This window comes from Phocoena phocoena, chromosome 7 (assembly GCF_963924675.1).
Source record: "Phocoena phocoena chromosome 7, mPhoPho1.1, whole genome shotgun sequence".
Taxonomy (NCBI): domain Eukaryota; kingdom Metazoa; phylum Chordata; class Mammalia; order Artiodactyla; family Phocoenidae; genus Phocoena; species Phocoena phocoena.
In genome coordinates, this window is record NC_089225.1 from 106206543 (window position 1) to 106494900 (window position 288358).

General features: G+C 42.4%; 3 protein-coding genes across 3 annotated transcripts; 2 read left to right on the top strand and 1 right to left on the bottom strand.

Annotated features, from left to right (window-relative positions):
• Nucleotides 1-23756: 23756 nt before the first annotated feature.
• On the bottom strand, nt 23757-62479 carry SP110 (SP110 nuclear body protein). The gene is given in 20 exon segments (XM_065881138.1): nt 23757-23900; nt 24993-25133; nt 25723-25794; nt 26090-26198; nt 26808-26923; nt 32027-32169; nt 32628-32726; nt 33306-33329; nt 40493-40537; nt 44043-44192; nt 45692-45757; nt 48126-48179; nt 49236-49322; nt 51086-51235; nt 52774-52911; nt 54741-54818; nt 56710-56793; nt 58198-58464; nt 60596-60764; nt 62339-62479. Coding segments are annotated over 20 exon segments (2244 nt in total). The 5' UTR covers nt 62477-62479; the 3' UTR covers nt 23757-23786.
• Nucleotides 62480-79993: 17514 nt separating this feature from the next.
• Nucleotides 79994-140752, top strand: LOC136125446 (nuclear body protein SP140-like). The gene is made up of 22 exons (XM_065880185.1): nt 79994-80170; nt 81076-81244; nt 85814-85897; nt 89268-89351; nt 96244-96315; nt 101172-101255; nt 103137-103217; nt 112811-112897; nt 113113-113229; nt 114026-114079; nt 123646-123711; nt 125339-125419; nt 128481-128555; nt 129803-129907; nt 131799-131941; nt 133078-133125; nt 135435-135476; nt 138262-138377; nt 139073-139181; nt 139459-139536; nt 139744-139887; nt 140645-140752. The coding sequence occupies exons 1-22, from the start codon at nt 79994-79996 to the stop codon at nt 140750-140752; spliced, it is 2124 nt and encodes a 707-aa protein (XP_065736257.1).
• Nucleotides 140753-141747: 995 nt separating this feature from the next.
• SP100 (SP100 nuclear antigen) lies at nt 141748-240506 on the top strand. The gene is made up of 24 exons (XM_065880186.1): nt 141748-141863; nt 184475-184634; nt 185780-185948; nt 188146-188229; nt 189913-189983; nt 192417-192603; nt 193042-193126; nt 195274-195425; nt 196129-196212; nt 200025-200078; nt 200699-200782; nt 204751-204860; nt 205611-205692; nt 220269-220316; nt 221590-221694; nt 223420-223562; nt 226383-226433; nt 231125-231240; nt 232694-232814; nt 233097-233166; nt 233711-233856; nt 234995-235095; nt 239590-239894; nt 240427-240506. Exons 1-24 carry the CDS (start codon nt 141748-141750, stop codon nt 240504-240506), a joined length of 2724 nt encoding a protein of 907 aa, XP_065736258.1.
• The last annotated feature ends 47852 nt before the right edge of the window (nt 240507-288358 follow it).

A 288358-nucleotide genomic window follows, 5' to 3' on the forward strand; every position in this document is an offset into this window, starting at 1 on the left:
TAAACGTCAACCTCGATTGCCGTCGTTATTGTTAGTCTCCCTTTCATGTCTTAGGGACCCAGATGAATTCAAGTCTTTGCATCAACGAGTTCCCCCCACTCCTCACAGCTTTGGCCCTAACTTCTCCCTCGGAGCTCTGCGTGCATGAAGTGTTAACACGGGTTTGACGGCTAATCAACTGACTTTTACCATGCTGTGCTTTGTGCTCCGAATTGAGCAGAAGTTCTCACAATCAAAGACAGAAAAGGATGCCTAAGGAGTAAAACTTTGACCTGCTTTTGAGCAATTTGCTGAGTACTGAGAATATATCTTTCAAACCCTCCTTTTAAACGATCTGAGCATATGTCTAAAGTTCTGATTCCAATTCTGGCGGGGGGAGTCCGCCCACCACAACCAGAGCAATGCTCCAACACCAGCTGGGTGTCCTACAACTCAACTCGGTTCTGATACTATATGTCTAGAGATAGTGTCAAATCCCACAGGTTAAGGGCTCAGTCCTACAAGACTATCCCCCTGCCACCACGCCAGACCCCAACTGCAAGTACATGTGGTCACCTGTGTTTCTGACTTGCACCCTCTTTGGGTTTGAGTAATTTGCTAGAGGGGCTCACAGAATTCATAGAAACATTTTACTTACTAAGCTCCCAGTTTATTATAAAAGGATATAACTCAGAAATGCATAGGGCAGGGCTTCCCTGGTGGTGCAGCGGTTGAGAGTCCGCCTGCCGATGCAGGTGCCCTGTGTCCGGGAAGACCCCACATGCCGCGGAGCGGCTGGGCCCGTGAGCTATGGCCGCTGAACCTGCGCGTCTGGAGCCTGTGCTACGCAACGGGAGAGGCCACAGCAGTGAGAGGCCCGCGTACTGCAAAAAAAAAAAAAAGAAAGAAACGCATAGGGCAAGGTATGGGGAGGGGCCACGAAGCTTCCGTGCTCTCTCCAGGCGAGCCACTACCCCTAAATCTCCACGTGTTCACCAACCTGGAAGCTCTCCCAGCCTTGTCCTTTGGGTTTTTATGGAGGCTTCATCACACAGCCATGACTGATTAAATCATTAGCCATTAATGACTGGTTCAACCTCCAGCCCCTCTTCTCTCCCTGGAGGCTCAAGGAGGGGTGGTGGGACTGAAAGTTCCAACCATCTAATCACAAGGCTGGGGCCCCTGACAACCACTCTCCATCCTTAGGTGACCGAGGGGCTTTCCAAAAGTCACCTCATTAACATAACAAAAGACGGTTGTGACTCTCCTCACTTAGGAAGTTCCAAGAGTTTTAGCTTTGTGCCAGAAATGGAGCAAAGACCATATATATATTTCTTATTATAAATCTTAATATCACAATGTCCCTCCCCTGAAGTGAAGAGAGAACTCCTGAGGATTCCTCCAGTTTCCCTGATCCATGTCAACACTCTCTAAAGGTGTCATCGTCTATACCGAAAAACGTGCAATCTGTTCCTTGAGACTGTACACAAGGTCAGAGGGTCAGAAAGCCACACAAGAAGCTTTAACACAGATTCATCCTTTCTCATTCTTTTCTCCTGCAGGATCCAAGTTTCCCCAAAGATCATGAACTTGTCTTCCGAGCACTGCAGCACATCAGATTGGCTGAGGCTGGAAGCAACAGTGAAGGCTTCTGTATATGTGGTGGCTTTCTCCTTTGCTACATGTCATCATTATCACAATCGTGTCACAGAATTCAAAACTGAGGAAAGAGGTCCGATACGTCCTCCTTTGCCACCATCTGCTGTGCATGTCATCCTGTGGTCTGGGGGTGGTTTTCCAAGGGATGTGGGCCCTCCTGGTCAACAGCCCTGTGCTGGGTGGTGTTTGGGGCACAGTGAAGTGTTGGAGAAGGGATTCTCTTCACTCTGGGCTTGATGGCTGTCAACACCTACCTAGCAATTTGCTGGCCCTTGAAATCTCTGTTGTTTGTAGATTCAGTTAAGTAGAGGATTCTGGCTGGGACTTGGATAATTATTATACTGAAGAATGCTTGCTTATTGCTCATAGAGGGCACTAGCTCTACTCAGGGGGCTGTTTTAAAATCTGAACCCCTTTGCCCAGTGGTCTTGAACGGCATTCCTGCCAGAGCCACTGGCATGGTTTTCCTTTTCTTTCTTCTGTCTATCATTCTAAGTTACTCTCTGATATACAAAGAAGGGAAACTGGCTGGCCATTTTAATAGGTCAAATATCACAGCAAGGAAAACAGTCCTTATTCATTTAGTGCAGTTTGGCTTACATGTAATATCAACCTTGTTATTCATAGGTTTGGGAAAGATGTGTGGAGTTTTTCTTTGCTCTAAATCTGGTGCTTTTTGGAGTCTTTGCATTTGCCCAGTGTTTTAACCCTCTGATCTATGGGCTTTGGAATAGAGAGTTGCAAAGCAGATTATACCATTGGATGTGCTGTCAACTGTGGTGTGGTCACACAGTGACCAGCAGAAGGCCAGTTTAAACAAAAACTCAGCCATTTTGAATCAATAACGCTAGTCCTAATGGACCATCAGCTAGGGATGGGGATTTGCTGTTTACTCAAGCTAATATTGATGCCTTGATTTGATTTTGAAAATAATATGAGTAAATCAAAGTTATCCATCTGGCTTACAAACTTTGCTACTGTGTACACTGAATTGGCCTCAGTGAAATCATTTTATGTCTTTAATTCTAAACCCATATTAGCATTTTGGGCAGCATGCCTTACTGTGCTTCAGGAGTTGGGCAGCTTTTGAGAATGCACTTGTTTTTAGAAGCTGAGAAATAGTCCATGGCTGATAGAAAAAGAAGTTTGGCTGTTCCCCTTTATTAATTAGGGGTAGGTTTGTCTAATGTAATAACAACTCTGCAAATAACAGTGACTTTAAAAAGGTAGAGATTTATTTTTTTTTTCTTACGTAAAAGAAATCTGGAGGTACACAATCCAGGCCTATGTGGCAACTCTGTAGGCCACAGGCTCATTTTCTTCTACTCTGCCATGAGTACTGTACTACCTCATGACCCAAGATGGCTGCTAGTGCTCCTGTCATCACATTCACACTCCAGCCAACAGGAAGAAGAGAGGGGGAAAGAAGCCTCTGCACCATCCTTCTAAAGACACTTTCTAGAAGTTACAAAACACTTTTTCTTATATCTAACTGGCCAAAATTTAGTCGTGTAGCTATGACCTAGCTTTAAGGGAGAGTAGCAGGGTAGCAATGTCCTCAGTTAAAACTTGGGGTTCTTAACACTAAGAAAGTAAAGAGACTGGATATTGGGAGACAAAATTATTTCAGGAACCGATTTCCTCTCAACCAAATAAAATACAAAGAAACACAATGGATGGGTTATGGTCATCACAAAAATACAGTCTACCTTTTAATTTGATATATAAATACAGAGTTATCTGTTCTGGATCCCAGAAAACTTTAATTGTGTTATGTCAAAGAGAATGGCATCAATAAAGAGATCACTGAACTGCTTTAAACATAGGAACTCATAATTTAAATCTAAGTAAGTTTGGGGCAGTAGTATGAAAGAAATTCTTTCACAGGAGTTTATATATGATATTTCTTTAGATAAAACACCCATTTCTGAATCGGTCAGGATTCAGTTCTAGAAACAGGAATCATTACTTTATGTATTTTGAACAGACAGGATTTAATACAGGATTTTGATGTGTACAAAATCACTGGAAGGGCTAAAGGAGTGGAAATCAGGGGACATCTTTGACTGACATCAAGAGCAAACCATTGCAGCTTTGATCTGGAGGTCAAGCAGGTGCTTCCACCACTGCGCCCCTCCCCCCTCACCCCCATGCCACTTGTGTCTTTATTTGGGAGCAAAACAGCAACAGGAGGATGGCCTCCATCTCCTCCATCTTCCAAATCTCAGGTGATTGCCTCTAATTGGTACAGCTTAGCTGGTACCCAGATCCTAAGAGCAAAGGGGTCTGGGAAATGTAGTTCCTAGTTTCACAGAATTGGCAGTACAGGAAGGTATCCTGAAAGGAGTGTAAAATGAGGATTGAATGAGCCAATCCATGGGATCCACCGTTATGGTATTTAGTTATATTTACAGGTAACAAAAACAACAACAACAAGGACAACAGATGCCATGTATTGAGCAATTCTAATGCTCCGGATATTATGCAAGACGTTTTAAATACCCTAGGTCAAGTCCTCCCAACAATTTTATAATGTAGGTGTTATTATTCTTGACTTACAAATGAGAAAAGCTGAGGCTTATAAAGGCCTTACAGGAGCTTAGGAGGTCAGGACGTTTCCTTTAAATTTGCCAGATACATGACTTTGCCCAGGGTGATCATTTCATTGCTGTTGAGAGCTGGACAAATTGCTTGGGAACTTGGGGCCTTGGTTCTCCACTTTGCTTTGGGTGTGGAAAAGAGCCTTTTTTCACCAGTTGCTTTGACTATTCTCTCCATCCTTAGGCCGTCCTTGGTTTCATATTCTAGTGGTTTCTAAATCATGTCTGGACTCCATTTTGGCTTCCAGTCCTTCTTGCCTCCTCTCTGGCTGTTCATTCTACGACTTCCCTCTTCCTCCAACCTCACCTCTAAGAATTCAAAGCACCACCTTCTCTTTTCCCTGCACAAGTCTCTCTCCAGGGCAGGCTTTTACCTTTGTCTCCCGGCACAGTACGCAGAGCCTGATAGACGGCAGACTCTCGACAAATGATAAAATGGATGCATCGCTCAGTAAGACATGCCTTTGTACAAACTACCGCCCCACAAAAACCAAGCTCCTTGTTTTTGTTGAAATATTAAGCAATCTGAGAGCAGAAAAAAGAAGAAAAACTCAAAAAATTGACCAAGCTTAATTGTAAGTCCTATATCTAATACTCAATTCAATTTATCCTTAGAACTTTTAAAACTCTATTTTCTGATATCAAAAGGTAACTTCTACTTGTACCCTTAATTGTTAGAATGGTAGTTTTATACTTTCAAATGTAAAGTATTACTTTTTAAAAATTAAATATTTTAAATTGGGAACATATAGTGTAAAATTCAAAAGGTTCAAAATGGTATTTAGTGAAAAGTAAGTCTTCCTCCTCCCCATTTTTCAAGGTCTTCCTTCTCTTCTAAGAGTCAACAACTGATCAGTTTCTGTGTTTTCCTCAAGACACGATGGATAAAGGGGAAATTATTCAGGATTTCTCATTTGTAAGATAATGTTGGTTTTGATATCCTAGACTTGGATTTGAAAGTTTAAACTGATATTAAGAATGATAGTTTATATCATGAATGACATCAACAATAATCTTTCTCATGATGTGAAAATTCTTTGAGAAACTTAAACTTGGGCAAGATACAGAAGGAAAGGGGAGGGAGGCAATGGTGGCTGAAGTTACTTGCAATTACTTTAGAGTTCTTGTAAAATGATTTTTCCCCCTATAGAAATGGTGCAATGATATTGACTTTAAAGTCAGAAAGGATAGGGGTTCAGGGAAAATGTTCACATAGCTCTAAAAGAATAAATTAGTTAAGAAAAAAATGTGAATTATCTCAAAATTCCTGAGTTCTTTTGAACATTTCATTTACCGTAACCATATTATCACCGCATGAAACTATTTCTGGCTTATATGTAGATATGTTCTATAAACACATATTGATTAACTGAGAATGAACTTGGGCAAAATTTTCAAAAGCAAGGACAGAAAAGTAGTTTATAATATCCATCAGAAGAAAATGGTGAATGAATCCAGGCCACTGTTTCAAAGAATTTCAAGATTGTAAAATCAGCCACAGTAATGAATTTTAAGCATTTTTTTCCCTCTCTGGGAAGGTCAAAGATTGTGGCTAAAACTGCCTTCCTGGTGACCAAGAAAAGACATATCTTTGCAACGGAGAGAAAATTGCACATCTACCCCTGGTGGGGGTGGGGAAAGGATTCCAGAGCACTCTTGTGAACCAAGAGGACCGTGGGAAGGAGCTGGTCTTGGGATTGTTGGAAAAGACCTGTCCGAAAAGGCTTCATGCCTGAGGGGAGGGACTTTCATCAGAAAGAGACTGGAGGTTACCGTCGGCTACAGAGGATGAAGATGGGGTGAGAAGCAGTTGGCCAGAGACAAGGATTGCCCAAGGGCCCAGAGGGGATAACTTTGAGGATCCCACAGAGTTTGCTATAGAAGAGAAAGGATAAATCACTGGGATTCTGCCCCACCCAGAAGAAGCAAACATCATACTATATCTGCCTTCGTTGGCAAGGATGGTTTCTCCTGCCCCTTACATCTCCTCCCAGCTTCCATCTCTTCTAGCTCTGGAAAAGTTACTGGCAACCTGGGGGCTGAGGGAGCTGTAGAAACCTTAACTCCATCTGCAAACTTAATTCACCCTTGCAATGTAGCAAGACATCCACAGGTTTCTGTGGTTAGGGCATCTTTGCCAGAGAAAGGGGTGTTACTCTACCTATCACATTTATAAAATGAGATTGTTTTTTGGAGCTGAAAATGAACAAATGACTTTTATTAGTTAAGAATGACTAGACAGGGACTTTCTTGGTGGTCCAGTGGTTAAGACTCCACGCTTCCACTGCAGGGAGCACGGGTTCAATCCCTGGTTGGGGAACTAAGATCTCACATGCCGAGTGGCATAGCCAAAAGAAAGAAAGTATGACTAGACAAAATGCACATCAAAATAGCAATGAAATAACACTTCATACTCATTTGGATGGCTACTATAAAAATAACAGAAAATAAGCATTGGCAAAGATGTGGAGAAATTGGAACCCTTGTGATCTCTTGGTGAGATTGTAAAATGGTACAATCACTCCAGAAAACAGTATGAAAGTTCCACAGAAAATTAAAACTAGAACTATTACATGATCCAGCAATCTCACTTCTGGGTATAAATCCAAAAGAACTGAAAGCAGAGTCTAGAAAAGATATTTGCACATCCATGTTTATGGTAGCACTATTCACAATAAACCAAGAAGTGGAAGCAACCCAAAAGTCCATCAATGGATGGATAAACAAGATGTGGTATATTCATACAATGGAATATCATTCAGCCTTCAAAAGGAAAGAAATTCTGCACATGCTCCAATATGAATGAACCTTGAGGGTATTAAACTAAGTGAAATAAACCAGTCACAAAGAGACAAATGCTGTCTGATTCCACTTATACGAGATACACAAAGTAGTCAAATTCATAGAAACGGAAAGTAGAATGGTGGTTACCAGGAGCTGAGGGGAGGGGAAAATGGGAATTGTTTAATGGGAATAGAGTTTCAGATGAACTTCTTTTTCAGATGAAAAAGTTCTGGAGATCTGTTCCACAACAATGTGAATATACTTAATACTACTGAACTGTACACTTAAAAATGGTTACGATGGTAAATTTTATATGTTTTTTACAAACACATAATAAAAAAAAGTGATAGGCAAAAGTATGAGATCCAAGATCTCACCCGAATTTTTGTCTAAGGGGAGGTAAAGGTTGAATCCACTAATGTAGTTTGAATGAGCCCCAGGGAAAAGAATTAAGTTGTTTCCTGCTCAAATCCTATCATGTCCTGTGATTTACTATAAACTTAACTATAAAAAGCACCAGCATTTACCACTAATAATTTGTTAAGGGCTAGTTTTAAAGGGAATTTCATTTCTAGCTATGACATATGGATGTACACATTACCTAACGTTAAGTATACTGTATATACTCTACTCTGTGTGTCTGTAGTGAGAGAGAGAGAAATTTATATTTCTCTCTCTATACATATACAGTTATAAGACCATTCTTGGCCAATTAAATCCAATCTATTTTAATAAGTTAAGGTCAGGCTGACCTTAGTTGTAATCAATGTACCTATAGTTTATGTTGCATTAAAATTTATTTTTTAATTCATAAAAATCACTCAATCATTTGAATCACATACTGAATCTTCGTGTCCCCCCACAAGTTTGTATGTTGAAAACTAACCCCCTATGTGATGGTATTTGGAGGTGGGATCCTTAGGAGGTTATTAGGTCATGAGAATGGTGCCCTTATAAATGGGATTAGTGCCCTGATAAAAGAGACCCCAGAGAGATTCCTTGCCCCACCTACCATGTGAGGACACAGCCAGAAGACTGCCATCTATGAAATAGGAAGCAGGTCCTCACCAGACACTGAATCTGCCAGTGCCTTGATCCTGGACTTCCCAGCCTTCAGAACTGTGAGAAATAAATTGTTGTTTAAGCCACTCAGTCTATGGATTTTAAAAATAATTATTAAATAGCAGCCTATTTAATGGACTAAGACAACATGCTTTGCTTTGAATATGAAGACTTTCTACTCCTGTTCTCTTTTTATCTCCTGTTCTCTTTTTATCTCCTGTTCTCTTTTTATCTCCAAACCTACCACCTCAGATCTCCCAGATAAAGGCAAATAACTACAACACAGGCAGAAATAAGAGAGCATGTGACTGAAAACACAGTGATATGCCATTTCCATTAATTCCAAGATGCTTATTCTTTTGTGCTTTAATATTTCTGAAATCTGGACGTTTTTCAGCAATGGCATTTAAAAATTTCTAATGTGTTATTGCTGCACATCTATGAACTTGGGTATTATTCCTGGTGGTACCTTGGGACGGGAGCAATCCCTTGATTTTTCAGATGACAACTATCTATGAACCATCAAAGGAAGGAGTGTGAGTCCTGGTTTTTGTCTGAGAACTGCTCATTGATAAGTTCTTCCAGTAAGATCAGGATACTTGCCTATAACTAGCTTCTCCCATCTCTAGGCCAGTGGGACCCTTAGATTTCCCCATCCTCTTGAGATTAGGTGAAGCCACGTGTATGTTAGAGTTCTAATGATGCATAACAAACCACCCCCAAAACTTAGAGGCTTAAAACAACAATAATCATTTATCATCTCACAGTTTCTGTGGATCAGGAGTTCAGACAGGACATGGGAGTGAGGGAGGATTTAGACAGGACACAGTCCTATGATCGATGTCTGGAGCCTCAGCTGGAATACTTGCAGGTTTGGGGGCTGGAATCACCTGAAGGCTTGATTGAGGCTGGAGGATCCACTCATATGGCCAGCAAGTTGGTGCTGGTGCATTGGCTCCTGTCCACATGGACTTGGCCACGTGTGGACCTCTCAAAGGGCTGATTGTGTGTCCTCATGACATGGTGGCTGGCCTTCACCAGACTGAGCTATCCAAGAGGGAAAGAGAGAGTGCACCAGGTGAAGATATCCTTTTTATGACCTAGTGCTATGGTCTGAATATTTGTGAGCCCCTACAATTCAAATGTTGAAATACTAATGCCTGCTGTGATAGTATTAGTGGGGGGAGAGCTTAAGCCATGGAATTAGTGCCTTATAAAAGAGGCTCCAGCAAGGTCCCTAGGCCCATCCTCCATGTGAGGATATAACAAGAAATTTCAGAACAAACAGAACCATGACATTTTGTTTCATAACTCTCATAGCTGATTTCGTGGACAGTCCTATCATGTTTTTGGCATTTACAAAAAATTTTTTTCTCTGGGAATTCTTAGGAGTGGGAGCATATGGAACCCCATTTCTCTCCTCACCTTCTATACACACTCAGCATTTCCGATGGCTGTGGAATTCGTGGCTCGTGGGCTCGGGTGTCCTTGACAGTTCTGAACTTGAAGGAAGCTGTAAAAAGACCCCCGTGGTTCCTCCTTCTTGCTTCTTTGGGGTGGGGTAGGCATTTCCTTGGGAACATTTAAGAAGAAGGCATATTAAGGAGGGGAAGTAATCCTTGGGCTGATGGGGTAAAGGTCAGAAATTGAAGGCAGGACTGGACATAGCAGGTCAATTCTAGACAGATGCGATGCAGGGGTAGAGGGTGTGGGGTTAGGGCCCAGACAGGACTGGGATCTGACTGGTAGACAGGAAAGGAATAAGCTAAAACCGTGGAACCTCAGGCAGCTCACAGCACATGCCACTTAACCTAGGAATCTGCCTATTTGTAGCCCATGCCCCCCATGTGGCTCTCTCAGTGGGGCCGTTATCAGAAGAGACCCGTTAAGAAGTGGGACCTAATGTGAAAATATCCAGCTTGGCTCATAGACCAGCCCCGTCTTTGGAATGAATCAGAGGGCAGAGACAGATCAACAGATGAGATGGAGTCTTGAATTCTTAATCCATTTCTTTCCTAAATAAAAATGAGAGTTGCAGCAGCTAAGCTTACTGAGTTTAAAGCCTCTTTTTATTATTATTATTTTACATCTTTATTAGAGTATAATTGCTTTACAATGGTGTGTTAGTTTCTGCTTTATAACAAAGTGAGTCAGTTATACATATACATATGTTCCCATATCTCTTCCCTCTTGCGTCTCCCTCCCTCCCACGCTCCCTATCCCACCCCTCTAGGTGGTCACAAAGCACCGAGCTGATCTCCCTGTGCTATGTGGCTGCTTCCCACTAGCTATTTATTTTACATTTGGTAGTGTATATATGTCCATGCCACTCTCTCACTTCTTCCCAGCTTACCCTTCTCCCTCCCCGTGTCCTCAAGTCCATTCTCTAGTAGGTCTGTGTTTTTATTCCTGTCTTACCCCTAGGTTCTTCATGACATTTTTTTTTCTTAAATTCCATATATATGTGTTAGCATACGGTATTTGTCTTTCTCTTTCTGACTTACTTCACTCTGTATAACAGACTCTAGGTCTATCCACCTCATTACAAATAGCTCAATTTCGTTTATTTTTATGGCTGAGTAATATTCCATTGTATATACGTGCCACATCTTTATCCATTCATCCGATGATGGACACTTAGGTTGTTTCCATCTCCGGGCTAAAAGCCTCTTGTTCCTTCCTCACAATCTGTGGGCAAAACAGCCTGAGGTAATTGTCTCCAAGCCGGGATCAGAACTGAAGGTGGCCACAGGGGCTGGGGACCTGAGGTGGCCCCTGGGATTTCAGCTGGGGCCACAAAGAACTGCCAAGTCTCCCAGTGATTGAGTGTTTCTCGAGGCACCTGGGTTTGCCCTGGGCTGGCATTCTGGCTCCCCAGCAGTCGGGCTCTGCTCTGTCCCACCCCGTCACCCACAGCGTTATGTGGAGGCTGTGGGGAGTGGACAGCTAGGGCTGGGTGGAAGCAAGGTCCTCACGCCTGCAGGCCGTTCTTGCCGTGTCTTGACTGGTCTGGGCTGTTAAAGGCAGGGCAGTAGGGGTGGACCAGGCCCTGCAGCCAGATCACGTAACGTAGGTATAAGTGGTGCCAGCAAAGGGTTCTGCTCCCCAAGGTGGGGATGAAGGCCCTCCCATTGACCAAACCATAGTCAGGCTCCTCTAAGCCTTCTTCTCAACTAGGCTTTGACCTTGGACTTCAGTATCCATTCTTGGTGGGCCTGTGTTGCTCAGTTTCAGTGAGAATCCTGCTAAGTCAATTTAGAGAGAACCCCCCATCACTGGTACCTGATCACCCTTGATATGCGATCACCTCGACAGCTGGCCACATCCTTCATCCCCCATTTTTGGTATCTGATCACCCTGCTTGCCTTCAGTAAGAGTCCTGTTCTGGTTAACCAGAATCCACTCTCCACCCCCTGACCATTGTTGTTTCCTGTTAGTGATTTTCCATCCACGGAACCCCTGACCTGCTCCCCCGCTATAAATCCCCACTTGTTCTTTTTTTTTATTCATTCATTTATTATTTATTTTGGCCGCGCTGGGTCTTAGTTGCAGCATGCGGGATCTTTTTTTTTTTCCTTCTTTTTTTTTAGTTGTGGCAATGTGGACTTCTTAGTTGCGGCATGCAGGCTTCTTGGTTGTGGCATGCATGTGGGATCTAGTTCCCCAAGCAGGGATTAAACCTGGGCCCCCTGCACTGGGAGTGCGGAGTCTTACCCTCTGGCCACCAGGGAAGGTTCCCCACCCCCCATTCTGCAACTTGTTCTTGTTAGATTCAGACCTGAGCTCCACTCTATCCTGAGGTCTCTTTCCCCCTAACGCAATAATTTCTGAATAAATTCTGTTTTCCCTTCACTAGCCACTGCTAGCCTCTGGTTTGCTCTAATATTGGGAATACCTCTCAGCCGGAGCTCAGGTATCAGGGAGGACAGGGAGAAGTAGCACAGGTTCTCATAGCCGCCCAGAGCCCAGCGGGAACCCACGGCAGGACAGGGGGAGATGGATCCATCGAGTGAAGCAAGGCTCTGGGCGGGGAGGGAACTGGGCCCAGACAAGACGGGTATGGGCAGAAGGGGGTCTAGAGCAGAACCGGTGGAGAAGCCCAGCTTACGACATGAGGGTTTGGCCTGGGTGCGGGGGAGTGAGACCGTCACTAACTAATGTGGGGAGCACAGGAAGGCAGGACGCTGCTCAGAGAAGCTGTGGACCTCACAGCCCAGCTGGCTCAGACTGACTGGGAGGACAGAGGCATCCATTCAACAAATATTTATGAAACGCCTAAGAGCTCGAGAGGGATGTACTGGCAAACAAAATAGACAGAATATTGTCCTTGAGGAACTTACATTACAGTGGCAAGAGGCAGACACTGAACACAATAAACAGACAACATGGAGTGCTGGAACATGATCAAAGGGGCCCTGTGGAAAGCAAGCCACAGGTGAGAGGGAGTGGTAGAGAGATGAGAGGCTTGCAAGGTTGGCCTCCCCAAAAGGTGACATTTGAGCGAAAACCTTAAGGATGGGAGAGTGAACCACGGACAATTCCAGGAGGAGGAACCTTCTAGACACAGGGACGTGCTGGTGCAAAGGCCTTGAGCAGGGGCGGCCTGGTGCTCCAGGCACAGTGAGGGGGCTGGAGGAAGAGTGAGAAGGGGAAAGCCCACCAGGGGAGAAGATGAGAAGAGGGCCCCCCGTGAGGACCCTGGGGCTTTCACCCTGTGGGCGGAGTAGATAAGAGCAGACTGGCTGCTGCCTGGGAAAAGGTTCTGGGATTGGGGTCGGGCAGTGTAGAAGCAGGGAGACAAGGAAGGCTACTGCACACACAGGTGATGGTGGCTTCCAGAGAGGTGGGGACGTGTGGGCCGCTCTCCGTGAGTGTCACTTAAAGGCAGAGCCAGCAAATCAGGGGCCAGCTCTTTGGGGGCTGTGGCTGTCGGCTGTCTTCTGGCTTCTGGTCTGGAATGTCACCGGGGCTGGGGGAGGGATAGAGTCAGAAGCCAGCAGGGATGATGCCTGGCTGTGAATGTCTCTGAGAAAAACTTCCCCTGTCGCCCCTTTAAAAAAAGGTTTAAAGGAAAACGAAGAACAAGAGACAGCCAATCTCAGGAATTCCACCCTTGCAGCTTCCCTCAGTCCCTAGTCCCCTGGGCTGGGGTCCCTGTTCTCTTTGAAAGTGCCCCTTCCTGAGCTCAGCGGGGGTTGTGGATTCTGGCCAGCATGACAGAAGCTGGTCACTCGTGCTGTGCCTGGGCCAAAGCGTGATGGGACCTCAGCTCCATGGGCCACTGATGGGCAGGGTGGTGGGGGAGGCCCTGGGACACACAGGTCAAGGGCAAGGAACTCTGGCGGATCTCCAGGACGGCAATGACTTGGCTTTAGTGAGCTGCCACTGCGTGCCAGGCACTTGGCATACATGGTTGGATTGGATGATGTTTCTTCCCTTCTGGGAAACTGGGATGATTAATTTGGGGCTGGGCAGCCTCCATTATCTGTCAGTGAAGGAAAACTTGACATACTCCAGCACCGGAGGCAGTGCTGTTCTTAGCAGAATAAAGCCCAAACCAGGCTTACTAGTTCTCAAGAAATGACTTCCGTAAAGAGAAGAAACTTAAGTAGAAGGACTCTGCCAGTTCGATAGAACTATGAATCTTGCCTGGGGGTCAGGAGTGGGTGTCAGAAGGAAATGAATTCTTCAGGGTAAGGTGTGCTTTGATTTTAGGACAGAAGCTGAAGCCTAGAGTAGACACCCCCCCCCACATACATCACCTCCCACTCCCTTCTCACGCTACAGTATTCCTTCTCTCCCATCCCCACTTCACCCCCTGAAAAGCCCAGACAGTGGAGCTTGATCCTCTGAAGCATTGAAGAGGTGGTTATACTAGTGCAATCCCCAGCTCCTGTCTTCCCTCCTCACCTGGTCCCTAGAGGGTGGGTGTCACCAGTGCTTCTGTCAAGACGTCGCTGCTTCAGTGCCTCCTTGGGGTCTCTGGTCCTTGGCTCTCGGCCCCTCCTGTCTTTACTCCTTGCTTCCCTGTGCGGTCACTGCAGTAAAACATTTCTACCCCGGGACCTGTCAATATTCTGAATTCCTTGTTTTTCATAACTGCCTGTAGCCCACAGATAACGGGGGTGCCTGGCGGCCACCTCAGGGTGATTTCACATGTAAGTATGATACCAGCCCAACATCCAAAAAAAGCCTCAGAATGAATGTAAACATCTCAAGTCTCTTGAGATTGGCCCACAGTAAAACATCGTAAAGATCCATCTTTCTGAAGTTCTGTTGACAGATGCTCATGAATGATCTGTTTTTCCTCTCTCATGTGCTTCTGCCCCTCCCCCCTCCCCCAGTCTGGCCCACTGGGCTGCCTTTTCTTCTAGTTCTCCCTTCCCCCTTACTCTCAGCTGCTTTCTCTTCCTGGCTTAGTTTTTTCTTCTGCAAATGGCTTCATTCTTCTCTTCTTACTAATTCTGAAAACCAATTATACTGAAATAAATGCTTAAGTAAACTACAAAACATTAAAGTTAAACAAAATAACCACAAAACCAACCAAAACACAAACAGAGGGCTGAGCCAGCTCTCGCTATTAAGTTGCAGGTTCCACCGCTACTGCTGGCACCACGGATACGTTGGTTAGATTTGTTTCTTTGTCAAAAGATAAAGACCAGTCTTATCTTAGGAAAATGGATGCCAAACTCAATTGGGGCAGAAAAGGGTCACTTAGAAAACTTGTTGAAAACACTACTTCCTGGTACTCAATCATAGACATTCTCCTCCAGGACCAGGGACCTTGGAATCTGCATCCTCAGGAGCTCCTTGGTGATTCTGAAGCCGTGGTCCGTGGACCCTTTCAACGGGAAACAGTCAGATGGGCAGCCATCTCAGGGGACCCCTCTTCAAACACCATCTGGTCAAATTTACTTTATTGGGACCAAAGACCGCTTTACCGGTGCAGCTTCCTCATCAGATCCCCACCTTTCAGCTTCCTGGAGAGCAGGTCTCATGGGACATTCTTAAAAATGAGAGCTTCTAGAATACAAGTGTGAGGATGCCACTGGCCGTCTTCAGGGTGGGCCTACCACCAGACCCCAACCCGTTTAAATGAAAAACTAGATTGCACGGCCGTCTCTCCAGCCACGTTGCTTATCACACCTCCGTTGTTACATTTTGCTAGCTGTGAGGTTGGAAGCTTGTGGTTAAAGGACAGAAGGGCCCTCCTGTCACCGTAAGGAAATCTCCACTGAAATGTCAGAGGCCCAAGCGTGTGCCTAACCGTGACAGTCCAGCTGGCATTCTTAGCTCACCTAATCTGAGGACGACCTGGCACACGTCCTTGGTTGGCTTTCCTGCTACTGGATGCTCAATTACAGAGCCTCTCAGAGCACCTCTGCCCGCTTAAAAGCCCTCACTACTTCTAGTTCCTAGTTCCGGCGGGACCTTTACTACCTAGTGCCTCTGGAGAGGGTTCAGACTGCCCTCTGGTGGTTGGGCAGCCTTGTACCATCGCCTGCAGAAGTCCAGAGAGCCTGCTGGGTTCTAAGAGGGAGTAGGAAAACCTCTCTGCGTTCTGCTCTGTCCGAGCTCTCCAAAGAGCTCAGAACCAGGGCTAGAGGGTCCAGGGAAAACTGCTTTGAGCAACTGGAAACTGAGATGGCGTTGATATCAGGCACTGGCTACGCAAAAAAAACAGGGTCATGGTGCAGATACAGAAATAGCTAGATCTGCCCTTTGGCTGCGTCCGGGACAATTTAGGCTGCATTGGCACTTGTAGGTGCCGAGAAGCGGCCCGCCTGCTTCATGTGAGGACCAATCCTCTACCTTACTTTTTAAGAGGATGTGCTTCTCACACTGGAATACTCCTACCCTCAGGATGTGCCAGAGCATCTCCGGCATCTCTTACTTCCGGTAAGTACTAACATGTACCCATGAACCAGAAGGCCCTTTCACTGGCCGCCAGAGCCCACCTGCTTGAGGGCAGAGAGACTGGGCTCCCCTGCTCCCCAGGGCACTTTCATGGGCCCATGAATCAGGCCAGAACCTATTCATAGGGCCCGCTGAGGCAGCCCCTCCACCGCACCTCGACAGCTGGGCACAGTTTCAGCCCTGGATCTGAACAATGCAAACGCAGTGCCTGGATGCTCTGCCTCTGCCCCAGGGCTGTGGAGCCTGGAGAACCTCACTGTTGCCCTTGTGAAATAAGGATGTTTCTGCCTCATCCCAGCCCCTAGATGCTACAGCATTTGGCGTATTAAACAGTCACTCCACATTAAACGGACACTGTCCCAGGGCGGCGGGACAGATGAGTTCTGGTATCAGCTGACATTCTGGACATGCAGCCACTCCTTCCTGCTGATCCTCAAGCCCTGTGTCCAGGTCTGGGTCACTGTCCTCGCCACTGAGCTCTTGCTTGAGGCCCTGTGCTGTCTTCTGGAAAATTGGCCTCCGTGTGACATCTGGGTGATGGAGGAGAGAGTTCCTGTGGCGTCTCTGCTCAACCTGTCTGTATATAATCAGATGCCAGTGGCTGTTCGTGGGGCTAGGTGTCTCCAGTGCCAATGTGTCCTAGCTCTGGTTTTATTTAGCTAGGATGGCCGTTGGCACGTGGCCCAAGGAGTCCAGTCTGGGAGGGCCTCACTGAGTGGTACTCCCTTTTCTAGATGGCTCCTGAGATGCAACAGACCACTGAACCAGGGAAAAGTGTGTAAGACAATGGCTTCCTTGGATTTCATTATGTCAAGTGTCACTCCACAGTGGCAAAGTGAATAGTGTTTGTGCTTTTCTTTTTTTCTTTTTTTTAGAACAAGAGCAAGGGAGTTCGATTTTTATTTTATTAATTAATTAATTTATTAAAATGTTTGGCTGCGTTGGGTCTTCATTGCTGTGCCCGGGCTTTCTCTATTTGTGGAGAGCAGGGGCTACTCTTCATTGCGGTGCGCGGGCTACCCTTCATTGTGGTGTGCGGGCTTCTCACAGTGGTGGCTTCTCTTGCAGACCACAGGCTCTAGGCTCTCAGGCTTCAGTAGTTGCAGCACGCGGGCGCAGTAGTTGAAGTACGCAGGCCCTAGAGCACACGGGCTTAAGTAGTTGTGGTGCACGGGCTGAGTTGCTCCACGGCATGTGGGATTTTCCTGGACCAGGGCTTGAACCCGTGCCCCCTGCATTGGCAGGCAGATTCTTAACCACTGCACCACCAGGGAAGCCCGCAATTAGCACTGTTAAAATGCTAAAAGATTGTTAGGTTTAAAATACTGACCATAGAATTGCAATTGTTTTAATTTAGTATATTTAAGTCTCATACTAATGGCCTAAGAGGAAGAGTGCTTTCTGAAATACCTTCTCCTTTTTAAAATAATAAATAGGGAGGACAGAGCATGGATAAAGATATTCTTGAAAGTAAGCCCAGAACAAATGGATCAGAAAGATTTAATGGAGCTGAAAACAGAACCAGATATGTATATTGAAAAGGCTCAGTGTGCCAGGCAATATCAGTGGTAAGAATATTACACTGAATCCTATTCTGTCAAAAATAACTAAACACATAATTACAAAGATAAAGGGGGAATTTCATACGTTTTCACACACTAGCAAAGAAACAGAATTCTGACTGAACTCAGACATTAGAGTTGTAGAACAAAATGCTCAAAGACAGTGGAACAAAGTCTAAATCAATTTTGAAGATGAGAAGTTGTGATAAAATATATATTGTAGTGCACTATGTTGTTAGTTAATGAAAACAACAGAAGACATTCTGAGATATGCAAAGACTCAGAAAACACACCAACCACGTACTCTTCTTTTAAAATTACTTAAAGATATACTTCAGTCAGCAGAAAGATGGATCAAAAAAGGAAGTATGGAGATACCATGGCAAGAAAAGACCAGCGGGGAAACTTAAATAGTAAGAACAGAAAACATTAATATTGTTCTCATGAATATGGATTATCATAACACAAATTTTTAATTTTTGCTTTTGAATTATGTTATATGATATTTGACATGATTATAATTTATATATAATATAAAAATAGCAAAACAATGACATATAAATAATTGAATAAAATTAAAATAATTAATATGGAGTAAAAGACAGAAAAATTAATAATGATAATGAATATCCATATTATTATACAGTGGATAGACCAGAATTAGGGAGCTGGTGGGTATAAAAGTGACACACCTTGGCTTAAATATGTGACACATTAAAATATTTTATTTTTGGCTATGACATTTGAAGAATAAATTAAAAATACATTTGGAAAACTTGCAGGTAAATAGAAGAATTACTGTTACAATGCTTTCCAGAAAAGAAAATGAAAACAAAGAAAATGTAGACAAAAAATACAAACATATTCAAAAGAGAAAGAATAAAATGATAGAAATAAGACCAACTATAAACAATAAATGCAGTAGATGACTTTTAGAAAAATATAAAAGTGGAACTGATTCAAAAAGCAGTAGAGTGTTTTTCCTATGTTTTCCTCTAAGAGTTTTATAGTGTCTGGTCTTACATTTAGATCTTTAATCCATTTGGCTTTTATTTTTGTGTATGGTGTTAGGGATACATTTCATTCTTTTACATGCAGCTGCCCAGTTTTCCCAGCACCACTTATTGAAGAGGCTGTCTTTTCTCCATTGTATGTTCTTGCCTCCTTTGTCGTAAACTAGGTGACCATACGTGTGTCGGTTTATCTCTGGGCATTCTATCCTGTACCATTGATCTATATTTCTGTTTTTGTGCCAGTACCATACTGTCTTGATTACTGTAGCTTTGTGGTATAGTTTGAAGTCGGGGAGCCTGATTCCTCCAACTCCATTTTTCTTTCTCAAGATTGCTTTGGCTATTTGGGGTCTTTTGTGTTTCCATACAAATTGTAAAATTTTTTGTTCTAATTCTGTGAAGAATGCCATTGGTAGTTTGATAGGGATTGCATTGTATCTGTAGATTGCTTTGGGTAGTATAGTCATTTTCACAATATTGATTCTTCCAATCCAAGAACGTGGTATATTTCTCCATCTGTTTATGTCATCTTTAATTTCTTTCGTCAGTGTTTTATAGTTTTCTGAGTATGAGTCTCTAGTTTCCTTAGGCAGGTTTATTCCTAGGTATTTTATTCTTTTTCTTGCGATGGTAAATGGATTGTTTCCTTAATTTCTGTTCTGAATTTTCGTTGCTGGTGTATAGGAATGCCAGAGATTTCTGTGCATTAATTTTGTATCCTGCAACCTTACCAAATTCATTGATTAGTTCTAGTACTTTTCTGGTGGCATCTTTAGGATTTTCTATGTATTGTATCATGTCATCTGCAAAGAGTGACAGTTTTACTTCTTTGTTTCCAATTTGTATGCCTTTTATTTCTTTTTCTTCTCTGATTGCCATGGCTAGGACTTCCAAAACTATGTTGAATAAGAGTGGCGAGAGTGGACATCCTTGTCTTGTTCCTGATCTTAGTGGAAATGCTTTCAGTTTTTCACCGTTGAGTATGATGCTTGCTAACACTCTTTGACATAAACCACAGCAAGATCTTTTTTGACCCACCTCCTAGAGTGACAGAAAAAAAAACAAAAATAAACAAATGGGACTTAATTAAACTTAAAAGTTTTTGCACAGCAAAGGAAGCCATAAATAAGACAAAAAGACAACCCTCAGAATGGGAGAAAATACTTGCAAATGAAACAACAGACAAAGGATTAATCTCCAAAGTATACCAACAGCTCATGGAGCTCAATATCAAAAAAACAAGCAATCTAATTAAAAAATGGGCAGAAGACCTAAACAGACATTTCACCAAGGAAGACATACAGATGGCCAAGAGGCACATGAAAAGATGCTCAACATCACTAATTATTAGAGAAATGCAAATCAAAACTGCAATGAGGGGCTTCCCTGGTGGCGCAGTGGTTGAGAGTCCGCCTGCCGATGCAGGGGACACGGGTTCGTGCCCCGGTCCGGGAAGATCCCGCATGCCGTGGAGTGGCTGGGCCCGTGAGCCATGGCCGCTGGGCCTGCGCGTCCGGAGCCTGTGCTCCGCAACGGGAGGGGCCACAGCAGTGAGAGGCCCGCGTACCGCAAAAACAAAAAACAAAAAACAAAAAACTGCAATGAGGTATCACCTCATACTGGTCAGAATGGCCATAATCAAAAAATCTACAAACAATAAATGCTGGAGAGGGTGTGATGAAAAGGGAACCCTCCTGCACTGTTGGTGGGAATGTAAATTGATACAACCACTATGGAGAACAGTATGGAGGTTCCTTAAAAAACTGAAAATAGAACTACCATATGACCCAGCAATCCCACTGCTGGGCATATACCCTGAGAAAACCGTAATTCAAAAAGAGAGATGTACCATAATGTTCATTGCAGCAGTATTTACAATAGCCAGGACATGGAACCAACCTAAATGTCCATCGACAGATGAATGGATAAAGAAGATGTGGTACATATATATAATGGAATATTACTCAGCCATAAAAGAAATGTAATTGAGTTATTTGTAGTGAGGTGGATGGACCTAGAGTCTGTCATACAGAGTGAAGTATGTCAGAAAGAGAAAAACAAATACCATATGCTAACACATATATATGGAATCTAAAAAAAAAAAAAAAAAAGGTACTGATGAACCTAGTTGCAGGGCAGGAATAAAGATGTAGACATAGAGAATGGACTTGAGGGCATGAGGTGGGAGGGGGAAGCTGGGGCAAAGTGAGAGTAGCATCAACATATATACACTACCAAATGCAAAATAGTTAGCTAGTGGACGCAGCAGCATAGCACAGGGAGATCAGCATGGTGCTTTGCAATGACCTAGAGGGGTGGGATAGGGAGGGTGGGCAGGAGACGCAAGAGGGAGGGGATGTGGGGACATGTGTATGCATATTGCTGATTCACTTTGTTGTACAACAGAAACTAACACAGTATTGTGAAGCAATTATACTCCAATAAAGGTCTATTTTTAAAAAAAGATCAGTAGAATATCTGAATAGTCTAATCACCATGGGAAGACAGAGAATGTGTCAATATTATCTCCCCAAAGTACTCTAGTCTATATCATTTTAAGAGTTGGTTAATTTAAAATGCTGTAAACTATTTCGGAACATATAAAAAGGTATAAAGTTTCATGAGTTATTTTACCAAGCTAGGCTAACTCTAAATCTGACTATGGCAATATATGAAAACTTACAGAACTATTTCATTTATAAATACAAATGCAAAATCCTGAAAAAATACTCTCTGCAATAGTATATTGAATATATAACAGAAACAAAAATAAATTCCACTCAAATTTAGAATTCAGCTTAGTTTTGTTTTCATAGGGGTATGAGTATAGAAATTCTGAAACTATTATTGTTGTAGTTTAGATTTGGGCAAATGAGTAAACATACTGCTGGAGAAGAGAGACACAGATATTGCCTGGAGGAAAATATGGAAGAAGCCTGTGGTGTTGGATGGGAATTAGAGGGATATAATATTTATAACTCATGGGATTATCAAGGAATGTTCTCTGTCCTGGGATTGGGGGACCTGGCAACATGCACCTCACTTGGCTTCTGAATTGCTGTGGACCAGTGACTGCTATGTGCTACCCATTTCCCACTGTTTGAATGCAAGTGTCTGCAGTGGTTATTCTATATCATCGTTATATTTGGAAAGTGGGGGAGACTAACTTGTCCATCAATTCACAGGTCTTTGGTTCCAGAGGAGGTGCACCTGAGGGGACACATCCAATGAACCACATCTAAGGAAACTTATCTCATCTGAACCTGATTTAGATGCTGAGGTCCTGGACTTTGACCCAGTGCTGCAATGAGTGAGACTTCTTGGGGTGGGAGGTGGGCAGTGAGTGTCCTTTGCATGTGGGAAGGATGTGAATGGCTGTGGTCAGAGGGTGGGCTATGGTAGGGTGTTTCTGAAGACGGTGGCAACATTTCTTCCCAAGCAACATTCCCTTTGTAATGTGACTTTGACATTCACCTCATCAAGAGGTACAGCCTATTTCCCCTCCTTTCGAATTTGGCCCAGTGATCTGCTTAGACGGATGGTATGTGGCAGAGGTGATACTGTGCAGGCATGAAAGGGCTTAATCAATGAGATGTGGAGCAAAGATAAGGCATCCACATGGAGGACTGCCTGAACTGCTGACCCACAGAAGAGTGAGCCATCAAATGATTGTTCCTTGAAGCCACTAAACTTTGGGGTCATTTGTTACACACCAATAGGTAGCTAATACACTATATCAAAGAGTGCTGGGGTCATTTCAAAACAACTCAGGAACCAGCTTGAAGAGAGTCTCACTCCCTGAAGATAAGCGATTTGAGCAGCAATAAAGACGTTAACTGCAATGGTCTAGAGCATATTAAATATATTTAAATCCATGAGCTCAAGATACGTTAAAGGAAAAATCCTCCTTGCCTATCTTTAGAGGCTATTAGGAAAACAATTCATGAATCTGAACACTTTAAATAAAGATCCATCATTTATCTTGCATTTCCTATACAAACTGTATTTCAAGCTAACCAAGTATTATCGAAGGGAAGCTCTTTGCAGAAGAATTCTGACCAATAAATATAGAATGAATAACAGAATCTAAATATCATCATTTTGGGGACTTCCCTGGTGGCGCAGTGGTTGAGAATCCACCTGCCAATGCAGGGGACATGGGTTCGATCCCTGGTCCAGGAAGATCCCACATGCCGCGGAACAACTAAGTCCGTGTGCCACAACTACTGAGCCTGTGACCTAGAGCCTGCGAGCCACAGCTACTGAGCCCATGAGCCACAACTACTGAAACCCACGCACTCTAGTGGCTGCGTACCGCAACTACTGAGCCCGCACACCTAGATCCCATGCTCCGCAACAAGAGAAGCCACCGCAATGGGAAGCCCGCACACCGCAACGAAGAGAAACCCCCGCTTGCAGCAACTAGAGAAAACCCGCGCACAGCAACGAAGGCCCAACGCGGCCAAAAAAAAATAATTTTGCAAACCCTAGTGAAATGTGTTTAGGCAATGAGCATCAGTGGCTGCTAAAATCATTAGGGGAAAGGGTGATGTATAACAGATGGGTCAGGCTGGTAACACCTGAACCTGCTGGACGATCTTAACATTACAAATGAATACACAGCTCCCCCTGCGAAGTCTCTTTACTAAAAAGCCAAATCGAAGTACCCCTCCACCCCCCGCCCACCCAAACCTGAATCTAAGCAAGCCTCTAGATCTAACTTCTACTTTACAAAAAACGCCAGGGAGAAAAAAACATGCCATTAAGGGGATGTAGAAAAATCCAGAATATGAAAAATGTTATAGGACAAAGACCCCAGGTTATCCAAAGAGTAGACAGCAAGGAAAAAAGGCAGTGGGGAATTTACACATTAAAAGAGCCTTAAGAGATAGATTAGCCAAATTCAGTGTGTGGAAGCTGTTTGGATCCCAGTTCAAACAACAATTGTAAAAAGATTTATGAGACAATGGGGAGAATATGAACTGTGATGGGGTATTTAACAGTATTAAGCAAATATTTACTTTTTTTGAGGGGTGAAATATAAAAAGAAACAATAAAAGGCGGTGGAGGGTGTGACAATGCTCTGAAGGGTCTGGATTTGAGTCAAGAGGCAGCCGGTAACATTCCAGACTCATTGGCAATCTAAGGAGGGCCAGGGCCACATCATCTGGATCCTGAAGTTGGGATGCCTTAGTTCGTCCAGAACAGGATCAAGGAGGAACCTGGAAGCTGTTCTCACTGGCTTCATGAAAAATAAGCACTTCTTTGAGGTCTTTTTCAAATTCTGCCTCTAAATCCAGTCCTACCTGACCAAAGTCGGAGGCCTGAAAGAGAAAAAAAGCAAACACACAGAGGTCTAAGGACGAAGGATTAGGGCCAGCAAATCACTCGTGCTTTTTTAGGAGCCATGTCCTCCCTTTCCCGAACGCTGTGTTTCCCCCGCCGTCTGGCAGAATAGGTGGGAAGATGCTGCCTGCCGCTCAAATGTTCAAATGCATGAGACTCTGCCTGGCTGTTAACTTAGACCTGACAGGCGATCTTGACCGATGAGCCAATTTTGACCCCTGCAAAGCCTGAGTTTGGTGCAAAACAGAGAAAGATAAAGCTTTTCTTGAAAGCCCACTCTTTGAAGAAAGGTTGATCCTTCTGTTCTCCAAGGCTAAGACTGTGCCAGGCATCAACAGGCTCCCTGGGTTGACTCTTTCCCCTCCAGCTCCGTGGATGGACACCAGTTTACAGTCTGTGGCTCATGAACATGCCAACTTGTGGAACGCAGGAGAGGAAGGAGGCTGGGTGGAGATAAGAATCTACCCTAGATGTGTCCCGAGAAATACCTGTATAAGTGAGAGTAAAAATCAGGGAAACTCAATAAACTAAAGCTAAGAATGCCTTGGATTGCAAGGTAGCTCAACTCATTGACTCTCCCTACTAATGAAGGACGGAGGCAACACCAACTGAAGGCCAATCCGGATGTTCGAGTCCACTGGGAAATTCAAGAGTAAAAATCCAAGCATGAGCATCCTGAATGTTTATTTCATTTAAATCAATTAATTCATTTATTTCTGTGTTTCTGAGGCACGAAGGACCATGTAAGCATGAACTGCCTTCCCCCTAGTTTGAACAGGGAGGCAGGATGAAATTGACTCCTCGGTGGGAGGAGTGTATCTTTCTGAAACTGAGGATGGATGTTTTTTTTTCAGGCACCGTTTACAAGGATCCTTCCCTGTCCTGCTTGCTGTTCTTTCGGACATCCTCCTCTCCACCTCTGGGATTTGGAGGCAGTTTCCTTCTACAATCCTTGTCTTTCTGAGCTCTCCCCGGGACAAGACTGGGTAAGCTTCTTGCAAGGCTCTGCTGTGCCAGAAATGAGGGGAAAGTAGAAAGCATGTGAAACGGAGGCAGGAAATGCCCTTTACCTTGTAAAATGTTTTATGGTTGCGAAATATCAGGCGCATGTCCCGTAGAAACCAGGCCACTGTGTACACTTTCTCAGCCAGCCTTTCCTTAACCAGGTCCAACCACATGGCTTCCCTAAAGGGCTCACCATAATCTCGAATCTAGGGGCAAAGCCATCAAAGAGGTGATGTTAGCATAGCCATCATCGCTGAAATAGATCCAACACAAGCCTTTATTTCCAGGGTAATACTGATAAAAATATCCGACATCTATGTGCCAGGCATTGTTCTAAGCTTTGCCACTATATTAACATAGGATCTCCACAACAACCCTAAGAGATTGGTACTATAATTACCCCTGTTTTATTGATGAGAAACCAAGGGATGGAGAAGTTAAGTAACCTACCCAAGATTTCACAGCTAAAAACTGGCAGAGATACACTGAACCCACAGTTCAAGTCTCCTGAGTCTGTACCCTCAACGCTATGCTCTCTCTAAGAAACACATTCCCACAGAAGAGAAGGAGAAACTGAGATACAGGGCAGGAGAAGCAACTCGTCTGTGTCCCAGAGCTGGTATGCAGTGGGGTCGAGTTTGAACCCCATTCGACTCTGGCAGCGCCACTCTGGAGTCTGTAGCTAAACCTTCTGTTCTCTGCAGAGGTACCTGCAGGACACACGCTCCATGTTTCCAGAATGAGTTTAACATCAGAGAGATGCCCAGAGGATGAGAAACATCTAATAGGACTTACATTACATGGGGTCTCCGTGAAAAAAGAGCTTTGTGGATGACAGTAGGCTTTCAAGAGGAGAAACTCACATTTCTGTAAAGTGCGAAGAGGGATTTAAAGGGAAATGTTATTTGGAGAAAGTGAAGCCAAGCTTTTGCCCAGGTACCACAAACAGGGGCAGCCAAGCACAGCGGACTTCCGACCCCGTTTGCCAATATGCACCATGATGGGGTGGGGTGGGGGTTGAATTCTGTTTGTCCTCCATGTTTGGGCACTGAAGCTCCATCCTCTGAAGTGAGACACTGAAGGCTTCCTTTGGGTGCACTTTCCTGGACCCTTTGCCTCTTTGAGGGGAAAGGGGTAGGCTTGGGGTTCCCATCCAACTCACCAACTGCTCCTCGGGCTGCATCTGCCTTGCCAGGACCCCAGATTCCCCGAGACACTGCTGGCTTCCAGAAGACTCCTTCATCCTGCAGAAGGTGCAACTCCACGCGCTCCTGAGGGGCCGGACATAAGTGAGCGAGGGCAAGGTCCCTGGAAACAGTTACCGTTTTCTTTTCGGGAATGGCTGATGGGCGCAGCCAGGGATGAAGGGGACACCTCCCAAGGGGGGGGGTCTCCCATCAAGGCAGCAACAAAGGTGTCAGTGTGGTATCAGGGTAAGTGGTGGGCTCTCCCTCAGAGCTGCTGGGAGAACAGGGAGCCCTGCCCGCCAGCCCCAAGTATTGGAAACTGGGTCTTAAGCCCCTGGGGGACCCAGGCTCCATCAGCCTGTCGAGACCCTGGGGAAATGGGAGAAGCAGGCCACGTTTCCTGTCTTTTCTGAATACTCACGGAACACAGACAACTGGTGTTTTTCGTCCCTTACCCTCCTTGGACAGGAGTCTGGGTTACGAAACTAGGAAAGGCCATCTCCCGGAGGCAGTGGCAGTCAGGGTGGCTCAGCCACGGACTCAGACACTGACACCAGAGGGAACACAGGCTGCGGCCCCGCTGGGATGTGCTGGGCCACCCGAGCCCAGGATGCTCTTCCACGTGGAGAGGAGCGACCAGAGGCAGAGCCTGGGCGAAGTGTACGTGCACGAGGCGGACTGCGTCTCACTAACCTCTTGGCCTCTGCAGGTGGGATGTGACAGTCCTCATGGAAGGCCCTTGGACAAGTGTCACAGCAGAGCAGCGGCCCCCCTCTACAGCATACCTCACATTCCCTGGAGTTTTCCTGCTAGAAAGGGAGATAATGCGGGCACCGCTGGGGTCCGAAGGAACCGCGGACACTGACACTGCGGGAATCTGGAACACGGCGTTCGCGTCCCACTAGACGCTTCGGCCTGACCCAGCTGGGCGCGCACTGGGAACGCCCGCAGACCGAGGACCAGCTCGGCCTTGCAATCGCGGAAGAGCAGGCGGTAAGAACTGCCACATCACCGCGTGAACCACAGATGGTCAGAGCTGGAAGGGGCTGGAAGGTCGTTTAAGTCCTTACCGCACCAAGTGTGGACTGAGGACCAGCGGCATCAGCGTTATCTGGGAGCTGGTTAGAATCGCAGGCCTCCTGAATCGAAATTCGCCTTTTAACAGGATCCCAGGGAAGGTTTGTAAGTCCACGAAATTGGAGAAAACACGGCTTTGGGCAACTGTCTTATCTGACAAGCCTTGGGAAGGAGGAATGCTTTTTCTCTGCAGTCAAAGTAAGTTAGTACCTGAGTTAGGTTGGCCCCAAGGCTGCCCGTGCCTGGGTCAGAGCTGTCCTCATCCGCTGTGCGCCGTGCCAGGCAAACGTGTTGGCAGCTCAGAGAACAGTCTCTGACGTTATGCTGACACACGGAAAGAAAGATATACAAAGAGAGTTGCTGTGTAAATGCGTTGTTTTGGGGGCCTGAGGAACCATAGGGGTCTTTCCCATGGCCTTAAAATGTAGTAAATTCGACAAGTGATTTATGTGAGGAACACGGTCTTTACAGATGGATAAATATCCACAGGCAGGAACCCCGGCTCCGCTCCCAGCCCCACAAGACAGACAGTGCCAGGCTCCACGCGCCCAAGGGAACATTTTCTCTGCTCTAAAGGTGGGAGTCAGGAAGAGGGGTCCTTCTGCCTTTGCCCGACTGTGATACTGTCCCCACCAGATGGATGGAAGGTGGTCAGGAAATAGACCATCAGGAGCTGGAGCAAAGCCTTGAAGGGCCTGGGAATCAGTTACACCCAAGGAGAGAAACCCTGCCACTACCCTCAACCATCCATAATACAAATAATGAGGACCTGCGCAAGGTCATAAGGGATGGACATGTTTTGTCCATTTGCAAAACTAGCCACTCAGCCAGAGTGAAAACTCTTCTTGATCTGGGACTCTGTTCACCTCTCTTAACGGGGGGGGTGGTGGGGGGGGTGCTTCCTGCTCACCCTCTCCACTTACTAGGTCCCAGGGCCTCATAGGGAGGACTCTCCAACCCTGAATGTCAGGGAATCTTTCCGGCCTTCCCATCCTGAACTTGTCTGTCTGCCTTTCTCTGTTCTTAGGGTTGACACTCTACGGCCATTCTTGCCTCTGACTGGACACGTGGCCTGCCCTGGTCCAGAGTACAGATGCCAGTTCCCGGAGAGCCCAGACCGGCCCACTCCTCCTGGCTGAGACACCGGTTGGGTCCAGAGCCTTGAGCACCATTGCTACTCCTCACTCCACCACTCTTGCCATACTCTGGAGTGAAAGTTTCCAGCACACGTGATATGATAAAGAAATGGTAGAGAAAGGACATACAACCCCACAATCACATTCTGTAATAGTTTGACTCCGGTTTTCATGTTTGACTGTTGATGGCTTCAAGCCCAACTTCCCCTCTTGGCACATCTGGGCAAGGTGATGGGAAAGCACATGCCCTCCCTCCCTCGACCACAGTGAGAAGTTCAAGCCAGACACACCCCGCCCCAGCAAGGGAGTCCTCACGTTGCCCCACCAGAATAAAACGTCAGGCTGCACCCTCTCTTAGCTCAAGCCATTTTCAGATCAGCTTGGGTGGCCTACCTTGCCTCTTCCCAGAAAGACTCTGTATGTGGGTAATAAATCTTTCATTCTCTCTTAGTACATGTGTTGCATCATTGGTTTCACTATCTGAACCCACTTGGGTTAGCCAGCAGGAGTCTGGGTGACCACCCCCCCTGCCCAGGGGTCTTTCTTCTTTTGCTATGGATTGCTAACTGGCTCTGCTCCCTCCTGGCTTACGCTTTGAGCTGTGTGGTTGGCTGCTGGGCCATGGCACTGAGATTGCGGGCATCCACCATGAGGCACCATTCCCTCTTTCCAAGTTTAAGAACAGGCCAAATTGGGCAGTTAAATGCCCACTCTTGCTCTAAATATATAGATCTTGTATTATAAGTTTCTATCCTCGAAGGCCTTGTTTTAATTTATACTGAGTTCTATTAACTATTTTAACAGAGAGGAAGGTCCATTTTATAAAGCTGATTGTGTCAAAGATTTAATTTAATTTTATTTTATTATTTGTTGGATCAGAGCGTCAATGCCCACTACAGGATATTTTAGGGCAATGAGTGTTATGACCTTGGGGCATTTAGGTAAGGCAACAGTTTTGATGGTTAAGGTAAGGTATACCAGTTTGTCCTCTGTTATATGTTTGGTAAATACCCTAAGAGGATAGCGGGTACCTTGTTTAAATTTAGTGGCATACCGTTACTCACAAAGGCGCCCCACCCATTAAGGTCCCTATACCCAATATTATTGCAATTACTGATGCCATCCACTTAGCGAGTGGTAAATGCTTTACTGTCACAGATTTGGCTAATATGTTCTGTTCAGTGCTTATTTCAATAGCATCTCAGCTGCAGCTGGCCTCCACCTTTGCAGGGATACAACACGCCTTCACCTGGCTACCATGGGGTACCTCTACAGCTTTGCCGTCACGCACAGTCTCTGCAGGCAAAATTGTGACTGCATCCGACTTCCCCCGGGAGCACAGGTGTGACACCACACTGATGACATCCTTCTCCTTTGACATACTCATTCAGAATATACAACTACTCAGAAAGGAACTCAGGGAAAGGGAAGGGTCATCACCCCACACGCAGTACGAGGCCCTACCAGCTCAGCAAATCTCTGGGCTTTGTTTGGTCAGCTGAGGGCTGCTCTATTCCTGACACTGTCAAGAAACGATAACTGACCCTCTGAATACTCAATCCCACAACAACTGCCCAACATTTTTACCCCTTTTGAGCTCTGAGGGTAACATAGTCCTCATTCACAGGTTTTACTTGTACCCATTTAAGCTGTTATTTGCAACTCAGCCCACTTTGAATGGGGACTCCTCAACAAAAGGCTCTAGAATTTGTCCAAACCCCCACCCCCAAAAAACAAAAGCAAAAACTATCAGTCCCCCACTACATGCCATTAGGGTAGCAACTTTTGGCTGCATACTGGGCCCTTCTGGAAGTAGAGGCTCTCGCAGGCCCTGAGCTGCCTGTTTTGCCTTGGGTCAAGGGAGCAGTGCCTGCAGGGCAGCCACAAAACACGTGCTTATAGTATTAGCATCAGATCTCTTGCTGGTACACATAAACAGAGCTAGACACCAGTGGAGACTGGGTATACTGCAGAGTGACAGTGACATGTTAAAAAATGTTGCTGGGGGAAAGGCCTGCACTGGTCCATTCATGATCAGAACTAAACTTTGTTTTCTTTATCTCAACGTGGTTCCTGATGGAGGGACTGAATGGTCAGGTCAAGTGTGCCCCTGGCTCTCATTTGCTGACTTGTAGCATTATGAATAAGAAGGAACTATAATATTGGGGCCATTAAGGATCTGGATTTTAAATATCTTTATTTTGTTTCTGGTTACAAAAGTAATTAATGATCATTATAAAAATTCCACCTGTACATAAATATATCATATGGAAGTCAAATGTACCCTGTAATCCCATCCCAGAATAACTGATTCTTTCAGATATTTTTTTAGTCATAGCCTTACATATTCACGTAAGCAATGTCCTTCCATACATGTTCTTCCCAGTTTAAGCTTCCTGAAGCTTTCTTGACCTTAAAACCCTTGGGTGGTTTTCCACTGACTGAAGGATGGGTCTATACCTGCAAACCATCCATTTTCTGTTGATGTATCAGTTTATTTTACAATACTGATGGACATCCGTATTCTTCCCTATTTTTTGCCATGACAAGGAGCCTCCCTAAACATACCGAGATACTTCAAATCAGCATGGAAAAGATGGTTTATACAATAAACAGCTTTGGGGGATCATTGCCTTATAAACATTGAATGAATCCAGCCAAGTGTCAGGCTAACCTCCAGGGCAAGATGGGAGAGGCACCACTGCCTCTGCTGGAGGTTCGTATCTAACGGGACTGGAAGTTGTATTTACAGAAGTAAAGACAGCTGGGGAGGGGCAGCGGGTACAGCCAATGGATGACTGCCATTTTCACCTGGAGGGAGGTTGTGCAGAGACAAAGCTCAGTTCAAACACACTATTCCATTCTGGTGCTACCAGTAACGAGCATGTTGAATTGAGGAATACTTGGAGTCCAATCAGCAATGATCTTCCTATTCTTTCTTATTCTGTTCTTGTCTATTTCAATACCGTATCTACTTTTCAAACTAGGGCACTCTATTTCTGACGTCTTTTGTTAGTAATCATCCAAATATACAGATCTTTTCCTAAAACACACGCTTTTGTCCTAATCTTTAAAGAGTTATTTGCTTCCCCTTCTTAAAATTAACTTTGAAAATAATGGGGGCATGTACATGTACCAGTGTGCTAAAGCAGTTGTCATGAAGATGCTGAAACGGGAAGGTGACTTGAGGCTGGAAAAGTCGAGAACTCCCAGGCAAGCCTTGGGACACAGAAAGTCGGCAACATGACGACTGAGAGTGTGGTAGAAGTTCACCTGCTATTTACCTCTCTCTTGAGACTTTTTCTTGGAGGACAGAGCAGAAGTCCTTTCTGAAAGAGAGGGTGGGTCAATGAATGGGGTTGTTCTCGAGGTTCTTCTTTGGTAAATATCCAAGTTTCCACTTCCTAATGAAACAAGACAGGTGTCTCTGTCTCCATCTAGTTTCCTTCCAGCCCACCCCCTCTGATACCACCAGGCTAAGCTTCTTGAATCCCTCCTTGCATTTAAAGTTCCCCACCGTTAGCACCAATCTATGTTCCTAAATTTCTCGCCCACAATGTTCTTCTATGATCGCTCAGCTTTTTCTCAATCATGCTGTGGAAGCCTAATGGGAATTTCTTCACCCTTCTGTTATTAAAATTCCACTCATCCTTCAAGGAATTAAACTCATCACCTATGTGTCCCGTGTTATTCCAATACCTCCAGCAGCTGTTCTAGGGTCTTTCCTCTGCAAAGCACACTCCTCTTCCAGTTCTTTGATTGTTTCCGTTTTCCTTCAATTTCAAATTCTCTTGGTGTGAACCAAAGTCCCTTCTCGTTCTGAATACACTTCTCTGAGGGGCCTGTAAGGTAAAGACAGCCCATTCCTGGATCCACTTCCGTCCTCTGTGAATTCACCCTAAACCTCCAACCCCCTACTTGTGATGCTCTACCTTTCTGGGTCCAGAGACTCCCTGTGAGGTGGAAGCAGTAGCAGGGGAGTCTGATTCCTCCTCTCTCAGATTGAAGGAAGCCCTAAAACCTGCCCTACTGGTGAAGGACTGGGACAGAATTTGCCCTTTATGTGGCTAGGACATGTGTCACAGGGTCCATGGATGACTTCCATGTGGGACGGGAGTGGCCTGGTCATCAGATGTACCATGACATTGAAAAGGTTGAAAATTCCTTCTTAAAAAGCATTGCTTTTTCTGCAGCCTAGCCTGGAGGATCCATGTCCTGAACAATGACACACGTGGATATTTCCTTCCCTTCTAGTGATTCCTTCATCTAGGGTTTCCAAAGAGCAGATCGAGGAACTCACCTTGTTTCATTTTCTCCTTATATAAAATCCCCTTTGCCTCACCACAGGTCACAGGAAGTTTAGGGGAGTGAAAATCCAGAGTTTCATCTTCAGGTTTTTCTGAAAGTAGAAAGGAACAGATTACCGTTCCTCAGTCTTCATTCTGTCTCCCTCATGAATTTTTCATAAATTCTAATAGTAATGATATATTACTATTATTACTAATAATAGTAATAATAATAACATGAGTGGCAGTAGGGAGCAACCTCTGGTTAATTTACAGGAAGTCTTCCATTTTGAGAAGCAGATGAGATATGTGAACAGAGGGGTCTCTAATAAACAAAACTACCCCTGCCAACACTACATCAAATAAAATAATTTAATGAAACATATTGTGCTTCTTCAGTGAATGTGTTTAAATTCACAAATTCATTGACTATCACCTAAAGTTCCTTTATTCCATAAGCATCCTGGTTATCCCTCTGTGCTGATGGGAGTTGGCGACCCAAAATATTTATTTGCATTCACGTAGCTGGAGAAAATTTCTCTCTGATTTTATTGCCTGATTCAAACCAAGATGGGGGTGAGTGAGGCAGTTAGCACTGAAGGGATAGTGTAAGTCTTCATTGTTTGATTGTTTCCCTGCTTCTTCCTCTATGAGTAAAAGAAAACCCTGGAGAGCTCTAGACTAGCTTGCACATTGCCTATGGAGGGATTTGGCAACTCACAGCCCCTGAGTAGGGAGCTGGGGTTCTGATTCAGGAGGAGGAATTGTAAAAGGGTTAACATAAACATCAGCAATTCCTGCTTCCCCTCCTAGCAGCCTCATTGTGGGTGAATTCATTAGAGACAGACCGCAGGAGCTGCTTCTTTTTTTTTTGGATTTTTTTTTAAAACATCTTTATTGGAGTATAATTGCTTTACAATGGTGTGCTAGTTTCTGCTTTATAACAAAGTGAATCAGTTATACATATACATATGTTCCCATATCTCTTCCCTCTTGCGTCTCCCTCCCTCCCACCCTCCCTATCCCACCCCTCCAGGCGGTCACAAAGCACCAAGCTGATCTCCCTGTGCTATGCAGCTGCTTCCCACTAGCTATCTATTTTACGTTTGGTAGTGTATATGTGTCCATGCCACTCTCTCACTTTGTCCCAGCTTACCCTTTCCCCTCCCCATATCCTCAAGTCCATTCTCTAGTAGGTCTGCATCTTTATCCCCATCTTGCCCGTAGGTTCTTCAATGACCTTCTTTTTTTCTTAGATTCCATATACATGTGTTAGCATATGGTATTTGTTTTTCTCTTCTGACTTACTTCACTCTGTATGACAGACTCTAGGTCCATCCACCTCACTACAAATAGCTCAATTTTGTTTCTTTTTATGGCTAATATTCCATTTATATATGTGCCATATCTCCTTTAACCATTCATCTGTTGATGGACACTTAGGCTGTTTCCATGTCCTGGCTATTGTAAATAGAGCTGCAATGAACATTGTGGTACATGACTCTTTTTGAATGATGGTTTTCTCAGGGTATATGCCCAGTAGTGGGATTGCTGGGTTGTATGGTAGTTCTACTGTTAGGTTTTTTTGTTTTGTTTTGTTTTGTTTTTGCGGTACTCGGGCCTCTCACTGTTGTGGCCTCTCCCATTGCAGAGCACAGGCCCCGGACGTGCAGGCTCTGCAGCCACGGCTCACAGGGCCAGCCGCTCCGTGGCATGTGGGATCTTCCTGGACCGGGGCACGAACCCGTGTCCCCTGCATCAGCAGGCGGACTCTCAACCACTGTGCCACCAGGGAAGCCCCTACTGTTAGTTTTTTAAGGAACCACCATACTGTTCTCCATAGTGGCTGTATCAATCTACATTCCCACCAAAAGTGCAAGAGGGTTCCCTTTTCTCCACATTTATTGTTTGTAGATTTTTTGATGATGGCCATTCTGACTGGTGTGAAGTGATACCTCATTGCAGTTTTGATTTGCATTTCTCTAATGATTAGTGATGTTGAGTATTCTTTCATGTGTTTGTTGGCAGTCTGTATATCTTCTTTGGAGAAATGTCTATTTAGGTCTTCAGCCCATTTTTGGATTGCGTTGTTTATTTTTTTGATATTGAGCTGCATGAGCTGCTTGTAAATTTTGGAGATTAATCCTTTATCATTTGCTTCATTTGCAAATATTTTCTCCCATTCTGAGGGTTGTCTTTTCATCTTGTTTATGGTTTCCTTTGCTGGGCAAAAGCTTTTAAGTTTCATTAGGTCCCATTTGTTTATTTTTGTTTTTATTTCCATTTCTCTAGGAGGTGGGTCAAAAAGGATCTTGCTGTGATTTATGTCATGGAGTGTTCTGCCTATGTTTCCTCTAAGAGTTTGATGGTGTCTGGCCTTACATTTAGGTCTTTAATCCATTTTGAGTTTATTTTTGTGTATGGTGTTAGGGAGTGTTCTAGTTTCATTCTTTTACATGTAGCTGTCCAGTTTTCCTAGTACCACTTATTGAAGCGGCTGTCTTTTCTCCACTGTATATTCTTGCCTCCTTTATCAAAGATAAGGTGACCATATGTGTGTGGGTTTATCTCTGGGCTTTCTATGCTGTACCATTGATCTATAGTTCTGTTTTTGTGCCAGTACCATACTGTCTTGATTACTGTAGCTTTGTAGTATAGTCTGAAGTCAGGGAGCCTGATTCTTCCAGCTCTGTTTTTCTTTCTCAAGATTGCTTTGGCTATTCAGGGTCTTTTGTGTTTCCATACAAATTGTGAGATTTTCTGTTCTAGTTCTGTGAAAAATGCCAGTGGTAGTTTGATAGGGATTGCATTGAATCTGTAGATTGCTTTGGGTAGTAGAGTCATTTTCACAATGTTGATTCTTCCAATCCAAGAACATGGTATATCTCTCCATCTATTTGTATCATCTTTAATTTCTTTCATCAGTATCTTATCATTTTCTGCATATGGGTCTCTTGTCTCCTTAGGTAGGTTTATTCCTACATATGTTCTTCTTTTTGTTGCAGTGGTAAATGGGAGTGTTTTCTTAATTTCACTTTCAGATTTTTCATCATTAGTGTATAGGAATGCCAGAAATTTCTGTTCATCAGTTTTGTATCCTGTTACTTTACCAAATTCATTGATTAGATCTAGTAGTTTTCTGGTAGCATCTTTAGGATTCTCTATGTATAGTAACATGTCATCTGCAAAAAGTGACAGCTTTACTTCTTCTTTTCCAATTTGGATTCCTTTATTTCTTTTTCTTCTCTTATTGCTGTGGCTAAAACTCCCAAAACTATGTTGAATAATAGTGGTAAGAGTGGGCAACCTTGTCTTGTTCCTGATCTTAGTGGAAATGGTTTCAGTTTTTCACCATTGTGGACGATGTTGGCTGTGGGTTTGTCATAAATGGTCTTTATTATGTTGAGGTAAGTTCCCTCTATGCCTACTTTCTGGAGGGTTTTTATTCTAAATGGGTGTTGAATTTTGTCGAAAGCTTTCTGTGCATCTATTTAGATGATCATATGGTTTTTCTCCTTCAATTTGTTAATATGGTGTATCACATTGATTGATTTGCATATATTGAAGAATCCTTGCATTCCTGGGATAAACCCCACTTGATCATGGTGTATGATCCTTTTAATGTGCTGTTGGATTCTGTTTGCTAGTAGTTTGTTGAGGATTTTGCATCTATGTTCATCAGTGATATTGGCAAAACCCCCCGAAAGTTAGCAGAAGGAAAGAAATCATAAAGATCAGATCAGAAATAAATGAAAAAGAAATGAAGCAAATAATAGCAAAGATCAATAAAACTAAAAGCTGGTTCTTTGAGAAGATAAACAAAATTGATAAACCATTAGCCAGACTTATCAAGAACGGAAGGGAGAAGACTCAAATCAATAGGATTAGAAATGAAAAAGGAGAAGTAACAACTGACACTGCAGAAATACGAAGGATCATGAGAGATTACTACAAGCAACTCTATGCCAATAAAATGGACAACCTGGAAGAAATGGACAAATTCTTAGAAAAGCACAACCTTCCGAGACTGAACAAGGAAGAAATAGAAAATATAAACAGACCAATCACAAGCACTGAAATTGAAACTGTGATTAAAAATCTTCCAACACACAAAAGCCCAGGACCAGATGGCTTCACAGGCGAATTCTATCAAACATTTAGAGAAGAGATAACACCTACCCTTCTCAAACTCTTCCAAAATATAGCAGAGGGAGGAACACTCCCAAACTCATTGTACGAGGCCACCATCACCCTGATACCAAAAGCAGACAAAGATGTCGCAAAGGAAGGGAGACAGCTTTCCGATGTGGTCCTGATGAAACTGCATTTGGCTCCATCTCACCCCTCATCTCAGTAAACAAGCCTCTAAGGATGGAAGCCTGAGGGCGAGGCTGTGTGGAGCTCTCCTGCATCTATTAGGTCACTTCTAGTAAATGTGAGCAAACGTGGGAAGTCTGCTAGAAGTCAGCGATTAAAGAACAAAGGGAGGGACTTCCCTGGCGGTCCAGTGGTTAAGGCTTGGAGCTTCCAATGCATGGGGCCCAGGTGCGATCCCTGGTGGGGGAACTAAGATCCCACATGCTGCACGGCGGGGGCGGGGGAAGAACAAAGGGAGTTCATAGAGATGAAAAGCCTGGTGGCGGAAATGAAAAGAACAAGGAAAAGCAGAATGGAAAAAAACCTAGTGAGTGATTGGGAAGACTAAGTACAGGGGTTCTTACAGAACATAGAGAAAAGGCACAGGGTGAAACTATGCCTCCAAAGACATGGCCTGAGGAGAAGGCCGGAGCTCTATGATTTGTACACAAGGGGCCTGGCGGGGGATGGAGTGGATGGAGGAGAAGCGCTAGTTATGGGAATAGTAAAAGCAGCACACACATTCTATTGTTTATTTTCACTACGACCTGTAACAAAAGAAAGGCAATGGCAATGATCCTCATGTTATAGATGGGGGCTCAGGCACAGATTTGGAGAGAGAGTTGCTGGCGGTCATCACACTGTGTGAGACGGAGGTAGCACTGGAATCCGGACGTGCCGGCCCCTAGTCTCGTGCTCTTTCCATGGCATCAGAAACACCGCAAAAAGACTCCACATTATATGATGGATAACAGCACAGAGACATGACGTTAAATCAGAAGTCACAGCCAGGGTGGAGGTGCTAAGGAGACAGGAAAAGCTGATGCAGATGGAGAGCTCTCAGCCTTTGCCTGGACTATTTGCTTCCTACTTGTGTTTCCTAAAAACACCAGGAGTTTTTTTTTTTTTAGTGTAAAGGACAAAGGACTTGGGATTAAAACACCTAGGTTGATTTTAGCTCATGCAAGTCTTTTATGCTCTAATTGAATCTGGAAAATGGACCGAAAAACACCTCTTTGAGGATTAAATGGCAAAATGTGGAACAAAGTGCTTTGCCAACTGTAAAGTGCTGTACACACTTATATATTGTTGGCAGGGCCTCTGCATATGGTAGTGTGGGATGTGCACTGAATAAGGATTTCCCCTTTACGGTGGGAGGGTGGGGAGCTCCTAGTCACGTCAGAGCTGTAATCCATTTGCACACTTCCTACGTTCTTCCAGCAGAGGGCAGCAAAGGGCCTGGTCTCAAGAATCAGCTCTGACAGACGTAGGTCAAGTGTATGGTGGAAGGGGCACTTTTTCAATTTCATGAAGTTTACTGTATGCGTCACTGGAGGCCCTGATATTGGTATTCATACTTGACGAGAAAGAATGAATAATGTATTGATTTGACAGCTATTTAAGCACAAACCGCAAGGCACAGAGGAGACATCGAGCAATGAGCAAGATGGACCCATGTTCTGACCTCATTTGAGTTTCGCTCAGTGAACAGGATGTACACAGACAGTTAATTACACTTGTGATAAAACAGAAACAGACTCACAGTCTTAGAGAACGAACTTATGGTTACCAGGGGGGAAGGGTCCGGGGGAGGGATAGTTTGGGAGTTTGGGATTAACATTAACACGCTACTATATTTAAAATGGATAACCTAGAGACTGTCATACAGAGTGAAGTAAGTCAGAAAGAGAAAAACAAATACTGTATCCTAACACATATATATGGAATCTAAAAAAAAAGGTTCTGAGGAACCTAGGGGCAGGACAGGAATAAAGACACAGACTTAGAGAATGGACCTGAGGACGGGGGGTGGGGAAGGGTAAGCTGGGACGAAGTGAGAGAGTGGCGTGGACATATATGTACACTACCAAATGCAAAATAGCTAGCTAGTGGGAAGCAGCTGCATAGCTCAGGGAGAGCAGCTTGGTGCTTTGTGACCACTTAGGCGGGTGGGATAGGGAGGATGGGAGGGAGGGAGACGGAAGGGGGAAGAGATATGGGGATATATGTATATGTATAACTGATTCACTTTGTTATAAAGCAGAAACTAACGCACCATTGTAAAGCAATTATACTCCAATAAAGATGTTAAAATAAGTAAATAGAAAAACATAAAATGGATAACCAACAAGAACCTACTGTCTAGAACAGGGAACTCTGCTCAATATTATCTAACAACCTAAATGAGAAAAAAATTTGAAAAAGAATAGATACATGTACATGTATACCTAACTGAATCACTTTGCTGTACAGTAGAAATTAACACAACATTGTAAGCCAACTATACTTCAATAAAATAAATTTTTAAAAAAAGAGATCTGATACTATCAGAAACAAATGATACCTGTGACAAGTGCCACCAAGAAAAAGTACCCTGCCTGCTGGGTCAGAGAAGGCTTTGTTCAAGGTGACTTGGAGGCTGTGTAACAAAGGAGGAAGGAGGGTGAGGGGGTTGGCTTTGGGGACGGAGCGTGTGAAGGAGGGAGGAGACAAACTGAGCAGGCCCTGAGAAGGATGGAGGGTGAAGCGTTCATGTCAAAGTGACGATGCTCAGAGAAATCAGCCTGCTGGCGACCCTTGGGGCTCTGGGTAGGGATTGGAATATGGGTGTGGATTATGTTCTATTTCTTGACCTGGGTGCTGGGTACGTGTGTCCCTTTGTGTTCATTCCTGAAGCTGTGCAGTATGTACTTGCATTTTTCCACAAGCACGGTGCATCAGTGCTCCTCAAGATGCCGGCCTGCGATGAGACAGGAATCTGACCAGAATAGAAATCAATGCGCTGCTGTTTCCACTGGGGTCTTGCTATGAAACCAGTGTGCTCAGAGTCACAGCTGATTTACAAGCTCCTGATTCTTGCAGACCTGCGGTGAGCGGGCTTGTAGATGTCACCAGTCTGTGGACCCCAGATTTGGTAGCACCTGTTATACTTCAGTAATAAGTTAACGGAGAAAAAAGGCCAGTGTGGCTGGCGCCTAAAGAGGGAAGGGAGAGTGACCAGAGATAATGCCCAAGAAGTATGTTATAAAAGCAGAGGGAGGGACGTCCCCGTTGGCACAGTGGATAAGACTCCACACTCCCAATGCAGGGGGCCCGCGTTCGATCCCTGGTCAGGGAACTAGATCCCACATTCATGCCGCAACTAGTAGTTCTCGTGCCACAACTAAGGAGCCCGCAAGCTGCAACTAAGGAACCTGCCTGCCGTAACTAACACCAAGCGCAACCGAATAAATGAATAAATAAATATTTTAAAAATATGGCAATTCTTTAAGAAAAAAAAGGAGAGGGAAAATGAATTCAAGGAGCGGAGGAAGAGGGGAAGGAGAAGGAGGGAGAGGAGGACTGTGTCCCCAAGAGACACACCAGAGCACAGGGGGGCAGAAGCAACGGGGTGCTCACCCCCAGAGACCAGGCGTGCAGCCCTGACCAGCACAGCAGGCCAGGGCCCTGGGGAGCCTGAGGGCGAGGCCCTGCCTCTCACTTCTTTACCCTTACTTACCCTTTATGGGAATATTTCTGTGACAACTTGTTGTTGCACTTGAACAGACATCTTTTATCCTTTCCTTTTCTAAAAAGAAAACAATTAATAGTTATTTATAACTGGAAACATAGATTTACGAGCTTTATACGTCACTATCTCAAAGTAATTTTTTCTGTCTTTCTACCAGTTTGGAGAGCAAGAGAGACAGGAGTCCTTATGAAAGAAAAATTATAGCATTGACCAAAAAAAATATAGCAAGCTCCAGGTAATAGATGGGAAGGTTAAAAGTATTACAGAAGGCAAATTTTCACAAATTAATATATATTAATATAACATATAACAATATAACATATATATATATACTTAATACAAATACTGGAAGTAAATAAAGGATGTAGCCTTATAAATATTACATAGAAAGGGCTTTTTAAGGCAGAAGTACAGGGCATAAAGCAGTGATTCTCAATGATGGGTGATTTTGCCCTCAGAGGATATCTGGAAATGTCAGGAAATCTTTTTGCCAGACTGGGAGGTGGGCGCTACTGCCGTCTGATGGGTGGACGCCAGGGATGCTGCTGAACGTGTCACAATGCATAGCACAGCCTCTGCAACCAAGAATTAACTGGCCCCAAATAACAACAGTGCAAAAGTTGAGAAACTCTGACATAAACCATACTGGAAAAAATAAATTGATGTGCCTAAGACTCTCAGGAATTCCCTGGCGGTCCAGTGGTTAGGACTCCACGCTTTCACTGCCATGGGCCCAGGTTCAATCTCTGGTCCGGGAACTAAGATCCCACAAGCCGCACAGCATGGCCAAAAAAACCCAAAAACCAAACCAAACCAAAAAAAATTGAAACCCTCCACAGCCAAAAACTTCTCAAGGAAAAGGCAAAAACAAAATAAGAAAATTGCAGCAATAAGGGGTTAATCTCCCAAATTGATTAAACAACAAAAAAAGAAGAGTCATGTATAAAAATAGACAAATATGCATAGGGGACCTTCAAAAGAAAACATTCTGAAGAAAAATTTGTTTATAAAACAGGCATCTTAGTAAATACAGGCTAGATAATGCTGTAGTCATTTATGATCCTCCTAAATCTCAGTGGTTTATTATAGGTGTCGGCAAACTACGGCCCAAGGGCCAAGTCAGCCCAATGCCTATTTTTTTCTTTTTTAATAAATTTATTTATTATTTATTTTTGGCTGCTTTGGGTCTTTGTTGCTGTGTGTGGGCTTCCTCTGGTTGCGGTGAGCAGGGGCTACTCTTCGTTGCGGTGCGCGGGCTTCTCATTGTGGTGGCTTCTCTTGCTGTGGAGCACGGGCTCTAGGCGTGCGGGCTTCAGTAGTTGAGGCACGTGGGCTCAGTAGTTGTGGCTCGCGGGCTCTAGAACGCAAGCTCAGTAGTTGGGGCGCACGGACTTAGCTGCTCCGCGGCATGTGGGATCTTCCCAGGCCAGGGCTCAAACCCGTGTCCCCTGCATTGGCAGGCGGATTCTTAAACACTGCGCCACCGGGGGGTCCCCAATGCCTGTTTTGGTATTAACATTTTATTAGAGCACAGCCAGGCCCACTTGTTTATATTTTTGTCTCTGCTGCTTTCACGCTACAATGGCAGCGTTGAATAGTTGCAGTAGGGACTTTATGGCCAGCAAAGCCTAAATCATTCACTCTCTGGCCCTTTTTAGAAAAAGTTCTTCAAGCTTTGGCTTGGAAGTAGCCCTCTCACTTCCACCCACATTTCTCTGGCCAAGTCACGAAGCCATTCCTGAGTCCACGGGGCAGGGGTGTGTGACCTTCTGAGATGCTGGTGAAGCCATTCCTGAGTCACGAAGCCATTCCTGAGTCCACAGGGCAGGGGTGTGTGACCTTCTGAGATGCTGGTGAAGCCATTCCTGAGTCACGAAGCCATTCCTGAGTCCACAGGGCAGGGGTGTGTGACCTGAGATGCTGGTGAAGCCATTCCTGAGTCACGAAGCCATTCCTGAGTCCACAGGGCAGGGGTGTGTGACCTTCTGAGATGCTGGTGAAGCCATTCCTGAGTCACGAAGCCATTCCTGAGTCCACAGGGCAGGGGTGTGTGACCTTCTGAGATGCTGGTGAAGCCATTCCTGAGTCACGAAGCCATTCCTGAGTCCACAGGGCAGGGGTGTGTGACCTTCTGAGATGCTGGTGAAGCCATTCCTGAGTCACGAAGCCATTCCTGAGTCCACGGGGCAGGGGTGTGTGACCTGAGATGCTGGTGAAGCCATTCCTGAGTCACGAAGCCATTCCTGAGTCCACAGGGCAGGGGTGTGTGACCTTCTGAGATGCTGGTGAAGCCATTCCTGAGTCACGAAGCCATTCCTGAGTCCACGGGGCAGGGGTGTGTGACCTGAGATGCTGGTGAAGCCATTCCTGAGTCACGAAGCCATTCCTGAGTCCACAGGGCAGGGGTGTGTGGCCTGAGATGCTGGTGAAGCCATTCCTGAGTCACGAAGCCATTCCTGAGTTCACAGGGCAGGGGTGTGTGACCTTCTGAGATGCTGGTGAAGCCATTCCTGAGTCACGAAGCCATTCCTGAGTCCACGGGGCAGGGGTGTGTGACCTTCTGAGATGCTGGTGAAGCCATTCCTGAGTCACGAAGCCATTCCTGAGTCCACAGGGCAGGGGTGTGTGACCTTCTGAGATGCTGGTGAAGCCACTCCTGAGTCACGAAGCCATTCCTGAGTCCACAGGGCAGGGGTGTGTGACCTTCTGAGATGCTGGTGAAGCCACTCCTGAGTCCACGGGGCAGGGGTGTGTGACCTGAGATGCTGGTGAGCAGTACTGTGAACCTTCCCAAGCGTATTTAACCACTCACAGAGCACAAAGAGATTCCAAGGAAAACACTGGCGGACTAACATCCTTGGCCTTTATGTTCGACAAACAGAAAAGTCTTGTTATTTCTGGTGTTCGTGAAGATGTAGGGAAGAGGGTGTCCACACCGCATTCATGGGAGTCTAAACTGGCAACAATTTGATCATCAGTATGGGATTAGTTTATTTTATTAGTTTAGTTTAGTTTAGTTTTTGGCCTTGACGCTTGTGGGATTTTATTTCCCCAACCAGGGACTGAACCCAGGCCCTCTGGAGTGAGAGCACAGAGTCGGACCGCCAGGGAATTCCCAGTATGGGATAATTTTAAATATGCAGACCCACTGACCAATCTACTTCACTTCCAGAAATAAACCATTAAGAAATAAAACAGAGAATGTGTCCACTTCGAAGTCTGATGCCACTCCCGTCACTGGATCGGCCCGAATCAGAGAGGAGCCCCCAGACGCTGTGGAGCAGAGGTGGCTCTGCTGATAGAAATGTAAACAGTAGACCCAGGGGAGTGGGGATGGGGTTCTGCAGGGCACAGCTGAGGCGACCTGCACCCTGAGAACACGGTTACCTCTCCCAACAGCCACCCCCAGACCAAGAGACTCTTGCTCTGTCCTCACGCCCGTTCGCCTGCCCCCTCCCTCCTTCTATTAGTAACTTTATGCATCTGTGTCACCCTGTGCCTGCTCCACGGGAGCCCCTCCCACACGGAGCATCCAGGTGACAAATTCCATCGCCAGCCTTACCCTCTGGTGCAGGCTTTGGGGCACGTTCAGCCCTTGCTTTCTGGGCCCGTGTCATGACCTTCGATCTTCTGGTTGAGTCGTCCTTCCTTTCAGCCACCTGCTCCACCACTTGGAGCATCTCTTGGGTTCTGCGTCCAGGTGAGGCTGACCCTGGGCCAAAGAGCGATTTGTGAAGAGTTTTCATTGGGGTCCCAGTGGCCCTCCCCCTCCCGAAGCTTCTCGCACTCCCAGTTCCCTCACTTTGAGATCTCTGTACCCACTGCCTCACTTTTATCGTGCTATTTCTCCATAATTACTCCTCTCTTCTCTTGTGGGTATCTTTCTTTCTCCCCCAAACTCCTGTTTCTCTTTTCCCCCTTCAACTTCTCTTTCTGACTATTAATTACATGTGTATCAATGAGAATCTAAGGTCCATGAGGGCAGGGAATTTTCTGTTTTGCTCACTGCTGAGTCCTCAGAACTTAGGACATGTGCCAGTACACCCCTCAACTCAATTCACCTCTGTGGAATGAATGTGTAACAGGCAGCATATTTTAGAAAATATTCAAATTATGTATTTTTCACCCTTATACATTGTAATGTCCAGGGTTCCCTAATTATTAAATCAATAAATTTCAGGGAAGGGGCAGATGCTGGCTAGATCTGAGAAGAAACTGCTCAGCTGAGGCCGTTTTGGAGATGTTACACTAAATCTTGAAACACAAATTTGATGAGAGTGAAAGAGATTTCGTTGTTTCAAAAATTACCTTTATATACCCACAGGAGAAGCTTAGAGGTCTGAGTGTCAAGTTTTCCTAGAAGTCGTTGGTGGAGAGAACTCAGCATATGACAAGGAGACAGTGGCGCTGGGGACTGACAGAAAGTGACAAGAGGAGGAGAAGGGCGACCAAGGAGGTCCTAGCCCCCACCCAGGTCAAACCCCAAGATTGAGGGGTGTTGGAAACAAACAGAAAAATTCGGGGAATGTCCAAAGCAGTGGAACACATGTCATGATTCATGTTTGGGGGCTGACAGGAGATTCCCTCTCAGGGTGCTGCATTCAAGGTCTGGAAATCCAAGGGAATCCCCACCAACTGGCACACCTTGAACTAAAGCAAAAAGAAGGAGAAAGGAGAGGGGAAGGGGAAGAGGAAGAGAATGCAGAGGAGAAGGAGAAAAGGTGATGAGCACAGAACGGAATAAAGCAGAGGATCCAGAAAAATGCAGAGCTCCGTACATTTCTGCTTTTATACTGCAAATAACACGATTTTCCTGCATGGAGCCCATGCACGCTAAGCATCGCTTCAGGTGGTTTTGAACGCTCAGTGACAACAAATCTAACTGCAGTTTGGGATTGGGAGTCTGAATCCTGCCTGCACATTCAGGTTTGCTTTGTCTATTCTTCCTGGCTCTGAACTGGACACAGTCCTAATCTCAAAATTGACTGATGCGTTCTGCCCACCTCCACCCCATTCCTTCCCAATGATAAGAGAAAAGAAACCTGTTGGAATCAACATGGTTCTCCTTTTGTGAGGAGGGGCCTTTGATGGGATGACCTAGGGGTCGAGATGGGGCTGGCTGTGCTCTAGTGACACCCGGGTGGCCGTGTGGCTGGAGAGAAGGACCCTGATGAACATTAAGGGAATGACGACTTCACCCTTCTTGCTTACCTCTTGGGAGACTTTTTTTCTGTCTTTTTTTTGAACTTGACCAGCTATGTATTTTTCTCTTCCTTCCTAAAACAGAAAAGAAAATCATCTCTTATGGCTATATATATTGATCTACAAGCTTGAAATGTCAATACGTTTTAAGTAAAAATTTTTTCTATCTTCCTGTCACTTTGGGGAGGCAAGAAAACCAGGAGACCTATGTGAAGAAAGTACTCGGAAATGAAAAAGGATTGAATAAAGAAGTAATAGAGATATACTAAATTTTTAACATTAAAATATATCATTTTCTAATTAATAACCAGTTTTTTCAAGACTAGAAGAAAATATATAGAGAGATTGTTATAAGCCGTAGATATAAAAGATCTTCTTAGCCAAAGAAGGAAGGTCCTTAGCCAAGGACCCAAATTGTAAAGGCAAAAGATGAACAAATTTGACTGCTTAAAAAATTTAAATGCCCATACTTCAAAAATCATCTACACAATGTTAAAACAAAAAACGGGAAAATTGCAATATATGTAACCTTAGGGGGTTACTGTCCTTAATAGATGAAGCAAAAGATGAATAGTACGCTAGGAAAGTGGGCAAAAAGCATAAATCGGAAGTGCTAAAAGAGGAAATACAAATGACACATTTATTTTAAAAATGTCTTGTTTTAAAAGTTTTTTTTGATGTGGACCATTTTTTTAACATCTTTGTTCAATATGTTACAATATTGCTTCTGTTTTACGTTTTAGGGTTTTTTTGGCCCCGAGGCATGTGGGATCTTAGCTCCCCGACAAGGGATCGAACCTGCACCCCCTGCACTGGAAAGCGAAGTCTTAACCACTGGACTGCCAGGGACGTCCCTAAAAAGCATCTTTAGATCACCAATAATCCCCTGAAAATGCATTGTTTAGTTTTAATTATATCCAAACTTTTAAAAAGTTTTATCATGTCTGGGTTGATGAGGATGTAGTTAATGAACACTCGTGTGTTATTAAAGGAAATGCAAACAAATACATTTTCTGGAGAACAGTTTGGTAACAAATATGAAATTTAAGATATATAGACCCTAACCAAGTAATCTCGCATTTAGAAATTAATCCTGAGTAAATTATTGGACAAGTGTGCAAAGATACCAACACACACAATATGATTTCTATTTTCAGATAACAATTGGATACAGCCTAACTTACTACCAATAGGTTATTATTGAAACCAATTGTTAATCACACAATAACGAAAGAGGTGTTTAAAAGTGTTTCTAGGATGAGCATGTATATATATACATAAAGAATGCATACATATAAAGAATACATATATATGAGAATGTATGTGTTTTTGTAAGGTATAAAAATAAGGTTGGGGAAGGAGATTAAATAGGTATTTAAATTCCTGATTAATAACTTTCTGTACTGTTTGCAGATTTTATGAGGAACATTGTATCGGGCAGGGCAGGAGAGACTATGTTGCAGTGCAAGCAAAACCAAATCTTGGTGGCTTAACATACAACAGTGTATTTCTCTGTCATGCAGAGTTCTCTGCAGGACGCGGACGGGGTCTCCGGGGCAGCTGTCCGCTATGAGTGGTGCTGAGATCCACACTGCCTGGCCTTTTGAGACCTCTCTCTTCCACACACTTCTACAATCAGGGGAAGAAAGTGTGAAGAGCTAAGCAGTATCTCGTGTGTTTTGACTCAGGAATGACACCCATCTCACCAGCTCCTTGGTCAGAACTAGTATCATGGCCCTGTCTCCTGCGAGGAGCTGGGAAATGCAGCTTTCCAAGTGTCTGGGAAGAGGGGAGGAGAACCGGAAATAGTGGAGAGCGGTAGTACCGCCCACCACACAGTGTGCAGGGCTGGTTGTTCCTTTCTTTCCTTTTCCTTAGTAGTAAAGCTGCTGATTTCAAGCTGGATACTTGTCCTTCTAAAATAAAGACTGCATTACCCAGCCTCCTTGGCAGTCAGGTGAGACCATGTAACTAGTCCTGGCAATGAAATGGTAACAATTACTAAATGCGACGTACAGATAGTGTCTTTCGGGAGAGGAGGCATGCCTCTCCTTGACCTTGCCTCTTTCCTTTGGATAGAAGGCACACTTGCTGGCTGGACCCCAGGGAAGGAGATGCTGCATATGCTGAGGATGAGGGAGCAACAGCCAGAATGAGCTGCGTATGGCACGAGCCCTGACCACTACTTCTGTACGAGGCAGAACTAAGCTCTCTAATGTCAGCCACTATATTTGGGGGCACGATGCGGTTTTCTGTCACACACAGCAAGCTAATTTCAAAGGCTACAGCATATTGCTTTTATAGTAGGAAAACATTTCTATGTTGAAAAAAGCACACATCTTTTTCTGGCTTAGATGTCTTTTGTAGCCCGAAGGGCATAAAAACCAGTAAAAATAATATCAAACCCGCCCTAATAGAGACCAGATAAGTTCTTTACACTTACGTTTTTCCCCAGGAGATTCCTCCAAAGGCAGTTTGCTTCCCTTATCCATGGGATCTAGAAGGTTTGAGAAAGAAAGTGATTTTTAAATAAGCAATCTTTATGTTTTGTGACCACATTCATTTCAGACAATACTGAGTTGGTAAAGCTTTGACAGTATTATTTCTATCCCTTTCATTATAAAGGAGGATGATGGTTCCTGAAGAGGGTTCTAGGGACCAAGATGCTAGTCCTGTGCCAGCCAGCCTTTATCCACAGGATCTTGGGAAAACCCATTAATCCTTTGCATCTCAAATTTGAATAAATCATTCAACTTTCTCCAAAGGTGGTTGTGAAAATAAAATATATTATTCAGGATAAAATTAGAAATATACATTGTATGAGTCAGTGTAATGCAGGAAAAACTTGTTAACAATGATAGTTTGTATTTTAATACGGTCAAATGTAATTCATTCTTTCCGACAATAATTAGATATTTGTCATTTGAAAGTCACATTTGTTGTGTGGGAGTTCTGTGAAGATGTGACACAGTGACTAAATTACCAGCAAACAGAAGAATGCTCTGCTTTTTTTTTCCCTCCGAGGATAACAGTAACAATGTGAGTAACAGTGGCCATGGTGAGGGGTGAATTAACGTGCACCATTTTTCCAGCGTATGCCCACAACAACGTCAGATGCTCGTGCTGTCATAGTATTACATTTGTGTTTATGATGAGCTGTTCTCATCTCAATTTTCACAGAAAGGTCATGTGAGAAACATGGAGATTGGGATCTTAGGAAAAACCTGGATGGCTTGGCACTGCAATAAAGTACCATGAATATACTTAGAGCATGAATACTTGGCAGTGGTAAGTTGCCCCAAAATTGGTTCTTGGGGGTGAAAAAAACTTACTCTTTTTATGTAAAAAGCACAAATAAATATATCCAGTACAGAAATGGATATACAATATACTTGTGGGATTGAAATATCCTGGGGGGTAGGGTTTATGATTAGAAAAAAAAATCTAAATGGGCAGTGATAATGAAAAAATGGTTGAGAAACTCTGACTCAGAGTAAAACAGCTCTAAGTTTGGGCTCTTGATGCCCATACTGAGAGACTTGCAATCCCTCACCTTTACCATGGGTGAGTCTTGGTGGTGTGCTGGGTGGCTCCTGGGGTCTCTTTCCTTCATCCATCTCTGAAGTGTCATCACTGACCTCTGAAAAAAGAAACAACATTCACCTTATATCTCAGTAAATGCCCTCTAGAAAGTCCACGCGGAATCTCCCAGAGACCCAGGAAGGACCTTGCACACTCTGGAGCTGAAGGCTGGAGGTTCCAGTCCTGATGAGACCCTGCGACTACCTCCTGAGAATAATTCTACCGCTGGTCCTGTCTGCCACTCAGGGGAGGAGCAGAGCAAGGCTGGTCAGCAGTGGTTCCTCCACTAATGGAATGTCCAGTGGGGGGCAGTCATCTGAGCCCCTGGAGCAGAGGTTTTGAGGAGCCCCGGCAATACTTTCGGGAGACCTTCAAGGTCAGAATTGTTTTTATACTTAGATGTTCTTTGCCTTTTTTCGCTGTGTTGACTTTTGCACAGATGAAGCAACAGCCACGGCAGGTGAAAATTCTGGTGCCTCAGGACAAATCAAAGCGATGTCCCCAAACCTTAGAAGGTAGCATGGCATTCTTCACTACCACTTACTCAACATGGAAAAAAAAAGCCAGTTTCATGTAAGAATGTTCTTGATGAAACAGTTAAAATTATTAATTTAATTAAATTTCTACCCTTAAGGACACATCTTTTTAATAGCATATGTAAAAAACTGGGTAGAACATGTAAAGCAGTTTGCTGCATCTTGAAGTACCATGTTGTCTCCAGACTAATACTCAAGTGATTGTTTGAGTTGCAAGCTCACTGTAAAATTAAGTGAACCAAAATGTTCTAATTGTTTATGATATTATAAAATCAGGAGTAGAAGATCCACTCAAAACACAAGATAGCATAAGACATTTTATTACAACAGAGTATATGGTCTCAGACTCTATGTTACAACTAACCTTTGAGAAACTAGCCCTTGTTGAGTTTTGGTGTAGTATCAAAAGTGAATATCCACAGATATCTCAAAAGACTGTTAAAATACTCCATCTTTTGCAGCTACAGATCTGTGTGAGGCTGGATTTTCTTCCTATGCTTCAACCAAAGCAACAAATCACGATTGACTGAATACAGAAGCAGGGATAAGAGCCCAGCTGTCCTTGATGGTGGAGGTGGGGGGAGCAGGGAATAGGTAAAGGAGATTAAGAGGTATTGGGCTGGCCAAAAAGTTTGTTTGGGTTTCCTGTAAGATGTTAAGGAAATACCTGAACAAACTTTTTGGCCAACCCCAAACAAACCTCCAGTTATAAAATAAATAAGCTATGGGGATATAATATCCAGCATAAGAAATAAGGTCAATAATATTGTAATAACTTTGTATGGGGACAGATTCTTCCTACACTTATTATGGTGATCATTTCACGGTGTATGCAAATGTCAAACCACTATACAGTGTACCTGAAATTAACATAATACTGTACAACAAACATATTTCAGTTAAGAAAAAAATTTCAAAAGAACCTTTAAAAATAGAAAGCAATTGTTAACAAGATATAGATTGATGCTATTAAGAATGTTCCCTCTCAGCTTTCAATATAATACAATGAAGATACATACAAAAATATTAAGAAAGCACATGGAAAAGATAGTGAAAAAAAAATTTTTTTTTTTAAGAATCCAGCCATCTTTGATAAAGGTAGACATTAAAGAGATTTGCAAAAATGTACAATGATACCACTCACCTAATTTTTTTATTTGAAAAATATATTTATTTTTCATAAAAATATGTTATTTATGGTAATAGGTAATTGATTTATTGTGGGCTGCAGGAGAGACCCTCCCACGCTGAGCATTCAGACGACAAATTCCATCACCAGCCTTACCCTCTGGTGCAGGCGTTTGGGCACATTCTGTCCTTCTCTTTTTTGCTCTTGTCATGACCTTTGTGTTCCTGGTTGAGTCGTCCTCCCTGTGAGTCACCTGCTCCGCCATGTGGAGCGTCGTTTGGATTCCATGCCCAGGTAAGGCTGCCCCTGGCCAAACAGTGATTTGTGAATAGTTTTTACTGGGGTCCCAGTGGCGCTCCTCCTCCCCTTGACAGTGACCTCCTTCTCACACTCCCAGTCCCCTCACTTTAAGATCTCTATACCCCTGTGCCTCACTTTTCTCCTCCTATTTCTCCGTAATTATATATTTTTTCTTGTGTACACCTTTCTTTCCCCCTCCCCCGCCCCCAAACTCACCATCTGCTCTCACTCTCTGTGCAACCTTTTGAAATCAATCAGATAAATCTGGGGGAATCCCAGAGCACTGGGGCTGATTTCCTGTTTCCTGGCTTGAGACCCCTGCTGCCAGAAAGTGCCACATCCAAGTAAACATGGCCAGATGCTCTGTTTTAGCAGAGGAAGAGTCTTGTAAAGCACTTTTCCAGGTTCCCTAGGGCCTGTGTGTGATACAGGAGACAGGAGAGATCCAGGGGTCCCTGGGTGCCTCTAGTAGGGAAAGTGAAAGGTATCAAAGAATTGAGAGGCAGGGGCCCTACAGTGGGGAGTGAGGCTGGGACCTAGAGGATTTGCAATGCCAGGTGAGGGGTGGTGGTGTTAGCGTTAGGGTTCTCTTCTCCCTTTATTTTGCCAATGAATTTTATATCTGTATCTTTGGACCAGATTTTTTATTGAGTGTGCCAAATTGGCATACTGTGGGGAAATTAAGTTTCCTTGATTTCTCAGTGCTTCTGTAAAAAGCCCGAGCCTCCTGAGACACAAAAGTATATACGGTATAAAGATAGGGGAAAGCAGCAAAAAAAATGTTTTCTCTTTTCAGGAGGAGAGGATGGCTGTCCTAGTCCTGTATATAAACAGGGCAGAAAATCCATCATTCTTTCTCCTGTGTCTGTAGGTTATAATCTGCCACTCACACAGAAAGATTTCATCAGCTCTCTTCTCCAGCCTGTGGGTCTGCGTGCGGGGGAAAAACGCTGCCGTGTCGAGCTGGTTGTGAACAACAATAAAGAATTCTTTTCCCTGACCCAGGGGCTTTGTGCTTCTGCAATATTCATATATATAAAGAACATCACTCTGCAGGAGGGGGTAATATCTCAGAGCCTCACAGTACTTGACGAAGCACATACCTGGCACACGTGCATAGAAGGTTAGCACTAATCTAGAAACGAGCAGGTCAAAAATTGAATTCTAAAAATTTCCTCCCAATATATTTGCATCCTTTCTCAGCAACGGCATCACCACTCACCCAGCCACTTAAGCCAGAACTTGAAGAGCAAGCGTTGATTTCTCTCTCATCCCCAGCTTCCAATTTACCAAGTCTTATCAACTCTACCTTCAGCTGATCTCGAATAGACCCTCTTCTTCTATCTCCACTGCCAGATCTGAATCCAGGCTACTATCAACTCCCATGGCACCTGCCCTCACAAGAGGTTGCCCTGTTTCCGTTCTATTCCAGTTCATTCTTTATGTAACACCAATATTGGTCTCGTCGTTTAAAATTGGATCATGTCACTTCACTGATTAGATCTCTTCAATGGCTCCCCATTGCATTTAGAATAAAATCCCACCTCCCACATCATGACCGACAAGCATGAGCTGTCTCTAGCCTCCAGCCCCCTCTTGTGCTCTCATCTTACCTCTCGGGAGGCTTTTTTTCTGGTGTCTCTTCCTTGGGGTTAACCAGATACTTCTTTTTCTCTTCTTTCCTAAAAAGAAAAGACACAGATCATCTTTTATAGCTACAAACATTGATCTACTAACCTCATATGTCAACAATTTTTAGCTTTTACTTTGGGTCCTCAAACCACAGTGGCCAGAAGGTCATTGGTGACCTTAGGTGATGCTGAAATTCTAAAGTGGCAGAGGAGAGAGAGAAGTGAAGAAATGGAGACAATAAGTTTAGGTAACTCATTTCTAGAAGTTTGGTTGTGAAACGGAGGGGAGAGCTATGGAGGCTGCTGAAGTGAGATGAAGATCAAGAGAAAGTTCCTTTTATGAACTGTGATAGGCTTGGGCATTGGTTAAATGAATGCCCTTGTGAGAGGGAGATGCTGAATTCTCAGGGAAGAGAAGGGACCATGGATACTGTCAGAAGAGGTGGAAGGATTGCCTTGGAGAAAAAGAAGGAGCTGGAAAGGAGAGGAAAGAAGCAGTTGGGGTTTGCAGGGTGGGAGCGGGAAGTGACGGAATTCCCATCTGATTTTTTCTATGAAACAGGAGGAAAGGTCATCTGTCATGCAAAAAAGGAGGCAGTGAGGCATCAGAGGTTTGGAAAAAATTGCTCAACGTTTGAAAGGATTGTCACAGGAAGTGGAGCTGTGACACAGTGTAGAGGGATCATTTGTGCTGGAATTATGAAGACACAGTGGGTACGCACTGCTCAGCTGTGTGCCTGTCCCCAGCAGTGCCTGATTTCAAATGCAGTGTGCAGGAAGAAGACAACAGTTTCCTCAAACATCTGCCAGAGAGTTCTAGGAAAAGACAGAGAGGCAAGGCAGGTGAAGATAGCAGAAGGTTACTGAAACGATGGATCTTCAACTCTGAACTGGTAAGAAGGGTCATGAAAGAAATGCAGATGATGCATTGGAGAAGCAAAAGGCCAGTGGACTGGTCACCCAAATGAGATTGAAGGACAGCTGCAGAGGAAACAAATTGTAAGGAAGAAATCGGGGGGGGGGGATTTTTTAAATTAATTTTTATAGATTGGGCTGAGAAGGAGAGATCAGAAGTTGAGCAATAGTTATAGAAGGAGCAAATTTCAAGCATTAAATGTCAAAAAAAAAAAAAAAGGAAATCTCAAATTAACTATTGGGAAGTTGAGCCAGGTTTAAATGATGAAAAGGCCTGCGGATCACCTTTGGGTTCGGGAGGGCAAGAATGGGTGGGGAGAAAAGGTCACTGGAAAGAAGCAGAAGAAGGATTTGAGAGGTCAGGATATTGGATGGGTCTGTTATCCACATGTACCTTGAAGATGTCCAGGATGATGGCAGGACTTGAAGTGACAGAAAGACTCTAAGTCAGCCTTGAGTTCTTCCAGGGAGCAGTGGGAAAGTCAAGAGATGATAGTGATGAAAAGGGAGTGAGCATTTCACTTGAATGGCTAAGCCTCAAAGGAGGGGACGGGGAGCAAGGGGCCGGGTGGGGCAGCGTGTAGCAAGGGGTGGCATCCAACCTGCCTTCAGCCATGGGGTGAGTGGTAGCAGAAAATATGCAGCCTTGTCTTAAGAGGAAGCAGAGTCCTCTTGGGGAACAAACTTTCAGTTAAAGAGGGAAGTGAGACTAACCCTATAAGAAGCTGTGTGTGTAGGAGACCTTGATGATGTCAGAACAAACAATTCCGATGGGTGCATATTTCAATAGCCATAAATGCCTTCTCGTTTCCCTATAATATTCATGAAGGCCTTAGAGGAAGACGCAGTGAATGGGAAACAAACTGTATTGGGCATGATGACTATAACCACCTAGTGGGTGCCTATGATAAGATGCAGCTCCAAATTCCCCCTCCTGAGGGCTTCAAGAGAAAGGCAATCCTTACCTTTCTTGCTGGGAGGGGACCTGGGTGCCTCTTGGAGCTCCTTTGGGTCACTGTGTTCAGAAGCGTCATCTCTTATCACTGACAAAAAACATATAATTCACTTTAGAACTGAGAACAGGCTGACGAGAAAGTGCTGAGGGAGATTGGTGGGAGAACCAGAGGGTGGAGAGCACCTGCAGCACAGGTCTGGGGACTCGTCAGGGTTCCCTGGGTCTGCCTTGGTTTGATCAACTTGTGATTACTGCTACCTGTGTGATTATCACAGTGAACCAGGGAACAACTGCTCCGCAGAGGAGGGCTCCGTTTGAGCCCTTTGGAAAGGTTTCCCTTTCTAAGACTCTCAGCAGCTAGTGTGTGTGGTGATCTTGAATTCTGACGGCCACAATGAGGATGAATGCTTTTGCCACATGAAAAGTACATGCTATTGCTTGGACGTCTGTGATGCGATCTTTCTAAACTGCTGTATCGGTGATTATTTCATCTCGAGAAATAGTGAAGGAGGTTAAGTGCCTTATGTATTTCCACCTATTTGCTGTCGAAGAAAGCAGGGGTCAGCTTGTACTTGCCAGCACTTGTTAGCAGCAAGAACATACAAAGTTCCTCTAGCTTTTGCTGCATGAAGAAAGACAGAAGGACTTGAAGCCATGACAGATAAAGACCCATCTCACAAAAGGCAGTCACTTCCTTGTTCACACAAGGCTGTGAGATCTGTCTCAAATTCCATCTTACATAGGAATAGCTAACTGAGGCAGCTAGCAAGCAGTCGTTAGACTTTAAAAATGATTTGTTTCATTTCAAATTATTTAAATATCTTAAAAATCCAAATGAACGAGGGTTGAATGTGAAAGTTCCCCCAGTCAGGGTGAGGGCTGGGAGTGAGGACTGTCCATGTCTGAGCACCAATTCATTGTCTCTGTTTGCTTTGCATTTTGATGCAGCAGTTTGGACATCTGCCTTCTTGAAGTGGCCTCAGAGAGTGGCTGAGTCAAATAGTCCTGCCATGACTCAGCCCCTTGTCCTTTCCCCAGGGTTCCCACCACATTGCCTCCTGGCAGATGAATGTTCTCCCTCTGTAGACCCCTTAGTGGTGTTTGGAGTCCAGGTCATGATACTGAGCAGGACACTGTGGGGCTCGTGGGCACAAAAGCCTTTCCGTGTCCTCCCCATTTCTTGAGTATAGGAAATAGGCTTCATTCAGCCTCCATGACCTTTCCTGAGTTCCAACCAGCAGGTTCAAACAGATGCTAATTAGGGAAGGGAGGGGATGTGGAGACAAGGGAGGACCGGGTGAAAGAAACAATAGTGCAGCCTTGGGGCAGGGTCCTGGTTCCCCCTCAAGGGATACACATAAGGGTAGCTTTGAGCTGTTTTGCCGAAACCCCCACCAGGTGGAAGAAGTTAACAGGATGCTGCCCACAACCACGTAGACCCCAGACCGGTTGAAGCCAGAAGGTTGATGATGCTGACTCCCACTTACCACCAACCAATCAGAAGAACGTCCACGAGTGATCACGCCCCCTTTGAACTATTACTATGAAACTTCTCACTACCCCCTCCAAGTTGGGACACACAGTTTTGAGGGCACTAACTTGCTGTGGCCCCCTTTGCCTGGCAAAGCAATAAAACTATTCTTTTCTGCTTCACCCCAAACTCTGTCTCTGAGATATAACTCGATGTCTGGGTATAGAGGCTGGATTTGGCTTCACTTGGGCAAGTACTAATGGGGTTCCTGTCCCCTCGTCCTCAGTGCCACCTCCCGGTCCACCTTTCCCAGACCTGTCTCCCTCACCCTTCCCAGGGACTCTCTCTCCCTCTCCAAGCTCCTGAGGACGGGGTGAGCAGCATGAGCTGGGCCAAGATGGTGATGGAGAGCAGAGAGGAGAGCCCTGAGCCCGGATGACCCAAATGGCTTCTCTTCGTGGTAGATGTGAAAGCTAACATGAGCCTAAGTTGTCCAAATCAAGATTACCTGGCACGGGGCCTGATGGAGCGCAGGACATCTCTTGAGTGTCTTCCTTATCTTTTATTTGGGGGATCAGGTTGTCACTGGACACTGAGCAGAGGAAGAAAAGGAATTTCAGATCCGAGGACCCAAGAGCAGGAACCAGAAGTGGGAGGAACAAGAACAATCTCTTCCAGCAGGTAACAATGTTGGGCCAACCAAGCACCAAGGTCCCTCGAGGGTGGGGTAGAGGGGGACAGGGAACAATTATTTCCTTTCTTTTTTTTCTTTTTTGGTTGTGTTGTGTGGCTTGCAGAATCTTAGTTCCCCCCAAAGGGATCGAACCTGGGCCCATTGCAGTGAAAGTGCCAAGTCTTAACCACTGGACTGCCAGGGAATTCCCCAATCATTTCCTTTCAGTCACTTACTAATTTAATAACACAGGCACTTTTTTTTTCCTTTGAAAATCTAGAGGATGGACTCTTTCATTGTTACTGGCTTCTGGTTATGCTAACCTTATTTGGATGGTACTTTTTAGATGGGTGGAGAAAACATCCGGACCAAATAGGGCCCTTTATTCTCCGTATTGGAGAGCTCAGAACCCATGATACCATTTTTGACAGCGGCCAATAATATTCCACATTTACATTTAATGTAATCAAAGTCCTTTATCCTGATGGTTGGGGGAGATAAATGACACAATTTTAGAAGCTAATCAGGTCCAGCAACCTTTAAACATTTTATCATCTTTTCTAATAATTTTGATAACCTCCAAACCATATAAAAATGAATATGGTTGAAACTGAAAGGTCCCTGTAATCAGAGGGTGAGCAGTCAGTAAGCACTGAGGGTGGGTGTGTTGCACAAGTTACTTTCCAGTTCAGAACAGTGTGTTTTGAGTGTTGGTTTGACAGGGCTCTTGGACGTGATAGCATCAAAGTGGCTGTGATGGCATCCCTGACAAGAGGTCCTGAGCCGTGCGTCGGCCCCCCTCTCGTTTTTTTCCTTGTCACTCCCAGTTCTTTTTCCTGGGGCTCCTGCCACAGCCCTCTTGGCTTGTAGGTGTGTGTCCTCCCTTCACAGCCACCTTGAGCTGGGCAAGTCGGCCCCAAGCAACACTGCCTGAACAGGAATGGGGTAGCTTGGGCGTCTCTTGTGAATTTTCATCACTTATTTGGGATATCAAGTTGTCATTGGTCATTGAAGACAAGAAGAAAAATCACAGGTTACAGGGACAGGGTGTCAGGGAGGAGAGTGGAAAAAATGTCAGGGGCAGGCAGAGTACCAAGGGCCAAAGGGCAGAGGGTTGGGCTGTTCAAGGGATGAGAAGCAGGTGTTCTGGGTTCTGGGGCTTACCCAGGCCCCTGGCAGTGCCCACATCCTTCTTGGAAAGAGCTGTGTATGGTGGTGCATGCATGGGAAGGAGTAGATCAAAAAGACAGGACCCTGAGGTTCTAGGGCCACAGGCACCCTAGGCTGGGGCTGCACAGGTGTTGGACAGGGTCTGTTTCTCACCTGGAGTGAGCCTTCCTTCCTGGATGATTCCGGGGAGAGCCACGGTGAGGTCAGCAGGGCTGGGATGCTCGTGCAGGATCTCAGCGCTGGGCTGGGCAGGTGCTCCGGGCTCGCTGACACTGGGTGAGCAGGGTGGGCGGCTCGATGGGGGGTGTTGGCAGGTGGGCAGCGGCAGCAGTGCCCAGACGGAGCTCCTTCCTGCTGGGTTGGCTGCGGCTTCTAGAGGAATCGTTGTGATTCTGCCCCACCCTCCGTTGGAAGTGACAACTGGGATTGGCGAAGGATCACACATTAGTACCTCGGAATTATTTGGAGAAGGGGATTTCTTTATACTTGACATTCAATAGGACAAGGGCATGGAGTCTGTCACTCTCTCACAGGTGCGCAGAACTGAGTCATCATCATCATCGACCATTTGTGGCCCCTTTAGATTTTCTTTCTTCAATTTGAACATTTAGTGCTGTAACACCTGCTTCTAACCTCTGATCTCATACCAGAGTGGTTTCACACATGAAGTTGAGATTGACTTTGTACCCAGGGATTTATTTTCTTTAGTTTTGGCTTCAGAATTTAGACAATTACGTACAATGTTATAATGTTAAATGTCATCCTTGTTTTAAGAAATAAATATCTCACACCTCCCTGGAGCAAATAAGAGACAATATAAATTCCTTCGCACAGTGTATCAGGACCTCTATATTCTGGTTTCTGCTCATTTCTGCAGACTCGGTTTCCATGTCTTCTCACCTTGCACCCTGTGATCTGGCCACACCAAACTTCTCTCCCATCCCCAATACCCCAGGCCCTGGGCTTTCTGCATGCCATTCCCCTGCAAGGCCAGGGTCGGGTTTCTTTTATGATTCTACTCTATTTATTTCAGAAGTAAAGTTGTCTCAAGCAGTGAACAAAAAGAGGAAAGTAAGGCCAGATTTTGGAGAGGGTCCTAGAGCAAAATCGCAGAGTTGGATCCAGAAAGATGCTTGAACTCAGCCAGGCCAGGGGTGTGGGGTGGGTTGGAGGTACATATCAGTGTGTGGGTCCCTCTGACTCTTAGATTTACTTAGCCTGGCCTTTGAGCACATATTTCTCCCAGCACTGCCCTGATCCTGCCAAGAGCTCAGGCCCACGTGCAGCTGTGCCTTCTCTTTTGCTGCTCCCTTAGCTCAAGGAATCATTTCTCCCTTTGAGGAGGAGCCTCTTAATGGGAAAATATCAAAGACCAGATGAAGAGCCATCAACAGTGGTGACTCCACTAATAAGAATGTCACAATGCAGTGTGATCTCCTGGTCCTTCCCTTGTTGTTCTCGGATAAATGAACCACGTACTTTGACTCAACTAAGTGATTTTACTGCCTGCTCCTCTTACTCTTGCTACTTTCTTCCCAGCAATGTCACTGCTCTTTTTATACTCCTTTACTTATTCAGCTCTTTCTCTTTCCTCAAGGAACTTCATTCTCTACTTCTTTCTCATACTCTCTCTTTCTATCTCTATGTCCACAGTTCCCCTTCCTTCCTCTTTAGCTACCTTTCTTCCCTCCTCTAGCTTTACAATCTGTCCTCCAGCTGTCCTAGTTTAAAATAGTGACCATAATCTTGGAACCTGATTAGGAGACCCAAGTAGGACTCTTGGCTCTGCACTTAACAGACAAGTAACTTTGGGAAAGTTCTTCTGAGCCTTAATTTCCTTATGTGTCGTACGGGGATAATAATGATTTCAAGGATTGTTTTAAAGATAACATAAGATAATCATATAAAGTGCCTAGGATAATGCCTGGCACATAGTAAGCACTCAAAAAACAAACAAACAAACAAAAACCAAACCAAAACAAACCAACAACAAGGACCTACTGTGTAGCACAGGGAACTATACTCAATATCTTACAACAATCTATAATGGAAAAGAATCTGAAAAAGAATATATATATATATATATATATATATATATATATATATCTGAGTCACTTTGCTGTACACCTGAGGCTAACACAACATTGTATATCAACCATACTTCAAAAAAAAAGATACTTATTATTATCCATCCCTATCCATTTCTCTTCCTCTCTAGCTCTCCTTGTCTTTCTGCCAGACTTGGTCTCTGTCACTTTATGCATTCCCTTCCCTAGAGACTGTCCAGTATGCTAAATTGTACAATTTCCCCCCAACTCATAGAACAGGTAAGACAGAAATGTTTGTGTCCTCTAGAAATTCATCTTAAAGAACCAGGGCCAGGGGCTGCTTTTCCTGTCACACTTGTGAGAGAGAATGGTCCATCTCTTCCCAAAGAGAAAGTGGGCAGTTCAAGTGCATGTTCCACAAGGCAGAAAACCAGCCCAAACTTTTAGCGTAGCAACTTCTATCATGTTTCTACAGCCCCAACGTTATTCAAGAAGCCTCATACCCCTTTTGAAGCTCTTGAGGGTCGTCATCAAGTTGGGGTATTCACTCAGGTTTATTCGGCTGAACAACGTCTCCAGAAATGACAGACTAAACGTATTCTCCAGTTGAGTGAGGATGTTGTACACGACCCTGGATACAGGGACCATATTTCTATAGGCTTCCAGAGATTCCTTTAAAAGCGAAGTAAGGGATTATTATAAATGGTTATAAAACGGAATGGAGATTTATTACACACTTGTGGTTTTCTAAGCTGTAAGAAAGTGATTCTGCTCTCTTAAGAAGGAATTTAGTGCAAAATGTCAATAGTAAAATTCTCTAACGTAGAGAAATCACAGTTCCACATGTTTACTTTTGGAGCTTCATATATATATGGATGGTCACAGGAATTCAGCATTCTTGAAAATAAGGTTCTTGTGAACCTTATTTTAGGTATATTTGAGGGAAGAGAGAAATGTTAAGGAAGGAAAGTGGAGTCAAAGGCTGCTACTGTGTAATTCTCCAAGGCTTTGGGCAGGACTCTCCAGCAATGGACCTAAGAGTTGGTCACAAGTGGCAATTCTGTGGATTGCTTGTCAGCCTCTGCTCTCTCTTTCCGTCTCTCTTGGACTTGAAATGGCCTAAATGGGAAATCAGAGAAGTCCTCCTGATGAGAGGTTGGCCAAAAGGAGAAACATGGCAGGAGAGAATCAACTACAAAATACTTATTGAGAAATGACTAGGCTCAGTGAGCTCGTCCTAGGGTACCTAGCAACAGATGAGACCAGCGTGGTGCTACCCGTGTTGGGGGAGAGGCACTGTCAGGTGGAGAAGACGGGCATTAAATAATAAACACAAATTTAAAAAATACTCAGTTCCTATTGATAGCAGTGTTATGAAGGGAAAGCATGGATTGCTATGGGGAAGAATAATGAGGGGGTCTTAACTAGATGAGTGGGCCAAGGACCCTCTCTGAGGAGTGACATCTGAGTTATATGAAAAAGGGTTGGATCCAAACAGGCCAAGACTGGGGGAAGATTGTTCTACCAGTGCTAGCACTTTTCTGGGCTTGGGGCTCAGGAAACGCTTTAAACAACCAAAATTATATGAAAAGAGTGCCATTTCTGTCCACATAGCCATATCTCCCACTGCCTGTCTTGCTTCACCTCAGAATGGACTGTGGGTCACAAGCTCTTAAGCGTTGAGATGGTACCCTTAGTGGGTTGAATGGTGCCTTCTCATATCCAAAGATATGTCCGCTTGAAACCTGTGAAAGTGACCTTATTTGGAAAAAGGGTCTTTGCAGATGTAATTAAGGATCTTGGGATGAGACCATCCTGGATTACGGTGGGCCCTAAATCACAGGGACGAGTGTCCTTGTAAGGGAAGAGAAAGGGAGAAGACACAGAGAGGAGAAGGCAGTGTAGAGATGGAAACAGCGAGTTAAGTGATGTTTCCGTGAGCCAGGTTTACCACGGATTGCTGGCACCACCAGAAGACAGGAGAAAGTCTCGAGAAGGAATCAACCCAGTCAACACCTTGAGTTTGGACTTCTAGCCTCCAGAACTGTGAGAGAACACAGTTCCTTGTTTTAAGCCATCTGGTGTGAGGTCACCTACCCTGGACACCTTCTTTCCCTGGTAATGACCATTTTTGTCTGGAACTTCCAAATTCTAAAAGCCCTGGGGTCTTGTGGTTTGAGACCTCAATGATCCGGCATTCTTGGTGGGGGCTGGGTTGCCACGGCAAAGCGGTCAATGTGACTTACCTGGTACAGTCTCTCGGTGATGAAGAAGTTGTCTCGGAGACCTTCAAAGAAGGGAAATGGCTTGTTTATGGCATAAGCAATCTCCAGCTTCTGATGTATAAAGTGCTGTAGAAGAACCTCTTTCAAGGTCCTGGTCATGGTGAATCTCCTACGGAAGAGGCACAAGAAGAAAAGAGAAGCAAAGACTTTGAGGAGTTAGGGGAGCTGCTCTCCGTGTTGTACAGCATCTCGAGACAGGCATCCTGGTCCCAACGGCATCCCTTAGCAGTCTGAAAAGCCGCATCTGCCAAAAAGACTCATGGGTATAGGAAGCAGTGACAGTGCCCAGCAACAACAGAAGCTGAAAGTGACCCACAATGTGACATTGAAATCCCAAAGGGGCTGCTGGTACTAAATAGAGCTACTATTTACCGTGTGCTTCCTGCATGCCAGACTGTGTACCTTTAAGGGTTTCACATGCAGTAACTTATTTGATCTTCACAAAACCCTTTCAGTCTGGATTGCACCTATTTATATTGTCAAGGACGCTGAGACAGAGAGAGGTTTAATAACTCGCCCTAAGTTGCAAAATTTGGAAGTGGTAGAGAGAGACGAATTCCAATTTTCTGGTTCCAGGCGTGTAGTCTTAAATACTATGGTCTGTGGCTACATTGAGCTGAGTTAACCAAGATTGCCGGGACTCAGTTTAAGTATACACTAGCAATGCTCACACAAAAAGGAACACTCAAAGACGAGTAGGAAGATGGAAACCTGATAATATTTAGAAACTTTATTAAGCCACCTACAATCTCTGACACGCAAACAGGCCTGACATAAATAAGGACATGAAGGATGTGAAAGGCATGATTAGCAAAGGTGACTTGACTGATTTATTTTATGTATCAATTTCACATCTCAGAACAGACATGTCTTTTCCCGTGCCCATGTGACATTACAATATTTGACCATTGGTAGGCCGTGAGAAAATATTGATAAATTATAATAGGAAGAAAATGTACCTATGATATTCTTGACAAATTGTCAAGAAAAGGGAGTCATTAACAAAAAACTTCGATCACCTAGAGATTTCTTTAAAAACAAAACAAACATGGATCCCATTTTTCCAACTTCACCTTGTGTCGAAGAAAAAGTTGAACTGTTAATTAATGACTATTTCTAGGGATTTAATCCCAGTGGCAGATTGAGCGACCCTGTCTCTTCCTCCTCATTCCCAAATAGTTAAGGTTAACAGGAAAAAATATACATTGTATAAAACAATCATCCACAACAGTACTAGAAAACAAGAGACGATGCCATAGGGGGTCTAGAGTTGTGATGAAATCCTAGAAGATAGAGAACAGATGGGAAAGAAATCTACCGTTCACGATCTGCATAGGGGAAGGATATTGCAAAGATCAGCACAGAGCCAGAAAACACCAGAATGAGCACATGCTAAGAAGAGGAAGGGGCCCTGGATGACTAATTATACTACAGCGTTCGGAATAGAACATCCTCCATAACCCTCATTCTTCATCTGTTATGATTGCCAAGGATGAACATGAAGCACAGAGAGGTTAGGCAACTAGCCCAAGGTATCTGGTGGCAAGACAGAGCTCATCTGACCAAAGTCCCATTTCTCACTAGTGCATTTTACCATGTCTCATATATGAGCATTCAGGTTTGTATTACGTAAAAGGGTCTGAGAAATGAATAGGTAAAGATAAACATTCAGTGCAAAAGACATAAACAGGCAATTGAATCAAATGCACAATTAATATGTAAAACACATGGTAAGTCACTAGTAGTCGGAACAGTGCAAACAAAAATAATTTAATAACGTTTGCCTATCAAATTAGTCACGATAAAAATAATAGCAATGATCATAGACAGTCCTGGTGAAGATGTAAATAGGTCCAAACTTTCTGGAGGTTAACTTAGTAATCGGTACCAAATACCCTAAAATATGTATTCCCTTGAGTCCTAAATTCCACTTCTGGGAATTTATTTCAAGAAAATTATCATGAATGTGCTTAAAGAAAAGATATTAAAAAGTTAATACACTCTAGAGGAAATTAAATGTACTCTCCTTATTTTCTCTTTTCCACTAGCTTCCCAACTACCTCTAGTCACTTGTACAATGAATAATGGATGAGTTGCCCTTTGGCGGCAGAGTGCAGGATCACTCTGCATGGACAAGGAAGGTACAGAGCAAATCTCAAGTTCCATCCACAATAACAGGCTAGAGTTTAGGGAAAAAAGGACTGAACTGTGTATTTGCTCCCCCTCTTCATCCGTCTTCTTTTTAAGTCTCCTGTTAAATCCCATATCCCCTCTCTACCTCTTTGGAAAACATTATTTTACAAAGAAAGAGCCTCACAGTTTAAACTGTTGAGTTTCACCCTGCGGCTGCTGCCAGGGCCTTAACTGTAAAAGCCAATCACCAAAAGTGAATAACGCAGCCGAGACGAAAACCCACCTGGACGCTGAGATTGCTACCTGTTCCTGCCCCCTTCTGGGTCCAGGGGCTGGCCGGGGATGGCTTCTGGGAGACTGAGAGAAGGGCAGGGAGATACCAGTGGACGAAACAGGAAGTCTGTGCTTTTCCACACACGGTGAGGGCCTGGCTTCTGAGGAAAGGAAAGTGAAAGTAATTGGGCAGATCGAGCAGAGCTAAAGACAAGGCCGCACGCAGTGCCTGCAGCCTCCCTCCACCTCCGGAAACTCGTGAGATTCCCAGGGCATTTGGGGGTGGGGGCGGGGGTTGCTGCCTATCGGGCTCATCCTGGGGAGGTGGGTACAAAGGGGAGGAGGCATAGGGTCCAGCCCCAGCGTCCCCGGGAACTGGGAATCCACCATCTATTGGCCTCCTTACCCACTTTTATTTCCCCAGGACGCGTCCTCCTTCTCTACTTTTTGGGGTGATGAAAATGAACCTAAACTGAATTGTGGTGATGGTGATTGTTACACAACTGAATACATTTACTAGAAATCATCAAACTTAAAAAAACAAACAAAAAGACAAAGGGGAGGTTTGGTGACTCAGAAATGCCTGTACTTTGTCAGGATAAAATGATTACCAAAGAAAATTGAAATCAAAGGAAACCTGAATATAAACTGATATCATGCAGTGGTAGACAGCAGAACTCCAGGCAGGAAAGTGTGTCGGAGCCAGGCTGGCAGTTGGGAGCTGGAAGTGTGTGGAAACTGGATCTAGGGCAGAACCAGGGCCAGGAGAAGACTCTAGGGCAGCCACTCCAGGGAAGCAGGGAATGCCCCCTCTATACATCCGATTAAAGATTTCTAATGTGTGTTGGCATGTAGGATCTGTGAGAAACCCTTTAATGTAGAAATCTGTTTAACTTTATTTAAATCAATGATTCTCAAATGTATTCGATCCGTGGGTTCCCCCTCCAGGACACCTATAAGGTATCCTATCCCTCAGAAAAAAAGATGGGAAACAACAGTTCTAGGGTCCAAGAATCCTTGAAACTAAGGCTAACCTACATTGGGCAAGAGCTCAATTTTATTGACGTATAAAATGCATTCAACTTAAGTGTGCATGTTGATGAATTTTAACAAATGTATCGGGTTGTCCAAAGTGTTCATTCAGGCTTTTTCATAACATCTTAAGGAAAAAGCCAAACGAAGTTTTCGGCTAACCTGATAATTACAACCACAATTAAGATATAGACCATTTCCATCACCCCAGAAAGGTCCCTTGTGCCCTTTGCAGATAGCTTCCTCCCCAACCCAGCGTCAGGCACTCACTGATCTATGGTGTCTATGATATCTATGACTATCACTTTTTTATGACTACAGATTTGTTTTGCCTGTATTAAAGTTTTACATAAATGAAAACACACGGCATGCACTTTTTGATGCATGGCTTCTTTTGCTCATCATAATGTCTGATCACCAGGATGTCACCAACATAACCGATCCATGTGATGTTCTTTGAGAGGTCCAGGTGATACAGATCTCTTGGGACTATGTTACCACAAAGGGTGGGTGAGTTAATATAACCGCAAGACAAAACTGTAAATGAATAATCTTATCTGTCAAGCGAGAAGGAAAATGGTTTCTGATCCTCCTTTTTAATCAGAATGGAAAAAAACACATTTGTCAAATCGATGGCCACATACCATGACCTGGGCTGGGGATCTTTCTGCCTGGACTGCCTATTTTCTGCTTTCAGTCCTCCAGCCTTCTTATAAATTCTTTGAGCTACCCAATATACTTCTAAGAAATTGATTTTCTGTCTGAGTTAGTCCGAGTCAGTTTCGGTTACTTGTACCTCCAAATCCCAACTGAGTAAAAAGTGGGTAGTAGAGAGTGAATTGTGGGCAACAGATCTTCACAGAAATGTGATCCATCTGGGATGGGTCATCTGGCCTGGTAGTGAGCATCCCACTAGCGCTCAAAGATGGGAGTTTGGTAGACTGTGGCGAGTTAATAGCAAATTAACTAATAGCACTGGATTGTGATCAGGACTCTGCAACTCACACCTATATCCCAAGTGTCAGATCTCAGCACACTTAACGAAGTGGAAAGACATTTTTCAGGTGGAAAGAAAGCGCTGACTCGCCTTCAGAGATTATCACCTCCTTGACCTAAATCTGGGTGGGAGAACAGAGCAAGGAGGCAGGTCAGAATCTTCTCATCCCTCAGGTCTTACGGAAGAAAAAGGAGACAACTCCCCCCCTCCATTAGGAGCCAGGGATCAACTGATGGTTCCTCAGTGGGCTTGGCCCAGGCATCCCTGATCTTATCCCAGAGAGAATGGTTCTCTAGTGAACACAGAGAAAAAAAGACAGTGGAAAACAGAAGCTACAGTTCCTATTGTTATCTGGGCTAATGCAGGATACTGCCAAGTAAGATTTTCTTGTAAATTTGACAGCAATACCCTGTAAGTCCTAGTCTTACCACCATCAGCCTTGTGATGGAAGTGAGGAACACCAAAGGCCTTGTGCTTGGCATATTTATGTCAGCTGGTCTACTCTGGTCTACTCTGTGTCAGGCCTTGTCGGGGACGTTGTGCCCAACGGAGGCCCCAAAGCTGGGAACAGTGGTGTCCAACGGAGACGTAGCTTACTAGCCTCTTTGCCCACCAAAGTGAGGGAGAGAGAGAGGCAGGCAGTCCCACGTGTGTGTAGCAGCTGTAGGCACACGAACGCTGCCCACTGGCCTCATCGTGTGCTGGAATCTGTCCCAGCCAGATTTGTGTTCACTTTTTTGGGGGAAAGAGAACAGACAAGGGCAGAAGCGTAGAAATCTTTTGTCCCCTCCACTTGGCAAACATATTTATGCAAATTTTCTAGCACATCTATAATGAGCCAGAAGAAGACAGATTCAGTGGAACATACTTTCGAAACATACTACTTTGAGGCTTCCCAGCTATCACCTACTTTGGCCCACGGCCCTGACCAAGACCTTGGATTCTACAGATACCTTGACTCCCGTTCATCTCTGATTTAACCCATTGCCCTGCCTGGACTTCTAGTCTTCTGGTTTTGTTTATTTATTTTATTTGTGCTTTGCTCCCATTTCTTTATCTTTCAACTTTATGCTGATGTAGTGTGTTTTTCTCAGTTGCTTCAAATCCTTTGCAAAATGAGGGTTGGGTGTAAGTGAAAAAATTATGTGCAAACATAAATGTAACACACTTGTTAGCTAGCATCATCACATTGTTCTTTAAGGTGTAGGTAGTCTCAGTTCCAAACTTTTCCCCATCTAATGAGAAGCCCGTCACTTTCTTTGAGATTTCAGTGACTATTTGGAGCTCAGTTTTTTCCCAAGCACTCCTGGCTACATTTGTAAAGTGCCCACATATTCAAGAAAACTTAGACTTGCACATCAGGCTTCTCTGCCCAAACTTTGCACTTCCTTCTGGTTGTAGGAATTGGGAGGGTTCTTTCTGGCCTCTGGTTGCTTTCCAGAAATTTGAAGAATATTTTCCCCAGCATTTCGGCTCTCTCCAGTCCTGTGTCTGAACACTGGGTCTAACTCGTCCAGTCCAGGCTCACTACTGTGCTTGGCCAGCCCATGGGCCTAAGAGAAGATCTGAAATGTCTGCCTTTTTCTTTTTTCGTCTCACAGTCACCTTGGCAAGACGCAGGAGCAAACGTGGCATTTTCTTCCTCCCCGTCGCCACTATGCCATGTCACCTCAAAGCAAATTTGATCTGTTTGAGTTCAAGAGACTTTCCTGCCCCCTTTCCTTTGCGGGAACAAGTGGTCCCCTCTCTTCCGTGGATGCCAGGAAATGGCCCTGCTCCTCCTCCCACCCCACCCCCCGGGGCTGAGAGTGGGCGGAGGGAAGACCAGCGTGTTGGTGCAGCCACAGTCACACAGGTCAGCTATTTCACTTTCCTTTTACCCTTTAGGTGCCGCACCCGAGGGATCCATCAATGGGCAAACTTTCTTGTCAGAGCTCCTGGAAAGGACAGAGGCAGTGAAAATCTAATCAAGAGTGATCTTAGGCCTAAGGAGAAGATGGCAAGTACAGGTACTCCCATCAGCTGCAGGTTAGTCCTGGCCTCCTGTGTCCAGCATCTACACTCATTATTTCTGTCTTCCCAGCCTCATTCTATAGATATAAACAGAATGGATGACAAATCAATAAACGGTGAGGAAGTAAGATTTCAAAAATTGCAGTGGATTAGCCAGCCGTTGCCGTGGAAACTTAAGGACACCCTGACTCACATCACCTTCTTCTTTTCTTGTAACTGCCATGCAGCTGGGTGGGCACTGTTGGAATTCCCTGGTCCCTCTGGGGCTTGCTACAAGGCTGGATGATTCCTTGTGGCCTCTGAGCCCTCTCATTTCCCCATAACCTCCTTGATCCCTACCTCCAAAGACAGGTCTGTAGGTAAGAGTCTTTTCAGAAAAATTTACATCCAAATGGGACTCCCAACTGTTGTAAAACCTTTTTCTAGTTTCTGGATAGTGGGGGGGCCAGTTTTGTCAGAGCCCATCTGTGTGGCCCTGAGTCTGAGAGTCAACTCAGGACCTCTGAACACCCAATTGGAGGAACTGAAAGTAGATGGGGCTCAACATGCATGAATGCAAACAGGCAGGGAGGGAGAAGGTGCTTTTTTCTATTCTGGGATGTATTACACATCTGGTTAGAGAAGGAGGGAAATTTGTCTTTTAAAAAGAGAAGATATTATTGTCAATCATCAATCCATTATTGTTGGTAAAAATTAAAGCAATATTAAAATGTGTGAAAACTCCTCTAAGCTGGGGCTATTTCTGGTGCTGGCTGGGCCCCAAGAGGGCAGCGGCATTGCTACTGGCAGCGGTGCAGCCTGGCAGGTCCTTAGCGCCCAGCACCCTTTCTCTTGGAGGCTGACAGTGCGTCCCGCCTCTGCTACCCACCTGTACCTGAGAGATAGGAAGATGAGCCAGTGGAGCTCAAAGTCCAGCCAACCTTTGGCCTCCAGTCAGGAAAAGAAAGGCACTGAGAGGTGAGGGTGGGGTGATGCTGACCTCATAGAATGACTTAGGAGGTGTTACTTCTGCTTATATTTTCTGGAAGAGATAATAGTTGAAATGGTTTGGTAGAATTCACTTGTGATACCATCTGGGCCTGGTACTTTCTTTTTTGGAGAGCTGTTAAGTTTTGATTCAATTCCTTTAATAGATATAGGCCTATTCAGATCATCTATCTCTCTGATCTCTCTGTGTGAGTTTCGGCAGTTTGTTTCTTTTAAGGAATTTGTCCATTTTATCTTTTATCAAATTTGTAGGAATAGAGTAGTCCATAGTATTATTTCTTTATTATTTTTTAATGTTCGTGGGACTAATAGTGATTGAATATTCGTGGGACCAATAGGGACTAAATTGGTAATTTCTGTCTTCTCTTTGTTTCTTTGTTAGCCTGGCTAGAAGTTTATCAATTTTATTGATTAAAAAAAATCAGCTTTGGGTTTCATTAATTTTTTTCCTAATGTTTTCCTGTTTTCAATTTTATTGATTATTACTCTAATTTTTATTATTTCCTTTCTTCTGCCTGAATTAGGCTTAAACTTCTCCTTCTTCCCTAGTTTCTTCAGAGGGAAGCTTAAATTATTGATTTAGCTCTTTCTTCTGATACATACATTTGAATGCTACACATTTCTCTCTAAGCACTTTTGTGCTGCGTTCCATAAATTTTGTTAAGCTGTGTTGTCATTTTAATTTAGTCCAAGTTATTTTTAGATTTCTCTTGAGACTTCTTCTTTGATCCTAGAAGTATGCTGTTTAGTCTCTAAGTATTTTGGAATTTTCCAACTCTATTTCTGTTATTTCTACTTTAATTCCATTGTGGTCTGAGAACATAGTTTTTCTGATTTCTTTTCTTTTTAATTTGTTAAGATGAGTTTTACAGCTGAGAATGTGGTATATTTTGGTAAATATTCCACGTGAACTTGAGTGGTGTGTATATTTTGTCACTGTTGAATAGAATAATCTGTAAGTGTCAGTTAAATCAGATTAATTGATGGTGCTGTTCAGGTCACTGTATTCTTACTGACTTTCTGCCTGCTTGTTCTACCAATTACTAAAAAAGGCCTATTGAATTCTCCAACAACAAGAATGGATTTGTCTGTTTCATCTTGTAGTTTTATCAATTCTTATCTCATGTACTTTGATGCTATTTTGTTAGTTGCCTACACTTTGAGGATTGCTGAATCTTCTTGGAGAAATTGACCCTTTATTTTTATACAATGCCCCTCTTTGTCTCTGACAATTTTCCTTGCTCTGAAGTCTTTCTCTGAAATTAATATAGCTACCACAACTTTCTTTTGATTAACGTTGTCATGGCGTATCTTCAGCCCTTCACGTTTAACCTATCTGTGTTATATATTTTACAGTGGCTTTCTTAAAGGCAACATATAGTTGGGTGTTATTTTTTTTCACTCTGTCAATTTCTGTCTTTTCATTGGTGTATTTAGACCATTCACATTTAAAGTGATTATTCATATGGTGAATTAAAATCTACCATATTTGTAACTGTTTTTTATAACTGTAACTGTTTTTTTATTGGTAACTGTTTTCTATTCATTGTACTTGTATTTGCTTCTATTTTTTCTTCCTTTCTTTTCCTGCCTTTTGGTTTTAATTGAGCATTTTGTGACTCCATTTTCTCATCTCTCTTAGTATATTGATTATACTTCTTTTAAAGCATTTTATTGGTTTCCCCAGAGTTGGCAATATATATTTACAACTAGCCGTGTCCACTCTAAATTACAATATACTGCTTCATGATCAGTGTATGCACCTTACAACAAAATGTCACCAGTTCCTTCCTCCTGTCCTTTTTAACACTGCTGTCTATCATTTCACTTATCCATTTGCTATCAATCACATAGTTGTTCTTTTCACTTTGAACAAACAGCTATTTCTTAGATCAACTTAGAATAGGAAAAAATTTTTTAAATTATTTATTCCTATTCCTTTATTCCATTTATTCCTTCTCAGATGCTCTTCCTTTCTTCATGTAGATATGAGTTTCTGACCCATATCATTTTTCTTCTGCCTGAAGAACGTCTTTTAACATTTCTTTCGTGGTAAATCTTCTGGCAATAAATTATCTCAGTTTTTGCTTGTTTGAGAAAACAGTGAACATGGTTAACCAGGTGCTGGCTCTGAATTCTTAATTTCAAAGGATATAAGAGTCCAGATTGGAGGGTTTTTTAAATTTTATCACTTCAAATTTTTATCTACATTTTCTCTTGCATGGTTTCTGATGAGAAATCTGATGTAATTGTTATCCTTGTTTCTCTAAGGGTAAGGCTCCCTGACCCCGCTCCCCCTCTCTTCCTTGGGGGAGACATTTTCTCTTTGACTTTGGTTTTCTTCAGTTTGAATATGAAATGACTCATAGATACTTGGTATTTATCTAGTTTGGTGTTTGCTGAGGTTTTTCAATCTGTGGTTTGTTGTCTGTTATTAAGTTTGGAAAAATTTTTGGCCATTACTACTTCTAATATTTCCTCTGTTCTCTTTTCTCTTTCTTCTCCTTCTGGTATTCCACTTATGTGTATCTGTTCTTTTTGGTATTCTTGTATATTGTGTTCTGTTGTGTTTTTTTCTCCTTATACTTTTTCTCTTTGTATTTTAAGTAATTTCTATTGACATATCTTCAACTCTGATTCTTCCTTCAGCCATGTCTAATCTACTGATAAGCCCATCAAAGGCATTCTCCATTTCTGTTGTAGTGTTTTTGATTTCTAGCATTTCCCTTTTCATTATTTCTTTGAGTTTCCATCTTTTTCCTTACTTAGCCATATGTTCTTGCATGTTCTGCTTTTGCCATTAGAGCCCTTAACATATTAATTAATCATAGTTATTCTAAATTCCTGTCTGATAATTTGAAAACCTGTCATATCTGAGTCTGGTTTTGATGACTGCTTTGTCTCTCAGACTGTTTTTTGTCTTTTGGTATGCCTTGTAATTTTTTTGAAAGCCAGATGTGATGTATCAGATAATAGAAACTGAGGCAAATAAATGTTTCCTGTGAAGTTTTATGTTAACCTGGCTAGGAGATGGGCCATGTTTAATGTTTTCTCTGGCTTTAGGTGACAGAGGCTTCAAATTCCTCTAGTGTTCTCATTTTGTGTCCCCTATTTTCTTTGGATTTTCCTAAGAGCTCATTAAATAGAGCCTTGCAGCTCTTTCAGCTGTAATCCTCAATTATTATGTAGTGGTAGGGTACTGGGGAGAGAAAGCATTCTTTAATCTTACGATTAAATCTCAATCTTGTAGTGGAACTGTGTTCCTGGACTGTAAATTTTAGAATGATTTCTTAGCTATTTCCCCTTCCCTCACCCCATTAAATGAGACAGAGCCTAGAAGGAGCTGGATTTTGGTAACTGACCTTCCCCTAGGTCAGATAAGGCTTGGGCAAAGTGCTTTCCTCTAGAGAGTAGACCGTTGTTATGGAGAATGCTCTGGGCTGTTTAAAAAAGTTTCCTTTTCCCCTCTCCCTCTGCCAGAGCAGAGGATTTTTCTTGGCTCTTCACCATGAGTACCTGGTGGGGTTCCTGGAAGTAAAACCCACAAAAGATTGGGGGCTCTCCTAAGCCAGTGGTCCCTAGGAGTTTCTTATTCTCATGTAAGTCCACACTCAGCCTCCAGCAAGTCATCAAACTTACCATTTAAGTGTTCCTATGGTCTATGGCTCTAGTGGCTTCCATTCCAGGTAGCTGATCTCATCTGTGATTCTCTGGACTTGTCTATCAATCCAGTTTTTAGGGTGACAGTTTGACTTATGGCCTCAATTTTCCTGTACATGCCTGAAATTCATTGATTTTCAGTTTTTTCAGCTTTTTTATTTTTGTAAGGATAGGAGTGATGACTTCCAAGGTCTTTGCAATGTTAGAGCTGAAGCCAAAAATGAACTTTTTAAACCACTGCATGTTAGATTTGTTTCTTAAAACAAATTTTTTGTTTTAAAATTTTGATTTATTGTAATATCGTCTTATAGCTAGAACATGTACCTATTCAATTTTTCTTTATTATTTAGATCAATTCAGGGCCAAATACTTGGTATGTTCTTGTGTTTAAGACCGAGTTATTAATACATATTTTTGCAATTTTTAAAACTTATATCCTATATATCTTTTTAAATATACTTGAGGAGTTAAAAATTGAAAGTGAAATTTTGTAATGACCATGAAAGATTTGTCTATTAGCAGTCTTAAATGTTGTTATTAAAATACATATATTGTGAATTTTGCTTTCTATCTTGTTTGCCTTTGTCTAACGTCACTTGCCCATTTTTTGACTTTTAACATTTTTAATGTCACTTTGTTTTTTGTGTGTCTTTGGTAGTTAGACTCTATTTATACTTTATTTCATTCATACTCTAAGATAGTAATTTAATCTGTTTTTTTTTTTTTTTTTTTTTTTTTTTGCGGTACGCGGGCCTCCCACTGTTGTGGCCTCTCCCGTTGCGGAGCACAGGCTCCGGACGTGCAGGCTCAGCGGCCATGGCTCACGGGCCCAGCCGCTCCGCGGCACGTGGGATCCTCCCGGACCGGGGCATGAACCTGCGCCCCCTGCATCGGCAGGCGGGCACCCAACCACTGTGCCACCAGGGAAGCGTTAATCTGTTTTAAATGACATATATCTTTTGCTTATAAATTTTGGGGGCACTTTTAATATCTAATGTCTCTTTGTTTTCTCTGTTTAAGAAAAACAGTATGTTTTCTTTACTTTTATTCTTTTGTAAGATTTATAGTCTCATTTTGACTCTATTTGTTACCCTTATGATTTCTAATTAATTCTCAAATATATATTGGGTTGGCCAAAAATTTCATTCGGGTTTTTCCATGAGATGTTATAGAAAAGCCCAGATGAACTTTTTGGCCAATGCAATATTTCTCTGATTGATAGCATCAAATGTGAAACCATGCCATTTGAGTTTAGCATCTTTGAAATAAATCATTTAACTCAGTTTTTTAACTTGCCCAGATTGTTAATATACTCTGAAGTTTTAGATTAAGATTACTATAATTTTACTACTGCATACAGTATATACCCTCTTTCTAGAACAAGGCTTCTCAAATTTTTGATTTTAGGGCCCCTCTACATTTTTGAATATTATTGAGAATCCAAAGAGCTAGTTTTTGTTAATGTAGGTTACACCCATTACTATCTACCATATTAGAAAGTTGAACTTTGAACACTTAAATATATTTATTTATTCATTTTAAAATAATAATAATAATGAACTCACTACCTGCTAACATAAATGACCTATTTTATGAAAAATAACTGTCTTCTAAAATAAACTAAATTAGTGAGATTAGCCACCCTTCACATTTTTGCAAATCTCTTTAATAGCTAGTTCTGTAGAAGACAGCTGGTTTCTCCTATCTGCTTCTGCATTCAATCTACTGTGATACCACAGGCCGTGTATTCTCTGGAAAAATGCACTATACATTTGTGAGAGTATGAGAGAGAAAAAGGGTAAATAACATCTTAGTATTATATGAAAACAGTTTTGACTTTGAGGACACCTGAAAGGGTCTTGCACAAAATCCCAGGGTCCCCAGACCATACTTTGAGAATCACTGTTCTAAAATAATTTTTGAGATGTACTTTTTTTTCTCAAATGAAACTTACAATTTTTAGATGTCAGTATTTTTTTAAATAGACCTTTATTGGAGTATAACTGCTTCACAATACTGTGTTAGCTTCTGTTGTACAATAAAGTGAATCAGCCATATGCATACACATGTCCCCATATCCCCTCCCTCTTGAGCCTCCCTCCCACCCTCCCTATCCCACCCCTCTAGGTCATCTCAAAGCACCGAGCTGATCTCCCTGCTATGCTGCTGCTTCCCACTAGCTATCTATTTTACATTCGGTAGTGTATATATGTCGATGCTACTCTCACTTCCCCCCAGCTTCCCCCTCCGCCCCCACCCCCCGTGTCCTCAAGTCCATTCTCTATGTCTAAGACGTCAGTATGTTAACTGGTTTTAGTGGTGCCTTCCACTTCTTTCATTGATATAACAGAACTTTGCTCGTATTGATTTCCTGGTTCTCTTTTTATAGGGTATCAGCAAATAATTTGTTCCAGACAGTGTGTCAGTAAGAATGGGGTAGATTATTCTACTGGAACAAACATTTCTAAAATCTCAGTGGGTCACCGGCTGCTTAAGGGAACCCTCATCTTGGACTGTCTCTAGTTGATTGAACAGCCGCCATCTGAAATGACAGCCACTGTAGCAGAGAAACAGTGAGCGTGGCTCACAGGTGCTGGCTCCAAATTCTTCTGCCAAAGCTACACCCATCAGCCCAAGGAGGCAGGAAGGTGCAACCCTACCTTTGTCCAGAAGTAAAGAAAATAGAGCATTGAAAACCGTGTGACCAACACAGAGGGTGCATGAGTAAAGTGTTCTCTGAGCCTCTGCACAGCTATTTTGCCTTCACACATGAATGACTGAATGAAAGGAAAAGGAGGCATTCCCTTTTACTTCTGAGTCTACATACACACTCGAATGACTGCTTTAGACATTTACATGTTTCAAATTTACTTTTCATTTTTCCTTTAGGTTTTTTTTTTCCAGCTATGTGCTGGGGAAATTCCCTTGTCTTTACCTTATGACCATTTCAATTAAACTTTTGTTTGTTTTGTTTTTTTGTGGTACGCAGGCCTCTCACCGTTGTGGCCTCTCCCGTTGCGGAGCACAGGCTCCAGACGCGCAGGCCCAGCAGCCATGGCTCACGGGCCCAGCCGCTCCGCGGCATGTGGGATCCTCCCGGACCGGGGCACGAACCCGCGTCCCCTGCATCAGCAGGCGGACTCTCAACCACGGCACCACCAGGGAAGCCCTAGTTAAACTTTAAAAAAAACATTTTCAGCAATCACTTTGAATTTCCAGGCCCATTATCTTATTTTCCTGTTTTTTCTTCATGGCATCCTGGATATAATATCTTCTCCACTGTGTATGAAAATTGTTTTTTAGAAACTCTCTTCTGTTCCCTGTAGTATTTCTATTTGTTCTGGAGTCATTTTTGCTCTCTGCTCATCTTGGTTCTGCCCCTTTGTGCTGTTAGTTTCCACAAATATCTGTGGCCTGTTCTTGTTTGTTCATTCTTAAGGGTGAGGCACTGATAAACTACCTTGGAACTGCATTTAATGAGATGGGCTTGAAAACCTGTGGCTTTGTTGGGTAAATCCCAAATGCCCAAAGGTGAAGACCTTTCTTCTGTGTCGTTTACATTTTTCTTAAGAGGAAACCTCTAGTTTCTTGCCTGGATGCAGGAGTTCTGTATGGTGGGGTCAGGAAAGAGTTGGGTAGCACATTGTTTTGTATTTTCTCCTTTCAAACAATCCCTCTCTTTTCATTCTTGCATCTTCTTCCCCACCTCCACTACCTCCCCAGGGGCCTGTAAGACACACTGGGCCCCTCTGTGACCTCTAGGAGCATCCTCCACCAGCAGTAATGATGAATGCTCTGACCACTTTTTCTTTTTCAGACTTTAAGTTTTTCATCCAATCCCCTTCTCTTTGTCATTGTGACTCTAATTTCTTTACTATCATTTTAGAGCACTCTCCAATGAGAGAGGGGGAAAGCACTTGTTTTCAATCAGCTATCTTTAAGCAAAAACATTTTTTTTCTTTTTTTTTTTCCACACATTACACTTCCCCCTCCCCACATCCTCAAGTCCATTCTCTAGTAGGTCTGTGTCTTTATTCCTGTCTTACCCCTAGGTTCTTCATGACATTTTTTTTCTTAGATTCCACATATATGTGTTAGCATACAGTATTTGTCTTTCTCTTTCTGACCCACTTCACTCTGCATGACAGACTCTAGGTCCATCCACCTCACTACAAATAACCCAACTTCGCTTCTTTTTATGGCTGAGTAATATTCCACCGTATACGTGCACCACGTCTTCCCCACCCATTCATCCGACGATGGACACCCAGGTTGCCCCCATCTCCTGGCCACTGTAAATAGAGCTGCAATGAACATTTTGGTACATGACTTTTTCCGAACTATGGCCTTCCCAGGGCACATGCCTAGTAGTGGGCAAAAATATTTTTTTAAGGAATTCAGTGAAGGAATGGATTTTATTCTATCCTGATGCATATTTGGAGAATGGGAAGTTCCAATGACCCTTTTATGGTGGGATAAAAAAATCCTGAGTCTTTACAACTTTTAGAAATACAGAGAAGTTTATTAAGACATTATCAGAAGGGGGAACAATTTATCAAGTAAGAATCAGAATTATAAAGCTTTTTGAGTCTCTAAATTACTTCTCACAGGTGTGGTTATGTTTGAAATCCAGAGGTCTTCTATTTCTTCATGTATATAACACTTCCACAGGCAGGTTTAGATATAGAGCAACCTGTCCTAGTTTTGAATATTCACACAAGTCTCTATATTAGACCAAAGAAAAAGACATATTCTCAATATTAATTGAAACTTTATCAGACGAGTGTCTTTGACCTAATTTTATGATGTGGAATGCCTTTCCTGCCTCTGCAGTTACAGATGGGAGAGGTCTAGCTCCTTTACACCTTCCTGAGATTTATTCTATTTGTTATTAACTAAGAAGACTTGCAGTTCAGTGGTAGATTCTGCAGTATTGTCTCAGTTTGTTTTTTTATTTCTTTGTCTGTAACTTATTTTTTTGTAATGTGTATTCATCAGGGTTCTTCAGAGAAACAGAACCAATAGGCTGTGTGTGTGTGTGTGTGTGTGTGTGTGTGTGTGTTTGTGTGCATATAGAGAGAGAGAAAGAGATATTTATTGTAAGGAATTGGCTCACACATTAATGGAGGCCAGCAGGTCCAAAGTCTGCTATGCACCAGCAGGCTAGAGACCCAGCAGAGTCTCTGAAAGCACTCAGCTGGAGAATTCCTTTTTACTCAGGGAGGCTGGTCTTTTTGTTTTATTCAGGCCTTCAGCTGATTGGATGAGGCCCACCTACATTATGGAGGGCAAACTGCTTACTCAAAGTTCACCAATTTAAAATAAAATGTTAGTCTTATCCCCCAAACCCTCCACGTTGAGACATAAAATTAACCATCTGAGTATCATATAAATTCCTGTAAAGCTTTTACAATTTTGAAATTCAGTGTTTTCCAAAGAGAGTTTGGGTGAAAGTCTTTTTACAGTAGTTTTGATTAGCAGAGGGTAAACTCTTTCACTTCTATGTACAAACCTTCCTTAAGCCCAGTGTATTCTTCTATTGCACCCTTGATTATTCTCTAAGTAAATAAATTCCATCTATTCTGGTCCTTGCACAAGAACATCATTTTACACACGTTGGCCCTCCATTGAATGCCTATCATCGAAAAGAATGCAAATAACAAATGTTGGCTAGGATGTGGAGAAATGGGAACCCTCCTGCACAGTTGATGGGAATGTAAATTGGTGCAACCACAGTGGAAAACAGCATGGAGGTTTCTCAAGAAACTAAAAATAGAACTACCATATGACCTAGCAATTCTACTCTTGGGTATATATCTGAAAAAAACAAAAACACCAATTCAAAAAGATACATGCACCCCAATGTTCCTAGAAGTATTATTTACAATTGCCAATATAAGGAAACAACCTAAGTGTCCATCAACAGATGAACAGATAAAGAAGATATAGTGTATATGTATACAATGGAATACTACTCAGCCATAAAAAATGAATGAAATTTTGCCAGTTGCCACAACACGGATGGACTTGGAGGGCACTATACTAAGTGAAATAAGTCAGATAGAGAAAGACAAACACTGGATGATATCACTTATATGTGGACTGTAAAAAAATACAACCAACGAATGAATGTAACAAAAAAGAGGCAGACTCACAGATATAGAGAACAAACTAGTGGTTACCAGTAGGGAGAGAGGGGGAAGGGGGAATTTAGGGGTGACCGACTGGGAGATATAAACTATTGGGTGTAACATAGGCTACAAGGATATATTGTATAACACGGGGAATTATAGACAATATTTTGTCATAACTGTAAATGGAGTATAACCTTTAAAAATTGTATAAAAATATACGTAGTAAATATTCATGTAGAAAAAAGAATAGTCATTATAATATATAATTTTGTATATAAAAACATTCAGAAGCTGTAAAAAATAGATAAATAAAATAAAATCTTTTGACCTCCATGGGCCTCTCAGAAACTCAACGTCTACTTTCATATTGTGTCTTTGTTTCTCAGAATGATCACAGGGGACCAGAGCCCAGAGGAGCAGAACCCAGAGGAGCAGTTTTTCTATGAGTTCATATTCAGGCTTTTCAAAGAAAATAAGGTGGAGATTGCAAGTGCAATAACAAAGCCGTTTCCTTTCCTCATGGGCCTCCGAGATAGGGGCTTCATCCCTGAGCAGATGTATGAGGTAAGTGAGGAGAATTCCCTCATGATAATCTGCCAAATTTAGGATGCAATGAGCAGGCTAAAGATCCTCCTATGAACAGGGACGTTCGCCATCCTATAAGTTAGGAGGTGAGAGGAGAAGCAGCATCACAGACAACATCCCTTCTTCTGTAGTAAATAGGGGAGGCGCATGGCGGTGGAGATGTAGCAACATTGGAATGGTGAGTAGGTAGGGAGCATCTTAGATATTTTGATACAATATGATAACAATAACAAAATTAAAGCAAATAAGTGAGTTGGGCAACATTTCATTACAAAGCCTTCTTATTTTACACCCTCGAACCTGAAGTGATTGAACTCATAGGGAAGTCGTGTCACGGTAGGATAAATTTGGAAGCAGATGCCTGCTGCTCACTCTCCAAATCGTTTCTTGCACTTTAGACATTTCCAGATACAGAATACAGGTAAAGGTTAAAAATGGGCCTTCCTGGGGATACTGAGGACAAGTCTTCTTTTTGTCTTTGTGAATTTTATTTGCCCTTTGGCAACGTTCACAGAAGGGGAGAGTGGTTACATGGTTTCCTGGAGGGAAGGGCAGTGGTTATTGTCTGGTCAACTAAATGGCCTCTCAGTACCAGTAAGGGCCACTCCTGAAGCATCCTGTCCAAGCTCTTAAAGCCCTCACACAACATTCTACTTTGAACCTACTTTTATTCTTCAAAATTGCTCTCTTAAGTGACCATCAATGTCAGAGAGGCAGGTTAACAAAATAAGAGTCTATTTTTATGATGGAGAATATTTTAGAAGTCATCCAAATTTGTGTAACATTCTAATATTTCACCAGAGAACAATTAGTCTATTTATAATCCGAGTCTCCTATAACCCATACACTCAAAGCTACATAATTCACCAATCAATATTTTTAAGCATTTTCAAGAAGCTTGTGCAAATCTGGTCCCGGTGGATAGAGTGATGTATGATGCTCTTGGTGAACTGGAGAAGAAATTTGACAAGACAATTCTGGATGCCCTGTTCAGCAGAGTTAACCTGAAGGCCTATCCTGATTTACTTCATATTTGCAGAAACTTCCAAAATGGTAATTATAACTTTCAACAACTTTTGGGGGTTCAAGTCCACTTCATTCACTGATTCATTCATTCACTCTTCATTATATTTGACAGTTATTATATTGAGTGACTACTACATGACAGGCAGAGAGAGAATACAATAGAGTAGAAAACACACATGACTTGTGTCCTCATGGAGCTTACACATAGTGGGGGTGACACCTTAGCCAAGTAATCCCACAAATGATTGCTCAGCCAGGACCTGAATTTGGTGCTGAGAAACATAGGATTTGAGTCTCTACTTTTCTGGAGGAAGGCATGAATTATGCCTTTTGTAGGAAAGGAGGTAGCCCTATCCGATACTTGCAGACATGTTCAAAGATGGAAAGCTTTTCTTTGTATTAAAAGATTTGTCATTCAATGCAGTCCTGTGCCAGAACAAAGAATGGAGAATTCACAAGAGAAGGCCAGCACATACCCATGCATTGGGGAGGGGGCAGAATGTGAAAGCTACAAAGTAGGAAAGGAACAGTGGACCTGCAGAACCATGTGGTTGAAAAACGGAGCATGGGTGGGAGGGCTTGGAAGCTCGTTCTGGAAAGGGGAGTTGGAGGTGATTTTTGAGGGTCTAACACCCTATGCCAAGGAATTTGAAGTTTATTATTTGGGAAATAAAGATGTAATAAAGGATTTTTAAACAGAGAAAAAGTAAAAGAAGTCAGTATAAAGAATGAGATGTGTTTATTTGTGAAAATTATATCTTGTAAAATAAGAGCTATCTCATTTCTCCAGTGTGATATCTAAGTCAGAAAAAGGAATAAAGGAAATGAAATACCTAGCCACAAATTTCAAGTCAATATTATATTTGTAGCCAGAACATCCCCAGGCCATGGGTAGGAAGGGAATGGCAGTTACCTTTCCTGCCCACATCTCAGGGGCTCTGATCCTCTCCCTGTACTGTAGGGATCCCCCTCCCTGGACCCCAGGACCCACATCACATGTGTTAGTTTCCGGGGCTTCCTGTGCTGAGATCTCCTACACGTGAGGCTTGCTGCTGCCCTCAAGCTGCACTGCCCACTGCCTGGCTCAGCACAGCTGCCCACCTGCCCCCAGGGGAGGCTGCCGCTGGTGCCTCCCAGACCCTTTTGTCAGTGGCCCAGAGCCAAGATGCTGGTAAGAGGGGTCAGAGAAGCCTCCTGTCCCCCATCATTGAAATGCCTGCAACTGTAACACAAATGTACCTCCTGGGGGCAATACCCATTGAGGGGTCAGGGCAGTAGGGAGATGCTTTTTCCATCCCCAGGACATGTTGACTTCATGCCTAGGCCTCCTTATGTTCTCTAAACCTCTCACCCACATAACATTTACCCCCATGTCCTCTTCCAAAGTTGGCCTGGGCATGAAGTCAACGTGTCTTGGGGATGGAAAAAGCATCTCCCTACTGCCCTGACCCCTCAGTGAGTATTGCCCCCAGGAGGTACAGTTGTGTTAGTATTCACTTCCCATCTGTGCCTTTCAGAAAATTTTCATTTCCTGTCTGTGTCTTTCACAACGTGTCTTTCCTTGTTTTCTGGATTTCTCCCCACCCATCCAACCCCAGGGAAGTACTAGTTCCCCTTCACTGTATATCTCTTTATAACAGGTCTTCTTGCCTGACCCAAGGTCTTTTTTCCTTCCTTCTTTCCTTCCTTCCTTCTTCTCTCCCTCCTTTCCTTCCTTCCTTCTAAATCTCCATCTTTGAAAGATGTTAGGGCTTTTCTTCTATAATGTAGGTGTATTTCTCTAGAAATATTACCTTTCTCCTGAAGAAATCCCTCTGCTTCTTCCCTGGTCTTAGTTGCACATAGAATTTACAAAACACATTTCATGTGTATTATTTATTTTAAATTGGCTTTCACTGTTTTCTGATCATTTTGAAGGGGGTTGACCACTACTTACAACTTTTCCACTGTCCATTCTTTTCGTTTGTTTTTTAACATCTTTGTTAGAGTATAATTGCTTTACAATGGTGTGTTAGTTTCTGCTTTATAACAAAGTGAATCAGTTATGCATATACAGATGTTCCCATATCTCTTCCCTCTTACATCTCCCTCCCTCCCACCCTCCCTATCCCACCCCTCTAGGTGGCCACAAAGCACCGAGCTGATCTCCATGTGCTATGCAGCTGCTTCCCACTAGCTATGTATTTTATGTTTGGTAGTGTATATATGTCCATGCCACTCTCTCACTTTGTCCCAGCTTACCCTTCCCCCTCCCCATATCCTCAAGTCCATTCTCTAGTAGGTCTGCATCTTTATTCCCATCTTGCCCCCGGGTTCTTCTGACCATTTTTGTTTCTTTTTTTAGATTCCATATATATGTGTTAGCATATGGTATTTGTTTTTCTCTTTCTGACTTACTTCACTCTGTATGACAGTCTCTAGGTCCATCCACCTCACTACAAATAACTCAGTTTCATTCCTTTTTATGGCTGAGTAATATTCCATTGTATATATGTGCCACATCTTCTTTATCCATTCATCTGTTGATGGACACTTAGGTTGCCTACATGTCCTGGCTATTGTAAACAGAGCTGCAATGAACATTCTGGTACATGACTCTTTTTGAATGATGGTTTTCTCAGGGTATATGCCCAGTAGTGGGATTGCTGGGTCATATAGTAGTTCTATTGTTAGTTTTTTAAGGAACCTCCATAGTGGCTGTATCAATTTACATTCCCACCAACAGTGCAAGAGGGTTCCCTTTTCTCCACACCCTCTCCAGCATTTATTCTTTGTAGATTTTTTGATGATGGCCATTCTGACTGGTGTGAGATGATATCTCATTGTAGTTTTGCTTTGAATTTCTCTAATGATTAATGATGTTGACCATCCTTTCATGTATTTGTTGGCAATCTGTGTATCTTCTTTGAAGAAATGTCTATTTAGGTCTTCTGCCCATTTTTGGAGGGTTGTTTGTTTTTTTAATATTGAGCTGCATGAGTTGCTTGTATGTTTTGGAGATTAATCCTTTGTCAGTTGCTTCATTTGCAAATATTTTCTCCCATTCTGAGGGTTGTCTTTTCATCTTGTTTATGGTTTCCTTTGCTGGGCAAAAGCTTTTAAGTTTCATTAGGTCCCATTTGTTTATTTTTGTTTTTATTTCCATTTCTCTAGGAGGTGAGTCAAAAAGAAGCTTGCTGTGATTTATGTCATAGAGTGTTCTGCCTATGTTTTCCTCTAAGAGTTTGACAGTGTCTGGCCTTACATTTAGGTCTTTAATCCATTTTGAGTTTATTTTTGTGTATGGTGTTAGGGAGTATTCTAATTTCATTCTTTTATATGTAGCTGTCCAGTTTTCCCAGCACCACTTATTGAAGAGGCTGTCTTTTCTCCATTATATATTCTTGCCTCCTTTATGAAAGATAAGGTGACCATATGTGTGTGGGTTTTTCTCTGGGCTTTCTATCCTGTTCCATTGATCTATACTTCTGTTTTTGTGCCAGTACCATACTGTCTTGATTACTGTAGCTTTGTAGTATAGTCTGAAGTCAGGGAGCCTGATTCTTCCAGCTCTGTTTCCCTTTCTCAAGATTGCTTTGGCTATTCAGGGTCTTTTGTGTTTCCGTACAAATTGTGAGATTTTCTGTTCTAGTTCTGTGAAAAATGCCAGTGGTAGTTTGATAGGGATTGCATTGAATCTGTAGATTGCTTTGGGTAGTAGAGTCATTTTCACAATGTTGATTCTTCCACTCCAAGGACATGGTATATCTCTCCATCTATTTGTATCATCTTTAATTTCTTTCATCAGTGTCTTATAAATTTCTGCATATGGGTCTTTTGTCTCCTTAGGTAGGTTTATTCCTAGATATTTTATTCTTTTTGTTGCAATGGTAAATGGGAGTGTTTTATTAATTTCACTTTCAGATTTTTCATCATTAGTGTATAGGAATGCAAGAGATTTCTGTGCATTAATTTTGTATCCTGCTACTTTACCAAATTCATTGATTAGCTCTAGTATTTTTCTGATAGCATCTTTAGGATTCTCTATGTATAGTATCATGTCATCTGCAAACAGTGACGGCTTTACTTCTTCTTTTCCAATTTGGATTCCTTTATTTCTTTTTCTTCTGTGATTACTGTGGCTAAAACTTCCAAAACTATGGTGAATAATAGTGGTGAGAGTGGGCAGTCTTGTCTTGTTCCTGATCTTAGTGGAAATGGTTTCAGTTTTTCACCATTGAGTACAATGTTGGCTGTGGGTTTGTCATATATGGCCTTTATTATGTTGAGGTAAGTTCCCTCTATGCCTACTTTCTGGAGGGTTTTTGTCATAAATGGGTGTTGAATTTTGTCGAAAGCTTTCTCTACATCTATTGCGATGATCATATGGTTTTTCTCCTTCATATGTCCATTCTTTTTTAAAACTTGAGAGGTACATTCGATGTGGAACAGCTGTTAGATTCCAGGAGCAACGTCAAGCCAAAGGTCACATGAGACCCACTGAAGTCCAGGTTCCCTGAGGACTGGATGGTTCCAGCCTTCCTGGATGTGTAACTATGAGATGCAGCTCTTGGTCACTGTCTGGGATCTCTAACTGCCTTTCCTTTCTCTTCTCAGTGATTCGTGAAAACTTCCATTACCAAACCGTTGGTGAAGGAGAGACAAAGGAGACACTCAACTTACAATTAAACCATGAACAAGGTAATTCTGACTTGATAGAAGCTTGCTGTCTCATCTACTAAGAGGAAAGGAGATCATGGATCAGGGGACTGAGCTCCTGGGTGGAGAGTGCACCCTGGGGAAGGGATGCAGCAGGAGATGGGGAAGCCAGAGCAGTGGTGTGTTGTATGGGCTCCCAATTAACCAGCCAGATCTGGAATTCAAGAATATTGCTAGGCAGATGTGATAACTAATAAGATGGGACATGAACCCAAGAGAGAAGATCTCACTGCAACCATGAGGCAGAATTAAGGGGGAGGACTCACAGCAGTAATTGTGAGCCAGGAATTCAGTGGATCTGGGAAGGAGTAAGGGTTTGTGACAAGTCCAAAGAAGAAGCCTTTGATGTGTCAAAGGGAGGAACAGTTGTAAACAGTACTCATAATAAAAGAAAAGAGAGGAAGAGAGTGAGCAGTAATTGTGTGGAGGGTGTGGAAGAGATGGTGTTCTGTAGAAAAGAAGGAAAGGAGAAGGGAAGGAGTAAAAGAAAGAAAGGAGAAGCGAAGGAGTAAAGAGGGGCGAAGAGAACAAAGGGCAGTAATAACTCTGACTATGACAATAGTCACAACGCATAACATTCACAGATCACTAGACGTAAGGTCAGCGCTTCATGTGCATCAACGTGTTTAATGCTCACATATGCCTTATTTACTTTTGTAACCAGGGTGCACCGTTTCTAGCTTTTAATCATCTTTTCATTCATATTATTACTAATAATTAATCACTAAATTCTAACAATAAGACATTAATTGAAAATTATGATTTCTTGCTAAGTTACTATACCCAGGTATCATTTTACCAGTAGCATCTCACTTAATTCTCATAACAATCCTGTCATAAGGGTTTTGTTATTCCCATTTTTCAGGAGAAAAAACTGAGGTGTGAAGATAGTTAGTGATTCAGTGAGTGAAACAGCCTTCAAGCCCAAGAAAATGTCTCCATCCTTAAGCCAAATGGTCTACAATAAATTTAGTTGTTTGTTAAATGTTGATTTTTTTTTCTTGGAAATGACAAATGTAAGAAAAAGCCATAAGAATGGCCTTGCAGAATGCCATTAATATGTATCCTTAATTTGGATTTATACCTCAGATATTATATATTTTAGAGATGTATTAATACATTTATGTAACATTCAGATGTATTTTAATAATAATACTTATTCTTTTTAATAAAGACAAGTAGCTAAAAGTATAAAATGTATATTAGAAAGTACAAAGTGTATCAAAAATATATTTAGAGATTCATCTACCACTGAGAATAGCGGGAATGAGAATGAGGTGGTGGAAGGATTCGTAATAGTTATTAGTAAAGAATAGAGGTTCATTATGAAAGGAAGGGGAAACAAATCCTTCAACATTCCTAATGTGATCTAGGTGACACCCTACCTGGAGCATATCAGTGATGCATGCAGATGAGTATAAAGGAAGAAGATTTATCTCGTGACCCAAATGGTACAATAAAAATCCAGGAAATGATGAATGAGTGTGCCTGAGAATCTGAACAAGCAGTAAGGTTGACTGACAGTCCAATATTTGCCTGGATGACTGACTCTGAGTATGGTAGCACATACAGGGAGGGAGGAAGGGGGATGTGATGTGTTCATAATTCAGAAAGGAGGCCCCAGGGAGCTCCAAGGGACCCTGCTCCTCTCCTCAAGGGGCAGAGGAGTAGATCAGAGTTTAGGGTGAGGAGTCATTTACTTACCAAGAAAGCGTATCTGGTTTTTGTGGTAAATGGGAGAGGTAAAAAAACCACAAAGAGACAGAGAGGGTAGGACACTGGAATAGCATAGGTATAAAGGGTATAAAGAGTTGGAAGAGAAAAACTAGAGAGACAAAGGGGGAAGAGCCAGAAGCCTCACTGGGGAAGAGAGAGGCAGAAATACAAGGTGACAGGAGTGACCAAGGAGAGAGACGCCATCAGAAACAAGAATGCACAATCCTTCATCGGGGAGACACAGTGTTGGGAAGAGGACTGTAAGTACAAATGTGAGAAATGAAGAGAAGTAGAATAGATTGTAAAAAGATGGAAAATAAGGCAGAGCAAACATAGAAAAAATTAACCTCCCCTCCTGCTTCACACTATCCACAAAATATAATTCAAGTTGGATCACAAATCTAAAAGTTAAGGCTAAAATGATAAAGCTTCTAAAAGAAAACACAGGAGCATATCCTTGCAAATTTAGGGTTGACAAAAATTTGTTACATAGGACAGCAAAAGCACAGACCATAAAAGAAAAACTTGGTAAATTGCACTTCATCAAAATTAAAAACTACTAATCCAACACACCATTAAGAAAAGGAAAAAACAAGTCATAGACTGGGAGAAAATATTTGCAATACATATATCTGACAAAGGATTGTACCTGGAATGTATTAAGAACTCCTACAAAAGAATAATAAAATGACACACCACTAATTTAAAAAATGGACAAAAGACTTGAACAGACACTTCACTCAGAAGACATAAAATGACCAATAAGCACACAAACAAAGTATATATCATCCTTAGTCACTGGGGAAATGCAAATTTCATTAGTCATTGGGGAAAAGCCACAACGAGCTACCATTCAGTTACTGGAATTGCTAAAATTAAAAATACTGACAACACCAAATGCTGATGAGACTATGGAACAATTAGAACTCCTTTATATACGTTGCTAGTTGGACTATAAAGTGATAGATATAACCACTTTGGAAAACTAGCAGTTTCCTATAAAGTTAATTATAACCCACGACCCAGAAGTCCTACTCCTAAGTATCTTCTCATAAGGAATGAAAACATATGTTCACACAAATATTTGTACAACAATGTTTATAGTACCTTTATTCCAAATAGCTAAAATCTGGAACCAATTCAAATTCTCATCAATAAGAGAAAATAAACGGTGATATATTTATAGAATGGAATACTATTCAGCAATATAACGAATGAACTACTGGTATATGTAACCACATGGATGAATCTCAGAAACATTATGTTGAGAAAAAGAAGCCAGTCACAGGAGTATGTACTATGTGATCCTATTGATGTGAGCATCAGTACAGACAAGTATAGTACCAGAAAGGAAGGACTTGTTAATGGTGATAGAAATCAAAACAGTGGTTGCTTATAGTGGTTGGAAACTGAATGGCATGGTGGAAATGTTCCAAATCTTGACTGTGATGTTGGTCACAGAGCTGTTTTACACTTAAGATATGTGCATCTCAATGAAAAAGAGGCAAGCAAGGCTCTGCTGGGCCTCAGATAGGGTCCTTGGAACTTGAACATCATCAGAGTTCATCTTGAGCACACAGATGTCTCTTCTCTGGATACTGTCTGAGTTCTGTCTTTTTCTTATCGCTCTCTTTAGTGTCCTTGGAACAGTCACCTCTCCAAATGAACAATGTAATAAGGTTAGAAGATGTACCCAGCTTACTGCCATATAACAGACAAGGTAACAATCATTTAATTTATCAATTCCATATTAAATCTTTGTTTTCTTGTCTTCATGGAAGCAAAGCCTACCTTTGGCCTCCTATCCTAGGCCTCTGCTAGCCCCCACTTCTCCTACCTGCCCCCTTCTTCTCCTAGCTGCTCACATATGCAACAGAGACAGTGAGAAAAGGAATCTGAACTCCTGAGTAGATGGAGCATCCATTAATGGGGAATATAAAAAGAGAAAATTGAAAAGGTAGATAGGGTGTCATATGTGACAAATTACATGAATGGATCCAGTTTTCTAAAATCCCACTCTTCCAGGTTGAGATAGGGGATAATTTTCAATTAATTTCACAGAACAACTAAGAGGAACTTGGAAACATCATGGCATATCAGGTTCACCCGGGAGAACTGGCCAGTTGGAGGTCCCTGGTACTGTAGTCAGAGTCCAAGAGGAGAGTTTTGGAGATGATGAGAGGGGAGAACCTGGAGGATGAAATCACACAGAGAGACAAAAGTTGAATAGTGTTGGGAGACAGAGGTCAAAATAAAGTGGGAGAAACAGATGGAATGGGAGCAAGTGTAAGACACCGCAGAGAAGAGATAAACTGAAAAATTTCTCAAGAAACAGAGATAAAAGTTGAGAGTGAAAAGTATGGAAAGGGCAAGACCGAGAGGAAAATAAATACTAAGAATTGGGAAAAGTCAGGCAGACGTACAAAGGCAACTATGAGGAGAAAGAGTTGAAGGAGAATGGATGGAAAACAGGTTGAGAGCGAAAAGACAATAAAAGAGAGAGGAGCAGATCGGGACATTGTAGGCTTGAGGTAAGAGCACTGTATATAAGCAACTTTGGGCACAAGTGTTGGCAACATTAGCTGTGAGTTTTCAGATTAAACTGTCCTTAACCATCGAAGTGGCACTTGTAAAATACTCACATTGCAATAGTCCTCTCCCTGAATATTCCAGTGATTCCTATGACCAAATCACCACCCTAGATTGCCTTCAGAGTACCTTTATCCGTGGACTCAAAGACAATGGTCTGCTAGATATCTACACATGAATTCTTTCAAGAACTTTTAACTTGGCATTTCAGAACTAAAAGTAGTGTCTTCATCACTCAAGCTAGATCTAAACTCCTCTTCAGCATTCATGTTTCAGTGATGGATCCTTATTATCTCATAGGTTTTCAAGTTGGAAGTCTAGGCGTCACCGTGACTGCTCTTGCCCTCAAATAAATGCCTGTTACTCATCCAGTATAGTCATTTCTCTTCCAGAATATCTCCAAGCTGTCCATCTGTCACACCCCGAAGTCTTCAGACCTCTGCCATGGGTCTCAAAGCAACAGTCTTCTGTTCATGACCTTCCTCTAATCTTGCTTCCAACAAATGTGTTATTTGCACTTCAACTACATGGGACATTTGAAAATGAAAATTAGATTGTGTTATGTTCCAACATACTTTCTTAATACACTAAGGATTAAATAAATGTTTCTCTGTGTGGCATCCAAGATTACCCATGATAAGCCCTGTATCGATTTCCCCAGCCTCATCACCTGCTTCCTGCACTATTAATTCAATATAGTATAAACTTTTTCCCCCAATAATTTTATTTTTAAATTTTGTATTTTATTTTATTTTTTAAAATTTTACTGTAATATAGTTGATTTACAATGTTGTGTTAGTTTCAAGTGTACAGCAAAGTGATTCAGTTATACATATATGTTCATATATATATATTCTTTTTTTACATTCTCTTCCATTATACATTATTACAAGATATTACGTATAGTTCCCTGTACTATACAGTAGGTCCTTGTTGGTTATCTTTTTTAATACATAGTAGTGTGTATATGTTAATCCTAAACTCCTAATTTATCCCTCCCCCACCTCTCCTTTGGTAACCATATGTTTGTTTTCTATGTCTGTGAGTCTGTTTCTGTTTTCTAAGTAAGTTCATTTGTATCATTTTTTAAATTCCACATACATATAAGCAATATCATATGATATTTGTTTTTCTGTCTCATTTACTCCCCCAATAATTTTAATTGTTAAATCTTTCATATCTGAGCATTTTCATACATTTTCTGCCTTATTCAGAACTGTTTTCACATTCTACTACCCTCCACTTAACCTCCTCACTCTGGTAAATCCTATTTAAAACATACTATGGCAGGGAGGCCTTTCTTTAGAGAAAGCTAGAAAGAAACAGTTGAAAGACAAAGGATAGGAGAGAAGGAGCAACATCAGAGAAACAAGACAAAAGTTGCAGAAACAGAGAAAGAGACAGTCTAGGAGACACCAGCAGAAAGAAACAGAGGCAGAGATGGATAAAATGTAAAGGTTCAAATGGAAAGGGAAGAAGTAGAAAGAGAATGTGGTATAAAAAAGGAAACCACTAAGATCAGAAACTACCACTAAGATCAGGAACAAGACAAGGTTGCCCACCCTCACCACTATTATTCAACATAGTTTTGGCCACAGTAATCAGAGAAGAAAAAGAGATAAAAGGAATCCAAATTGGAAAAGAAGAAGTAAAGCTGTCACTCTTTGCAGATGACATGATACTATACATAGAGAATCCTAAAGATGCTACCAGAAAACTACTAGAGTTAATCAATGAATTTGGTAAAGTAGCAGGATACAAAACTGATGAACAGAAATCTCTGGCATTCCTATACACTAATGATGAAAAATCTGAAAGTGAAATTAATAAAACACTCCCATTTACCATTGCAACAAAAAGAATAAAATATCTAGGAATAAACCTACCTAAGGAGACAAAAGACCCATATGCAGAAATTTATAAGACACTGATGAAAGAAATTAAAGATGATACAAATAGATGGAGAGATATACCATGTCCTTGGATTGGAAGAATCAACATTGTGAAAATGACTCTACTACCCAAAGCAATCTACAGATTCAATGCAATCCCTATCAAACTACCACTGGCATTTTTCACAGAACTAGAACAAGAAATCTCACAATTCATATGGAAACACAAAATACCCTGAATAGCCAAAGCAATCTTGAGAAAGGGAAACAGAGCTGGAAGAATCAGGCTCCCTGACTTCAGACTGTACTACAAAGCTACAGTAATCAAGACAGTATGGTACTGGCACAAAAACAGAAATATAGACCGATGGAACAGAATAGAAAACCCAGAGATAAACCCATGCACATATGGTCACCTTATCTTTCATAAAGGAGGCAAGAATATTCAGTGGAGAAAAGACAGCCTCTTCAATAAGTGGTGCTGGGAAAACTGGACAGCTACATGTAAAAGAATGAAATTAGAACACTCCCTAACACCATACACAAAAATAAACTCAAAATGGATTAAAGACCTAAATGTAAGGCCAGACACCGTCAAACTCTTAGAGGAAAACATAGGCATAACACTCTATGACATAAATCATAGCAAGATCTTTTTTGATCCACCTCCTAGAGAAATGGAAATAAAACCAAAAATAAACAAATGGGACCTAATGAAACTTAAAAGCTTTTGCCCAGCAAAGGAAACGATAAACAAGATGAAAAGACAACCCTCAGAATGGGAGAAAATATTTGCAAATGAAGCAACTGACAAAGGATTAATCTCCAAAACATACAAGCAACTCATGCAGCTCAATATTAAAAAAACAAACAACTCAATCCAAAAATGGGCAGAAGACCTAAATAGATATTTCTCCAAAGAAGATATACAGATTGCCAACAAACACATGAAAGGATGGTCAACATCATTAATCATTAGAGAAATGCAAATCAAAACTACAATGAGATATCATCTCACACCAGTCAGAATGGCCATCATCAAAAAATCTACAAACAGGGCTTCCCTGGTGGCACAGTGGTTGAGAGTCCGCCGGCCGATGCAGGGGACATGGGTTTGTGCCCCGGTCTGGGAAGATCCCACATGCCGCAGAGCGGCTGGGCCCGTGAACCATGACCACTGGACCTGCGCGTCTGGAGCCTGTGCTCCACAACGGGAGAGGCCACAATAGTGAGAGGCCCGTGTAGTGCAAAAAAAAAAAACCTACAAACAATAAATGCTGGAGAGGGTGTGGAGAAAAGGGAACCCTCTTGCACTCTTGGTGGGAATGTAAATTGATACAGCCACTATGGAGAACAGTATGGAGCTTCCTTAAAAAACTAACAATAGAACTACCATATGACCCAGCAATCCCACTACTGGGCATATACCCTGAGAAAACCATCATTCAAAAAGAGTCATGTACAAAAATGTTCATTTCAGGGGCTTCCCTGGTGGCGCAGCGGTTGAGAGTCCGCCTGCTGATGCAGGGGACACGGGTTCGTGCCCCGGTCCGGGAAGATCCCACATGCTGTGGAGCGGCTGGGCCCGTGAGCCATGGCCACTGAGCCTGCACGTCCGGAGCCTGTGCTCCGCAACGGGAGAGGCCACAACAGTGAGAGGCCCGCACGCCGCAAAAAAAAAAAAAAAAAAAAAAAAAAAAATCATTTCAGCTCTATTTACAATAGCCAGGACATGTAAGCAACCTAAGTGTCCATCAACAGATGAATGGATAAAGAAGATGTGGCACATATACACAATGGAATATTACTCAGCCATAAAAAGAAACGAAACTGAGTTATTTGTAGTGAGGTGGATGGACCTAGAGACTGTCATACAGAGTGAAGTAAGTCAGAAAGAGAAAAACAAATACCATATGCTAACACATATATATGGAATCTAAAAAAAAAGAAAAAAATTGGTCAGAAGAACCTAGGGACAAGATGCGAATAAAGATGCAGACCTACTAGGGAATGGACTTGAGGATACAGGGAGGAGGAGGGGTAAGCTGGGACAAAGTGAGAGAGTGGCATGGATATATATACACTACCAAACGTAAAATAGAAAGCTAGTGGGAAGCAGCCGCATAGCACAGGGAGATCAGCTCAGTGCTTTGTGACCACTTAAAGGGGTGGGATAGGGAGAGTGTGAGGGAGGGAGATGCAAGAGGGAAGAGATATGGGGACATATGTATATGTATAACTGATTCACTTTGTTATAAAGCAGAAACTAACACACCATTGTAAAGCAATTATACTCCAATAAAGATGTAAAAAAAAAAAAAAAAAGGCAAGGGAGATTTTTCCACAATGGATGAATTCCTCATCCCCTAGTGAAAGCTGCTGTTGCAAAGTTAACCTTCAGGTCAGGTTATTTTGGGGAGTGGGGCCTTCCAGTTTCTCAGGATTTGTTGATTTTCTAGTTATTTTCTTGCTGTGATTCCTCCTTGGTCATAAATTGAGATGTGTGTGGGATTTCATTCTTTACTGCAGGGAACAACAATGCCTGTTGGGAGGCCTGTGATGGAGAAGAGCCCCAGGGAGCCTGGAACATCCCACCAAGATGTGAGCTTGGTAAGGATGGGGAGGGATTGCCAGCCGAGGGTGTCAGGTGGCTGAATTCAGAGCTGGTGTTTATTGATGCTTTTTACCCTGAGCACACTCCACAGTCAAAAGATCTAGTGTGTCTTGGAATCCCATGAGTCCATAATAACATAAATAACATAACAAATAACATAAATATTCCTAAGTGCATTCTAGTAGCAATATGCTGGAGAAAGGTGATGTCTCTCATAGCTATTAATAGTAAAGACTTGAATTTATACTGACCTGCCCTTTATCTTCTCTAAAGAATAAAAACTAAGTATTATTCTATTTGGCTATAATGCTATTATTTTGTGTCTAACATTGGAAAACCCCCAAAAGAAACATGGTCCTTCAGATCAATTGCTCCCAAATCTAAAGTACAATTTTTGTCAGCTATTATTTATTATGTGACTGATTTTTCAAAGAATTTTGGCAAACAAGATGTCATTCTTCTCTCCACAAAGTTATGGATGTAACAGACAAAATGCTACTTATTCCTGTTTTATAGGTAAAGAAATAGAAGCACTGAAGTGTGTAAGGGTCTGTTAGCAGTCAAAGCAGTTAAACAAGTGAGGGTACCAGCATCCTCAATGACTTACTATGGTGACTATCGTGTGGGGCTGCAGAGGGTCAGGGCAGCCAAGACTTAGGTACATATATATGATGGAATATTACTCAGCCATAAAAAGGAATGAAATTGGGTCATTTGTAGAGATACGGATGGACCTAGAGTTTGTCATACAGAGTGAAGTAAGTCAGAAAGAGAAAAACAAATATCGTATATTAATGCATTTATGTGGAGTCTAGAAAAATACAGGTGAACCTATTTGCAGGACAGGAATAGAGATGCAGATGTAGGGAATGGACACAGGGGAGAGGAGAGGTGGGGTGAATTGGGAGATTAGGATTGACATATATACACTGCCATGTGTAAAATAGATAGCTAGTATGAAGCTGCCGTATTGCACAGGGAGCTCAGCTTGGTGCTCTATTATGACCTACATGGGTGGGATGGGGTGGGAGGGAGGGAGGTCCAAGAGGGAGGGGATATATATCAGTATACATATACATGTATATCACTATACGTATAGCTGATTCACTTTGTTGTACAGCAGAAACTAACACAACAGTGTAAAGTAACTATACACCAATTAAAAAAAAAAAAGAAAACTGACTCATGAGTAGGAAAACTGTCAAAGAACACTGAAGGGCAAAGAAGAAGAAGACGACTGGGAGGAAAGCCCAGAGTAAAGGAGGTGTGTGATCCTTCATGGCACAAAAACAACCATGTGTGGGGACAGAAAAATGAGGAGAAAGGTGACTAAGGGATAACGGGAAGGAAAAAAGGCAGAGCAAGGCTCTGGTGTGTCTAAAGTGAGGTGTTTGGAGCAACAGTATCTTTTCCCAAGGAGAAGTTCACCTGACCATTGAACACCAGAATTCAGCATGACCACTCTGAGATCTGTACCGCATCACCATGTCTGGTTGGTCTTTTCTGTTTTTCTTTAGTTTCCTGTGAGCCCAAAGCTCTTCAAGGGACAAACGAAGGCAATTCTGAAGAGATTCCCAAACTGCAAGCAGGTAACGGGGGAGCTAATATTGATTTAAGTGACCAATTATCTCATTAATTTGTTTGCATGTCTGTATGCAAGGGACGTTTCCCTTCATTCCCCCAAACACAAACACACACTTTTCCTTAGGCTCTGGTTGCTTTCTTCAGGTATATAGGAGGCAAGGGGGAAAGAGGGACTAAGGGCCTTAATGGAGGGGCTTCTGGGTAGAGAATTTAAGGGCACAGAATAATAAAAATGTAGATTGGGGCCACCACATGCAGTTGCCTAAGTAGTTTCAATTTTATTTAAAAGTATATGGAATCTAAATACAACCAGATTGGGGTTTGGAGGAGAGAGATCATTTTAAACTTATGTCCCAGGGTTGCATAGGTTTAATGAAATACTATGTATAGGAGAGACAAACAGGAAGTGAGTTAAAAGAAAAAATAAGGATGGATTAAAGACCTAAATGTAAGGCCAGATACTATAAAACTCTTAGAGTAAAACTTAGGCAGAACACTCTTTGACATAAATCACAGCAAGAGCTTTTTTGATACACCTCCTAGAGTAATGAAAATAAAAACAAAAATAAACAAATGGGACCTAATGAAACTTCAAAGCTTTTGCACAGCAAAGGAAACCATAAAACAAAAAGTCAATCCTCAGAATGGGAGAAAATATTTGCAACCAAGTAACTGACAAGGGATTAATCTCCAAAATATACAAACAGCTCATGCAGCTCAATATCAAAAAAACAAACAACCCAATCAAAAAATGGGTAGAAAATCTAAATAGACATTTCTCCAAGATCTAAAGAAGACATACAGATGACCAAAAAGCACATGAAGAGATGTTCAACGTCACTAATTATTAGAGAAATGCAAATCAAAACTACAATGAGGTATCACCCCACACCAGTTAGAATGGCCATCATCAAAAAGCCTACAAACAATAAATACTGGAGAGGGTGTGGAGAGAAGGGGACCCTCCTACACTGTTGGTGGGAATGTAAATTGGTACAGCCACTTTGGAGAACAGTATGGAGTTTCCTTAAAAGAACTAAAAATAGAGCTACCATATGATCCAGCAATCCCACTCCTGGGCATATATCTGGAGAAAACAGTAATTCGAAGAGATACATGAACTACAGTGTTCATTGCAGCACTGTTTACAATAGCCAGGGCATGGAAGCAACCTAAATGTCCATTGATAGATGAATGGATAAAGAAGATGGTACATATATAAATGGAATATTACTCAACCATAAAAAGAACGAAATAATGCCATTTGCAGCAACATAGATGGACCTAGAGATTGTCATACTGAGTGAATTAAGTCTGACAGAGAAAGACAAATATCATATGATATCATTTATAAGTGGGATCCAAAAAAATGGTACAAATGAACTTATTTATAAAACAGAGTCACAGATGTAGAAAACAAACTGATGGTTACCAAGGGGGAAAGTGGGGGTAAGCATAATTTGGGACAGGAGTCCCCAACCCCTGGGATGCAGACCAGTACCGGTCCAAGGAACTGGGTCGCACAGCAGGCGGTGAGCAGTGGGCAAGCCAGTGAAGCTTCATCTGCCGCTCCCCATCGCTTTCATCACCGCCTAAACCATCCCCCACCCCCCACACCACGTCCGTGGAAAAATTGTCTTCCACAAAACTAGTCCCTGGTGCCAAAAAGGTTGGGAACTGCTGATTTAGGAGATTGGGATTGACATATACTCACTACTATATATTAAATAAATAACTAATAAGAACCTACTGTGTGGCACAGGGAACCCTACTCAGCACTCTGTAATGACCTCTATGGGAAAAGAGTCTAAAAAAGAGTGGATATATATATATATATATATATATATATATATATATATATATATATAACTGATTCACTTTGCTGTACAGCAGAAACTAACACAACATTATACCTCAACTATACTCCAATAAAAATTAATTTAAAGGGGTGAGATAGGGAGGGTGGTTGGAAGACACAAGAAGGAGGAGATATGGGGATATATGTATATGTATAGCTGATTCACTTTGTTATACAGCAAAAACTAACACACCATTGTCAAGTAATTATACTCCAATAAAGATATTAAAAATTAATTTAAAAATTAAAAATATAATAAAATAGAGAACTAACAATGACCTACTGTGTAGCACAGGGAACTCTACTTAATACTCTGTAATGACCTATATGGGAAAAGAATCTAAAAAAGAGTGGATATATGTATATGTATAACTGATTCACTGTGCTGTACAGCAGAAACTAATACAACATTGTAAATCAACTATACTCTAATAAAAATTAAAAAAAATAAATAGATGTGGAATCGAAATAGAACCAGGTTAGAATGTGGTGTCAGGGAGGGGAGATAATTTTCAACCTGCTTTCCTCGAGGTTGTGCCAGGAACATGGGCATAGTGGGTATAATCGCAAAATAGAAAACTCATGTCAAAGACATTTGAAACGAGCCTGCCAAGGGGAAGGAAGGATCCCTACTCGTTTGTCAGTGGCAAAAAATGAGAACTTTGATGATTTGCAGAAGGAATATGTGAGATGGAAAAAATATACAGAAAGGCTGAAATTTTAATTTTTAGATTTAAATTTTAAGTTGAAACATTACAAACAGGAAGTTAAGAACTAAAGAGAACAGATAGAAGCAGGGAAATGAGCACCATAGAAGAAAGGAGCTCAACTCAATAATCAAACAAGGTACAGAGTTTAAAAGATAGAGAATGTGACATTAGAGAAAGACCCAGAGAGGGAAAGTGCTAAGAAATAGAAAGACTGGAGGAAAGTATAACAGTTATACATAGAGAAAAAGATAAAGGAGAAGAGTAAAACATCTGTAGAGAGGGAACACCATGTACAAGGATGGAGAAGATGGTTTGGGACATTGTAGGGACTGAAAGAAGAGTTGCTGCATGGAAGCAACTTCTAACACTAGGAGTTGAACATGTTAGCCATGAGTTTTCAGATTATGGTTCCTCCAATTATCAAAGTGGCACCTGTAATACACTCAGAGGCAATGGGCCTCCCCTCAGCCATTCTTGTATGCTCTATCTATAACTTAATGATCCCCAAATTCCTAACTCTGGCCCCAACTTGCCTTGTAAGCTCATTCATCTAAGTGCCTGACTATATTTGTACAGGGATCTGAGAGACATCTCCATTTGGATGGTTTTCGGGAACTTCAATACAAGTCACTTCCATAGTTGCATATACCATCTTTCTTGATGCCAGATCTGCCTCCTTTCCCCGTGTTCCCTATCTCAGTATGGAACGCTATTGTTCCATTCTTTAGGTAGACACCTAGGGGTCACCAATGACTCTTTTCCCTCCCTCAACTCACACACCCCATCAATCATCCAGTTTAGTTAACTATACCTTTAACTTGTCTCTTACTCATCCATTTGTTGCCACACCTGACACGGAAGCCCTAGTCAGATGTCTCTTCTCTCTGGAACTAGAGCCAGGGCAACAGACTCTATATGGTCTCATACCTTCCTCCAGTCATCCTCCCACCATATCCATTCTCTCCAACTCAACTAGATGACCCTTTGAAAATGCAGGTTGGCTTATCTCACTTTCCTACCTTAAATCAATAACTTTTTGTTGTCAAAAGTTTGAAATCCTTCCCTGTTTTCCTTCCCATGGCTCCAGCCTCATGTCTGCCTCTCCTGCAACGACTTCTAAAGTTTGTTTAAAACTTTGCAGTAATTTTAATTTTGATTACTTTTTCTCATCTGAGTCTTTGCACACTTAGCCCTGTGCTTGGAACAATTTTCTTGGTCCACTCCACTCTCCATTCTGCTCACTAATCTGGTGAAATCACATGGAAGTTATAGACCACCTCAGAGATACCTTTTCTAATTCCTAGTTCTAGAAAAAAACAGCATGAGAGATGGGGAGAAGACAGAAAGCTCAGCATCAGGAAAGGAAGAGAGAGAAAAGGCAGGTGGGAAGAGACATGGGAAAAGAAACAAATCAGGACAAAGAGAAGTACCAAGAGATTCCAATAGCAAGATACTGAGATAGAAATAGAAGAAGCAGAGATGTGTGGAAAGGGTGAGAATGAGAAAGAGAACTGGGTTGGGAGACAATGTGTACAGTCTCCATCAGATTATTGGATTGTGCAAGCCCCCTCTTACCTTCATGAAACCCTAAGACACAGGTATACAAACTGTTGTAACTTCTATTTTATGGTTGGGGAAATGAAACAGAAGGGCATGGAGGTTATTTTTGCAAGGGCAAGGTAGAAAAGGAAGAGTGGGCACCAGCATCCTGGGTATGTCACTGAGGGTGACAGTTGTGTGAAGCCAGCTGACAGTCAGCGTGGGGTCATGTGGTCAGAAAAGGAAGAGGAAACCCAAGGAGTTCTGCAGGTTCCCAGGGGAGAGAACCAGGGTCCAAGAGAAGATTTAGTTAAGGAAAAATTAATGTTGGTGGGGAGGGAAAGGAAACCACTGAGAGACAGGAAGTATAGAAATGGACCCAACCACTTAGGCTTGAAGAGATCTAGAATAAGAAAGTTAGAAAGGATAACAGGAGAAAAGGGATACACTATCACTGAAAAACAAACAAACAAACAAACCCCAAGACCTGAAGACAAGAGATGAGGAGAGAAACACAGACAATCAAAGAGATGCACAGCTAGGAAACAGAGCTGTGTGGAGGTGGAACTGTGGGTAGGATGCTGAGAAGGAGAGAGAAGAGGTGCAGATGGCAAAGAAGCAGAAGGAGATGGCGTGGCTCTCAGAAGCAGTGCTTGGAGCAGACATATGGTTTTTCCATCATGTTTGGCATGAGCCAATCGAGGTCTGTTTCTGATCGCCCTCCATGGTCCATCATGTCCTTGTTTCTCTGCAGTGACCTGTTATCCCAAAACTCCCCAAATGACTCACGAAGGAGAACCCAAGGAGGTGCTCAGCCTACTACCAGTAGAGGGAGAAGGTAATTATGATTTAAACTCCTCAATAAATAGGAAAAATTATCCCCCCTTCTCTCATCTTGCCATTCTCTTCTTCATATTCACATACATACACATGGAATTGTGTCGATTTTCTGTTTTGTTTTTTCCAAAACTGTGAGAGAGACTAAGGAGAAAGGTGAGCTGAACTGAGTGGGGAGAGCACCCCTGCATGGAGAACATAGGAAAACAGGATGTGCCAAAGGTAGGCTGGAGTCCCAAACCACAAGTACCTGGGTGACTTTATTAAATGCATATAAAATCCAAATGTCATCAGGTTATGGCAGTTGAGGCAAGGAGATCATTTTCAGCTTACTTCGGACGTACAAGGAGCATGGAAGTAAGTTTTGTGAATGACTGATAAGCTTGCAATTTAGAAAGGTCATGTGGGAGACTTAGAATAGAGCTAATAAGGGAAGGCTCTCCAGCACTGTGGTCCATGTGAAAATGGAAGGACTTTTGTCAGTTTGAGAGAAGGGATCTGTGAGCATGAGGAAAATATATAAAATAAGGAAAATTTACAGGCATCTAGAAAGAGAAGACCCAGAGAAAAAGAGAAAAGGAGAAAATGGAAGACAAGGTAGAAAGGGAATTACCTCAGTAAGAAATGAGATACAAAGATAAAAATTAGAGAAACTATATAGAGAGGCAAATAAATACGAAAAAAAAAGTGCAAGGAAGTGCAGAGAAACTATGTCGAGAAAGAGTTTTATCAGATCAATAGAGTGAAAACAGCTGTACAGGGAAGAGAGGAGAGAAGTTAGGATCCTGGAATGCTGAAGTATGCATATCAGTCAGGAGCATCTTCCATCCCAGTAGTGAGTTTCCAAGTTAGGTTTGCCCCATTGAGAGAGTGGTGTCCATAACATAGAGTAATAACTCTCTCCCTGGCAGCCTCAGCTACTCTCAGGTAACAGAATGTGTCTCAAGCACATGCCTGCTAGGCAGACCCATCTTCCAAGGTCATCCATCTATGTATTTACCTGAAGACATTTATCCCAGGGCCCTCTCCATTTGGATGTCTTTCAGGAACTGACACTTCCAAAATTGAAACCAACATCTTCTTCCATGAAACTGGAATGTCCTTTTCTTACAGGGTTTGCTCTCTCAGTAAATGGAACTTGAATGTCCCATTTTCTCTTGCTCCCATCTTGCCCATTTTCTCCACTTTAGCACAATTTTTATGTGCAAGATGGAAATCAGATCATATTACTTTCCCACTTAAACCTGGTGACCTTTGTTGTCCAAAGATTAGATCAGTTATCCTTCCTGTCTTTCTGTGCCTTCCATTCATCATGCGACCCTTGCCAATTTCTTCTTCCTCGTCTCACTTGTGGTCTGAGCATCCTGGCTCAGCTCATTTTCTTGTTTCTCTTTAGTGTCCTGTGATCCTAAAGCTTCCCAAATGACCAACAAAGAAGAACCAGAGGAGCTGCCTAGTCAACCACTATGTGATGGAGAAGGTAATTGTGATTTCAACTCCCAAATTGAATCTTTGTTTTTCTGTCTGCAGAGAGGAAAATCTCCATCTTTCTTCTCTCTTCCTACCCTACTCCCCTTCACATACCCATACAGAAGAAATATATAGAGCCAACTGGAAAGGATGAAAAAGACAGAGAAAATTAGTGTATAAGAAGGGAGTGAGATGGGTAGACTGTTTTCAGCCTCTGATGATAGTGACGGGAGCCATGTTAACCTCTAGGTCAGGTGAGCTCAAAGGCAGGAGGGTCTAAGGGCAAGGACATTCCCATCTTGGAGATACTTGAGCTGCTCTGGTCTTCCTGGTTGTCTCTGGGAGTGTTTTCCTACTACAGTTTCCATTGGTCATACACTGGGATTCCAAGAGATTTCATTCTATTTATCAGAAGGAAGCAGTACCTGTTCAGAAGTGTGTGATGAAGAAGAACCCCAGGAATCCTTGAGCTCACTACCAAAAAGTGGAGCAGGTGAGAGAGATAAGGACTGTCTGGGCTGCAGGGTGTCAGGAGGATGGTGTTTCCTGATGGATTTTACTCTAGGAATACTCCACAATGAAAGCTCCAGTTAATTCTCAAATATCATTCTTCACATTTACCTTGGCTCTTTGGCCCTTGTACCTTGCAAGGGACAAGAAACCTTGAGCAACTCCATAATTAGGAGATCATATTGTTTGATTGTAGGTATCCATATATTCAGTTGTAGTAGATAGAATTCCACATAGGAGAAAGAACACAGAAGTTGTACAAAAATTTGATTAACTTTAGTGGAACTGTTAGTACATTATTCTCTAGCTATTTATTATCTCCCAAGAATATTTATATTCACCTCTTCCAGCACAGAAACATAATCTTTCATTTGTGTATTATCTACAGAGAGTTGATTTATTGGTTAAGTTGGTGTAATGTACTTTAACTCATCATAAACTGTTTCTTTGCCCAAATGTTTGAACTTTTGATCTTATTATAGGAATAACTCATGACTTCAAATGTTTGAGGTTCTTTGGGGGTTTTAGTTGTTTCTTATTCCATGGACAACACTCAAAGATGAAGTACAGTTGGGTTTAAGCTGATTTTGATGATTAGGTGGAGTCATGGTCTTTATATAAATAGTTTGTAGCATCCTTGCCCTGAATGCCCATCAGTAGCTGTCAGCCTGATATTTCTTAATGCAATTTATCCTCAATTAAAATTTATTTTAAAAGCATAATTACAAGTAAAGCCATTATTTTTTTCCAGGAGTTGGCTTGGGACGATGACATATTCAAAAATTCTTCAAATTGGCTCTACTAGAAATATTTTAGAAGAACTGAATTATAAAGTTAGGGTGGTGATCGTCCTAAGTGAAGTCAGTCTTGGAATGTTATTATTAGTAGTAACATTATAGGGAAGTCAGAGGCTTCAGACATTAAACCAGTAAATAGAAAAACTAAAGTTGTAAGGATAAAGGATAAAAATATGAAGGAGAATGTGACAATCAGTGTGACAATCTAGGCATCCAGGAAAACTTTATTCTGATTGATCTTGAGTGGAAGCAGTTCTACTTCATGGAATTGTCTGCATGTTCTGGGGATCTTTGGGTAGTAAAAAGACATTAAATAATCCACTTGATATTTGTTTTTATATGGGCACCTGAAGAGATTGAAAATCTGTTTGTTTCCACAGCATTCAGAAGTTATGATCTACTCCAAATGCATAATGGCTTTCAGTTTAACAATTTGACATGTCCTAGAGAAGGCTCTATGTTCAGTTACTTGAGACAGTTTTGCTTTCTGTAAGGGAATGAACTCTACAAGGGAGTCTGGAACAGTCATTGCATAACCAGCCTGGTATTTCATTTTACTTTATTTTCTTTTGTCTCATTTAATTTTATTTTTATTTTAGAGATAAAACTTATCACCAAACAATATTAAGTCAGGATTTAGTAAGGAAGTATCTAAACTATCTCTTCTGGAAGTGGACATTAGAAACTAAATCCTAGGATTCTCCTTCCTTGAGTAAGAATATTACTCTATAATGCACACACACACACACACACACACACACACACACACACACATATGACATTTTCTTTATCTATTTATCTATTGATGAACACTTAGGTTGTTCCCATGTCCTTGGCTATTGTTTAAATAATGCTGCAGTGAACATTAGGGTGCAGATTTTGTTTCCTTTGGATTATATATCCAGGAGTGGAATTGCTGGAACATAAGGTAGTTCTATTTTTAGTTTTTTGAGGAAACTCCATGCTGTTTTCCACAGTGGCTGCACCAATTTACATCCCACCAACAGTGCTCAAGGGTTCCCTTTGCTCCACATTCTCACCAACATTTGTTATTGTTTGTGTTGACAATCTCCTTTTCTTAAACATCAACCCTGCCATACAACGTAACCTAAAAATGAGGGTAATGTCTTATGATATTCACAGTCCCTGGGGTTTAGGAACAAATCTTGGGAGGTCATTTTAGAATTCTACCTATGACAATGAAGCTTGAGTAAATCTCCAGAAAATAACTATCCAGATGAGACATTGATTTTCCCAAGCAAATAATATAGGCTACCAAACAAATTAAAACACCAAAGAAAGCTGAGCATATGTGTGTTAAAGAAAAGAATTTGACTTTAGAAAAGACTATAGTAATTGGCTTAGGCACTACAGGGAAGTGAGGTATACCTATTTTGTTTATTTCCTGCATGTCTTGAATATGCATAGTATAGGCATACTGATGTTCAGATTAACTATAAAGTGACCATGTGTAGGAGAATTTTCCAGGAATTCTAAGGTTAGCCCTTCTTAGTACACTTAATATGTAGTTTCATTTGCAGAATAGAGCCTTACCTATTAAATTTTTAGGAGTTTCTTGGAGAAAAGAAAGGACAGTTTGTTACATAATGGTCTGAATATAGCAGTTATTGGTTGGCACAGGGAACTACTCGGTCATTTTTTTCAGTCCTTTTAGAGAAATATTATCAAATGAGTCATTTACTTTTGACATGCCAAAAGTTGCCCACTGAAATCTAAAGACATCTTTTGTGAAAATTTACCATTTATTAAATGAAAGTTAGAATCACACTGAGAGTACAAAGAGGAAGTGAAAGTTCTGCCAGTGGGAGATTGTGACGTTGGCAAAGACAAGCCCACGACATAGAGTCATAAGTATGAATGGTGTCCTGAAAATGGAGTATTGTGCTCATCAATCAAGCAGAAACTAAAAAGAAGACATATGATCAATTATATGATAACAGTTATGTACTAAACAAAAGGATTTTCTTTCAAAAATTAATATGATGTCAAGTATCCTCATGAAAGTTTTGGTGAGGCACACAAGACAAAATGTGACAAACTATATTTGCACAAATTATCGACTTTCTAATGGACCCCCATCCATTAATTAGTCTTTGGGGCTAGCTTGGATTGGGGATTTATCAAATCTATGCCTCTATCTATTTGCTTTGGATCACTATCTTCTAATAATGAAGAAGCACAGGAAAATCAGGAACAGACAAACACGAGACAAGACTTTTAAAAAAATAGACAAAAGAAAAGTGAGAATAAATGAAGTAGTGGAAGAATAAGCACATTAATAGAACATTTGCTAAATGCTGTCCCGCCAAACCAAAATGTCTGCTTACTTTGTATGTAATTGCATACACATCTTTAAATAATAAAATAAATTCAGAAATAAAACTTCAATGAAACAAGTCAGAGCTCAAGTTGTTCTTGAGATGGATTCACTTGGCAGTGGATCAGGAAGACAATCTGAGTCGTGCACAAGAAGCTGGGGTTTTGGACTAACACCTGTTGGCCCAAGGGTCCCACAAGACACCCCTAAGCAAGAGTCCTCAAGACGATCTTGGTGGGAACACCATTTGTGAAGGAAGAGTGGCCACCATGCAATATTTGAAGCTAAAGCTGGATTTATAGCTTGCTGAGCAAGACACATGGTGGGAGGAAGCACTCTACACAGTTTTTTTTTAATAAGCTGCTGATTTGACTTATTTTTAATTAATTTTTATTGGAGTATAGTTGATTTACAATGGTGTGTTTTTACTTACACTCTTGGGAAGCATGTAGTTCAGGGACTGCAGACTTTCAGAAACAGGAGTGTTTATAAATCAGTTCGCATTTAGCCATACACATAGGCTTTCTGAAGTGTATCTGTTGCTGACTGGCTGATTTTCATAAGTGTAAGGCTGCAACTGATTAGCTGACTTTAGATGTGGTTAGTGATGCAAGCAGTCATTGGCCAATTGGGATGAATTTAAAACTGGTTCTGACAATTACTTTTTGCAACTTTCAAAGGACAGTTTTTCCTAGAAGGATAAGACCTTTTTATTTTATTCTTAGGGATAAAAGTAGAAAAATGAAAGTAGAGAAGGCAGAATGAGGTTCAAAAGATGGGAAAAACATGGCTCTGTTGGATCTCAGGTGTGATTATTGGAGCAGATATTCTTTTTCCCAGAAGGCAGTTCATTGTTGTTTTTCTTTTTGGTTTTTCTTTTCTTTTCATCTTTATTGGAGTATAATTGCTTTACAATGTTGTGTTAGTTTCTGCTGTATAACAAAGTGAATCAGCTATATGTATACATATATCCCCATATACCATCCCTCTTGCGTCTCTCTCCCACCCTCCCTATCCCACCCCTCTAGGTGGGCACAAAGCACCGAGCTGATCTCCCTATGCTATGTGGCTGCTTCCCACTACTTATCTATTTTACATTTGGTAGTGTATATATGTCAATGAAACTCTATCACTTTGTCTCATATTACCTGTCCTCCTCCCTGTGTCCTCAAGTCCATTCTCTGCGTCTGCATCTTTATTGCTGTCCTGCCGCTAGGTTCATCAGAACCATTTTTTTTTTTTTTAGATTCCATATATATGTGTTAGCATAGGGTATTTGTTTTTCTCTTTCTTACTTACTTCACTCTGTGTGACAGTCTCTAGGTCCATCCACCTCACTACAAATAACTCAATTTTGTTTCTTTTTATAGCTAATATTCCACTGTATATATATATGTGTGCCACAACTTCTTTATCCATTCATCTGTCAATGGACACTTACGTTGCTTCCATGTCCTGGCTATTGTAAATAGTGCTGAAATGAACATTGTGGTACATGTCTCTTTTTGAATTATGGTTTTCTCAGGGTATATGCCCAGTAGTGGGATTTCTGGGTCGTATGGTAGTTCTATTTTTAGTTTTGTTAAGAACCTCCATAGTAGCTGTATCAATTTACATTCCCACCAACAGTGCAAGAGGGTTCCCTTTTCTCCACACTCTCTCCAGCGTTTATTGTTTGTAGATTGTTTTAATTATGGCCATTCTCACCAGTGTGAGGTGATACCTCATTGTGGTTTTGATTTGCATTTCTCTAATGATTTGTGATGTTGAGCATCCTTTCATGTGTTTGTTGGCAATCCATATATCTTCTTTGGAGAAATGTCTATTTAGTTCTTCTGCCCATTTTTGGATTGGGTTGTTTGTTTCTTTAATACTGAGCTGCATGAACTGCTTGTATACTTTGGAGATAAATCCTTTGTCATTTGCTTCGTTTGCAAATAATTTCTCCTATTCTGAGGGCTGTCTTTCTTCTTATTTGTAGTTTCCTTTTAAGTTTCATTAGGTCCCATGTATTTATTTTTGTCTTTATTTCCATTTCTCTAGGAGGTGGGTCAAAAAGGATCACCCTGTGATTTATGTCAAAGAGTGTTCTTCCTATGTTTTCCTCTAAGGGTTTTATAGCGTCTGGCCTTACATTTAGGTCTTTAATCCATTTTGAGTTTATTTTTGTGTATGGTATTAGGAAGTGTTCTAATTTCATTCTTTTACATGTAGCTGTACAGTTTTCCCAGCACCACTTATTGAAGAGGCTGTCTTCTCTCCATTGTATATTCTTGCCTCCTTTATCAAAAATAAGGTGACCATATGTGCATGGGTTTATCTCTGGGCTTTCTATCCTGTTCCATTGATCTGGATTTCTGTTTTTGTGCCAGTACTCTACTGTCTTGATTATTGTGGCTTTGTAGTATAGTCTGAAGTCAGGGAGCCTGATTCCTCCAGCTCCGTTTTTCTTTCTCAAGATTACCTATTCGAGATCTTTTGTGTTTCCATACAAATTGTGAAATTTTTTGTTCTAGTTCTGTGAAAAATGCCATTGGTAGTTTGATAGGGATTGCATTGAATCTGTAGATTGCTTTGGGTTGTATTGTCATTTTCACAATATTGATTCTTTCAATCCAAGAACGTGGTATACCTCTCTATCTGTTTGTATCATCTTTAATTTCTTTCATCAGTGTCTTATAGTTTTCTGCATACAGGTCTTTTGTCTCCTTAGGTAGGTTTATTCCTACGTATTTTCTTCTTTTTGTCACAGTGGTAAATGGGAGTGTTTCCTTAATTTCTCTTTCAGGTTTTTCATCATTAGCGTATAGTAATGCAAGAGATTTCTGTGCATTAATTTTGTATCCTGCAACTTTACCAAATTCATTGATTAGCTCTAGTAGTTTTCTGGTAGCATCTTTAGGATTCTCTATGTATAGTATCATGTCATCTGCAAACAGTGAGAGTTTTACTTCTTCTTTTCCAATTTGGATTCCTTTTATTTCTTTTTCTTCTGTGATTACTGTGGCTAAAACTTCCAAAACTATGTTGAATAGTAATGGTGATAGTGGGCACCCTTGTCTTGTTCCTGATCTTAGAGGAGATGGCTTCAGTTTTTCACCATTGAGAATGATGTTGGCTGTGGGTTTGTCATATATGGCCTTTATTATGTTGAGGTAGATTCCCTCTATGCCCACTTTCTGGAGAGTTTTTGTCATAAATGGGTGTTGAATTTTTTCAAAAGCTTTTTCTGCATCTATTGAGATTATCATGTGGTTTTTATCCTTCTATTTTTTAATATGGTGTATCACATTGATTGATTTGCATATGTTGAAGAATCCTTGCATTCCTGGGATAAACCCCACTTGATCATGATGTATGATCCTTTTAATGTGCTGTTGGATTCTGTTTACTAGTATTTTGTTGAGGATTTTTGCATCTATGTTCATCAGTATTATTGGCCTCTAGTTTTCTATCCTTGTGACATCTTTGTCTGGTTTTGGTATCAGGGTGGTGGTGGCCTCGTGCAATGAGTTTGGGAGTATTCCTCCCTCTGCTATATTTTTGGAGAGTTTGAGAAGGATGGGTGTTAGCTCTTCTCTAAATGTTTGATAGAACTTGCCTGTGAAGCCATCTGGTCCTGGGCTTTTGTTTGTTGGAAGATTTTTAATCACAATTTCAGTACTTGCGATTCGTCTGTTTATATTTTCTATTTCTTCCTGATTCAGTCTCAGAAGGTAGTGCTTTTCTAAAAATTTGTCCATTTCTTCCAGGTTTTCCATTTTATTGGCATATAGTTGCTTGTAGTAATCTCTCATGATCCTTTGTATTTCTGCAGTGTCAGTTGTTACTTCTCCTTTTTCATTTCTAATTCTGTTGATTTGAGTCTTCTCCCTTTTTTTCTAGATGAGTCTGGCTAATGGTTTATCAATTGTGTTTATCTTCTCAAAGAGCCAGCTTTTAGTTTTATTGATCTTTGCTATTGTTTCCTTCATTTCTTTTTCATTTATTTCTGATCTGATTTTTATTATTTCTTTCGTTCTGCTAACTTTGGGTGTTTTTTTTGTTCTTCTTTCTCTATTTGCTTTAGGTGTATGGTTAGGTTGTTTATTTGAGATTTTCCTTATTTCTTGGGGTAGGATAGTACTGCTATAAACTTCCCTCTTAGAACTGCTTTTGCTGCATCCCATAGGTTTTGGGTCATCGTGTTTTCATTGTCATTTGTTTCTAGGTATTTTTTGATTTCCTCTTTGATTTCTTCAGTGATCTCTTGGTTATTTAGTAGTATATTGTTTAGCCTCCATGTATTTGGTTTTTTTACAGTTTTTTTCCTGTAATTGATGTCTAGTCGCATAGCGCTGTGGTCATAAAAGATACTTGATACAATTTCAATTTTCTAAAATTTACCAAGGCTTGACTTTTGTCCCAGGATATGATCTATCCTGGAGAATGTCCCATGAGCACTTGAGAAGTAAGTGTATTCTGTTGTTTTGGGATGAAATTTCCTATAAATATCAATTAAGTCCATCTTGTTTAATGTGTCATGTAAAGCTTGTGTTTCCTTATTTATTTTCACTTTGGATGATCTGTCCATTGGTGAAAGTGGGCTGTTAAAGTCCCCTGCTATTATTGTGTTACTGTTGATTTCCCCTTTTATGGCTGTTAGCATTTTCCTTATGTATTGTAGTGCTCCTATGTTGGGTGTGTAAACATTTACAATTGTTATATCTTCTTCTTGGATTGATCCCTTGATCATTATATAGTGTCCTTCTTTGTCTCTTTTAATAGTCTTTATCTTAAAGTCTATTTTGTCTGATATGAGAATTGCTACTCAAGCTTTCTTTTGATTTCCACTTGCATGGAATATCTTTTTCCATCCCCTCACTTTCAGTCTGTATGTGTCCCTAGGTCTGAAGTGGGCCTCTTGTAGACAGCATATATATGGGTCTTATTTTTGTATCCATTCAGCCAGTCTATGTCTTTTGGTTGGAGCATTTAATCCATTTACACTTAAGGTAATTATCAATATGTATGTTCCTAGTACCATTTTCTTCATTGTTTTGGGTTTGTTTTTGTAGATCTTTTCCTTCTCTTGTGTTTCCTGCCTAGAGAAGTTCCTTTAGCATTTGTTGTAAAGCTGGTTTGGTGGTGCTGAATTCTCTTAGCTTTTGCTTGTCTGTAAAGGTTTTAATTTCTCCATTGAATCTGAATGAGACCCTTGCTGAGTAGAGTAATCTTGGTTGTAGGTTTTTCCCTTTCATCACTTTAAATATGTCCTGCCAGTCCCTTCTGGCTTGCAGAGTTTCTGCTGAAAGATCAGCTGTCAACCTTATGGGGATTCCCTTGTATGTTATTTGTTGTTTTTCCCTTTCTGCTTTTAATATTTTTTCTTTGTATTTAATTTTTGATTGTTTGATTAATATGTGTCTTGGCATGTTTCTCCTTGGATTTATGCTGTATGGGACTCTCTGTGCTTCCTGGACTTGATTGACTCTTTCCTTTCCCATGTTAGGGAAGTTTTCAACTGTAATCTCTTCAAATATTTTCTCAGTCCCTTTCTTTTTCTCTTCTTCTTCTGAGACCCCTATAATTCGAATGTTGGCATGTTTAACATTGTCCCAGAGGTCTCTGAGACTGTCCTCAGTTCTTTTCATTCTTTTTTCTTTATTCTGCTCTGTGGTAGTTATTTCCACTATTTTGTCTTCCAGGTCACTTATCCATTCTTCTGCCTCAGTTATTCTATTGATTGCTTCTAGAGAATTTTAAATTTCATTTATTTTGTTGTTCATCATTGTTTGTTTGTTCTTTAGTTCTTCTTGGTCCTTGTTAAGTGTATCTTGTATTTCCTCCATTCTATTTCCAAGGTTTTGGATCATCTTTTCCAAGATTTTGGATCATCTTTAGTTCCAAGGTTTTGGATCATTCATTACTATGAGTTCTTTTTCAGGTAGACTGCCTATTTCCTCTTCATTTTTTGGTCTGGTGGGTTTTTACCTTGCTCCTTCATCTGCTGTGTGTTTCTCTGTCTTCTCATTTTGTTTAACTTACTGTGCTTGGGGTCTCCTTTTCGCAGGCTGCAGGTTCGTAGTTCCCATTGTTTTTGGTGTCCGTCCCCAGTGGGTAAGGTTGGTTCAGGGGTCTGTGTAGGCTTCCTGGTGGAGGGGACTTGTGCCTGTGTTCTAGTGGGTGGGGCTGCATCTTGTCTTTCTGGTGGGCAGAGCTGTGTCTGGTGGTGTGTTTTGGGATGTCTGTGAACTTAGTAAGATTTTAGGCAGCCTCTCTGCTAGTCAGTGGGTTTGTGTTCCTGTCTTGCTAGTTGTTTGGCATGGGGTGTCCAGCACTGGAGCTAGAAAGCAGTTCATTATAGTTCAGAATATTAGTGTGCATTATGAGAGCCCCAGGAATTCTTCCCTAATCACTGTCTCAGGATCTGTGGATGGTAATTTTCCTGTGTCTCTTTAGTATCTGGCAAACTAGAAGCTCTTCAGATGAATACAGAAGGAGATTCTGAGGAGCTAACTTCTAGCCCACTATCTTATAATGGACAAGGTAACTATGCATTAAGAAAAAAAGCAGAAACAAAGTTCTGGTAAAGAGAAAAGGATGAGAAAGGGGAAAATGGAGGCTTAAAGGAAGAGTCAGGTGTAGGGAGGATAAATGAAAGATTTCAGAGGAAGAGATAGAAAAAGTGGGATCAACAAGGGTTTGGAAAAGAGGATCACTAGGGAAATGAAAAGTCTTCATAATTCACAATTTTGCCCTAGGAGCAGAGCCACCAACATTTGGAAATGAGAAGTGTTCCTGTGTTATGTGTTTCTCAAAATATGTGCCAGGAGGTCCAGAAGGAAGTACTGAAAGTAAAGAAGCTAGTGACATGATGGGTAAGGATACCTGAGTGTGGTGAGATGGGGGTGGCTCCACTGGTAACACAGACGCAGGTTGGGTGGTGGCAGGTGGTCCAATCCATCCCAGTATCCTGATCTCTGCATTTGCTTGACCTGATCCTTTTGGGAATAGCAGGGAAGCAAGAGATCATTATAAAATTGTGTCTAAGGGATGGCCCATGTTGATTATATATGGATGATGTAGTAGAAATACACTTTTAAAATGGCAGTATATTGTTTATTACATCAGTATATTACTAATAAAGCCTTGTGATTTACAATGTTTTCTATCCCTGTCACCCAAGAAAGTCAAGTGTATGTCCACTAGTAGATAATAGTGTCATTTTGTCACAACCTTAGAAAGTTCTCAAAAGACAACTAGTCCTGTCACTTAATTGTCAGGAGAAGAGACTTCAGATCAACTATTCTTAACCCAGCACATATTTTTGATAGATGTTCTCCAGCATGTCACTTGTTTATATAGTGATCCTATTAAGTTTTGTACATAAGATCTTATTTAATCCTAACAAAATTCTTAAGAACTAGACAGATATCCCTGAGTAAACTGAAGTACATAGGTATTGAAGAACGTTTTTCAAAGTCCCATTAAGAAATAAAGGAAGACCCAGGGCTCATCCTGGACTCTCACTTCTCAATTCAGTAGGTTTAGTTCCTTTAGAAGGAAGAGACAGATGATAACCCAAACATCTTTATAAATTCAAGCCTTTTGCAGTATGAATCATTCTAAGATTTATAACTTCATTTTTGTTTCCTCACCACCTGTTTTTTCTAGATACTGTGGATCTTGGAAACAACTCTACTTTGGGAAAACTCAAGAGGAAAAGAAGTAAGAGTGCATACAATTTTACTTGCTTTTGATATTAAAATGAGTTTTTAAGGCCAGTTTCATTATTATAATTAATAATAATAAATATTAATAATATGACAGCCCCATAAAGATGTCTATATCCTAATCTCTGGAACCTGTAATCTGTTCTCTTACATGGCAAAAGGGATTTTACAGATATAATTAAGATAGGGACCTTGAAAGGGGCGATTATCCTGGATTATTGTGGTGCATCCAATATCATCAAATGGGCCTTAAAAAATGAAGAAGTGTGTCTGGCTGTGAAGAGAGGGAGAAGCGATTATGGAAGATAGTCACAGAGAGATGCAATATTTGCTGGCTTTGCAGATGAAGGGGAGGAAAAAGGAATATGGGTGGCTCCTAGAAGCTGGGAAAGTAAAAGAAATAGATTTTCCTCTATAGCCTCCAGACAAGAATGAAGGCCTACTGAAACCTTGATTTTAGCCCAGAGAGACCCTTGTCAGACTTCTAACCGACACAAGTGTAAGACAATAAAGTGTTTTAAGTCACTAAATTTGAGGTCATTTGTTATGGCAGCAATAAAAGAGTAATACAGAATTTTTGGTCATTGGAAGTGGGGTGCAGCTATATTGCATTCCTGAAAATGTGGAAGTGGCTTTGGAATTGGGCAATGGCCAGAGGGAAATTGGGTTATAAGAAGAATTTTAAGTAGAATGATAGAGAATGTCTAGATTGCCTTGAGCAGTTTGTTAGTAGAAAGGTGGTGCTGAAGACTCTGCTTGTGAGGACTTGGAAGTGAAGAACATGGTAGAGAAAACCTATATCATATTAGAGAATGTGTAAATTGTCATGAAACCACTGTCAGTTTAAAGGTGTCACTGAAGGAAATAAGGGACATGTGTTTGGAATTTAAAGGAAAGGGGATCCTTATTATATAGTGGCAGAAAGCTCAGTGAAATTCTATCCTGCAGTTATGCGGAAAGCAGAATTTTCTGGATATATAGCTAAGGAGATTTCTAAGTACTATGATAAAGGTGCAGCTGGTTTCATGTTGCTGCTTAGAGTAAACTGTGAGAGGAAAGAGATAAGTCAAGGGAAGAACTGCTAAACAAAAGGAATAAGAACTTGATGATTTGGAAAATTCTTAACCTATTCAGATTGCAAAAGATGCTCATATTCGGAGTTTCATTGTCAGGAAAATGTGCTCTGCAGTGACAACCCAGAGTGTGACTGTATAACTTTTTGCTAATGCCCCAGAAGTAGTGAAAATTCAGGGTATTCAGTCATATAAAATGTTCTTTGAAGAGGTTAAGTTTGTGACCCATAGATACCTTCAACCATCTTAGCAGAAGTGAAAAATAGATATGTGAGTATACAGGAAAGATCTGTAGAAGAGACTGTTGTCTAATGGAGGAGATCCCCATGACATACATCAGAGATTGATAAGATTCTTGAAAACTTTATACCAACAGAAACAGAGATGTCCTTTTTCTAGTCCCTGGAACCTGTAATCTGTTACTTCACCTGGCAAAAGAGACTTTGATGGTGTGATTAAGTTAAGGGTTTTGAGATGCGGAGATTTTTCTAGATTATCTGGGTGGCCCCCATCAAATCACAGGGGTCCTTAAAATCAGAAAACCTTTCCTTCTATGGAGAGAGGGATATGTGACTATAGAATAATGATCAGAGAGATACAATGTGGCTGGCTTTGAAGATGAAGGCAGGGAGCAAGGAGCCAAGAAATGTGGGCAGCCTTCAGAAGCTGGAAAAGGTAAAGAAATGAATTATCCCCTATGGCTTCCAGAAAGGAACAGAGCTCTCTGGATTCTTTGATTTTAGCTCAGTGAGACTTATATTTTTTCAAAAATTTTATTGTTTTTAAAATTTTAAAATATATGCTCTTTGTAAATTTTGATTGATGTATATCTTTCTAGATTTTTCTATGCATGTATTAACACATGTATATCATATACTAACACATTATATCATAAATCTATTCTTACTGTTACATTTCTCTTAGTTTAAAGCAGTATATCATGCACAGACATTATAAACATTTAACATTTTACCAAACTTAATTGTAAAAAGTTTCATTTCATTCTGCTTTAATTTGCATTGCTCTCATTTTTGTTGTGGTCAAGCACTTTTCATTTGTTATTGGTTGTTTGTTTTCCTTTTTCTAAAAATGGCTGATGAAAATAAATAAATAAATAAAAGTGGCTGGTGTGTAAGCCTTGCCCAGTATTGCTATTTTTTTTTAAACCATGCTGAAGAAGCATAGGAATATATATATATATATATATATATATATATATATATATATATATATATATATATAACATTTTGCCTATGTATATGGTTACTATTTTGTCTCATTTGATGTTATTCTCTTAGGCTTGTTTATAACATATTGTGTTCTAGAGAAATTTGAAAATTTTATGTAGTAAGATCTATCAAGGTTTTCCTTTATGGCTTCTAGGTTTTGTTTATAATGTACAAAGATATTTTCCATCTCAAGATTTTAAAAATATTTATATTTGCTTCTAGAATATTTGAAGTACTTAGTGCTTTTAAATGCTTAAAGCTATTATTCACATAGGATTCACTTCTTTGTGTATGATGTGAGATAGTAATTACAAGGAATAACACCAACACTTTTTTAAAAATTGAAGTATAGTTGATGTACAATATTATATGTTACAGATGTACAATATAGTGATTCAGTTTTTAAAGGTTATATTCCATTTATAGTTATTATAAAATATTTGCTATATTCCCCATGATGTACAATATATTCTTGTAGCTTGTTTTATACCTAATAGTTTGTACCTCTTAATTCCCATCCCTATATTTCCCCTCCCCTCTTCCTTCTCCCCACTAGTAACCACTAGTTTGTTCTCTATATCTGTGTCTGCTTCTTTTTTGTTATATTCGACTATTTTGTTGTGTTTTTTTAGGTTCCAAATATAAGTTATATAATACAGTATTTGCCTTTCTCTGTCTGACTTATTTCACTGAGCATAATTCCCTCCAAATCCATCCATATTGCTGCAAATTCATTCTTTTTATGGCTGAGTAGTATTCCATAGTATATATATACACCACATCTTCTTTTTCCATTCATCTGTTGATGGACACTTAGGTTGCTTCCATATCTTGGCAGCATAAATAATGCTGCTGTGAATATTGGGATACATGTATCTTTTCAAATTAGTGTTTTTGTGTTCTATGGCTATATGCCCAGGAGTGGGATTGCTGGGCCATATGATAATTCTATTTTTAGTTTTTTTAGAAACCCCCAAACTTTTTTCCACAGTGGCTGCATCAACTTACATTCCCACCAACAGCGTAGGAGGGTTCCCTTTTCTCTACATTCTTTCCAATTTTGCTGTTTGTATTCTTTTTGATGATAGTCATTCTGACAGATGTGAGGTGATATCTCATTGTGGTTTTGATTTTCATTTCCCTGATGACTAGCGATGTTGAACATCTTTTCATGTGCCTATGAACACCAACATTTTTTTCTTCGTGATTTTAATGCCCTCTTGTGCCTTTTCCTGTATTCACAGATCTGTGTCTGACTCTACTCTGAAATGCTGGTCAGTTTATTTTATTTTTTTAAATAGATCTTTATTGGAATATAATTACTTCACAATACCGTGTTATCAAGTCGGTTTAATTACAGTGCTTTAAAGTAAAATTTTCTATTCCTACTTGTTATACTTCTTTTTTAACAAAGAAAAAAGTAAAAAAATATAATGAGAAGCAAGAGAAAAGGAGGTTTCAGAATTTCAGTAATTATGGCTCCCTCACTGTGCATGAATTTTAGAATCAATCAAGATTTCCTCTTAATACCTCCCCAACTGCACTGGAACTTTGAAAATACATTCAGTTTGGAGATAAATTTGGGTAGAAATGAGGGTTTTACATGGAGAATGAACTACTCATTTATTCAGATCACGTTTTATGTTCTTCAACAAAGTTTTAGTTTTTTAAATAGATCTTGCACATTTTTACTTTCCTTGTCAGCTTTATTGAGCTATAATTTTCTATAATAGCACTCATCACTGTTAAGATATGATTGGATGAGTTTTAACAAACTGACCTTGTCAATTCTTTAAAATTTGTTGAAAGTTCCTTTGCATCCTAATTTACGTCAATATTTGTGAGTGTTCTGTGCCACTTAAAAATAGTGTGCATTGAACTATTTCTTGGGATCTGGCCTCTCCCCATAAACAGTCTTTATCAAGCACAACTTTGTTGTTTGGTGCTTCTAAATCTTCTAAAGTAGCTTATATTCTTTCTATCAGGTTTCTATTTAGATGTGGTAAGTTCTCCCACATGGTTGTGTATTTGCCTCCTCACTACTCTGTTGTTTTACTTTAAATACTTTGAGGCTATTCATGACTGTATAACTTAGTGGATTTTTTCCTTTTATTATTATACAGTGTTCCTCTTTATCCCTATTAATGCTTTTGATCTTAAATCTCTTTTTCAGGGTGCTGATAGTGTTCCATGAACTTATGTTTTTGAGGTTTTTTACTCCCTTTGCATTAAGCCCTTTTTTTGCAGCTTTGTTTTAGGCCTCATGTAACAACACTTAGCTTTTTCTAAACTTCTCTGATAATCCTCATCTTTTAATAGTTAAATTTTATTTGTTTACGTTTATTCTGATTCCTAATATATGTGGACTTATAGATTCTATATCACTGTTCATCTTTATTTTTCTGTGTTTTTGTGTCCTTTCCTACTTTCAAATGGGCTGAGATAGAATTCTGTATTCTACCTTTTTTCCCTGCTGGTTTGGCGATTAGAGATAAATTTCTGTAATCTTTTTAACCATGCCCCAATCCCCAAAGATGATAAGGATCTTAGCATGGATTCACTACAGGTAGACCATCCATCTCTACCATTTAGCTATTGTTTAACATTTTATTTTCTTTTAATTACAGTTTTGAAACTATTAATATTATGATTTTTGCAGTTGATATTTACTTAAATTAAAGTTTTTAAAAATCATTTTATGTACTCATCATTGTTTCTTTTCTTTGATTTTGCTTTTTGTCTAGCTGAATTAAATCCTTTGGTTCTTTTAATGAGTGGTCTCTAAGTGGTAAATTTTTCAAGTGTTGTATGTGCAAATTTGTCTTTTTTTTGATAGACCCAAGGTTAAAATTTCTAGTTGACTTTTATTTTTCATTAGTAAAGTGTTTACTACATTGTGTTCTAGAATCTGTTTTGTGACTGACTGATGCAAATTCCTCTTTTATTGTGATTGTCATTTCTTGGTAAATAATCTGTCCTTTCTCTCTAAAAGCTCTTTCTCCAACACTGAATCATGGAAAATTTAAATTTAGAGAAAACTTGGGAGAATTTTACAGTAAACACCAGAATACTTTAACATAGTTTCACAATTAACATTGTACTATTCTTGCTTTATCAGATTTCTTTCCATCTATCCATTTCTCTATATATCCACTAACCCATCTTCAAGTTTGAAACATTTCAAAGTTGCAGACGTCAGTACACTTCTCCCCAAATACTTCAGCATGTACATCATTAACTACAGTTCAATACTTGTTTGCAAGATAAAGTTTATAATGAAATGTACAAATACTAAGTGTACCATTGATGAGTTTTAATAAATGTATTCTCCCATGTGATCCAAATCCTTATCAGGATACAGAACATGACCATCATCATGGAAGCACTTATGCCCTTTCTGGTATATCCTTATGCCTCACTCATCAGTGGCAACCACTATTCTTATTTTTTTTTCATGATAACTTAATTTGGCTTGGTATAAAACTTTATATATGATTTTAGAGCATGTTCTCTTTTGGTGTAAGGTTTATTCCACTCAGCATAATGTTTTTGAGATTTATCCATATTGTTGAATATATCAGTAGTTTATACCATTTTGTTACAAAATAGGTTACATTGTATGGACTATACCATATTTTGTGTATACTTTCTTCTATTTATTGACACCACAAGTGTTTCCAGTTTTGGGCTAATATGAAAAAGCTGCAATGAACATTCTTGTAGAAACTTTTCTGTGGCTCTATGCCTTTATACCTCTTGTATAAATTCCTATAAATGAAATTGCTGAGATATAGGCTAGGTGCATCAGTTTTTTTGTCTCCTTAAACCCACATAGGGGTTAGTAATATGGCACACACAAGCTGCCCAAGTTGAGGAATACCCCCAGTCTTAGAAGGGGGTTACTAGCAAACCTGCACAAAACTTATCCATGAGGGAGGCATTAGCTGGAATTTAAGAAAATTTTACTATTCTGGAATATTTCTAAGGAGGGAGACATTCTCTATTTTATATTGGTCATGAAACAAATCTGCCCTCTGACCTGGAAGGCAACACTATCTCTAGCTTCCAAAGCTGTTAGCTGTTCAAACATCCTTGAAAAGATACTCTCAGCCATGTGGAAATGCCACAGAACCACCCTCCCCCGCCCAACAAATTCACATCACACATCAGATTCTGGCAAATTTCCCCATGAAGATACCGTTCCACTAGCCACCCTGATTAATCCAACCAATGTAGGCTAGGGCAAAGTCCATTCAATTTATTTCCTGCTGCATTTAATGAATTTCATAAACCATAAATGCCTTAGGTCTCTAATGAGCACCCCTAAGGTGTAATTCTCCACGTTTGCATGAGAGAGGCAAGTGAATGCCTGGCTTTCACACAAGAAGTACAATCCCAAGGGCACACATGGTGCCCCTGGAAGGGAAACATTTACAGTGGTTGAGGTCCCCTAATGGGACATACATCAGCCAGGGGGAAGGTGGACAGTATCTCCAGGGTGGGCCCCTTGGCCAACTGTAAGCCTTAAAGTTCCCAGTTCTGTTCATTGCGTCTAGTCCTTGATTTGGAGGGCAGACACTTCCAGAGGACAGTCCATCTGATCTGTCCTCTTTGTCCGTGACACCAACCAGATGGTGTTCATTCTTCACCCCCCACCATAGAATGGCTGAGAATGGGGGTGGGGGTGATGTCTGGAGGGACTCTGCATGGGATATGCAGACGCTGGGACCAGCTCCTTTTCTTGTATCTGGTGAATAGTAGATTCCGCATCTTTGTAGTGTGAGAGCTGTACCAAGCATTTTCCTTCTGGAAGAAGGATTCAGAGAAGTTCTGAAAGATGGATATTATTAGTGTACCTCCATCCCCTGTACCTTCTAGAGCTTATGGGATTCCCTCCTCAGATGCCTGGAGTTTTCTTCTTCCTTCACTGCTGCAAAATATGTGTATAACATTCCAGTGGCTGGGACTTCATATTTCTTTTCCAATCATTTCTTATTCCCACTCAGACCTTTCATTCAGAATAGTCAGATACAAGTAGGGCAAAGGCACTTTCATAAAATAACCAGAATTAAATCTGAATCCCTTAGGCCCTCCAAGGCTGTGCCTTCCAGGCTGGTTGGGGAAAGAATGAGGCATCATTCCCAGGAATGTTCAAACAGAATCCTGGATTTTCAGAATTGGCCTATGTAATACTATTAACCCCTCACCACTTTTGTCCTGATCATTATCCAGGAAGGAGCTGATCCCTTTCTGGAGACAGCTGCCTTCAGTAACCAAAGAGCCTTACAGAGGTGTATGGACAGGAGATGAGGGTTGTGGGCCAGATAGTCAGTGCATTGTGAAGAGCTCTTTTGTTAAAGGGCACATCACTGTCAGACTGTAGTGGTCCAGGCAGCCAGACTCAAGATACCCATGACTTTCTAGGGTCACAGTGGTACGGCCAGAGTCAGCTGGTCTGTAAGCAGAAGTATAGACCATGTTGCGGCACCGCCCAGAAACCCAAGAGCATCTTGAAGCCTGATCAGGCAGGAGCAGGTAGAGGCAAAGCCCCTTGCAGTGTGGCTCCCGCCACGTGGGACAAATGGGCCAGCTTCTAGCAGGAGTCACGAGCCTGGCGATCAGCCATAACCCCTGCATCAGAATCATGATGTCAGCCTCCGTCAGTAAAGACCAGGCACCTGGGCATTCCCATGAGGGGCCCAGACTGGTCAATCAGCACCACGGTTCGTTTCCACAATCACTGCCCCATAGATCAGTGTCCCTACTCTGCCAGTCTGTAGTTTTCCACATGAACGACCAAGCATGTAGCTTATGTGCAAAAGTCCAGTCATCTGACTTCCGCCAACCAGAGGAGTGACCACATCGGCTTTGGTTCTGCCAAGCTGGCTCCGAGGCCAAACAGCGACAGTGGCGCAGTGGACTTCGGCTGTCAGCTTAGCCAAGCATCAGTGCACCAGGCCCAGGCCTCTGGGGAATCTTGGTGAATTGAAGACCTCAGTGAGGCTGAGATTTGCTTCAGGCTGTGAAGTAGAATAGAAAGTCAAGGTGCCACTGGGGCAGTCGTTGCATTCTCTTTTTTTCTTTTCTTTTTAAATTGAATTAATTGATTTACAATATAGTATTGGTTTCAGGTGTACAGCAAAGTGATTCAGTTATATATATATTTTTTTTTCAGATTCTTTTCTATTATAGGTTATTACAAGATATTGAGTATAGTTCCCTGTGCTATACGGTGAATATAGCTTGTTGTTTATCTATTTTGTATATAGTAGTAACTGTCAATCCCATACTCCTAGTTTGTCCCTCCGTACTCCTTTTCCCTCTGGTAACCATAAGTTTGTTTTCTATGTCTATGAGTCTAGTTCTGTGTTGTAAATAAGTTCATTTGTATCATTTTTTTAGATTCCACATATAAGTGATATCACATGATATTTGTGTTTCTCTGACTTACTCCACTTAATATGATAATCTCTAGGTCCATCCATGTTGCTGCCAAATGTCATTTTGTTCTTTTTCATGTATGAGTAATATTCCATTGTATAGATATACCACATCTTTATCTACTCATCTCTTGATGCACACTTAGGTTGCTTTCATGTCTTGACTACTGTAAATAGTGCTGCTATGAACACTGGGGTGCATGTATCTTTTTGAATTAGAGTCTTCATCTTTTCCTGGTATATGCCCAGGAGTGGGGTTGCTGGATCATATGGTAGATCCAGCATTCTTGAATATAGCATTTCCATTTGAAGAGCAAGGCTATTTGGCCCTTCCTGCCTTGTAAGCCAGCACTGAGCTACTTGCCCAGCACCAGTGGTCTTCGCACATTCACACATTTTCATATCACACACAAGAAAGCAAAACACAACACAAAATCCACTCTGTTTCCTTAAGTCCTCTGGGAATTTCAGGCACTATATTAAACATAAGTGAGAAGATTTGTGTTACAACTGCAAGAATACAGAGATTATTTAATGGCTGTTCTCCATATTAAAGTTGAGAATGCCTCCCAACTTCAGAGCATTTGAATTTACATAAGAACACTTGAAAAGGGAAAAAAATCTCCTGTAGTCTCCAAATCTACGCAGGGTAAAATATAGCTCAAAATCAACCTCACACTGCTACACTGGTAGGTAAGAAATTTGCCCCATTCTTGTGAACTAAGGTCTGAAAAAAATACTTGAAAACTACTGATATATAAGGCTTTGAGAATTATATTTACAGCTCTAAGTAATTAACTTTATTATTTTTTTTTTAAGAAAAAAAGAAAGGGCATTCCTGGTCAAGAGTAAAAATGAAATGTCAGAGAAAAATACATCAGAAAGGTAAGCAGCGAAGTGAAGTAGTCGCACCTGTTCAGTTCATAAGGCACCGCTTATTGTCTTCTTGCAGCCTGCAGTCTCTTGAGGACAGTAATAGTTTCCCAGCTACTATGTCAGTCCGGATATAGGCCAAGACACTTTAATAAAGAAGCCCAAAAATACAGTGGCTTCAACAAAATGGTTTATATCTCACGTGTGTAATAGTCCAGAGCTAAATGCTACCAAGATAATGCCATCCTCAATACGTGGCTTCTTTCCTAGGTCAAGAAACATTGATTTGGAGAGGTGTTCTAAAGGCTAAATGAATAAAGCAGACTGCATGTGTATGTGTGTGCATGTATGTGTGTGTTAAAGAAAAAATATATATAAGCATTATTTGTTTTTATATCTCTATAAATCCTTATTTATACATATTTATCAATCTATATATAGAGGGAGACATAGATATAGATATATAGGAAAATCAGTGTCAGTACATCCATAAAAATATATGCAGTCGTTGAATTTGGTCATTGGAATATAGGTGATGTTTACATTTTTATTTGTGTTTTTTAAAGGTATGTGTATATACTCAAAATATTAAACATGTTCAACTATTGTAATGAAAAAGTGTCATTTAAACAGTAAAATATGCAAAAGAAAAGTCTGACAAGTTAATTGTGGCTATCTCCAGATGGTGATGTTTCATGCAATTTTTATTTTCTGAGTTTCCAATAACGTGTATATATTACTTCTAATCAGACCCCTGAAATCTTGTTCATTTTAGTAGTGGTTTAAGGAACAACTTTTCTCTAGACAATGAGGGCTAGATTTCATTTTCCACATGATTTCTGATTTTGAATCACTAGATCTATACAAGATTTTAGAGTCCAATTAAAATTTATTAATTTTCACTAATCTATATGTCTTATATTCTTGCCAATTTACATGGCTGCACTATTAGTGAATGTGTATAATATTGTTCAGGAAGAAAGAAAAAAGTGGTTGCATCCATTTTAAGAATGCTTATTTTCAAAACACTAAATACTTGTATTTAATCATTATGACATTTTCATTTAGGTCTGTGTGTCCATACATACATTCTAAACTACTTTTTTCCAAAGTATAATGAAATTTTGTATGTACTTTAAAAGTGGTCCCTCGTAAGTAGAGAATGCTCTGGACACCTGCTTGAGATCCCTTGCCATAACTTTCTTTCTTGTCTAAGTGTATAGTGCAAGGGGGTTCAGAATTCAAACCCATATTCCCTCACTTGCTTTTTTTTTTTTTGATACTTCTGAATTGAACTCTTTTCAACACATGTTCAGCGGTAGATTGATATATTTCTTATGTATTTTTACAATTAGCCATAAATTATGGTATTGTACTTTGTAATACACAGCTTATAAAGCACTTTCAAAAAACTTTAACACTTGATGTTCTGTGATAATATAGAACAACAATAGTAGGTCTATGTTATGGAGGAAGAGACAGGGACAGAGGTTTAAGTGGATTTTCCTGGGTTTCTGGCTCGTAGTTGATGTTTTATTTCCACTATATTATACTCTCTCATAAAATTCCTCGCTTGCTTTTCATTTCACATGTCAGCTGCTGTTTGCATAACTCTATCTTTTCCCCTGCCTACCCCTAGACAACAGCAACGCTGCTGTCCAACTGGCCTCGAGTGGGAAGAAGGAGAAAATGCACCTGCAGGACCCTGCCAAAATCAGGAGTAAGACTGTTTGTGCCACTTCTATTTTGCCCTGGGGGTCAATAGAAATTTTGCTAAAGTTTTGAGGAACACAGATCTTCGTTAATTTTTTACTAGTCAAGCTTACCAGTCAAGTTGAGAGCCATGAAATCTTTAGAAAGCAACCCATTTGGAGCCAGGATTGTAAATTGTTTGCATTTATATCATAGCTCTTAACTGCCCAGGACCTAATTTTTTTTTCCTCTGAGTTTTATCTGTTTTTCATGAAAATTCCTTTACCTTATATTATTGGTTTATTAAAATGGCTAGTTTTTATAAATTGTAAACAGAAAGTAAGTTCATTCTCTCATTCCCCTTTCAAATCTACCTTCTAGGTGAGTTTTTCCTATCTTGGGCAGGTCATAGCATTTTTCTGTTCCGTTTTCACAGGAACAAGAGTCTTTTTCCAGTTATTGGGGTCCTTTCAGGCCTGGTATTAAAACTTAAGTATGTTCTCCAATTCAAAGCACCTCCCTGCCTTCCGCCTGAGCAAGCTTGGTCTGGAACACCTGCAGTGGAGAGGTGGCATAATCGGGGTCTTCTCTCATTCTCTCTTGGCTCTACTCCCACTCAAGAGCTGCTGGCTTGAGCCCATTCAGGATTGGGGAAGTGGATGAGAGAGGAGAGATAAGAGTGTGGAAGAGTCTTACTTGACAGGGACAGCTGTGAGATGACACTGGATAAGGAAAGTGCACAATCACTAGCTCTTTCCTCCACAAGATGCTTTCATTAACTCTGCAGTGAGGGAAGAGGCACCAACTTGACTTTTTTGGAAAGAAATGTAGCCTGGATATGAGTGAAGAGCTAGGGCCACCATAACCTGTTCCACTAATACTTTGGACGGTCGCATAGGTGGTTCGGTGCACTGCCTTTGGATGTAGGCTGTGAAGTAAGGTGACCAACTCGACCCGGTTTGCCCAGGACTTTCCAAGTCCTGCCACTGAAAGTCCTGCATCCTGGATACCCCTTAGTCCTGAACAGACTGGGGCAGTTGGTCACCCTTTTTGGCACTTAGTGAATTGTTCTCAATGGCTGGGACTTAGTTCTACTAAGATTTTGAGAAAACAGTATTAAATTTAAAATTGTCATATTTACTTCTAGAGGTTAATACCAAGCATAACAATTTTTTAAAAATAACCTTACATTGTAATCTGACTACCATAGTATTTATTAGGGTTTGTTATGGGGTTTCAGTGTTATTAAATGGGCACTAGAGCCTGGGGACACAGAAATAGTTAAATCCTGCCTTGCTCAGCCAATCTGTTTTGAAAGTAAAATACAATAGCGCTATATTATGAATTAGTGGGTTTTAAGCACCAAATCTCCTTTTACTAGAAGCTCCAAAGACTAGAATGGACTTCAATGTATTTCCTTTTTCTCCCTACAAATATTAGGCCTAACAGATTTGATGAAAGGTAAATCCAACATACCTACTACCCAGGAAAGATATAACCAGAAGCAACAGATAGAGACAGAGAGCAAGAAAGAACTCTGCATTTGCTGGACTGTCCAAGGTTGTAATCAGAGCTTTAGTGCCAAGCCAAACTGGAATGTGGGAGAGGCAAGGAAGAGATGTCTGGATCTCTTCTCACTGGGCTGTGAGCATGGACCTTTAGAAGAGGAGAGAGGAATGAGAAAGAGAACCAGAAATATCCTGGTCTTCTAGAGTATTCCACCACTTTGGCATCTTGGGTGAGAGAGGAGGTGCGGAGAGCCTCAGAAAGCCATACCTGGCTGGGTGACCTGCTATTGCCTAGTGAACCCACCTTACAGAGGGAGAAAGTGAGAGGGAGTCAAACGATTAACCTGCCTCTTTAAGAACTGCAATTCTGTCTTGTTAGTGGTTCTCCTTAGCCCACGGCTATACTATCCAAGTCTTCTACTTTCTTACATTTAGACATTTCTTTAAGTTTTAAGATTTCTTAAACTTAAGATTTCTTAAGTTTAGAAATCTCTGTAGGCCTCTTGTCTGAGATTCTATTATCTTGTTAAATAACAACAGGGTGACAACTTGCAAAGTTGTGACTTGTTTGATCTTCTGATAAGGTCTAGTCATCAACATTTGTCCCATGAGGCCATTTTGATCTTGAGGAAATGAAAACCCTCTCAGTAACTGCTTAGTCTAAAGACCAGAACTGGTGGGATTATTTTTCCAACCAATGTGTCCGTTTGGGGTTTGACTGAAGGAAAGAGCCTTTTTACTTTGCTGGTCTGATATATGCTCATAATCTGCTTGGAGTTTGCAGCAGTTAGGAAGGAGTAGTCTGGAAAATATTTCTTCCTGGGGTCTGTATTACCCCACTCAGCACCATCAGATGGTGGCCATTTGATGGTAGGCATTGAACACAGAAACCAGGAAATGAATTTATCTTCCTACCTTAGAAAATAAAACACATGTGAATGATAGCAAACATACTGAGATGCATGTCCACAGTCAATTAACTTGTAAATGGCAGAACACCCCCTGCTGCAACATCTACTGAGTCAGTCCTTAATTACTATTTGAAATCAAGGTTTTGGAGGACTCAGTTCTACCCATTCTCTTGATTAGACTTCTTGTTAGTTTCTTCGATTCTAATATCTTTGTCTAAACCCAGGTGGACAAAACTCTTGGTCACATTACTAAACCTTTCAACACAAATGTACAAATAACTTCATTCTAGGTGATGTGCAGGACATGTGTCTCACCTGTGAAGCCCACCATAGGGTTTCCCTTAACTCACTTCCTTTCATTGTACATTAGTAGATGTACAATTGGCATCTATTAAGCACTCAACACATGGCTGCTTGAGACATAAATAAAATGCTGATTTCTATTATTTGTTTGTTTTACTAATGTGGGACAATGAAAAGTAAAATATAAGATGAGTCTAAGATTTGCCATCTAATTCTTCGTGCTTAAGGACTAGGCATTATATATTTTTCTTTGTGCTTTAGACAGGCTTATGGGGAAGTTACATTTCAATGGAGATTCCGTAAAGCACTAATATACACAATGCAACTGCATGTCTGTGACTGTGATTCTATTCTTCTATTTTCTCAGGGAGAAAGAGAGGCAGATGGAGACTCCACTTAACTCATAGTGACAGAGCCCCACAGAGAAAAGTTAAGTCAAGAGGTAAAGAAGAAAAGGGGAGTATGCTCTCAATAATTATGCAGCTCATTTCCTGTGCTTTACTCTGTGTTTTTACTGATAAATCCATTTCCCTAATTGCTTTATGTAGCTTTACTAACTGTTGGAAAACGTCTATGACTTGGTCCATTTTCAAAATGTGTATGAAAGAAAAAAATTCCACAAACAAGTAACTTGGTGACAGATCTAAACCAGACCCAATGGGTCCAGGGGCTACCACAGTGATGCTGTCTTTGCTGAACTGAAATAGTCTGCTTTCATATAAAGGGCACATATACAACCCACATATTATTTAGCAGACCCTTTTCCTGCTGCACAGAGAGTCAGAGGTTGCACACCATGGGTGGCCTGGAGTGGTAGTCAGAAGTCTGTCATTCTCTTCTGACTGTGTGGGCTTGGACCTGTCACTTGACAGCTTTTGCTTCAGTTTCTTCATCTGTAAAGCAAGAGCGTGAATTAGGCCCACACCATCCTTCTCAGTTCATCCCAGTTCTACTAGCCTACTACCTCAAAACTGGACCACGGACAGCTCCCCCTCTTCCCATCATAGCTCTAAAACGTTGGCTGGAGGGTCAGCATCAGTTACACATCCTCCTTGAGCTAGTTTGAAGACCTTTCACCCCTGCTGCTGTGGAATCAGGTCTCTAGCAGCCCTCCCCACCATGCAACTTGCAGATTATCCTAGAGCTTCCTGAACTCCTCTTTCAGCTAAGGAGAAAGCCGATGTGAGGGAGAAGTGAAGCAAAGCAGAGAACACAAAGAGAAGACAGACGTCACCTCCATTAGGTTCCCCCATCATTACTCTTTCTCTCTGCTCACTAACCAGTGCTCAAATAGAGAGATGCAAGTACAGTCTCTCGCTTTGTTCCAGCTGCCTAACTGCAGTGAAATAGTATAACTGGAGGTCCCCTTCAGAACATGTTGCAGCTGTATGTTTCATTGTCATGTAAGAATCAGGGGGGCTGACTGGACTGGGAGCTAAGACAGTTTTACTGAAGCCCAATTTCTCTGTTAACACATTCTTTTTTGTGTGAGATTTGAGGGATGAGGTAGAGGTAGACATTCTGTAGTTATGTATCAAAAATGCCACTTGGAAGAAAGACTTTGACTCTAGAGATTTATGGAATAAAGCTTTCTAAGTTCCTCCATACCTTTATAGGAACAAACTCAGCATGGGAGAAGCAGTACGTGCGAAATTGAAAATGAGACAGTGAAGACATCTTCTCTTTCAGGGCAAAGAAAACGCAGATATGAAAAAGTGGATTTTCACTCTCAGATACTTCCTGTGACCTGTGGTAAGGTGAAGGGGATGTTACATAAGAAGAAGTTGAAAGAAGGTGGGTTTTATGGTCTATTTGCAATTCCTATCTGAAGGGATCACGAGAAGTATTGGAATTATCCATGTGAATTACACAGAGTTGAAGGAATTGGGACAATGGTTTGGCTTGAGAGGAGGAAGGGATCCCTAAGTTGCTATTTTCACACTTTAAGAAATCATACATTTTAGGTGCTTACTCCCACGTGAAAGTGTCCATGGGGAGGCCAGAGAGAAATGAAGAAGAAATAAAAGGGAAGAGGCCCTCAGCCTCCAACTTCATATCCTCTCTCCCTCTGGATGATTTTCACCAGGGCAGGTGCTTGACGTAGTAAGGATAGAACAGAATTCAGAATCAGACAACCTCAGTCCCAGCCTCAGCTATGCCGAGAGGGACTGATTCAGCCGAGTAGAGAATGGGACCTTTCTGACCCTGAAATACTTTATCTAAAAAAGGAATCATTAAAAACCTGCTTCGTGGTGTAGCTGCGAGGAATTAATGTACATAATTGAGGTAAAGTATTTAAACAGCTTAACCGAGATACAATTCACCACTGAGAGTGTACAACTCAATGTTGAGTTTTATTTGTATATTCACAAGATGGTACAGCCATCACCACAATCTAATTTTAGAATATTTTTGTCAGAATATTTTTTCACTAAAGGAAACTCCATGTCTATTAGCCATCAATGCCCATTCCCACCTAACCCCACTCCACCACCCAGCCCTAAACTGGGCTAATCTATTTTCTCTCCACTAATCTATTTTCTGCTCCATAAATTGGCCTATTCTAGGTATTTCATTTAAATGGAATCATATAATATGTGCCCTCTTGGGACTGGCTCTCTCACTTAAGATTATGTTTTCAAGATTCATCCATATAATAGTATGTATTAGTACTTCATTCCTTCCTATTGCCCAATAATATAATATTCCATGGTATGTATATACCATATTTTGTTTATCTTTTCATCGGTTTGGATTGTTTCCACTCTTTCACTATTATGAATAATGCTGTTTTGAACATTCATGCACAAGTTTTTGTGTGAACATATGTTTTTAATTCTTTTGGGTATATACCTAGGAGTGGAATTGCTGGTTCATATGATGATTCCATGTTTAACCTACTGAGGAAACACCAAAATGTTTTCCACAGTGGCTGTACTGTTTTATATTCCCACCAACAATGTATGAGGGCTCCCATTTCTCTACTTCCTTGCCAACACTTGATATTGTCTGACTTTTCTACGATGGCCATCTTAGTGGGTGTGAAATGGTATCTCACTGTGGGTTTGACTTGCATTTCTCTAATGACTAGTGATGTTAAGCATAAGATTGTCTTTTATACATAACTTAAATTTTCCATTGGATAAATTTCACAATTATTTTTAATATCAGCTATCCATGATTTCAGGGATGGGAAAATCTCTGCTCGATAATGCCATTAAACTGGATGAAAAGTGTAATAAAGGGCACAGATGCTGCTGTGGTGCCGTTCTGAGCCGCAGAGCCCCCACTGGAGATCTTAGTCCCAACCTGAGGTTCCCCAAAGTCCACAGGAGATTCTGACTTGTTCTCTATCCCTAGCAAATTGAAATGGTCTCACTCTTCAAAATCACTTCCTTTTCCTTCGTAGGTGATTTTGACATACTTATAAAAGGTTGATTTTGATGGTAATTATCATTTTGTTGTTGTTGTTGCACGTTGGTTAAAGAAATGTTGCCACAAAGCAGTAAATATCCTTTGAGGGGACTTAAAGGCTAGGTTTGGGGATTCTGAAACCTGAAAGGGGAGGCTAGACTCTCCTGTTTTAGATCTTGAGACCAAATTGGGTAGGTCCAGATCCAGTGTGTTGGGAGCCCACCGTCTGAAAACAAAGAGGGCTAAAGATTAACTTACCCTGGTCTTACAGGAGTTTTGGTGAAGTGTATACAGAGTGAGAATGGAGACTGGTTCACCCCCAGGGAATTTGAAATCAGAGGAGGCCACGAAAGATCCAAGAACTGGAAGATAAGTGTTCGCTGCGGTGGGATGCCCCTCCGTTGGCTGATCGAGGTATTCCAGTGACAGGGATGGGAGATGTGACTTTCCTTGCTGTGCTCCAAGAATAAGGTCACTATTTGCTCACCAAATATTTGTTATGGCTAAAGCCCAGATGCCTCTGAGTTTATCTTCTCACCTGGGGAGAGGTGTTCCACATTCCTAACCTCAGTACAATGCAGCACATCACTGTTGTAAAAGGGGCTCCGTCAGGATGGATGCAGGAGCTTGGAGGAAGGAAAGGTCATTCTGACTCAGGTGCATGCAGACAGCTTTATGCACTGAAAGAAGACAGTTTACAATCAAACAAGTAGGAAGAAGTTACTCCAGACAAAGAATGGCACGAAAACCAGAACCATGGTTGAGGTAGACATATTGTATGTGATAAGGCATAATCCTCCATAAACTGGAGTTGTTTGTGGAGGGATTTAATGCCAGGCTAATATGTTTAAACTCACAATATAGATAATGCAAAATCAGTGAAGTCTTCTGAGATGTGAAATGACACATTTAAAATAGTGTTTTATGTGGCCGTGGGGCCTTGAAATGACTTCAGTGTCTTTCAGCCGAAGAAACCTACACTCAACATGCAATGCTCAGCTCAAATGCCATTTTTCCCTGACTATTCCCTGCCTGACCTGACCCTGACCATTCCTTCCCTAGGCTTCTTGAGCCCATTACTAAGGCCTTTCTTATACTGTTTTATTCTCATCCTTCCATGCATCCCCTTTTTCTCTCTAGACCCCTCTTGGGTTTGTCCATCTTTGTGTGCCCAAGATTGGCCAGAATGTCTGGCACCAAATAGGCATGGGATAAGTGTGTGTTGATTGACTAGCCCTGGTAGAGGGACTCAAGCTTGAGTGACACTGGTGGAAATGGAGAGGAGGTGAGAGGTGTCAAAGAGATTATGAAGGAAAACCTCTTAAAGTTAGGAAAAAAGCACAGGAGGAAAAAAAAGTTCTAAAGATGATTTTTAAGCTACCACTGATTGAATTCTAGAAGAAGTACAAGTGAGGAGAGGGAGATGATTTCTCATTTAGTCACCTTGGCTTTGGGCTGACAGTGGGACATCCCAGTAGAAATATTTGGGAGGAGGTTCGAAATGCGAGACTCACAGGCCAACCATATACTTAGATCCTTTTATCTTTCAGAAAAGATTTCTCCATAACCCTCCAAGGAAATATGGCAGGATGAGAAAGGTGATTATTGCATAACTTTCTACAAGTTCTCATAACGTAACTGATTTTTCATGCACCGTGTGTTATTCTGTGGTTTCTCAACTGGGTAATTATTATTAAACTTCCTCCAACACCCCACTCCCACCTTTTAAAAACTTTCGGTATGCACCTTCAATGTTGCTACTTTGAACACTATGTTGTATATATGGCAAGATCTTCTTTGAATGGTAAACCATTTGAAATGGAGGTGATAAGGAACCATCAAAATAGACCTCATGGATGTGCTTTAGCTATAGATGCAGATGTAAGGGTGTCAAAGTTGTAAAAGAAGACATGATGCTGGAATACATAAAGATATATCATAGTAAGGTGATAGGGTCATCTTCAACTCAAACCCAGATTTTAAAAATCATGTTACTATTTCCTAACTTTAATGAAATCTGATGGAGCAAAAGTTTATTCACAGTCTAAGTATAGCAGGGGCTGACCTGGAAAATTGTTTACTCTGATGCCACTCTTTCAGCTCCTCAAGGGGGTGCTGTGCAGACCTCCCTTCTATCTATGAAAGTGATTCCTTCCTCTCCGGAGGCAACAAACAAATATGTATGGTGCAGTGTAGATTCAGGACATGGTGATGGTTTTTCCAGGGTTGGGTATGAATGAGAACTTGAGAAGAAGGAGGAGGTGAGAAGTGCCATTCTTATACACTTCATGTAGAAATGGCCATTCAAGACATTCACAGATTTCTAAGACAGGTCAGACGTAGCTGGCCAATGGGACTTCATGTTCCACTGGGAATGTGAGGTCCAGGCCTTTACATTATCTGATGTTCTGGACAGTTTGAACTCTAAGTCCTTGGGACATTTCACTCACTGGATTTCCTAAAGGGAAACTATCATATTATTTGCCCTACTTAGTGAGTATATTAAAGACCAGCATCTGTAGCATTCCCCAGGTGCCAAGAGTTACTCAGTTAGATTACCCACATAAGCTGACGATGTCCTACCAACAGAGTCTACCCTTATTTGTGGGTGCAGCACTTTTTAGCAACAACCTGCAGTTACCTCTATACTTTGCATCTCCCTATGAGCAAGAACAGAAGCTCCCCAAGTGGCGGATCTCAGGACCCATTACTACCTCCATGGGTCCTCTGTGCCTCTCAGAACCTCTCTTGCCCCTTGGCTTCTGGCATCTTCAGTGTCACTCTCAACACCACATGACAGCTTCCTGGCTCTTCACAAAGGTCACTAACACCTTTAGATGACAGCTGCTGTGTTGTAAAATAATCTGATATACACCTTTAGAACAATCTTTTTATTGTAGGCTAATATTTGCTTAGGAGATAGCAAGTAATCTGTTCCTAAGTGAAATGATACTCATTTATTCACTTATCCAACATACAATGATTGAGTGCACACTAAATGCCCAATGGTCATTAGAAGATTGAAACAATATCTCTGACCTCAAGGATTGTTTCAACTTCATTGTCTAACATGGAAGAATAACTAATGGGGATGGGTGGTGAACTTTAGGCCACACAGAAACGTGGACAGTGACATGGACACCTCTCAGATCACTGTCCCATGGATCACACTTTTCCATGACCACTCTGCCCTGGGCTGCAGACAAAAGCTGAGGCTGCCTGTGTCCTAGAGGGAAGGAGGTCAGGTCATTCTACTGAATATTGGAATGCAATGTAAAGTTAGTGGGTGGTAGTCAGTTACCTCTGAAGAGTCAGCTAGCTGACTTTTTGGGATTCAGAGGGAGGGAAGAGGAGGGTGACCTTCTGGAAGAAGAGTTGCAACCCTGGGAAACTTGGGCACATTTTATCTTTGGGGCTGTGCCCTAGGAGACCTGTGATAGGTGGTGACATTCTTCTCTGGGACACCTGGCATGGATGCCAGGCCTCTAGGCCCTGTGGTCACTGGAGCTGTTGCCGATGAGTCCTCGGCCTGATACTCTCACTGCAGCTCCTCCAGATGGGATGACATTTTCTAATATAGAGAAAAATGCCTCAGGGACTCTCAAAGCAAGAAAACCAGCAAAGTTTCTCCAACTCCATCTGTGGGAACCAGGGCCAGACTCCCTGTATGGCTTCACAAAACCCCACTTTGCATCTGAGAGCCAGGGAATAGAACTTGCATTGGGCCAAACAGTGGTACTTTGGTACTTTTTATTTTCCAAGTAGATACGTGTATCCATAAAAACAGGTATGAAGTAATGGGTAAACCGTGTCTTGAATCCCTCAACAGATTGCTGTTTAAATAAGTGGTGGAGGCATACATCACATTCAATATTGTCCTTCAATCTTTCTCTCTTTTATGCAGAAGAGAGTATGGAAGTCTCACGACAATACTTTAGATAACCTCTGTGTAAGTACTAGCGCCCGCCTGTAACCCCAGCACAAGGTGGGCCTTTTCCCTCTGCACATTCTCTGAGTCATCACTGCATTTCCCTGAAGCACACTCTCGCTCAGGTGCAGCATGTCGCTATGTGTGATGAGCAGGGAACAGCCGATGCATCTCCCACGTCAGGTACATGGTTCTGGCGTTGGGTGTCTCAGCCCTTGAAAGCATCCTTTCCATTTGTTCAGTGGAAACCTTCCCATTTCCCCCGAAAGTGAGTCTGGGAGGCAGAGCTTGAGACCACTGGGGTCTCTAGAGCCTGGGCTTGAAGTAGTAATGGGTGCGGCTGGCCTGCAGATGAAGGATAAGGAGGAAATTTGAGGGGAAAACAGCAATTTAAAGAAGGCAATAAGGAAGGAAAGGAAAATCCCAAACATCTATTCCAAGGTACAGGTAGAGCTAGATGGTTTTAAGCGTCACTCAGAAGGAACAGACCAGGCCAACCTGGCAAGTTAAGGTGTGAACCCTGTTGTGAGTCCTGCAGAGAAATGCACTCAGGGCTGGTGGGTTCTTCACGGAAGCCCCGTATCCAATCTTGAGGGAGCCATCGTGGTGCTGAGCTGGTCACCACATAGCAAATCACAGGGCATTTTTACTCAAACTGGTACCATATGGCTGGATGCTTTAAGGTCTGCTAAAATTATGGATGACTCCACTCTCTAAGTTGAATCATATTTTGATTCCCTTCATTGCAACAAGATGGACATTTTAAGCAGAGTCACTTTTGCACAACTCCAGGGGGAAGCACTCACATGGGTTAGTATGCAGTAATACTGACACACAACGTCCAAAAGAGGAGGGATAGTCAAGTAGTTTTACTTATAGTTTACCTCCAAAGCAATCCCCCCAACAATATTTAGATCTTATCCACACTCTTTCTGACCCTTGGACAACTGAAGGATTCTTTAGTCATCTAAACAGTGCTGGAGTCCAGTGTTTGTGTGGCTTGTTTGGGATGGATATAGACACAGAGGGTCAGGTCTCACAGCCCACGGCCAAAAGTCCATGGGGAGGAGATGGCAGCTGTTCCAGCTAGAATACCCTCATTGCTGTTAATAATCTTTCCTGGGACTGGTATTACAGGCCAATTCAGGCCTATAATATCCCCTTTGCTCAGGGTAAGTCTCAACTTAGGCTGCAACTAAGACCTTTGGAAAATAGTATTGCCCGGATCCCACCCTAGAGGAAATTCTGTTCATCACTCTAGGCTATGACTTGGACACTGGGATTGTTTAAGACTCCCCAGGTGATTCTGATACACAAAATTACCCATTCCATGAATTAAAGAAGAACACCAATGGATCTGCCCTACCCAGACAAATTGATTCAGAATTTCTGGCGTAGGGACCAGGGCGTTGGTATTTTATATACTCTGCCCTGAAAGTTCTAATGTGCAGCTGGACTAAGAAGCAAAGAACCAGATAAATCTGCTAAAAAATACACAAATGTGAGGTTCTTAGACATTGCTTATATTTGTTATTCCTTGTTCTTCTGGGAAGAGGGGTCATCACTTTCTAGAGAATGATGATGGTAATCTGTCAGTTCCTACACTGATGAGAAAAAACATGGCGCCGTGACTCCATGTCAGAGCAGTCTCAGTCTCCAATTGGGGGGTGTCCTTGAGGATCCCCAGAACATTGAATGGGAACTTTTTGGCAAAATGGTCCTTGGAGCTAGCACTTCCTCATATATGACCATTTCAAAAGCAAAAGAAATGGGGGCTTCCCTGGTGGCGCAGTGGTTGAGAGTCTGCCTGCCGATGCAGGGGACACGGGTTCTTGACCCGGTCTGGGAAGATCCCACATGCCGCGGAGCAGCTGGGCCCGTGAGTCATGGCCACTGAGCCTGCTCGTCCGGAGCCTGTGCTCCGCAACGGGAGAGCCCACAACAGTGAGAGGCCCGCGTATCACCAAAAAAAAAAAAAAAAAAAGAATGGCCAGAATCCCAATTCACCCAATACAAGTAGTTTCACGCAAAAGCCCAGAACAAGACTCAAAATAGTTGTTTAAATAATCTTGTATTACTTTCCACACTAAGTTTAATCCACCTTATTAAATTCTCAATATATCACCCTTCAAGGAGTCAGTTTAGTTATTGTGGTGTAGACAAATGCATTTAACACTTTATTTCAGGAGCTTATTTTATCTGCAAGGTAATAAAGTTATTCAGATTCCTAAAAAATTGTCTTGTTTTGTTGCTAGCCTTTCAGTGTTAGAGTCTCTGTTTTTTTTTTTTAATTAATTTATTTATTTTTGGCTGTGTTGGGTCTTCGTTTCTGCGCGAGGGCTTTCTCTAGTTGCGGTGAGCAGGGTCCACTCTTCATCGCGGTGCGCAGGCCTCTCACTGTCGCGGCCTTTCTTGTTGCGGATCCCAGACTCCAGACGCGCAGGCTCAGTAGTTGTGGCTCACAGGCCTAGTTGCTCCGTGGCATGTGGGATCTTCCCAGACCAGGGCTCGAACCCATGTCCCCTGCACTGGCAGGCAGATCCTCAGCCACTGCACCACCAGGGAAGCCCGAGTCTCTGGTTTATAGGGAAGACTTTTCTGGTTTGACACACAGGCCCTTCCTCCTGAATTTCATTGCAGACCACAATTTCTGCTTCTGAAATCACCACGCTATGCTGTTCTTTAATATCTCAGGGAGAAGCATATGTGTCCATTCAGATTCACACAAAGGCAATGAGTTCTAGATTCCCCTAGTTCTGGCCTTCTGAGGTCTCACCAGGGATATAGATGTTGTTTTACCTTCTAGCTGGGAAACTCAGATGTGTGTGAGACGTGCAGGGATGGAGGAAAGCTGTTTTGCTGTGATACTTGTTCGAGATCTTTTCATGAGGACTGTCACATCCCACCTGTGGAAACTGAGAGGTTCGTGAGATGCAGCCCCTCCCTTCTTATTAGGGACCCTTCCTCCTGCCGTACACACTCTCCCTACAGAGTTCTTACTATGTCTGGATGGGGAAACAGCAGGGCCATAGGTACAGGGTCCAGCAGTATGATCCAGAGAGCTGTTTCAAGATGCTGGCAGTGGCAGGTTAATGCGTTTTGCTCTCCTCTAGGTCAGTAGCCAGGTCCTTTGCCCACATACTGCTACTGTCCTTTCCTAGAAGTTTTCCAGCATGGACTTCTGTTCATGGGGGTGGAAATGCCACTCGTTTGTGTTCTGCACTTATTCAGAAAAGGCAGGAAACGTGGGCTGGTTCCCTCATTTTGCCACGTTCTTAATGGGCTGAGGGAAGCCCGAGGCCCCCCAGGGGTTAAGACCCAGTTTCGACACTCAGGCCTGGCGGGTAGGATTCCTTGTGCTCCCAGAAACAGACAGAGAAAGAAGAGCCCACTACTCATCCTGACACCACCTCCATGCCCTGACCCCTTGTTGCTCCTTCGATGGGATGAGGGTCATTGGCTCAGACCCCACGTGGGGTTCTTGGAGACTCTGGAGGTGCCCCTTTCCTCCTCCAGCTGTGTCCATCAACATTCCTGAAAGGAGGACAGTATCAGACATAGGAGTGATGACAGTTTCCAGGGACCTTGCCCTCACTCACTTATGTCTGGCCCCTTAGGAACCTGTGGAGTTGCACCTTCTGCAGGATAAAGGAGTCTTCAGGAAGCCAGCAATGTCTTGGGGAATCTGAGGTCCTGGCAAGGCAGATGCAGCCTGAGGAGCAGTTGGTGAGTCGGATGGGAACCCCAATTCTTCCCCTTTCCCCTCACATGTGAGAAGTCAGATAGGCAGGGTCAGGAGAAAGGCAACCAAAGGGTGAGCCATGACTCAGTCACACTGAAATCACACCAGAACTTGTTTGCAGCCATTGCATGTCTGTCTCCAAGAGCCATCCATGTTTGGGGAAACTTCCAGATACTGGTGTGAGTCATGCCTCTGCCTGGGCATGTATATGGGCTCATTGTCTCCAAGCTGCTTTTCACTCACAGCCACCTTCTTTTGCAGAAATGTGAGCTCCTCCTCTTGAAGGTCTATTGTCATTCAGAGAGCACCTTTTTTGCGAAGATTCCATACTACTATTACGTAAGTAACAATAACAAACTGTGATTACAGGCTGCCATGATGTTACCCCACCTTGAAACAGGTACCCATGGGATTTGAGATCAGAATCCCCTGGGAGTGAAAGCTGCTGTTACCTTTCTGTATTTCTACTGGATTTGATGGGAATCCACAGGAGGCACACATTGAACTCTGCCAGTAATTCTCCCATTGATTTTTGTTTTTCACTAGATTAAAGAGGCTTCTAAAAACCTAAAGGAGCCCATGTGGTTGGACAAGATCAAGAAGAGGCTGAACGAGCAGGGTTACTCCCATGTGGAGGGGTTTGTGCAGGACATGCGCCTCATCTTTCAGAACCACAGGGCATCTTACAAGGTAAGTGGTTCTCCCCGCTTCCATTTCATTTTCTGTCCATTGAACCACTCTGCCCTCATTTTCTGGTGCCTGGGAAATTTTACTTTCCCTCATCCTATGAAACCTGCAAAGCAAGAGTTCCGGAAGTCAGTGACTTTTCCGTTCAAGACTGGAGCTCAGCAAGGCGTAGTAACAGCGAATCAGAAGGTGTCCCTGCAACCAGAACCCCAGGCCTCGAAGAGCTCAGACCCTCCTACAGCTGCCATTGAGAACAGCAGAGTCCTGCCTGCTCCAAGCCCAGGGAGAAGAGACTTGCATCTTAAAGTCACACTGTGCTTCTTACCTCTCCCCCAAAACGCGCAATCTGACCTCTTCCGAAATCCCAATCTCCAGATTCCACTCCATGTGAATGGATCATATAGTTTAACAGGAGTCGCCAGAGGGAAACAGAAGTGTCAATGAAAAAGGAAGGTCATTGATCTAACTTAAAAGCAATCTGTACTATTTGCACTGTTACAAAGAGCATAGATTACTTTTCTAACTCTCACTGAAATCAATAACCCAACCAAATAAGTAAGAGTCCAAATAAGTAAGGTGTGCTTATGAGTTCCCATTCCTATCTTGTTGCTCCTCGCTGCATGAGGTTTTTAGCGTAACCTGGCTCGTATAACTTAGGGTGTCTGAGACAGGAGTCCTGACCATTCTCAATTACAAGGTGCAATGACACTGATGATGAGCACCATGATTTTTGCGTTCATTTTATTTTATTTTTTTCCAGTTCAAAGACTTTGGCCTAATGGGACTTAGACTGGAGGCCGAATTTGAGAAGAATTTCAAGGAAGTGTTCACTATTCAGGAGACAAACGAGGGCAGTTCACTGGAATAGTGGATGTGGTTAGTGTCCTGGAAAACCCCTTTTGGAGCAGACTTCTCATCCCCCAGCCGCGTGGAAGGCTGGCTGCTTATGCCGCCCCTCCCCAGAGCATTGCCTTCAGCCAAACGGAGCCAGCTTCACCTGGAGGGTTACACTTCCTTGGCCTGGGGGCCAGCCTCCGGTGCCAAGGTGGACTCAACCTTGTGTTATGATTCATGCTCCTGTGTTCCTCATGAGATCCGGCTGGAGCTAGTCTGTGGCTGTGATTACATCCTTGCTTAGCTTTTCCTATAATCCTGCTTCCCTCCCCCGTTTCTCCCAAAGAAACTCACAATAAATCACTTACTTAAGAGACTTTATCTCAGACTCTGCTTCTAGGGAACCCAACTTAAGGTAACGATCCTAGCAAGCAGGCTGTAAGGGTGGGTTCTGGATTTGGATCACAGTCTGGCCAGATGGTGATGGGTGGTATATTGATGGTCCCTGGTGTGCTCTAATAGTGCTGTTGCCAAACTTTCACCTTTGGGAAACTCGATGAGATAAAGAGGATTTCACTAGCTTTTGAAATTGGCATTCACAAAGGGAGAAATGGTAAATGGAATTGTGGATTTTGGTGGCTATTGCTAAGTGCCACTAATATATTGAAAAGAAGAAATGACAGCCTTAAATCTATTAGTCAAAGCAGAGACACCCTTACAACTGCAGCTGGAAGGCAGACAAAAGGGAGGCCTGACACAGGTCCCAGGTTTAAGAATGGCAGAACACAGGAGAAGACTGCAGTCTAAGCTGGGATGGTCTCCTGTGCCAAAGGCAGAGCCCTGGTAAAGAAGGAGTGCAGTCCTGAATCAGAATCAGCCTTTCTAGGTAGATGCAAGTGAGAACCTCGAACTCCAGGTCTCCCTCAACACACGGCCTGCAAAAGAATTCCCTAGCCTTTGTTGGAAGACAGACCCCTCCCCTACCCCATCCTAATCTTGCTTGAATGAAGACTGCAGAGTCCTCCCAGCATGACCCCACTGAGAAAGTCCTGGGTTGTCCTGCCAGCTGAAGAGAGCATCTACCCCAGTGGAGCTGCAGGACTGGCCAACATGTACCAGCAGGTACCAGGAGATCGTGTCTGGGGGTGGGTCCTGGACAAAGGGGAACGTGAAACTGGAAAAGGGAAAATTGTCAACACAGAAGCACTCTTCTGTGTCAAGAAGTTTAATTAGCCTGGCGAGGGCCAAAGGGGATGAATCAAGTATGCTCCTGGGTGGCTCTTAAATGCTTATATATATACATATTTTTCTATTCCTTTAATTTTGGAATAAAAATGGCTGGTCACTAAACTTACGGTGGTAACCATTTCATGATGTATATAAATCAAATCATTATACATGCCTTAAACTTATACAGTGCTGTATGTCACTTATATTGCAATAAAACTGGAAGAAAAACATTTAATTAAAAATTTTAATTAAAAAAATGCTTGGTATAAACTGTGGTACATACTAGATGAAGTGGAAGCAGAGATGCCAGGGCAGACTGTGGAAAAGAAGATCCAAAAGCCTGAGGATGGGGCTTCCCTGGTGGCACAGTGGTTGAGAGTCCACCTGCCGATGCAGGGGACGCGGGTTTGTGCCCCGGTCCAGGAAGATCCCACATGCCGCGGAGCGGCTGGGCCCGTGAGCCATGGCCGCTGAGCCTGCGCCTCCGGAGCCTGTGCTCCGCAACGGGAGAGGCCACAGCAGTGAGAAGCCCGCGTACCGCAAAAAAAAAAAAAAAAAAAAAGCCTCAGGATGTTGGCATGGCTCCACTCTCTACAACTGGAAAACCCATCCACCGGGTTACTGTGCTCTTCAGGAGGCCTCAGAGACATTAACTTAACAAGGTGATAGGGAACACACAGCTGAGGGGCACCAGCATCCTTGAGATGCTCAGTGGGGGCTGTCCTCTGTAGGTTGGCATAGTGGAGGAATGTTTTACAGAACTGGATTCCCTAGTGACAATGGAAATGGTAGGAGTCTAGAATAATGGAAGCCAGGTGGCAGCATTTAACTGTCAGAGCAAGATGAAGTAAGTTTTGTAATGTGCAGCAAGGTTAGAATGACAGCTGGAGCCCTGGCCCAAAGCAGTCTATGGAGATAGCTAGTCGGACACGGTCACTAAACCTGTGTGGTAATCATTTTATGATGTATATAAGACAAATCATTATGCTGTACACCTTAAACTTATAGAGAGATGGGCAGCCAACAAGGATATTGCTTCATATATATCATCAAAAAAGATTACAAATAGATGAACAGATGGCTGAGATCAGCTACCCCGATAAAAAGTCAAGCTCCCTTGCCTAGTTTCCAGACCTGAGCCAAAGCTAGGACCTGCTCATGGAAATGAGGGCAGGTCTTATAAGAAAGTGTAAAAGTAGTGATTCCCTGAGTTCTTCACCAAAAGGACCTAAGCTCATTTATTCAAGTAACCATATGCCAGACAAAGGAAAATACACACATCTTTTTTTTTTTTTTTTTTTTTTTTGCGGTACACGGGCCTCTCACTGTTGTGGCCTCTCCCGTCGTGGAGCACAGGCTCCGGACGCGCAGGCTCAGCGGCCATGGCTCACGGGCCCAGATGCTCCGCAGCATGTGGGATCTTCCCGGACCGGGACACGAACCCGTGACTCCTGCATCGGCAGGCGGACTCTCAACCACTGCGCCACCAGGGAAGCCCCACACATCTTTTAACAGTTGTTGATACAGGATCTGAGTTGATGCTAACACCTGGGGTCCCAAAGCACCATCACGGTCCCTGCTAGAGTGGAGTGTATGGATGTAAGGTAATGTCCATCTAACAGTGAGTCCACTCAATCCATGAGATCACCCAGCAGCCATTACCCCAGTTCCTGAAAGTAAGGATAATGAGAACATACATAGCAGTTGACTGACCTGGATCTTTAACCTGTGAAATAACAATGACTGTCTTAGGAAAGGCCAAGCAGAAGGGCTTGAAACTGAACTTTCCCTTGGTGAAAATGGTAAGTTGAAAGAAAATCACAGTCCTGGAGAACGATGGAATGACAGAGATTAGTGCCACATGCAAAGATTTAAGGATGCAAGGGTTGTAATCCTCATTACATTTTTGTTTGAACAGCAGTCTGGCTTCTGCAAAAGCTAAGTGGCTCATGGCTGCCAGGTGACTACTAGAAACTTAACCAATAGTAGCCCCAGTCGCAGCTGTTGTTGCTTGGTGTGGTATCTCCATTAGAGCAGGTTAGCACGGCCTATGATATATGTCATGCAACTATTAATATGGAGAAATGTACTTTTAAAACATTCAGTAGGGGCTTCCCTGGTGGCGCAGTGGTTGAGAGTCCGCCTGCCGATGCAGGGGACGTGGGTTCGTGCCCCGGTCCAGGAAGATCCCACATGCCGTGGAGCAGCTGGGCCCGTGAGCCACGGCCGCTGAGCCTGCGCGTCCGGAGCCTGTGCTCCGCAATGGGAGAGGCCACAACAGTAAACGTTCAGTAGGAAGTAGGATAAGAAGCAGTTCATGTTCACATGGACTGGACAACAGTACATGTTTACAGTCTTGCCTCAGGGCTATGTGAATTCTCCCGCCCTCTGTCACAAGATAGCCTGAAGGGACAAAGATTGTCTAGCCACCCTGCAGTACATTACATTGGTCCACTATATTGATGACTGTATTAATCAGGGCTCCCTGGAGAAACAGAACTCTGTCTCTCTCTCTCTCTCTCAACCCCAAATTCTGATGGACTTCATTGATGGGATGCACAGTGGCTCACGAAAAGGCAGGAGGCTGGGCTCAGAGCCCAGACCAGGCAGGAAGCAGAGCTGCTCCAGGAACTGAACACCAGGAACCTCTCCTCCACCTTGTTAAGGAGCTGCCACTGAACAAGTGTTATCCAACTGTGTTTTAACTCCTTAAGAAACTTCACGTGAGAGTCCAGCTCCCCGAAGAGAGTCTGGCTGGCCTGGCTTGCTCATGGGCCAGTGTCTCGGTTAACATTCCTTCTACTCCTGCACACAAAGGGGAGAAGTCTTCACCCAAAGGAATCCAGGTCTCTTAGGAAAGGGGTGGAGGAGGCTGGACAGCCAAGGAAAATGAAACTGACTGGCAGAACCCACCCGGGGACCATCAGTGAGCTCTGATGTCTAAGGGGAGGAATGGGGTGGTCCCAGGCCAGTCAGTCTGAGAGGCCACAGAACCTGGGGGGCACACTCCTGAATCAAATGGAACAGGTTGCCTGTGCTTTGGAGATTAAGGCTGAGTCTGTCAACATGTTAGAAGGGAGAGCATCCACTCTACCACCCTGGACAGCCAAGGGCAAGGACGGCCACTGAGCCCATCGCCCCTGTCGGTTCCATTTACCTGGACGCATATGTGGGCTGTTGGCTGTAAAGGAGCCTGGCTGTGGTCTTACCTGGGGGGAGTGTGCCTGTGTCCCTGGGAACGGCAGTAGGACTGATGCTCCTGAGGTCCTGGGCTCCACCCTTCAGCCTGAACCTCCCAGTGCGGGTTCCAGGGCATCAGCACACACCCTGCTATCTGGGTGGAGAGGACCGGGCCTTCTGTCTGGAGGAGAGAACGGGGTTCTCCAGCTCTCCCTGAGTAAACTGGGTGGAAGACGTCCCTATGAGGACAATATGCAAAGAACAATTGCCTACGGCTTCTAGAAAGTGAACAAAAGCAGGCTGATGGTAGAAGGAAGTCAAAACTCAAGGGAAGCAGTCAGACAAAATGTTTCCTGTTTATTATTACTCTACTTGAGAGCAGCCGCAGCCTTACGTGGGGTGGCCAAAACTTTGGTAGGAAGTCCACCTTCTTTCTGGTCAGCAGAGCTGGGAAGAAGTCCAGGGCAACCAGCCTTTCTGGGGAGAGAGAGGAAAATCCCAGGAAGGTGAAAGTCACAGAGAAGAACCCCAAATTCTGTGTATAAACCCTCCCCACTTGAGTTCAAAACCAACTGACAGGCAAAACGGTGAGACAGATGGGGATCAAAATACTAGTTTTCTTCATGATGAAAGCTGGATAGGGCTTAGTGATGTGGCTTACCATGTAGCAAAAAAGAGATCCCTAAAACGGAACCTCAGAATTGGGCTTATCCACACAGTCTTACACAGCTCCAATCAGTCACACCCCACACCGCCCCACTCCCCAGGCCCCTGTCTCTGTGCACTTGACCTTGGAAGGGCTGACAGAGCCCTGGCCCTGCAGGAAGGACAAGCCCAGGGAGACCCGACAAGGAACAAGCAGACTCACCCCTTGTACCCAGAGAGTCTCCCAGGAGGAGAGAGGAGCAGGGGGTCCAGGCCAGTCCCACTGACTGATGTGCTGCGCCTGGAAGGGGACAATGGAGCAGGGCCTGAGTGTAACCACTTGGGTCCCAGGCGTCCACTCCTCTCCACTTCTACGCCCACGGAGGAGCGGAGGGTCTTGATCCTCTGGCCTCAGTGGCCACTCTGTCAGCTGACGCTGCTTCCTTCTGCCCTTTAAGCTCAGATCCCAGGTCCTACTGTCTGGTCTCAGGGACAAGCCTCTGGTCCCCACTGGGGTCTGCCAGCTTAGAGACTCAGCCCCACTACTGAAGTCTGAGGGGAAGCTGCTCCTGGTGAAGCTCATGAAGCCCGTCGCCTTAGTGGGTCCTCTGCCCCAGGTCCCTCCTCCACCACGACCTCCCCTGCCCTCTGGGTTTCCAGGCCCAGTAGCTGGGATCCTCCCGGGACAGCAGAGATGCTCCCCGTTGCCAGCGGTTCTCACAGCCATGGAAAATGCCCCAGGTGACCCCTTATTTCCTTCAATCTCTCCAGCAGGGTTTGTAGGAGGAGTTCAACCTCTTCTTTTTTTTTTTTTTAATTGAAGTATGGTTGATTTACAATGCTGTATTAATTTCTGCTGTACAGCAAAGTGATGCAGTTATACATAGATATATATTCTCTTTTATATATATATATATTTTTTTCATTATGGTTTATCCTAGGATCAACCTGCTTCTTAATTTGGTCCTGTCCTTTTCCAAACCCGAGTTCCTGGCTTAAAGAAACTGCATTCTCCACAGAGGCCTGGGGATGCTTCAGAAACTCCCACTGCTCTCACGGAGTGTGGTGCAGGCCCAGCTTTCTCAGACCCACAGGAGGTCTCTGCCAGGGGCCAGGAGCAGCCCCCACGCGGGAGTGTCCACCCTGTGGATTGCTCCTTCAGCCGCTGCTAGGTGGCCTCTAATTCCAGGTGCTCAACTTGAAAGTCCTCAACAGACAACAGAAAAGTGGGCACATTTATGTCAACAGCCAGCACGGCAGTGGCCTGGGCCACCAGCTGCCCAGGGACAGAGAGAAGAGGGAGAGGGGACACTAGAAACGGCAGGTGTGGTCTGTGCCAGCCTTGTCTGGACCCCATGCCCCATGGAGTCAGGAGCAGAGGACGGCTGTGCCCAACAGAGGCTCGGCTTACTAGCCCTTCTACACCCCCAAAGTGAGGGGGGGAGAGAGGGATCCACACGTGTGCAGGACCTGGTACCACCGAGACCCTGCCCACTGGAAGAGATGCCCTCATCAGTGTCCTGGGATCTGTCCCAACCACTGAGGTATTATGCTCACTTCTTTGGGGGAAAGAAAGAACAGAAGTGGAGAGAAGGTAGAAACCTTCCCCCTCATCTTCAAATATGATTTGCTTTTGTGCTCACTCAAGTGAGTCTTCTGATCACTTCTCAGTCTTTGTGGAATGATGACTCAGTATCTGAGTGAAAAACCTGCGCACAGACACAACTTCAGGGCCAAGGGTCACCCTCTCAGCTGGGGTCACCTGCCTTTTCATTTCTAGGTTATCTGGGTTCCAACCTCCATCTCCATCTAAAGAGAAGCCTTTGCCCCTCAGCATTCCCGTGACTGCTTCCCAGGTTTCTCCTCTTCACCCCTGGCTGCAGTTGTGAAGCAACCCCATAGTCGGGGCATCTTGGACCCTTGTACCTAAGATGTCAACACTTGTCACCAACTTGGCTCTGGCCCCAGGGCCTTGGAGATTTTTCTCCTACCTCTGGCTGATTTCCAGGAATACTAAGAACATTCTCTCCACTTTATAAACCTGAGCATTTGGGCTCTCTCCTGGTCCATGTCCATACGCTGCGACCTAAATGCGTCGGTCCAGGCTCTCCCACAGCCCGGAGAAAAGATTTGAAGCCTCTGTCTTTCCCTCTCCCCACCATGGTCATCTCGGAAAGGGGAAGGGGCACACATGGAGTTTACCCCGACCGTGTACTAAGCTCTGAACCGCTCTGAGAAGGCAGGAGACTGGGGACAGTTGGGGTCATGCAGAAGTTGTTGCTGTCTTTGCACAAACAGGTGGACCCCTGAGGGCTGGCCCTGCTCCTCCCCTGGCCCTCCAGGCCCCGACTGTCATTCCTTGTCTTTCATCCCTGGGATCACATGTCAGGATGGCTGGAAGCACAGTGGAGTCGCGAGAAGAGGGAGGGCATCTGCACAGCACAGCTCACTGATAAATACTTTCACTTCCCTTTTCCCTACTTGGGCGGAGTCATCTCTGGGTGAGTCCCAAGAGCAGACTTCCTGCTCAGAGCTCAGGGCTCCAGCAGCCTCCTGGGACCGGACCGAGGCTGGGGAGCCTGGAGGGGTCGGAGGCCAAGCTCAGGCCCAGGCCAGGCTGGGCGGGAAGATGGCTGGTGGGGGCAGCGAGCTCAGCAGCAGGTCAGTCTTTCTCCCCCTTCCTCCCACCTTTCCCTCTGGCCTCGCTGCTGCTTCAGTGCTGTCCTTTGGACTCTGCACTAAACCTCTGCTTTACGCCTGGTGTAGGGGAACAGTCACCTGCAGTGTAATGAAGGGCAGGAATGTATAATGAGGAAATGGGATTTTAAACTGCCGCAGGGCGCCTGCTGGTTGAGTCCTGCAGCCACAACACAGGTGACTATTTGTTTTGCAGCTGCTGCTCAGCTGGCAGGCCTGTCTGAAGGCAGCAGTCCTTCCTGAGGCTTTGCAGTGAGGATTTATTTCCTTGTGGCCCCAGGTCACTCTCGTTCCCCTCAGGTCAGTTCTACCTTCACATAGGTCATTTCAAAGAAGGTAGTTTCGAAAATAAAAAATTCAGGAGAAACCCCTGATTTATTCTCAAACCCTGGGTGGTGCTGTCGGTCTCGTATCTGTCCTGTGGACAGGACCACTATTCCCAGTTCTAGCCGGGGGCCTGGGTTCTTCCTCCAGCGATCCCGAGCAAAGAAATTAAAGGGAAGAGAAATACCCCAAACTGCAAAGAGCTAGCACAGGCTGAGTAATTTTATGTTTGGTTTCATTTTCTATTCTGGAATAGGTTACACCTTTACAAGAAAAAGAGTAGAAATCCTATCTTTTTCTCTAGTAATGGGTCAGAAATACCACTACTTAATATTTTAAATTTTTTGATTTTTTAATACAAAAGAAATACATTATGCATTCTTGCTCATAAAATTTCAAACGATACAGAAGTATATAGAGGGAAAAAGTCCTGTTCACCACTCACCCACTTGCAGCTTCCAATACCAGTCCTGTTAGAGTCGCAGGCATAACCTTCCAGATCCTTTTCTTTGCATTTACATATATAACTCATTTTCTTAAATACAAAATTTGAATCCTGTTTTTTAAAAAATGGATTCATATTGTGAATGCCATTTTGCATTTTCACTTACTTTAATAGCCATAGGCTCTTCTCATTCTTTTTAACAGCTATATATTGGGTTGGTCGAAAAGTTCCATAAGAGGTTACAGAAAAATTCGAACGAACTTGTTGGCCAACCCAATACTATCCTGTAGAATGGATACACCATCGTTTTTATTGTTTGTTTATTTAATTGAAATACAGTTGATTTGCAATATGGTGTTAGTTTCAGGTGTAGAGCAAAGTGATTCAGTTATATATATATATATACACACACACATATATACATATAAAAATATATATTCTTTTTCAGATTCTTTTCCCATATAGGTTTTACAAAATATTGAGTATAGTTCCCTGTGCTGTACAGTAGGTCCTTGTTGTTTGTCTACTTTATATACTAGTGTGTATATGTTACTCCAAAATTCCTAATTTATCCCTCCCCCCACCACGTTTCCCCTTTGCTAACCATAAGTTTGTTTCCTATGTCTGTGAGTCTGTTTCTGTTTTGTAAATAAGTTCATTTGTATCATATTTAGATTCCACAAATAAGTGATATAATATGAGATTTGTCTTTCTCTGTCTGACTTACTTCACCTCTAGGTCCCTCCATGTTGCTGCAAATGACATTATTTCATTCTTTTTTATGGCTGAGTAATATTCCATTGTATAAATATACCAATCTTCTTTCTCCGTTCATCTGTTGATGGACATTTAGGTTGCTTCCACATCTTGGCTATTGTAAATAGTGCTGCTATGAACATTGGGGTGCGTGTGTCTTTTCCAAGTATGGTTTTCTCCAGATATATGCCCAGGAGTGGGATTGCTGGATCATATGGTAGCTCTATTTTTAGTTTTTTAAGGAACCTCCATACTATTCTCCATAGTAGCTGAACCAATTTACATTCCCACCAGCAGGGTAGGAGGGTTCTCTTTTCTCCACACCGTCTCCAGCATTTATTATTTATAGACTTTTTGATGATGGCCATTCTGACTTACACCATAGTTTTTTTTGTTTTGTTTTGTTTTTTTATTTTTGGCTGCATTGGGTCTTTGTTGCGGAGTGCGGGCTTATTGCAGTGGCTTCTCTTGTTGCGGAGCATGGGCTCTAGGCGTGTGGGCTTCAGTAGTTGCAGCATGTAGGCTTCAGTAGTTGTGGCTCGTGAGATCTAGAGCGCAGGCTCACTAGCTGTGGCGCACAGGCTTAGTTGCTCCGCAGCATGTGGGATCTTCCCCGACCAGGGTTTAAACCCATGTCCCTTGCATTGGTAGGCGGGTTCCTAACCACTGTGCCACCAGGGAAGCCCCATACACCATGGTTTTTAAAGCATCCCTCCTCCCCACGCTATTGACAGACATTTAGATCATTTTCAATTGTTCACTTTTACCAAGAAGCAGTGATAACAACGATTATGTATTTCTTTATATTTTTGTACATATAAAAGTGTTTGTCTTGTGTCAATAACCAAAAAAATGGAATTGCTGAGGCAAAGGGTACTAATATTTAATTGTTTATAGCTTCTGCAAACGGCCTTTCTAAGTAGCTGAACCAATGTATTCACCTACAAGATTTAGGTGAGCCATCTCCCCACACCCAAACTTTGCAGAGGTGGTGGATCAAGAGTTGCATCTTGTTAACTTTACCCTCCTGATTACATGAGAGGTTGAACAGTTTTTTTGTTTATTGGCCTCTTCTATGAAGTGCTGGTTGATTTATTGCCAGTGTTAGTGAGTTGAGGTGATTGTTCTTTCTTTAACTGTAAGGGAGAATTTGCTAAAATTCTGAAACTTATAAATATACTTTCCTTGCCCTTTCACTTTGTTGTGGTGACTTTATCTTATTAAAGCTTAAACTTTAAAGTATAGCCTTATTATTGTATTGATTTTATAAAGTAGATGTGCCCTTGTTATTATGAATAAATAAAGTGGTGCAGAAAGTTATTGATAAATTCTGTGTGCACAGTCTTTAAATATAGCCCTTGTGTTTTTTGTTTTTTTTTTTTGCGGTACGCGGGCCTCTCACTGTTGTGGCCTCTCCCGTTGCGGAGCACAGGCTCCGGACGCGCAGGCTCAGCGGCCATGGCTCACGGGCCCAGCCGCTCCGCGGCATGTGGGATCTTCCCGGACCGGGGCACGAACCCGCGTCCCCTGCATCGGCAGACGGACTCTCAACCACTGCGCCACCAGGGAAGCCCAGCCCTTGTGTTTTTGAGGTGATAGATTCAATTCTACCTTTACTGCAGGCTAAGTTCCTCCTCTAGTGTCACCAAAACGATTTTCTATTTCAATTTTGGGGCAAAATTATTCTTCCACTGGAGCAACTTCAGCCTCCACAGCTTTTATCTGTCCCTAATCTTTCAACTCTTTAGCTTTTTACTTTCTGCTCGTGATGGTTGTCTCAAACTTTGCTTCATGACAATTATTTAATTTTTAGTAGTTTTTGGTTTCTTGGGGGTTTTCTTAAAGTTGATTTGTTTATTTGGGGGGATCTTAATTTGTTTCTACAGCTCTTCCAACTCCACTTGAAGTCACATATTGTTATTTTATCACCCTATCTTCATGCTCTTGCTTTATTATTTAGGTTTTTGTGTGATGTTCAGTGCTCTGGGGATGTTTTCTTCATCCTCTGGGTTATCCTTCCAGATTGATTCTATTTGCAGTTTGGTTTCAAGTGTTGCTTTACTTTCTTGTTCATATGCCCGCCCTGGTTTTACAGCCCATTTCATTCCAGCATGACCTGGGCAGCTCTCCCACCACCCACAGCCTTAAGCTGAGTGAATGTTTTTGTTTTCTTCCCCCCACATTTCCTGTCTTATCTGAGACCATATTACTTCCTGTCTGATCTACGGTTAAAGCTTCTACTTTAATTCTTATGAATTTTTGTCTGAGAATCCTTTAATCTGTTAAACCATCCCTTTCCCCACTGATCTGCAGTGCTCCCTTTCCCATTAGCCAAGGGGCCATATGTACAGGGTCTGTTTCTGTGCACTCTCTTCTCCGCCGTTGACCTATGACAGCCTCTCCTTATGCGTTTCCACACTGTCATGGCAACAACAGCTTCACGTGAACTCTTGAAGAGTAAATCTTCCCATGTTCTTTTCTTCTTCCAAAGTGTCTTGGCCCTTTGCATCTCCAAATCAGCTTGTCAAAATCTTGTCGAGATTTTGGTTAGGATTGCGTTGACTCTATAGGTCAATTTGAAGAGAATTGACATCTTTACAATCTTGTCTTCCATCTCATTAATATGGTATATATATATTAATTTAAAAATATTTTCTAATAAAATTTAAACTTTTCTGTCTAGAAGTCTTATACTTCTGCTAGATTTATTCATAGATACTTGAGATCTTTGTGCTATGATATCTATATAATTTAAAAATCAACTTTCTAGCTGCTTGTTACTAAGATATAAAAACAAATTGAAACTGCCAAACTTTAAAAAATTCTAATAAATTGTATGGAGATATATATTTTGTATATAGATATAAATTTATATAATGTATACATAATGACTATTTTGTTACTTTCGATCTAATTCTTATACTTCCTACTTCTTTTTCTTGCCTGACTGTGTGGGCTAGGACTTTGTACATGGCGAGTATAAGTAGTGATAGTAATCATCTCTATCTTGATTCCAGTCCCAAAGGGAAGTCCTTTATCATTATACAATTATGAATGATGTTTGCTATAGATTTTCTTTTTTAATAAAAAGACTTACACAGATTAAAGAAATTTTATATTTGGCATCTGATGCTTTCAATATATGAGGTGCTTGTGACCCTGTTTTCTGTTGTTTCTGCCAGTTCTCACTCACAAATTTCTTTTTTTAAATAAACTTTTTATTTTGGAATAATGTTATATTTACAGAAAAGTTGCAAAGATAGTACACCAGTCTCTAATACTGTATACCCAGTTTCATTTCCTGAGTTGTTATCCTCTTACATTATTGTGGTGCATTTGTCGAAACTAATAAAACCCAATATTAGTAGGTTACTGCTAACTAAAGCCCAGACTTTTTTAGTTTCACCAGTTTTTCCACCAATGTCCGTTTTCTTTTGCGGGATTGAATCCAGTATACCACATTGCATTGAGCCATCCCATCACCTCTTCTCTTCTGGTCTGTGACAGTTTCTCAGTCTTTCCTTGTCTTTCACAACCTTGACAGTTTGAAGAGTACTGATCAGGCATTTTGTAGAATCTTTCAATTTTGGTTTGTCTTGATGGCTTTCTCATGATTATACTGGGGTTATAGGTTTTATGAAAGAAAACCACAGAGGTGAAATGCCCTTCTCATCACCTCGTGTCAGGGGATACGTCAACCTGACTTATCACCGGGAACGCTGGCCTTGATCATTTGGTTTAGGTAGTGTTTGCCAGGCTTTTCCACTATAAAGTTACTATTTTTTTCCTTTCCACACTCTATTCACAAAGATTATTTTGCTTATATAGCTGGTTATCTTTGACTATGTACTAGCATCGTATTTAGAAAAATGATTTATAGGTAAAAACTGGGACCACAGTGAAGGTACTAGGTTTTGGAAAGGATTTCTGTTTGCTACAACCAGGTGCCTCGGGACGCACCAATTTGGGAACTGTTTAGCACATGTTCAGGGGCTGAGAGAACCTGGGGGAACCCAGGTGATTTAACTGAGAATACAATTCAGTAAATTCAGAGATGTCCCTCCACTTATTCTCACCATGAATATGTCAAGGTCAGGGTCTGGACTCCCATTGGACTCTCCACCCTGTGTGGACTCTAGACTTTATTTCTGTCTCTCTCACTCCTTAAGGCTGTCAAACCTGAGGTCCTGATTCTCTGGGGTCAGCAGATGCCCTCAAATCAAAAGTGTCTCTGTGCTTTGCTTACCTCTCTGGTTTCTCCTTCCCCTTTACTTTTGCCTGGCAAATCCTTTTGGTGGTTTCATCTCTTCTATGATTAATAACATGTTTAAATGCTTTTTCCAACACAAGTTTTTTTCAACAGAACTCTGTACTGCTTGTGGGAGTTGGGAGAGATTGAGATGTTTTGAATCCTGACCTACCACACCGGAAACTTATGGTCATTGACTAAGTGATTGATTGATTGATTGATTGATTAACTGCCATTTTTCAAAGTTTATGGCTTGAGGTTTGATTGTGGCTCTTGAAGTTTTCTCTGACTGCTTCTAGGATTTTCTCTTAGCATTTAAACTGTAGTGAGTCTAGATTTGTTTGTTTGTTTTTGTTTTGCATTTAACCTGTTGGTGTTTTCACAGTTGCTTGAATTTGTGAGTTGATGCCTTTTATCTGTTTTGGAAAATCCTTAGCCATTAACTCTTCAAATATTTCTTCTGCCCTCCCCCCAGCTTCCTCCTCTCTCTTTCTAGGGCTCAAAAGCAGATTATAGTAGACCTTTTGACTGTCTCTCACATATTCCTTTCATGCTTTTCTGCATTTTTCCATTTTTTAAATGTCTGTACTTTAGTTGGATGTCTTTTATTGAGGTATCTATCTTCTAGTTAGCCAATTGACAAGTGTTGTCTTTTTAATCCAATCTTCTGCTAAATACTACCAACAAGTTTCATTTTTAAAATTGTATTTTTAGATCTAAATATTCCATTTCATTATTTTTTGTAGATTCCAATTCTCTGGTAGAATTATCTGACTTTCTATTTTCTCCATCATTTCATCCATTTTCTTGACCATGTTAATCACAGATTTTATGTGCTAAGTCCAATCTCTGGATCATCTGTGCACTTGCTTCCATCATCTTTTTTTTTCTTGGTTTGGTCTTATAGTCCTATCTTTTGACATGCCTATTAATTTTTGATTGAATGTCAGACATTGTGTATGCAAGACATAGAGCCCCCAAATATTCTCTTCCACATAAGAGTGATTCCCCTTTCCTCTGCTAAGCAAGTAAAACAACGAGGGAGACTACATTACACATTCAGGCCATGAAATGACTCAAGATTAGTATGCATTTTTTGATAAGATTTAATATACCTCTGGTTTGCCCTGATCACAGATGAGGACATCCAGGGCTTTCAACTGAGAGAGAGAGCAATCAAGTTTTCTCTGCTTTTCAAAGCTTTTGTCATATTTTCACCCTCTTCCTTCATGCAGCTTTAGAAATGAAAAAAGTTCTTGAGAAAACCAACCAAGTTTTTAATTTCCTTGAAGTCTCTAACTTTGCACTCCAACTCCAAATGACCATCAGAAGTTCTGCTAGTTTCTTTGTCCTCCAGCTACAGCCCTTTGCCTGTGCCAAGTCCAGATTCTCAGCTTCTAGCTGTGTTCAGAATTTACAAGTGCTCTCATGGGACAAAAAGGCTACAGATTCCAAAGCCACATCATCACTTCCTTCAGAGCTTTCAACTCTCTCCCTTTATGTTCTCTGGACCTCATCATGATCGTCTTTGCCTTTTCTGCATGGTGAACCTTCAGGTAATTCTGCTTTGCTTTTCAGAGACTTTTAACATTTTTATTCCAGCCTCCTGGCCTTAAAAACTTTACCAAATATCTTGGGAAGAAGAATGGGTTGTGTGTTGAGGCCCCTCAAGTCTTCAGCCCTGTGTGACTGTCACAAGCGCTCTGTGTTCCCTGCTCAGAGTAACACTCTTTGGTCTTGGCCAAGCCCAAGTTCTCAGCCTCTGTTCCCAGAATCAGCAAATACCAGCCACCACCCTGAAAAATAACAATTATAGCTTCTCAGCTCCCAAAGGTCTCCAGTCTCTAGAACCTTAGTCTCTGCAGACTCTGTTGCTTCTGTAGCTCTCTAGTCCCTTTAAAATCATTTTCTGGTATTCTACCCAGCTCTTCTAATTGTTCTATACTGGACTTCTGGCCTGCCTCAAACTGTTCGATCCTACCCTCTGATGAATTTTTGTTTACGTTATTTTATGTGGATACTAACCAAGGGTTAACCTATAGTCTAGTTTCATTTTCCCATTTTATTCAAAAATCACATACAATTTAAAAATTCTTTTTATTATTTTTAATTGAAGTAGAGTTGATTTACAATATTACATGAGTTTTAGGTGTGTACAACACAGTGATTCGATTTTTTATAGATTGCACTCCATTTAAAGTTATTACAAAATAATGGATATACTTCCATGTGCTATACAATATATCCCTGTTGCTTATTTATTTTATACATAGTAGTTTGTGTCTCTTAATCTCATACGCCTATCTTGCCCCTCCCCACTTCCCTCTCCTCACCTGGTAACCACTAGCTTGTTCTCTATATCTGTAAATCTGTTGCTGTTTTGTTATATACATTCATTTGTTTTATATTTTAGATTCCATATATAAGTGATAACATAGAGTATTTGTCTTTTTCTATCTGACTTGTCTCACTAAGCACAATATTCTAGGTCCATTCACATTACTGCAGATAGCAAACGTTCATTTTTTTAATGGCTGAGTAATATTCCAGTGTGTGTGTGTGTGTGTGTGTGTGTGTGTGTGTGTGTGTGTGTGTGCATCATGCCTTATTTATCCATTCATCTGTTGATGGGCACTTAAGTTGCTTCCATATCTTGGCAATTTAAATAATGCTGCTATTAACATTGGGGTACATGTATCCATATCCATTTTTATACTCAAGTTTACCAATGTTATCCTCCTTATGCTTTTTTTAAAATGCCTTTTATATACTCAGAATTCTAACCATATTCTATATATTATACTAATACTTTATTCAGTCATTCACAAATATTTCCCGATACCATGTTTTCGGAACTTAATGAGATGCTGGAATATAATGGTGAGCAAAGCAGACCAAGTCCCCACCCTAATGGAAATGACATTCCAGTGAGAGACAAATAGTAAACAGATGAACAAATAACTGTATAATTTAATGACAGAAAGTGGTAAGAGTATAAAGAAAAAAGCATATGGGGTACATGGATAGAGTGTAATGGGAGTGCAATTTTAGACAGGATGTCCTGGGAGGGCTTTCTGAGAGGTTAGTATTTGATGAGAGTCATGAATGTATTGAGGAAAAGCACCATGCCAATTCCTGAAGAAATGTTCTAAGTAGAGGAAACAGCCAACGAAAAGTCAGGCATAGAAACATGCTTGGAATGTCTTAAGAAAGCTTGGAGGTTAAGGTGCCAAAGGGCAGTGATCTAGAAGAGGAGTAGTAGAAAATGCGGTTGGAAGGTCATGTTTCTCATGGGTCATGGTCAAGACTTTATATTTTATTCAAAATAGAGTCAGTGGAGGGTTTTCAATAGAGTGAAGTAATCTGATTTCAGTTTTTAAAAGATCTCTTTTGCTTATGATTGATGTTTGGAGAACAGCTGCAATATGACATGAGTGGAAACAAGAAGACTAGTTGGTAGCTATGGCAGTAGCCAGGCGAGAGATGATGGTGGTTGGGACCAGGTTGGTACAATGAATATAAAGAAAAAGGGTGGGATACTGGATATATTTCTATGGTAAAGCCAAGAACAGTCAAAGATGGATCAGGCATTAAGTATGAGAGGAAGAGAAGTGTCATAGAAGACTGGAAATGTTTTAGCCAAAGAAATTAAAGGAGAGAGTTGTCATTTGCCTAGATGGCGACATTGTGTAGTGATTAAAGGGCCTGGACTCTGGTCCAAAGCCTCACTCTGTTCTTCAATAATTATGTGGCCTTGGGGATATTGCTTAACATCTCTGTACCTCTGTTTCTTCATCTGTAAAATGGGATCATAAGAGCATATACCTCATAGGTGCTGTTATATGTATTTACTAAATCCTATATATGGAAAAATAAGAAAATAAGCAGGTTTCAACAGGTGACTCAGAAGATCGGTGATCAGTTGCTGCCTGCTAATTGTAAAAAGCCTACCTGTGTCATCAAAGTGAAGATGGTGAATATAAATCTGGAGTCCAGGGGAGAGATATGAGGTAGAGATGCACATTTGGGAATTGTCCATGTGTGGCTGGTATCCAAAGCCATGGGAATAGATAGGATTACACAGGGAAGGAGTGCAGATAGAAAAGAGGTAAGAGAACTGTCCTTGAGGAGTTGAATACATGCAAAAGAGTAGGAATAGCCAAGGAGACAGTTGGAAAGCCATAAAGGCATGGCTCTCAGGAGCCAAATGAAGAAAGCATTTCCAGAAGGGAGAAGTTTATCAATGTCCATGAGGTTGAGGGATAAAGTAAGAGGAGGACTGAGAATTGGCCTTTGGGTTTGGCAGTGTGGAGGTCAGGGAAAACATAAACCCAGAATATTATGTATAGGGTATTGGTAGGGGTAAAACTTGAATGCGTGCAAGAGAGACTGAGGTGGAAAAGTGGAGACAGTTAATATGGACAATTTCAAACAAGAAACACAACAGGAGAGGTAATCTGAGTGTAGGGAGATTTTAAAGTGGGTAATATTGAAGCGTGCTGTATGTTGATGGTAATAATCCAATAGAGAAGGAAAAGTTGTTGAGGCAGAAGTGAGAAAGAATGATTCTGTATTGATTGTGCCTGAGTCAGGGAGAGGTAATGGAAAACAGTGCCCAAGTGGGTGGATTGTCCTTAGGCTGAAGAGAGGCAATCTGTGTACTGTAACAGGAGGGAAGGCCAATGGGTGCCCATGTAGGTAGGCTGATGTATTCCATGGTGAGAGGATGCAGTTACATTCTTCTGTTTTGCATCTACATTCTCAGTTGAGAGGGAGAGAAAGGGTGGGAAGAGTTTGAGGATAGAAAAGCTGTGAAACAGTCATTCAGGGAAGGAAAAAATGAAATGAGTAGCATGATGTACGATTACTCAACAGCACCGAGAATCCATTTCCGCTTAATGATTATAAACGTAAAGAGAGAGCACTTAGCATGCTTGTTTTTTTTTCTCCAGATAGCTTGGGTGCTGATGAGTGGAAGAGGGGCTAATCTGATTTTATCCAGGGTTATCGATATATTGGATAAATTCACTGGAGGGAGATGTGAACGAGGAAGTTAAAGGTGAATTTAAGAGGCAGATTTTAATAGCAGTCCTAGAACTTGACTGCATGATGGGGAGCTTTGAACTTACTGATCCCCTTCCCAGTTGTATTTGGATATTAGAATGTTTTAAAACTCCTTAGTAGATTCTAATGTATAGCCAAGGTTAAGAACACTGGAATATAACAGTATATCATGAATTTAGGTGGGTAAGAAAAGTGAAGACATAGAAGCAATTATGAAAAATTTTAAAAAACAGTAGCAGAATTGGGAACCTGAGGGTAGGGGATCACAGATTCATTGGAGTGCAGGTGTTAGAAGACATGACCTGCAATAGATGAGGCAGTGGTCATATTTGAGTCTGAGATTTTGGAGCATGCATAAATTGGAGAAATGATGAAGTCTAAAGTATGACCATGGAAGAAAGTTGCAGAAATCAAGTGGAAGACAAGATTATTAGAGATAAGAAAGTCAGCAAGTTGAAAGATCAGGATATTTAATGGAATCTCTGTGAAAATGGAAATAATCATGAATTTTGTAAGGACTCCTGGTAAGGTATTTGCAAAAATTTTCTTCGAATAAGGGACAGTGGCCAATAGAATGGCAGATAGAAAGGAAAGAAAAAGGAAAGATAAAATGTTTTATAGTTTGTTTAGTTGGTTTTTTGGTTGGTTTATATTTCTTTCTTAATTCCACGGGAGATTTGTTTTTGCAAATGGAATGCGCTATAGAACTACCATTTTTTTCCTTCAAAAAAAGGACCATTTATGCAATAACATTAACTTAGTAGTTTATCATTTAACTACTGATTTGAAAGAACATTTTAAACATATACTAGATTACCTTTTATATATAGGTGATCCTTTTTCTGATCCATGATTCTATTTTTTTATTCCTCTTTCAACACTGAAATATTTTAGTTACTATGGCTTTATAGGTAAAGCTCTTTATCATTCCTATTTTCAAAATATTCATAGATATTCTTGAGTTCTTTCTCTTCTAGATAAATGTTGGGACCAATTGTTAATGTTCTGTAGTATAACCCATCTTTCTGGGATTCAGTCAATAGACATTGAATGAATATATAGATTTAAATTAAAATTTAAAAATTAAATTAAAACTTAAAAAATTCTGAATGGTCCCAACTAGAAAGATGGCATGTCTCTTTATTTATTCAAGTACACATTGAAGTTCTATAGTAAAGTTATTGTTTTTTAATGATCCCTATGGTAAGCTCATTGGGTAAATTTAGTGCTAGGCATTTTACAATTATATTTATAAATGGGAACTCATTTTTCTTTTACATTTTCTAAATTTTTATTGCTGGCATAGGGGAAAACTATTGGTTTGAGTTTGTTGATCTTATGGATAGAAATCTTACTAAGTGGACTTCTCCTAATATTGTCTTGTATTTTTCTGCAGAAATCTTTGATTTCCTTTATCAATGTTTTATAGTTCTCGGCATATAAGTCTTTCACTTCCTTGGTCAGGTTTATTCCTAAGTTTTGGGGGGGTTTTGATGCAATTTTAAAAGTGACTGCTTTTTTTTTTAACTTTCCCTTTCTGATATTTCATTGTCAGTGTAAAGAAATGCAACAGATTTATTGCCTTTAGCTCAGTTTTCATCTCAGCAATTGAGTTGTCTAAATTTGATTGGCTCCTCTTTATTTATTTATTTATTTATTTATTTATTTATTTATTTCTGGCTGTGTTGGGTCTTCGTTTCTGTGCGAGGGCTTTCTCCAGTTGCGGCAAGTGGAGGCCACTCTTCATCGCGGGGCACGGGCCTCTCACTATCGCAGCCTCTCTTGTTGCGGAGCATAGGCTCCAGACGTGCAGGCTCAGTAGTTGTGGCTCACGGGCCTGTGGGATCTTCCCAGACCGGGGCTCAAACCCGTTGCTCCGCGGCATGTGGGATCTTCCCAGACCGGGGCTCAAACCCGTGTCCCCTGCATCGGCAGGCAGATTCTCAGCCACTGTGCCACCAGGGAAGCCCAGATTGGCTCCTCTTTATAATTTCTAGTTCTGTATTACAGTGATCTGCATTTCTATCAATAGTGTTTCTTAATTCCTTCAGCAATTTTACTACCTCCTTTTTCAATTCAGGGTCTGACAGACTGGAGAGGTCTGTTTCATTGTTTGTTCTTTCAGGGGATTTCTCTTGTTCTTTTAATTGCCTTAGTGTGAGGGTTGGTTTTATTCATTGTTCTGGGTACTCCAGGGCCCTTTCAAATGGAAACCTACTTATTTTAAGTCACACAATTTTGCTTGTAATAGTTCTTCAGTTATTTCCTCCCTTCTGCTTTCTCCTATCTTTTGGAATTCATGTTAGTTGGATATTAGGTCTCCTAGGTTTATCCTCTACAAGCTTCCTGCTTTTCAGGGTCTTGGGGCAGTTCTTTATATTTTTTTTCTTTTGAATCTACCATCTGTAAAATTTTCTCAGCTCATTCATTCATTCTAGTGATTTTTAAATTTCTGCCATCATATTTTTAATTTCCAAAACCTCTTTTTAAAACTTTCTTTTTTTATACATCTTTTTTGAAAAATGAATCCAATACTGTTTTTCTACTACTGAAGACAATAGTTTTTTTTTTTTTAATTCCATTTATTACAAGGTTTTTTTGAGAGTTAGTTACTTTCCATCTCTTTCCCTACTATTTGTTTCTTCTCAAGGATTCCATCAGGTGTCCATTTACATTTAAGAATGAGACATGAAAACTTGATTAGGGCTCTGTGTAAAGGATGCCTCTAGTTGACTGGTGAGTTTCATTGTGCCAGTTTTGACTTTCACCACTCAATCTGTCTTCTGAAGTAATGGTGCCTCTGATTCCTGACCCCTTTCACAATTCAGAAGCCTAAATTGGCTTTCCTCTTTCCAGTTTCCCCTTGTGTAACTATATTTTTTAAAGATTTTTTGAAGTATAATTGATATACAAAAAATTGCACATACCTAATGTATAAAATTTGATGAGTTTGGACATGATACCATCACCACAACCAAGGTACTAAACATATTCATCACCTCCAAACACCTTTTTGTATTTGTTAACTATAGGTACTATGTTTTATAGTAGATCTCTAGAACTTATTCATCTTGCGTAACTGAAACTTTATACCCATTGAAAAACAATTACCCATTTCCCACCCCCAGCACTGGTAACCACCATTCAATTCTCTACTTCTATGAGTTTGACTATTTTAGATACCTTATGTAAGTGGAATCATGCAGTATTTATCCTTCTGTGACTGCTTTATTTAACTTAGCATAATGAACCTCTAGGTTCATCCATGTTGTCCTAAATGGCAGGATCTCTTTCTTTTTTAAAGAAACAATCCTACTTACCATCGCATCAAAAAGAATAAAATACCTAGGAATAAACCTACCAAGGAGACAAAGGACTTGTACTCTGAAAGCTATGAGAAGCTGATGAAAGAAATCAAAGATGACACAAACTGGAAAGATATACCACGTTATTGGACTGCAAGAATCAATATTGTCAAAATGACTGTACTACCCAAGGTAGTCTATAGAGTCAATGCAATCCTTATCAAATTACCAATGGAATTTTTCACGGAACTAGAATAAAAATTTTTAAATTTGTATGGAGACACAAAAGACCCTGAATAGAAAGCAATCTTGAGAAAGAAAAATAGAGCTGGAGGAATCAGGCTCCCTGACTTCAGACTATACTACAAAGCTACAGTCATCAAAACAGTATGGTACTGGCACAAAAACAGAAATATAGATCAATGGAACAGGATAGAAAGCCCATAAACCTATGCACCCATGGTCACCTAATCTATGACAAAGGAGGCAAGAATACACAATGGAGAAAAGACAGCCTCTTCAATAAGTGGTTCTGGGAAAACTGGACAGCTACATGTAAAAGAATGAAATTAGAACACTCCCTAACACCATACACAAAAATTAACTCAAAATGGATTAAAGACCTAAATGTGAGGTAGGATACTATAAAACTCTTAGAGGAAAACAGGATGAACACTCTTTGACATAAATTACAGCAACATCTTTTCTGACCCGCCTCCCAGAGTAATGTAAATTAAAACAAAAATAAACAAATGGGACCTAATTAAACTTCAAAGCTTTTGCACAGCAAAGGAAACCATAAACAAGATGAAAAGACAACCCATAGAATGGGAGAAAATTTTTGCAAATGAAGCAACTGACAAAGGATTAATCTCCAAAATATACAAGCAATTCATACAACTCAATATCAAAACATGAACAACCCAATCAAAAAATGGGTGGAAGATCTAAACAGACATTTCTCCAAAGAAGATATACATATGGCCAAAAAGCACATAAATAGATGCTCAACATCACAAATTATTAGAGAAATGCAAATCAAAACTACAATGAGATATCACCTCACACCAGTCAGAAGGGCCATCATCAAAAACTACAAGCAATAAATGCTGGAGAAGGTGTAGAGAAAAGGGAGCCCTCTTGCACTGTTGGCAGGAATGTAAATTGGTACAGCCACTAGGGAGAACAGTACAGAGGTTCCTTTAAAAACTAAAAATAGAACTACAATATGACCCAGCAATCCCACTCCTGGGCCTATATCTGGAGAAAACAATACTCTGTAATGACCTATATAGGAAAAGAATCTAAAAAAGAGTGGATATATGTATATGTATAACTGATTCACTTTGCTGTACTAGCAGAAACTAACAACATTGTAAATCAATTATACTCCAATAAAAATTAATTTAAAAAAAGAAGGTAGGTAGAGGGAGATTTAATAGAATTAATGTAAAAAAGCAATACAGACATTAAAAGACAATGTAGAAAAATTTTTCAACACATATAACAAAGGCTTAATATATCTGATATACACAGACTGCAGCCCACTGATAAAATATGACAAATAACTCCAAAGAAAATGGACTTGAACAGAAAGCTTAGAGAAGAGAAAATAAAAATGTGCAATAAACATATGAATACATACAAATTAAATGGTAGTGAGAAACCATTTCTCACCCCTTAGATTGGCAAACATAACTTCGTAAATGACACTGCAGTGTGGGAGAAGATTCAGAGAAACAGACATTTATTGCTGGGTTCAGCATGAATTGCTAGAGCCTTTTTAGGAAAGATCTGGCAATATCTACTAAATTTTAAGATACACTACAGCTTAACCCAGCAGTCAGTCCTACTTTTGGAACCTATCCTGTGAAAATAAAAACACCAATATGCATGTACAAAAGCTCCAGAACTTTCAGTGACTACCTATTTCCCCCAAAGTAAAAGCCAAGTCCTTAAGAGTGTTCAGAGGACCTGAAACGATCCAGCCTTTCTCTCCTCTCCTCTACCTCACTTCTCTCTGGCCACACTACTCTTTGCTGTTTCTTGACTACACTAGGCACACTACAGCTCTAGGAACGTGGTGCTGGCTCTCACTTCTGTGTGATATATTCTTTGTCCAGATACCTATTACTGAACTAACTTTCCATCTCCTTAAAATCCTTGCTCCAGGTCACCTTCTCAATAAGGACTGTTTTGACCAACCTACTCAAAATCACAGCCACAGCCCCCCACCCAACCTGCATACTCCCAACCTCCTAATCTGGCTCTATTTTTATTGACTATGTCCTTATCACTCCCTAACATACTAAATTAATTACTTATTTATTTTATTTAGTGTTTTTTGTCTCAATCATTGACTGTCGTCTCCCAAAACGCATATGCCATAGCATAGGACATTTGTCTATTTTGTCCCTTGATTTTTCTTGAGTACTTGATGCACACAAAGCACGAATAAATTGGTTAGATGCCTGTAAGTACAAATGTCTTTATTGAAGCGTTGTTTTTTGATAGCAAAATAGAACAATGACTACATAACACTGACCTCTAAATCTGAAAAAAATCTGATTGTCCATTGAGCTGAATGGTTGAGTAAATTATGGTAAATACATATTGCTAGAGTATTACATATCTATTGATTTCTAATAATTTGGATAGAAGGGCATAGTTTTATTAATGAATAAAAACAAGTTCAGATTAATATATCATGACCCAGGACTTCCCTGGTGGCACAGTGGTTAAGAATCCACCTGCCAATGCAGAGGACACGGGTTCGATCCCTGGTCTGGGAAGATCCCACATGCCAGGGAGAAGCTAAGCCCGTGTGCCACTACTATCGAGCCTGTGCTCTAGAGCACACGAGCCACAGCTACTGAGCCCACATGCTGCAACTAATGAGCCCCTGTGCCGCTACTACTGAAGCCTGTGCACCTAGAGCCTGTGCTCCACAGCAAGAGAAGCCACCACAATGAGAAGCATGCACACCACAATGAAGAGTAGCCCCCACTCACCACAACTAGAGAAAGCCTGCGTGCAGCAATGAAGACCCAACACAGCCAAAAAATAAATAAATAAATATATATATAATGCCCCTATTTTTATACAAGTCAAAGTAATAAAAATATTTTACTTGTGGTAAAGTTTGGAACAAGTGATGGGAAAGGCATAGAATGCTATGCCCCAGGCTGTTAACAATGGCTTAGTGAAGAGTGTCCAGGTTACACCAGGTCCCTTCAGATCCTTCTTTTATCATTTCTTGGTAACATCAGAGGAAATAGAAATAATAGAGCCAACTGAACAAGACTTCAAGACTATATATATAAGTATATTCAATGCTCCCACAGCTTATGAGATAATACTGCTTCTATAAAACAATTAACTATGAAACTTAGAAATTTGAAAGTTGTTTTACAGAAATAAAAGTAGGCAAAATAATAAAATATTTAGGAATAAACGTAACAAATGTAACATAAGACTTATATGCCAAAACTGCAAAGCATTATAAGAAAAATTAAATATCGAAATAAATAGAAAATTACAGTTCATGGATTGGAGGACTCGATATTTTTAAGATGACAGTTCTTCCCAAATTGATCTGCAGATTCAATGCAAAATCAAAATCCCAGCAGGCCTTTTCGCAGAAATTGAGAAGCTGATCTTAAAATTTGTGTGGAAATGCAAAGGACCCAGAATAGTGAAAATGATCTTAAAAAGGAAAAAGTTGTAAGACTTACAGTTCCTGATTTTAATACTTTTATAAAGCTACATTAGTAAAGACAGTTAAAGCACTGGCATAAAGATAGATCTAGAATCAATGGAACAGAATTGAGAGTGCAGAAATAAACACTGATGTTTTGGGTCAATTGATTTTCAACAAAAGTGCCAAGGCAACTCAAGGAGGAAAAGATCGTCTCTTCAACAAATGGTGCAAGAACATTTGGATATCCACATGCAAAAACATTAATTTATACCCTTACCTCACACCATTTGCAAAAATCAACTCAAAATGGATCAAAGACAAAATGTAAGAGCAGGGCCAGATTCAGGGCCATGCATCTTATTCAGATGCACAAGGCCTTGCGCTTGGTTTACTGCTCTGCTTTCACTGTCCTGAAATTCTTTTTTTTTTTTTTTTTTTTTTTTTGTGGTACGCGGGCCTCTCACTGTTGTGGCCTCTCCTGTTGTGGAGCACAGGCTCCGGACGCGCAGGCTCAGCAGCCACGGCTCACGGGCCCAGCCGCTCCGCGGCAGGCGGACTCTCAACCACTGCGCCACCAGGGAAGCCCCTGTCCTGAAATTCTTAATGGCTTGTAAACAAGGGTCCCCCTAATTTCTTTTTCCCTGGGTCCCACAAATTGTGTAGCTGGGTGTGTGTGAGAGTGAAAATGATAAAACTTTTTTTTAATTTTCATTTTTTTATTGAAGTATAGTTGATTTATAATGGTTCAGATGTACAGCAAAGTGATTCAGTTATATATATATATATATATATATACACATATACATATATATTCTTTTTCAGATTCTTTTCCATTATAGGTTATTACAAGATATTGAATATAGTTCCCTTTGCTATACAGTAGGTCCTTGTTGTTTATCTACTTTATATATAGTAATGTATATCTGTTAATCCCAAACTCCAAATTTAGAAAATGATAAAACTTTTAGAAGAAAATATGGAAGAAAAATCTTTGTGACTTTGGGTTAGCCAAAAAGGTAGTTGGAACACAAAAGCATGATTCATAAAATAATATGTTGATAAATCAGAGTTCACAAAACTTAAATCTTTTGTGCTTCAAAAGACACCATTAAGAAAATAAAAGACTAATCCCAGTCTGGAAGAAAATATTAACCAATCATATTTGTAATGAACAACTGCACCTGGATATGTAAAGAATTCTTACAACTCAATAATTAGACAAGCAGTCCAATTAAAAGATGGGCCAATGGTTTGAATAGATATTTCTCCATGGAGCCATATGGAAGGTAATAAACATGTGAAATGCTCAACATCATTAGCCATTAGGGAAAAAAGCAAATTAAAATCAAAACAAAATACCAATGTATACCCACTGGATTGGCTACAATCAAAGACATAAAGGGTTAGCAAGATAGTGGAAAAGCTAGAGCCCTTACATTCCTAGTGGTAGGAATGTAAAATGGTTCTTTGGAAGCACTGTAAAACAGTTTCTTAAAAAGCTAAAATAATGTTATCATATGACCCAATAATTCCACTCCTAGGTAGCTATGTAGAAATAAAAACATATGTCCGCAAAAAGACTTGTATGCAAATATTCATGGCAGCATGTTCCATAATAGCCAAAAGTGGAAACAATCCAAATGTCCATTACTAGTGAATGGATAAATAAAATGTGATAATTCCACCCAATGGAATACTATTCAGCAATAAAAAGGAATGAAATACTAATACATGAGGCAACATGGATGAAACCTGAAGACATTATGCTCAGTGAAAAAAGTTAGTTGCAAAAGACCATGTAATCTTTGCTTTCATCTATATGAAAGGTCCAGAAAAAGGAAATATACAGAGACAGGTAGTAGAGTAGTGGTTGCCTGGGGCTGGGGAATAGAAACAGGAATCAACAGCAAATAGCCATGAGCAAACTTTCTGGGGTAATAAAAATGTTCTAAGTTTGGATTGTGTTCATGATTGCAGAACTCTGTACATTAACTAAAAATCATTGAATTGTAAACTTAGAACAGCCAAATTTTATGGTATATAAATTTTAACTCATTAAAAAAAATTTTAATAAAAACAGGGGTAAGTGTGTTAGCTGAATAGACTCAGTTGAAGTAAGGTTAGTTAGAAGAACTGGAAAATGTGAAAAAATTAAGATATACTGCATAATCTGATGTTTCAACATTCTGCCAATGGAATTCCAGAAGAAGAGAAAGAATGAGAACGAGGACATCAAATAAAAAGAGGGTAAAACAATTCTCAGAATGGAAGCTAGAACTTTAGACTTAAAAGTCCCATCATTAAAGAGAATGAATTTTTAAATCCCATACCTCGGATTTCACCATTCTAGTGAAAATCTAGAATATCGCAGATAACAAACAAATCATAAAGTTTCCAGAAAGTAAAAGCAATGGACATACAAGGAATGAAAACCTGATGGAAGCTGCAATTTTCATATATGACACTGAACACAGGAAGACAATGAAGGAAAATGTTCTAATTTTTAAGTGAAAAATAATTTTGAACCTTAATTCTAAACATACACAAGTACTCATGCATGTATGAAAGTAAAATGAAGATATTTTCAGACCACAAAGACTCAGAAAGTTTATGATGGGAATAGGAAAAGAGAGGACAGAAATAATATCAAGTTTCAGTTTTTAGCTTGAGAAAAGATACCAAATAACTCCTGACATTGAGGGAATAATATACACCTGTTTGTTTATTAAAAATTCAACTGGGGCTTCCCTGGTGGCGCAGTGGTTGAGAGTCCACCTGCCAATGCAGGGGACACGGGTTTGTGCCCCAGTCCAGGAGGATCCCGCATGCCACGGAGCAGCTGGGCCCGTGAGCCATGGCCGCTGAGCCTGCGCGTCTGGAGCCTGTGCTCCACAACGGGAGAGGCCACAACAGTGAGAGGCCCGCGTACTGCAAAAACAAAAAACAAAAAAAAGAGTATGTGGAATACACTTATAATGGAATATTATTCAGACTTTGTTGCTTGCCATTTTATTTTTTTTAATTTTTATTTTATATTGGAGTATAGTTGATTTACAATGTTGTGTTAGTTTTAGGTATACAGCAATGTGATTCAGTTATACATACACATGTATCTATTCTTCTTCAAATTCTTTTCCCATTTAGCTTATTATAGAATATTTAGCAGAGTTCCCTGTGCTATACAGTAGAGCCTTGTTGGTTATCTATTTTAAATACCGGAGTGTGTATATGTCAATCCCAAACTCCCAGTTTATCCCTCCCCCCACCTTGCCCCTTTGGAAACCATAAGTTTGTTTTCTAAGTCTGTGAGTATGCTTCTGTTTTGTTAATAAGTTCATTTGTATCATATTTTTTAGATTCTGCATATAAGCAATATCATATTTGTTTTTCTCTGTCTGATTTACTTCACTTAGTGTGATAATCTCCGGATCCATCCATGTTGCTGCAAATGGCATTATTTCATTCTTATTAATGGCTGAGTAATATTCCGTTGTATATATGTACTACATCTTCTTTATCCGTTTTTCTGTTGATGGACATTTAGGTTGCTTCCCTGTCCTGGCTATTGTAAATAGTGCTGCAGTGAACGTTGGGGTGCGTGTATCTTTTTGAATCATGGTTTTCGCAGGATAAATGCCCAGGAGTGGGATTGCTGGGTCATATTTTTATGTTCTATTAGTTAGTTCTATTTTTAGTGTTTTAAGGAACCTCCATACTGTTCTCCATAGTGGCTGGATCAATTTACATTCCCACCAACAGTGCAACAGGGTTCCCTTTTCTCCACACCCTCTCCATCATTTATTGTTTGTAGAGTTTTTGATGATGGTTCTTCTGACTGTCGTGAGGTGATACCTCATTGTAGTTTTGATTTGCATCTCTCTAATAATTTCTAATGTTGAACAGATTTTCATATTCTTGGCCATCTGTATGTTTTCTTTGGAGAAATGTCTACTTAGGTCTTCTGCCCATTTTTGGATTGGGTTGTTTGTTTTTGTAATATTCAGCTGCATGAGTTGTTTATATATTTTGGAGATTAATTCTTTGTCCATTGATTCTTTTGCAAATACTTTTTCCCACTCTGAGGGTTGTCTTTTCATCTTGTTTGTAGTTTTCTTTGCTTTGCAAAAGCTTTTAAGTTTCATTAGGTTATATTTGTTTATTTTTGTTTTTATTTCCATTACTCTAGAGGTGGATCAAAAAAGATCTTGCTGTGATTTATGTCAAAGAGTGTTCTTCCTATGTTTTCCTCTAAAAGTTTTATAGTGTCCAGTCTTACATTAAGTTCTCTGATCCATTTTGAGTTTATTTTTGTTTATGGTGTTAGGGAGTGTTCTAATTTCATTCTTTTATATGTAGTTGTCCAGTTTTCACAGCATCACTTATTGAAGAGACTGTCTTTTCTCCATAGTATATCCTTGCCTCCTTTGTCATAGATTAGTTGACCATATGTGTGTGGGTTTATCTCTGGGCTTTCTATCAGGTTCCATTGACCTATATTTCTGTTTTTGTGCCAGTACCATACTGTCTTAATTACTGTAGCTTTGTAGTATAGTCTGAAGTCAGGGAGTCTGATTCCTCCAGCTTCATTTTTTTCCTTCAAGTCTGCTTTGGATATTCAGGGTCTTTTGTGTCTCCACACAAATTTTGAGATTTTTTTGTTCTAGTTCTGAAAAAAATGGCATTCATAATTTGATAGGGATTTCACTGAAAGTGTAGATTGCTTTGGGTAGTATACTCATTTTCACAATATTGATTCTTCCAATCCAGTAACATGGTATATCTCTCCATCTGTTTGTATCATCTTTAATTTCTTTCATCATTGTCTTATAGTTTTCTGCATGCAGGTCTTTTGTCTCCCTAGGTAGGTTTATTCCTAGGTATTTTATTCTTTTTGTTGCAATGGTAAATGGGAGTGTTTCCCTAATTTCTCTTTCAGATTTTTCATCATTAGTGCACAGGAATGCAGGAGATTTCTGTGCCTTAATTTTGTATCCTGCAACTTTACGAAATTCACTGATTAGCTCTAGTAGTTTTCTGGTGGCATCTTTAGGATTCTCTGTGTATAGTATCATGTCTTCTGAAAACAGTGACAGTTTTACTTCTTCTTTTCCAATTTGTATTCCTTTTATTTCTTTTTCTTCTCTGATTGCTGTGGCTAGGACTTGCAAAACTATGTTGAATAATAGTGGTGAGAGTGGACATCCTTAACTTCTTCCTGATCTTAGAGGAAATGCTTTCAGTTTTTCACCATTGAGAATGATGTTTGCTGTGGGTTTGTCGTATATGGCCTTTATTATGTTGAAGTAGGTTCCCCCTATGCCCACTTTCTGGAGAGTTTTTATCATAAATGGGTGTTGAATTTTGTCAAAAGCTTTTTCTGCATTTATCGAGATGATCATATGGTTTTTATTCTTCAATTTGTTATTATGGTGTATCACATTGATTGATTTGCGTATACTGAAGAATCCTTGCATCCCTCAGATAAATTCCACTTGATCATGGTGTATGATGCTTTTAATGTGTTGCTGGATTCTGTTTGCTAGTATTATGTTGAGTATTTGTGCATCCATATTCATCAGTGATATTGGTCTGTAATTTTCTTTTTTTGTAGTATCTTTGTCTGGTTTTGGTATCAGGGTGATGGTGGCCTCATAGAATCAGTTTGGGAGTATTCCTTCCTCTGCAATTTTTTGGAGGAGTTTGAGAAGGATGGTTGTTAGCTCTTCTCTAAATGTTTGATAGAATTCACCTGTGAAGCCATCTGGTCCCGGGTTTTTTTTGTTGGAAGATTTTTAATCACTGTTTCAATTTCATTAGTTGTGATTGGTCTGTTCATATTTTCTATTGCTTTGTGGTTCCATCTTGGAAGGTTATACTTTTCTAAAATTTGTCCATTTCTTCCAGGTTGTCCATTTTATTGGCATAGAGTTGCTTGTAGTAGTCTCTTAGGATGCTTTCTATTTCTGTGGTGTCTGTTGTAACTTCTCCTTTTTCATTTCTAATTTTATTGATTTGAGTCCTCTCCCTCTTTTTCTTGATGAGTCTGGCTAATGGTTTATCAATTTTGTTTATCTTCTCAAAGAACCAGCTTTTAGTTTTATTGATCTTTGCTATTGTTTTCTTTGTTTCAATTTCATTTATTTCTGCTCTGATCTTTATGATTTCTTTCCTTCTGCTAATTTTGGGTTTTGTTTGTCCTTCTTTCTCTAGTTCCTTTAGGTGTAAAGTTAGATTGTTTGAGATTTTTCTTGTTTCTTGAGGTAGGCTTGTATTGCTATAAACTTCCCTCTTAGAACTGCTTTTGCTGCATCCCATAGGTTTTGGGTCATCGTGTTTTCATTGTCATTTGTTTCTAGGCATTTTTTGATTTCTTCAGTGATCTCTTGGTTATTTAGTAACATATTGTTTAGCCTCCACGTGTTTGTGTGTTTTACATTTTTTCCCCTGTAATTGATTTCTAATCTCATAACATTGTGGTCAGAAAAGATGCTTGATATGATTTCAATTTTCTTAAATTTACTGAGGCTTGATGTGACCCAAGATGTGATTTATCCTGGAGAATGCTCCATATGCACTTGAGAAGAAAGTGTAATCTGCTGTTTTTGGATGGAATGTCCTATGAATATCAATTAAATCTATCTGGTCTATTGTGTCATTTAAAGGTTGTGTTTCCTTATTAATTTTCTGTTTGGATGATGTGTCCATTGGTGTAAGTGAGGTGTTAAAGTCCCCCACTATTATTGTGTTACTGATGACTTCCTCTTTTATGGGAGTTAACAGTTGCCTTATGTATTGTGGTGCTCCTATGTTGGGTGCATATATATTTATAATTGTTATATCTTCTTGAATTGATCCCTTGATCATTATGTTGTGTCCTCCCTTGTCTCTTGTAACATTCTTTTTTTAAGTCTATTTTATCTGATATGAGTATTGGTACTCCAGCTTTCTTCTGATTTCCATTTGCATGGAATATCTTCTTCCATCCCCTCACTTTCAGTCTGTATGTGTCCCTAGGTCTGAAGTGGGTTTCTTGTAGACAGCATATAGATGGGTCTTGTTTTTGTAGCCATCCAATGAGCCATGTCTTTTGGTTGGAGCATTTAATCCATTCACGTTTAAGGTAATTATTGATATGTGTGTTCCTATTACCATTTTCTTAATTGTTAAAGGTTTGTTTCTGTAGGTCCTTTTCTTCTCTTGTTTCCCACTAAGAGAAGTTCCTTTAGCATTTACTGTAGAGCTGGTTTGGTCGTGCTGAATTCTCTTAGCTTTTGCTTGTCTGTAAAGCTCTTGATTTCTCCATCAGATCTGAATGAGATCCTTGCCGCTAGAGTAATCTTGTTTGTAGGTTCTTCCCTTTCATCACTTTAAATATGTCTACCACTCCCTTCTGGCTTGTAGAGTTTCTGCTGAGAAATCAGCTGTTAACCTTATGGAATTTCCCTTGTACCTTATTTGTCATTTTTCCCTTGCTAATTTCAATAATTTTTTGTGGTCTTTTTTTTTTGCCAATTTGATTACTATGTGTCTCAGCGTGTTTCTCCTTGGGTTTATCCTATTAGGGACTCTCTGCACTTCCTGGACTTGGGTGGCTATTTCCTTTCCCATATTAGGGAAGTTTTCGACTATAATCTCTTCAAATATTTTCTCTGGTCCTTTTTCTCTCTCTTCTCTTTCTGGGCCTCCTATAATGTGAATGCTGTTGCGTTTAATGTTGTCCCAGAGGTCTCTTAGGCTGTCTTCATTTCTTTTCATTCTTTTTTCTTTATTCTGTTCCGCAGCAGTGAATTCCACCATTCTATCTTCCAGGTTACTTATCTGTTCTTCTGCCTCAGTTATTTTGCTATGGATTCCTTCTAGTGTATTTTTCATTTCAGTTATTGTATTGTTCATCTCTGTTTGTTCTTTAATTATTCTAGGCCTTTGTTAAACATTTCTTGCATCTTCTCGACCTTTGCCTCCATTCCTTTTCCTATGTCCTGGATCATCTTCACTATCATTACTCTGAATTATTTTTCTGGAAGGTTGCCTATCTCCACTTCATTTAGTTGTTTTTCTAGGGTTTTATTTTGTTCCTTCATCTGGTACATAGTCCTCTGCCTTTTCATCTTGTCTATCTTTCTGTGAATGTGGTTTTTGTTCCACAGGCTGCAGGGTTGTTCTTTTTGCTTCTTTTGTCTGCTTTCCGGTGGATAGGCTGTCTAAGAGGCTTGTGCAAGTTTCCTGATGGGAGGCACTGGTGGTGGGTAGAGCTAGCTGTTGCTCTGCTGGACAGAGCTCAGTAAAACTTTAATCCACTTGTATGCTGATGGATAGGGCTGGGTTCCCTCCCTATTGGTTGTTTGGCCTGAGGTGACCCAACACTGGAGCCTACAGGGGCTCTTTGGTGGAGCTAATGGCGGACTCTGGGAGGGCTCACACCAAGGAGTACTTCCCAGATCTTCTCCTGCCAGTGTCCTTGTCCTCGTGGTGAACCACAGCCACCCCCCGCCTCTGCAGGAGACCTTGCAACACTAGCAGGTAGGTCTGATTCAGTCTCCTATGGGGTCACTGCTCCTTCCCTTGGGTCCTGATGCGTACACTACCTTGTATATGCCCGCCAAGAGTGGAGTCTCTCTTCCCCCCAGTCCTGTCAAAGTCCTGCAATCAAATCCTCCTAGCCTTCAAAGTCTAATTCTCTAGGAATTCTTCCTCCCATTGCCAGACCCCCAGGTTGGGAAGCCTGACATGGGGCTCAGAACATTCAGTCCAGTGGGTGGACTTCTGTGGTATAAATGTTCTCCAATCTGTGAGTCACTCACCCAGCAGGAATGGGATTTGATTTTACTGTTTTTGCACCCCTCCTACCATCTCATTGTGGCTTCTCCTTTGTCTTTGGATGTGGAATATCTTTTTTGGTGAGTTCCAGTATCTTCCTGTTCATGATTGTCCAGCAGGTAGCTGTGATTCCGGTGCTCTCACCACTTACTGACCCTTGAGGCTTGTGGTTTTTATCTTAGTCCTTGTTTTGTTTTATAAAACTCTGTGTGGTTTATTTTCTTTAACGTGCAGCCTATTTAGCATCTACTGATTATAACTTATTGAGACTTCATTTATGGTCAAGATTATATCTGTATTGTATGCATTTAAAGGACATTGAGAGAAAATTTTCTCTGTTTTTAGGTCACAAGATCAAATAATAAATCTTTCTTGCGAATTTTTCCAGAGCCTGTATATTTTGATCATTTTTTGAATATGTGAAGAGTCAAACACTAGAGGTGAATTGTTTCTCAATATTCATAAAACATTAGCCCCATTATTTGTTCTTTGAATTTTGCTTTGAGATGAGTATAAATACCCTTATTTTTTATTTTGTTTATATCTGAATACCATAACTTGCCTATCTTTGATTTTAACAATTTTTTTGTCACTTTGTCTTTCTTGTGTCTCTTATTGGATTCTATTTTTTTTTTTTGGGGTACGCAGGCCTCCCACTGCCGTGTCCTCTCCCGTTGCAGAGCACAGTCTCCGGATGCGCAGGCTCAGCGGCCATGGCTCCCGGGCCCACCCGCTCCGCGGCATGTGGGATCCTCCCGGACCGGGGCACGAACCCGTGTGCCCTGCATCGGCAGGTGGACTCTCAACCACTGTGCCACCAGGGAAGCCCTGGATTCTATTTTTTTTTTTTTTTTTTTAAATGAAAGCTGCTTTATTTATTTATTTTTGGCTGTGTTGGGTCTTCGTTTCTGTGCGAGGGCTTTCTCTAGTTGCGGCGAGCCGGGGCCACTCTTCATCGCGGTGCACGGGCCTCTCACTATTGCGGCCTCTCTTGTTGCGGAGCACAGGCTCCAAACGCGCAGGCTCAGCAGTTGTGGCTCACGGGCCTAGTTGCTCTGCGGCATGTGGGATCCTCCCAGACCAGGCTCGAACCTGTGTCCCCTGCATTGGCAGGCAGATTCTCAACCACTGTGCCACCAGGGAAGCCCTGGATTCTATTTTTAATCCTGTGCCTTTTGATACCATTATTTTTTCATTTACATTTAGTGTTTTTAATATTGTATTTTTCATACTTTTTTTTCTGTTAGTTATTAAATTCCTATCAGTTTCCTTGATTTTTTACTCTCTAAAGATGCAAGCTCTATTTCCTTTTTATATTATTTTTAGTGTTTCATAAGGTTTTATTAGAGTCTGATTTCACTCAACCAGTGGTTATTTTCAACTTTTCAAAATAATTTTTAATCTATGTTTCTGTATTTTTTAGTGGTGAATTTGAAACCATATTGTTCAAATTTCATGTTTAAAAGAAATAATTTAATAAGAATTTTCCTTTACCACTAAGCTCAACACTGTTTATATAATTTGAAATTTTATATCAAAGTAGTTACTATTATATTATTTTTCAAAATAAAATTCTTCTCTTTCTAGAGTAATTTTCTGCATATACATTCTGTATATATTTTGTTAGATTCATACCTAAGTATTTAATATTTTTGGTGCTATTGTAAATGTTATTGTCTTAATGCATTTCAAATTCCGAGTTTTCAGTGCTGGTATATACAAAAGCAGTTGATCTTTGTATGTTAGCCTAGTGTCCAGCAACCTCTCTATACTTAACTATTAGTTCCAGATTTTGTGTGCATGTGAATTTTTGGGATTTTCTACATAAAGAGTCATGTTATCTGCGAACAAAGATAGTTTTATTCCTTCCCAAACTCTGTACATTAAATTTCCTTTTCTCCTTTTTTTGCACTAGCTGTGCCTTCTAGTACAGTGTTGAATAGGAATAGTGAAAGAGGACATCTTTGCCTTGTTTCTGATCCTAGGAGGAAAGTGTGCAGGTTTTCAACAGTAAGTATGATACTAGCTATAGATGTTTTAATAGATATTCTTTCTCATTTTGAAGATGTTCCTCTCTATTTCTAGTTTTCTAGGGGTTTTTACATGAAAAAGTGATGGAATTTGTTAAATGACTTTTCCACATCAGTTGATATGATCATCCAAACTTTTTTCTTTTACATGTTGATATGGTGGATTACACTGATTGATTTCAAATATTGAACCAGGGTTGCATATCTGGAATAAGTTACACTTGGTCATGCTCTATATTTTTTTACACTTTTGGATGCAATTTACTAATATTTTCTTGAAGATTTTTACATCTATATTCATGAGAGATATTGATCTGTAGTTTGTCTTTACCTGCTTTGGGTATTGCAGTAGTGCTGGGCTCATAGAAGGAATTAAGAAGTGTTCTCTCTGCTTCTATTTTCTGGGCAATAATGTGGAGAATGGGTATCATTTCTTCCTTAAATGTTTGGTAGGATTAACCAGTGGAATCCCCTGGGCCTAGTTCTTATTTTTTTCAAAGTTATTAATTACTAATTCAATTTTGTAATGAATATAGGCCTATTCAAACTATCCATTTCTCCTTGTGTGAGTTTTGATAGTTTGTATCTCTCTAGGATTTGGTCAATTTTATTTAAGTTATCAAATTTTGGGGAACAGATTTGTTCAGAGTATTCCTTTGTTATCCTTTTAATATTCATAAAATCAGTTGTGATGATCCTACTTTCACTTCTGATATTGGTAATTTGTGACTTCTTTCTCTTTTTTTCTTTAGTTAGCCTGGGTAGAACTTTATCAATTTTATTGATCTTTTCCAAGAACAAGTTTTAGGTTTTGTGGAATTTTCTCTTTCATTGCTTTTTTTTTTGCGGTATGCAGGCCTCTCACTGTTGTGGCCTCTCCCGTTGTGGAGCACAGGCTCCAGACACGCAGGCTCAGTGGCCATGGCTCATGGACCCAGCCACTCCACAGCACGTTGGATCTTCCCGGACCAGGGCACGAACCCGTGTCCCCTGCATTGGCAGGCAGACTCCCAACCACTGCGTCACCAGAAAAGCCCTCTTTCGTTGCTTTTTGCTCTTTTATTTCATTTCTTCTACTGCTTTAAGCTTAAGTTGCTCTTTTTTTTCCACTTTCCAATGGGAGAGACTTATATTATTGATTTTACATCTTTCTTCTTTTCTAATATATACATAATAATATATACATTCAGTGGAATTCATTTCTTTTTAGTCACTGCTTTTTCAGGATCCCACAAATTTCGATAAGTTGTAGTTTAGTTTATTTTCGTTCAGTTCAAAATATTTAAAAATTGCTCTTAAGACTTTTTCTTGAATTTAAGTGTGTATTTTTAAATCTCCATGTATTTGGGGGACTTTCCCACCCCTTTCTGTTATTTATTTGTAGTTTAATTCCTTTTTTCTGAGAACACACTTTTTATGATTTCTATTCTTTTAAACTTAAGATGTGTTTTATGGCCCAGAGTGTATTCTATCTTGGTAAGGGTGATAATTCCATGTGTTCTTGAGGAGTATGTGTATTCTGCTGTGGTCGGATGGAGTATTCTAAAAATGTCAAACAGATCAAGTTGATTGGTAGTGATGTTCAGGTCAACTATATTCTTATGGCTTCTCTACCTGCTTGATCTATAAATGACTAAAAGAGGGCTGTTCATGTATCCAACTGGAATAGTGGATTTGTCTATTTCTATTACTGTTCTATCAATTTTTCCCTTACACAATTTGATGCTGTGTGTTTATCATGTGTAAATACCTCATAAAGCGTTATGTCTTCTTGGAAAAGTGACCCCTTTATCATATGTAATGCTCTCTTTCTCATAATTAATATTTTTTTTGTCCTGAGTCTTTTTTTATCTGGAAATAATATAGCTACTCTATTATTTCTTTTGATTAGTGTTGACGTGGTATCTCCTTCTCCATTCTTAACCCATGTCTTCATATTTGTTTTTTCTTATTGACAATATAAGGTTGGGTCTTGTTTTCTCAGTCACTTTGACAATCTCTGTTTTTAATTGGAGTATTCAGGCCATTCACACTGAAAGTAATTATTGATATACTGGATTATATTACCATGTTTGTAACTGTTCTTTATTCATTGTATTTGTTCTTTGTCTCTTTTTTCCCCCTCTTTTTCTGCCTTCTGTAGCTTTAACTTAGCATTTTATATGAGCCCATCTTAGTCTTCTATTAATATATCAATTATACTTCTTTTTAAATGCTTTTGGTGGTTGTCTAGAGATTGCAATACATATTTTATACCACTTCCCCTATAGTACAGGTACCTTATAGCAGACTATTCCCAATTCCCTTCTCCCTTCCCTTATGACATTGTTGTCATTCATTGCACTTATTTATATGCTTTAACCATCACCTGTTCCATCTGAGATGTTCATGTTCTCCATCTGTTACTGGACTGCCAACTTGCATCCATTACTGGATCCACTGGTTTCTAATTTTCACATCTTCCTCATTACTGGATTACTTCCCTGTTTTTCCCAAATCCATCATATTGTATTTTCCTAAGAGTAGGTGTGTGCTGTTCAATATTATACATTGACAAAATAAATAAACAAGCTAGAACCACACTAGATGACTTAGAGAATTTTTTTTTTTTTTTTGGTGGTACGCGGGCCTCTCACTGTTGTGGCCTCTCCCGTTGCGGAGCACAGGCTCCGGATGCGCAGGCTGAGTGTCCATGGCTCACGGGCCCAGCCGCTTCACGGCATGTGGGATCTTCCCGGACCAGGGCACGAACCCGTGTCCCCTGTATCAGCAGGCGGTCTCTCAACCACTGCCCCACCAGGGAAGCCCAACTTAGAGAATATTTTGAAAGGTATTAATGTGAAGACAAATTTGATGCAGAAGGCAATTTGTAATTCAAAGAAAATTATATAATATTATAATATAATATGATGAATAAACCCCCTGCAAGTTATGGGTAGGTTATAGAAATAGGTAGATGGATTTATATGCTTATGGAGAATTTAGGAAAGAATACATGCAAGGTGATTAAAATGGATTATGCAGGAGGAGTGGGCACAGTGATGTGGATGGAAAGGAAAATAATGATTGCATAAAAATTTTAGAGCACGTATAAACTGTATTTTTAAACCTTAAAAATATGTATTGACATATGCATAAAGGAAATAAAGAAAATTTTAGGAAAACACTCAAAATGGATGTTTGTAAAGTAAAATTTCTCAGCCCTACATGTCTGAAGTTGTCCTGATTCACTCTGTATTTTGAAGGGCTAGATCTGTTACTGATGAGATGTCTCAAGCTATTCTTGCCATCATTCCTCCACAAGTGACCAGTTTCTTAATTCTTTCTGGAATATTTTAAGCTCTTCTCTGTTTTTTAGATGTTGGCATTTCATAGTGATATGCCTTGGTTTGGTTCTTTTAAAATTCATTTCTCTAAGTCCTTTTAAAAAAATCCATGTCCTTCTACTCCCTGGTACATATCTCCTTAAATAATTCTCTTGATGTGGTCCTCCTCTACATTTCCTTGCACATCTTTCTTGGCTCTAATTAGGTTGCTATTAGACCCCTAAATTAATCTTACTCTCCTATGTTGTCTTTCAAATTTATTCTTCTTTGTTCTTTTAATCTCTTCATTTAATTTTGCGGGAAATTTCCCCAACTTTATTTTACAACCATTTTAGTAAATCTTAGTAAATTTCCAAAAATCAATTTAAAAAAATATCTAATGCCACTATCTCTTTCTCTGATAGTTCTTTTTTCTTTGTAACCAGCGGTGCAATATGTATTCCCAAATCTCTCTAAAAATATTAGAGGTTTTGGGAGTTTCTCCTGTTTCCTACAATATCTCTGTTTCTCCTGGGGCAACTTTTTCTCTTTTTTAATGTTGTTCTTTCTTTCTGATATTGGAGACTTTCTGCAAATGTCTGCTGACCTGTGGTTATCTGCTTCTACTTAAGAGGAAGCTCTGGAAATCAATCAACGTGACTCACTAAATTAAAGAATAAAGAAGGAAAACGATATGAATAGCTCAATAGATGCATTTGATAATATTTAACGTCTGTCCATGATAAAACTCTCAGCAAACTAGCAATAAACAGAAACTTCCTCAGTTGTGTGTGTGTGTGTGTGTGTGTATATGACATCATACTTGATGGTGATACTAAATGCATTTTCTCTAACATTGGAAACAAGGCAAGGGATTCCATTCTCACCATTTCTCCTCAACATTGTATTTAAACTCTTAACCAGTGCAACAAGAAAGAAAAAAGAGGGCTTCCCTGGTGGTGCAGTGGTTGAGAGTCCGCCTGCCGGTGCAGGGGACACGGGTTCGTGGCCCGGTCTGGGAGGATCCCACATGCCGCGGAGCTGCTGGGCCCGTGAGCCATGGCCGCTGGGCCTGCGCGTCCAGAGCCTGTGCCCCGCAACGGGAGAGACCACAACGGTGAGAGGCCCGCGTATCGCAAAAAAAAAAAAAAAAAAAAAGAGTTTTATTTGCTGATGACATGATTGTTTTTTTCTATAAAATCCAAAGGAAATCTACAAATATATTACTAGAATACATGAATTTAGGAAGGTCATGAATACATGGTTAATGTTTCTGAAAATCAATTCTATGTTCATACAATTGTTAGAAATAATTTAAAAAGCAATATCATTTGAAGTAGCCCCTCAAACAATAAAATAACTAAGAATAATTTTAATGAAAGAAGTGTATGACTTCTATACTGAAAGCTGTAAACACTTCTGGCAAGATTAAGGAAAAATAAATAAATGGATTAGAGCTCAATATTGTTAAGATGTCACTTTTCACCAAATTTATCAACAAATTCAATGCAAACCTTATAAAACTCTACAACGCGTCTCTTGTAGAAACTGACAAATCCAATTTTAAAAATATGTGGAAAAACAAAAGACCTAGAAAACCCAAGACAATATTTTCCTAATTGACTTCAAAACTTACTATAAGTTGTAGTATTCAAATCAATATACTATTGGCACAAGGATAGACAAACAGATAAATAGTACAGCATAGAAAATCCAGAAATAGATCCATGCTTATACTGTAAATTACTTTTTGAATATTTTCATTAACTTGGGGAAGGCAAAGATTTCTTAAATAGTACACTGAAGTTATTAGCCACAGAAGAAAAAAATGATAGCTTAACCAGGTCAAAAGACATGGTCAAGAAAATGAAAGGCAAACCACAGAATGGAAAAAATATTCATAATGCGTATATTAAACAAAACACTTGTTTCCATAATATATACAAACTCCTACACATCAGTAAATAATAAATGACAATCTAATAATATAAATGGGCCAAAGACTTGAAAAGACACTTCACAAAAGGAGATTATGAATTGCCAATAAGCATACAAAAGTGTGCTCAATATTATCAGTCATTAAAGAAATACAAATTAAAACTATATGGGATATCACATTATACATTATAGACTAAAATGGGTCAAACATAGACTTTGAAATACAGTTTGACAGGTTCTAAAACGATTAAACATATTCCTACACAATGACCCAACAATTCCACTCCTAGTTATTTACACAAGAGAAATTAAAACGTCTTGCCACTAAAAAACTTGTACAAGAACAACAGCTTTATTCAAACTAGTCCCAAACTAGAATCCACCCAAGTGTCCATAAACAGGAAAATGAATAAATGGATTATGGTAGGTCCACACAATGGAATACCTTCAACAATAAAAAAGAACAAATTTCTATTCATCCAACAACATGGATGATGAGCAAAAGAAGTCAGACACAGGGGCTTCCCTGGTGGCGCAGTGGTTGAGAGTCCGCCTGCTGATGCAGGGGTCACGGGTTCGTGCCCCGGTCTGGGAAGATCCCACATGCCGCGGAGCGGCTGGGCCCGTGAGCCATGGCCGCTGAGCCTGCGCGTCCGGAGCCTGTGCTCCTCCACGGGAGAGGGCACAGCAGGGAGAGGCCCGCATAATGCAAAAAAAAAAAAAGAAGTCAGACACAAAGCACATGTGTTGTATTATTTTCATGTATATGGAATCCAGGAACAGGCAAAATTAACATATGGTGACAGAAAGGACAGCAATGTTTCCCTCTGAGAGGCTGCCTGGGCACAAGTGGTCAGGAGGCAAGTTGAGGGGTGAAGGGTGTGTTGTTCTGTTCTTCATTTTTCAAATAACACAAAAGTCTTCAGCACCATGTCTCCCTTGTGATCTCCACTGCTTCTCCAGGTGCTGCAGGGTACACTGGTTGCTTCTCTGACCTCTGGGAGCATCCTCCACCTACAACAGTAATTAGTGATCCTCTGACCAGTTTTTGTCTTATAGATTTCGGTAGTAATCTCTCATCTGCTCATTGCCCCCTGACATTCTCCTCGTCATTGTGAATCCAATCCCTTCATTAGCATTTTAGTGGGGGGGAGGGGAGGTAATAAAAGAGAAGACAAATGATCCTCTTCAATCTGCAGTCTTTAATCAGAAACTTCTTTATGCAGAATTCAACAAAATAATGTGTCATTTCTTTGATGGTTTTGGGTACTGGTAAGTGACAATAATTTTCTTCTGGTTTGACAAAGAATCCTAATGTCTTCATAACTCTTATGAATACAAAATGTTGATTAAAACATTATCAGAGCAATAAAATAATCACCTAAGAACCAGAATTAAAGGCTGAGGTTTAAAATTACTATCACAGAAAATAGCAGCAATTTCTGAAATTCAGATGTCTAGAAAGATTCACTATATATAACAATAACACAGAAAGATTTATACTAACACAAAGTAGAAGTCCCAGAAGAAATGACTAATAGTCTTGTGAATTTCTCAGTTTATCCGTATCATATTCTTAACCACATCTTATCATTTATGAACTAGTTTTATAATACAAGATGGTATTTCTCTTAACAGTTATAGATCAGAGGAGGGGACACCTTGTTTTATTTTCTCTTAGTTATTAATTAAGAAACATTTTTCAAGGTGAGATTTTTTATTCCATTGTTTTCATTCCTCTGTTTATTCCACCTTGATTTTGTACAAATTTAAAATTTTTTTAATTAAAAAATACACCAGATAAGGGGAGATATCTTTACAATGGTTTTAATTGGGACAGACTGGAATGGACTTTTTCAGTCCTGTGCTTCAGTCTTTCTTAACCTCCTCACTTTCTTCAATTATATCATTGTTTGTTGTTTCAATTCCATTTATTCTGGTCTCTACTGAAACCACTTATTTTATATATGTTGGTTCTTTACAACCTATCCTTTATATATAAAATGTTACAGCCTCCACAAGCATCTTGGAATATTGATGACCGTTTTCACATGGTATTCTTCCTCCCTAGGATATCCATAGAAAATCAGAACACAGACGACGGGCTTACCGAGACTGTATTCAGGCACTTCAAAAGATATAAAGTGGAGATTTCAACTGCAATAAAAAAGACATTTCCTTTCTTTGAGGGTCTTCGTGACCGTGAACTCATCACCAATAAAATGTATGAAGTAAGTGAAGTTTATTATGTCACAATCTGGTAAACTAGCCCCATACTAAGTTATGCTTCGATAACCTGAACACAGAAGTAAGGGCACAAGTAGCTAACTGAGGAGTGTCGTATGAGAAGAAGACCTTTTCAAGTATTTTTGCAATTGTTCAAGTATTGTGATAAGGTAAAAAGAGAGGGAGAGTAGAAACAGGCATCACTGGGGACAGTCCTTCTTCTAACTGAAGGGATGGTGCTCATGGTGACCACTGGCATCAAGGTGAGTAGCACTGGAGACAGGCTGCATCAGAAGCAGGTGTGCTCCACAGATGTTTAGTTCCTTGTAGGAATGCACACAGTAGAGCATAAACTAAGAATTAAAAGAATTTTAATGAATTGATGAATAATTTAAATGAGATGATTTAATGAAATAATAATTGACACAGCATTGCTTTTCAATGAACTTCAATTTAAATAGTTACATCTGAGAACATTAAAACCCACAGGGAATTGATATCCTGTTAGGACAAATTTGGGGGTATATGCTTGCTATTCTTTCTCCAATGGTTTTTTTGGGGGGGGATCTTTTTTTTTCCATTTATTTACTTATTTTATTTATGCTATTTCTGGAGTCTTGGAATTTGGGTTAATTTTAGCAATAGGTGTTGTTGGAGCTACAGAGATGCAAGTCTTCTCCTTGCCCTACAAATATGCTTTCCCTGTGGTCAAGTTCACAAAAGGGGAAACTGTCACCTGCCTTCCTTGAGCCCTTCCAGGCCAAGTCAGTCTTGGTGAAGGGGCAGGAGTTGTCCAGTCAACAGAATAGCTGCTCATCACCTGCCAAGTCTATTCCTAAAACATTTGACGAAGCTCTTAGAAGCCTACATATCCATTAACTTTGAACCCAATTTTATTCTTCAGAATCGCTCCTTCTTACATCTAATATAAATGAGGGTGGGGAGATCAGATTCACAAATGGGGATTTCTAAGGAGAAAGGATTTACAGTTCCACTTAGTAGCCATACAAATACACAGAAATTCTAAACCTTTATGTGAAAAGATACATATGTATGGAAATTGGAATACATTAACCATAAAATCTCTTTCTAGGGCTCTTCTGTAACGTGGAAGTCTGTATTTATATTTTCTCCATTCAATATTTTTTAGGACTGTCAAGATTCTTGTAGAAACCTGGTCCCTGTATCGAAAGTGGTTTACAATGTTCTCAATGAGCTGGAGAAGACATTTGACTTGTTGCTTCTGGAAGCTGTGTTCAGTGAGGTCAACCGGCAGGAATATCCTGATTTAAATCACATTTATGAAAGCTTTGTAAGAGGTAATTAGCTTATTATCTACCTTTTGATGTTCAAGGCCAATTTTGTTCAACAAGTATATATTGAGCTTATACCACGAGCCATACATGGTGCTGGGTAGTGGGGATATAACAGTTAACAAAACACATACCATGAGCCTAGCTGAATCTCATGTTATAATGGCTACAGTACAACACCAACCTGGAGCTCTGCTTATCTAGGCATTTAGACTCACAGGACAACCAGAGCCACAGTGGCATCCAATTTAAATAGAAGGACAAATGACAGGGCAGCGGTGGTCTACACAGCAGTCCACTGAGTTCACTACCACCCATCTCAAGCTTAGCTGTGGGTGCAGGATCTATCCTGGCTTGGCAACACCAGATCAATGGGAGTCAGTATCCCAACAACCCCAGAATCATAACTTTTAGGGACCACTAGAGGGACAAGCTGAGTTACAAGAATCACCACACTGAAGGAAGACCCGAGAAGAGTCCATAGATCCCAGTCCACATGTAATTTACCAGTCGCAGGTCATTTTAAGCCCTAAACCCAGGGTTGGCTTAGCAACACAGAAGAAAGGCCACTTTCACCAGATTTCCAGAGTAATGAGCAAGAAAGCTGACTCAATATCAAATCTGCCCTTGAAGGAAAAATGGTTTTTCACTTTTTCTCCTCAAATAATCACAAAAGCTCTTCTCTTCGAGGAACTAGTTTTGGTGCTATACAAAACTAAATCTTGACTTTTTCCTGCGAAGGCATAATTTATACTTTTTAAATGCTGGGGCGACTCACACCTACACTTGCTGCCGTCCACCTGCCCCTGGGGGAGGTTGCTGCCGCCGCCTCCTGGACTCTGCTGTCCCTGAGAGCTCGGGTCAGCGGCCAAAGTTAGAGGCTGGGGACTGTGACCAGGGCGTGACATCTCTCCTATTGCCAGGTCCCCAACTCCATCTCATGTGCTGAAGCCCCCAGTGCCTGCCCACAGGCCTCCTTCAACTCTTCTGGGCTTTGGGCCATTGTTCTCCTCACACCTTCCGCCTGGTTTTGCTGAGGCTTGAAGCCCGTGTCCTGGGGAAGACAAAGCAGCCATGGCTCTCACAGTCCTGTCCATCTCACCCCCTCGAAGGCACTGTCCCAGGAGGTGCTCCTGCCATCAGCTCTGGGGCAGCCCGGGCTCCACTGCCTCCCCTGGTGTCTCCTCCCCGGACTCCTGGCAGGGACCCACCCCCTAGGCTCCCTGGTTTATTTCCTTCCTCCTACGCTTGCTGGGTCACCTAGCTGCAGGGGCCCTGGGCTGGTGTCCTGACCTCTCCTTGTTGGGGCAGCCTCCTGGGTCCCTGGTCCAGGAGTCGTGGGGACATCCTGCAGTGCTGCCACAGGCACTCCCTGCTTGCGGCTTCAGAGTGTCCTTCTTTGTGGGATCTGGACCACTATGGGAACCCTGTCTAGTAACCCCACCACACGTGTCAGCCCCTCTGCTTGGTCTCTTTTGGAACCGCTCATCCTCCCCAACACAATTAAGCCCAACCCATGTCTTATCTAGTCCCATCTTTATTTTTATTTCTTTTTAATATTTATTTATTTATTTGGCTGCACCAGATCTTAGTTGTGGCACGCTGGATCTTTGAGGCAGCATGCAGGCTCTTTTAGTTGCAAAATGCAGGTTCTTAGTTGCGGCACGCGGATCTAGCTCCCTGACCAGGGATGGGAACCTGGGCCCCCTGCATTGGGAGCTCAGAGTCTTAACCACTGGACCACCAGGGAAGTCCCTAGTCCCATCTTTATAGCTCTTGGGCTTTCCTTTTTATGCACACAGATCTCTTTAGGATCCTACCCCTTCTCCAGAGGAAATCTCTCTGTTTCTTCCTTACAGTTTGAACAGTTCAGTAAACACATTTCACTTTCCTTATTTATCTTGACATGTGCTTTCCCCACGATGTGAGGATTATTTTACGTAACTGACAGGATCAGGATGTTTCCACGACTCCTTTATCCTTACATACAAGTGGCTCAGCTCTGGGTGTGGAACATAACAGTTCCCCTGCTGGGGCTTCTCTTCTGTCCAAGGATGATGGGGGAACTTTACCATGAAGATTGGGACCCGCTGAGCTCTGAGTGACCCGAGGGCTAGGAATTTCTAAATTTGTAATTTTGAGATGATGTTCCTGGTCTCTGGTGGAGATCTCTAATTGTCTTCTTCTCTGTCCCTCTCTTCAGCAGTCCACGAGAAAGTTAATCATGAAGAAAGCAATGAAGAAGAGAGGGAGGAGAGGCCTATTCTCCCACTAAGCCTTGAGCAAGGTGATTGAGACAAATACAAAAGCGATTCTCATCTGCTAAGAGGAAAAGGAGAAGGGGAGGTGGGAGTCCGAGTCCTGAGCAAACACTGAGAATCAGGGAAGAAATGTTGAAGGACCATGGAGAAGGTGGCGAGGGGTGTCTATATGAGCATCTAACCAGAGGCTGAGTCCTGGAGAAGTAGCTGTGACAAGAGATTGTTGGCCCAAATACCAAGACAAAGGAAGAGGAACCCAGGGTGTCACTAACCAGATTTAAAGAGAATGACTACCTGGAAGTAATTGTGATTTAGAAAGACTCCTGTAGGAGAAGATCAGTGTAAAGGTGTGAAGGGCTAAGGACTATGGGCCCAAGGTCAATGTCAAAGAGGAGACCCTTGATGATGGCAGAAGAAGGGACTGATTTAAACGTGGGGGATATTGTTCAAGAGCAGGAATGTTCAAGGAGAAAGGCAGTCATACAGAGACAGAAGCGAGGAAGTGGTAGAGACGTGGAGGAGAGGATGTGGGTATTTGAGAGACAGAGAGGAAGAAAAAGAAGAAGTGAAAGGAGAAAGGGGTCAGGGACACAACAAAAACAACCAAGTTATTAACAGCTCACTTGATTGAACGTTTATTCTGGCAGTTGTGGGATTAGTGCCATTGGATGATGTTATCACTTATGTGCCCATTTTGCAGATAAGGAAGCTGAAATCTAGATAGACCATGTAAATAGTTGTCCTGGGGTCAATGAGCAGCGAGGGACCCAGGCATTCTGAACCCAGAGCCTGTGTTTGCAACCCTGGATACTACCTGGCAACCTAATGGAAAAGACAGAACCATGCAAAAAAAAAAAAAAAAATAGGGAAAGAGGGAAAGATACTGAAAAAGAATCCCAAGGGCTGGAGAAAGTGGAGAATCAGACACCGAATCCTCATGGAAAGGCCAACAAGACCTGCACAGGGAGGGAGTGGAGTAAGAGGGAGTGGGGAAGAGGCAGCAGGACTTTGCAGGAAGTAAGGGAAGGCCACCAGTCAGGGGCAGCTCTGGGGACAAAGGCAAGTTCACTATGACCGTGGGAGTCAAGGTAAGCCATCACTAGTTACTGAATGGCTGGTGGAGGTCACCCAGTGAGATGGCCTGGCCGAGGCACTCTCAGCCAGGGTGCCGCTGACCTGTCTTCCAGTCTATGGACTGGAGTTTGACTACAAGAGTTGGATGAGATCCACCAGGTCCAGGTGGTCTCTGTATTGATATCTGCAGGGGCTCTTAAACTTCTTATCTATAAAAAAGGGATTAGGGGAGGTTGGCACAGCCCATACTTCAATATCTGAGATAAACTTTTAATTTTCCCCCCTAAGAACTTGGGAAAACTCCTGTCAAGGCCAGACTTGGTGTTGCAGAGAGTCCTCATCTTACGATGGTCTGTTCTTGACTCTGTTCTATGATCCTTTGCTGCTTGTGTCCCATTCTGGACAGTTCTGGGGGTGGAGTGGCTGCTGCTTTGTATCAAAAAATTGTCAGTGTTTGCATCTGCAATTTCTCCGAGGATTTAGATAACAGAGTCTTCGTACTCTGAGTTGCCTGGGAGGGTGGCTCCTTCCACGCTCCTTAAACACACTTGCTGCCAGTCCCTGAAGGCTCTGGGCCTGGACCTTTTGCCCAGGTGCCTGGCTTCACAGTTTTCTGCTCTGTCCTGCTTGATCAGGCAGCGACCTCAGTGCTTTGATGTCATGTGCAGCAGTGGTCAGTGCTGCAGCCACAGTGGCGGGGGAGCAGGTGATGAGCGCTCCTCAGGGGACAGGGGACCTCCCCTGCCGGGTCCCTCACCCAGGGCCATGGACACCAACTGCCTCCCGTGCAAACCCTCTCCCTCCATCCCTGGAGCAGAGGCCAGGAGCTGCCCTCCAAACACCAGGCAGGCGTCCGAAAGAAACCTTTGGTACTTTAGCAACCAATAACCACTGCTTACAGCGCTTGACCTCCATTAGCCCGTAACACTCTTAATAGTGTTATTATTTAAAATATTATTATTTCCCTGAGTCTCAGTGTTCTCATTTGTAATGTAGGGATCATCATACCTATCTGTCATGAGGCAACGAAATGGAACAATGATGAAAATGCATTACCCAGAATGACTGATACTAGGTATTCAGCACGTGTTTGGTCCTGAGTAAAAAATACTGGTACAAACAAATATATTGTTAATCTAAAACATTAATCATAATGATTTGATTTTTCCGATCACAGTATACTGTATATTGATGCAGCTAGTAGTTTATTTAATCTTCCCTCAAACCTGAAAATGAGGTATATATTACCCTTGTTTTTCAGGGGAAAAAGTATCATCTTAGAGAGTTTGGTTATTTGCACAAGTTCACCCAACTGAGAATTGGGATTGAACTCTGCTGTGAATAGTGTCACAGCAGGAATTCAGGTGCCCATGGCCTAGCTTCAAATTCTACCTCGCGATCTTAGGGAAGTGACTACCTCTTTTTGTCCCTCAGTTTCAACATCTTTAAAAAGGACATGATAATAGTACCTACTTCAGAGGGTGCTGGATTTTAAACAAGTCATATCATGTAAAGCATTCACAATCATGCCTGGGGGTTCATCAGTGTTCCATGCATTTGTTATTATTACTACATTTAATTATCATCATTATTTGTATCTGGTGCCAGAGTCTAAGCTTTTAACCATTATAGTAAACTTTGGGATTTTCTTCTCTCACAGATGTCCGTTGGATTTACTGATTCCCCAGGCTGGAAAAGCAGTGATAAAAGCAATACCAACTTCTAGCCCAGGAAGATAAATTGAGGGTCATAGTTTCCCCATGCTTAGAGCACACTAGTCTATAATAAATTATAAATCTTTATTCCATGACTCTCCTTAGGAATTAAGGAACATAGAAGAGTCTCAGGGAACTTGCCACAATATGAAAGGCTCTTATTATGTAGCTTCCAGTCGGGATGTGTTATTTAAGAAAGAATGTTCTAAATTAGTAATACATTTTTAGAAAAGAAAAAACTTTCAGAGTGATTTCTGAAAACACAGTTATACTTTTACCAAATCACACTTATTCAGAAAGTTAACATTCTAAAATACCCCAAAATGTATGAATACATATTAGCCATTCATCTATTCGTACAGCTGGTGGGAACAGGAAGGGGTGAGTGGATGGAACTGCGACGTGTAAGGAGCAGAGAGAAGGGATGCCACATGTGTGTGTGTGGCGGGGGGTGGGAGGGGGGGAGTGGAGGGAGGAGGCAATGAAATTCTTTAAAACTCACAGTGTGGTCTGGGGGCAACCCTGCCAGGAAGTGGAATCCCAGAGCATCTCAGTGATGGCGAGCAATGAATATAAAGAGAGAAACTTCAACCTAGGACCCAAATGATACACAACAGGCCACCAATAAGTGTGTCCAAGAGTGTGACCCAACAAGTACGGCGGGCTGTGAAATGTACAGGGACAGGAAGGGCTGTGTCTCATGCCCACCAGATGTGGCACAAAGCATGCACCAGGGCCCACGTTCTATATTAAAACCTTGGGAAATAATTTTAAATCATGCTTTACGTAAATTACTTTGTTTAGAAAAGCACTAAATGAGAAAAATCCACACTGCACTGAAAAATATGTCTATGTATTCATACATTATTGAGGCCGGTGGGAACAGAGTGGGATGGGTCGATGGAATCAATAATGAGCAGAGAAGGTTTGCCATGGGGGAAGGGCGTGTGTGCTGGTCCTGGGTGGTTTACCCAGGGCCTCATTCCTTACCCTCCCCTGCTCTTCTCTGCCCTCTCTCTCTGGCCACTTGCCCCTGTGGACTTGCTTGCCAGCTCCCCTTGCTGCTGGCTCCCCGCTGGGTTCCTAATGTGGGAGACACTAGCAAGAGAGTGGGAATAAGGGAGAAGCCAGGTGTTGCCCCACCACTATCTCCAGTAACAATTCTAGGAGTGGCTGCATCACAGCCTTGACTCCACCTTCCACCAGGCAGGCCAGCCACGGTCCAGCTTCTGCCTACCCCGTGACCTCAGCCCATGAGCCCACCCTCCGTCCCTCCCATAGCTTTCTGTTGACTGTGCTTCAGGTTGCTGCATTCTTCCACTTGATCTTCCATTCACCAAGTAACCAATCCCTGGATTAAATTTCCTCTGCTTTAAAAGCTTAAAGTGGTTTGTATTTTCCTGTTGGATGCTGATTGATGCCAGAGGAAAACAAAATATGATGAATCAAAACATGATTTAGGTACGACCTCACCTGAAAATGCACTCTCGGATCACCTCTGTGAAACAGAACAGATAAATGCAAAGAGGAAAGATACAACCAGCGACCAAAACGATGCACTAGAAAGCCAACAAGCAAATGAACAATGTGCCCAAGAGTCTGAACCAGCAGGTAAGACTGGCTGGGTTTGTGTGAGTGTGGAATGGCCAAGAGGTCCTGACTAGTGGCAGAGAAGGAAGTAATGCACCACTCAAGGAGACATCTGTTAACAAAGAAGGGGAAAATCACACAGATACACAGAGGGCAGGAATGGGGCCTGATATATTGATGGGAGAGACCTGGAGGAAGAAAGTGAGAAAGGAAAAACTAAGAGACAGAAGGTGAAGAGTTGCAGAGCCCCACTAGGGAAGAGAGACAGAAACAAAAGTCGAACAAGTCAGGGAGAGATCGGCTCCAGAATCAATGAAACATGGCACTTTCACGGGGTGAAGGTGGCAATATATGCAGACAGGCTATAAGTAGAAACATAAGAAGGAAAGAGAAGTCGGATGAAATGCAAGAAAATGGAAACAGGGGAAAGCAAGTCTCTGTGGTCTTTTTTATCTTCAGGGTCCTGCGAACAAGTACCTATCCAATCATATAATGGTGATGCAAGAAAAGAGACACCCAGCCCATTGCCTTATGAGGAAGAAAGTAATTACCAATTTTCTAATTACATCTTTGTTTTTCTATGAGAGTAAAAGCTCTCCTTTGTTCTCCCATACTAATATACCCCTTCCCAATTCTAACACTGTGCAAGCCTTCTCCACAACCTCTGGCTGATTTTAGCAGGTGTAAGTTGCAAGGGAGAAAGAGAGCTGAGCTCTTTAGTGGATGGGGTGGCCCTGGGAAGAGAATGCAAAGAGGAAGAATAGGAAAAGGTGGACTGTGGAGCACCAAATAACAAAGTACAAGAGTGAGATAGATTTTAGATAAATTGACATGGAATCAAAATAATGCCATGTTGTGGAGTTGATGAAAAAAATAAGTTGCAACTTCCTTTTCAGAGGTTATAACAGAAACATGTAAATCATGTAAGATGTTGCAGGTCAGATTTGCAAGTAAGGAAGCCCAGGTGAAGGGCCTTTTAGAAGGAAGTGGCAGGTAGAGGGATGTGGTTTGTTGGACAATGGCACACAGGGAGAACTTTGGTGATGATTTGAATGCTTAAATGAGGAAAATATATAGAAAGACAAAATTGATATAGAGGAGACATACGCAGGTCATAATAATAATTAAGAAATAGGGATAGAGTAGGAGAAAGTAGGAAACGTAACAGAGAACGGATACATTGAAAAAGCAGGTATGGGACAGCAGGGTCAGGTCTAGGGTGAGACCCTGGGGCACATATAAGGATTATCTTACCCTTGGCACCTTGGTGTGCCCTAGGCACCTCCTTTGCCTGGTCCTAGACCCTGCTGGACCCTGGGGACAGTGATTACAAATGTAGAGGAAAAGAGATGAATAGAGAAAGATACAGATGAAAAAGAATACCAATAAATAGAAAAATGGGGGTAGGAGAGGCACAAAGAGAATAACTTAAAGGACAATTAATTAAAAATTGGTAGAGAGTGGGCCAAACAGAGAGAGGAGACAAATCAAGACATTGCCCCATTTGAGGAGACAGTCATCAAAAAAGAAGACACAAGGGACTGTTCCTAATACCATTGAGAAGGGTAAGGTATTTGCAATGATCAAAATAGCCCTGTAAACCCCTCAGATAAAAATAGGCCTCTCCTCAGGCATCTCACCCTCCCCATGGTTTCAGTACCATCCATCATCTATTGATTCCTAAATGTACATCTCCAGCCACACCTGATCTCTAGACTCATTCCTCCAAGTGCTTGAAGATCTGTATTCAAAGATCTGATGGACATCTCTATTTGGAAGCTGTATCAGTTATCTATTGCTGTATAAAAAAATAGTCCCAAAACTTAGTGGATTAAGCCAACCATGGTTTTGTCACTTCTGTCAATCCTAACTTTACACATAGCCTGTGACTCAGCAGTTACATTCCTCAACAGAGCAACGGAAACGCATATTATCTCCATCAAAACACACACAAAAGAATGTTCATCATAGCATCATTCATAGTATTCTAAAGCTTGAGCCTGCAAAAATAGATATTTTATGGTTTTATTTTTTAGTGGATAATTTCTATAAAGGAATATTATATAGTGGTGAAGATAAATATACGAAATGGATACAGATGACTATCACACACATGTTGACTAAAGAAGCCAAATCCACCCCTGCCCCTAAAATGTCAGAGGGACAGAGAGAGAGAGCAAGAGTGAATGATTCCACTTATATAAATTTGTATAAATTTTGAACTAGTAAAATCAATCATCTATGGTATTAAAAGTGTCAAAGTGGTGGTTAACTTGAGCAAGATACATCTGGACAGTTAGTGGGGCATCTCTAAGAGGTTTCTGGAGTGTTAGTAATCTCCTATTACTTGACCAAAGTGATGGTTACCCAGATATGCTTGTTCTGTGATAATTCAAAATTTATGATTTATGCATTTTTATCTATGGGTTATACTGCAATTGTGATTTTTATTTTTGAAAAGCGAAAAATCATCAAAAGATGAGAAAAGTAAGTGAAAAGAAAGTAAAAACAAACCTGGGAATTGAGGGAGACACAAAGAAAGGGACAGAGTTGAACAGCAGCACGGAGAAGGGTCGGGGTGAAGCCTCCCTCCTGCAGTGGAATTACAAGGAGAAGGCTGTTAATGCTAGTGAACAGTGCTTACTGCCTTTTGGAGTGACAAATTAAAATTCTTCATTCATTACAATTTGATCCAGACGCAAATCTACCCAACCATGGAGTTCAAGTCAATTCCTCTTCTGTCCCTCTGGCGGATATAAAGAAAGAAAAGCCATTTTTTAACCCCAGAGTTGAATGGCAAACCCAAGCAAGGACTGACTGTAACCAGGCACCTGATGTAATAGGTAAGGCTGACACAATGTGGAGCAGGAATCACAGGAACAGGGCAAGAGGCTGGGGCAGGTCAGAGGCTGGTGGCCACGGACAGAGGCAGGAAGGGGAGGGAACCAGTGCCCTGTGCAGTGAGTTTAGCAGAAGAGATTCCCCAGGAACTGGAAAAATATCAAAAGACAAAAGGGGTAAATAATAGGTATTGATGTCCAAGAGACAATTTCTAAAGCAAGAGAGGAAAGTATGGGGGTACAAGATAAAGAAAAGGGAAAAAATCAGAGACCCAAGGTATTCAAGAGAGGAGATGGAAAAGAAACACATGAAGACAAAGCGAGGTATAAAGAGATACCATCCCCAGAAAGAGAGGCATAAGTAGGGAAAACTGGCCAAGCTAAGAGGAAGGTAAAGAAATAAAATAAGAATGAGAGAAAGAGGTAGAATGAAGTAGAGGGTCAGAGGTAGATTGTGAGTTGTGGTAAGAGGTAGAATGAGGGTGAGGGAAGAAGAGTGTTGGCAGAATGGGCAAAGCTGCCCTCTGTGAATATCATCACGTTTTGTGCAGGACCTGGAGAAACCTGCAGGTCACACACATTCAAGCACAGGTCACGGTGCCTTGAGTTAACTTAGCTTCTAGATCTTCCTAGTGCTCTCATTCTGAGGTTTCCTGCTGTGTGGGCTCCACCCTGAGATCCTAAGTGGTTTTGTTCCTCTGTGCAGTGATCAGCAGTGAGGACTCCGCAGAATCCAGTGATGGAGACGTGTCCCCAGAACCCTCCACATCAGCACTGAGAAAGGCGTCTGGTAAGGAAGTGGGAGAGCAAGGCCTAGGCTGCAGGAACCTGAACTATAGTCACTGTTTCCTGAGCATCTTATGCTGAGCCCCTTCTGTAGCGTGGTTCCAGTTTACTCTGGAATCCTATTCTCTGTCTTTATTTTACTGGACTTTTATGGGAAATGCAGAGAGATGTGAAATCTATATCTGGGGATGAGGCCTATTAACTATTGGGTCCCATTAATAAATATATGTACCCTATATTGATTATATAGTAGAAATAGGCCAGCAAAGTAATGAGTGTGTTTAAAACTACTAGCTGTGGGCTTCCCTGGTGGCACAGTGGTTAAGAATCCGCCTGCCAATTCAGGGGACATGGGTTCGAGCCCTGGTCTGGGAAGATCCCACATGCCGTGGAGTAACTAAGCCCGTGCGCCACAGCTGCTGAGCCTGCGCTCTAGAGCCCGCATGCCACAACTACTGAGCCCACGTGCCACAACTACTGAGCCCGTGTGCCTAGATCCCGTGCTCCACAGCAAGAGAAGCCACCGCGATGAGAGGCCCGTGCACCGCAACAAAGAGTAGCCCCCACTCGTCACAACTAGAGAAAGCCTGTGCACAGCCAAAAAAAAAAACCTACTAGTCGCTACGCCTATGAAGTGGTGGATTTATGCAGTGATTTCTACAAAGAACAGAAAGCTAAATACGGTTGGCAATGCGTGGGTTAAGGGCACCAACCTCCAGTGCAGTCAAAAATCTGCCCATAACTTAAGAGTCAGCCCTCCATACACGCAGGTGGCATCCATGAATTCCACCAACTGTGGATCGTTTAGTGCTATAGTATTTAACTTCTTTTTTTTTTCTTTTTTGGCTGTGTTGGGTCTTCGTTGCTGAGCAGTGGCTTTCTCTAGTTGTGGAGCATGGGCTCTAGGCACGTGGGCTTCACTAGTTGTGGTGCACAGACTCAGTAGTTGTGGCGCACGGGCTTAGTTGCTCTGCAGCATGTGGGAGCTTCCCAGACCAGGGATCGAACCCTTGTCCCCTGCATTGGCAGGCAGATTCTCCACCACTGCGCCACCAGGGAAGTCCTGCTGTAGTATTTAGTATGGAAAAAATCTGAGTTTAAGTGGACCTGTGCAGTTCAAACCCATATTGTTCAAGGGTGGGCTGTATTCCTTTACTGGAAGGTCATATTATCATCTGATCACAAACTTGAATCATGTCATACCTTGTCCAGCTACCTAGTGTTAGCAGAAATAAAGACTTCATATAAGGCATTCTGAAACCCAAAGGATTGTTTTTGACAGAATTCTTCAACAAGTCATGGCATATACAGTGATTTTTCAAAGGACCTTTGCAAACAATATCTTACGACAACCTTAAGGGCTAAGCAGGATGGACATTGTAACCCTTGCTTCTAGATGAGGAAACACAATCACATAAATGTTTCAAGTTCTCTACAAAGTCTCATGGGAGACTGAAGGGAATAACAAGGCTAGCGTCCTGGATTCTGCATTATTTTCTTGTAAAACTGAAGCTCGAAATGATTATCAAAATGTTATTTCCTCAATCCTATGGGTAGCCTGAGTTGCCATAAGATCTGTGTCTCTGTAGTGTAGAGTTGGTGAATTTTTGTCCCTTTCTACTTTCCAGACCTAGACAATATCAGAAACATACCTATTTATGGAAACACGCTAGGAACAGTCCTAAGAAGAGATAAAATGTTACCTGATCTTGGTGCTACAAAAGAGCAATATTTTAAATACTACACTCAATCTAATTGCTCACTAGATCTATCAAAGTAAAATGTAGATTTGTTGCAGTTTTTAGGGAACACTTTTGTCTTAGTACTAGTAGGAAGACTGCTCTAGAAGGTAGTCCTAAAACACATCTACGGCTCAGACACATGAGAAAATGATTTCCCAGGCTTGCAAATAGTTCAGGAGGGCACCAGGTTGGCAGGGGGTGGGACGAGGTGAGGATAGGAGGCTCACACAAGGCCCTGAACACAAGGTCTCCGAGGTACCCTACATGAGAAACAGCAGATGCAGGAAGCTTGAAAAGACAACAGAAGGGGTCAGAAGTAGAAGAGAGAGAAGGGAAGGACGGTAAGGTTCAAGCAGAGCAAAGTTGCCCCTTGCATTTGAATTGTCTCTGCTCTGGGAACAGGGAGTGGAACATCACTAACCTACACAGCAGATGACTTAGAAAGGCAGCCCAGGGTGGCCTGCGTGCGGGCCATGCCTCGCATGGCTTTTCAAGACTTCTGCAAGTTTTCTCATGAGGGAAATTCCTGCTGAATGGGTTCCTTGGTCACACGCCCAAACCCCTCGAGAATCCTGTTCCTTTGTGCAGTGACCAATAACCTTGACTTTTTAGAACCAAGTGAGGGAGGAGGGGCCAGAGAAGCCACGTGATCATGATCCCAGATGGCTCATGTAGGAAGATAAGGATTGCAGCCATGGACAGCAAATATCCCGAGTGTAAACCCAGAGCTCTGTTTCCCTGGTGAATCTTATTCTGAGCATTCTCCACATGCCTTGATTTGATTCCTTCTAGGATATCATTTTCCACATTTAACTTTTCTGGCCCTGTTGGGAAGTGGAAGGAGACAAGAAGGCATTGTATATAAACTGTTGTTTAACTGGATGAGCCCAGTCAATTGATATATTGAAGATGTAGCAAAAATATGCTGGTAAAATTATACCTTTTACTACACACTATCGTATCTGTTAATGCTAAAGAGTGGAAATAATGTACTTCTTCCTCAGCATGCTTTTATTCTATGGAGCATACTAAGCACAGCATTCCTCTATTTGTTGTCAATATTGTCATTAGTCCCCAACTTAGAAAGACTTCACAGAATAATTTGTGCTTCTATTAAATTATTGATGGAAAAATAGCTTAAGACCAAATACTCTCAAACCCCAATTATAGCTGAACCATTGGCTTACATGGTGATTTCTCATAGGGTTTTTATAAATAAAGCTTCCCTTTGTTTTTACAAAAACCTTAACAGGGAGTTAGGGTAACCAGGTTATCCAGGTTTATAGTTGAGGAAACTGGAGTTGGTAATGTTTGAGGGTCTTTTATGGAGAGTAAAAGGCAGAGCCAGGTAGGAACCCAGCGTTACCTGCAACATGACATTGGCGTGTATAGTGATATTTGAAAACATCTTCACAAATAAGGTATCATTTTATGTTTACAACAACCTAAAAGGTAGGTCAGAAAACTGTTGTTCCCTCATTTCACAGATGAGGAAACTCCAGCACATAAACATTTAAGGATCTTTACACATCACATATGGACAATTATTGGAAGAGTCAGAACTAACAACCTGGACTCTTAGCAAAAATTCATAATCGTTTATTCAAAATCTTTAAAGCCAGATGTAAGATATAATGTTTTATTTTTTTAGCAAGACAGTGTGGTGTATATCCTATTTGTTATAAAACACTCCAGTAGGGTCTGGGACAGAATCTCGTTCTCCAATATACTGTATCAGTGTTCCTGCATCAAATGGTGTGAATTCACAGCAACTGTGATAAATATTTTCTTGGACTCGTGGCAGCTGAAGTCCAGATTCATTGCCAAACTAGTTAGTACAAACCTGTGAAAAAATATTGGCTTTCAAAACTTCTTTGACTTTGTAATTAGGGCTAAAGGACTGGGGGGGGGCCTTTGCTCCATTTGGTAGAGCTCACTTCCTTTAGACAGGAAGAGACAGAAATGATCATCATTGTGTCTTTATAGTCCAAATCCTGTCTACAGTGTGAGTAGTCATAAGATTTACTACTCTTTTAGATATAGATTACTGGTTGTATTTTCCTTTCCTTCCTAGATCCTTGGGATATTGAAAACACATCAATTTGCAGCATAAGCAACAGGAAAAGACGTAAGAACAATCAAAACTCTTGCTGTAACAAACATCTTTCTTTGCTACAAAAGCTTCATTCAAATTTTCAGTAATATCCTTTAAAATAAAATGATAACTTTGTTGGCATTTTAGATGATCCACATTATACATGTTGAATTAGGTGAGCTGGGCTAATGGATGTTACTTGTAGGCCTCAGGAAGTTCAGTGTCACAAGTGCAGTACAGGTTTATTCTTCACTCACATAAAAGGATAAAGCGGTTCCCAGGGTGGAGGGGTGCTCACTGAGGGCCCAGCTGATGGAGGCTCTGACATCTTGAAAATGTTGCTTCCATGGTCCCCCTGGATAAGAAACAAAGTGGAAGCAGAAGTATGTGCAGACAAGAGGAAAGGGTAAAGAATAGTGACCAAAGCGAGTGCCTGCCACGGCAAAGTTGTGTCCAGTCCCGGCCTTGGGGGTGGTCCCTGGAGCAACCTTGACCAGGAGGTCAGATGGAGCCGTAGGGGGCCTGGTGGTAGGAATATTCCTACCTCTTCTACATAAGCTTCCCCTTTCCAGATTTCCTTTTAAAGGACTCCATGCTGTATAGGTCCTAGGACACAGGCTGAGACTGTAAAGGAATTTTACTTCTTTCTGCAGGGATCAGCAGTGGTGACACTTCAGAATTGAGTAACGAAGATGAGCCTCAGGAAACGTCTAGCTCAGTCCTGGGAAATGGGTCAGGTAAAGAAGATTAGGATGCCAAGCCTTGGCCTGCAGAATGTCAGGAATGAAAAGACACTGTTTCCTGGTGCATTTTATTCTGAGACCTTGACTACCTTGTATCCAGTTAATCCTGGGAACTACTTTTCGGATTTTAGAAAATGGAAAGAGGCAGGAAATTATTATAAATTCATGTTTAATAGAATGACTCATATCACTAAATGTATGTAATTTTATATTCCTATCTTAGCAGAAATAATCACCAAAATGATGGTCTCTTTTTAAACACTTACTGTCATGCCTGCTAACACTAAGATCCTAGATTTCTATAGTGATATACTGGTTGACATGAATGTCATTTGTAATCGTAAAAGCCTAAAAAGACAACTGGTCCTTCTGTGTAATTATAGACAGAAATAAAAGCTTCAGATCACCCATTCTCAAACTTTAGTATAGTTTGTGACAGATATTCATCACATTGTAATTGGATTGTACCATGATATTTTAAATTCCTTTGGCAAATAAGATCTTACTCTGTTATCACAAAATCTTTAAGTCTTAGGAAGGCTAACTCTTGCTTCCTCATTTTAGGATGAGGAAATAGATGTACAAATGTATAAGGGTAAAAAAGGGTGACTATTTTATGTAACCGGCAGGAAGATAAGAGCTGTGTCACATGATCAGAGTCCAAAGAGGGGATACGAGGGACCTGGCATATTCACAGGGGAATGTATCAGTGCCTGATGCAAGAAGACTTATTTAGCAACAATAATAAATACATATGTGTATATATATATATATATATATATATATATATATATGTGTGTGTGTGTGTGTGTGTGTGTATACATATACACACATATATACATATATATGTATATATATTGGTGGGTATATAATCACCAGTATTGGTGTGGATTTTGAAATATATATTCAGATTGAGAGGGAAAAAGCAAAAACCATAAAGAAACAGAGAGGGTAGGAATGGAACAAGTTGTATGATATACAGGACACCTAGAAGGATAATGCCAAAAAGGATGAACAGAGAAATAAAAAAGAACAGATATTAAGAGTATAACTGATGAAATGAGAGAAATCAACACAGAAGTTAAGAGAAATCAGGGACAGAGAAGTTCACAGATGGGCAGAAAGTTGAAGAAAAGGAGGAGGAGAAGGTGTGGCTAGATTGAAAGAGACAGAGAAAATCTCTGTTGGATATGAGGTGTAGTCATTGGACAGGTGTATTTTTCTTCAGCCCATCTGAGCTTCGAACGTAGATTAGCATGACCACATCAAAGTCTGTTTCCTGGGCGCCATCTACAGTCTGCTGTTTCCTTATTTCCCTTCAATGTCCTGTGGATTCAAAGCTCTAAAAATAAATAGAGGAAGAGACTCAGAAGAGATGCCAATCTATTAGCATGTGATAGAAAAGCCAATTGTGATACTAGTTCTCAGTTATCTTTGTTTTACTGTCTGCACAGAGGAAAAGCTCTTCCTTCTTTACCTATCTCTCCCCCAAAACATTGCCATACATGCACACACCAATACACATACTCATATACAGACAGGCCTGTGCACAGATTTGGACTGTTTTCAACAGGTTTGAAGGAGCCAAAAGAGAAAGAAGAGCTCAGCTTCTGGGTGGAGGGAGGTGAGGCTAAGTGGATAATGCAAGGAGAAATAATTGAAAAATCAGGCTGAAAAGATATCTGAGTAAGTTTCTTCAAATTAAAAGATATCTGAGTAAGTGTCAAGTTTTTCTAAGTGGACATGAGATCCAAATATCACGAGATTGGGAAGTTTTGTAGAGGAAGATGGATAATTTTCAAGATACCTCTAGGAAGTTCACCAGAAACATGATAATAAAGTCTGTGACTGATGGACAGTCCTGTGATGTAGAAAGCTCATAGAGAACTGGCAGAAGTAATAATAGTCAATAGTGTGGTCAGTGTCAAAAAAGCAGGCAGATGGTGACAATGAAAGTGGTAAACTGTGAGATGAAGCCAAATGTGGTTGAAGAAAATATAGATAAACACAAAGATTGTAATTTTTTTAAGCCAAAAGATCAAGATAAGATTAAGAGAAACAAACTGAAGCAAAGAGAAAACAGAAAGTGATGTGACAATATAAAGAGGAGTGCTTCAACGGTAAAACTAGATCCAGAGACAGAAGCATAAAAAACTAGACAAAATGAGATACATACAGGAAGCAATCAATGGAGAGGAATAAAGATGAGGCACAGAGATAACCGCATAGATAAAGGGTTAAAAGATGAGAGGAAAGTGGTAGAGAGAGAAAAGGGCAGTGTAAAAGAAAGAAAGGAGAGAGATGGAGAAATTGTGGGATCTGAGATGACCATGAGACAAAAGCAACATTGGCACAAGGGGTGGTTCACACTAGCAGTGAGTTTTCAGGGTAAGGTGTCCCCAGGTATCAAAGTGGCTCCTGTAACTCACCCAGATTACAAGGTACCTCACCAAAGGGGTTTCATGTACTCTTAGGGTTTCAATCACCATCTACAATCTAATGGTTCCTAAACACACATTTCCAGCCCAGCTCTGCCTTCTAAGCTTCCAAACTCAGTTATCCAAGTGTCAGAAAGGCCTCTGGCTAAGGTCCTGAAGGTTCTAGACTTCTCCACTTAGATGTCTCTCAGACTCAACACTTTTAAAACTGAGCACATCATCTTGCCCCCTAAAGAAAGCATCTACTCCTCCAGTGTTTGCTATCTCTAAACCACTTATTAACTGACTCATTCTTTCAAGTTGAAATTCTCAGAGTCATCCATGACACAGCCATCTCCTCAATTGATGTACCCCATCTGTCACCTAACTCTATCAATTATTCCTTTTATATGTCTCCACCCTGTCCATTTATTTCCATCTCCATGCCAGCACTCTCGTCCATATCTATATCACTTCTCACTTGAACTAGGTCTACAGGCTCCTTATTTGTCCTCCTTCTCATACTGTTCCCACCAAACACATTCTAAGTGATTTAGCTAAATTGATCTTTCAAAAATGCAATTATGTTCATGCTGATTTCCTACATAATAGCCAAATATCATTTAATTTTCTTTAGGAATAATTTAATTCTTCTTCATGTGATCTCCAAAGCTCCATACCTGAGGCTCCTGCTTCTTTCTCCATTCTCACCATTCCCTCTCATTCTCTCACTCTATGTTCAGACATACTAAACTCCTTTTGGTTACTTGTATTTGCTGAATCCAGACCTTTGCACATGCTTCTCCATCCATCTGGGACTATCATCTTAGTCACCTTTCTCCCTAATCTGGTTAACTACTGCTTCCACGATACCTCCTCCAGAAGAGGTCCCTCATCTCAAAGTCTGTGAGCTCCTCCTGCCTTCTGCATCCCCAGAGTATCCTGTACAATCTGTGTCCTAACATTCTCCATGCTTCAATGTATTCACTCATTAAGTGTCAGTCCCCTGGTTGCTCATAAGATTGACAAGCATTCACTCTTCATGCATCATCATCACTTACCTCAGCACCTGGTACATGAAAGATGCTCAGCACACTTGTTGAGTGAATAGAAAAGAAGTCCACTTTCTGTATTCCAACATTTGGAATTTGTCTGGTAAAAATTAGTTTCTTATAGTATTTATATGAGAATATCTATAAAAATTATTTTAATAATTGAATTATGTATATACTATAAATGTAATAAATAATATTTCTGGAAAAGAATAATGTCACATAAAAGTAAGTACAAATGTATATAAAAAAGTCATTAATGGATGGATGGGAAAAGCATATAAAAAAATAGTAAAACAAAGATACATATTTTGGGCAAAGAGGAAAAGAGAAAAGGCAGATTAAAAGGAAGGGACAAGGACAGTGAGAAGCAACAAAAGAGAAAGCGACCTCAGAGGTAGGGTCACCCTGTGATGTAGGAGTCCGTGAAAGGTGGCTGGTCAGAAGTGAGGGGAGGGGTGCAAATGAAAATTCTTTACAAATCATAACTTAGGAACAGAGCTCCAAGGACTTGAGAAATGTTCCCATGTCATGTGTTTTTCAAAAAGTGTGTCTAGAAGCCAAGAAGCAAGGACTGAAAGTAGCCAAGCATTGACACGATGGGTAAGGACACCCAAGGTCAGGGTAGAGGTGGTTCAGCAGACACCACAGACCCTGGGGGAGATGTGGTAAGTGATCGGTGTTCAAGGAGAACTCCTACCAGCTCACAACAGGGGGCGGGCCAGTTATGGAAGGTGAAGGTCACAGGGCCTGTGCTGCAGGATTGCTGGAGTCTGAAATCAGAGCTCCAGTTCCTGATGCACTTGACTCTAAGCATACTTTGACAAGGAGTACATCCAGTCTATGTCAGAATCCCCTTCCCCTCTTCATTTGCTTGAACTGACCCATTGGGGAACTGCAGGGAGAAAAGAATTCTGTTTAACAGAATGGGTCCTGTTGATTATACATGGATGATGTCGTTGAAATACACTGGTAAAAATGGCAGTACCGTGGAGCAAAGAAATAAAAGTGCTCTTCTGCTGGTAGATAATAGTGTCACTTTGTCAAAACCTTGGAAAGACCTCAAAAGACAAATAAATGGTCCTTTGCCCTGACAGGAATAAAAGACCTCAGACAGCTATTCATGAACTCACCATATAGTTTTGAAGGATGCTCTCTGGCATGTTACTGATTTATACAGTGATTTCTCATTAGCTTTTGCAACTAAGATCTCATTTAATCTTCATAAGAAATTTAAAACCTGAACAGCATAACTGTTGTTATCCCTGTTTCATAAATGAGGAAACTGATGCACATAAGTAGTGAAGAGAGTTTTCAAAGTTTTACAGTTTTTTACAGTTTCAAAATTTTTAGTTTCTGACCACCACCTGTTACTTTCTAGATACCACGGATACTGGAAGCAATTCTACTTTGGGAAAACACAGTGAGAAAAGAAGTAAGAGTGCATAAGAATTTACTCGATTTTCATGTTACAAACCAACTATTTTTTAATGCTAAAGTTTATTATTATTTTCTATACCTTTAATAAGACAAAAAATTAATGCCTTTTAAAGTAACTAGTTTTTCAAAATGCTCATATCTTCACATTGTTTTTTATGCTGATTTTAAAATATGTTTCTTATGAACACTGTTATATATCTTTCCAGAATTTTCCTATGCACGTGTTAACACATTTTGCAATGTAGTTTTATTTATCTAAATAGGATAATTCTATGCATACTTTCCCTCTTAAAATTATTATATCATACCTAGAAAATTAAAATATTTAACATTTTAAATTGAACTACAAAAAGTCTTTTTAAGGGATGCTTTAACATGCACTATTTTCATTTTTAGTGTGGTTGAGTATTTTCCATTTGTTATTGGTCATTGGTTTTTCTTCTTCATAAAACTCTGTCATAGAATGCTCAGTCATGTTGTGGTGTTTGTATTTTTCTTACCATACTGAATGAATATAGAAATCTTTCTATGACATACATGTACATTAAATCTTGATTCTATATGTTCCTGTCATTTTGTCCCATTTGTTGTTTTTCTTTTAGGTTTGTTAATGGAATATTTTGTCCTAGAGAAGTTATACATTTTTAGGAATCAAATTTGTTAGCTTTTTTCTCTCTAGTTCTTTGGTTTCCTATCATATTTACAACAGCTTCTAGCTGAAGATTTTAAAAATATTGTTCTATATTTGATGCTAGAATATTTGAAGTACCTTATCATTTTTAATATTTACATCCAAAACCCTGTGAGTTTTGCCTATTTGTGTATATGTGAGGTGAGAATTTTAAAAATATTCCTTACACTATTACATTATGATTTCAATCACCACTTTGATCACACAGTGTCTTTGCTTGTCTATATATTAGTTTTTCTTTTATAAGAAAATTGCAGAAGATAAAGGAGAGCTCAGAAGTAGCACCAGAATGATGATTCACTGGGAGTGAATTTTAAAATTAACTCAAGAAGATTCCTCCACTCCCTTCCCAAGTCCATTGGAAGTTCTAATTAGAAATATGTTGAAGTTGCAGATTAATTTGGGGAGAACAAAGACATATCCATTTATTCACATCTTATTTAGTGTTCTTCTACTAAGAATTTTCATACACCTTAAAAAATTTATATGCCGAAGCCATTTGTTTCTCTCTATGAATATCTTTTTTTCCCATTACAAAATAGCTGGAATAAATTTAAGTGAGACAAGACTCTCAAACTCTTTACTTAAATAGGAAATCTATGGTCATTTTATTATCCACTTGCATATGAGGAAATCAGAATACCAAGGATCTTCTTCTGATTCAATATAAAATCTTACAAGCATCTGTATAGTTTAAGGATCCAAATGTCACTTAAAATATTATGGCCAGGCCCCCAAATGATCAAGACAATCAATCAGAATTAAGTTTCTGAAGAAATTGTCTTCATAAGAAATGGCAATAACTTCAAATGTGGGAGTTATTACAACACCCCTTCAAATAACTCTTTCAAGGACAAGTTTATATTACAGAGAACAGAACAAATTGGTAATGGTTACAAACAGACACGTCTCCATATTTTATGAGACTTATCTTCTTATGAAATTTCTCAATTTAATACTGTCAAATCAATTCTTTATGTTAGTTTTGTGGTACAGACTGCTCTCTCTCCTTCTACAGCTATGGTTTGAGAGGAATTTCCCTCCTTTTTCTGTAATTCTGGTAGTTATGAAGACTTACATTTTAAAAATCTGGTCTCTGGAATTTGATTAGTTAGCCCTGTAAGAAACGCAGGCCCATAGAGTTGGATTGTGTTGGCAGAAATAGAGAAAAAAGGACCCGGAAAGTATTTTTAAAATAGTAAAATAAGATGTATATAAATTTTTCTACTTCAGCCTCCCATCTTGTTGCTAAATCTGAATCAGCTTGTGATCTTTATCATTTTTTTTCAAATTTCCTTTCTTGCCTTCACCTAAATACATAATGTGAATGATTTGTTCAGCATTTACGTGAGGATGTTTACGATATCTTTTTAAAAAACTATATCTTAAATTTAATAATCATTACTACTTATAGGCTAAATATTATTACCAGTATCATTAAAATACTTTCTACAGTCTTTCTTTGATCTCCAAATACTGAGGACTCTTCTTTATACACGTTCTATTTACCAGACCTCATCCTATGGGCCTCATCCCACTTCAATTTTCACGGCTCGATTTACCCATTTCACACTCTCAAACTTCTACAACTTCTCTTTCCTGGAAAATCAGACCACATCTATACTAATGACTGCTAAAACCCAGTCTTCCTTCATGGTACCCATTTTGGGTGAAGGTATACAAACAGACTTCAAAACTGAGCATCATTACTGGTGTAGCATGGGAATTTGGCATAATGGAAGGAAAAACCAGATTTGGGATATCCCACAAAACAGAGGTATAGAAGGCTTTAGCAGAGAGGCCAAGATTTTGAAAGACTTTGGCCAAGCTTGTGCTCATGCTAAAGACTGGATAGAATTCTGTTGGCTGCATACGAAGTTCCCATAGCTCGTCCTATAATGTGGCAGGATAATTCACAGTGACCCCTGCTTCCAGAGAAGAAAGAAGTGAACCCAGAGCTTCCCTTTCTTAAAAACTCTGAGTTTCACCCAGAGGCAAAGAGTCAAGGGTCTCATTTGCAACATAGCCCAGGGTCCGGTCACCACAACGGTTCCCAGTGACACATATACTTGTTGACACAGCCCCACAATCTAGCAACCTCACATACTAAATGCAACATGGGAACCTCCGTATTTTTCCACCATGATGAAACAGAAAAGTACTAATTCCACAAGGTTAGACCAGTGTCATACCCCAAACACTTGGAATGATTTCCTCCTCCATCTGTCCTTGCCCCAGGTTAAAGTTCCTAGCATCAAAGGAATTCCTTCCTCCTGCTGTGTGGCAGGTAAGAAGAGAGTCTGCATTAGAAATAGTTAAGCTTCTGCATATTGATGCATCCAAGAATGTGTTGGATAGTAACTTAAATGAATAAATTAATCCTATCAGTTTGTGAAAAGTTTAATCCAAATATATGATGGTATACTTAAAGCCAAAAAAAGACATTAAAATAAAGGGAGGGATAAAGAAATGTCAGCAAACTACAATTAGAAGGTTGGTAATTTTTCGTAGTTAGTTCTTTGTCATGGAGAGTGATGTAGTAATCGATGTTGCTGGCTAATGAGGATTCTCTGTAGATCTCATCGTGAGGTTGAGGCTGCCTCTACACCACAGGCTCCCAAGAGGGCTATACAGATTGACCACAGATGAGCGGCTCTGCTGACCTCATGGGTGAGGCAGGCGTAGGCAGCAGGTGTGGAGAGCAGTGTGCATGGGGAGGCAAACATCTTCCCAGGAGCCTGGGCATTAGACCTGAAGGGATCTGTCCCTAACAGGCTGGTTTCTCCAGTCAAGAGGATGAAGCTGGTGCAGCTTATCAGAGGGTGGCATGATCATGGTCTTTCTGACTGGGAGGTCATTGGTTGCCTCTTGCTTCATAACACCTGGCAAGCCTTGGCATCACTGTGATCAGGTAAGCTGGGAGAACCTGATGCACTCTCTTGTCTTCTGGAGCATCACGGTCTCTTACTTGCTAATAGCTCCTTCCTGGTCATTTGTTGGTGATGTTGATGATAGTGTCGATAGTGGTGGTTCTGTTGGTGGTGATGGTCCTTTCATGGCTTCCTGATATCTACATGTTGGCATGTACCAGAGATTTCATCCCTAGAGATTACATCCAGTCTGGTAGCTATAAATTCCATCAATATGTTAATGACTGCCAATTATACTTCACCTCCTTTGATGCCTCTATTGAACTACCAAGTCATAAGTTCAACTTCTTACTCCAGACTTCCACTTGGAGTCTCAAATTTGACACATGAAACAGTTTCCTTTATTTCACTTCCAAACCTGTCATCCACCACCACTCACCCTTATCTCAGTAAATGGCACTAATTCTACTCAGTTGCTTGAGCCAAAAGTATAGAAGATGTGTTTGATTCCTCCCTTTTTCCTAACCCCCACCCCACATTCATTCATCAAGTTTCAAAACTATATATATATATATTTTAAAAAGAACCAAATAGAAATTCTGAGATTGAAAAGTATAATAAATGAAATAAAAAACAATGAAAAAAGTGGGTGAACTCTGAAAATAATTGTGTGTGTGCGTGTGTATACATATACAGCCGGTTCTCATTTTTCATGGTATATAGGTTTCATGAATCACCCCAAACACAAAAATAGCTAATCTTGTACCTTTGCTCCCAGGAGAAATACAGGGTCTGGTTCCTGTGAGCCTCTGGTCACATTTTTGTAAACCAATAAATATATATCTTTGTTTTATGAGTGTTTCTGTTTAAAGACACCTAATTTAATATATACGTTGATTCATCAATGTTGAACTCACAGCCGACAGCACTATATCTCATGCCTGATCGGAGCTTATCTAACACACAGATTTTCTCCATGAGTCACATCACTGTCTTAGGAACACTAGACAGCACTTCAGCACTAGGCTTGGGGGCCATTTTAAGCAGCAAAATCACCAACAGAAAACACAAAAGTGAGAAAAACATGGAACTAAATAGTCGGCAAAAGGAAACTTGTTTACAGAATAAGCTGAAACAAGGAGACAGAGCATTGCCTTGTTCAACCTCATCTGGGAACAGGTGCGGCCGGCAACTCAGATTTTTCACTGCTCTGTGCATCACCATGAATGACCATGAAAGTGCCCTGAGTACTGATTTGGGGGTTGCAAATAAACTTTAGGGAGTGGGTGACTTCACAAATATGGAATCTGTGAATAATGAAAATTGGCTGTATGTATACATATTTTCATTCTTTCTAGAATTATTTTAAATTAAATAATACATCTGTTCTCATAGGCAACATTTTATTATTGTTGTTTGCCAGATAGCCTGCAATTTGGATTTATATTTACTCTTTGACCCAAGAGTTACTTAAGAGAGGGTGGGAGAAAACGTACATTCTCTATTTCTATTTTCTGGGTATGGAGTTGAATATGTATCAATAACATCAACCCTGTTAAAACATATTATTTGAGTCTTTCATAGCCTCCTCATTTTGTCCACTTGATCAGCCGTGGACTGAGGGACATAACAATAAAATTGTCTACTAGTAGAGTGTTTTTACCTCTCATGGCATTTCCTGTATTTTCTACTTGCTTAAAACTTTTTGGCCTGAATCACACTTTCTTTGAAATTCAGATCATGACTTCCTGGCTTCTTTTTGTTGATGAATGCTGAATATACTTTTGCCTATACATTTATTTTCAACATTTAAAAATATGTTTTTACTTGAGTGTTTTGTATATGGTTAAAAGTTGGGGTTTACATTGTAATCTAATCTCAAAATATTTTATTTAAATAAGTGAATTAAGTCCATCTATTTTTATTTTTAGGACCAAAGTGTTTGAACTTGTTCCTGTCATATTAATTTATATTGTTGATTCATCTTGTTCTAGTGTCTTAGATATTAAAAATGCCAACACTCTGCATTCTGCCTTCAACGCATTTATGTGCATGTATGTACTTGTGATACTTAGGAAGGTTTGCATTTTTGTGGTAGTGGTTACAGCTGGGCATATGACTGCTTAGCTGAGACTAACCCTCCCAGCTTTCCCTGCCCTGCCAAGCGACTATGGCATCTGAGTAGAAAAAATATGAGCCTCTTTCAGGTCCTTCCCTTAAAGGAAATGAATGGTTGAGCCCCTGCTCATTTCCCATATTTCCATTGGTTAGGAGTATATACTTCTGATACTTCCAAAGGTTTGTACTTTTGTTATAGTGATTACTCTTAGAATTACCTTTATGTGATACCTTTGGTCCTCTCTTTAGACAGAACCCATTAATTTCCCACCCAGGAGATTTATAAAATTAGTGTATGTTCTATTTCTCTTTCCCCCTCACCCAATTTAGGCCATGATGTTCCCTTTATTTTTAACTTTTAGCTATTAAATGTGCTTTATATTTATCCTTTATTTATCCAAATAATACCCTTTGACTCCTAGCTGTAGAACAAACTATGCCCATGCCCTACCACCCATATTTCTCCCTTCCTCCCAATTTTTTTTTATATTATATAATTTCTATATTGTAAGGGCATATACATTTATGCCCTGGTCTGTCACCTCATCTCCATTTTTATTTTAATCCTTTTGCCAAAATTTTTCCAGTCCTGTCTTGGTTTGCTGAAGTGGATCCTCTAGTAGTCTTCTCAAAGGAACAAGTACTCATAGGAACAGTATTTCCAGAATATCCTTATTCAAAAGTATTTGTTTTTATTATTTATACCTGAAAATAATTTGCTCACTCTTTACTTCTAGAAGTATTTTGTACTTCTTGTACTTTTTTTCTGTGTCATTAAATGTTGCTATGGAAAATTCTATAGCCAACGAGATCCCTCTCCCTTGAAAATGACTTGTTTTGCCCAGGCTGCCCATTCAATTCTTTAAAGTATGGTTAGTTTGCTGGAATATATTTCAGGGTTGACTGGAGACAATTTTCTCTGCTACAGAGTGAAAATACATGTACTTATGATATGTATATTCATTTTTTTATAATTTCAGGAAACTTTTTCTTGAACTTATCTTCAATTATTTCTTCTGTTATTTTGGTTTTCTTCTTTAAGAATTCAAATGATTTGTTTACTGCCTTTTCTTGACAGGGATATCACCCATTTATTTCTTTTAAAGGAAAGACCCAGAATCTTCTGCTCACATCCTATTGGAGAACCCTTAGTCACATGGCCAGAGCTAGCTGGGAGGTGAGGCTAAGAAATATAATCTCTAGATAGGCAGCCAAGGGTCTGGTTGTAACTCTATCCCTATGGAAGAAAAGAAAGGATGATTATGGGTAACAAATAGCAATCTGCTTACTTGTTCTCCATGTTTTCATCCAAAGTCACTGATTTCCTCAAATAAAGAGGAAAATTCAGACTCTCCATTGGTTCAAACCTACCCTTGTCGCTTGAGACCCTCTGGCAATAAAAGGAGCTGGAACTTGGATGCAACACAGAGCTTTGTGGCCAGAGACAAGCCAGCCCTGAGTAGGAAATAAGAGAGAAAGCGTTAGAAAAGTTTGTTGTAACTGATGAACACAGTTCTCAACCAAATGAGGAGAAACAGACAAGAGAGAACTTAATCAATTAAGCAGAAGCCAGACTCCTGGTATCACATCAGATCTAAACACAGTTATTTAAACCAAACTAATAGCACATACCACACCGTGTTGGTGCAGTAGAGATACGTGACCCTCCATTCTCTGAATTAAGTTCTGTAATTTTCATTTCTATCTCATTCTTTGTTTTCTTCCTATTCTTCATCTCTCTTCTTTTTCCCACCCCTCTCCCATTCTACTAATGTTTTTCTTGTACACTTTATTTCTTTTGTTCATTCTTTTACATCACATCATATAAAATACTGCTGTTGGGTTTATACAGCACTGTAGAGGTGGCAAGATTTTCCTTCTGGAGTTGAAACATATTCAGATACATTTTGTTTCCATTTCTTCTGATTATTTCTAACACCATATATATATTTAAATATATTATTATTATATGCTATATATATTTTAGAATATAAGTGTAAATAAGTGTAAATAAATATATACTTATATTTTTAGCATCTCTATCATTTTTTTCTCCATACTTATCTTTATCACCTTGTTTATTTCCCAGGTTCTATTTACCCAAGTCTAAGACTTTTGTTCTCTGAGTTTTTGTGAAATCTCACTGCCATACTTGATTTATTATAATACTTGGCATGGGTAGTCTAAGCACAGTTGGTTCTTTCTCATACTTACTTCCTTGTCAAACCTGTTCTCTCAAATAGTTCTTACCGTGCCCCAGGACGAAGTCTTAGATAAGCCCCAGAGTTGTGCTAATCCTTTTCAGCAGCAGTGATATTCTCATTCAGTATTTAAAAGACTGAGCTGATATAATATTAAAACTGTAAAATTTGTAGTGAGCAAGTTGGATAAGGCCAGCCTCTTCTTTCATCCACACTTCCTCTCTAACACCATTCAGTATGTGCTGCTTTTAGCTAATTCAGATTGAGGAGGAAGGAAAGAAGGAAGTGGTAAGGAGCAGGAATGGCCCTCTTACAATAGATCCTTCATGTCTCCCAGAAATGGCAGATGCATGAGCCATATTTGTGGGTTCTTCAGATATTCACTCTCTTTACAGAGACTTTCTCAACTGAAGGTCCCCTGATGCAGGAAATCTAACTGATGGCTTACCATTTCCTTCTTAGTTTCCCAGCTTCTAGGAGGTCCACACCCCTCCTGGGGTCACCTCTTTCATCCAAATGATCCTCCTGGATACAGTATCTCTCAAGAACTAACTGAGCCCCTCCCTTCCCCAGGGAGGCTCGTGAGAACCATGCCTCTTCATGGTCCTACGACCAGTGGATGTGGGGTTGGCTCCCAATGCAGTCACCCTCTCTAGACTTTCCAGGCTTGAGTCTTTAAACATCTCTGCCTCCTTCAAGCTCTTAGAGACACAGATTAATCACCTTGAGACTGAAGCCTTCTCACTTGCCTTGAGGGGAGGGGAACACTTAACTTCTATAGCAAGCCTCTGGTGTCAATAAATAGTATTTGGATAGGAAACCCAAGAACAGCCACTCTACTTCCTGTGGGGTATTTGAGTAAGAAAATTCTCAAAGAACAATAATTAGCAGGTCTTAAACCCCAAATCTACCAGTAAGGAGAACTCTGGTAAGCTGAACTAGACAACTTTTGTATCTTTAATTTATTTGGCCTCAACGGGTTTGATGAAAGGTGAATCAAACAGTGCCAGAGAAAGATAGAGGGAAAGAAAATATATATATTTTTTTGTCTAAGATGTCTATGGTTGATGTCTATGAACAGGCCCAAATTGTAGTCCAGGCATTGAAAGAAAAGAAAGAAAGAAAGAAAGAGAGAGAGAGAGAGAGAGAGAGAGAGAGAGAGAGAGAGAGAGAGAAAGGAAGGAAGGAAGGAAGGAAGAAAGAAAGAAAGAAAGAAAGAAAGAAAGAAGAAAGAAAGAGGGCTTCCCTGGTGGCGCAGTGGTTGAGAGTTCGTCTGCCGATGCAGGGGACACGGGTTCGTGCCCCGGTCTGGGAAGATCCCACATGCCACGGAGTGGCTAGGCCCGTGAGCCATGGCCGCTGAGCCTGCCCATCCAGGGCCTGTGCTCTGCAATGGGAGAGGCCACAACAGTGAGAGGCCCACGTACTGCAAGAAAGAAAGAAAGAAAGGAAAGAAAGCAGAAAGGAAGAAAGGGAGAAAAGGGGGAGGAAGGAAGGAAGGAAAGAAAAACAAAGAAGAGGAGAAGAGAGGAAAGGAAAGGAAAGGGGAAAGGAAATGTGTGCACTTTATGGCCCTGCTTTGGAGATCAACATGTTTGAACATGGCACTCAGGAGATTCACCTGCACAAACCCCACCATCTTTCCACCCACACCTCCTAAATCTGACAGCATATTCCCCTGACATAGCGTTTCAATCAACCCTTTTTTGATATCTCTAACCCTAAGGTTTTCTAGGACTTGAAGTTCTATTTCTACAAATTCCCCTTGGGCAATATTTTCTTGGTTAGTTCTTTAAATCCTATTTTTTTGTCCAAACCCATGTGAACAAGGTCTTTGGTCACTTTCATGATATTTTCAGCCTAAAAGCCTTCATTTAGGGCTAAGATGATGGCCTATGTTTTATCTGTATAGCTCACCATCACATCTCCCTAGACAATCCAAAGTCTTGTGTTACTGCCATTGATTCTGCCTCTCAACCAAAGGAAATCTGCATTGCTTCACTTAATTTTTTAATTTCAGGATGCTTCAGTTTCTTCATTGGTAGTGGGGATAGTAAAAATCCCTAAAATAAAGTAGTAGAAGTAAGGGTCTTATGTTCATGTCTAGCATATAATAAGCACTTAACTGTTAGCTCTCATTATTATTATTCTCACAGTGTTCCTTGAGATATAAGGAATAAAACTCTGTCTTAAATTCATTTTTATTAATGTGGATATAAATGAATTTTTCTTAATGTGAGGGCAAATAAAATGAAATCTAAGATGAACCCAGGTTAACCATCAAAGGCTTAGTAGGTGCAAGGCTATGGGTTAATTTTTTTCTTTATGCAGTAAACTTTTGAAAATTTAAAGTAAAACTGAATTTTTGAAAAGCACTATTATATACCATGCAACTTTTCAGCAGTATCTGTTTTATATTTTTCTCAGAAAGAGGGGTAGACATGGTATCGAAATGCTGAGTAACAGAGCCCCAAAGAAAAGAGGCAAACCAAGAAGAAATAAATACATAAATAAATTTTACTAACTAAACATCTAAATTCTCATGCTTTATTCTATGCTTTTGTTAATAGACCTGTTTCTCTAATTACTTTCTGTAGCTACTAACTGTTGAGAAATATGTCAGATTTAGTCAGCTTCTAAAACGTGACAGGGAGAGAAATATGATATCTCAAACAAGCAATATGGTGATGAATCCACAGCCAAAACCCAGGACCCAAGGGCCACTGAAGTGCTGCCTCTGATGAACTGGTAACTTTTGTGGCTGGAAATAGTTGTAGCCATAAAACACTGTGTAACTCACAAGTGATAAAGATGTCCTGCCTCATGTCCCACCACCCTGAGGTAGTCCTGTAAACTTGGGTCTGTCACTTCGCCTCTTCTGCCTCAGTTTACTCCTCTGTAAAGTGAAATGATAATAAAGAGACTGCCTGCCCATCAAGGCCCATCCCAGCTTCATATACAGCTTCACATTCTGTAGATCTACCACTGGACTTGGTAAGGACCATGGACAGCTCTCTCATTGGCAACAAGAACAGGGAGCCCAAGGAGTGTCATTAATGGATTCCCCAAATCTTTAATGGATTCCTAACATCGCTGGCTGGAAGGGCAGGAGCAGCAGCTAATCATTCTCAAGTTCATCTTAAGACTCCTTTCTGTGGAGTCAGACTCTGAGTTCCCCACGCCCCCCCACACACACACCCTCTCATGTAGAGATAGACCCTCCTTCCGCCCTGAGCAATTTTCAGAAGACAGTAGAACTCCCCTGAGCTTCCCTTCCAGGCAGGAGAAAGCTGCTGTGAAGGAGAAGTGAGGCAAACAAATAAGACAGACCCCATCTCCTGCTAGGCTGCCCCATTGTGATCCTGTTCACGGCTCAGCTAGTCCCTGAATCATACTTACAAATTTGTCAAATTATAGACAAATTACAATCTAAAACTCTTTGTCTGGAAAAAACAAATTTGGCTAGAAATTTCTCACTAGAACAGCAGAAGCAATATATTTTACCACCTGTCAGTAGTGAGTGGTGGCCAACTTGCTTGGGAATGAAGACATTGGATGGTCCTTCTGGAAGGTTAGCACCCTTGCAGCAGCTACCTCGTTGCCCTATGTGGTTCTTTTGGGAAGAGTATCTCTCAAAAATATCCAGTTCAACTCCCATCCACAGGGCCCCCCCACCAAGCCAAAGGAATCATGCTTCTTCATTGATTCCCTTGCTGACTCCTGGCTCAGCCCTTCTCCCACCACAGAACACACTAGCCATGATGTTCACCTTTATATTGGTAAGGATGAGTCTGATAATCTCTCCTTCCCTGATGTCCTAAGGACTGAGATCCATCTCCTGTGTGGATCCTTTAATATATTTTGTCTTGGCTTGAGGGGAGGTGTCTGACAATTCTCTTGAAAGAAATGTAGCCTCTTTCACAAGACCTGGAGGTGGGGAAGGCCTGTTCCAGCAGAACCAACCTCACTATCGCTTACCATGGTCTGTGCAACAGGGCTAGACTAACACTTGCTTTAGGATCTAGGCATACTGGGCTCCTATTCTATTGTTCTTACACACTGCAGACTCTCTGATACTCTGAGGCAACCAAAAGATCTCCTAAACGTCCTGATATACTATTTTGCCCATAAAGATTAGTTCCAACTATTAAGAAAATTATTTTTAAATGACTTTTAATTTTTCTGACCACATTATTATTTGTAAGAGTTAATGTAGGGTTTTAGTATAGCATTAGTAGTTGTTTATTAAGATGGTAGACCCAAGAATAATTAAATCCTACTTTGTCCAGACATTTTACTTTCTGGATCTAAGATAATAAAGTGCTGGAGCTCACTAACACACAAATAACCCCTGTAAAGTTTAGCAGTACTTTGTTCATATGATCTGGTCTCCAGACCAAATTTCTGAGAACTGAGCTGGAGTACAACGAGTTTCTGTTTGTTTGCCATGAAGTTGTTTGTCCTCAACAGGCTTTGATGAAATAAAAGTCTAACTCACCAACTAGTCCCAGAAATATTTAAACAGAGAGAAACTGAGAGCAAGAGAATGCACGTTTGCCAATAAGGGCTACTGTTGGACAGACTCAAGTCATAATTAGAGCTGGGATTTCAATTTCATCACTGCATGGGAAAGGAGCGCAAGGAGAAAGCCAAGAGAGCACAAGTGTCTTCTTGTGGGACAGCGGGCCTTGATTCTTGCAGGAAAAGAGAGAGAGAGAATCAGAACTGGCCTTTTCCCACTTCAGCATCATTAGTGACCGGAGAGGACTGTTTCACCAAGACCCACACCTGTGTGGATAACCTTTTATACCTGGCAACTAATAACTACCATATTGGGTACGGTAATGTTCTTTGAAACCAATCCATCTAGAGCAACTTTTAAAGAGAGCTTCATCTACTTTCAGGTCTACATTTTTCCTCATTCACTTGTTCCTCTTAGGTCTTCAAAATCATAGCCATGCTTATGATTCTCTTATACAGGTTTAGTAATCTCTCCTCAGTGTACCTCCCTAAGACTTTGATAAACTTCCTAAGGATAACATTTTTTAAGGTAGAACATGTTGATCTTGGGGTGTGATTTCTCTTGGGATGAAAATCATTAATAAATGTCTCATGGGGCCATTTTTAGTTTGGTGAGATTTTTTTTTTTTAACTTGAGTAATTGTTATGGCAAAGTCCCAGAATATGAGATAACATCATCAACCAGAAGGCTTTTTGTGTTTGGTTGAAGGAAATATTCCTTTCCAGCCTCATCTGGTCATAATCTGCTTAAAGGAAAGATTAGTCATGATTGACTTTCTGGAGGGGATTTTCTCCTGGGACCTGCATTACCCAAATTAACACCCCAGGATTCCAGCCATGGGAACAGAATGATGGGCACAGACCTTTAGCAAGAAAGCATCCCTGACTTCCAACATTCAGACACATTTGAATGATGGCAGACCTGAACATGAACGTGGACATGATTAATCTTTTTGGACAAAATCAACAATTAAATCAGATACTACATTTTTCTGAAATATCTCTTGAGTCAACCTTTTGTGCCATCTCTAACCCTACAACTTTTGGAACTTGGGCATCAATTTTATAAGCTCCCCTTCATTGAGCCATTGGGCTAGTTTTTAAGTCCTTGCTCATTTTTGAGACCATTTTTGATACAAAAATCTTTCAAGTTTAGGTTTACAGCAGCTATCTGACCTATAGAGTTGAGCATGAAGTGCCCCTTGAGACCTAATATTACTGCCTTTTATCTCTGCCTCTTTATCAAAGCAAATCTTCAATGCTTTTAGTTAATTTTCATTTATATCTGTGCATATCAATTTCCTCATCTGTAAGATAAGGATAGTATTAGTCCCTATTTCACTAAGTCCCTAATTTGACTAAATTTGCTCTAAGGATAAAGTAAATTAATAGAGGCAAGGTCTAAGGATAGTTCCTGGCACACAACAAGGACTCAAAAGATGTACAACTTCATTACTCTTCTCACCTTGCTGCTCTGTTGCTTGGGAAACACATAAAACACGGTTTCAGTTTTATTTGGAATGAGTTGGAGTAAAAGAAATATAGGATATATCTCAGTTAAACATCATCTTTGTAACTAACTAAGTCTAGACCAGGGTTCCACAAACTATGGCACACAGGGCAAATTCAACCCATGAATTGTTTTTTTTTTTGCGGTACGGGGGCCTCTCACTGTTGCGGCCTCTCCCGTTGCAGAACACAGGCTCCGGACGCGCAGGCTCAGCAGCCATGGCTCACGGGCCCAGCCACTCCGCAGCACGTGGGATCTTCCCGGGCCGGGGCACGAACCCGTGTCCCCTGCATCGGCAGGCGGACTCTCAACCACTGCGCCACCAGGGAAGCCCCATGAATTGTTTTGTAAATAATTTTTTATCAGAACGCAGCCACAGTCACATCTTTCCATTTATGAATTGTCTATGGATGCTTTTACAATAAAACAGTAGAGTTGAGTAGTCACAAAGGAGATTGTGGTCCACAATACCTTAAATATTTACTATCTGGCCCTTTACAGAAAAAGTTCCTAACTCCTGATCTAAGCATTTGATATTTTTCTTGAAGTACTAGGTAAACTCCTAAAAAGTGACATTTGAATAGTATTTTTGCAAAACACTACTATTTGCAATGCAATGTTATAAAAAGAGACATTTATGTTACTTTTCTACTTCCTCAGGGAGAAAAACAATCAACACTGGGCCTTTGAAAAGAGGCAGAAAAAAAGGTAAAAATAAGTGATTAATGCAGTTTTAATAATTAAACATCTAAATTTTTATTTTATAATCCGTATTTTTAGTGATCAATAAATTTTCTTAATTGGCTTACAGAGCCGATAGCAAACGTTAGGATAAGTCCTTGGTCTTGTCAATTTCGACCACATGACAGGATGGATGGTGATAGCACGCACTCCATTGATTAGTCAGAAGTTCTGTGAGAGACCCCCCGGCCTCCTTGGGCCTGTGCAGGGCTGCTCTCACTGCACTGATAACTTTTGAGGAGGGAAATACAAAGAAAAATATATAAAAGGTATGACTCACGTGATATTTCTCTCACCTTTGTCTTGCCCACATAGAGAGCCATAGGCTCCCCGCCTAGGGGGACTCTGGGTGGTAACACAAGACCTATGTCCTAATTCCTAAAATTCCTTTGACTGTGTAACTTTGGCTTGTCCACTGTTCTTTCTTGCTTCAATTTCCTCCTCTGTGAATTGGTGGCTGGCAGGTGAATTAGACTGAATGGCCCCCTACACCCACCCCAGCTCTAATAGAACTGACGCTGGAAGGGCTCTTGACAGCCTACTCACCCCATCCAGAGAGAAGCCCCCAGACCTGTCTTTAAAGGATCCTCCTCAATGTTGGCCAGAAGGGCAAGAGAAGGTGCTCCTGCTACTGACATTCTTTCTAAGACTTTCAACACCTGTTTCAGAGGCATTAGATGCCAGCACCCTCACCCAAGGATGTACAGAAACCCTCTCCCTGAGCAATGTGCAGTTTCTTCTAGAGCAAACTACCTTCTAGCCACAGAGAAAGCTCACATGAGAGAGAAGTGAAACAGAGAGCAAGGTGGGAAGACAGACACTGCCCCTGCTGGGGGCCCCGTTGCAATCCTCCTTTTTTCCCCAGGTGAACCCTCAAATGGGGAGAAAAAATTAAAAGTTGAGGGTTTTTTTCTCCATCTGCATAACTTAAAAGCAATAATATGACTATAAATCTTCCTTCAAATCAGCAGGAGGAAAATTATCATGCAATAGGTAGTTGGGACCAGCAAGCTTGGGAATCAGATCCTTCCACAAGAGGTTTGTATGTAGGATTTTAGAGGATGGTGGTGGAGGGTGACGTTATCTTTATGTACCTAACCTGCCTAGAAATGTACCTAATTCATGGGGGAAATCCTTCCATTACATTTTAAGTCATAAAGAAGGATCTCAAGATGGGTGAGGAGAGACGGAACACAATTTTAGAGCAAGGTGGAATGAAGAAACCAATGCTTCCTTGCAGGTCCAAGAATTCCCAGAGAAACAAATGTGGATTTTCAGCTTCCTGAACTTCCTGTGACTTGTGGTGAGGCGAAGGGGATTTTATACAAGGAGAAAATGGAAAAAGGTGGGCTTCGTGGTCTTCTAAATTTTTCAACTGGAAAACTCCCGTGTGAATAATATATTATACAGGGGGTAGACACCTGTATTGGGGGTCTCTAGGTTTGGTGCCTCACTAGGAGGACTGAAAGGACTCAGCATATAGTTGAACTCATGGCTGTGATTTATTAAATTGAAAGGATACAAAGCAAAATCAGCAAAGGGAAAAGGCCCACGGTACAGGTGTCAGTTTCCAAGAGTCTTCTCCCAGTCGGGTCACCAGGACACACTTAATTCACCAGCAATGAATTGTAACAACACATGTGAAGTGTTGTCTGCCAGGGAAGCTGCCCTGAGCCTGAGAGTCCAGGGTTTTTATCAGGGGTTAGTTACATAAGTACCCTCTGCCCAGCACATGCCAAAATTCCAAACTCCCAGACGGAAGGCAGGTGTTCACATAAACCATACTGTTTGTATAAACAGTTAAGGCACAGTGAGCTACTCTTAAGTTCTGGGAGTGGTGAGACCCCTCCCCAAATCCAAGTTCCCAGATACCAGCCAAGCGCCAACCTTGCAAGCAGACTTTCTAAAGAAAGCAGCCTCAGTTCTGTTCTGTTAGCTCTTTTCCACACAGCATCCCAGATAGGCTGGAGGAAAGATGGCATTCCCACTCTTTTAAAATTAATAAACATTAGCCTACCAGGCCATCTCCACTTTCCCCCAAGGAAAAGGTCCACAGGCGCCCATCCAGCACCCAATACAGGGGCAAGTGCTTCAATAACAGGATGGAAGATGTACACATTTGAGAAATCCAACAGCAACCTTCACAGCCACATTCCCTTATAGCATCTGTATGGCCTTGTGCTAACTGGGAGAAGCACAAGATTTAGACTCAGAAGACCAGGATTCGAGTTTCAGCTGTGCCAAGAGTGTCTATTTTGTATGGGCCAAGTTACTAAGTCTCTCTCATCCTGAACTGTCCTCTACAAAATGGAAATAATAATAAAACTTTCCTCACCATATTATTATGAGAAAAAAACAAGATAACAGATAGAAAAGTTTGCAAATTACACTGTTAAAATACAGTACAAATGTTCTTCTACCATAATTGATTCCCTCCTCCCAAAATATGGTTCTTTAGGTACCGAAAAGTATAAATAAATGTTTTCCCAATGATTGTATAGCATATATATAATTTAATTTTTCCCACTTGATAACATTTCTACAATTGCTTTTAACATAAAATAGCTATGAGCCCAAAATGTTATTGCAATAATTGATTGCCATTCACTGGCTGATCAACTTTTGTACAGGACAAGGCAGACATGGCTGTGGTGACGGTTGCCACACTGTCCCGTGTGTGACCTCATCTGCTGCCTCAGAGACTCAGCCTGGCTCTATCCCGGGTCTCAGAGAAGGGAAGGGAACGAATCTTGCCTATTCTTTAGAGTCATCCATTTTTTTTCTCTTTTGAATATAGTGAAATATTTTTTTAAAGTGAATGTTGGTAGTAATCACTGTCCTTCTCATTGCACGAGGGTCAGAGTATGCACACAGGGCAGGACGTCTGCTCCTGCCCTCGCCTTTCGGACTGCTGTAGAGCCCCAGAGAGGGGACTCAGCTATCCTGCTGTGGATTATGAACCCAAAACGAGTAGCCCAGATTCACGTGGCGGGAGGTCAAGTTCTGGGGTATTCACAGTTGGGGGCACACCCTGGCCACAAAGGGAGCTCAGCTTGTCTTGGTCTCACAGGCACCTCGGAGAAGTGTATACAGGATGCATATGGAAAGTGGTTCACCCTCAGGGAATTTGAAATTGAAGGAAACCATGAAGCATCCAAGAACTGGAAGCTGAGTGTGCGCTGCGGGGGATGGCCCCTGAAAACCTTGATTCAGGTATTCTAGTGACAAAGTGCTACAATCAAGGATTTAGTGCCACAAGTCATCAACTTCCAGCTTTAGCAGAATTTCCAGAAAACCATCATGACGCCCCTTGCCTGGGTCGCAATGCATATATTATCACTAACATTCCATGTGGCTGTTACATTTGCTGGCTTACATTACAGCTTAATCCTCTAAGCGCATAAACTCTCACACTTTAAAAATTTTTTTAATTTTTATACAATTTTTAAAGGCTACTTTCCACTTACAGTTATTACAAAATATTGGCTGTATGTTGTACAATACATCCTTGAGCCTATCCTACACCCAATAGTTTATACCTCCACTCCCCCACCTCTATGTTTCCTCTCCCCACCTCCCCACTGGTAACCACTAGTTTGTTCTCTATGAGTCAGCTTCTTTTATGTTATATTCACTAGTTTGTTATGTTTTTTAGATTCCACATATAAGTGATATCATACAATATTTGTCTTTCTCCATCTGACATATTTCACTTAATGTAATGCCCTCCAAGTCCGTCCATGTTGCTGCAAATAACAACATTTTGTTCTTTTTTATGGCTGAATAGTATTCAAACTCTTATATTGTTGAAGGTAGGACAGTAAATTGTGGCCTTGGCACTGCCACTAATAATTGCCACTGGGTAATTTGGTCACAGGAAAGTAAACTAAATTGGCATGGGAGGGTCTTAGACTTTTGGAGGGGGCCAATGTTGAAAGTAACAATAATAGAACTATGTATCTGAAAATAATACATCAGAATGAGTGTTTTCTGGATAGCCATCTGAAATTCATTCTTGAAAAATAATATTTTTAAATGAATTTAAAAATATCTCTTTGGGGCTTCCCTGGTGGCGCAGTGGTTGAGAGTCTGCCTGCCGATGCAGGGGGCGTGGGTTCCTGCCCCGGTCCGGGAAGATCCCACATACCGCGGAGCGGCTGGGCACGTGAGTCATGGCCGCTGAGCCTGCGCGTCCGGAGCCTGTGCTCCGCAACGGGAGAGGCCACAACAGTGAGAGGCCCGCGTACCACAAAAAAAATATATATATATATATATCTCTTTGGTCCTCATCTCGGCCCCCTGATGTGGACTAAACGGGCCAGGTCTCTGTCACAGATGAACCCATGCCTTCTGACTCTTTCTGTCACATGCCCCAGATGGTCCTTCCTCGTGCCACTCTAATGACAAGCAAATATTTATTGAATACATCTGAAGCCACAGGGACTGTAAGGTGTGGCCCCCAGCCCCTAACCAGGAGGAAGGCTGCACGTTTATAAACATAGGATTACACAGCTCATAGATGCCATAATGAGATTCTCTGGCAGGAAGAGAGGCAGAAGCTTAGGGGAGGGAAGTTCATTTCTGTCTTTGAGGTTGAGGACAGTTTCATGGAACAGTTTGCACTGAGCTGGGTCTTAAAAGAAGAATAGTTCTGACAAGCAAAAATGTCATGAGGAATTCTATATAGAAAGGATGGCATGAAAATCCTCCCCATGAGTGTCAAGAAGTTGTGGGTTATAAGACTCAATACATGAGCTGGGCTGATTGTGGAGGTCCTGCGGCCCCAGAAAGGAGGCTGAACCCTTCATTTAATCATGGAGGAATTGTGGGAGGTTTGGGTTAGGGATTGACGAAGTTGAAAGAGTGTTTTAGAGGTATGAATCTGATCAAGGAATGCAAGATGGATTAGAGGGTAGAGTGCTTTAACCCATGGAGACCTCAAATGACCTTTACCACCTTTCTGCCTGATCCACCCCATTCGACCTACAAGGCCCAGCTCAAACAGCACACTCTCTGCTGAAGTCCTTTAAAATTCACTGAATTTGTTTCCTATCGCTGCTATAAAAAATCCCCACAAACTTAGTGCCTTGAGACCATGTAAATCTATCATCTTACAGTTCTAGAGACCAGAAGTATGAAATCAGTTTCGCTGGACTCAAGTCAAGGTGTCGGCAGGGGTGGTTCCTTCTGGAGCCTTCTTCCAGGGAGAATGTGTTCCTCCCCTTTTTCAGCTTCTGGAAGCAGCCTTCATTTCCTGGCTTGTGGCCCCTTCCTCACATCACTCCAACCTCTTCTTCTGTCAACACATCTCCTACTACTCACTCTGACCCTCCTACCCCCTCTTGTATGGACCCTTGCGATTACATTGGCCCTACTCAGATAATCAGAATCATCTTCCATTTCAAGCTCCTTCATTTAATTACATTAGTAAAGTTCCTTTTACCATGTAAGTTGACACATTCATGGGTCAGGGGATTAGAACAAATTCATGGGTCGGTGGGGAGCATTATTTAGCCTACTATACTCACCCATCTCTGGATCCCAAAATACTCCATGAGAGCACAGTTTACACTTTATCATCCTTACCCCACTATATGCCAGGTTTTCCCACTTGTCTCCCCAAAGGCCGGGATACCTTTGTGTGTCCAAGGCCACTGATGGGGCCTGCCAGCTGTCAATCACTCACCAGGTGTGTGCCAATGGAGCTATAGTATGCAAGGTATAAAGATAAAAGCTAGAGGGGTACTGGGAGAATGGAAAGGAAGTGGTGGGTGTAGAAGCGGTTGTAAAGGAAAATCTGGCAAAACTTTCTAAGGAGAGCAAGAGAGAGGATGCAGTTTTTAAAGCTGACTTTAAAGCTGAGTCTGGATAACAGAGAGCACCATGTTACAGACTTGGAGAGGGAGGTTATTTTCCATGAAGACTCCTTGAGTTTGTGTTGATAATGGGACATGAGTGGAAGGTAGTGGAATTACCGATCTCACAAAGTAGAAACAAGGACCCATCACAGCATGAATCCCATTTTTCTTTCAGAGAGAATTTCTACTAGACCCGTCAAGAAAAAGAAAGAAGGTAATTATCACATGACCTTCTGGCCGTGTCTCATCTACCCCACTGTTGATTTTCCATCTCTCTGGCTTTATTTTATGGTTTCTGAATTAACCAATTATGTTGAAACTTGATTTTATAATACGGTGCTTTTACACTTGCTACTTCCAAACATTTCAGTGTGTGAGGCCAGGACTTCTTTGAGCATTAAAATATTTGAGATAGAGGTGCAGGGGTAATCCTTAAAAATAGATAATGAGGCAGAATTGACCTTGTACATTTGTTTTAGAAAAATATGTGAATGGCATACAGCAAGTCCCCAACATACGAACCTTCAAGTTGCGAGCTTTCAAAAATGTGAACGTGCGTTCGCATGTCCAATCACGTAAGTTAGTTCCCACGTCTAGTGTACATTGTAACGTGCGTGCATCCTCTACAAGTGGCTGTGCCTTTGTGTACTTTACTGTACAGGACCGTATAGGGTACAGTAGTACAGTATCTTTATTTCAAGCTGAGGATGTCCTGAAGCAAGTGTGAAAGCAGCAGTGATGTAGCTGGTACTGCTAAGAAGACCCAGGAATTGAAGGCCCAGAGGAAGGACGGAGAGAGACAAGAGGAAGAAGTAACTGAAGAACCGAAGAGATTCACGACGTAGGAAATGGCAAGGGGATTTTCTTTATTTGAGGAGGCACTGTTAGTTTTTGAGGCTCAGGACCCGAATGTAGAACGTTACGTGAGCCTGTGCTCTGCAACGGGAGAGGTCACAACAGTGAGGGCCCGCGTAGCACAAAAAAAATAAATAAAATGTTTTTTACTTTTTGTGTTTGTTTTTTATGTATTATTTGTGTGAAAAGTATTATAAACCTATTACAGTACAGTACTGTATAGCTGATTGTGTTAGTTGGGTACCTAGGCTAACAAAGGCACTCTCGGAATGGAACTCTTACTATACTGTCTTTTTTTTTTTTTTTTTTTTGGAGTATAGTTGATTTACAATGTTGTGTTAGTTTCAGGTGTACAGCAAAGTTAATCAGTTATACACATGCATATATCCACTCTTTATTTTTAGATTCTTTTCCCATATAGGCCATTACAGAGGGCATACTGTCTTAAAATTAGACATAAAAGATGGAGTTGGAGCTGGAAAAGTATGATTTTGAAAGGCACAAAAAAGTACATTTAATGACTATTGCTTTTGCAACACTGATTTTATTTTCATTGGTTTTTCTGGGTTCTAGCTTTAATGAAATAAGAATTGAGCAAAGTGGAAACATCTCATGGTCACTCTAGCTAACCTATTATAGACCTAATGTAGAATCCCCGTTTGGAATGGATATATAGCCATATGTCACCTGGTAAAGCAAAAAAACAAAACCTCTCCTTCACATGCACACACACACTTATGCTAAGTCCTTTTTCAAGGGAAATTTTATTTCCTTTATGGAGATGACCCTTTAGAGAATAGAGTGATTGGGAAGCAGATGTGCCCTGTGGGAGAGGTTGCAGACCTGGAAAGTTCTTTCCTTTGTGTAGAGGCCCTTCGGCCCCAACAGAGGGGCTTTGCAGACTGCAGTTCCATCTATGAAGGCAAATTCTCTCTCCTTCAAAGTAGCATGTGAAGTTCATGGACCAGTGGTTTCTATGCTGTGTGGATTTCAGGGAAGGCAGTCAGATAGTTAATGTCTTCCTCTCCAAGACAGGGTGTGAGAGAGAACATGTGAAGTGAAAAAAGGAAATAGAAAAACTTCCATTTTCCTGACCTCCAACAGCAGTGACCTTGGTCATCTCAGTCAAACCAGGAAGTCGAGGTTTTCACAAAGCTGGTTTCTGGGGCTACCAGCTCAACTGACTTTATGCTAAAGACTCAGTAACTAAGCTCTGCATCCACTGTGTTTTCTGAAGAAAGAGATGCTATTTGCTCTGTTCATTAAGACAAAATGTTTCTGCCCAGTCCTAGGGAGTCAAGGGTAATTCAGTCTGGGTTAATCAATTGAGTTGGCTGTCTCCCACCCTTTATCACAGGCGCCCTCTCTCCGTTCCCTCTGGGTTTACAGCTATTAAGATGTGACCACCTCAGTTCTCAGAGGGTCTCTCCAGAGCATCTCTTCCTTTCCCAGCCCCTTGGCTTCTGCCATTTGTGTCCTCTCAGCACCAAATGGCATAAGAAACTCTGAGCCAGTAGCCTAAAAATAGTGGTCAGCATCCATTAGGATGAGAAAAAGGAAAAGCGGTTACATGGCCCCATGCCAGGGCCACTCAAGCCTATGTGGGGATGTCCCCAAGGATGTCCCTAACAGGCCATTCCTCAAGCTCTCCTACTGAAAGGGAGCACATGGACAAGATACAGCTTACAGCCTAGAATTTCCTCCCATGTGTGAATTTTGTGTCTCTTCTTCTTATATTGAATTCATAGATGAAAAGAATTTACAAATTGAGGTGTGTTCCAATTCACCTCAGCTCACTGGGCTCAGGGATGATATTCTGTTATGATTTGGAAATAGCAGGACATTTTGCTTTGGCTCATAATATTGTATTATAAGTAGGGGCTCTGCATTCTTGTAAGCAATTGACCTCACAGAAGCACTAAGAATGAGATGAGATATTTAAAAATGACATCAGGGGGCTTCCCTGGTGGCGCAGTGGTTGAGAGTCCGCCTGCCGATGCAGGGGACACTGGTTCGTGCCCCGGTCCGGGAAGATCCCACATGCCACGGAGCGGCTAGGCCCATGAGCCATGGCCGCTGAGCCTGCGCGTCCGGAGCCTGTGCTCTGCAACAGGAGAGTCCGCAACAGTGAGAGGCCCGTGTACCGTTAAAATAAATAAATAAATAAATAATAAAATAAAATAAAATAAAATAAAAATGACATCAGCAGGACTGGTGATGGGCTGGATGTCTGGGGTGAGGAAAGGGAGGAAACCGTGTTCACTTCCAGGCTCCTGGGTGGATGGTGGGTTGCTTAGTGAGATGAGGGGGGCACTGAAAGAGGAGCAGATTCAAGACAGGAAGTCAAGGACTGTGGTTTGGGGGCAATATGGGTTTTAGACGTGATGATAGACATCTAATTGCAGATGATGGAAAGTAGAGTTTGGATGCTCAGGGACTCAAAAAGAGACCAGAGACACAGATCTTAAAGCCTAGGGACAGATGTGGTAGGTGTGGTCACGGGAGTAGTCGTGGCCATCTAGGAGAGTAAAATGAGCAGGGAACATGGGGCAGAGCCCTACAGAATTCCAACTTTCCAAGTGAGGAAGCTTAAAAAAAGAAGCAAACTGTTAGGAAAAAATCTAAGAGAATGGAGTGTCATGGAACAAAGCATAAAGAGTGTTTCTAGAAGGAAGAGGTGGAATGGCACTCCCTGCCACCTCCCCATTTCCTCACCACCCACCAAAATCCCAGCTACCCATCACTGGGTGGGCCAGTCCCCAAGTCTATGCATTGTTTTGTACGTAGATTGTCACACAAGGATGTGAATTCCTTCTTCCAGCCCATGTTGTAGAAAGGATAGCTTCATCTAGATGAAGAGCTGCTACCCATTGGATGAAATGTTTCCTCACCACATGGTTCTCTTTCCACTCAGGTGGCCCAGCAGAGGGGCCAGGTGGCCATCCTCTGGCCATTTCTCCAGCACAGACACATGACCCTCATGCATAGAAATTGTAGTATATAGGGATCCACATGTTATTGCCACATAGATTATCACCAAAAAGAAAAGGAAAAAATGTAATTCCCCTTGCCCACCAATGGGCTCATTCCTTGAACAATTCTTATTTTGGTCTATAAATTCTGTTGTTTTAACGTGTGTTTGTTACTCCACGATACTTAGATGCAAACACTGTCAAATTTTTAACTTCACTAAATGAAATAAAATCTGGCTAAAGGTCCCACATATTGAGATTGATGAAAAATCCAGCACCAATTAATTTTGTGGCCCCATCCATCTTCCTTATACAGGACAAAGCACCAGGTTTCCACGGGATCAGAAAATTCGGGTAAAGCCTTGGCCTTCAACTCCAGTGGTTGCCATTACCACACTCCCTAGCCATTGAGAGATGGCACCTCCACACCTTACTTGCCAAGCTAAGTCATAGGACAGCTTCCCCTAGGCTCCCAGAGTCAAAGAGCTCTGTCATCCCTGGCATCCACTGGGTTATCTGTGCCCATGGTCTTTCCAACCAGAGGCACTGTCACAGGCTCAGGGACCCTCTAGGCACAAAATCCATAGAACAGAAACTCATCCCCAGGCCCTTCAACTCATGGAGAACTTACGGCCAAGAAAATGGTATGCAGTGATATCTCAGTTGTTTATTCTGTCAAATTAAATTGTCAGTAAATCACTCTTCAATGAGGCAATTTAGATGATGCATGGTAGACAGCTAGATAAGACACTGTATTCCTGAGTTAGGTTTTGCCTGCAGAATAATACATTTCTCAGATTATCTTTAATTGATCCTATTTTGTTGTTGTTACAAGACTTCCTGTGTCAGAATCTCTGTCTTTATAAAGAAAACTTTAAAGGTCTAACAGCCACTTCCTCCTGAGCTTCACTGCAAACCAGCATGTCTTCTTCTGAAATCTCCACTCAGTATTGTTCCTTACTATTTTGAGGAGAAAGGTTTACAAGTATCACCTTGGTACAAGCAAATGCTGTGTGTTCTACAGTACCGATGTGTCGACTATCTAGGGTCTCACTGATCCCAGTGATGTCTATATTATCTCCCCTTCTAGCCAGAAAACTCAAATGAATGCGAGGTATGCCGTAGAAAGACCATGCTGTTCTCCTGTGATACTTGTTCAAGGTTCTTTCATGAGACATGCCACATCCCACCTAAAGGTGCTGACAGGTTAGTGAGACCTGGCCCCCTCCTGCCCTTCCTTCCTGTGGTACAGCTCCTCCCACCATCTACACTCAGCCTGCAGTTTTCTCTGGTTGTATGTGTCTTGATTCAGAAGAAGAGTCCTTAAGCATCAGGATCCAGAAATAAGAACAGTGCTGGCGGCAGTAGATTAATGAGAAGAAAACTCTTCAAGTGGTGATTAGGTATAATAGAGAAGTAACCCCCACCTCCCTCAGGTGGTTCCCACACCCATGCACTTTGATGGGGTTATGATGCCATACATTAGCTGCTGGTTTAACACATATACCACCTGCTATGGGAACATCACATAGCTGACAAAGCTGGGACTGCGATGAGCCTTCAGAAGGTGATCACGGCAGTCTATCAAGTCATCTGACCCTGAATCACAGGGTACATGATAAGATCCCTGAATTCTGCGGGTATGAGTCCACTGCTGCATTTCCTTTGTTGTAAAGTGTATCTTCGGTCAGATGTGATGATACGTGAGACAACACGTAGATTGATAAGGCATTCTAGAAGTGGTAGAATCGCTGTGGCCAAGGATGATCTCTACCAGGATTATGTCTGTTCCTATGAGGATAGAGCATTGTCCCTCCATAATGGGAGGAGTCTAGTGTAATTCATCTGCTCCTGTGTAGGTCCCAGAGAATGTGTCACCGTGGGATTCAGCATAAACCTCTGCAGTTGGGCAATCTGCAGAGGCAGAAAGCCCCACGTTCTTTTGAGCTCATGTAGAGTCCCCACCCCTGCACCGTGGACACTGTAATGCTTGCCCCTTGAGCAAGCACTGGGGTGGCCAAGGAGAGAGGTTAAATGACATCTCTAGGAAGGATCATTGTATCCAGGTCTCGGATTATTGAGAATTGAGAGCTCCCCAGCACAGAGAACCTGGTAGTGGAGATCTAGGGGCAAATGGAAGATACCTGGCACTCTATTGGTAGATTTCCTTTCCAAGAAGTTTCTGCATCACAGATTCTAGACACAGAGATGGCAATGCCAGAAAAAACGATGCCTATGGCTTATGCTCTGTGCTTATTCAGCAAAGTTGAGAAGAAGGGCTGTTTTCCTGATTTTTACTGAGTTGATGTCTCATCGAGGCCCAAGACTCCAGTACTTAAGGTACCAATTTCCCCTTCTCGTTTCGGGCAGGCAGAATTCATTACCAAACTCACAGTGGCTCAGATGAGAACCTAAGTTTTGAAGTGAATGAGTGTCCTTACGCACCATGGCACCTCACTTAGCCTTCTACACTTATTGATGGGAGGGCTGTCTTTGGCAGTTGAGCCCAAATGGGGCTCTAGTGCAGGGGGGTGTCAGAGAGAAGTTGAATACAGGTGGAAACTACCAGTCATTCCTGAACAGAGGACTTTAACAGCTATAGAAACAATGGTTGATTCACAGAGAAACTGCCTTTGCTGACCTTACACCCGCCTCTCAGGAACCCATGGAGCTGCATCTTCTGTAAGATAAAGGACCTTCAGGAAAGGTGCCCAGAAAGCCAACCATGTCATCAGGAATCTGAGGTCCTGAAGAAGCTGATGCTACCTAAAGAGAAGGTGGTGAGTTGAAATGCAAACCTAAGCCTCCTCCTTTCTGTTTACACGAGAGAATAAGCACCATCTTGCAGGGGGCAGGAGGAATGGTGCCCAAGGCAAACTGCTGTCGCTTGCTGTGCTCTGATCACATTACCTGACACCAAAATTCGTATGCCACAGAAAATTCCCATTCTGTGTTTGTTTCAGGGGTCTGCAGGTTGGAGAGTTGTGCATTTATCTGAGCATATGTAAGAGCTCATTCTTTCCAAGCTGCTCTTCACTTAAAATCTCCTCTATCTTTTGCAGAAGTGTGAGTTCCTCCTCTTAAAGGTCTATTGCTCTCCAAAAAGCTCTTTTTTTGCCTCAGAACCGTATTATGTAAGTAACAGCAATAAAACCCCAACCTGGCATTTGTTGAATTTGTGATATGAATCCAATGGGTACACATTGCCATTATCTTTGCCTTGTTGATAAATATCTTAGACAGCTCAATCAGCCCTTAGAAGCTTAGGCGGTTGTAACAAACTACCATAGACTGGGTGGCTTAAACAACAGGAATTTATTTCTCACAGTTCTGGAGGCTGGAAATCCGAGATCAGGGTGCCAACACAGTCAGGTCCTAATGAGGGCTTTCTTCCAGGTTGCAGTCAACCAACTTCTCTTTTTGTCCTCACATGGTGGAAAGGGAGGGAGAGAGGTCTCTGGCGTCCTTTTATTATAAGGGTGCTAATCCTATTCATGAGGGCTCCACCCTCATGACCTAATTATCTTCCAATTGTCCCACCTCCTAAGACCATCACAGTGGGGGTGAGGATTTTAGCATATGAATTTGGGGGACACAAGCACTCAGTCCATAACTGTGGGAATCTGTAGAAGGTAGACTTGGAACCATGCTAATGCCCTTTGGCACTTTTGTCAACATAATACAAAGACATCTCAAGGCCTGGAGAAGCCCATGTGGTTAAACAAAATCAAGAAAAATCTGGCGATGAACATATATCACCGAGTACAGGAGTTTGTGCGGGACATGCGTCTCATCTTCCAGAACTACAGGGCGATTTGCAAGGTAAACAGTTCTCCCTGCTTCTATTTTTCTTTCAATTAAGTCATTTTGCCTTTCATCTTCTTGTATCAGGTCAATGTTACAATTTCCCTCATCATGTGGCAAGCCCACACAGGTAAAAATTCTGGCAGTATTCTCCAAGCCCTGTGGACTATGATGTGGAAGATAACAACAGACCAGGGGTATCATTGGAAACATTACCCTAGGACCTCAGAATTTACTCCTTCTAGATACTCAATTTGCCCATAGATAACAGTGCATTGCAGACCTAGTCCCTTCCACCGGAAATGGAAGTGCTTTTTATTTTTTTACTAGACCTGGCAGCACTGTGTGTGGCTCAGAAGTTCCTGCAATTGGCCCAGGCTCAGGTCCTTACTTGGCCCAGACTTGGGGACCATCCTAGGGAGACTGGATGCTGAGGCACAGAGTATGTCCATGTGCAGTTGGTTGCTGTGTAACTGCCCGCCGGCATCCGGGCCCTCAGGAAGGAGTGGACAGGGATCTCCCCACACCTGGGCATCTGCCTATTTCCAGCAGTTCCAGTACTGCACTCTGGATGCAGAGCATGGAAAGTTTCTTATAGGCAGAACCCTCATGACCTCGGTGCTCGTAGAGAAGTGAGGCCAATTCTCTCATCTGCTAGAAGCACATTTTAAAGGCTACTCGTGTTTCTCATCTCTAAAGGAAGATACCAAATCACATTTCTCAAATTTCAAAATCTTGGATTTCTTTACATTAGAATTTCCTAGTGTTGGATCAAAAAGTTAACAAGGATCACCTCAAGGGGTGGGGAATGAAGGATAAAGGAAGGCACCACGAACTTGCCTTAGACATTTCTGTACTATTATGGTGTCACAAGGAATATGGGCTGTGTTCAAAATCAAATAACTAGAATTTTTTAAATTAATCAATAAATTTCTGATGAAGAATTAGACTGCAGTATAGCGCCATTTTTGCTCCTCTGTCCTCCAGATAAAGAGAAATGATCCAGCTATCAGGAAACATAAGCTATCCTCAACTGGATTAATTCTCACTTACCATTTGGGATAGTCTAAAATAAAACTCTGATTAACCAAAACATTGAGAGTCTAAGCTCATTAGCAATCTATGGCTATTATTGTTTTTGCCTTTGCTTTCTCAGAACAAGAAACTCATCAATCTGGGACTTCAGCTAGAAGCCGAATTTGAGAGTGATTTCAAAAACGTTTTTGGCATCCAGGAAATAAGTACAAACAGCAATCGGTTTGAGCCGATCTTTTATAACGTAGCCCGTTTCTAGTTCCCCCTTCAGAGTCTCCACTGCTACATGATATTGTGCCTGTGGCCCCACTGACCAACTGCCTGTTGCTGTGTGAATAACACATTTCTTTTTCAAACTTTTTTTTACTGACATTCCTGCTCATTTACTTTTCTAAATAAAAATCTTAAACTTCAGATTATTTTATTGAGTAATTTGGGGTGAAATTCGCAAAAGAAAATATCAGGTCTTTCTATAAAGGATCACATTATGTGCTTCCGTTTCTTTGAATCTTTTATTAGGTTCTTAAGTAAAGTTTTCTCTTCTTTTCTCCTCCCCACACAGGACTTAGTCATTTCTTATTTTACTCTCAGGTATTTAATACTTTTTTGTTATTTTGAAAGTGACCTTTTTCCCAATGTATTTTATTACTGATTATTGTCTATTATAGAAAGATATAGTGCCATGCATTCTGGTCACTGATTACCTTACTGAATACTGGATAGCATCCTTTTTGGCCTCACACCCAGTGGCATCAGGAAGCCCATAGTAGATGCACAGCATTTCTAACTTTCAGTTCGTACAATCATAATTGGTACAGCTGATGGGAGCATTCCTCACCTCTGACAATTCTTGGTTCTGTTGGGGAATGACTCTGCCATGGCGTCCTGGTGATCTTGCATGTTTCCACATAGGCCACATAGGCAAGACTTGTCTGTAGCTGATCTAAGTCTTGAGAATGCCCTATGATCCTTCCAGAACATGAGAGCCTGGGAAGCTTCTGAGCAGCTTCAACAAGGCCATTTCCTACTCACCACCTTATCTCCCAGAGGTTATCATGACACACTCTCCTCGTGTTCCAAGTTCTGATGAGGTATGAGGCTGTCTGCCTCCTTTATAGGGCACAAAAATTATGTGCCCTAGACAAAGGATTAATCTCCAAAATATATAAACAGCTCATGCAGCTCAATATTAAAGAAACAAACAACCCAATCCAAAATGGGCAGAAGACCTAAATAGACATTTCTCCACAGAAGACATACAGATGGCCAAGAAGCACATGAAAAGCTGCTCAACATCACTAATTATTAGAGAAATGCAAATCAAAACTACAATGAGGTATCACCTCACACCAGTTAGAATGGGCATCATCAGAAAATCTACAAACAACAAATGCTGGAGAGGGTGTGGAGAAAAGGGAACCCTCTTGCACTGTTGATGGGAATGTAAATTGATACAGCCACTAAGGAGAACAGTATGGAGATTCCTTAAAAAACTAAAAATAGAATTACCATATGATCCAGCAATCCCACTACTGGGCATATACCCAGAGAAAACCATAATTCAAAAAGACACATGCACCCCAATGTTCATTGCAGCACTATTTACAATAGCCAGGTCATGGAAGCAACCTAAATGCCCATCGACAGACGAATGGATAAAGAAGAAGTGGTACATATATACAATGGAATATTAGCCATAAAAAGGAACAGAACTGGGTCGTTTGTTGAGACATGGATGGATCTAGAGACTGTCATACAGAGTGAAGTAAGTCAGAAAGAGAAAAACAAATATAGTATATTAACACATGTATGTGGAACCTAGAAAAATGGTACAGATGAACTGGTTTGCAGGGCAGAAGTTGAGACACAGATGTAGAGAACAAACGTATGGACACCAAGGGGGGAAAGCGGCGCGGGGGTAGGCGTGGTGGTGTGATGAATTGGGCGATTGGGATTGACATGTAGACACTGATGTGTATAAAACCGATGACTAATAAGAACCTGCTGTATAAAAAAATTAATAAAATAAAATTCAAAAATTAAAAAAAAAAAGAAAAGCACTGTCAAATACTCAAAGTTTGGCAAAATGAAAATAGGAAAGAAATATGCTACTGTAAATAACAGCAAGTTCTTACTAGTCCCAGAAGAAATGCCTTCCATATAACATTTCTGCAGAGGTTATATGGGGACTTGCCAGTATTCAGTGCTACTTACTTTTCACGAACATGCCATATCAGGGTGGCCTGCCCTTGGAAATGTAGCAGAAGTCGAATATAAATGCCCAGGGGCTGTTCCTGGTGCAAGAGCTTGTTTAGTTAATGAAACAATTTTTCCCATAAATATATTTATAACCCTGGTCTGTCAACATCAGTATAGTCTCAATGATATGTCAGTTTTTAGGGAAAATCAAAACATAACTAAACATTTAATTAATAAATAAATTAATTAAATAAAATTAGAAGAATAAGAGAAAGTGAAAAGACAACCTACAGAAATGGGGAAAAATATTTAGAAACCATATATCTGATAAGGGATTAATATTCAGAATATGTAAAGACTTCCTGAAGGTCTGCAAAGAACTCAATTCAAAAATGGGCCAAGTATCAACAGACGATTGGTTTAAGAAGACATGGTACATATAGACAGTGGAATATTACTCAGCCATAGAAAAGAATGCAGCAACATGGATGGACCTAGAGACTGTCATACTAAGTGAAGGAAGTCAGATAGAGAAAGACAAATATTATATAACTTATATGTGGAATCCAAAAAGTAATACAGATGAATCTATATACAAAACAAAAACAGACTCACAGACATAGGAAACAAACTTATGGTTACCAAAGGGGAATGGGAAGACCGGGGTGGGATAAATTAGGAGTTTGGGATTAACAGATACAAACTACCGTACATAAAACAGATAAGCAACAAGGATTTACTGTATAACACAGGGAACTATATTCAATACCTTATAATAACCTATAATGGAAAATAATCTAAAAAATATATATATATAATATAACTGAATCACTTTGCTGTACACCTGAAACTAACACAATATTGTAAATCAGCTATACTTCCATTTTTAAAAAATGGGCAAAAGAATTGAGTAGACATTCTCCAAACAAAGAAGATACACAAAAGGCCAATAAGCAAATGAAAAGATGTTCAGTATCACGTCATTATGGAAATGTAAATCAAAACCACAGTGAGATATCACTTCATATTTACTAGAATGGCTATAATAAAAATAATAATTTAGGGCTTCCCTGGTGGCGCAGTGGTTGAGAGTCCGCCTGCCGATGCAGGGGACACGGGTTCGTGCCTCGGTGCGGGAAGATCCCACATGCCGCGGAGCGGCTGGGCCCGTGAGCCATGGCCACTGAGCCTGTGCGTCCGGAGCCTGTGCTCCGCAACGGGAAAAGCCACAACAGTGAGAGGCCCACGTACCACGAAATAATAATAATAATTTAAACACACACACAGGAAATAACAAGTATTAGTTAGGATGTGGAGAAATTGGAACCATCATGCTTTGCTGGTATGGCCGCTGGGGAAAACAACTGGGCACCTCCTCAAAAAGTTAAACATGCAACTACCATACAACCTAGCAATTCCACTCCTAGGTATATGTCCATAGAAAGCAGGAAATCAAACAGATTTTGTACACCAATGTTTATAGCAGCATTATTCACAATAGCCAAAAAGTGGAAACAACCCGTGTCCACCAACAGATGAGTGGATAAATAAATGTGGTGTATACATACAATGGAACATTATTCAGCCATAAAAAGAAGAATAATAATTTTAGTATATGCCACTACATGGATGGACCTTGAAAACATTACGCTAATAAGCCAGACACAGGACAAATGCATGATTCTAATTATAGGAGAAACTGAGAATAGGCAAATTCATAGAAACAAAAAGTAGAATACAGGGTACAGGACTGCAGAAGGGGGTGTGTGTGCAGGGAATGAGGAAGTTATGTTTTAATGCATACAAAGTTTATGTTGGGGATGACAAAAAAGTTTTGGAAATATATAGTGGTGATGGTTACACAACACTGTGAATGTATTTAATATCACTAAATTATCCACTTACAAATGATTAAAATATCGTTATATACACTTTACCACAATTTTAAAACTACTAACTGCAGGGGGCTCATATTATTTGAATCTGGAGCTTTGTGTTAATTATTCCAACTAAGTTGTCACCTGGTGCTCTCTGGAGAGCCAGGACACTGGAGCTGAGCATATTTGGGGACAGAAAAGTAAATGGGGTGGAGGGGAGGCAAATTCTCAGCCTAGTGGAGAATGGGATCTTACAGGTCACTCAGGTCCTGACAAATACCAGAAACTTCTCAGAGCCACATCTGAGCTTCTTATTCTGTTGGTTTCGACTATCTACAAACAAGCAGTGGCAGAAAGCACTGGGTGTCAGCTTTTAAGCAAGTCTTCCAGGGGGTCTACTCCTCTTCTCCCTAAATTCCGCCACACCCTACGGTGAACTAGGTGACCAGGTAAACTTAATGATTTAACAGAAAACAAAAGTGAAGAAATTCAGGACGAGGAAGAATTCCTATCCCTTGCACCTCGTTCTTCCCTAAAGGAAGGAACCCTGTTCTGACCCAGTCCCTTCCTGCGTCACAGGATGAGCCACGGAAGCAGAGCTTGGGTAATAAAAAGTCAGGCAGGAGCGGTTTTCTTCCAGCAAACACCGGATATGGAAAACGGGGCGGGGACTCCCCCGCCAGCCCTGGATTCGCTCTCCTTCCTGCACAAGCTCCCTTACTGGAAGTCAGCTGCTGGCGCAAGTTCAGCCCGGCTGGGAGCCACCCACTCACTTTCCCGAAGCACCCTCCCCCAACCGTCTTCTTCCTAACCCCCGACCCAAGACCTCCCCAATCAGCGACCTGATGTCCTGGGGTCCTCCAGGAATCGGCTGCAGCCTTCGGCCGGTGTCAGTTTTCATCCGGAGCACACAGAGCAGAATGAAAGGAAAGACTCTACTACCGGGTGTGTTTTTTGTTTGTTTGTTTGTTTGTTTTTAATTCTAATTTTACCAGACGAAACTTAACTTTAAATTTGCGTTTTACCGTCCTTTCTCTCGGTACCCCTTTCCTCTCTCCAGACCCTCCAGAACGTCTACACTGCCCTCTGGTGGCTGAGTATTGCTATTGCACAGTCCCCTTTAGAAATGTCTTGAACCTTTTCCTCTCCTAATTCATCCTGTTGTCTCTCCTGAAAAAGTAGAATTCATTTCTTAACCCTCTAAGAAAAGAGCTCAAAATCAAGGTTAGAAGTGGTATTATTTCCTTCTAAATAAAAGGGAGTGAAATAATGGTTTTCTTGTTTGGCAGTTCATAGGCCCATAAGTGATTTATGACCTAGACAGAGAAGTCTTAGTTCAAATAGTGAGGATGCCCTGTGTCTTTGACTCTTTTCCACCCCCTTTCTGAGCTGTCCATCTTCCTAGGTCCCTGAGACCTTCATTGGGCTTAGGAGTCCTCAAGGACAAGGCATCCCTGTCCTCTGGATTTCCCCTTAGGCTGGGAACACTCTGAAGTGAGCACCCCTCAGGGGACTCACACAGTGAACCAGCGGGTATCTGAAGTCCCAGAGCAGTGAAATGGTGCCTGGATATTCATCAGGACAGCCTCCACCTCGGCACAGAGGCTGCTGACTTCCATTGGCTTGCCCTACGGATTTTCTACTCTGTGAATGCTTCCTGCAAGAGGAATCTCAATGGTGGTGTTCTTCTTGAACAGAGAAGAAAAATCTGGGTATTAAGGTGAGCATAACCACAGCTGACAGTCGCCTTTTAAAGGGGAGACGAGAAGTGGATTGTTGTAAGTGGACACCGTCTTGGGGAGGGCTCCATCCCTGCAGCGTCATAAGTACTGTCTAACACGAGGTAATGTGCAGCACGTGACCATTGTTCAGGAGGTGATGGTGGTGGAGAAGCGGCTCCATACCAGAGGTGATGTTCCAATGGAAACTCTTTCTGTGCAATGTGCGGTTGGCAGACAGAACGAAAATCTTTGTATGTTCATGAGGAGTCCTACACAGAGAACAGAATGGGGCTTCTCAAACGGACAGCCATAACTAAGGTGGCATCGTGGCTCTGGCCCCAGGAAATTATATCCACATAGAACCTCTGCCAGGGGCAAGCAAGCATCTGCGGCAGGAGCAACATGCCTGGAGTTAAGTGTTTCCCAGCCTTGTGAAGAGGAAAATAGCCTCCATAAGCAAAAGAACTTCACGTCACAAATCCTGGAAGTTAAAATCCCAAGTAACAAAGAAATCCTTAATGTGTTTCTCCCCAGCACAAATATCAAGAATGCTTTACAAATGCTCAATGTTTTAGTGGATAAATACTGTGACCTCTTTCAGATGCTTATCTTTACTCTTTCCTTATGACCTTTTTGAAGAGTGCTAACTCTTCAAAACGTTGCACTGCCCCATCCCTTGCTAAGTATCACTAGCTTTCATCTTTCTTACCTGCATGTCATGAGGTTCTTCCTTCCCAGCTGACCCCAAAGCAACCCGTGGAAGGGGGAATAGGTTGTATTCATGTTATAATTTTCAAAAGAATTTACAACTCTCATACAAATATAAAACAAACACGTATCAGTGGTTTTTAAAATTCATTTCATGAATGAGAGAACCAGAAAAATATTTTAAACTAGTTCAAAAGAGATTTTGAAGAACTGAGATTTATGTCAAAGAAATGCTGAAATGAATTTGCTAATATATACAAAGCTGGTGAATATGCTACTGGGACATAAACTCTCTGAGGTCATCTTTTCTACCAGTGAGTCATCAATTGCATGTCTCCCAGACAAAATTCATTTGTATAACTATGGATAAGAATTATTTACAAAGCTTTCAGATAAGCATCATTTATGTTATTATAGGTCTACCTCTTAGAGTTATAAAATATTCAAGGCCATAAAAGATCAATCAAATTTGCATAGCCAGCACTGCATTAAAAGAATGCCCAGGTAATCTCTTCATTTTTCTTGACAATGTATGAAATAGAATGTGTAAGTTGTTGTGTTAAGGAACTGGGGCATGATGGCCCCCAGTCTCTAGTTGTAAGCGTTTTCCTCCTCCTTTGTTCAAGTAAATGTCAAAGCCTGTTTATAAATTCCGAGCTAATAGGTTGTTTTTCCCCCATAACGCTGTTTTTTTGCCCATGTGTGTTTATGCTAGCTGTGGGACCACATGAAGTCCCCGCAGGCAGGCTGGCATCCTAGAGGGCTCAGCATAGTATAGCACAGAACAGCACCTGGATCTGGCCTTTCTGGAGACACAACAGGGTGGGCAAATGTTTTCTATACAGGACCAAAGAGTAAATATTTTAGGCTATGCCGGTCAGAAGGTCTCTGTAGCAACTACTCAGTTCTGACACAAAAACAGCCAGAGACAACCATAATGAATGGCATGACTGTGTTCTAATAAAACCTTATTTATAAAAACAGGTGGTGTGCTGGATTTGGCACATGGGCCGTCGTTTGTCAACCCAACCTCTGCCGGGGCTGCCGTAACAGAACACCACCAACTAGATGGCTTAAATAACAGACATTTATTTTCTCACAGTCTCAGAGGCTGGAAGTCCATGATCAAGGTGTCAGCAAGTTTGGTTTCTGGTGAGGGCTCTCTTCCTGGCTTGTAGACGGCCACCTTCTCACTGTGTCTTCACATGGTCTTCCCTCTGTATAAATGTGGAGAGAAAGCAAGAGAGCTCTCTGGTGTCTCTTCCTCTTCTTATAAGGCCACTAGTCCTGTCAGATTAAGGTCCCACTCTTATGACCTCATTTAAATTTTATTGCCTCCTATCAGCCCTATATCCAAATACAGCCACACTGGGGATTAGGGTTCTAATATTTCAGTTCAGTCCATAACCCCGGTATAGAGAACATAAGAGTTTTCATTCATTCACTCAGTAAATATTAGTCATGATCCTAAGTGAGCCATCGCTAGACAGACCCAGTCCTTGCCCTCACCAAGCGCTGGTGTGGCAGAGAAGGCATAGTTTAAACAAAGGAATTCTAATAGAGTGCAATGGCAGAGATGGCAGGCCAAAAACACCTAGTGCAATGAGAAAATGCCACTTAACTTGAAGCATAAATGTTTATTAAGATGTTGAGTTTGAGGTCCCAGTGACATATCCAAATAGAGACATCATGTGGACAGGTAGATATATTGAGCTGAGAGCTCAGAAAGCACATCTTGGTTGAAGATATTTGAAGCCATCAAAGGCTTGCGAGAGGTTGAAGTTGCCTAGGAGAGCAAGTGGGGCAAGATGCGTGTGAGTGTCTACACCAGCGGGCCTCAAACTTGAGGACCAGAGTCACCTGCAGGGCTTCTTAAAACACAGATTGCTGAGCCCCACATCCAGAGGTTCTGACTAAGGAGGTCTGGGTTGGAGGCCAAAGAATTTGCATTTCTACCAAGTTCCCAAAGAAGAAGCTACATCTGGAGTATAGTCCCATTTTAGAAAAGGGGCTTTTAATTACAAGCTGAGTATAACCAGTAAAGATAACTCCTTGTACCTTCCAGAGGAAGGAAAACATACTCGAAAAAAAGACCAAGAACTGACACTTTGGTTTTGGAGTCAAGAAATAAACCCAGACTAAAAAAGAAAATCACCGTCATTATCATCTTCATCATCATGGATCCCAAGTACATTTCATTACATTAGTCATTGTGGACCATCTAATGCAGGGCAATAAGTACCATCCATCTCACAGACATAAGAAGCAAACTTATGGTTACCAAAGGAGATAGCAGGGTGGGGAGTTAAATTAGGAGTTTGGCATTAACAGATACACACTACTCTATATAAAATAAACAACAAGGACCTACTGCATAGCACAGGGAACTATATTCAATACCTTGTGATAACCTATATTGGAAAAAAATCTGAAAAAGAGTATATATATATATATATATATATATATATATATATATATCTGAATCACTTTGCTGTATACAACACAACACTGTAAATTAACTACACTTCAATTATAAAAATGATTTAAAATAAATAAATAAATACCTTCCATGATGCTGCTATCTCTTAGGCCTCCATGTAAATAATTTTTAAAGAAGCAACCTCAGTGGATGCTAATCAATGAAATAAAAGTTTTTACAGAACAAGAGATCTAAAGGTAGAAATTCTCTGTCCACTGGGCACTTCTAGCCCTTGACTGAATTTCTTTACCACTAAGGTGATCATGACCTTCGTCATTGTCTCTCCAGCCCGGAAAATAATTTGGCTGCAGTGGCCCTTGGAAGAGACAGATCTCAAAATTCAGTGAAAAGTTTTAAAAGCAAAGACTTTGGAGTCAGCCAGACCTGGGTTTGAGTTCTAGATCTGTAATTTACTTTCAGTGACCTAGGGCACATTACTTCCTGTGTGTTTGTTTCTTTATATAATAAGAATAATTCTAGGGTTGTTCTAAGAATTAAATTTTAAAATCTGTGAAAAGAGTAGACTTCCTGGCCTGTGGTATGTACTCAATAAATAATTATTTTTGTCACTATTTCCATTTTCATTGTTTTTTAGAGAAGAAACAAAAAGTTGAAGCGTGTTTAATCAGCTCATAAAGTTGGCAAGGGGTTTTAATAGCTCACTCTAAAATGATAAAACACAAGTTCTCCTAAACTTACGGGAGGAAGCTTAAGAGAGTTACACAGGAAGTTTAATGGCTTTATACTGCTGTGTAATGAACACCCGTTGCAAGAAAAGAACGCACTTATAAATCCCTTGCCACGGCAACCCAGGCTAACAATTCACAAAACTGGGAAATGCAAAGGCAGCTAGCAGAGAATATTAAAGGCAGGCAGAGAACCATGCAAATAGGAAAAAAAAAAAATTCCAGATCTATAAATAACTGGCAACAGGTCTTTCTGCAGAGAGCATTGGGGCAAAGCACTGTCCCTCACAGTTTAAAAAGAGTTTGATTTCATTTGGAGCAGCTGCAGGTACAGAGACTGAGATGCTCCTGCCATCGGGTAACAGAGTCCCCAGTACAAGGAAGCAGCTCCACAGGGCAGAACAGGACAGGACAGTATCCGCATAGGACACACAGAGCAGAATTGAACTGGATCAGGACCAAAGAGAAATCCGGGTGGAACCAGAGAAGGGACAATTCCAGAGCCCTGCTCAGGAGAGTTTCCACTCAAGAAGAAGAATCAGGAGTTCATCTTAGGGCTGTCCATATCCATTAATTCTTTGGTCGTCTTTCTGAAGTCTTGAGTTAAGAGAACCCTCCAGGTAAGATCTCAGACAGCCATGTTGACCAGAGACCATCAGACATTTGCAGTGAAAACTGTAGAATCAATGTGATCCCCAGGGACTGCTTTTGCAATTGTCTTTCTCTATCCATTCACACTCTTTCTTCTTGTAAAAAATAAAATAAATTTTTAAAAAAGCCTTTTAAAGTGAAGAAAAAATAACTTCAAAGAAGCCATTTTTGCCTTCTCAGATGTGCCGGGTTGTTGGAGAGGAGTGCAGGGATGGAAAGCAGCGTAGCAACCCTGCCAACAATTTTAACCCTGCCCAGGATAAAAAGAAAAGTCACAGGGTTTCTTTTTGTGCACTGTGATCCTCAAAGATGCTAGAAGATGCTGAATAGAAAGATGTCCTTCAGGATGAGGGGACACATTCATGACGTTTTAACTATGGAAGGATGGGCTCTAAGCTTAGATTGGTGGGCCTGAAGAGAGGTGAACTGGAGGAAAACATTAACTTTCTAAAGAGGCAGGTGATGGAGAAGAAAGGAACCCAATCTTAACCCTGCAGCCTGGAGCCCTGCGCAGAGGGACACACGGGAAGATGCTCCCAGGGTCAGGACCTGACCAAACTCCTCTCTGCTGCCCAAACCTTCAGTAAATTTTGGTGCAAGCAGCATCACGGGAGGTTTCCAACAAGGCAGTTCAGGAGACATACAGAATGCCCAGGGAAGAGGAAAAAGAGCAAAGACAGAAGATTAAAAGGCAGCAGGAAAAATATAAACCTTCCAAGAATATCCAGAGACCTACCTTTTATGGAATAACTAGCCACTATTTATTGAGCGCCACCTATGTGCCAGTTGCAGTATAGCTGGCTTGTACCAGCTGGTGAAAGCCAACGTGCGCATCTCTTCCCAACTCCACATCCCGTGATGTCATGTTGGTAGCTTGAAATTGGCCATGGTGGGAATATTTGTACCATAGGCAAATGCTGCAAATCAGACTTGTGTTGGTTTTGGTTTTCTGGATTTTTGTTTTTTTCAGAGAGTTGGTTTACGAGTATACCGTTGGCCAACCACTATTTTGTAGAATACGGCAATGAGCAAAACCATCAAGGTCATAACCCTTGCAGAGCACATGTTCTAGGTGATGAAAATCAAAGAATTAATTAATCGATTAGCAAGCTATTTTCAGATGGTGAGTGAGCACTTTGAGGAAAATAAGGTAGAGCGATTTGATAGGCTGTGGGAGTTGAGGAAGTTTCTCTTAGGAGGGAGCCCTTGAACTGTGACCTAAGTTTTCACGTGCAAAGTCATCCAGACACACTGGAGTCATCCATGGCGTGAACGGCTCTGATACACCTTTGGTTCCTTTTTGGCACATGTTATAGTGTCTACGTGGGACTGTCATATGTAATACTCTACCATCTCGCCTAGAAAATTACCAAGGACGATTCACTTGTGCCTCGGCTAAGGCTACACCTCCCACTGGCACACTGGACCCCGTTCCTTCTTACCTACTCAAGGGCATCTCTTCTGCAATTCTACCCTCCACCTGCTGTATCATCAGCTTTTCCACTATACTGGATCTTTCCCAGCAGCAGAGAAACACACTATTATTTCTCACATCCTAAAAAACAACTTTTCCCGTCCCATTAGCCTCTCCAGCCACTGCCCAATTTCTCTCTTTGCCCTTACAACAAAATGCTCCAAAGAGAGGCGTCTATTCACTTTCTCCAGTTCCTCTTCTCCCTTCTGTCTTGAACCAATGCAGTAGGGCTCTTACTCCCGTCACCTGCCAACATGGCTCTTGTCAAGGTCATGAGCCAACTTTACGCTGCTGAATCCAACAGTCAACTTTCATCCCTAATCCTGAAGCGTTTGAAAAAAACAAAAAACCGGCCACTCCCTCTGTCTTACACTTGCTCTTGGCTTCTGGGACTTGACCCTCTCCTGGATTTCCTCCAGGACTGCTTTTTCCAAGGCTCTTGCTGGTTCCTCTCCATCTCCCTTGCCTCTGAAGGAGGACATACCCCAGGGCTCAATTCTTGGACTTGGTCTCTTTCCTAATTATTCCTCAGAGATCTCATCCAGCCTCACAGCTTTTGATACCATCTCTGAGCTAATGATTCTCAAATGTATCACCTAGCCAGATCTCTCACCTGAGCTTGTTTGAATATCCATTGCCTATTTAACATCTCCTCCTGGAGCTAGAATGATCCTTTAGAGGGTGAGTCAGATGTTGTCACTCCTTTGCTTAAAATCCTCCAGGCATTGCTCCCTTGCTCAGGGTAAAAGCCACAGTCATCAAACCAGTCTACAACGCCCCCTCCCTGTACTTCTGTGACTGCCCTAGATTCATTCTAAGACCTGCTTTCGTTGTAAGAGGTTTTGCAGTGAGTAGGGGGACCCATGGTCCCGTACTAGTTCAGGTTACCCCAGAGACAGGTGAAGGAAACCAGACTGTGTCCCCCAAATATGCCTCTTTGCCATAAAAATTAGTTTGAGCTGAAGGCAAACCAACAATCAATTTTATAATCCACTACGTCACTCTTTACATGCATTCCTTTGGCAAGAATTAGGAAGGATGACAATAGCAGAGTTTGAGAAACAACTTGCAAAGTTGAATATTGGCATACCCTTGTTAGAATTCTAGGTATATAGACAAAAGAACCTCTTGCACATGTGAAGAGCCAATATGTACAATACTATTTTTAGCAGCATTGGTCTTAATAACAAAAGCTATAAACAACACAAATGTCCATGGTCAGGAGAACAGATAAATAAATTAAGGTACACAATAAAATATTATACAGCTGTGAAAATAAATTTTTCATTTACTCATTTAACAAAAAAAAAAAAAAGAAGAAGAAGCAAACACAGAAAAATCTCTCTCCACCCTCCGCTTTTCTGCCTGAAGATGGGATATATGTTCTCCCTGTGCTGGAGACACACTCTTATCAGCACCAGAGGAATCTGCAAACAAACCTTACACCCTCAGCTGCCTCCCATATGTTTACCTTTTCAGTTTGCCACCCTGGGAAGCCTGAAACTGCTTTTCTCTGTCCTGGCATTTCTCTGCAGGTTTTTGTTCTTTGTTGAAGATGCAAATAAGCCAGCATTGTGAGCCTTCACTTTGAGTTCCTTTTCCTGGAGGTTTCTCCCACATATGAGCCACACGAGTTAATAAACCATTTTTCTCTTGTTAATCTGTCTTTTTATCACAGCCCCCACTGAAAACTTAAGATGAGTAGAGGTAAGGTTTTGTGACCCCTACAAGGACCTGGGGCAGGTCATCTATTTGAGAAGCGGACTAGAACACACAGGTGATGGAGAGGATGAGATGGGGGAGGAAGAGACAGAACAAATGGCTTGTTTTTGAAAGTGTGGACATCAGGGGCTCTGTCCCCCAGGAACTCTCTGAGAAACTGTGGCACGCGGTTCTGAACTGGCCCGTGAAGTGGGGAGGTGACAGCACCCATGGGCTCATTCCTGTCCCCACAGGTTGGGGCTGCCCCCAGGGGCAATAGCTGCTCAGAATTTCCAAGTCCTGCTGTTTGCGGCCCAGCCAGCTCCCACGGTGCCCCAGAAATCCCTCAGGCAGAGAAGGGAGCAACCAGGCACATGCGGAGGAAGCTGTGAGATGCTGGAAAGTCTTCCACAGCCTCCGCTGGGGAGGGCGAGGGAGGTCTCAGGTCAGCTACGAGCCCCCTCCAGCCTCTGATGGTTGGGGGCTATGGATAGCAAACATCTGAAAACTTGACTTAAATGCTATATACACTACCAAATGTAAAATAGATAGCTAGTGGGAAGCAGCCGCATAGCACAGGGAGATCAGCTCAGTGCTTTGTGACCGCCTGGAGGGGTGGGATAGGGAGGGTGGGAGGGAGGGAGACTCAAGAGGGAGGAGATATGGGAACATATGTATATGTATAACTGATTCACTTTGTTACAAAGCGGAAACTAACACACCATTGTAAAGCAATTATACTCCAATAAAGATGTAAAAAAAAAAAAGAGTTAAAGCAAATAAAGCTATTAGGACAGGTTTCTTGAAAAAATAAATGCTATTCATGGCAATTTCCTTTCAAATATTCCCTTGCCCCATATTTTCCCGACTTTATGTTTCTGTCCCCTAGTTCTTTTACCCTGGCCTTCATCCCCTGGGTCCATCACTTTCTTCCAATCTTTCTCTCTTTCTCTGGGTGTCTCCTTCCCCCTCTGCTGTGTCTTTACTTCTTTATCCCCACTGAGTCTTCCTTCCGTCAAGCGGAAGACTGCTGAGTGTGTTAAGATCCTCTTCTTCCGCCTCCTTCAGGTTCACCTCCAAGTCACACCTCCGCGTAGCTCCTCACTGAAGGTCCCTGCAGAGGGAGGTTCCTGGAGCCCACACCATTGCCAGTTCTTTGTCTGAGGTTTTATGTTTTTCTTATTTGAATTCGTGTTGTAATGTCTTGGCAGGTGGAGCTCAATCCCTTCCCAGTGGCCCCTCGTGTCCCCGTGCAATTGTTTTGTGTCTGCCCAGCCCTGCTCCCAGGATGGGAGCTCCCTGCTGAATTCTCAGCTGTACCCCCAGAGCCTGGAGCTGTGCCTGGGAAATGGTGATACCCAATAAATATTTGTTGAAAAAATGAGTTAGGTGCCTGTTAGGTAACACTGAGACTGACCCAAAATGTCTCTGGTTCTCCCCTCTTTTTTCTCAGAGACACACTTCAGGCACTCAGAGGCTCTGCCTGTGTGTGAGTGAGTGAGAGAGAGACAGAAAGGATGTAAGCCAGCCAATATGGGGGCCATAACACTTCCAGCCTTGCCTGCCCAGAAGGGCTCAGTAGGCTTTTCCATCCCCTTCTGTTGCTCCTTTGGGAAACCGGCTTCCTCTTCCCGCAGCCCAGTGGAGCTGTCAGTCATGGTGTCTCACTCTGTCTCCTGCAGGTCTGGGCACTTGACCTGAGCTAGACAGTCAGTCCTCCTCAAGACTTTCCTGCTGCAGCCATCTCTCCTCCTTTGGAATCACGCAAGTGTCTTTTTTTTTTTTTTTTTTGCGGTACGAGGGCCTCTCACTGCTGTGGCCTCTCCCGTTGCGGAGCACAGGCTCCGGACACGCAGGCCCAGCGGCCATGGCTCACGGGCCCAGCCGCTCTGCAGCATGCGAGATCCTCCCAGACCGGGGCACGAACCCGTGTCCCCTGCATCGGCAGGCGGACTCTCAACCACTGCGCCACCAGGGAAGCCCCAAGTGTCATTTTTAAATGGCCACTAGTGGCCACCCCTGTCTGTCACAGAAGAAAATGAGGCCAATTCCCAAGGAGAATTGGAGAGAGACAGAGCCATGATAGAGACAAAGAGCCTGAGACAGAAAACACAATGGCATCATCCAGGCCCCTGGATCAGCCACAGCCATAGCTTCTCACTGTGGGACCTTTGGGGCAGGCTTAAGGTACATATCTTTTCCCTAAGCTTTGAATTGGATTTCTATCACTTTCATTCAAAAGAATCCTAGCCAATATCCCCATGTCTTGCTGCCTCAGATCAGACCAAACTACCTGACTCCCTGCAGCCCCTTCCTTCAATGCAGCCAAAGAATGGTTACATGTGATTCCCCTTTTGGGGCACTGGGTGGTGGTCAGGGCCCTTGGTGAGGCAGAGGGCAGGGAGAGGGCAGTGGAGAAGGGAAGAGGTAGGGAACTGTGCTATGTCATCTTATTCTTCAATTTAAAGCCTGACAATTAATGAACGAGGATTTCTATGTGTGGTTCAGCCCGACCTCTCAGATTCTGCTTTGGGGATCGGGGTTTGAGTCCCATCAACAGTAAAGTGGGACTTGGTTTCCTCTCCCATCGTTCCTTGGGCATGGACCCCATGTGGGGATCTCATGAAGAACGAGGGTGTCAGTGGTCTGCGGGCAGGATTTACCTGCTTCTAGGTGCCCTGGGCAAAGACCAAGTTAATGCTATCTAGCAGCACACACCTTAACCATGAAGTGCCAGGCAAGTGTTAGCTGGTTATTATTATTATCATAATCGTGAGCATCAAACTCTAATGTCTTAAATTAAGTGAATAACGTCTTATGGAAAAATACAGTTTTCCACATTCCTAGTCACTGGGATGCAGCAGCAGACAAAAACAGACACTGGGATGAAAATCACAGAGCTTACATTCAAATGGGAAGAGGCGGAAAATGAATAGAAACAATCAGCATGTCAAGTGGTGCTAAGTAGAGAGAAATAAAGGAAAGTAAGGGAAACAGGGAGCAGGAGGAGGTCGAGGAGCTGCGGCTGTCTTACAGAATGTACGGGCCAGCTTTCCTGTTCCGGTAACATCTGAGCGGAGCCCAGAGGGAAGCGAGCAAATAAGCGGTGTGAACGCGCAGGGCTTCGGTGTAAAGGCCCCGCGGTGAAGACTGATGCGTCTGCTGGGCAGCGGGAAGGGGAGATGGTGAGATGGCCTCAGACAGGAGGCAGATAGACAGACGGCAGAGGGCCTGGGAGGCTATTTTAGGGCTTGGCTTTAACATGAAATTGATGGAATTTGTTGGAGGATTTTGTTTGTTTGTTTGTATGTTTGCGGTACGCGGGCCTCTCACCGTTGTGGCCTCTCCCGTTGCGGAGCACAGGCTCCGGACGCGCAGGCTCAGCGGCCACGGCTCACGGGCCCAGCCGCTCCGCGGCATGTGGGATCCTCCCGGACCGGGTCACGAACCCGCGTCCCCTGCATCGGCAGGCGGGCTCTCAAGCACTGCGCCACCAGGGAAGCCCTGTTGGAGGGGTTTAAGTTGAAAAGTTTCGTGCTCTGTATCATATTCATGTGAAGCAAAGTTTCCTTTCACCTCTGGAAACTCTTCTACCTCCCCCTCCTGCATTTCTCATTTCCTCTTTCTCTCCAGCTTTTTCTTGGCTTTCGCTCCTTCCCTCTGTCCCTGCTTCCCCGGGGTTTCGCTCTTTCCCAGCTCCTCCATATGCCTCCCTTCAACCTCAGCCTCTCTTGCTCACATCGAACTTTCTTCTGCTAAACACCCCATAAGCCCATCTGCAGGCCTCTACCATCACCCTTATTGGCTTCTCTGTCTTCTCCCTTGGGCTGGATCTCTCCCAGTCGTTCCTGCTCTTTTCCTCTGCCATTGTTTACCACGTAGAGGCTCTGAGCCACGTCCCTCATCGGCTTACACAGCAGTGAAATATGACTCTGTCTCTGACATTTTGGGCAAAAAAGTATCCTACCAGAAAAAAGAATGCCAGGTAGGGCTTCCTTGGTGGCGCAGTGGTTGGGAGTCTGCCTGCTGTTGCAGGGGACGCGGGTTTGTGCCCTGGTCCGGGAAGATCCCACATGCCGTGGAGCGGCTGGGCCCGTGAGCCATGGCCGCTGAGCCTGCGCGTTCGGAGCCTGTGCTCCGCAAAGGGAGAGGCCACAACAGTGAGACGCCTGCGTACAGAAAAAAAAAAAAAAAAAGAATGCCAGGTATAAACTGCTTATGCCAAATGCATTAAGTGTCTTGCGCACTTTGCAAGTTCGAGTCATGTCGTTAGCATGATCCTAGGGATCACAACACAGGGAAAAGGCAATGGCACCTGCAAGGGATCCAGGGGGCATGAGTTCTCTGATGTCATCACACCCAGCCTATCCCAGGCCCCGCACCAGGAAGAAGCTCGCTTCTTGCAGAAATTGCTACAAGCAGAGGAAGGACCACAGACTGCAGCCCTTGAGCCCTCCAAGCTGGGAAAATTGTGCCTTGAAATTTATAAGCAGTTCTCCGTATCCCAGGAAGTGAGATCTGAACACACTTTTGGACCAGGCCTGTCCTCTGGTCTGGGAAAACCACCTCCAGGTCACTGAAGTAGGCAGAATTTTGGCCCCCATGACCTTTACGCTCTAGTGTCACAACTGCAATTATTTTGCCTTACAAGGCAAAAGGGAATTTGTAGATGTAATTAAGGCTATTAATCAACTGACCTTAAAATAGGGAGATTATCCAGGTGGACCCAATGTGGTTACATGAGCCCTTGAAAGCAGAAGAGGAAGTCAGAGATATCTGGAACTTGAGAAGGACTCAACACACCGCTGTTGGCTTTGAAGATAAAGAAAAAGCCACAAGCCAAGGAATGCAGTGGCTTCTGGAAGCTGAGAACCACCTCCAGCTCTGCCAGCCAGTGAGGACATGGGGACCTCAGCCTTGCAACGACAACTTGGGCGGGGGTGGGGAAGGCGAGGTTGCACCTCCTCTCCCGTTCACCCATCTTTGTTTCTTCCCACCAAATCGATCCATTGATCAATCGATCTACCTATCAGTCTATCTATCGATCACTCTCTTGGGATGAGAACCCTTCTCAGGAGATTGACCCTCTTGACACATTTCGAAGTGGACAGGACAGTGTGTGGTGAAAGATACCTACAAGGTTCTACTGCAGACCTCTAGGACTTAGTACTCATCTAAGTCGTCACTGAAACCTTACGCCCCTGGATTAGGAACTCCTGGTTGGCCCCTCTCCACAAGGAGCTGCATTCTGCCCACACCCTGAATGAGGCTGGAAGCAGATTCTTCCCAGAGCCACCCAATAAGAAGGCAGCTGGCCAATACCCTGATTTCAGTCTTATGAGACCCTAAGCAGAGGACCCTGCTGAGCCCAGCTGAGACTTCTGACCAACAGAACTGTGGGATAAATCTAGTGTTGTTTTAAGCCATTAAATGTGTGGTGGGTTGTTACAGCAGCGACAGGAGACTAACAGCCCCTCTGATTAGACCACTGTAAACAGGAGATATTTGCCTCACCTCCGCGGTAATGTTCCTTCTAGAGAAGCCTTTCTTTGCTAACTATAGATTGGGTCAACTCTGCACCAAAGCTCAACAGGAAAATCCTCTCCCACCCTGTTGACTCTTGGAGAATTGACCAAGATATTCTTCTATTTCTCCCTTCCTTAAAATATTATATATGGGGTGGGGGCAAGGTAATTTAAACTTTCCATCAGTTCTAGTGTTGTTGAGGCCAGAAGCCTGATGTCTTAGGGTTCTCCAGAGAAATAGAACTAACAGAATATGTGTGTGTGTGTGTGTGTGTGTGTACAGAGAGAGAGAGAGAGAGAAAGAGATTTATTTCAAGGAATTACTCATGCAATTATGGAGCTGGCAAGTCCAAAATCTGGAGGTGGGCTGGCAGCCTGGAGACTCAGGGAAGAGCCAATGTTGTAGTTCAAGTTCAAAGGCCGTCTTTTGGCAGAATTCCTTCTTCCTTGAGAGAGGTCAGTCTTTTGTGTTATTCAGGCCTTCAACTGATTGGGTGAGGCCCACCCACGTTATACACAATACTACACAGCAGTATAAAGAATGGGATGGATCTATATGTGTGGATATGGAAATTGTCCTAAGATACGTTATTATGCAATGAAAGCAGAGTACACAACAGTGTCATTGCACAATCCAATGTGTGGTGTTTAAAGAAGTCACATGTACTAAATTGTACATAACCTCTATGGAAGAACTTTCTTACTTTACACACTTTTGCAATTCTCATTTTTAACCACGTGAATGTAATACTTTTGTTTTTTAAAAGCTTATTTTTTAATGAGAAAAACGATGTGACAGATATAAAACCACTGACATGGAATAATATTACTAAGTGAAAAAAGATTACAAAACTATGTATATGATAATCACATTTCTTTCTTCACACATCTGTAATTATTTCCAAATGTATTTTTGTGCATTAAAAAAATAAAGTCTGGAAGAATTTGGCCAAAATGTTAATTGTAGAAATCCCCAGTGAAAATTATTTTTACATTTGTTTCTTCAAAGTTTCTATTTTTCTACAAAGGATGTCTTTACCTTAGCACCACTGACATTCGGGGCCAGACAATTCTTTATTGTGGAGGCTGTCTTGCATCTTGTAGGATGTTTAGCAGCACCCCTGGCCTCTACCCACTAGATGCCAGTAGCATCTCCCAGTTGTGACAACCAGAATGTCTCCAGACATTGCCAAAAGTCCCCTAGGGAGCAAAAGTACACCCCGACCCACCCACAGACCCTGTTCTACAGTAAACGTGATTTATTTATGTAATGAAAAAGTTAAATGGATTGGACAGAAACATTGATGATGGGTGGATGATAGATAGATAGATAGATAGATAGGTGATAGGTAGATAGATGATAGGTAGATAGATGATAGATAGATAGATGATAGGTAGATAGATGATAGATAGATAGATAGATAGATAGATGATAGGTAGATAGATGATAGATGGATAGGTAGATGATAGGCAGATAGATAGATAGATAGGCAGATAGATGATAGATATGAGAGAGGAACAGTGGGACATATACAAGATATTCAGAGTAACCACTGGGAAGCAGATCAGTTAAGAAGCTCTTGGGATGTGAGCAGCTGAAGAGATCACTTCACTGAGATTTTCTTCTGACCTTTTTCTAGATTCATCTCAGAGACAAATAAAGACAGTGACTATTCCCCAAACTCACCAGAAGGTACTTATCAAAATGAATCAGGGGCCGCAACACCATTCTTTGGGGGCTCTGCCCATATTCTAATGATATCGACAAGATAAAAATATTTTTGGTACTCCTCTTTGGAATTTATCTTCAAGAATAGATAGCATGTGCTTTTGAATAACTTCAGAGAGGGTTAGTATTTCTTTTTTCTTTTTTTAAGTGAAACTGCTTATAAGAAATAGACAAATTGAATTCTGGATTCAAGTGTGATGAGTAAGTATGATCAAGCTAAATAATTTTGTGCAAGAATAAGCTGTGAGAATAGTTTTAAGCAGATATTTGTTGTTATTATGAGTTGGATTGTGTCCCCAAAAAAGATATGTTGAAGTCCTAATCCCCAGTGTCTCAGAAGGTGACCTTAGTTGGAAATAGGGTCATTGCAAATTAGTTAAAATGTCACACATTAGGGCTTCCCTGGTGGCACAGTGGTTAAGAATCCACCTGCCAAGGCAGGGGACGTGGGTTCGAGCCCTGGTCCGGGAAGATCCCACATGCCGCGGAGCAGCTAAGCCCAGGCACGACAACTGCTGAGCCTGTAGGCTCTAGAGCCCGCGAGCCACAACTACTGAGCCTGCACACCTAGAGCCCATGTTCCACAACAAGAGAAGCCACAGCAGCGAGAAGCCCGCGCACCACAACAAAGAGTAGACCCCGCTCGCCACAAGTAGAGGAAGCCCGCATGCAGCAACAAAGACCCAACGCAGCCAAAAATAAACAAATAAATTAATTAATTTTTAAAAATGTCATACATTAGTAGGGTGGGCTTTTAATCCAATCTGACTGGTGTCTTTGTAAGAGAAGAGAACATCTTGTGACCACAGAAACACACAGAGAGAAAAAAACATGAAGACACAAGGGGAGAAGACAGCCATGTGACTACAAGCCAAAGAATGCCAAGGGTTGCCGGGGAACACCGAAAGGTAGAAGAGGCAAGGAAGGATCTCCCCTACAGCTGTTAGGTAGCATGGCTCTGCCAATATCTTTTTTTTTTTTTTTTTTTTTTTGTGGCACGCAGGCCTCTCACTGTTGTGGCCTCTCCCATTGCAGAGCACAGGCTCCGGACGCACAGGCTCAGCGGCCATGGCTCACGGGCCCAGCCGCTCCATGGCATGTGGGATCTTCCCGGACCGGGGCACGAACCCGTTTCCCCTGCATCGGCAGGCAGACTCCCAACCACTGCGCCACCAGGGAAGCCCTCTGACAACATCTTGATTTCAGACTTCTGGTTTCCAAAACTGTGAGACAATAAATTTCTGTTCTTTTAAGCCATCCAGTTTTGGGTACTTTGTTACAGTAGCCCTAGGAAACTAACACAGTTGTCTACTCAGCATCCATTCCCTTCTTTCTAACAATGCCCAGATTTTCATTTGTGTACTTACCCCTTCTGCACACCAACCATGTATTACGGAGGAAGTGGTCTACCTCCAATACCAGGTTGGACCCTGATAGGCTTAGACAATCAGCATCTTCCATTCCCTCACCCGTATGTCACTGGTGCAGGGTTGGACATGTGAAACTGGGCCAATCAGAGTGACCCTAATGACCCTCACTTAGAATGGTGGACAGAGGGATCTCTGGAGAAGGATGTAAACTGCTAGATGTGAAGCAGAAAACATGAAGCCTAAATTGCATCTGGCAACAGCCATCTTCAGATGCAGCCCACAGGGTGAGCAACAGCAGAGACCCCAAAGCCCCTGAGTCTTTGGAAATATCTTTAAACCACAAGATCTGTCTACACTGAGACACTCCACTCTTATAATTTAGAAGCTTTATAGTTTAAGCCAGCGTGACTTGGATTTTGCATTCCTCGCAACCCAAAGCTTCTAGCTGACAAGCTGGCATCACAAGGCAGTATGTGCCACCTCAAGCCAGCAAGAGGGGCTTTAAAGGGAAACCTTTGGAAAGCTAGACATGAAAGATACAGGGCTGGAACCACATCCACAAAATCTAAAGATTGGAGGCTGTGGCTGAACTCCTCCTGTGAGTTGTAGGAAGCTGGCAGCTTGTAGGAAGAGACCTGACTGTAGTGGGAATGGGAATGGCTGCACTTTGAGAAAGCCTGACAGGACAAGGATGGATGTGCATCTCCCACCGGCCAGGGATGGACTTGCTGAAGGAAGCCGGACCAGGTCCTCTTGAGAGACAGTCTGCCCGCAAGAACCACATGGGAGTACGGCAGGGGAATGAATCAGAAAGCAGAAGGGGGAGCCTTCCACCGATAATCAGGTGGCCAGCAGGTGGAGCCATTGCCCACTTTAAGGGAACTGCAGGTGCAAGATACCCAGCAAAGGTAGAATCCCTGAAGAGCCCCCCAAAAAAACTTCCTGGGAAAATAATCCAGCAACTGGGCATCTACCCCATGCAGAGAACATCAGAGCCAAATTACAACGGAACTAGTCAAGCAAAGCCTTTCCTGCCCCTTGCCTCTCCTCCCCTATTCACTTCAGCCCTGCAGAAACCAAAAAGAGCAGGTAGTAAAGGAGGAAAAAGATTGAGTCAGAAAGAAAAATAATCAGATCATTTTTCTGCTGGTGTCCAGACTACGGCAGCCCCCAGTTGATGTCAGGGCAAGGATTTAGTTACAATAAAGTATCGAACATTAGAGCAGATGAGACTTTAAGAGGAGTCTTTTCTTGTGATTAAAAACGCCTGGAGGGCTTCCCTGGTGGCACAGTGGTTAAGAATCCGCCTGCCAATGCAGGGGACATGGGTTCGAGCCCTGGTCCGGGAAGATCCCACATGCCGTGGAGCAACTAAGCCCATGCACCACAACTACTGAGCCTGCGCTCTAGAGCCTGTGAGCCACAACTACTGAGCCCGTGCACCTAGAGCCTGTGCTTCACAACAAGAGAAGCCACTGCAATGAGAAGCCCATGCACCACAATGAAGAGTAGCCTCTGCTCGCCACAACTAGAGAAAGCCCGTGCGCAGCAACGAAGACCCAACGCAGCCAAAAATAAAAATAAATAAAATAAATAAATTTATAAAAAAAAAAAAAAAAAAAAAAAAAAACGCCTGGAAAAACTATGGGACCTCCTCGGATCTTAACCAGTTTTAGTGGGCTCTGCCATGGCCATATCCCCTAGAATTAACCCTACGCAGGAAGGCTGTGTGTTGCCAATACCTGCTGCTCTGGCTGAGGGCTTTTATCTGACGGGGCACACATCCGAGCCTTGAGCAAGGCGAACCAGAAGTGCTGCAGAACTCATCTACGGGGAAGCAGCCTGCAGTTAGGGAGGGACAGGAGGCTGCTGGTTAAGTACCACAGCTTCTTGGCACCACAGCTGGGATGGCTCAGTGATACCTGGCCTGAAAACTCACTCCTCATTGGCCCATTCCCTTTCTTATCTCACCTCCTACCTGTGTGTCCTAGGACACTTGATTGCACTCAAATTCTGTCTCAGAGTCTGTTTCTGGGGAGACGCAAACCAAGACACCAGGAAAAGATCAGATGATTTCAAAGAGCGGGTTTGAGTTGTCATGAGGGGACCAAATGGCATCTTGCAGCTTATCCGTTCAACACATCAGTCACACTGGCCTTCTGGTTTTACTCATAACTCAGTTTCCTGTCTAAAATCTGGGGACAGGAGGCAGTGGGGGGTCTTCCATTCTCTTCCGCACGCTCATCACATCTTGAAATGGAATCTGAATAGAGTCAGATACTCATCACACCATTCTTCCGACTTCTTCCTGCCTACTGAAACTTCTGCTTCCTCTTATGATGACCTCAGAATGGGACGAACTGTGCATGGGGGGCAGGGCTCACAGGATGTGGAGTTCATCAAGTTGACTGATCTATGTCAGGGATGCTAGCTCTCATCAGCCCCATAGCCTTACTTACTTAGCTTTTTCATTTTCTTATTAAAGTGTAATTTACTCACAGTAAAATGTAATCATTTTCATGTACAGTTTGGACACTTCTTTTTTGCTTTTTAAATAAATTTGATTATCACTATAATTCAATGATTAGAAGAGCATAAAACATACAGTTGCTTGAATTGTCCCAAAGTGAACAAACTTTTAACAAACGCGTACAATTGTATACCCCACCACCTAGGTCAACACAGGCCATCACACTTATTTATTTTCAACTTTAACCTTTAGGACTATGCTCCATCTCAAATTAAGTAATTTATTGTGTGAGGTAAGGGTCAGGATTAATTTTTTCCATATGAATGTTCAATTGACCCACATCATTTATCGAAAAAAATCTTTCTTTACTGATTTGCCATGGAGCTTTTGCCATAAATCCAGGAACCATATATGTGAGGACAGTTTCTTGACTCTCTTTTCTATTCCATCAGTCTATTTTTCTATTCTTGTACAATCACCAGACTGTCCTAATTACTTTAGCTTTATAGTAAATCTTGAAATCAGATAGTATAAGTCTTCCAGCTTTGTTTTTATTCAGAACTGCTTTGCCTATTCTAAATTATGTGGATGTCCATATAAATTTTCAGAATCATCTCTCAATTACCACTAAGTAACCAGCTAGGATTTTTACTGGGATTGTCCTGAATCTATACGTAGTTTTAGGAGGAACTGACATATTTAGTTTTGAACAACATTTAGTCTTCTAATCCATAACCAAGGTATAGATCTTCACTTATTTTGTCCTTCTTTAAATTCTCTCAGTAATGTTCAGTGTATTTACTCTAGAAATCTTAAATAACTTTCATTAGATTTTCTTCCTGGCGATTTGATATTTTCTGATACTTTCTTAAGGCCAGGACTAGAGTAAGGCAAGAGACGAGAGGAGAATGAATGTTTCCTTAAATTAAAAAACCTTTTTATTTATTTATTTTATTGAAGAAAAGCTGGTTTACAATGTTTCAGTTGTACAACAAAGTGATGCAGTTTTATATATACATATATATATTCTTTTTCAGATTATTTTCCATTATAGGTTATTACAAGATATTGAATATAGTTCTCTGTGCTATACAGTAGGTCCTTGTTTATCTATTTTATATATAATAGTGTGTGTATGTTAATCCCCTCCCCCCACCTCAATGCTTCCATAAATCTTGCACCCTAGATCCTGCTCTAACTTTACCATGGTCGCAGCCCTGGCTGTTCTACATGATACTTAATTAGAATTTTTATTTCTACTAAGTTGTTTCTAATATGTTAAAAATTCATTTGAATCTTGGTTACAAGACTTTGTGTCCAGCAAGCTTTGTAGCCCTGACTCTTAACTCCCAGAGAGGAGAATAGGGCATCCATGGCTTGACTCGTGTCTATTAAAGTTCAGTGATATGCAGATTCAGAAGGGGCTGCCCCACAGACTGAAAGAGAATGGAGTGTCTGCCTTTTTAGGCATCTGTGGGCTGTCCTCCAAAGCTCTCTATTGCATCCCTCCACTTCAGAGTCACATACCAGGCTTCATCATGGGCAACTGGGGATCCAGGAAGTAGAACCGGAACTGAGAGCCAGGTAAACAGCTGTGGAAGGGCAAGCACCAGAAGAAGAAGCCCAGCTTCTGGAAGTCCATGAAAGCCAGGAGTCTGTCCCCCATCTACCACCTCTTTATTTTTCCATGCCTAGTGCCCATTACAAGTGGGATAAGGGGTGATTCACAAAACTGCCTACAATGTGGCCAGATGAAATTAACATTTAAGGACATTGAAGGAAAAATGGGGACATGGACATAAACTGAAATCAGGGAGGAATGAGCAAAGCTGTAGGCAAAAAACCAGGTCAGAATCAGGGAGAGTCAAAGTGCAGTGCCAGGGCCAGACCAGACAGAGACTTTAGAGCAGACCCAAGGCTCTGTCTTACAACTTAGAGAGTCAGAATTTATTTTGACGCCATCATCCCTTACCTGGATGACTACATTAGCTTCCTACCTGTTCTCCCAGCTTCTAACTCTGCCCTCTCCCCACAACCTACTGTCAAAATAGTAACCACAGTGATCTTTTGAAAACACAAGTCAGCCCCATAATGGGGGGAGATATCTACAAGTCATATATGTGATAGGGTCTAGGATCCAGAATATTTAAAGAATTCTTACAACTTATCAATAAAAAGGACAAGTAACCCAATTTTTAAATGGGCAAAGGATTTGAATAGACTTTCCTCCAAAAAAAAAAATACGCAAATGGTCAATAAATGCATGAAACGTTGCTCAACATCATTAGCCATCAGGGAAGTGTAAAGCAAAACCACAGTAGAACACCACTTCACACCCATTAGGAGAACTGTGATCAAAAGACACACAATAAGAAGTATTGGTGTGGGTGTAAAGAAACTGGAACTCATACTTTCCTGGTGGGAACTTAAAAGGGTGCAATTGTTTGGGGGAACAGTTCAAAAGTTACCATAGGGCTTCCCTGGTGGCGCAGTGGTTGAGAGTCCACCTGTCGATTCAGGGGACACGGGTTCGTGCCCCGGTCTGGGAAGATCCCACATGCCGCGGAGCGGCTGGGCCCGTGAGCCATGGCTGCTGAGCCTGCGCATCCGGAGCCTGTGCTCCGCAACGGGAGAGGCCACAACAGTGAGAGGCCCGCATACCACAAAAAAAAAAAAAAAAAAAGTTACCATAGAGTTATCACATGGCCCCCAAATCCTGTTCAGAGGTATATACTCAAGATCACTGGAATACTATGAGGCAGTTAAAGGAAAAAAAGTTACTGCCATGTGCAACAACGTGGATGAATCTACCAATGTACCGCTGCATCACAGAGACGAGGACAAATGGGTACAGATTGTATAATTCCATTTATACAAAGGTCAAAAACAGGCAAAACTAATTATTTTGGCTCATACCAAAAGTATTAGCCCTTGGGCCTTGGGAATGGCAAGAATCAGAGCCTCCGTCACCACCTGGGCTCTGGAACTTTCTTTGTCTCTTGTCTCATCCTCTCTTGGGGAGTCAGCTTCGGTCTCTCCAAATGTCTTCCTCTACAGTGCAGAAACCATGACCCCCGGTCAACTCTGGACACACGTATTTCCAACTCCCTCACCTGCAACAAGACCTCTCTTCCCTCACTTCCCATTCAAAAAATGCTAGGGAAGACTTCTAATTAGCCAGAGATTATATTTGCTGACCCCTGGCTAGGCCGGCAAACAATAGCATAGGCAGCTCCCACGAGAGCCCAGTGGTTGGATTTGGGGAGTGGGAAGAGGTCTCTCTCGAAGGGATTGTGATAGACGCACAATTTCATAAATGTCCATGCCATTCAGGCCTCACATTACCTGGGATTCACTCAACTGATGACTCTGTCCCTTCCAGACCAATAGTTTATGCCTTGTCCTCTCCTGGATTAGTCCACATACACTAAGATGTCTCAAGTCTAGCAGGCAGCTGGGGAAACACTCCCGGGTGTACCCAAGGTGAACTGCCACTCCTTTCTGTTGCTGGCACTAACCCCTCTAGGTGCCCAGTGGCATTCTCTACCTTCAAGAAATCTACAAACCAAACCCTAGCCATGCTTGCCTAGTCAATTTGGTAATACCTACTAAATTTTAAATGTTTATATCTTTGATCTAGCATTTCTGTTTCTAGAAATATTACATCCTATACGCATAGAAACCCTCTCACAGGTATACAAAAACATGTGCAAGGGTATCCATTGCAGTATTGTTTATATAAAGGAAAAATTGTGTTGGAAAGGGTTGAATTCCAAATATCCATCAACAGGAAACTCATTAAATAAGTGATTATTCATAGACATGATGGAACACTGTACAATTGTTTAAAAAATGAGATCCTCATACTGAAAGAAGTTCTATGTTACGTCAAAAAGCAAATTGCAAAACAATATCTATGTTACAATGATAAAAAATAAAAGAAAAAGGTAATAATAATACTATCTGTGTTAGTAGGTGCAGAGAAGAAAAATCTGGGCAATATACACCAAAGTATTAACAATAGTTTTCTGGCACTGAGGGGAGGGGGGAAGGGAGGTGAAGATTTATGAGGGACTTTCATCTTTCAAAGTATATATCTCGGTAGTAGCTGAATTTTTCAAAGAAACGTAAACATACAACAATGATTTGATTTTTAAGAAAGGGTCTTAGAAGTTGGAGAGAGCGTGACAGATGTTGTTTGATTGCCTTTCAGACAGATGTCTTGCGTTCACAAGGTTGTTTAAGAATTCAGACTTATCTCCTTGCTCACTGACCCATAACACAACAGACTAAATGTACGACATGGGAAAATTCTCTGGGACAAAAGACCTTATTCAAGCAGACCTAACAGCCATGAGCTATCTCATAATCGGCAGAGAGACAGACTTCGTTGTGCCTGTGCTGAGCGTGGGGAGAGGCCCGGTTGGGACTGCCACGGGCTGGGAAGGCGACTAACCCTTTTCTCCCAATAGCAGCTCCAGTGGCCTTGGCTTTGCTGTAAACAGGGCTGGGAGTGCCTGGTCTGGTCTGACTGTTGGGGAGACTGGACAGGAGGCCACAGGAGGAGGGTCAGGAAGCTGCTGCAGGGAGTAAGGAAGCCATGCACTTCAGAGGGCTTCAGAGCTGGAGCAATCACAGAGAAAATGCAGAGGGGGAGATGCACCTTTGGACGACGGGGAAATTGCATATCATTGAAAAGCAGGCCTATGTTAGGGACACCGGTGTAGCATCTGCATCCTGAGATTTTCTGGCAGGGGCAGATCATCTCTGAATCAGATGACAGTAATAATAAATCCCTGATCTACAAGCCACCTTCTACTTTTCCAATTACATTGCCGTCTAATCCTTATCTCACTTGATCATCGCAGCGTTGGAAGGAGGGAGGCAAAGCAACTCTCATCCGTGTGGACGAAGAAAGCAAGGCTCCCACTCATGGTGTCCAGCTCCCTCATCCCTCCCAGAACCCATCTGACTCTACAGGTCCCCATAAGCCCCCTTCGGTCTGAGTCACAGTTTAGACTCAAGTGGACCCTCTACCACATATTTTATAGCTATTTTAGGGCACGATTTTTTGTTATAGCCTCTCTCTTTGTGCAAGTAGCTGGCAAAGAACTATTTCCATATCTCCTTAGATACAGACAGGCATGGCCACTGCCCCTTCCTTCTGGGAGGCAGCTGGGTGGGCTGGGCACTGGTTTCCCACCAGTTTTAATTCCATTAAAGCTCATCAGAAATTTGCTTCTGCATTTCACCAGGAATGCTGATTTCTTTCCAGAAGGAAATTGCTAATTGAATCACACAAAAAAATTTCTGTCCCGGACCAGTTTGGGGACACTTTTTCTTTTACAGATTGTTGGCATCACCCCCAGGTGCTAATGAAAGAGGCAAATGTGTTCGCAGAGGAGGAAGGGGCGCTGACTCCTCCTAACCCCAGGTTTGTCCAAGTGACCCCACTCCTCAAAGGTGACTCCATCCCAGAACCGTCTGCCCAGAGAACACCAATGATCATTTTGCTGGGGTCACATCAGGATTGCAGGCTATGTCCCCCAGGGTCTTCCCAAGGGTGAAAGGGTGGGAGCTTGAACTTGAGATGGAAACAGCCTCCCTTCAGTTCCCAGGGTGAGCACTCCAATTTGGGTGCAGTCTACTTGATTGAAAGTTTGCGGAGACAGACAGGGCCCACCCCATCACAGGGACAAAGTAGGTGTTCCTAGTCTTACAAATTCCCTTGGCCGTTCTGTCAGCAGTGGCTCTACCCTCCCCACTCACACCCTTGGCCAACCCCTGAACCCCACCCCTAACTCCAACTCCACAAATATTCCTCCCCTCTTTATTATGCTGAGCCATTCTACCACCAAGACCTCCTACCACCAACCTGGGCCCCACAGGACTCTTTGCATATTCAGAGACTCGTTACTGTGCCTTTCCAGATAATGGGGCACCTTCTCCAAGGCTCAGCCTCTCTTCCAGCCTCTCCCCACTTTTGAGGAAGGAGCTGGGAGGTGGGTGGATCTTTACTCACATCCACCCCTTCTACACTAAGGCCCCTCGCAAGGTAGCATCTTGAGGTTTGGGATTTGTAAAGGGAAGGGGCTCTTTGATAGGAATGAGGGCACCAGCCCACACTCAGTGGTTGCCCCCGTCTATCCTCTGCGACATGCTGAGAAGGTATCTCAGCAAAGGCTGGGGAACAGACGCCTACTGCGAGACAGATGCCAGCCAAGCTTCAGCATGGCCTCCAAGGACCCAGCTCTTCCCACCAGTGTCCAGACACTTCAGAGAGGCACCCTAACTTGGATCATGTTACGGAAGTGAGGAGGAGAAAATAGAATAAAAAGCATAAATTGGACTAGAGGGGGTGTCACAGAAATGGTGGATTTCCTGGGATTGGCTAAAGTATCCACCATGAGGCAGAAAGAGGGCTCGAGCTAGCAACTGAGTTGCAGAATAATTAAACTCTTCTAAATTTTAATTTAAAAAATTCAGACACTTGGATCTATAGCTTTGAAATAGAAGATGCATTAAAGATATTTTGATTAATATCTTTATTAAGCACCCAACATGCTTCAGGAATTGCAGGATGCAGAGAATAAAACACTGAGAAACCAACAGGCATGAACAAGTACAGGTGTAACTACCTGTGTGCACATCAGAGGCACCAGGGAGCCCAGGTGGAAAGCACCCAGATGGGGAGAGAGGAAGGCATCCCCGTGCAGGGACCCTGACCAGAACGACCATGCAAAATAGACAATGCAAAACATTGTCTATTTGTTTTGCCAGCAAGAACTATAGACATTTCCACTTAAAAAAAAAAAAAGAACTACAAGGAAGATAGTGACATAAACATTGAAAATGAAATTCAAGGTAACTTGGAGTTAGGGGAGAAAAAAGGTCTGGGGTGGCTAGGTGTTCCAGGCAGAGGGGCCAGGTACAAATATGTGCTGTTTCCAAGAAAGCAAGGTCCAGGGGTTTCAGGGGGAGACTTCAGTGGGCCTGGGCCCCCAGGTCTGAGAGGTGGATGGGTCAGAAGGGGAAGGAGAAGCCGACCACAGGAAGGAGGCCTCGTTTGCTAAGGAATTGGGGTTTTAGCTAGAAGGTAAGTGAAGATGACTAAGGGGAACTCTGGCAGTGGGGGCTGCATTTCTAAAAGATTGTTCCTTAGCTCTTTGGAGACTGGCCCCAAAGGAGAGCTCCTGGAGGATAGCCAGGCATTGAGAGGCTAATGTAATAACAGGCAACAGGAGGGAGAAGACGAGGGCCTGGGGGAGCGGGGTGGGGGGGAGGAAGGGGAGGGAGAGTCTGGAAGGGTCAGATGAACCGTGGTCACTCGAATATGTGTGGGAGGGGAGTCCCAACGCAGGTGAGGAGATTAACATCTGGGTAGGCCACAGGGCTACATCTCTGGCTAGGGAGCAGATTTTGAGGCAGGGACTGTCATTTGAATGATTCCCCGGCTTCTCTGAGTTGGGATCAGGGTGGGGTTTCCTCATCTGCGTTCTGCAACACTCTCCAAAGTGCCTTGGGTGCCCTTGGAGTAACAGAAAGGACGCCCAGTATTCCCCCAACTTCACTCTGGGCAGTGAAGGCATCTCTCCAGAGGCTGAAGCCCCAAGTTTCACAGGAGCTGGTCCCCGACCCTCTCCTGGAATCACCCCCAGTGAAAAGGGCCAGGCGAGGTGAAAAGACATCTTAATACTTTGTGGAATGGGCTCAACGTGGTGGTGTCTGGGATGGGGGCCAGGGCTCACAGGGCAATGGGGCTAACGCAGCTCGGAGAAGACTCGCTATAGAGGGCTGGGTCCACCCAGGGTCCAGCCCTGCCCCTGGGGGCAATGAAGGGGTTGCAGGGCAGAAAATGTGCCAAAGGGCACCCAGGTTGGCTCCAAAATTGACTGACACTCAAAACTCAGGCCGCCTTTCACAATTTGCTGGGGGCCCCCTCCTGGTAGAGATAACGGCTGCCATTTGCCAGGCTTTACCAGCTGCTCAAGTCTGTGCTGGGCCTGAAGCCAGCACTGCAGAGCCTCTTCCACACCCTTATGCACTTGAGGTGCAAGTACAAACCCTCATTACTTTAGCTGATGTCATTTTAATTGTGATCCCTCAGGCCATTCTCACGCCACCCCTCGCTCTGTGATCCTTGTGCCCTGGTCTCCCAGTCGTGGCCCACACAGCCCTCAAGGCCTAGCTCAGGGCCACTTGCTCCCCGGCCCCAGACCACCTGATGACCCCACTCTGGAGCCCGCAATTCCGAGTCTGCTTCTTGGGGCGCACAGGCCTTTCCGCATCGTGCTGGGGCTGAAAGCAGGGCTCTGCCGTGTCCACCTTCTCCCACGATGTCCTGCACACATCAGGGCCTTCATGGGCATCTTCATGAAGGGAAGTGTCCCGCAAAAGGTAGCAGTGGGCGAGTGGTAACCTCTGCACTGCAGGCTGGGGCAGCTGACCATTGTGTCCAACCCACAGGCTTCTGCCACAGCCCGGCGGTGACCACATGGCAGATACCCTGCAAAGACCCTTTCCTGGACGTGCAGAGCATCCGTTCCCTGGCCACCAGCCCTGCTCTAGGGATAGCACCCCATCACAGACTCACGGCCCCTGCAGCCACTATGCCTTCTTCAGGCTCTTCCAAAGAGCCTGAAGTTCCCCACCTGGCAGATAGAGGCTCAGGCTCCCTGCTCCCTCCCAGGCCTCCAGTGACCCCTCAACCGTCTAGACATGGAGCAAACAGCACCAGCACTGAGCAGGCCCTTCACAGGCCACACAGGTATGTCCTTGGGACCCTTGGCCACAGCCCTGGTGACCACAAACCCTGGGACAGTCCCTGCCCCACACTCCAGCTCCCACTGAGAATGGCTCTGCCCGGCCTGGTGTGCCCTCAGCATCTTTAGCCAGGCTTCTGCTGCCATCCCCAAACTCCCAGACCCCTCCCACTCCCCCCTTCACAGCCTGCCTGCCCAGCTTTCCCCAAGCAACCCCAGTTTTCTCCATGACCCCAACCTGCCTAGCCAGTCTAGCTCAAGCCCTGGATCATCTCTTTTTACCCTTTTAGCTGTAGGTAGCCAGAGGTGCCCCGTGGAATCCTGAGGGATGTGTCGCCCACTTCCCAGGGAAGACATAAAGCACCTTTTCAGAACGCAGCAGGTTTTAATTTCTAGAACTGCAGAATCACCCTGAAAATGAGAAACAGGGTGTTGGGTGTCTGATAAGTGAAGATAGGGGTTTAGCGGATGACAGGTTCCGAAGGAAAGGCAGTTACACTACTTTGTCTGAAGAAGAGCCCAGGAGTCAGCCCGTCAGTAGGGTAAGCGTAGGTAGGAGAGCCCCACCGGGACGCACGGGGACGCCCTCGTTGTGACCCTCCGTCAGTCCACGCCAAGTCCAGCCCTCGCCAAAGGCATCTGCCCAGCGGGGTGGCTGGCGGGCACCTGCAGCCGGGGCCCTGCCACCTCCTCAGACTCAGGCAGGCGGGTGTGGCCTGGGGCAGCCTCGTCATGCCCTCTGGCTTCCCACCAAGGCCATCCAGGCCACCTGCCTCTGCATCCAGCCCCGTGATGCCACTGCCCTCTTCCTATGCCAGGCACCTTCCTGTTGGGGGCAGGGACTGTGCCAGGCAGTCTTGTCAACAGGAACGGGCCGTGCTCCCGGGCGCATGGGCTCCATCCCTAGGCCCCCCTGCACATGCAGAGGGCCCAGCAGACACAGAGGGTGTGCCACCCGCATCAGTCTGCCACACTCATGCCGGGGAGAGGTGGCTGGGTCACAGGCAGCTGCCCTCTGGCTCTGGGGACAGGGTGGAGAAGGCCCTGCCCTGGTTCACCTTCATCCAGATGCTGACCTGCAGAGTGTCCAGGGCTGTGAGGCCAGCAGGGGAGGACAGAGGTTCCCAGCCAGACTCCCGAAACCAAGCTTACAAAGTCAGTAGTCAGAAAGTCTCAGAAGGCCCCTCCTTGGTGCGAAGGGAACACCCGCACGAGGAAAGGGCAAGGGCTCTGGAGACCAGAGGGGAGGGCTCCCGAGGGCAGAGACCAGGGCCTCCACCCAGGCCCCACAGGCCTGGCTTCACACTGTCCCCAGACTGTGATCGTTCCTCCGGGATGCCTTGGACGATCCCCATCTGCTGTGGAGTAACCAGGCCATTCCACAACCAGCTACCGGTGACAGAGAGCTGGTGGCAGGGACACTTCCACCTCCCCGTGACCCTGGCTGAGATGGGCATGGTGCGGTCTTGGAGGGGGAAGAGGAGACAATCTCAACTCCCCGGAAGAGGCAATCTGGTGGTGGTGGGGGGGGGGGGCGGGTGGGCAGAGGCAGGAGAGGTTACCGACCACGTGTTCAGGAGTTCAGTCCTTTGTCCCGCTAGCTGTCAGAGTTTCTGTCCTCTTTCCTAATTCTCTAGAGCAAGGAGTTTGGGGGACAGGCTCGACCAACTGCAGCCTAAGGCAGCACATGGCAAGGTACACAGCCGGTGTCAGTTGACGGTGAAGGTACCTAACCCTGAAATCAGACGGGGTCCCAGCCCAACCAATTATTAGTCACTTGAGCTCTCTAAGCTTCTGTGTCCCCACCCGTAAAATGGTGATAGTATCAGTGACCATCTCGCAGGGCTACTTAGAGGATTAAACGAGAAACTCGACATCATGCACTGAGGACAAAGCTTGGCACCTGCTAGACCGACCACGACTGTTGTCCTGACTAGAAGTGGCAGCTGAAGAACCAGTGGGCTGCTTTCACCCTAATCTTGGGGGGTCTGCCCCCCTGGGCAGGCCTGCAGGTAGTCCCTCAGGACCAACTGCTTCCAGGGACACTGAGGAAATGCTTTCCCCCAAAGCTGTCTTCTTTCTCCTCCTTCCACTGGCTTCAGTGTCTGAAGTTGTACCATAGAGACTGGTTTCTTTGAGTGGCACCAGCAACATCTCAGATCACGGGTTTGCACAAAGCTGCTGAGAGAGCGGGTGAGAGGGCGAGGGGTCCAACGTAGACCCATTTAGGGGTGGGGATGGGAGCGGGGCAGATGGAGGACCGGCCTGACCTCCCGCAGAACTCCGGATAAGGAGGGGGCCCTGGTGAGTCGGCAGCTGGGGCTCCCTCCCCCCAGCCCCAGGAGGCCTAACACACCAAGATGTAGCCTTTCCCTAGCGCCTGCCCCCATCATCACTTCCTGGGCCTCAGTTTCCGCACCTGAGAAGTAAGTACTTATCTCTTAGGATTGTGGTTAAGATCAAATGAGACGACGTGTACAAAGCCGTTCACACAGAGCTAAGCATGGGTGCTGTATTTGCTCACTAGGGCTACATAACAAAGGACCACAGACTGGGTGGCTTAAACTACAGAAGTTTATTTTCCCATGATTCTGGAAGCTAGAAATCTGCAGTCAGGGTGTCAGCAGGATTGGTTTCTTCTGAAGCCTCTCTGCGTGGTTTGTAGGTGGGCTTCTTCTCTCTGTTGTCTTCACATGGTCTTCCTTCTCTGTGTGTCTGTGTCCTAATCTCCTCTTATTATAAGGGTAGCAGTCATGTTGGATCAGGGCTCGCTCTAATGACCTCATTTTAACTTCATTACCTCTTCAAAGGCCTGTCTCCACATATAACCACATTCTTAGGTACTGGGCATTAGGACTTCAGCATATGAATTTTGGGGAGGACACAAGCCCCTAATAGGCGGTGCTCGGGAAACATTGCTATTTAATTCAGTTCAACAAGTACCTTTTTAGGCCAGCATTATTCTAGGCTCTTAGAATGTATTCATAAACAAAGCAAACCAAGACCCTTATTTGTGTGGGGCTTAAACCTGGGGTGGGGAGAGAGGTGACAGACATGTACAGCCAACATAATAAAAATAAGTTAAATACTGTGCTAGAAGGTGAGCTATTCTATTGAAAAAAAAAATAGAGCAGGATAATGGAATCAGGAAATAGGGGTTGAAAGCTGAAATAGAGTAGTCAGGTTAGGTTTCCTTGAGGCAACATTTGCAAAGCCTTCAGTGAGGCTTTGATCTATTTATGATGACGATGATGATTCCCAGGAAATCACAGCAGATTCGCTGGTCTGCAAACTCCCACATCCCTGCCCAACCTCACCCACCTTAGTATCGGAGAAGAAACAGTGCCTCTGAGATAGAAGATCTTATCCTGGCTCTTCTCTTACTAGCCATGTGATGCAGGAGAAGTTACTTAACCTGTCTGAGCCTGTGGCCCTACACTCCTGCACTACTCTGGGCCACCACCTCAGGGTGGTGGGGTCAGGGTAGAGGCACGGCCATCCTTGGGTGGGGCTGCTCTAGGGTTGGCTGGGGTAGGTGCTGAGATTTCAGAAGGAGCCACCAGATTTTGTGTAGGAAGGGCTGTGTGTCAGTTAGGACTATGTTTACCTGCAAGTACCTGAAAACTAGAGTAACAGGGGCTTAAACAAAGAAGAGATCTTTTTTAATCTCTTGCAAAAAATAAATTCAGAGTTGGCAGTCAAGGGCCGGTGCTACTACTTAGGGCTGTTAGCCAGATTCCTTCTTTATTTCTCCTCCACCACACTCAGCACCTGGCTTTTGTCCTCGTGGTTGAAAGGTGGCTGCTGCACCTCCAGGCCTCCAAACTGTCTTCCAGGAAGGTAGAAAGGAGAAAGGGTGAAGTCAGCAATCAGAGGTAAAGAACTGACAAACATGTCTGTTGAGTCAGTTCCTTTTTCAGTATCTACTAGCTGACTTCTCCTCTCATTCCTTTGGGCGGAACTGGATCGACATGGCCACCACTAGCTACGAAGGATCCTAGGAAGTATTTTAGCTGGGTACATTGCTACCCCTCTCCCCAACTCAGGGTCCTGCTAGTAGAAAGAAGGGGACAATAGACATTGGGTAGGTGCCTGGCACACTGCTCTCAGCAGAGCTCAGTACAGTGAGGGTGAGTGATGCATTAGACCCCTGGTAAGGTCAGTGCTGTAGCCAAGAGCCTGGCCCAAGACCATTCCCACCAGCAACAATGGCCCCAAGACTGGCAGGAGAGTCCAGAACTGAGAGGGGCAGGGCCTAGGGCTGTGGATCTGGAGGGACTGCGTGGTGTGGGCTGGCTAGTGGTGGGTAGACTTTTTGCTTCTCTAACCATGCACCCTCCTGTCTCATTCACATACGTGCGGCCCCTATGCACCAGCATCCTGCAGCATCCATTTTTACTGCTTGCCCTGGGGTCTCCCGGACACTGTGAGCCTGGTGCCCACGGCAGCTGGGGGAGGGGGCCTGGGGGAGGAGGGGTTGGCCACTGCCCCTCATCACAGCTTCTTGGAGGTTTCCCCCTCCACTCTGCCAAAGAAGGGATGTGAAGCTGGGGTGTGGAGATTGTGTACCAGTTTTAATATTATTCCTAGGGGATCACAGCCCATTTGCCACCTGCTAAAGTCTAGGCTCCATTAACGTCCAAGGCTAGGACATACAAGCATGGTGCTGTGTTGGAAAGTGGGTGCAGGCAGGTGGAAGGAGGAGCCCCAAGTTAATACTTCAGTGAATTATGCTGCCAGGCATGTGGGATGCTTAGCAGGTGCAGGGGACATGGTAGGGCTCCGACAGCTCCGTACCGACGGGCTTTCGTTGCCATCAGCTTAGGCTGAGCGACTTATGAGGGGGCTTGCGATCATCACACCTTCTGCGGACGCCTTTCTGGGCCCTCCTGCCTGTTCTCAGTGCTGTTTAACTCTCCACAATCTTCCAGCACAGCTGCAGATAAGAAGACCTCGGGACCAGAGATGGCATTTGCAAATTAGAGCCATGTGAAAGCTGGGGTTGGTGACCCAGGAGAAAAGATGGGAAGAAGATGAATAGACAGAGGGCATCAGGCAGGGCATTCTGGGGAGAGGGACTGAGGGCCTTTTAGACTGCCAGGGCCGCCATGACAAGCAGCACAGACTGGGGGCGGGGGAGGGTACTTCCACGACCGAAATTTACTTTCTTACGGTCCTGGAGGCAGAAGTCCAAGATTGAGTTTGGAGGGCTGGTTCCTTCTGAGGCCTCTGTCCTTGGCTAGCAGATAGTGTCTTCTCCCTGTGTCCTCCCAGGGTCATACCTCTGTGTGTATCTGTGTCCTGATCACCTCTTCTTATAAGGATAGTGGTCATATTGGATTAGGGCCCACCCTCATTTTAACTTAATTACCTCTTTAAAGACTGTACCTCTCAAAGTTACATTCCGAGGGACTAGGGAAGAGGGCTTCCACAAATGAATGGGGGTGGGGCTGGAGACATAATACAGCCCCTAAGAGCAATCACATTGCGGATGTCCGATACGGGGATGGCCCTGCATGGGAAACGGGTGGAGGACACCAAGATGCTGTCCAGCTACCCAGCCCCACTCTGCTGCCACCACCACAAGGCTGAGCCATCTCCTTCCTACCTCCCCACCCCCCTACTTACTGCTCCCTACCACTCAGACCAGCTCCAGAGCCTTCTAAGACAAGATTAGCTTCTCAAACCACTTCTCAGGCTTGATGATAGCACCCGATGGTGAGTAATGGAGGGACTTTCAGGCAAGGTCAGAAAGGAGGCTGGCACAGAGTATGCGGGAAGGATGAGGTATTCTGGTTGCTCCTCCCCCAGCACCCCAGGAAGTTGCCCGTCCAGGCCTCTGCCCTGCCCCGAACCCCGTTAGGCTCGCCCCGCCCCAGGCTCTGGTTTGCTGGCCCAGGCAGTGCTCTGACCTGTCGCTGGCCACACTGCCAGGCCTGCAGGTCTGGAAGGAGAACAGGGAAGCAAAAGAGGAAACTGTGTCAAGAAGGAGAGGGGAAGGACAGGGGCTCCCCCTTCCCTCTTTTCAGGCCCTGCAGGGCTAGGAGGCCCCGTGGGGACCGCATCCCTGCTGGGAGATGCACCCCTGCCCAGCCTGGCCCCGGGTGCCCTGTCTGCCTGCTGTGACCTGGGCAAAGCATGCTGTTCCTGCACACACTCGTGCTTTCTGAAACTTGAGGAGGCCAGGGGGGTAAGGGGGTGTCCCGCACAGTCTGGGCCCAGCTGGTCAGGCTAATTTTAGGCTTTTCACAGCTTGACCAAGGCCCACTAATCTCCATTCACCCAGAGAATGTGCATTGATCAGATGGCGCCTTCACTCACTGTGACCCCCACCCGCTAAGAAAGCACCTCCCTCTGTCTAATTTCAAGCCCTCTTTCACCTGCCCCGGGTCCCACCCCTCTGAGGAAACCCGCACTGACCCCTACCTCCTCTCCCAGCCCCTGGGGCAACTGCAGTCTGAAGGCACAGTGGAGCCCTGTGTCCCCAGTGCTGGCACAGTATGGGGCCGAAAATAAGCACTCAGTCAGTATGGGTGGAAGGAATGAATGAGCACTTTATTACCCGGGGCCATCGCATGCTACGTGGAGGTTAGGTCTAAAGTTAGCAAATAAGGTCAAAAGAGCTCAGAGTTTAAATCACCCTTGAGACTCCATCAGGAAGACATAAATCTCTCAGTAAGCCCAGAGCAATGATACTTCCTCCTCAGACCCCCGCCCCCAAAGCTAAGGGGAGGGTTTTGGTCCTCTCCCCAGCCCCAACCCCAGTCCTCTGCCCAAAACTTGAGGCTGACAGGTGCTTGCTCAGGGATTCTTGAGGTTCACACAATATGTCCCCAAAAGAACCCACATCTAGAATTCTCAGAAGTAAGAGGTTCTCCATCCCCTCTCAGCCTCTTCCGGGGCTGCTCCTCTGTTGCCATGGCAGCCAGGGTACAGTCTGGCAAATCCTCAGAAAGACCAGCAGGCTGAGGATGAAGCCAGTGAGAGACACAGAGGAGACCTCAAGGCAGAGAGCAGAAATCGGAGGCCTGTAGGAACGGCCCAAATTTTAAACAACGCTGAAGTATGAGGGGAAATACCCTCCAGCTCCAGGCATGAAAAGGGAAGTGCTCTAGGCTGGTAGATCCTAAAACTACCAGCCAAGAAAGCACAGCGATTCCTCTTACTCCATTTTTTCTCTATAGTTCGATGGGTTTTCTCTATCTTTTTATTTGCCAATTTCCAAACATAGAGAAAAATGGAAAGAATAGGACAAGAAACGCTCGTGAACACTCCATCTAGATTCAACAATTGCTAATATTTTCTATCTATCAGGATTTGGGAGTGAATAGTCATGGTGACACATCATCAGCCCTAAAGGCTTCAGCTGCATCTCCTAAGAATGGTCCATTCTCCAACGTAACCACAAAACCAAGTGTAATGGGTATTTGAATTTTAAAAAAAGTAACAACTTGTAACTAATATTTTTTTCTAAATAAGGAAGCTTTGCATGACTAGAAAAATAAGGGAAGGCCGGGAATTACAGAGTAAAATCATACCAAGCCAAGCCTAGAATGAAAAACTTCTAAATTGGGCTCTCATCACAGGAAAACAAGTGAGCTTTTCAGCTCTGCCAAACATCTACCCAGGAAGCCTCTAGGTATATATTTAACAGCAAGTCTCCAAATCATATATTTATATTTCCCAAAATAATGTTTTGTGAAACTAGAGATGTTCTGTAAATGTATGCTTATCACATAGTAGGTGCTTAATAAATTCAAGTGCAAACTGCCTTGGGGCAGTAGAAGGTCTTCGGAGCCCACCAGGTGGGCTGCACAGGGCTGGCTCATCCTGAATCGGCCCTAACTCAGCTTCACAAGAATGGCCTTTACTTAACCAAAGATTCCTCTGGTCCCATCAGCCACCAGCTCTACACGCTCTGAGACCTCCTTAGGCACCCAGGTCCTCCCTTATCTTATATAAATCCTAATTTGTTTGTGGCCCATATCACAATTTAGCTCCTAATTTGTCCTCTATTTTCTCCCCGTGGGTTGGTCTTATTTCCCCAACCAGAGCTGCAGACACTCCTCTTTCTGCCGCAGCTCAGAGCTCCCAGCCAGAGTTGGCTACAGACTCCAGGCAGGTGACGGATCACAGAATCCTTGGCTCCTGACAAGCCAGGTCCCTAGCTAAACCCCTTCCCAACACAATCTCATTTAATCTTCACAAAACCCTATGATGGGAGACCTAGTTTTTTTGATTTTTTGGGGTTTTTTTTGTTTTGCGGTACGCGGGCGTCTCACTATTGTGGCCTCTCCCGTTGCGGAGCACAGGCTCCGGACGCGCAGGCTCAGCGGCCATGGCTCACGGGCCCAGCCGCTCCGTGGCATGTGGGATCCTCCTGGACCGGGGCACGAACCCGTGTCCCCTGCATCGGCAGGCGGACTCTCAACCACTGCGCCACCAGGGAAGCCCGGGAGACCTAGTGTGATCCCCAATTTATAGACGAGAAAATTGAGGCTCAGAGAGATTAACAGAAGTCACACAACTAGTTAAGTAGCAGAGGCAGGATCTGAACTGGTCACTCAGAAGCCAAGGCCCAGATTTTTAACCACTGGGTCTCAGAGATGGGATGCAAGGCGAAGGGTGCTGCGGTGGTTCCCATGCAGATTGGGATGGGAGTGGGTGAGGGAGGAGACGACTGAGGCTACACGCACGGAGTTGCTGTTCCAGCGCCGCAGTGATTCGGTTCCCAGTGCAAGGTTTGCATCCTCCTACAGAGGGAGGCCCACGGAGCTGGAGACACAATTGTCTCTTCCAGCCTAACCCTTGGATGTCACACAACAGGTGTTCCATAAATACTCAATGATCACAAGCAGGTATGAAGAAATGTGACTTATTTCTCCTTCATCACCCCCCTGCTTCCCAAGCAAATGTCCAGACAGCAGAGTGCAGGGGAAGATGTGACCTCCATTTGTGTCCCCTTGACAACTGCAGGGCGACCCTCTCCGCTGGTCCAGTTGTGTCCTGACATCCTGCCATCGTCTCCTGGGGAACAGTTTCTCCACAGCAGACGACCAGAGGGAGAGACCCCACATTCTTCTGGAATATGTAGGACAGCTGTGGGGTTACAAGGGAGGCCAGAAACGGAGCAGGGATGGTGGGACTTGAGACACGAGAATAAAGGGCTGCCCCCAACAGACTCCTTCATGGTGTGACTCATTCATTATCCAGGAAATATGAAGCGGGAAACAAAGAGGAGATTTCGGTTCTTTTTCTCAAGCAGCCAAATAAAACTTTTAAATTATTATTATTATTTTTTTTTTTTTGGAGCAAGAACCTTGTACATGATGAATGTATGAGTAGAAAAGTATGCGATGGGTTTGAAAAATATTAGTGAGACCTGGAACTTCCACCTTCGTCTGTGTGGTTTCTGCCTAGGGAAAATTTAGGATTTGTTACTAGAGTTAAATTAAGAAAAAAATCTATGTGCTATTCAACTTCTACAGGGAAAAGAAAAACGTCTTGAAAGTCAGACTATCACCTTGAAAAAGAATTCTAAATTACTTAATCCAGCCCACCACCCCATGCCCCTAAATTAGCTTTCAGCAGAACGTGCTTTCCCCATCCCGTGTGGAGACAAGGGAAGAGCCAGCCCAGGGAATAGTGAGTAGCTTAGCGGAGGGCAGAGAGAGGGGAGCGAGGGAGCAAAGCAACCCAGTGTGTGCCCCAATCTGGGGGAGGCAGACAGGATATAAAACAGAGCGAGGTGGGAGGAAGAGGGAAGCTACTGCTCCATCCCCCGGCCTCCCCACCCCTACTCCTTATTCAGGCCTCTGCAGAGAGGCTGCCTCTACCTGCCTGGGATGCAGCTGCATCCGTGCCAACCAGAGGGGGCATCTAGGTTAGCTGAGGCCCACCCCACATTTGAGCTTTGCCAGATCCACCCTTGGATCCTGGGGCCACAGGCCAGACTTTGTAGGAGCTGCGGGTCTAGACAGGGTGCTTCCTGGAGGGGCCATCATAGCACAGGAGTTAGGGTGTAAGCGAACTGCCAACTCAGAACCAAGTGCAAGCACCAGGCTGACCGCAGAGGGGCCTCCTGCCCCAACAGGTGCTGGGTGGGCCACTGTGCGGTGTGACACGCCTGGGAGCACTGCAGGCCACAGAGTGGTCTCCGAGGATGCAGCAGCCACAGTGTTCAACGTCACTGCCCTGTGCCCTTGTTCTGCAGAGTTGGCCTGGGGACAGTGGGCACATATGCATAGGGCCGAGAAGCCTCCCAGAACAAAAGCAACTCTGACCCTGGCCCCCTGGGCCTGTTGACCTTCAGCATCTCAAGGGCATCTCTGATGAACTGAGGCAGTCCCAAATGACAGCTAGTGGCGGCAAAGGCCTGAGAGGGGAATTCACTATGAGGACAGGTGGTGACGTGATTCAGGACCTGGGTTCAACGGGAAGGCTTAGCCTGCGGGGCTCAGCCTGTGGACTGACCCGGCTTCTCCTGGGAGTAGCGTTCAGAGACAGAGGCTGAGAGCGAGCCTGTAAACGGAACATTCATACCTCAGTAGCTGAGGGTGGGGCTCTTCTGCCATCGGGCTAAAAGCGGAGCAAGGGCACCATCCCAAGTGAGAACAAGGAAGCCTTCTTCTGCAGGGAATGCTTTCCCAGCAGCATCTCCCTGTGGCAGGGGCCGAGCCACCCCAGTCAAAACGAGGGACAGATTGAAGTCGCCATCATTCACTTTCTCCCTGACATTTGGAATCCCGTGCCAACCTGGGTGCTTGTCGCCAGGTCCTGGCCCCTTCTGTCCCTCTGCTGACCGAGATCCTAAGCCTCTCTCCTGTTACAGACTGAGCTCCTGCTCTGTGTCTAGTGGGATTGACTGCAAGAGGGGCTTGGCTGTCCGGTTACTGGGAGAGGCCTCCACATGGCACACCCTCCTCCTGGGCCCATGCTGAGCTCCAACACAGGAGTGAGTGCCGGTGTGTCACCCAGCCTCACCCACCCCAAAGCTCTACTTTCGCCCACTCAGTATTTGTATGCCTGGGTCCCTGTACACTCAGCCCCTGCAGCTGCACCCACATCCAGAAGCCTTTCTTCACTGAGGGCAGCCAGTCCAAGCATACGTCAGGGTATTCCCTCCTTCTGAGCCTTTGCCTGTGACACCCTCCTTCCTCCTCCTACCTGGACTCACCTGGCTAGTGCTGAGAGACACTGCTTAGGTACACTGGCTGCAGAAAGCCGTCTCAGAATCCCTAGTATGGACTAAACTTCTCCAGCACCTGGCCCAGACCTTACTCCTAGTACTTCATTCCTTCCACAAATACTTAAGTATCTACTATGCACCTACCCTCAGCCCTATGAGTGTAGCAGTGAACAAGAGAAACAAACAAACAAAAAATCCCCACCCTTATGGAATCTGCATTTCAGAGTGTATGGGAGGGAGACAAAAATAAATTAAATAAATAAGTAAACTACATGGCATGTCAGATTTAGAGTTCTATGAAGATACACAGAGCAGCAAAAGGGATGAAGCATCAGGGGGTCATTTATGTGTAGCTCTCACTACGTGCTCCTGTGGGATGGGCATTTGGTTGGGTTTCTCCTTGGGGCTCCAGGCCTAGCCGGGCATCCTGCTGACTGGTCCTTTTCCCCAGTGCTGTCACAGGCATGGCCACTTGCCCCTTGAGAGCACCCAGATCCCCTGAGTATCTGCATCCACGATCACCAGCCAGTCTCCAAGGCGTGAGGGCCCGGGGAAGGTCAAGACACAGCCTCCACACGATCCTGGGACCACCCAAGGAACATCAGCTCAGGCTTTCTTGAAGCCAATTCTGGGGATCCAGCCAATATCATTTCTGTGAACCCTTATAGAAGAGGACTTCAGGCAAAGAATCAATGGACACAAAATTCTGATTTTCAACAAACATGTGAATCACAATGTAGCATTAACACTCAGATGCATCAGAAGAAGGCCCTGCCCAGGGAGCTTCACAGGAGCCACAGTCTACTCAAAGAGGCTAGCTCAGGACGTAGGCAAGAGGACCCAGCTTTAGTGCTTCTTTCTAGAAGTTTCCTTTCATGGTTTATTTTTTAAATCAGCTCTACCAGAGATGGGTATCATTTCCTTGCTGGCCACAGCTCAGATAGGCACCTCTGTGTTCCAAGAGATCCCTTTCCTACCCCCAACTCTAATTTGCCCATGGATCATCCCTTACCCAAAGTGGCCCAATCACTTTCTCCTGGGACTGCAGAAGTGAGTCCCGAGTCCCAGAGGTGCTGCTGCTTAGAAGCTGGCTCGTGGACCCTGCAGCTGGGAGGTGACATAGGCTGGGGTCAGTGCCACATGCAAAGGCAAAGCTTCCCAGCTGTCTTGGGGAGAGTGTAACAAGTGTGCAGAGGGGTGGGGGCTGTGAGAGAGACAGAGACGGAGACAGAGAGATGGAGAGGTGGAGAGAGACAGAGAGACAGAGAGAGGGAGAGAGAGCGGCTGGGTCTGATGTGCTGTGTTACATGCAGCAGTGGAGGCATGCCCAGAAGGGCAGCTCATGGCTCTGCCTGAGGATGCCAGACGGGCAAAGGTTCCTGGGAGAGAGGTGATGCCTAAGGTGAGCACTGAGGATGAGTAAGAATGAGAAGAGACACCTGAGGCAACATGGCGTGTACTGGAGTCTGCGATGACTAGACAGTGAGTGAGACTGAAGAAAGAGCAGGAGCTGAGGCCTGCGGGTACATACCCCGAGGAACCTGGACGTGGTGGTCAGCCATGTCCATGGAGGAGCAAGAAATGCGATCCATATGTGATAGAATACTTTTTTTTAACCCTTACAGGCAGTATCAGGGCTAAAGATATCAATATCTATCTGAGCATTGGTAACATAGAAGTGAAAGAAATTCTTAGATGGATGAGAAATGACACAGAAGAGGAGGGAAAAGAGCACCACGCCGAGCACAGAACTCCAAGGAGCAAGACTCGGGTCTTAAGATCCAGAGCCTCCATCGAAGAGTCTTGGAAGAGGGCTTCCCTGGTGGCGCAGTGGTTGAGAGTCCGCCTGCCGATGCAGGGGACGCGGGTTCGTGCCCCGGTGCGGGAAGATCCCATGTGCCGCGGAGCGGCTGGGCCCGTGAGCCGTGGCCACTGAGCCTGCGCGTCCGGAGCCTGTGCTCCACAACGGAAGAGGCCACAGCAGTGAGAGGCCCGCGTACCGCAAAAAGAAGAAAAAAAAAAAAAGAGTCTTGTAAGAATTGGTTGATTGACTAGGAGGAACGCCAGGCGAGAGGCTGTCTTGGAAGCCAAGGAAGTGAGAAGTCTGAAAAATGAGAGTGTGGTCACCATGTCACATCAACAAAGTGACCCAGGAAGATAAGGACTGAAATGTATACAGGGCCTTTGCACAGGCTGTGAGTTTGTCTGGAATGCTCCCCCCAACACACACACACTGTTCTCCAAGTTAATTCCCACTCTTCCTTTGGACCCTGACCTAAATGTCACTTTCCTAAGGATGCCTTTCCTGGCCCTTTGCCTGGTCAGCTGTCTCCCCGTTTTCCCTCATAGGAACATGTGATTCTGTGAAGGCAATCACCACTAGCTACGGGGTCAAACCAAGGTCTCAGTGGACAAGCACAATAGAGGCTTATTTCCCCTAAATGTAATGTTCAATGTGGATTGGGTAGACCCCTCAATCCTGTAGCTCCACCATCTACATGGTGCCCACGGTCATCAAAACAGAACAAAGAGAGTTGAAAAAGATGCACCCCAGCTCTTAAAAGTCTTTCCCTGGAGGTGATACACATCATGTCCACTCATGGTCCTTAGCCAGAATTAATCACTTGGCCCCAACTGAAACTGCAAGAGCGGGGGTGTTGGGAAATGCAGGGGAGCACACAGGATACTGGGGAAGTGCTAGCTCAGCTGCAGCTCTTCCTGAGAAACTTTTATCACACTTGTCATTCTACAGTAATTTACAAGCTTCTTTGATGACAACCGTCTCCCGCATTAGGCTGTGAACCCCAAGAGGGCAGGAACTGTGTGTGTGCTGGCTTATCACTCATTTTCAGAGTACTATGTAGTGGGTGCTCACTAAATATTTATTAAATCATCCAATGAATAAACAAGTAAATGGGAAGTGGCCTCAGCAGGTGGGAGTTCATCTCGGGAAACACAGGACATCAATTCAGAGGGAATCAAAACTTTGAAGTCTAAGAGGTGATGTTGAGTTTGGGATCAGAGGGGCAGCACATTTTGATGGAGTAGGGCGAGAAGACCTGATAAGGAGAGGGGTGGGTAGATTTCCCCAGCAGCTTCTAGCCCCCTAAATCAGCTTTTATTAATCCACTTGGCAAGGGCTATGGCCCCTCCGCTGCTGCCTCAGGGTAAGAGATAAAGAAGCCAGTAGCTGGGGGAGAAGGGGAAGCCTGCATGGCCATCACTCCTTCCCCTCCCACCCTCCCCCTGCCAAAAATAACCTAACGACAGCAGAATGGGCAGTCTCTATAATTAGGCACCGTGAGGAGGGGACGCAGTCTCGAAAGGACACTTGCTTTAGCTCTGTCAGTTGTCTGAAAGCAGAGGCTCTTTTTTCCAGGACAGATGGCTTAGGGACTGGTTCCTGAGACACAGGCAGGCAAGGAAAAGGAAACCAGTCAGGAGAAAAAGCCTTCAAACGTCTGGAGAGGCAATGGACTCTGGCACAATCTAAAGCCAGCTCTGCCTCTGATTAGCTCTGTGGTTCTGGCCACATTACCCAGCCTCTCTGAGCTTCAGTTTTCTCTGTACAACTCCTCACCATCAAGTCTAAGATGCACTTTTTTTTTCCTTCACATTTTAACATCTCTGAAATTGGGACGCAATTTGCAATCAGTGTCAGGTTACAACACAGTTGACAAGGTGTTGTTGGGGTTTTTTTGTCCTTAATGTTACACAGAGTAGCATTTGATTTGATGAAGTGCAGCATTTCCCTTTTGCTTTCGGATCAGCAATCACATAGGTAAAGCCTCTGGCACAGGACCTGTGCAGAGTAGTTTTCAAAAAATTTGCGATTTTAATACTATCCCTTCAAGATTTTAAAAAACAGTCTTAAAGTCTTTGTGAATTGTTTGATTCCTACCCTCAGACTCTGCACAACTGTCATTACGGGCCTTAGGAGGTGCCCTTGCAAGGCTTGTTGGGGGAAGTGCTCTGATGTGTAGGCAGGACTGGAATACAGACTAGAAGACAGGTGCGGGGCTCTGTGGCGGGCAGGGGTAGAAAACAGAGAGGGATTAACAGGAGGAGAAATTAAAAGTGAAGTAATAATCGATCGTCTCCTTGGAACTTTACAATGGCAACTGAAATGTGAGTGATGCCAGTTCCAAGCCTGGGAAAGGCAAATGAGCTCAAAGGAAGTGATGGAGCCTCACGAATGACTCAGCAAGGAGCAAAGAAGAACATGCAGAACAAATCTTCCTGAGCCTTAGAGAACCAGAGGCTAAGCTCCGCCAGACCTGGAAGAGTTGAGAAGCCATAAGCTTTGATTACTGTAAAGTTGGAAGTTGAAAATCTAAGACTTTTTCTTTCCTTTCTTCTTTTTAACCGGAAGAGAGAGACCGTTGTTTGGTGCAAAGCTCCCTATCAATCTTTAAAGAAATGAAGGAACACTGTTAGGTACACGGGAGTAGATCTGGAAGGAACGCCTGCATTTACCCCCGGTAGAACCCAGCTCCCTCTGCCCTCATTCACCCCACCCCCAGATGATTGGTTCAATATGAATTGTATCAGTTTTGTTAAAATTTTGTTAGTGTGTGAGTATCTGGGTATTTGTATTTGACTTTAAGATCTGAATGTTTAGTGTGCTTTTCGAAATGCCTTTTAGGAAAGGATTTCATTGCTTAATGGAGCAGGGTAATATTTAAAGTAAAATCAGGGTTTGATCTGCACTGATCTGGAAAAGTTCTGCAGGATGTCAAATGTTTATGGTTTTACAGTTCCCAATTATAAGAATTAGGGAAAGACATTAAAACATCAAGATAGGGGCTTCCCTGGTGGCGCAGTGGTTGGGAGTCCGCCTGCCGACGCAGGGGACACGGGTTCGTGCCCAGGTCCAGGAAGATCCCACGTGTGCTCCGCAACGGGAGAGGCCACAACAGTGAGAGGCCCGCGTACCGCAAAAGAAAGAAAAAAAAAAATCAAGATAAATAAGCTTACAGAGAAACCTGTGTAAGTAGTGACTCAGGACATTCATTATCTTAGGAGAAGGGAATTATTAATGAATTACTTTAATGGTAGAATTGCCAACTGTTATGTTACCTTTATGGCTGAATAGAGCAAATGTGAAAATGCTCAGTTTTGTTTATAATTCAGCATACAATTGTGTAAGTGTGCCCAATTCTACTCAAGGAAAGTATAAAGTTGTATAACAGGTTTATATTTAGAAAATATAGATTATACAAAAATGCAGAACTGAGTTTTTTATCATAAGATAGCTTGGCAAATAGCAACATGCTTAGAAATACTTTCTATGATGCAATTTGTCCTTTAATTTAATCAAGATGACTTTTTTTTAGAGATCATTTTTGTTAAAACAGTCAGTGATGGAACTTACATTTGAAACAGTAAGATAGAAATTGGGCTGTTTTAATGTAATTTTAATTTAAAACATTCCATAGTGTTAGAGCTTATTTGCTTGGTAATTTGAATGAGAGCATGTAATGATTATTGGTGAACTTGATGGGATTTTGTTTTTAGCGGTACCTCCTCTACCCATAATCTGGCCTGTGCTCTGACGTGGTTTGCGATGTAATCACCGTAAAAGAGGCCTGGGCTACTGAACACTTGGATCAACTTAGATCTACAAAGAGATTACAAACACTTTTTTTTGTTGTTGTTGTTTTTTGCGGTACGCGGGCCTCTCACTGCTGTGGCCTCTCCCGTTGCGGAGCACAGGCTCCGGATGCACAGGCTCAGCAGCCATGGCCCGCGGGCCCAGCCGCTCCGCAGCACGTGGGATCCCCCCGGACTGGGGCACGAACCCGCGTCCCCTGCACCGGCAGGCGGACTCCCAACCACTGCGCCACCAGGGAAGCCCCACAAACACTTTTAATGAAGATGTTACAGTGTTAATACTTTATATATTTTGAAAATAATTTTTATCTCTTTTCATATGAAACTTGTCTACGGCATAGTCTGTCCCTATCCCTGGGCTGGTTCCACAAATGACTGGAAATTTATTTGCATGATCCTGGGAGTGGCTAGTAGAGTGTGCTGTGAATATGGAATTGGTATGGCTGGATGCACTGGGGTTTGCAGAAGCCCCACCGAGACTATACACACAGATCCTCAGCCTGGAAGAAATCAAGTTTCAGTTTGATGAATTTGCTCTGGGCCATCTCCAGGACACTTTACGTACCTTATGTACCGTTCCTCAGACGCTGTGGCAATGCAAATAACATCTTCTGTATCGATCCTAAAATAGCTGGAGATACTGCAGTTCCTTCTTGGAGGCCCTGATGGCGAGTGGAGGCCGGGTGCCAAGTCCATCAGCTGCATCTAGCTGCACCAGTCTGGGCATGTGCCATGGCGCGTTGTCACTCAGACCATGCCTGGACTGGAGAGACTCTTCTTCATTCTAGGTCTGAACAATCCTTTCTGGAATCAGTGGGACTAAACCACAGTAGCCGGCAACTTCCCTGAGCTCTCTTCCACCATCACAGAATCTTGGGAAGGCCAGATTCCAGCCCATGCTGATGCTTGAGTGAGGGCTTGGTACCTCCATTCTAGTCCCTGGAAGGCTTTGACCCCTGGATCCTTCTTCTGGCAGAGGTCATTGGTCACCCTTCAGTATGAGGTCGGGTATGCCTGTATTGAGGCTTGTCCTACCTGCCAAACTCAACCCATTTTGGAGAGGTAGGGAAAGAAATGGGTAAAAGACAACAGGTTAATAGAACTGAACATCTTCTTGCCTTTCTGACCAGCCCAGCATGCACTACCTGGGGTGGGTCAGTCAGCTTCCTGTGTAAGTGTTACAGGCCACCTCCTGCTATACCTCCCTCACATTTATACACATTCATGTTCACTCTCATATACACTTACTCACCTGTATGCACCACACACACACACACAGACACACACACACACTCCCACCAGCCAAATGGACAAACCACCCAAGGGAATCATGTACTTTCCTCAACTTAATAGATGCTCTTTCCCAACTATCCCCTCCCAGCCCCCAAGAAAGATGTCATTTACAGAAATCAAGATCCAACTCTTCACCCTAAAATCAAGGACAGGAAGGATCTGGCTACCTTTCATAGGTAACTATGATCTTTTTCATGACAAATTACAGGGTGTCAAAGAGGCTTCTAAACTCTGGTTCACACCACTATAGACAGATAGCACAGATGAGTCCCTGTACTGGGCTTCCCCTCTGCCACCGAGAGCACACCTACAAGCTCCTCAGCTGCTGTCTGTAACCCGTATTGGACGCCCCACTGCTCCTGGCGCCACCCAACTGGAAACCGTTGGTCTCAGTCTCACTTGGATACTTGAACATAGAGCCTCGTCCAGTTCCTGCACTCAGCACTCTCCTAGGTAGGTGTCCTTCAACCAGATTACACAAGACGCAGAGTTTGAAGAGTATATTCATCTTTTGAAGCTCAGGTCTTCCATCCAGGACAACCTAGAAGAAACTTACAATGGGGAGTTAGCAAATCCTTGATCACACCCAGCAAGGACTGATGTCATTGTAAAGAAGAAAAACTGGGAGCTCCAGATAAAACAGGACAGCCCTGAATGGGGCTGGGTCCACCAAGACAGGAGACATCAGTCTGGAAGGGAAACTAGGATGTAACTAGGTTGCATATTCATACAAATCCCATGTAAGTACTTTTAGCCCTCAAACCCCTGCCTCTATTTTTTCTCACCAGGCCCAGACCCTGTATGGTGGCCCTATCAAGGTGGTCACAGTAAGATACTCACTTCCAATCATTTTCAATTCATGAAGTCAATTTGGAGGAACCAGTGCATCCATTAAGCTGGACATTCTGAGGACAAACAGTTCAGATGTGGGCCTGTGGGCCAGCAGAGAAGGCCTTCTGGACGTGCGGGGATCAGTCCAGGTCTTCGGTGATACACTGAGGCCTGAACCACACCAGGTGGGTTCTGAGGACTCACAGGTGTAGTCCTCTAAGGCCTCCTTGTCAGGGGCAAAGCCCTACTTGACTTCTGAGGCCTGAACCACACCAGGTGGGTTCTGAGGACTCACAGGTGTAGTCCTCCAAGGCCTCCTTGTCAGGGGCAAAGCCCTACTTGACTGATGTTCTGACCCACAGTTATTTCCTGGACCCTGTCTTTACACTACGTGTGGGCCAGTGTCCCCTCCCCCAAAATGTATATGCAAAATACTTAAGGTTGACTTGACCAGGTTTCTGCACTCAAGGGGCAAAACTCTTATACATCAGGAATAATACTTCTCTGGTTGCCATAGGTATTCAAAAACTCACTTTTGGGCTTCCCTGGTGGCACAGTGGTTGAGAGTCCCACCTGCCAATGCTGGGGACATAGGTTCGTGCCCCGGTCCGGGAAGATCCCACATGCCGTGGAGCGGCTGGGCCTGTGAGCCATGGCCGCTGAGCCTGCGCGTCCGGAGCCTGTGCTCTGCAACAGGAGAGGCCACAACAGTGAAAGGCCTGCGTACCGCAAAAAAAAAAAAACAACAAAAAACCTCATTTTTTCATTACCATCCTGTCAACAGACTTCCTCAGAATAAAAGGAATATTCTTTGGACCCCCAAATTAGCAAAAACTCCTCCCCAAATCACGATCTTATCTGCCCTCATCCAAGCCTATTCTAACTCAGCCCACCCATGTCCGCCTGGCTTGGAAGCCTCCCAAACATATATATGGGGCCACCGTGTTGCTAGAAAACTTTTGCTCTGTTGCCAATTTTTCAAAGAATCTAGTTCTGTGAGAAACCAACTCCCAGGACACAGATAACATTAAAAGAGGTTTTAAGGCTTGGAGAGATGAACTTAACAGAATCTGACATACTGGGCCTCAAAGGCTAAAGACAGCGTCTGGAAACAGCTCTCAGAGACAGGAAAACTCAGCCCTGGTCACTTAGAGTGGGCACTTAACTTTCAAAGATGGGGTTTTCAAACAGGTAGCCTAGGCAACCTC

Bases quoted from the DNA above. Each gene is read 5' to 3' on its own strand.
- LOC136125446 (XM_065880185.1), top strand. From the start codon at position 79,994: ATGATCACAGGGGACCAGAGCCCAGAGGAGCAGAACCCAGAGGAGCAG. The intron at 125,420-128,480 runs GTAAGACTGTTT...CTATTTTCTCAG, and splicing joins GGACCCTGCCAAAATCAGGA to GGAGAAAGAGAGGCAGATGG. The intron at 133,126-135,434 runs GTGATTATTGCA...TTTATGCAGAAG, and splicing joins AATATGGCAGGATGAGAAAG to AGAGTATGGAAGTCTCACGA.
- SP100 (XM_065880186.1), top strand. From the start codon at position 141,748: ATGACCCCACTGAGAAAGTCCTGGGTTGTCCTGCCAGCTGAAGAGAGC. The intron at 193,127-195,273 runs TAATTACCAATT...ATTACAATTTGA, and splicing joins TTGCCTTATGAGGAAGAAAG to TCCAGACGCAAATCTACCCA. The intron at 204,861-205,610 runs GTAAGGACACCC...CAAAATTTTTAG, and splicing joins GCCAAGCATTGACACGATGG to TTTCTGACCACCACCTGTTA.